The sequence below is a fragment of the Dasypus novemcinctus genome, chromosome 21 (genome assembly GCF_030445035.2).
Source record: "Dasypus novemcinctus isolate mDasNov1 chromosome 21, mDasNov1.1.hap2, whole genome shotgun sequence".
Classification (NCBI taxonomy): domain Eukaryota; kingdom Metazoa; phylum Chordata; class Mammalia; order Cingulata; family Dasypodidae; genus Dasypus; species Dasypus novemcinctus.
Window position 1 is genome coordinate 24580068 of NC_080693.1, and position 272637 is coordinate 24852704.

Below are 272637 nucleotides of genomic sequence, written 5' to 3' on the forward strand. Positions count from 1 at the left end.
TTCCATTTTTCTTTTTTCTTCCTCTTTCTTTTTCCTTCCTCTTTCTTTCTTTTCCTCTTTTTTTCTTCCTGTCTCTTTTTTTCCTTCCTGTCTCTTTTTTCCTGCCTTTCTCTTTCTCTTTTTTCCTTTCTTTTTCTCTTTCTCTTTTCTCCTGCCTTTTTCTTTTTCCCTTCCTTTTTCTTTTTTCCTTCCTTTCTCTCTTCCTTTTCTCTTTTTTCTTTTTCCTTCCTTTTTCTCTTTCTTTTTTCCTTCCTTTCTCTTTCTTTTTTGAACAATCACACACTGAAACAATTACAACACACACTGACATTGAACAAACACAAGAGCAGTTCCAAATCTATTAATCTAGCATTTCTTCATTGCTTCCTTTTATAATTCAACATTTCTTTCCCAGTTTTCTTCCTCTCAATTTCCTTCTTTTTTTTTTTAGAAAATGTAAGATAAAATTTATAAGGAAATTAAACATATTCAAAGAAAAAATGAAGAAACGATTCACATTATAATATTTATGAAGTAGCCTTCTCTTGATAAGATTCGTGTTTTTGTTTTTGCACTTGTTTCTTTCAAACTTATCTTGCCTTATTTTTCCCTAAGTTTTTCTATTTCTTTCCCTCCACCTCTACCTATGGTTACATTGACAGATATACCCTCCCCCTCTGTGGTTACAGAAAGTTTACTCCTATACAACCCATGGTGGTTATCCTTACATTTCTTCATGTAACTAACTTTACCAACATCTAATACCTACAACCTTCCTCTCCCCTCAACCACAGGTATGCTGTTAGCTGTCCATCTAACACTTCCTGGGTAGAGATGGGTGTTTTATTTTCCAGTTTTCCTTGTTGATTTTGGTTGGATGTGTATTGGGAGGAAAGGATATTGTACATGTATATGCAGTCACCTTAGATTGCTACAGTATATCTGCCAGTAATTCTTTCAAAGAGGGTATGAAAGAAATAAATTTCCTGAGTTCTTCAATATCCAAAAATATCTTTCTTTTACCCTCAAAATTGAACGCCAATTTGGTACTGGATTCTAGGTTCAAAATCATTTTCCTGTAAAACACTCATGATATTGCTCCATTTACTTCTAGCTTCTATTGTGTCCAGTGAAAAATCTGCTGTCAATCTGATTCTTCTTCCTTTGTAGGTTATCTCTCTTCTTGCTCTGGAAGCCTTTAGGATTTTCTCTTTATCACTGGCATTCCAAAATTTCACCAAGATATGTCTAGGAGTGAGTCTCATTTCATCAATCTTACTGGGTACTCGGTAGGCACTGATAATCTCAAGGCTCAATTCTTGCTTTAGCTCTGGAAAGTTTTCTTCAATTATTTCTCTAAGTATTTCCTTCCCTCCTTTCCTTTTATTATATTTTTCTGGAATTCCTATCAGGCGAATGTTAGATCTTCTGATTCTATCCTCTATGCTTCTTAACCTTTATTTATTTATTATCTGCTTGGCCATTTGCATTTCAATTTGGTCTTCTAGATTGTTGGCCTTTTCTTTAAGTATGTCCATTCTGCTATGCAATGCATCTATTAAGTTTTTATTTTCTAAGACTTCTGACTGACAATTTTTAACCTTCTCAATCTCTTCTTGTTTCTCTCTGAAGATATTATTTACATGTGTTCTAATGTTTTCTTCTGTTTCCTGTCTTAAGTCCGCTCCTTTGGATGTTTGCTTTTCCATTGATGGAGTACTCAAATGCTTTTTCTCTTTATCATAACTTATTTTCAGTGATTCTGAGAGAGAGGATAAATATAAAGTTGGAGAAGGTGTCCTGATTTCTTGACTTTGGAGCGTAGCCATTTTCTTTTCCTTTTGGGTTTTGTCTACCATCTGGTGTTTCAATTTCCTTCTTTAATCTCTTTCTGTCCCCAAGCCATACTTGCTTTATGATGCCATGCTTGAACAAGTTCTGTAGTTTAGATACTTTGATGTAAAGCCATTCTCGTCTTTGGAATGAGACCCACCATGCAGTTTCCAGCTCTGTCTCTCCAACTGCATGACTGGAGGTTCTGGGTTCCACAGGAACTTTCACTGTCTCCTGGTGTTCATGGTATGGCTTTATACAATGAGCTGGTACCCACACAGGATGTTCTCTGTCTCCTGAGGAAACACAAGCAAACCATCGAGGACTTCGAAGGCTTCCCAAACTCCTTGGGGCTCTGCGCCATTATACCAACTTTAGTTTCGCTCAAGGTGATCCTACTTTGCTTCAGGTCCTTGTTCCAGCGCCAGGTGCTGTGAGCCTTCTTCCCTTTGAGCCCCATGCTGGGTACCAGTTGCTGAGATCAGCTCAGTGATAGGTTGGCTCAAAGGGAAGGCAGGGAAACGGACTTTGGCCCAGTGGTTAGGGCGTCCGTCTACCATATGGGAGGCCCGCGGTTCAAACCCCGGGCCTCCTTGACCCGTGTGGAGCTGGCCATGCGCAGCGCTGATGCGCGCAAGGAGTGCCCTGCCACGCAAGGGTGTCCCCCGCGTGGGGGAGCCCCACGCGCAAGGAGTGCGCCCGTGAGGAAAGCCGCCCAGCGTGAAAAGAAAGAGCAGCCTGCCCAGGAATGGCGCCGCCCACACTTCCCGTGCCGCTGACGACAACAGAAGCGGACAAAGAAACAAGACACAACAAATAGACACCAAGAACAGACAACCAGGGGAGGGGGGGAAATTAAATAAATAAATAAATCTTTAAAAAAAAAAAAAAAAGGGAAGGCAATGCAGAACTTTACAAAATAAAGGACAGACAGAAAGACACAAAAGAGGAGATAAAGAAGCAACCAGGGGACTCACTCTTACTGGAACTGCGAGCCTCGACCCTAGTTTCCACCTCGTATTTATTGGAAACTACCAAGCAGCTATTTGCTATGTGAACTGCAACATCATCTACAATAGTAGGGAACAACCACAACATCTATAATAAGGAACAGGTCATACAAAGTTCAAATACAATTTAAACTCTTTTTCCCACAAACCAATGTATGGGATAATGAAAAAAGTTCTTGGATAATCCAATAATTCAATTAACCAAGAAGAACAGATTATATAAAAAGACACAAAATTCATAAATGTACTTAGAATGAAGATATCTGTGGAAAAACTGGTTCATGATTATTGTACGTCAAAGAATATTTAAGATTAGCAGCTGCAAAAGATAACTTGAAATGCCCTGAAATTGCTAAGAGATCATATGTGAAAAAAACATGGTAGATTCTTTCCTAACTTTGACAGCATTCCTAAAAATGTGTATGCTATTACCAATAAAGAGTAGTGAAGTGGAAAGAAACTTTTGCAAAGTATCAATAAGTACATTTAAATCAATCATGCTAGAGAAAAGAATTATCCTTCATTCTGTGGAAAATTATATTATGAAATTGTTGTCTAATGAAGAGGCAAAGATGGCATGCAGTTAAAGATCACAGGATGTGACGTGTCAAGAAATTCACATTTTTATTTTCCTAGGTATTTATGATGTTCATTGAATGCATCAACCTTTAAAAATAAGTAATTTATTTCTTTTCTCATTCTACGTAAAAACTCACTTCAGTTTCAATTTTTTCATTCGCATTTTGTATTTTTCTTTAAAAGGACCCAACAAAATCTGGATTCAACCCCAACCCTTTCCCACAGGGGTCAGTTTCAGATTTTTGAACTCGGACGAAGTGGGAAAAGGTTTCTGAGGTGGAAGGGAGGGTGATTCCAGGCGGCTGGGGGAGAGGGGAGGAGGAGATTATTAGAAAAAAAGAAAATAGAAAATTGGGGGGTGGGTGTGGGGGGGTGAGAAAGGCCTCCAGAAGTCCGTGGGTGAGATGTGCAGCAATTTGAAATTAAGCCCCAAGTCAAGGCCGAATGCCCAGCGGCAGAGGTGCAGCGGAAAGGTGGCAGTGGCTGGACAAGGAGGTGACCGAATCCGGCTCTGAAGCCGATCCCAGCAGGACCAAGCAGCTAAACGCCGACCCCAAGCCTCAGGAAGGCCGCAGCCACTGCCACAGGTCCTCGGGTCGGTGGGAGGGGAGGGGAGGGGGCGCCCAGGATTCGCCGGCGCACAGGTGTCTGAGGACCGCTAGCCAAAGCCTCGGCTTCCTAAGGACTCCTCCGTGGGTGCGGAACCCCCCTCCTGCCCCAGGCCCTGCCTCACGTGGGCGGCGAACACTGAGCTTTCCGAGGCCAGAACGCGCGCTCAGCCTCCCCTTGCAGAGACCCGCGCTGCGCGCCCTGGGCCGCCGCCGCCTCCGCGCCGGGGCCTCGGTTTTCCTGCGGTGAGAGCTCGAAGGCCGCTGGGCGGGGTGGGCGGGGCCAGCCTGGAGGCGGGGCCACGACGGGGGCGGAGTCAGACACGGGGGCGGGGCGGAGCCACGACCGAGAAGGTGAGCGGCGTCCCGGTAGCTTCAGAGGGAAACCTCGGGGAGCTCCACCACTTCCCTCCTCTTGGTTTTGGCGGCGGCGTCCTCCAGCTGCTGGAAGGTGGAAGCACGTTGGTTTGGAAAGGCCGCGCTGGGAGGCAAGGTCAGGGGCGGCAAGTGGTCTGCGGCGGCGCTGCCCGTAGGGAGGTGCTCCTGGACGGTGAGGGTGCTCCCGGCTTTTGTACTGAGCAACGCGGGGGACAAGTACCAGCAGATCCCCTTACTGCTGAAGAGGCAGATGAGCCCTGCGAGGAAGGAGGGCGCGGAGAGGGAGGCGCTTTCAGGGCTGCAGACACAGCCTCTGCCTCGCCGAGGCGAGCTGGGCCTGGCTGATGGGCTGTGGAACGGGGGGCCCAGGAAAGAAGGGAGAGGAGAGGAGAGAGAGCCAGCGAGCGGGTCACGGGGAGAAAGGGGGCTCCTCTCGCCCACCTGTTGTTTGTGGCCGTTGATGGCAAACACCCCGCGGCTTACCGGCAATAGTGGCCAGGATGATGTTGACCCAGAGCCCATAGAAGGGCCAGGACAAAGCCAGGTCAGTGCCGTATCCAATCTGCATGATCATCAACTCCCCGAATATGATGCCCGCAAATGTGAGGAGCATGGCTGGGGGTGGAGAGAGCACACCCAGACTCAGAGCTCTGAGAGAGGGCTTCCCCACGCCGTCCCTCAGCCCCTCCCCCACCCTGGGACCCACCCGAGCCTTTCCTAAACCTGTGGAAACGTCAGCGGCTTCCACTGTCCCAGCATGTTGGAATATGAAGGCGTGAGGTAATGGTGCCTCCAGGGCTCCCCAGTTGGGTCCGTGAACCTCTCTCTGTACCAGTCCCTACCACCACCCTGCCTGGATCTTCAGACAGGGCACCCCAAGGAGGCCCCTCCTACCACACCTATGAAGAAGTTGCAGAAGGCAGCCCAGAGGGGCAGGAAAGGCGTGGAGCCACACAGCATGGAGAAGATGATGGGGACCAGCAGGAGGTTGTACACAACCATGGCAAAGAGGCAGATGCCTGGGGGGGAGGGGTGGATTCAGGATGAGCCAAGTTACCTGCTGCCACCTCTGGCCACCCCTATCCTTCCCCTTTCTCTGTCCTCAGTACCACCCCCAGTCCCATCTCCAAACTTTCTCCTCACCCACTTTCTCCTCATTCCCTCACATTGGCCCTTTCCCTTATACCAGTGTTTCATGCCCCTTGGCTCTCCTGGCAGGACCCCCATCCCCAGGACTGTCACCCTGCACAAAACACTCAGGACACCCGGAATGAAAAGGGGGCTCTAAGACAACAGAAACCAACCCCCAGAAATCAGGCAACACGGCAGTCTCCTTCCCTTCCTGTCTTTTCAGTCTCGTTTGGAATATCTGGTTGTATTTAATGTGCCTTAATGCCTCCAAAACAACTCCTTTCCGGTCTCCCTCTCCCGGTTACCCCACGATTAGAACATCTGAATTGGGACATGGGGCCTTCTGCAGCAGCAGCAATTGGGTAAGGGGTAAGGAGCTGTGTGGACACTTGCTTGGGGCACATGTGTAGCTTCCTCTCTGCCTCTGGGTATCTATCTCTGGGTATCTGTCTGTCTCTGAGTATCTCTCTCTCATGCACCAAAGAAAGGGAGGTGGGAGCTTGGTGGATAGAGTCTCCAGGTGCCAGGAAACTTGAAGGAGAACATGCACTAGCTCCATCACCGCTACCTTATCTTCTGTTCCTGGAATGCAGTCCCCTCATGGCCACCCCTGGGATGCTCTTTCCCCAGAGCTGCCCAGGGCTGCCTCCTTCTTGTCTTTTGAGTGTCAGCTTAAATGCCACTTCCTCCAGGGCCTTCCTACAGTGACCCTCCACGCATCCATGACATTCTTTGCCACAGCCCTTGCTGCATTTTCCTCGTAGCGCCTCCTGCTGACTTTATCTTACTTATCATTTAGTTGGTAATTGTGTGCTTCCTCTCCCTTCCCCCAAGGTGGGCTCCTTGAGAGAGAGGCCTTTGTCAAGTTCATCTCTGTATCCCCAGATCCTAGAACAGTGCCTGGCACAGAGCACTCAATGATAGGGGTAGAACTGAATTGGATTGTACACAGAGATGCTCAGCTGGTCAGTAACGGACTTTTATTGCTGACCGCCCACCCCTTTTTGTCCCTCTTGCTGCACCTTCATCCCCACTGGAACCCCAGCCATACCTGGCTCTGTCTTCTTCCTCAGCCTGCAGCAGCCCTCCACCCCAGCAGCTGCCATCCCACCGCCACCATGCCCACCATCTTAGATCCCTGGGGAGCTATGAGTGGACTGACACCCTCAGGCCTCAGGTCTGGTCTCCAGGCCCCAATTCCCAGCAGAACTGAGCCTGCTCTCAAAGCCTCCCTTTCCTACCAGCCCCAGCCCTCTTAGCAAACCCCTTTTGGGGACCACTGCTCCTTTAAGAAGAGCCACAATACGGCTCCAACATTTATTGAGAATTTCCCATGTGCCAGATATTGAGCTAGGTGAATTCCCAAAGTCTTGACCATGCCAGGTGCCAGTGCCCTTCCCCATCTGAGTGTCTGCACCTCCCGTGGCAGCGTGGCAGCTTCTGTCCTGGGCGAGTCGCCAGGCGTGAGCAGACGGAAGGTGTGGGTGGCCTAGCCCCAGGCCTGGGCCCCCACTCGCCAGCAACTGTCTGCTCCTATCTGCCTCCATCCCTCACCTCCTGGCATCACGCGGGGGCAGTTTCCCTTCTGGAGGCAGATGCTCTGGATGGGGTTGGGCAGCCACAGCAGGTCTCCGTTCTGTCTCTGCTGACTGGCCCAGTATTTCTGCGAGAAGACCAGGACGAAGGTGAAAAAGCCCAGGAAGCTCACCAGCCGGCCCATGACCCAGAGTTGCTGTTTCTTCGCCCACAACTGGGTTTGAAAGCTGAGGCTAAGGCTGGTGGACCAGTCGTACTTAAGGTGGGGGGATCTATTGGTCTTCGAGACCAGGTATAGGGGCCAGGAGAAGGACTTGGGAACTTCACAGGGCCTCTGGCCCTGGCTACTGGACATCCTCAATCTTTGTCTCCTCTACCAGGCTGATGGGCTGCTCCAAAACATCCCCCTCCAACTGTCATGGAACCCTGGCCCCCAAGAGAGCCGGAATCCTGGGCTCTCATCCTACGCTCCAGCCTCTGGCTGCCAAGCCAAGGTCAACACACTTGACTTTGGAGGTCAAATCATAGGGCAAATGGGGGGCAAGGAAAGAAGGGGAGCACTCAGTTATCCGGGAAGGGGGCCAGCCACCACACATATGCCACGTACAACAGAATCACATTCCTGGATACAAACACACATACACACACGTACGCGCACACACAGTCTGACACACTCACTCTGGATTCCCCTAGTAGAGGGGAACTGGCTTGAGAGGGCATGGGGCGGGGGGTGCCCTGAGAATAGAATCTAATACTTCCCAGACTCAAAGGGCAGGACTGGTCATTGCTGTAGAACCAAGCAGGATCACTCCGTTCTCTTGGGCCCAAATCACCTTCTTCTTTGACTGCATGGGTCCTGGCTCATCCCTGTTGGCTATTTTATCCCAGGACTTCGTCTCCAACGCAGCCCTTTGTTAACTCTGTTGACCCAGTTGCAGCTTCCTTGGCGGTGAGCACAGCTGGGATGCTCACAGGTCAGGCGTGCAGCCAGCTCAGTACCCATTGGCTGCTCTGTCTCCATTGGCAACACAGTCAAGCCATCCTCCTCCTCAGATGGCCTTGTTTGCACTGGCTGCCCCATCCCGGGGCTGGGTCCCTACTCGTTGCCGCTAGAGGTAGTATTTTCACTGACGATGAATCCGGAGGATGGATGGGCTTTGTCCTCTCTGGCTGGGGATTTTAGCAACTCTGTGCCCGTGGGCCACGCTGCCAGCTGTCCCAACCTGTGCCCCCTCACCAGTCTGCATTAGGGTGGAGGGGCACCAGGGGTGCCTGGCAAGGGCCCGACAGCCTCGAGAAGCCTCTGGTGCTGGCGAAGGTGTCTCCTCCGTTTGTGCTCCCCTGTGACTTCACACACCAACTGGGCAGGGAAGGCCCCAGGGACCCCCTTCAGCCAGCCTGGGGAGAGAGACAGGGGCCCAGGTGGGGCGGGGGTGAGGGGTCAGTGAGGAGGCCTTGAGGGTCATGGCGGCTATGGGAATTGGTGGAGAAGTGGACGAGGGTAGAAAGGGCACTGGGGCTGGAGGCCATGGCAGCATCAGAGAGGGGTCGGGGTCACTCCTCTTGTCAGGTCCTGCAATAGCTGCTCCTCTCGTGAACGGGTGACCCGGTGACCCCATAGGCTGTCTTACAGCAATCTACAGGGGCCCATGTGATCTGGTCCCTATTACTGCCATGATATCGCCTGCTTCGCTCCCCTTTCTTGCTTCCTCCAGCCTCGGCAGCCACCTTCCTGTTCTTCAGATACAGTAGACCTCAGGGCCTTTGCACTGACTGTTGCCTCCAACTGGGACTCTTTTCTTCCAAATGCCCAAATGAATAAATTCCTCCCCTCCATCAGGTCGCCGCTCATGGGCCACTTTCTCAATGAGGTCCACCCCAGCCTCCCTGTTTAAAATCATCCTCCTACCCGACCCTGAGACACAGGACCTCTTCTTTTCTGCTCCACTTTTGTTTTTCCCGTAGCACTCATGAGCTTCCACCTTACCATCTAGTTTACTTATGTGGTTTATTCCTTATTGTCTGCTTCCTCTGCCAGAATGTACACTCCAGCAGGGCTAGGATCTTTGCTTGATCCTCAGGACCTCCAACAGTGAGCAGCACCTAGCTTAATCAAGATTTATTGAATAAATACATAAAAGAAGCTCTCACCTTCAGGGCTCTTGTGCAGATGCTTGGGGCCACCCCTGCACTCCAGACTCCATCCCTCTGTCTTGGCAGGTGCAGAGGGCTCTGAGCACTGCTCCTGGGAACAGTCTGGGGGTGGATGACAAGACAGTGGGGTCAAGGCTCTTTAGACCTTTTATATTTTTTAATGTAACATTTTTTGTGATCTATGTCTCTTCAAAAAAATAATACAAAAAAAAGACTCTTTAGAGCTTCTGCCGCCTCCCTCCTGCCCTCTTGGGAATACGCACCACAGTCCTCATAGATGGTGTCCGAGGAGCAGGGAAGAGGGCCTGGGGTAGGGAAGGCCCCCAGCCAGCGCTGCATGTCAGACCTGGTGGGGATATAGAGAGGGTGCGCCATTGGGCCCAGGAGATCCTCCTGGGGCTGAGGTGGGGGGCATGGAGGAGAGAGACTGGGGAGGAAGGGGTCGAGATCTGAGAGGTCAGGCCAGGCTCCTAAGGGGCTTTCTGAAGGTGACACAACTCACAGGGAGGAAGCTTGGAGTAGCCGCTGGGTGGGGCGGCCCTGGTGGTTGCTGAGAAGGGAAAGGCGGAATGTAGGGGGTCCAGATGGATCCGGAACCTGCTGGGCCTGGACCAGGGAGCGATGGGCATAGTCCAGAACCTGTAGCCGCTGCCCACTGCCCATAGAAAGAGGAGGTTCAGAGGGAGAGCTGGGTCCAGCTGAACCCCTCCTCTCCACCGCCGCCTGGGCTCCCTCGCTCCCTGAGACCCACCTCTTGGGCTGAGTGATGAGCAGCAGGTCACTGAAAAGCAGCAGGCAGAGCGGGGTGAAGCGGGGGCGCGAGGTGAAGAGCACGCCTCCCCTGCGGCAACCCAGCTCCGTCAGCTCCCCTTGCAGCTCCAGGCGGCGAGACCAGGAGACCAAGGGCAGGGCCTGCGAGGAAGCAGAGAGGAGGTTCTCCAGGAGCCTCCTGGGGCTCTGGGAAAAGAGAAGATGGGGAGTCTGGGCAGGATCCGACCTTGACTTTGTGGAAGCGCAGCCTTTGGGTGAGCCGGATCAGCTCCTCAGTCTGCTTCATGCGCCCCACCTCGGCACTGCAACGCTCGATGATCTGGGAAGGGGGAGCCGGGTCACCCACCCCAGCGGCCAGCCCCTCCTCCCTACCACCCATTCCCTCTCTCCCTACCACCTCGTCACCTCTCCTGACCTTGGCACCCCACCCCTGCCCACCTTGCTGACAGCACCCAGGGCCTTCTGGGCATTCTCCTGGCGACTGGAGCCCTCCTCTGTCTGGTGCAGGATATTCTGGGGACAAGAAGGAAAGGTGACTGGGCCCCATGCACTGTCAAAAGGGTCACAGCTCAGAGGACCATGCCTAGCTTGGAGAAATGCTCAGCTTGGGGTCTGCAGGTCTGGGGCAGAAATCCCTCAGAAAGCTGAGGGACCTCACCATTCACCATCTGCAAGACTCTGAGTAAGTCATCCTACCTCTCTGAGCCTCCATTTCCCCACCTGTAAATGGGGATAATGCCCACCTCAAAGCACCATTGTAAGGAAATGCATGGGAAGAGTTTAGCATTGTCCCTGGTACAAATAAATGTTGAAGAGAGGGTAGCTATTATTTAACTAGTTATTAACCACAATGGTTAGTGCAAACAATATAGCAGAGTCCTTAAGAGTGTTTGGGTTCAAATTTTGTCTCCATCAGTTACTATCTATATGACTTGGGACAGGTTATTTAATCTCTCTGTGCCTCAGTTTCCTCATCTATAAGTTAAGCTAATAATTGTCCCTAGAGTTAAATGGGCACCTGCACTTAGAACAGAATAGCACTCAGGAGGTGTTTAACTATTACGATAATCACCATTATTATTATTGTGCTCTCTACACTGGGAATAGATAAAACTGCATAAAACATCAAGAAGCAGATAATCTAGTTGCGATTCCCCACATTGGTGACCTGGTTTTGGAGGGTGGTTTTCTCATGAAGAGTGCTTCTCAACCTTTTTTTTCATTATCACCCACCTAAAGAGACTTTTTAGACATTTTTTTCCTAATCGTCACCTACCGTGAAAAAATTTCAGGACCTTTGTCACAGTTGATGAACCAATATTATTATAATTATACTATTAACTATAGTCCATAGTTCACTCTTTGTTGTACAGTTCTATATTGTTTTTTAAAAATTAGCTTTTATTCTGGTAACATATAGACGACATAAAAGTACCCATTTTAACCACTTTCAAGGATACGATCCAGTGGTATTAATTACATTCACAATGTTGTGAACTACAAAACGTTTCTGTCACTGCAAACAGAAACTCTGTACCCATCAATCATTATATTAACTCCCAATCCCCAACACCACAGGTCCCTGGTTAACCTATATTCTAATTTCTGACTATGAATTTGCATATTCTAATTGTTTCATATAAGGGAGATCATAAAATATGTGTCCCCAACCATGAAATTTTAACAACACAGACATAACTGTTCATCTGTGAAGGTACTATGGGCCTTTGGAGGGCCACAACCTTCAAAATGCGTGGGTTTTTTTCCCACATCTCCTACCAAGAATCAGTTTTTCCCTCCTCGAGGGTGATATCACCCCTCTGAGAATGCCTGCAGTAGAGGAATGCAGCTGGAGGAGGCCTCAAAGACCACCCTTCTCCTGAGACCCAGGGCGGGTGGGGGCCTGGCCAAGGCCCAAGGCCCAAGGCCCCTCGGCCAGTTAGAGGCAGAGCTCAACTTGCAACCCCTGTCTCTAGCCTGAGCCTCTTTCCTTCAGGAATCCTTGAGGTCCTGGGTAACTCCAGGCAGGGTTTGGCCGATCCTGGATGCAAAGGCCCAGCTGAGGAGCTGTGATGTGGGGATTTCTGTGTTCATGATGGGATGGGTAATAGCCAGCCCTAGGGAGTCTGCCACCAGGTCGGTGAGGCAGAGAAGGCCCACGCCAGGCGGGTACCTGCAGGAGCATGCGGAGGCGGGTGATGCGCTGAAAGGGCAGCAGCAGGAAGGAGGGCAGCGGGAGTCGCTCACACTTGGGCAGGCTCTGCAGCCGCCGCAGCTCGGCGGAGAAGCGCACGTTCGTGTCCCTGCAGGAGCAGGCCGGGGACGCTGGCGGCTGCCTCCAGGCCCTCCCCGGCCCCTGGGACGAGCCTGCCCGCCTGCTCCGGCCTAGGCCGCGGCCCTGCTCCCGGCTCCCTCCCGGAGGGTCTCACATGAGGCGGCTGTAGGTCTCCTCCTGATACTGCTGGTTCCGCACGTAATCCACGTACACCGAGAAGGGCCCCACGGCGTGGGCGTGCACCACGTCGCACAGGTCGCTGATGTGAGGAGAGTTGCGCACACGCGACAGTAACGTGCCCAGAAACCTGAAGCAGCCGGGAAAGCAAGCCATGGAGAGGCCGGAGAGCCGGGGAATGAGGGAAGAGCTGGGAACTGACTGGGGCCGCGGAAGGGTGGCATCCCGGACGCGCGGCCAGCCCGGGAGTGCGCAGGGTGGCCCCGGGGCTGGAGTCTGGAAGGACGGGGCCCCACTGACCGCTCGCTGACTCCCTGGACTCGCTGCACGTTGGAGAAGAGGGTGTGGTGGTCCCGGGGGGTGAGCGTGTCCCGGAGCGCGCGGCTCAGCACAAAGGTGTCGGTCAGCAGGCGCAGCGAGCGCAGGTAGGAGGCCTCGGACGTCACCACCTCAAACAGGCTCTGAGGAAGAGCAGGGCGGTCGGGGCAAGGCCCCTTGGTGGCCAGCTCGGGCCCCAGGCCGCGCTCTCCCCCGGCCCCGGGCGTGCCCACCTCCTGCAAGCGCCTCTCCTGGGGGCTGAGCGTCTCCAGGAGGCCGCTGGCCCGCACAGCCGGGAGCTCCTGCCACAGCGTGTTGCGGGGCCCGGGGGGCCGCGCGAAGGTGGCCGCTTCTCCAGAATTTGCTGGGGAGGGACTCCCATCCTCGCCAACCCCCCACAGCTCCTCTGACAGCACGGCTGCTCGGTAGGTCTGGTACAGGGGTTCTGGGGAACAGAGGTGGTGCATTAGGGAAGGTCAGGGTCCCAGGCCCCTCTCCGCTGCGTGGTGGTCACGGCAGGGGCCCCGAGGTCCAGAGGCTCTCACCGTCGTGCAGGGGCAGCTCCCAGTTTTGCTCCTTCAGCTCCTCCAGCTCCTCTTCATCCCTGGGGGAAAAGGATGGGAGTGCCCCAAGGCCACTGCTGTTGCACGCCTCCAGGGGGTGCTATTCGCTCAATGGTGTAAGGAGTGCGCAGCCTGCGTGCTTGTAGGCAGGGACTCTCATGGCTTTCCAGATTTTTTTTTTTTTTTTTTTTTTTTTGATGTTCCTGTTCTCCAGGAGACCCTGAACTATTAACTCAACTACTCTGCACAAGAGACTTCCAAGTGTCCATCTCCCACCCTCCGCTATAGCAACCATTGTCTGGAGCATCCTATTTGTGCCTGGGTGAAACTCAACATGATCAGACCCAGCTCTTACACCTCCCCTGTCACCACCTGTGGCTCTTTCTGTCCCCTCTTCTGATCATCAGCACCACCACACACCCAGTCACCTGCGCCCCAAACCTGGGAGAATGATCTCCCACAACATCGATAAAAGTTGAATAAATGAATAGATCAGGATTAACTCTGATAATGATCATGATATAGAAGAGATGTTTGTTAAGTGGGTCTGTGGACAAGAATTGCAGTAGAGGCTCAAGGTGTGTGTGGGGGGTGGGGGTAGAAAACTCAACAGGGGGCATTTAGCATGGGCCCAGCCCTTTACCAACATCGTACCCCAACAACGCTATGAAGTAGCTGGGAGGCTTATCCCCATTTCATAGATGAGGACGCTGACACCCAAAAAACTTAGGTGACTTGGATAAGGTCATGTAATGAATAAGGGACAGAGCTGGAATGGGAAAATAGGGCTACCAGTCTCTAGAGGCCCCGCCCTTCTTCATCCCACCTTCCTGGAAGTGCGATTTAGCTGGACTTGAGGGTTAGCCTGCCCTGGGGTAGGTGCCTGGGAGTCGTGAGAGAATCGGGTGGGGGTATTTAGTACCTGCCCTCCAAGGTTGCTGGAGAAGCGTTCTGTGGAGCTTCCTCAGGACTGCCCCCTGGAAAGAGAATCCCAACTGAAGACCCCAGCCACTGCAGGGACTACTGCCACGAAAACTACAACTCCCATCAGCCCCAGAGAGGCAGCAGATGGGGGATCCAAAGGCCCACGGCCTGCTGGGGGCCGTAGCAGTTGGTTGGTCTTAGAATGTCCCGCCTCCATCCAGCCCTGCCCTTCCTGACCTAGAGGTCCACTCCCCCCGGGCCCTGTACCTGTTTGGATTCCATCTTCGGAGGGCACACTGAGGTCTGGCTGGGGGGAGTCCCCAGACATGGTGGCCTCCTGCCTGCCCCGAGTTGGCTTGGGTTTGAGGGGTGGCAGGAGTTTGCGCTCATCCGTGGAGCGGTAGGATGTGAGGATGACTGGGGGGTGACTGATGCTTGGAGGGTTGGGGCGGGAACGGGAGGCCCGCAGCGGGGAGGCCCGGCAGGGGGCCCTGGGGCCATCCTCACAACCCCCCACGGGCACCCATCGGAGCTCCAGGCCAGGCCGGGCTGTGTGGCAGACACAGGGGCAGCAGGGAGGGCAGGCCAGGGCGGCATCTGCGGGAGACAGGGTTGGATGGAAGGAGAACATCCTGGGGGCTGGCCCCACCCTGCCCAGGCCTCGTCCTTCCCGTTAGGCCGCCCAGCCACAGAAGCTTCTAGCTCCAGCCCTGAGCCTCTATCTCCCCAACCCTGACCCTCCTCCAACCCCAGAAATAGGAAAACCAGATTTTCCAAACACAAAATCCACTTTGGAAAAGGTAGCCACTGAAAGTACCCATTACCAAGAGGAAGCAGACTGAAGCTGCCCCTGCCCCACTACGCACTTACCCGGAGCGCTGTTCTCTTGGGCCCCGCTCCCCACGAGGAGGCCTTGGGGAGCGTCCCTCTCCCCGTTCACATCCACTCCGCCTCGGGGACCCACCTCCAGCGCATCCGTGGCCTGGGCGCTGCCCTCAGAGCCCCACTCAAACCTGCCGGCCAGTCTCCGCACAGTGCCAGGGCCCGAGGCTGAGCCCTCCGAGGAGGCCGGGGCCCGGGGAGCAGGGAGCGGGGGCAGAGGTGTGCGGGGAGACCCCGAGGGTTTGGGCGGGGGGACTGGGGACCGGGGAACAGGCTCTGGGGAGATGGACCGCCGAGACCCCGGACTGCTGGAAGGGGAGTCTGGGGAAGTGGGGGAGTCGAGGCTGGTTTTAGAAGCGGAGGGGGGCAGAAGGGCGGGGGGCTTGAGGGACGCGCCTGGGGGCTCCCAGAAGATGGGGGTGCACATTGGGGGTGGAGTGTCATTGGAGGTAGGGGAGGGGCCATTGTAGGGGGGCCTAGAGGACTGGACAGCCCTGGGGCGAGAAGGCGGGCGGGGGAGGATGACCCGAGGGGGCTTCTGGGCAGGGGGTGTTGCTGCAGGAAGGGGCTGGGCCGACATCTTCCTCTGGGCTCTTCAAAGGAGTGGGACCCTCTGCCGGAGTCATCCCCTGAGGAGGGGCAGGGAGAGAGAGGCCTTCAGTGCCCCTCAGGGGAGTGGACCAGCAGCCTCTGAGCAACCCACAGAGAGCAAAGAAAACCTTTTCAAGGGAATGAGCCCTGATTTTGGAGCTGGTGGGGGCAAGGGGGCGGTCTGGTGCCCTTCCTCTCCCTCCTTCTCCTGTCCCCTTCCTTCACTTCTCACCCCTCCTTCTCATCCACCTTCCTGAGGCCCTAGGACTTTCCTGAGCAGCCTCCCTCGGCCCTCCCTGCCTCCCTCTCTGTCTCGGTCTGTTGGCTCCTGCTGCCATAGTCGGGCTAGACCCGTAACGGTCGGCTTGCAGTGTAGCCCCTGTGTGTGTACGTGTACTGTCGTGAGTGCTATGTAGACGGGGTGCTGCGGGCCGGGGTCCCGAGCATGCGTGTTCTGTGTGTACTGGGCGAGTGGAGGTGTTCCATGCGTGGTGTGTGCAGCACGTGAAAGAGCACATGGGGCCAGACTGTCCAAGGTGGGGGGGTGTGCACGTGTGAGTGCGGCCTGCGTGGGTGCTCACGCGTGTGCCGTGATGAGGAATGCATCACTGTTTCCCTGCCCCGGCCGGCACTCCGCCCCCCCATTTCCCAGTTCCTCTCTCCGGACTCTCCCTTTCCGGATTATTTTTAGTCTCCTTTTCCTGCCATGAAGATTCCTGGAGCCTCTGACCCCAGGAGACCAGGAGGCCCGGGCATGGTCTCTGCTTGCTGCCCTCCTATTCTCTTCTCACCCAATCTGGGTGCAGAGAGAGGCCCCGGTGGAGGCCTGGGCCCTGTCAGGACGCCCGGGGAGGTGGCTGGGAGAGCACACCGAGGGCGAGGGCCAGTGAGGCCAGGATGCCGGGGCCTGGGCTCCTCGGTCGCCACGGACCGAAGGCCGTAGGATCAGGGTTGGGAGAGGGGGCTGCCCCCAAACTCCCTTTAGGAGTCAGCAGGACCATCTGACCCCTCCGGACCCCTCAAAGGGTTTTTAAAAATGATACGGGGTCAGGGCAGGAGGCTGTAGACTGACCTTGAGTCTGGCAGCTCAGGGTCTCTGTGTCTCTCTCAGGAGGCCCCCTAGGCCTCCCCAGCTCCTGCCTTCTCACCCCCCCAAGGATCCCGCCCCCCTCCCCGGTACCAGCTTCCTTCCCGGCCCCAGACTCCGACCTCTCCCCCAAACCCAGGTATCCCTGCCCCAAGCACTCACCCTGGAGTCCCCTCCACTCTCAGTCACCTCCCAGGGCTGAGTGAGTAGGGGCAGGAAACAGGAATCAGATCCTCCTCCCAACCGGACACCCCCCCTCCCAAGCACACTGCGCTTCACATGCGCGTGGAAGAGTGAGAGACCCGGTGCCCCGGGCCTGGGGAAAGGCTGCGGCTCAGGCGTGGAGGAGAGTGGGCTGTTCTGCCCCTGCCTGCGCCCACCACGGGCACTGGGGCACTGTGTCTGTCTCCGTGTGGCCAGTGGGCTGGGGTGGGGGGGGTGATGATGGGGTGGCGACCGCACAGGGGCTGCGCCGGTGATCGGGCTTGGGCATCTCGGCTAAGGGATTCTGCGGGTGGCCCTCTCTCCCTCTGGCACTGCCTCTTGTTTCTTTAATTTCCAACCTGTACCTCTGAGGGTAAGCCAGCCTCCTCTTTCACACCAAGAGACACCCCCAGGCTTCTGCCTTAGCACCCCATGAACTTACCTTAAGCCTTTTGAAAGAGGTTTCTGTTTTCAGCCTTGGAGTACCCGTGCGGGTCTCCCAGCGCCTGTGTCTCCGTGTTTCTGGGGCGGGAACTGAGGGCCCAGATTGAAATCTTCGCAGAGGAAGCCAGTTCCTCAGCCCCACCCGGCCATTGTGTCAGGCTGTGTGTGTGTGTGTGTGTGTGTGTGTGAAGAGGAGGGAGAGAGGGTGGGGAGGCGGAGTGGGTGGGCAGGGAGAGCTGAGCTCTGTCCCCTCCAGGTGGGTATGGCATTTGCTGGGAGCCTGGGCCTCTCACCTTGCCCAGTTCTTGTTTCTCTGGGTCCCAGCCCTGGACTCTCCCTGTTCCACTAAGAGGCTTTGATGTTGATTGGCTGGGAGTCAGTACTCCAGGGGGTGAGGGCGGGCAGGGGTCTCTCTCACCTCTAATTTGCTCTGTGATTGAGGAGCTGCGTTCTCAAGACTGGGTGGAGAAGGGGTGTCATGAAAACAACTGAGGAGGTGGAAGGAGCCACACCCGAGCCTGGGAAGTACAGTGGTGGGAGGAAGGGCCAAGAGCAGTTGTGAACTCTGGGGTCTTTGTCCAAGCCCAGGTACCTACCTTTCCCAGATCTCTCTCTCTCTCATACACTCTAAGTAAGTCACTGAGAAGAAAACCCAGAAAACTGGGATAAACGTATGTTTTAACCCCTTTTCTCTCAAAGTAAAAGCCAAAGTCCCAAAAGCCAGCGACCATCAAGGCCCTACAAGATCTACCCTCCTCCCTTTACCTCTCTTCACAGGCACTCTTCTGCCTCAGGGCCTGTGCCCTGGCTGTTCCTTCTGTGTGGAAACCTTCTTCCCAGGACATCCCCATGGATGATTCCTCCCCTACTTCAAGTTGTCACTCAAATATCACCTTCTTGATGAGAAGCTTATCCTGACCCTTCTTTAAAACTGCCCACTCTGAGGAAGTGGACTTGGCCCAATGGATCGGGCGTCTGCCTACCACATGGGAGGTCCGCGGTTCAAACCCCGGGCCTCCTTGACCCGTGTGGAGCTGGCCCATGCGCAGTGCTGATGTGCGCAAGGAGTGCCGCCCCACGCAGGGGTGTCCCCCACGTACGGGAGCCCCACGGGCAAGGAGTGTGCCCCATAAGGAGAGCTGCCCAGTGCGAAAGAAAGTGCAGCCTGTCCAGGAGTGGCACCGCACACATGGAGAGCTGACACAACAAGATGATGCAATAAAAAGAAACACAGATTCCCGGTGCTGCTGATAAGGATAGAAGCAGTCACAGAAGAACACGCAGTGAATGGACACAGAGAGCAGACAACTGGGCGGGGGGGTGGGTGAGGGTGTGGGTGGGGGAGGGAGAGAAATAAATAAAAATAAATCTTTAAAATAACAAAAACAAAAAAATACTGCCCACTCTGGGGAGTGGGTGTAGCTTGGTGGTTGAGTGCCACCTTTGCATGTGTGAGGTCCTGGGTTTGATCCCTGGTACCTCTTGGGGAAATAAAACAAAAAACAACCCACTCTACCCAACCCTATATTGCTGATTTTTTCTTTCCCATAGCAATTGTACTTTATAATATAACATAGTTTACTTACATAGTATGTTTACAGTTAATTATAATGATCTCTTCACATTGCAAAGAAAGCTTCCTGGAGGCAGGATCTTTGTATGTTTTGTTCACTGATTTACCCCAAAGTTCTAGACCAAAACCGAACACATGCTACTCAATATTTGATTATTTGAACTGAACTGAATCCACCCCACAGCCTACAACCACTCCCTTTGCTCTCCTTCCCTCTCCATAGTTCTGTGGATCCCACTAGTTTCCCATCACACACATGCGCGCACACACACATACACCCAGGGCCAGATATTCAACCTTCCAGCCCTCTACTCCACATCCCTGTGGGCTTCCAGGGAGAGGAAATCTCTGCAAGAGGGTCTCAAAGGGAAACGGCTGTGGCTCAATCACTTGGACTCCCGTCTAACATATGGGAGGCCCTGGGTTCTCATCCCGGGGCCTCCTTATGAAGGCAGGCTTGCCCGCACGCCGCAGAGAGCCACCAAGCCAGCAAGCGCCGCAAGGTGACGCAACAAAAAAAGGGAGACAAGCAAAGACAAGCAGAAAAATGCAGAAGAACATGCAGTGAAGCAAACGGACACAGCATAGACAGCAAAACAAGCCGTAAGGGGAGGTGGAATAAATAAAAATAAATACAGACACAGAAGAACGCTCAGTGAATGGACACAGAGAGCAGACAGCATGCAAAAAAAAGTCACAGTGGGGGATTAAAAAAAAAAGTGTCTCAGAGACCCTATTGAAAACGCTAGATACACATTAGCCAAATGAACCCCATTCTGTTTTGACTGAAATGGGAAAATCTTTACGAGTTTTGCTATTTACAAAAAATTAAAATTAAAAATTCCCAAAAAGTGCTGGTCATCAGCTGTAAACGTGGACGGTATTTGGTACTATGTTAAGCACTTCCGGTCTGCCAGGGGATGTGGGGGTCTCAAGAGTGGGGGAAAGAGGAGTTAGATGAGTTTGGCAGGTCTTTGGACCTGGACCTCTGTCCCCCCTGTCTGCTCTTAGCTCACCCCCTCTTCTTTCTCTCTCCTGGATGGACAGACCCACTTAGAGGCTGTTCACCTGTCTGATGGGGAGCGACTCCTCCAATCCTCAAAGGCAGAAGAGCACGGTTTTGGGTAACTGAAGCTCTCTGGAGCTGCATCGAAAATGTTCTAATGCTCCTGGCAAAGGAGTGTTATATTGAGGCCACTGCTCAAAGCAACTGCAAAGATGAAAACAATGACTTTCCTTTCCAGATCTATAAAAACCAACAATTATTTATTTTTTCCCCCATCTCATTCCAAAAATGAAACCGAGCTCTGAAAACTATGGTATCATGCAATACACACCAGATTATTTTTGCATGAACACATTTATTGTACGATGTTTTTGCAAAGATACTGAAGATCTTTCGGGTAATAATCCATTCTATTTTTCCATATTCCAAAGGTGCCATCACAGTTTTATTTCTGTATTCTGCTTCTTCTCTTAGCATTGCTACATAACCATTTTTCATTTTGCTTCCTGGAAGTGTAATATGGCATCAACTATATTTTGCCATCCTGATAACAGCATTCCCAGTTGTCTAGGAAACTATCTTCCTCCCCACGTCACGTGGTCCAGTGAGACAACTAATCACAGCAGCCTCCCCTGGCCACCTGTCTCAAGTTTGGCCCAGCACAGTACCCTGTTCCTCCGGTCAAGACTAACCCAGGAGTGAAGAATTTTCTTGTTTTTTATTATTATTGACATAATGAAAATGCTCTACTGATGATTGAGGTGATGAATGCACAACTATGTGATTATACCAAATACCATTGATTGAACACTTTAAAAAAAAAAGACTAGATAAGGAATGAGCAAGTCACCCAAACCAGGATAGCCTCCTTATGTGGGCCTGTGGGAAAGAGAAGCTTTCCCTTCCCCTGGGTCAAAGGGCAGGAACAATGTAAGTCTGAAGTTGTCTGTGCCTTGGCTTGCATTGGCCTCCCTTCATCCACGAGTGGAGAAAACCAGTCAATAGTGAGAGAAAATGAGCCCTGCACCAGAGGAAAGCAGAGCCAAGAGATGGGAGGGCGATGGGATGGGGAGAGGGCGGACAACAGCATTTGAGCCCCTCGAGCTTCCCAGTTACTTGAGCCACTGCATTCCCTTTTGCGCTTAAGCTAGTTGGAGCTCGGTTTGTCATTCACTGTTGAAAGAATCCTAACTATTACAATGCATTTCCTGGGTCCTGGTCATTTTGGCCATTATAAATAATGCTGCAGTGAATATCTTTGTGAAAATTTAAAAAAAAAAGTTTCAATCTGAAATATTCTTACCAAAGTAACTCTAGGAACATCAATGTGATTGGTTTTGATTTTGCTTGGGGATTGCCTCCTGGAAGGATGAAGGACTCCTCAGGTGTGTGCCTCATTGCTTCCACATCAGGCAGCCTCAAGCCTCCCTCAGGCTCCCTTAGACCATTCATTCGGTGACCGGGAAAGGTTTTGTGTGGAATGTGGGGGGATGGGGGGGCACTACTGTGCCTTGAGGATCAGGTAGGGTTTGGTCAAAAGGCAAGAGGCAATGAGTGGGAATGGGTGTGGCTCAAGCAGTTGAGCACCTGCCTTCCACATGGGAGACAGTTTACCGCACCTGCCCGTGCAGCAGTTTGCTGTCTTCTTTAGGAGGCACCAGGATCCAAACCAGCGACCTCCCATGTGGTAGGCAGAAACCCAGTCGCCTGAGACACATCCGCTTCCCAAGAGTAATGTTGTTTTTAAGGATTTATTTTATTTCTCTCCCCTTCCCAACCCCCTATCCCCCATTGTCTGCCCTCGTGCCAACTCACTGTATGTTCTGTGCCTGCTTGCACCCTTGGTAGCACCGGGAAACTGTGTCTCTTTTTTGTTACATCATCTTGCTGCATGGGTCAGCTCTCCTTGCAGCACCACTCCTGGGCGGGCTGCACTTTTTTCACGCAGGACGGCTCTCCTTGCAGGGCACAGGAGCGCCCCTGCGTGGCATGGCACTCCTTGCACGCGACAGCCTTGCGCGTGGGCCAGCTCAGTTGGAGATTTGGACCCGAAGGGTATCAGGAATGAAAAAAAGAGAAAAGGGGCAAGGAAACAATGTTTTAAAAAGGTAGCTGTTTCCAGCAGCTCACCACACGGGTCAGGAGGGCCTGGGGTTTGAACGCTGGACCCTCCCATATGGTAGGCGGAGCTCTATCAGCTGAGCCATGTCCATTTCCCAAAATAATATTTTTTGAACTGCAATTCAAGCTCACAGACCTCTTATTAAGAACCCCTGCACTAGTGTAAGCTCAAGGAATACAATGATGAAATCTCATCCCAGCCAGAAATGGCATTTGGGGAGTGTTCCTTGGAAAGTTCCTGGGACTGTTTCAGGGCCTTACCTGAGGTGGTGAGGAGCCCCATTATCTGCTCTACTTTACCCTTCATCCCAGACTATACCCCTCTTGCCTCACCCCATGGCTCAATGAGTTAGCAGCACATCACCATACCTGGCACCGGGGCACCCCGGAACTCCCCGTCTTGAAAAGGAGACTAACAGTAAACAAAGGCTTACCAAAATGAGCAAAGTGGTTGAGTGTAAATGTTTAAGAAGCAAAGCAGGATGGGAGTGGCTGAATGTGGAGGCTTTGTTTTTTTTTTTCTGCCTTTAATCGTTTTTATTGTTTTGTTTTGTTTTGAATGTGGAAACTTTGGAAAAGCTTCAGGAGTCAAGAGAGATGATGTTTGAGGTGAAGAATGACTTGGAGATCACCAAAAAAGGGGGAAGGGCATTCCAGGCAATGGGAACAAAATACACAGAGGCAGAAGGCTGACGGGTCTCAACTTCTCAGGAAACCTGATTATGAGACCATTATAAGCCCAACACTTTCACTCAGGGATAGGCAAGAGATACTATCAATCCCATTTTACAGAGGAGGCTGTGAGATGTTAAGTAGGAAGACCCTTGGGAAACGGACTTTGGCCCAGTGGTTAGGGTGTCCGTCTACCATATGGGAGGTCCGCGGTTCAAACCCCGGGCCTCCTTGACCCGTGTGGAGCTGGCCATGCGCAGTGCCCATGCGTGCAAGGAGTGCCGTGCCACGCAAGGGTGTCCCCGGCGTCGGGGAGCCCCACCTTGCGCCCGTGAGGAAAGCCGGCCAGCGTGAAAAGAAAGAGCAGCCTGCCCAGGAATGGCGCCGCCCACACTTCCGGTGCTGCTGACGACAACAGAAGCGGACAAAGAAACAAGACGCAGCAAATAGACACCAAGAACAGACAACCAGGGGAGGGGGGGAAATAAAATAAATAAATAAATTAATTAATTAAAAAAAAAGGAAGACCCAAAGTGCGCTCTGAGCTTAAGTCTGGGGGCTGTGTCTCACACAGGTGAGCTCTCTGCTGCCGCCTCCCGCCCCAAGTGCATCTCCTAACCCGTCTTCTTTCTCCAAGTCTTCTCCCTCAACCCTTCTACTAGTTTCCCTGGTGTCTTTTCTCGGGTGTTCTTCCATGATTAACCATGTCCAGACTCATCATCATGTCCAGGAATTCAGAATCTCAGGATGCTTCCCACCCCTTGCAACCTACGCCTAGTTGTAGAGCAGACCTAAAGCCCTGTGCCAGCTTCCTCTGCCTCGGCTTCCCGGTCACCGTGCGATCAAAAGAGCTTGGGGGAAGCGGAAGTGGCTCAACTGATAGAGCATCCGCCTACCATACGGAACCAGGGTCCCACCCCCAGGGCCCCCTGACCTGTGTGGTAAGCTGACCCACGGGCAATACTGCCTCCCGGCAAGGAGTGCCTGCCACGCAGGGGAGCCCCCGCATAGGGAAGCCCCACGCACAAGGAGTGCACCCCTCAAGGAGAGCTGCCCCAGGTGAAAAAAAGCACAGCCTGCCCAGTGTTGGGAACTGAGGCACAATGGTCTCACAAGGAGAGACGCGCTGTTTCCATGGCTATGCTTGCAACCTAAGGAATGTGGTAATTAAGAGTTCCTGGCAAACGGAATGAAGCTGTTAAAGGCTGAAAGAAAAAATGAGCACAGACCTTTTGTAGTAAATAGAACCCTTAGACTTTGTACCTTAGACTTTGTACCTTGATAAGATTTTTTAAATTCCTTAGTACTGCTTATAGTTAACTGCATGTTGCTGCTTGTTGTCATATAGACTGGGGTATATAGAGAGCCCCTTGTAAACAATAAAGTTGTCTGAGGAGCCTCTACTCGCAGACCCCCTGATCCCAGCTCGCTCGTTCTTTCTCTTTGTTTCCTTCTCCCTATTCTCTTTCTTTCATTCCCGATACCCTTCGGGTCCAAATCTCCAACATTCAGGAGTGGCACCGCACAGCCGGAGAGTTGACCCAGCAAGAAGACTCAATAAAAAAGACGCAATCTTCCGGTGCCACCTGACAATGCAAGTGGACGCAGAAGAACACACAGTGAATAGACACAGAGAGCAGACAACCGGGAGAAGGGGAGAGAAATAAATAAAATAAATCTTAAAAAAAAGAGCTGGGAAGGTGACCACACTCCCTCCCCAGCCTTCAGGCCTCTGTCTCTCGCTCCCGGCCCTCGACCAACCACATCTCCACGGTCCAGGAACCCGTAGACGATCAGCCTCAGATCTTTCCCTTCCAGCTCTCTCGTCCCATCTCTACCCGCAGGCGGGGCCACAGCTTCCGAGCCCTCCAGGAGCCGGAGCCAAGCGGGCGTGGACCTACATTTAGGCAACCCCACCAGGCGCTGAGGCCTCCGCCCGCAGGAGGAGCAGCACCCACAGCCTCCCCATTCAGCCTCGGGTCCCGTCCAGAAGCCCAGACCCCACCTTCTCCCCCTCGCCCGTAGAAAACGCCTCTGCGCCCCCGGGCACCTCCGAGGCCGCTGCCCCAGCGCCGGGGCGGGAAGAGTTAACGCCAACAGCCCCCGGGCAGGTTCCGGGGGTTGGGTCGCCGAGGGCGCCTCCCATTGGCCGCGGAACCGGCTCGGCGCTGATTGGCTGCGGCGCTCGCCTTCGGCTCTTGCAGGCTCCCCATTGGCCGCACTCCCTCGACTGGAGTGTGGCTGTCTGGCCTGAGCAGGCTACTCGAGCCTAAGCTGCGGCCAGAGCCCGCAGCTGCCTGGGAACCGTCACCCCTGACCGGAGCCCCGGCTTCCTTCCCGGATCCAGAGTGCCGTGCTGTCCCGAAGACGCCACCGGATCCATTTCCTCCTTAACCTGCTGGTTTTCTCTTCCCTTCCCCTGCCCGGCTACCGGCTCCAGCTCCCAGCTCCCAGCTCCGCGTTTCCCTCCCCTACTCCCAACTCCGGTACCCTGCATCCCACCTGCCATCCTGGCTTCTACCCATCCTGGACCCCAAACTCCGTGACCGACAGGACCCTGTCATAGCTTTCTCACCAGACTCCTAAACTCCTCTTTCTTCCCTCTTTGCCAGCTCCTGACGCCCAAAGTGTTTGGCTCTTGAGCCTGGCCAGTTCTTGGCTCCAGACCTCCAAATTCCTACCTTCTGCTGGCTGGACCACCGACACTGAGATCTTCCCCTGACTTCCGACCCACTTTCTGAGACTCGTTTTGACATTCTTCCAGGGACCAGTTCCCATTACTTCCACCCCATCATGGACTTCTTGCTGAGTGGCCTGGCAGCGTGCGGGGCCTGTGTGTTCACCAACCCTCTGGAGGTGGTGAAGACAAGAATGCAGTTGCAGGGGGAACTGCGGGCTCCCGGCACCTACCAGCGGCACTACAGAAACGTCTTCCATGCCTTCATCACCATTGGCAGGGTGGATGGCCTGGCTGCCCTGCAGAAGGGCCTGACCCCTGCCCTCATATACCAGTTCTTGATGAATGGCATCCGGCTGGGCACCTATGGGATGGTCGAAGCTGGAGGCTACCTGCGCACCTCCGAAGGCACCCTCAGCCCTCCCCGCAGTGCAGCAACTGGGGCTCTGGCTGGAGCCCTGGGAGCCTACTTGGGGAGTCCCATATACATGGTGAGAAAAGGGGTCCTGCCTGAGGCCTTCAGGGCAGACCCTTGGTGCAGGGTGGGGGCCGGGGTCTTCACAAGGGCAAATGTGGTAGGGTGCTGTCCTGCTGCAAGCAGGGAGGGGTGTCAGGAAAATGCTGGCAGGCTTTGGGGTCTTCTGATCTGCCCTGTACATACCCATCCAATAGAAACAATCGAGTGTGTTGGTTGAGATTATGGACTCTGTAATAAGCCTTTCTGGGGTTCAAATCCTGGCTTTGAAAATTACAAGTTGTTGAGCTTCAGTTGCCATGTCCATAAAATGGAGACAATTGTAGTACCTTTTTTGTGTGATTGCTGGGAGGATGGAGTGAGACAAATGAAGTAATCATACATGTTAAGTACTAGTACAAATCCTGGCACATAGTATTGTCTTTATCATTTCATGATCATTACCTGATATTGAGTTTGTTGGTAGATTCGTGTAGGGGAGGATGAAGAATTTGCGTAAAATACATCAAATGGTATAGCGGGAGAATCCTAGGCAGTGGCAGCGCTGGATTACGATCCAGTCTGCTACTTTGAGTTCACCTGGTATAAATGAAGGGGCAGGAGCCTGAGACTCAGAGAGGGGAGGTGACTGGCTCAAGGTCACACAGCTGGTTATTGTTAGGTCTAGGCCCTGCGTATTGCTCCTCCTGGAAAGTCACTGGGAGGTGGTATGTTCTGTAAGGGGACAGGCAAGCTGGCCTCACTCCCAGGGTATGAGATTCAATAGTAACCTCTCCAAAGTCAGCTAGAGACATGTCCCTGCAGGGCTTGGAGACTAGGGAGCAGGTTTCGCAGATGGACCCTCACAGTCTGCCTCAGAGCCTAATGGGGAGCCTGGTTGTGGTGGGTGCTGGAGATCCGGTCTGGGAATGGGAGCAGGCAAGAGAGGCGGAATACTTAGTCTTGCCTAAGGAAGACTTTGGAAATGTCATTTTCTATCCTCCCCATCCTCCACCCCATCCCCCAAGGGAAGGAGGATGTGGAGGGGGTGGGGTATTTTGCAGTGCTAGGAGATCCATCCCCTGGGACTGCAGCCAAGGGACACAGTCTTGTGACCAGTTTGTTTCATGGGAACCACAGTAATTATCAGATTAAAAGGATATTCTTTGCCCAACACTCTAGAGGAAGTGTGAGGGGATCTAGAGTTTGGGTCTCTGAGGTGGGAGGATGGCCACTGGGGCAGAGGCTATGATATTCTCTTGTTCCCAGGTGAAGACACACCTACAGGCACAGGCAGCCACAGAAATTGCCGTAGGGCACCAGTACAAGCACCAGGTGAGGGTTTCCCACCCCTCCACCGGAGCCCCTGCCCTCTCTCTTGCGCATTCTCCCAGCCTTCGGCCTGCACCCCACAGCTCCAGCCCCAACCACTGCTCTGCCCAACCATCCGTTCTGGCCCTGGAGTTCCCCAGACCCTCTTTCCAACACGTACCCCACTAACTCCAGTCTTCCACACCAGTTTCTCTCACCTCATTCTCCTGACCTCCTCAGGTCCTCGCCTCCATATATCCTGCCCTTAATTCTGGGGTGGGGAGGGAGGGACACAACTGAGGGGCCAACATTCAGGCTCTAACCCCACACGGGATTGGTTGTCTAGACAACGGGTGCCTGTTAGGGACCCATCCTTGGCAGTGTTAGGAGGTGATAGCCCCTGATGCTGGGGTGACTGAACCCTGCCCTCATGGTCTTCCCCCCACCAGGGCATGTTTCAGGCGCTAGTCCAGATTGGCCAGAAACATGGCCTGGTGGGGTTGTGGCGTGGGGCCATGGGCGGCCTGCCCCGAGTTGTCGTCGGTTCCTCTACCCAGCTGTGCACCTTCACATCCACCAAGGACCTCATAACTCAGTGGGAGGTACTGCCCCCCCCCTTGGGGAATGGAGTGGGGCCATCCCAAATAATGGGGGATGGGGGAGGGCAAGCTGAGGTGGGTCCTAGCGGGAACGGTGCCAACACTCAAATGTGAGGGAGCAGCAAGCTGGAGGGCTTGGGGGTTGCTGACTCTTTAGAGACCCCACGGTTCCCTCGTCACTCCCTTCCAGAAGGTTACCCCTGAGTCCTCAGGGCACCCTGCCCTTCCTCCTTCCCAGTGTCATCACACTGCTTTATAACTGAAGGAGGGTAAGCACCTTTAGTTACCAGCTCTCCACGCTGCCCAGCCCAGGGTTGTCCTAGGTGTTGAACGACTAGCTAGTTGACAGCATTCTTCCTCCGTCCCCTCTTAGGTGTTTCCTCCCCAGAGCTGGAAAGCAGCTCTGGCAGCAGCCATGACGAGTGGCATCGCGGTGGTCCTGGCCATGACACCCTTTGATGTGGTCAGCACAAGGCTCTACAATCAGCCCACAGACAGTCAGGGCAAGGTAAGGGAGGCAGGTAGGGAAAGCTGGGGAGTGGAGAAAGCAGCTCATGGGTGCAGGTGGGACGGACTTAAAGTATAATCTGCAGGTGAGGCCCCTGGTGGGCGCTGAAACTCCTTGTGCTCTCCTTCCCTCTCCATCTTGCTCTCAGGGCCTCATGTACCGGGGGTTGCTGGACGCTCTGCTGCAGACGGCTCGGAAGGAGGGCATTTTTGGCATGTACAAGGGTTTAGGTGCCTCCTACTTCCGCCTTGGCCCCCACACCATCCTCTCCCTCTTCTTCTGGGACCAGCTGCGCATCGTCTACCATAAGTACACCAAATAACAGCTACCTGCACCCCCCACTCCACCAAATCAACACTCCTTCGACATGTCTGCCTCCACTAGTAGGTCTAGGTAACTTTTGACCAGGTGACCTTTCACCCATCCCAGGGGGACAGCCAACCCCTCCCCACTCCGTCTGCTCTCTCAGGGTTGATTCACTATAAGGGATAGTTTCCTTCCCTCCTTTCTCGGGTGTGACTGTCAAGCTCCCCTCCCCAACCCCCTGTATACTTTACCGCCCCTCTCTCAGGGCTGAACTGGTCACTCCACTACTGGCCTTGGGTCCCTCCCTCTCCCATGCACAGCTTTAAACTCTCCCCGCCAGGACCAAAGGGACCTGGGGGACCCAGGTGTCCTGTTATATGCACAAGCACAGAGATTATATTGGTTATAAAGCAAGTTTATTTCGGCAGAAAGGAGGTGTCTTATGTTTATGCACAGCGAAGGAACAGGGGAAACCCAGACATCCAACCCCTTGTTCCCTTCCAGAACTGGGCCCCCAGTCCTGAGCAGCGTCATACTGTGCTTCAGCATCTTTACTGGGGACCAAAGATGTTGGGATCATGAAGGGTCAGGCTGGTCACCAGCTGCTCAAAGTCATCCAGGCTCCATGGCAGAGGAGACAAACTTTCAGGGCCAAGAGATGACCTGATCTCAGGGCTTGGGATGGGAGAACAGACAGACAGAGAAGAACATTTTTCAAGCCTCAGGTTTAGAAGTTCCAACTTTCTGTTCCCTTGGGGCCCCTGGGTATTTGTGACCCCAAACCTGTGGCCCATTCCTGCTTCCTTGGAGGAGCCCACCAGCCAGTGTCCCTGCTCTGCCCTGCCCACCCCATTCTCCTGGGACTCTGCAACGAGACAAGGCCCTTTACTTTCTCCTTACGGGGGCTGACTGAAGGTGAGCAGGAGATCAGTCTGGTACTGGGGCAGCCGCAGCAAGGCCTGGTGCAGTGTCACTTCTTTTGCTACCTAAAGGGATCAGACTCAGGATGTTCGCCCAGACTGGAAGGCCTCACCCTCCCAGGGCATCTCACACTCCCCCTAGCCCTTACCTGCTGGTTTTCCTTAGCCACGTGCTGCTTTCCAGAGAGGATCCAGGCTTCTTGACAGCAGCCCCTCAGGGCTAGGCTCTCCACCGGGAGAGGCTGCACAGCTTCCACCTGCACAGTCCTAGCTCCCTGCACCCCACCAACGTCCTCAAAGTGGTACCTGGGGTGGGGGGAGCAGGATCAGGCGGGGACATCTACACCCCCCCCCCCCCCCCGCCGTGAGCGTCTTCAAGGCCTAGGCTTCCCTGGCTTCCGGTGGTATTGCCCTTGGATTTCTCTCGGCCCTAACTCTCCGAGCCGCAGGCTCCGCCCATTTCGTCGGCTCTGGCCCGCCCATTGGCCGCCTTCCTCACCGCGCAGCCTCTCGTCCCTGCACGTGGACCTGCAGCTCCAGAAGTTCCACGATCAGGCTCTGGTCCGTCGCGCGATGGCAGAAAACTTCTTGATTGTCCGGGACCGGTCGGAGGTCGCTGGGGAGGGGTGAGGCAGGCCATGGGCGAGCCCAGCCTCTTCCCACGACCCACCCAGTCGGCCTCCTTCGGCGCCCCGGTCTCCTCACCTTACATCAATGGCCCCGACGGGGAGCTTGGCGGAGAAGGCGCCTCCGAACAGTGGATAGCCTCGTGTGGGCTCCATGGCCTGCGAGTAGGGGGTGAGCCTTAGAAGGGCGCGAGTGGTACCACGTGGAGCCGCATGGCATCCTCTTCCTCGGTTTCGCAGCTGCCACAGCCGCCTCCACTTTCTTCGGCTTCCGGCCTCTTTAAGGTTTGGCCCCGCCCTGCGGCCGCGCTGGCCAATTGGCGCCCGCGCCTTGGGGGCGGGGCCCAGCGGGGCTACTGGCGGAAGTCGAGCGCCAGCTGAGCGCTGGGCGGGATTGTGGTCTCTTTTCCCGCGAGTAACTCGACTTGGGGTTTGTGACGCCTTTAGGGGTCACTAGCCCGTGCCTGCCAGTCTCCTCCTTTGAAAGGGGTCGCACTTTCTACGTCCTTAGGGACAGTTACTCATTTAAAGGGCCCTCGTTTAGGTGGAGTCTTTTGAGACAGAGAATAGTTTTCAGGTTCCGGTGGCCTCTTGACTGCGAATGGGCTGCCAACCAAACCGCTAATTCTGGATCCACGCGGGGAATTAGGGGCACAATGGGGCCAGGTGTGGATCCAGCTTAGGATTCAGGCCTCATGCCTTCTTGAAAGCGACACTCAGCCCAGGGATTAGGTATCTAATCCCCCTCAAATCTTCCGCATTGGGAACACGGGGCGACCGCGGGGGGGGGGGGGGGGGGTGGTGAAGGGTAAGGCTAACCGCCCCTGCCCCAATCTGCAGGATTAAATTCTATTTTTCTTTACAGATTTGTAGGACGTTCTTAAAGTTTCAGCTCAAGTATCTCCTCCTAGTTCGTTTCTTCTTTCGTCTTTGATCCTTAGCACCTGGCATTGTGTACGGAGCATAACAGACCCATTATATATTGTTTCGTGACTGAATAAACCCATTAGTGCCAGTTGCTGGAACCCAGGGGACCACCCGTGCTCTCAGGGGTTCTAGATGTCACCTTCTCCCCAGCCAAGAAATGGGCAAGGGAGTTCTCATCCTGGGGCCAATCCACCAAATTCCAAGTTGCAGACCATACCTCTGGACCCTAATAATTTTGAGACACCAGAGCCAAAGGGCACATTTACTGGTCCCTTACGAAGGGGTGTACAAGCAATGGTGGCTTAGATTGCAGTTTAAAGGTTGACTGAAGATTCACTGGGGCATCTAGACAGGGGAGCATCAAGAGCAAAGGCTTGGGCATGAGAGGGCATGCCTTGGCTTGAGGACATGGATGTAATTGAATCTGAATGTATGTAATTGTTTCTGGGTAAAGAGAGTAGACTAGGCTTGACCCATTAAGAATTCTGAAGAAAAGGGGAGTGTTACAGGTCCCAGACAGAGAGAAGATACCTTGCCATGGAGAACCAAGGGAGCGAGCTCAGAGAGGTCTACCCCATGCTGCCTCTCTCAGTAAGTAGTAATGGACCTTTCTCCCTCCCCCCATTCCTACTGGTCTGCCATCTGCTCCCCTCTTGGCTAAGGGCCACTCAGCTCTGGCTTCTTTGAGAGCAGTCAAGCAAATTGAAAGCCCTTGGAAAGAGACTTGCAAGGACATAGAACTTAACAGGGTCCCAGGGCTGGGGAAAAAAGGGTGGGGGCCTATTCCTGGGCCAAGAGGAAGTCAAACTAGATTAGGGAGGCTGAGGAGAAAGCACCCACCACACACCTCAGCTTTCCTGTTTTGGTTCTCTGGGATATCAGGAGCCATGTTCTGCTATGACTCTTGACTCTCTTCCAGCTGGGAGACTCCATGAAGTGATGGGTGAAGGGCCAGGCCTCCACTAGGAGAGTAGGGTGGAAAGCCACTGTCTTAGTTTTCTAGCTATGGAAATAAATACCATACAATGATTTGGCTTAGCAACAGGAATTTATTAGCTAGAAGGTTTGCTTCACTGGGCTTGGTATCTTCTGGCTGGCTGGCAGGCAATATTTGAGGTTCTATCACTTGGCAGTGCACATGGCAGCATCTTTTCCTTCTCTTCTGAGTTCCATTGACTTCCAGCCTCTTCCATGTCCAATTTCCTTTGCTTATAAGGACTGCAGCCATAATGGATTAAGGCCCACCCTTGTTCAGTTTGGACACAACTAATAACATCTTCAAAAGTCCTCTTTACAAATAGATTCACATCCACAGAACCAGGGACCTGAACATGCCTTTTTTGGGGGGACATGATTCTATCACCAACAACCACCCTGTCTTCGGAAGTACCCACTCTCAACTCTACTTCCCTCTGTGTCTGCCTCCACCTCTATCTTTGTCTTTCAACTTCTGCTGACCCTCTGGACTGCTGCCTTCCCCTTTTATTCAAATCCAGACTCCCCAACAGACAGGATCTAATTGGGTCAATTATTTGCCATTCAATCTGAAAGTACTTATTTGGCAAGCCCTCCATCCTGGCCACTTCCCAGGCCACTGGCCAGTTGGCTGGCCAGGATTATGAGCATCATGGGACTGATCTCAGGAGGCTTAGAGATAACTCACAGACACTTTTCTCAGGAAGGCGTGTGGAGATGCCCAAAGTGGGACTGCAGCTGACTGATTCTGTACACTGGAGGCAGTTGGTATAGTAGTTTGCTTTGGAGACCAAAGCCCCTCCCTCCTAACGAGGTGGGGGTGATGGGCTCGGGCTGGAGAGATGTCTCAGCACCCAAAGTCAAGCAATCCTATGGGAAGAGTTAGGGCAACATATATTTTTGTGAAGCAGGGTCCTTAATTTTTTTTCTTACAATGGACACCTTTGGCAGTTTGGTGAAGCCAATGGGCTCATATTCAGAGTAATGTTTTTGAAGTCATAAAATACACAGAAATATGAAGAAAAGTAATACTTAAATACAACTATTAAATTTTTTAAAATCCAGATTTTTACTATAGTAAAACCATGCTTCTTCATTATGACATTAACAAGATCAGGCTATTAACTGCAAAGTCAAATGGTTGATGTTGGTACACATCAAGCATATTTCAAGATGTCTGCAACAACTCTCATGTTTATACTAAGCAAAAGCGGGTTCTTTCCTCTCTATGCATCCTTAAAGCCAATTCCTGAGACACCAGGGTTCAAAGAGAGAAAGAGGTTTTTCAGGTACACAAACTATGGAGCAGAGTGGCCTCCTGGCCTAGAACTGCCTACTGGATCTGCAGAAATTCTAGTATTTTATAACATCAGGATGCACATGAGTAATCGGGGTGGAGTCTGCACAGTTTCTTTCATTTAATAAACATTAAGGGGCTGAGCCAGGGCGGGGTGGGTACCAATCAAGGATTGGGGGGTGAGTTACAGGGTTATAACCATCATCAGAGATCAGTGAATCCTGGAGAGTGAGATACTGAAAATAAAGGTCATCTACAAGGTTTTTCATATGATGGATTTCACACAAGAAGGTGGAGTGGTCACCCTTGCAATGGAAATGTTGGAAGACAAAGGTAAGATCCTCTGGAGTAATCATTACAATGGCAGGTTTTAGATGGAAATAGCCACATACAAAGGATGAAGTCAGTCTAGCCAGTTTTATTTATTTATTTATTTATTATTTTTTTATTAAAGATTTATTTTTATTTATTTCTCTCCCCTTCCCCCCACCCACCTGCCCCAGTTGTCTTTCTCTGTGTCCATTTGCTGTGTTCTTCTTTGTCCGCTTCTATTCTTATCAGCAGCTCAGGGAATCTGTCTCTTTTCGTTGGGTCATCTTGCTGCGTCAGCTCTCCGTGTGTGTGGCGCCACTCCTGGGCAGGCTGAACTTTCTTTCACACTGGGCGGCTCTCCTTGCATGTGGGTCTCCCCTACGTGGGGGACACCCCTGTGTGGCAGGGCACTCGTTGCGCGCATCAGCACTGCATGTGGGCCAGCTCACCACATGGATCAGGAGGCCCTGGGTTTGAACCGTGGGCCTCCCATGTGGTAGGCAGACACTCTATCAGTTCAGCCAAATCCTCTTCCCAAGCCAGTTTTAGTAATTTCAAATATTAACCCCTTTGGCTAATCTTAAAAGCATCTAATGTTTCAGTAATCATAATTCAACCTTCAGTTACAATATGGGTGAAAATATCTATGATTGCTATTGTGACAAAGTCACAGTTACTGCTAATAGTGCTGGGGTTTGTTACAAAATTAAGAGAAATGCTAAATTTCAGAAAATAAAGGTGAAAATTTCTTTTTCCATCCAAGTTCCTTGACTTCGGGCAAAGAAACTTAGCTGTAAAGTATTAAGCGACCCTAACCATGCACTAGGCTCTGAGAGAGGATTCAAAACTGTGGGAAACAATCTTTCAGAGCTGCTAGCCTGATGGGGGAGAGCAAGGGCATAGGGTTCACAATCCTGTAATGCAGCAGATTAACACCCGCCTCCTACAACGGAGGAAGCTGCCTCAGGGAGATGCCAGGGGGGCCACATGAGTGGCAGTGAATGGTAGCCACAGTAGTTCTAAACAAAGGCCTGAGTGTGAAAGCAGTGTTTGCAGAAGACCACAATGTCCTTGTGTTGGGAGGCGGACTTGGCTCAGCGGATGGAGCGTCCACCTACCACGTGGGAGGTCCGCGGTTCAAACCCTGGGCCTCCTTGACCCGTGTGGGGCTGGCCCATGCGCAGTGCTGATGCGCGCAAGGAGTGCCCTGCCACGCAGGGGTGTCCCCCGTGTAGGGGAGCCCCACTTGCAATGAGTGCGCCCCTTAAGGAGAGCCGCCCAGCGCGAAAGAAAGTGCAGCCTGCCCAGGAATGGCGCCACACACACCAAGAGCTGACACAGCAAGACGGCACAACAAAAATAGACACAGAGTCCCAGCGCTGCTGACAAGAATAGAAGCAGACACAGAAGAACACACAGTGAATGTCAACAGAGGACAGACGTTGGGGCGGGGGGAAGGGGAGAGAAATAAATAAAAATAAATCTTTTTTTTTTAAAAAAAGAATGTCCTTGTGTTTGAGGGGACTCTATAGCAATTACCCAGTCCCCTCTCAGGAACTTCCCAGTCCCATGTGTCTCCATTCTCCCCTCATAGTCTGCATTTGGCACTTTGAACATCCCTCACTCCCTTGATTGAGTCAACCGCTTCATGCTTTAGGTCTTTTGCACCTTCTACGTCCTCTCTCTGGAACTTTCCCTCCTCATCCATGGCCAGGTCACCATCAGCTCTCCAGAAGACATGTCCAGGTTAACTGCTCCTCCTATGGCTCCTGGCCCTCTTTTCATCATCGCACGCACCTTACTATATTGTACGGCTCTAGGCCCTCACAGGCTAAGCACCAAGACAGGACGGATCCCACCTGTCTTTTCACCTTTAGTTTCCCACTATGCTGCCCACAGCCTGGCCCTGACCTTGGGAAGAGAGGAGTTTCCCTGGAGGCAAAGATGGAACCAGCAGAGCTCGGACTTGGTGGTGAAGGAGAACAGGCTGGCTCCCTAGTCCTCTCTGTCACCTTGGATAGTATCTCCAGGGCGTCCCAGAATAGCCCAGTGCCACCCAGCTGGCTAGACTTGTTAGGTTAGCAGCAGCCATTCCTTTTTAGTCTCTTTGTCTGCTAACCCACCCTTCTAGAGAACCTCACTCCTATATGCCAACTCCTTCCAAATCATCCCCCTCCCAGGTCTCTTCTGACTACCCTGGACCAGACTCAGTACATCCTAAACAAGGCCTTCATCCTCTGCCCCAGCGTAGATCCCCACGCGTGTTCCCATCACAGTTATTCCCGAGTTCCAAGCAGGAAGCCTGGGCGTCATCAGGATCCCTCTCTCCCTCGCCTTCCCCGACATCCGGGTCCTGATAATTCTACCTCCTAAATATCTCTGGAATCCTTTACTTTCTTTCCATCTCACTGCCACCTCCCTGGTCAAGCCAGGAAACTGCGTGGCAGCCTTCCTATCACATGCCCTCTCACCATCCTCCTCGGTAGCTAGACTGACTTTTTTAAAAAAATGCAGATCTCATCGTGTCACTCCCCCTGCAAACCCCTTCAAATGGTTTCCCGTTGTTCTTAGTTTTAAAGCCCAGGTCCCTCAACATGGTCCATTCGTTCTATTTGGTCTTGAACTTGGTCGGTCCTCAGTTCCTCAGTATCGTTCTGCTTTCCTGGAGCACTCTTTCTCCCTCCCCTTTCATGTAAGAAATTGCAACTCACCCTTCAGGTCTCAGCTTCCCCAGGAGTCCTTCCCTGAGTCTGGGCTGGGCCCCCTGCTACGAGATCCCCCCACCCCCTCCCTGTAGGTCTCCACCTTCTGGCTGTTTGCAACTCCCATTTCCACCAGGGGGGCTCGAACTAGTGCAGATCATGAAACAGGCTGCCTGACCCTGGGACACGCTGAAGGCTCAGCTGCTGTGGGAGACGCCCTCCTCCAACAGGCCCACAAGGCCTGTCGCCCACCTGCTTTCCTTTCGCTCTCTCCGCCTCTTTCATTCCTGGCTCCAGCGGGGTGTTTCTGGGCGGTGGTTTGGAGGGAAGCCTAGCTGTGGGCTAGCCTGTCAGCAAGCAGAAGGAGCCGTGGCTGGGCGCCTCAGAGGAGAAACTGGCCCTCGTGGGGGTGGGGGTCCTATCTGGGCCCCCTTGCCCGGCCAGCACCCTCTTGTTGCCCATGCCCTGCCTGCTGTCCCCCTGTGGTCCCTGCCCGTCGTCCTTCTCCCTGCACACCACACTCTTAAACACAGGCCACAGCAACGTGTGCCTCTGTTCACCGCTGCCTTCGTTTTCTGCAACATTGAAAGGCTCTGTTGGCTGCCAGAAGGTGTTAAGAGATTTACTGGCTTTCCAGGTCATATTCACATACCAACCCCCACCCACCCCCAAGCCACCACAGTGTCCTTCCTTTGACCCAATAACAAGAATGGTAACTTTGAATGGAGAAATGAGAAAAGGGGAAACGCCTCTGAGAGAACATGCAAAGCCAAGCCATTCACAGCTTCATCCACTAAGTTCAAAGAAAGAAATGGGTGTTAACCTTGACTGATTTTTAACACTCCCATTTATTCATTTGTTCAAGATATATTTATTGAACACCAGAGGTGCCAGACATCAGTCCTCGGTGCCAGGATCCACGGGATGACAAAAATGGAGTCCCTGCTCTTACGGAGTTTATTATTTTCTTTCTTTCTCTCCCCATCACCTCGTTATTTGCACTCACTGTCTGACCTCTGTGTCTGTTTGTTGTGTGCTCTGTGTCGGCTGGTCTTCTTTTTAGGAGGCACCAGGAAACAAACCCAGGACCTCCCATGTGGGAAGGAGGCGCCCAATCATTTGAGGCACATCCACTCCCTGCTTGTGTGTCTCTCACTGTTTCCTCGTTGAGTCAGTTTGCTATGCCAGCCCGACATGTCAGCTCACTGTCTTGCTCATCATCTTTAGGACCTCCCATGTGATAAGTGGGTGCCCAACTGCTTGAGTCACATCTGCTTCCCTCATGGAGTTTAGATTCTACTGGAACAGAGATCTTTGAACAAAGAATCACATAGTTTGATGTATGACTGCAAAGGCAAAAAATAAATTACAATGACTTGGACTGAGAAGGAAGGCATGTGGAAGAGCCTCCTGTGTCTAACAGAAGACTTGACCAGAGAGCAGTGGACTGAGCTGAAACCCAAAGGAGAGACAAGACTTGATTAGAATTGAGGGTAATCACACCTTAGTTTATGGGACAATATCACCATTGGTCCACACGAGTGCCCTCTCATTTTATTACTTTATTTTTTTGAGGTTGTGGGGGCAGGGGATTGAACGCTGGACCTTGTATATGGGAAGCCCACACTTAACCACTGACCCACAATGGCTTCCCTGAGTTGGTTTTTTTGGTTTGTTTTGCTTGTTATTTCAAGAGGCACCAGAAATTGAACCCAGGACCTCCCTGTGGGAGGCGGGTGCTCAACTGCTCAGGCCACATCCATTCCCCTTTATTACCTTTTTATGTCTGTTTTTCATGCCTAGTCTGTTTACCTCCTAGGTGTGTAATGAGGAATTGCCCAGTTGCCAAATGGATACGATGAAAAGATCTTGGGGCAGGTTAGCGCAAGGGCATTAGAAAGACTTGCTAAGTCAGATAAAAAGGGGAGAAATGGATTGGGGTCCTGATGTTTTTGAAATCCCTGACTATGATAGATGAAGCAAGATGGGAGGAAGGGAGGTTACTGTCAGAGAGGTAGAGTGCTTGAGGAAGTGATTTTGGAGGTGGAGCATCTCTGGGTGAAGACAAAATCCAAGGTGAGATGGGGTGAGCGGCTGAGGAGGAATGGAGATCACTGGAGAAAAGTTCAGGGTGTCAGATGGTCACCAGTGTGGATCCCGGGTAATGGGAGGGATTGAAGTAGAGAGCAAGACAGCCAGAGACCAATGCCTCTGAAGATGGAAGGGGAGTTAGGAAGGATAAGTAGGGTAAAGTTTGGTCACAAGCAGCAATCACCAAAATTAAGCAAGTGGTTGAACATCTGCTTCCCAGGTACAAGGTCTTGGATTCAATCCACAGTACCTCCTAAAAACAAACAGAAAAAAACCCCACCCTCACTGCGGGGTGGATGTGATTCAGTGGCTGAGCACCCTGCTTCCTATGTGCGAGGTCCTGGGTTCAATCCCCAGTATCTCCAAGAAAAAAAAGCCTGCCCCCTTCAAAACATGACTGGCCAGGAGTTCATTTTTATTATTTATTTAATGAGGCAAGTAAAAGGGTTTACTGAAAAACAAGAGGACGGGAGAGTACACACCCAAGACACCAATGTGGACCTGTTCCAAGACATGGGTGTGGGTGAGCTCCAGGCAAGAGACAGGCCGGGAGTTAATTTTTAAATTAAGCAAGGTTTCAACAAAACAGATGTTTGTCTCTTGCTCTCAGGGCTAATAAGGTACTCCTCAGTGACAAGAGACCCAGTCTCCTATTCTGTTACTCTCTGCTGTGTGGCATCCGTTTCCATGACTACCTCATGGCCCAAAATGACTGTTGGAGGTTCAGGCATCATATCTGCATTCCAGACAACATGAAGCAAGAACGGATGAAGAGAAGCACACTTAATAACACTTGGAGGTTATATACATTTTCTCTCCCACTGGTTGGAATTTAGTCATAGCTCTTGTAGGGAAAGCAGGGAGATGCCTTCTTTGAGGAGCCTAAGCTCAGCTAAAATGACTGGGGGTTCTAGTTCTAGAGTGGGGTATTAGATATTGCAGAGTGACTGGTCGTCTTTTCCACAGGGAGTGAGCAGGAAGTTGGTAGAACACTGGGTGGGATGGGGGAGTTAAATAGCAGAATAGCATGACCGTAAAATGCACAAGATTTCCCTCTCAAAGGACTGGAGAAGTGATAGTCTGGAAGTGGTACAGAGAAGACCCCATCTCCAACTCCCCAGCCAGAGGAGTGTGAGGAGTGTGAAGTTTGAGAGAATACAAGGCACTGCTTGGAGGGGCTTTGAAGGAAGTGGTTTTCAGAAGATGGCTGATTTTTCATGAAAACAAAAGGGGCAGAGAAGGGGCCTGAATCAGGGGAGTGTGCTAGAGAGCCCAGTGCGAGGGGTGGGGAGAGACAGGAACCGAGTTTGGGGTCCAAGACAGTCATTTGGCTGCTGGATGGAAACATGGATGAGAAGCTGAGCGACTTGGTTGTGACAGTGTCTAAGGAGAGTGGGCCTTACTTGGTCAGGGTGAAGATCCAAACCAGAAAACACCTCCAAAATGCTCCAGCTCATCCATCACAGCCCACCAACCCAACAGGTCCCCTCACTTGCCATCCTTCCATTTCTGCACAAAACAGCTTTACAACTGAGCCTTGGTATCAGCTCCAAAATAGATTAAAAAACAAAATAATACTAACAAAAAAAAAAAAAAAAACTGCCCCAGGGAGCAGATATAGCTCAAATGGTTGAACATCTGCTTCCCAGGTACAAGGTCTTGGATTCAATCCACAGTACCTCCTAAAAACAAACAGAAAAAAACCCCACCCTCACTGCGGGGTGGATGTGATTCAGTGGCTGAGCACCCTGCTTCCTATGTGCGAGGTCCTGGGTTCAATCCCCAGTATCTCCAAGAAAAAAAAGCCTGCCCCCTTCAAAACATGACTGGCCAGGAGTTCATTTTTATTATTTATTTAATGAGGCAAGTAAAAGAGTTTACTGAAAAACAAGAGGACGGGAGAGTACACACCCAAGACACCGATGTGGACCTGTTCCAAGACATGGGTGTGGGTGAGCTCCAGGCAAGAGACAAGCCGGGAGTTAATTTTTAAATTTGGATTGTGGGTATGTGAGGCTCCCTTATACATTCTCTCTTTCCAACTTGAAATTATAAGAAAAAACTAAAATGAAAACTTACCTCCAGAGTCAGGAGGAAATGTTCAAATGTCAAAAGTGATCAAAGCAATGAAAAGGTCTGAAACAGTATTTTCACCCCATCCGTAACGCCACATTGTTCACTATCATCAGTCTGTCCCCCAATCTTGTGCCTGACAGGGTAACATGGGCTCAGCTCTGCTTCTCAGGGAAACTTCTTTAAATCAAAATGTCGAGCTATAAAATCCTTAGAGGCAAGTTATGTAACAGGCACGAGGAAGTGACTTCTTCATGTGCTGATTGCTTGTGAAAAATCATTAAGGTACAGGTAAAAGGCCTACACGTGCTCGGCTCGTGGTACCTGCCAGAGATTTTAAATCCCATCAGACCATGAGCTCCCTGGGAGCAGTGACAGTGATAGGCACAGGAGCTACTCAGGGGTCACTAATGGAAGGAAGGAAGAGGTAGTTCTGGAATCTACTAAAGGCTGGGTTCACAGGAGGAGGGTGCTGACCACGCCTGCCGTCAAGGGAGCTGCTCCATTAGGAAAGCTGCGTTCAGGGGCCAGGGCAGCCGTGAGACAGAGTCAGAGAGCCTGCCAGAGAAACTAGTACCAGCACTTAGCACAGCGCAGCATTTTCACAGAGGAACCTGGGAAGCTTCTACGATTGTTCAGATGGGAACACTGAGGTCCTGGCTTGCATGCTTTTGTACTTTCCCAGCTCATAAACCCCTCAGAGCCCAGATGAGAGAAAGAAGGCAGCAGGTGGTGACCACTAGGTAAAGTGGGGCCAAGTTTCCAGGGCAGGCTCTCTTCTCTGAACCATCAGCTGCTTCCTGAGACCATGAAGGACAAGACATGTTAAAGGAGAAGTGAAAACAGATCCAGTGCTTAAGGCAAAAGAAGGAAGAATATAAAATTAGCTTTTTGCTCATTTTGGTCCTTGTCTGTCCGAGATGAATTTGGAAATACACGAGCTGCTCCTGAAGGAGACGTGGGCGAGAGGGCAGCAGATGCCTCGGGGATAAGCCAGGAGGCCCAAGCAAGCCTCCCTGGCCTGCTCAGTAGGCTCCTTCCCGGGTCCAGTTCCAGGCATTGATGAAGAGCTGGAGCCAGGGGGAGGTGGCCAGAGTGTCAAACGGAGGGGGTCGCCAGGCCCACTGCCACGGCCTCACGGCCCGCTCGGGGTGGGGCATGAGTGCCAGGTGGCGGCCGTCCTGTGAGCAGATGCCAGCCACGCCCCCCGGGGAGCCGTTGGGATTCAGCGGGTACTGTTCTGTGGGGTTCCCGTCGTCATCGGCCCAGTGCAGTGGAGCCAAGCCGCTTGCCTCGATCTGGGCGTGGAGTTCCGGAGAAGAAAATGCCATGTAACCTGGGAGAGAAGGAGCAGGGACGTGAGGGCAGAACGCCTTCAGGCCCTCTGACCCCCCTCCCGGTGCCCGGCCCGGGCCTGACCTTCCCCGTGGGCGCTCCACACGGGCAGCACAGCGCCCTCCATCCCTCGCAGCATCAGGGCCGGCCCGGGCCCCACGCGGACGCTGGCCCAGCGCGACTCAAAACGCCCAGACAGGTTGTGGCGCAGCAGGAGGCCAGGCTGGGCTGGACAGGCGTCAGGGCCCACGTGCCCTGCCTCCGCACGGGGGTCGCCTCCGACCCAGCCCAGCAGAGCCAGCAGCTGGCAGCCGTTACACACGCCCAGGCTGAAGGTGTCTGGCCGCTTCCGGAAACGCCTCAGCTCAGCCCTGGCCTGTGGGTGGAAGGTCACGGCCGCAGCCCACCCTGAGAAGGAATGGGGAAGTCGGGGTGAGACCTGGAGGGCCCCAGAAAAGGAGGAGCAGGAAACTAAGGGGGACGGCTGCTTTTCCTTCCCAGCATACACTGCCTCACCCCTTTGGGATTCCCCCCACAATATCCTGCACAGCTTAGTGCAAGTGCAAGCAAAGAAATGGGTTTATTAGCTTAAATCAGATGCTACCGATTTTTGGGCCAGAGATGGTCTACGGTAAGTTTTTTGCTCAGCCAGCAGAACATTTTAAGAAATTTTTATTTAGTTGCCGAACATCTAAAAATATGATTTCACATAGAAATCTGGAATTTTGGCATCTCTTGGAAAACAGAATTATCTGTCCATGTTGAGGACCAGCTTTCCTAGAGGACAGTCTGCTGGAGCCAAGCAGCAGCTGCCCCTTTAGACAGGACAGGTGCCTCCAGGTGGGCACACCCCTTCTGGCCCACCTGCCTCATTTAAACTACCTGCAGGCCTTCTGCTGGCATCTGGCCCGGACTGAATGCCCCCGCTTTCCCCCGGAGAATGTGGAGGAGAGCTTAAGATGCCATTTTAGGAGCGGGAGGGGGAGAGGAGAAGCGGGCGTGCTGACCTTTGGCAGAGCCCAGCACGTCTGCGTAGCTGAAGCCGCCCACGAAGGCCACGCCGCGGAACGTGTCCAGCCCGATGGCCCCAGAGCAGAGATCCTGCATGGTCACATCCCACACCTGGCAGGATGGGGCAGGGGTACGTCAGAGCACACAGCCTGAGGTGGGTCCCCACCCCCGGCTGGGCCCAGCCACCCTGCTCACCTCAAACCCGGCCAGGTGGAAGGCATCGGCCATCTCCCGGTCTCCGTTACTGCCCTCCTCTCGCAAGATGGCCACTCGGGGGGCAGGGCCGCCTGGTGGGAGAAGTGGGGGGTGTCCTGGGCCAGAGGGCTACGTCCCCCAGAAACTTTTCCCAAGGAAGGCCCAGTGACCCTAGGAGCCATGCGCCCACACTCCCTCACCAGGCTCATGGGGCACGGAGGCGCTGGGAAAGGTGGGGGGCAGGCAGTAGCTGGGCCCGGCCCGCTCCCTCAGCCCCCGCGCCTCCTCCTCCACACAGTGCGGCTCTGCCTGCAGCTGGTCCAGCTGGAAACTTGTCTCCTCCCAGAGGGCTCGCAGCTGCCCCACAGGCTCCTCCAGAACCACAGCTCCGTTCACTGACACGCGCACCTAGGGAGAGGGGCGCGTTTACCACGGGCCGGGCGGAAGCACTGCCCGCCCCCACCGCGCACAGCTCTCCTCCTCACCAGGGCGTGGGGCCCGGCATCGCCCGTGCGGCCCAGCTCCAGGCAGTGGAGGCCAGCGCCCCGGTACTGCTGCAGCACTGGGGCCAGGTGGGCCCCCCGCACCTCCAGCACCAGGCCTGGCTCCTCAGCAAACAGCACAGGCAGCGCTGGGGAAGAAACGGCATGGGGGTCAGGGTGGCGGGGTGCAGCCAGGACTCAGGGATGGCATCAGGAGGAGACAGTCAAGGACCAAGGGCAGGGAGGCAGGGATGGGGGTGGAGGGAAGGTGGGGAGAGTGGGCTCCAGGAGGCTGCACCAGGGCATGCGGGAGGAGTCAGAGGGTGCAGGTGGTGACCAGAGACGGAATGGGACTTGGGGAAAAGGGGTGGGGGGGGCATGCCATTCTTCAGTAGGGGACAGTCTGCACGGCACTGCTCCTGGAGAGCCGGGGTCCTCACCATCGACCCCTGGGGCAGGCACGTCCACCTCTATCCCACAATTCCCAGCAAAGGCCATCTCTAGCAGGCAGCTGATGAGGCCTCCGTCACTGACGTCGTGGCCTGAGCAGAGGAGGCGGTCTGGAGGAAGGAGGACAAGGTCAGCAACCTCAGGGCTCAAATGTGACTGTCCCACCCCGCCTTCTGGGGAGAGCCGGGCACACAGAGACCCGGAGAAGGGCCTCGGCTGGTGACGCCTGCGCAGGCCCAGCACTGTGGGCACCGCCTTCCCCTCGCTCACCTTTCAGCAGCCCCTGGGTAATGCTGAAGGCCTGCACCAAGTTCTCGGGGACGTCCAGGTCGGGGGGCTGCTCCCCGAGCTGGGAGAAGCACTGGGCCAGAGCCGTGCCCCCCAGCCGGTGCTGCCCAGGGCTCAGAGGCACGTAGAGCAGATGGCCTGGGAGACAGGGCAGGGGTGGGGGAGAGGGGCGGCTAGGACTCCTCCCCATAGTGCTCACAAGCCCTCCAGGTCTCACACGTGGAGAGTCTCCCCAGACCACGAGTCCAGAGAGCATGAAGCAGACCCCAAAGGATTGAGCCCTGAATACACAGTGCAGGAGCTGGGGGACGGTCCCCTACCTTTCCCTCCAGGACGCTTGAGGTCTGGGGTCACGGTGGCTGTGATGTCTGGACATACGGCGTAGGCTGAGATGACCAGCGACCCTGCAGAGGGAGCCAGGACGAGTGAGGCGCCCGCGCAGTCCCGGTTCCTCCTCCCCCTCCCCACAGCCCCCAGGACTCACCCGGAGCCCTCACGGTCTCGGGGCCGACCCGGGCAGCCATGCTGAGGGAGTCCTTGCCGCCGTCCACCGCCACACCCAGGGCCGCCATCACTGCCACCATAGCCGCGCAGGCATCGGCCAGGGCTGCGCCCTCCCCTGGGAGCTTGGCTGCCCACATCCAGTTCCCACTGCACTTCACGTCCTGGAGAGTGGCAGAGACCCAGCGTCAGGCGTGGAGATAGACGTGGGGAGTCCAGGGGGGCAGGAGGACTTGGAAGCCTAAAGGGCAGGCAGGGCGAGGGGATGTGTGGCCTGGCAGCTGCAGGGGACCCACCCGGAGGTCGGTGACCAGGGCAAACACCAGATTGGTGAGGGCCTCGGCCACAGCCAGGCGGGCGGCAACCCTGGGGTCCAGCAGGCTCTTGACGGGCTGCTCTCCCAGGGCTGTGGCGGCCCCCACGAGCTCCTGGTGACTCAGGGCAACAACCGCTACATCTGCCAGGGGAGTCTGCAGAGGCCCGACGCACTGCTGCTGGGCCACCAGGCCCCCCACGGAGCGGTCCACCTGGAAGGGGCGAGGGACAAGGAGAGCTCATCCCTGAGGAACACAGAGCAGTAGGAGGTCCAGCTCTCCCCCAGCAGGAAGACAAGAGGCGACTTGGAGCAGGGGCAGCAGGGAGACTGGGTGATCGGGGTCTCCCCCAGGGCCTGGCACGCACCAGGGTGGTCCCGAGGGGCGGGAGGCCAGGGTGGCAGGGGATGAGTGGGGAAAGGGTGCAGAGGGCAGGGGGCAGAGCTGGGCTGCAGGGAGGACCTTGTTGGTGAGGTAGCGCTTGCTGGCCACAGCGGGCAGCCTCAGGACCCGCTCCAGCGCCTGGCGCACGCTCAGCCCCGGGGGCAAGGCCAGAGGCTGCAGCCTGGGGGGACTCCTCTGGAGGAAGAACTCCTGCAACACAGGGACGGGGACAGGGGCTTTGGCACCTGGGTGGAGGGCTTGGCTCACTGGTGCAAAAGCAAAGGGTGGGCGAAGGGGGCCCCCTCCGGTACCTTCCGAGGCATCTTGCCCAGCACCCAGTCCAGCTCCAGGTCCACCGGGGTCGGGGGAGGTGTTGGCAGGGCATCGCCCTGGCCGTTTCTTCCCACGGGACACTGCCGGTCATCCACCAGCACTATCTGCATACCCAGGGACCAGGGAATCAAGACAGATGAGCACTAGCAGTGAATGCCCCGAGACACCAGGGCAGAGATGTTCTTTCCACCCCCTTCTGGCCTCCCCTACTGAGGCCCAGGCCTCCTCCCTCCTATAGCCTGGCCCCCATGTGCGTGTCACTGTCTCCCGTCACCTCTGTCCCTTGACAGTCCTCCCTCCGGCCCCTGCCCACGGTGCCTGCCATGATGCCCTGGGCCTACTCACTCTCCTGTCCCCGGTGATGGTGCCCACGAAGCACGCCGGGCAGCGTTCCCGGGCACTGACACGACGCAGGAAGTCCCGGGCCGGCGGCCGCAGCAGAAGCGCGTTTGACTCCTGGTACTCTGCCCCCCAGATTTCCAAGGCATTCAGGGTCGGGTCCCCGAGCTGCAATATGTGGGGGCGAGGGGAGAAGGAGAAGGGCCAGGGGGCAGGCCCACGTCTCATGGAGTGGCTGAGAAGGCAGCCTGGGCCTGGCCGGGGGCGGGGCCTCAGGGCCGAGACCCACCTGGAAGCGGCTGGTGTAAATGACGGCTCCGGCGGGCTCACTCAGTTCCTTCAGGACATTACCTGGTGAGGGGATTGGCAGAGAGGCGGGGATTTGGCCATGGCCAGTGCCATGCCAGCAGAGGTCACCCCCAGCCTCCAAAGGAGCCCCTATTCCATGGGGCCCCTGTGGGGGCCCCTGCCGCCCCCTCCACCAGCCATCCCAAGGTGGCAGGCTTCTACCCCCATCCTGAACCTGATCAGCCTGTGGAGAGGGTGGAGAATGGGACACACCTGGGTGGCTGGTTACAGCACCTGGATGCCCCCTTTTTTTAAAAAATATATTTTAAATTTATTTTTAAAAGACACTTAGATCGCACAAAATGTTGCATAAAAAATATAAGGGTTTTGTGTGATCTATGTATCTTTTAAAAGTAAATAAAAAATATATTAAAAAATATATATATAAGGGCTTCCCATATGCCCCACTCCCCCCATCTTCCACTTTTCTCCACATTAACAACCTCTTTCATTAGTGTAGTACATTATTGCAATTGATGAACACTTTTTGGAGCACTGCCACACAGCATGGATTATAGTTTACACTGTAGGTTACACTTTCTCCCACTCTGTTCCATAGGTTATGGCAGGATATATAATGTCCTGTATCTGTAGCAAAGGGCTCCTAAGTACGGTCAAGAGCCCAACAATGGACCATCCTTCTTCCCCTGTCATTGCCCTGATGCCTCTTCCTCCACCAAACCTGGCAGGCCCGGCAGGCCCTGATCCCTGGTCCCAGCACCCACCATTGCCACCAGCACCCTGGTCGTGGAGACTGCAGATGGGGTTGCCCCTGGGTGCCTCCACACAAGCCCGGATCAGCCGGTTCATCTTCTGCTCCATCTCTGGGTCTCCCCGCTGCACAGCACCGAAGTCCAGGTCACTGGCATTGTCTCCCTGCACCTGGGGAACATATGGCAGAGCTCAGCCCAGGGAGGCTGGCAGCGCCCACTCCCCACCCAAGCATGGTCCTGGGACATGAGTCTTCCACTGTCCCCACTCACCTGCACAGACGAAGCAGCTCCCCCACCGACTCCAATCCTGTATACAGGACCCCCCACCTTTACAACATCCATGCCTGCAAGGAAGGAAGGCAGACAGAATACCGGAGAAGCCACCACGATAGGCCCCTAAAGCAAGGACTTGTGCAGGTAAAGTACAGGAATGGATAGTTTCCACCAGACACTTAAACAAGATTTAACACCAATCCTTCTCAAACTCTTCTAAAAAATTGAAGAGGAGGAATTTTTTCCTAACTCATTCTATGAGGGCAGCATAACCCTGAAACCAAAGCTAGAAAAAAACAGCGCAAGAAAGGAAAATATCACTTATGAAAATAGATGGTAAGCTATATATTATACATGTACAGGCAAGATGCATCCAACAGTATATGAAAAGGATTATATACCATGATCAAGTGGGATTTATTCCAGAAATGCAAGGGGGGTTCAACATAAGAAAATCAGTCAATTAGTATACCACGTAATATAAATACAATGAAGAGAAAAAACACATAATCATTTCAGTTGACACAGATAAGCATTTGACAAAATCCAACACTGTTTCATGAAAACTATGAATAGAAGGGAAATTCCTCAACATGATAAAGGGCACTTATGAAAAAAACATAGCAAATATCATACTCAGTGATGAAAGACTTGAAAGCTTTCCGCCTAAATTAGGAACAAGAAAAGGATGCCCATTGTCATCACTGTTATATAACATTGTACTGCAAGTTCTAGCCAGAAAAATTAGGCAAGAGATAAAGGGCATCCAAATTGGAAAAGAAGTCATTATCCCTACATGTAGATGGTATATACAATATTCCAAAGAATCCAAAAATAGCTATGAGAATTAATAAATGAATTCAGCAAAGTTCTAAGAGGCAAGGTAAACATGAAGTCACATAGGTTCCAATACACCAGTACTGAACAATCTGAAAAGGAGATCAAGAAAAGAATTCCATTTTTTATGATAGCATCTAAAGGAATAAAATACCTAGGAATAAATTTAGCCAAGGAGGTGAAAGACTTGGACATGGAAAACTTTAATACACTGCTGAAAGAAATTAAAGACCTAAATAAATATGAAGACATCCTAGGTTCATGGACTGAAAGATTCAATGTTGTTAAGATGCCAATATTCCCTAAAGTGATCTACAAAGTCAACACAATCTCTAGCAAAACGTCAGCATCCTTATTTTGCAGAAATGGAATAACTGATCCTCAAATTCATATGGAATTGTAAGGGGCCCCAAATACTTAAATCAGTCTTGGAAAACAACAAAGTTGGAGGACCTACAGTAAACAGTGTGGTACTGGCATATGGATACACACATAGACCAATGGAATAGAATTGAGAGCCCAGAATTAAATCCACACATCTACAGCCACTTGATTTTTGACAAAGTGCCAAGTCCATTGAATGGAGAAAGAATAGTCTCTGCAACAAATGGTGCTGGGACAAATGGAAATCCACATGCAAAAAAAAAAAATGAAGGTGGATCCCTACTTCTCACCATAAATAAAAATTAATTCGAAATGGATCTAACACCTACATATAAGAGCTAATACTATAAGTCTCAGAAGAAAATTTAGGAAAAACCTTTAGGACCTTGTATTAGGAGATAGATTTTTTTTTTGTAAAAGTGTTATTGGGTTTTTTTTTTTTAAGACTTTTTTTTTTTTTTTAAAAGATTTATTTATTTATTTAATTTCCCCCCCTCCCCTGGTTGTCTGTTCTTGGTGTCTTTTTGCTGTGTCTTGTTTCTTTGTCCGCTTCTGTTGTCGTCAGCGGCACGGGAAGTGTGGGCGGCGCCATTCCTGGGCAGGCTGCTCTTTCTTTTCACGCTGGGCGGCTTTCCTCACGGGCGCACTCCTTGCGCGTGGGGCTCCCCCACGCGGGGGACACCCTTGCGTGGCACGGCACTCCTTGCGCGCATCAGCACTGCGCATGGCCAGCTCCACACGGGTCAAGGAGGCCCGGGGTTTGAACCGCGTACCTCCCATATGGTAGACGGACGCCCTAACCCCTGGGCCAAAGTCCGTTTCCCCAAGACTTTTTTTTTAAATTTATTTCTCTCCCCTTCCCTGCCCCCCAGTTGTCTCCTCTCTGTGTCCATTCGCTGTGTATTCTTCTGTGTCCACTTGTGTCAGCGGCACCCGGAATCTGTGTCTCAACTTGTTGCATCATCTTGCTGTATCAGCTCTCCGTGTGTGCGGTGCCACTCCTGGGCAGGCTGCACTTTTTTCACGCTGGGCAGCTCTCCTTACGGCACTTTTTTCACGCTGGGCAGCACTCCTTATGCGTGGGGCTCCCCTACGTGGGGGACACCCCTGCATAGCAGGGTACTCCTTGCGCGCATCAGCACTGCTCGTGGGCCAGCTCATCACACGGGTCAGAAGGTCCTGGGTTTGAACCTTGGACCTCCCATTTGGTAGGTGGACGCCTATCCACTGGGCCAAATCCGCTTCCCAAGATTTTTAGATTTTACAACAAAAGCATGAGCAACAATAAAAAATAATAAACGGGACTTCATCAAAATTTAAAACTTTTGTTCAGCAAAGTATATCAACAATAAAGAGAAAAGACAACTTACAAAATGGGAGAAAATATTTGGAAACGTTATGTACTGATAAGGGCTTAATATCCAGAATATATAAAGAAGTCCTACAACTCAACAACAAACAGAAAGACAACCCAATTGAAAAATGGGCCAAGGATCTGAATAAACACTTCTCCAAACATAGATGAAAAGATGCTCAACATAATTGGCCATTAGAGAAATACAAGCTAAAACTACAATGAGAAAGAACTTCACACCCACTAGAATGGCTATTATTTTAAAAAAACAAATAAAACAGTGTTGGTGCAGGCACTGCTCAAAAACAGTTTAGCTGTTTCTCAGAGAGTTAAACAGAATTACCATAGGACCCTGCAATTCCATTCCTAGGTATATATACAAAAAACTGACAGCAGGGAGTTGGACAGATATTTTTATGCCAATGTTTATCACAGCATTATTTACAATAGCCAAAAAATGGAAGCAACTCTTGTCCATCAACAGAGAAAAAAAGTATGGTATATCCATACAATGGAATATAATTCAGCCACAAAAAGAAGTGAACCTTGAAGGTATCATGTTGAGTTAAATAACCAAATCACAGGGAAGCAGATGTGGCTCAAGTGACTGGGTTCCCACCTACCACGTGGGAGGTCCCCTGGTTCAGTTCCCGATGCCTCCTAAAGAAGACAGTGAGCTGGCGCAATGGGCAGACAAGATGATGCAACAAGAGACACAGACAGGAAAAACGTAATGAGAGAAGCAACAAAGCAGGGAGTAGAGGTGGCTGAAGTGATTAGGCACCTCCCTCCCATATCGAAGGTCCCAGGTTCTGCTCCCAGTGCCTCCTAAAGAAATGAGGAATACGAACAGACACAGCAATGTGAAACAATGAGGGGGTGAGGAAAAATAAATAAAATAAATCTTAAAATAAAAACCCAGCCACAAAAAAGTACAGATACTGTATGATTTCTCTTATATGAAATAATTAGAATAAACAAATTCATGGAGACAGAAAGCAGAATAGTGGTTACCAAGGTGTGGCAGGGGAATGGGAAGTTATTGCTTCCTAAAAGACTATGAGTTTTGCTTTAAGATAATGGAAGTAGTCTGGAAATAGATAGTGATGAAAGTGACACAGTATTGCCAATGTACCTAATAAGTTGAAGAACTGTCTGTTTAAAATTATTAAAATGCCCTGTATGATGAATATGTATGTTTTGTAAGTTTAGAACTTTTACCATATACTTATTGTTTATGGATGCTCATGCAGGAATAATAAGCATCAATAAAAATGTAAAGTTATTTTTGTGTTATGTATCTTTTACACAATTAAAAAATAAGTCAATGTTTTAAAAAATTAAAAACTTGTGCTTCAAAGGGCAAAATCAAGAAAGTGAAAAGACAACCAACAGAATGGAAGAAACCTCTGATAAGGGACTTATATTCAGAATATACAACAAATTCTTATACAGCTCAACAATAAAAAAGACAACCCAATTTTTAAAATGAGCAAAGAATCAGAATACATATTTCTGGAAAGATAAACAAATCGCCTATAAGCACATGAAAAGTTGCTCAATAGCACCACCTTAGGGAAATACAAATTAAAACCCCAAAGAGATACCACTTCACACGCACTAGGGTGAAAAAGGATGAATGATAACAAGACTTGGGGTGGACATGGAGAAATTGGAACCCTCATATAACTGTCAATGGGAATGTAAACTGGTGCAGTGGATTTGGGAAACAGTTTCACGGTGCCTCAAAAAGTTAAACCTGGAGTTACCATAAGGCCCAGCAATTCCATTCCCAGGTATAACCCCCAAAGAACTGACATTTATGTTCATACAAAAACTTGTACACAAATTCATAATAGCCAGAGTGCTGAAACAACGCAAAGACCTTCAAGTGAGAAATGGATAAACAAAATAGAGTATAGCCACATCCTGGAATATTACTGACCTCTAAAAAGGAACAAAGCACTAACGCATGTTATACTATAATGTGGATGAACTCTGGACCATTGCTGACAGAAGCCAGTTACAAAGACCACATGTCGTTCGACTCATTTATATGAAAAGTCCAGAATAGGCAAATCCACAGAGACAGAAAGTAGACTAGATTAGTGATCTCCAGGCACTGGGGGGAGGGGAGGAGAGGGAGTGGCTGCTAATAGTTTCTTTTTGGGGTTGTGAAACTGTTCTGGAATTAAATAGTGGTGATTGATGCAGGATGAACTTTATGGTATGTATCTTAATATCTATATATACCATAAAGTTCTGTGTAGTAGGCAATTTGTTTAAAACAAGGGAGCAACAGACATAAGGACTTGTTTATATATGCACGAAATACCTCTGGGAAAGTATACTAGTAACCACTCAACACTGGATGTCTCTAGAGAGGGACACTGGGTAGCTGGGGGGCAGGAAGAGGAGAGTTTTCACTGTGTAACTGCTTTTGCCTTTTGAATTTTGAACCTTTTCAATAAAAGGGACCTGGTCTTTATCAGGATTCCACCCCAGCAGCTAGCATGGTGCCCTGCACAGGAACACTCAATAAATGTTTGCTCAATTGGGCTGAGCTAAGAGATAAACACCACTGGCACACAGCAGGCACTGATTAAACCACAGGCTACCCTGTCCTAGAAATCCTAGGGTGGGGAAGAGGATGGAGGCAACAAAGACCAAGATTGGCCCACTGACATCAAGCTCTGTCCTGCCTTGAAAACTTATATTTGTAAGAAGAGAAATGAGCAGAGAGATTATAAACTAACCAAGGATTTTGGTTGTATGTATGTTATCACAATTTTAAAAATAATAATAATAATAAGTTAACCAAGGAGCTGAAATATCTTCGCAATTCCCCTCCTGCAGCTGCCATGTGCTGGGAAGAAAGCTGGCTGGATCCGGAGAAAGGTGGCAGGCTCTTACCTGGCTCTGGAGGCTCCTTGCTCACGTGCATGGCTTCCATGGACCCAATGCCCCCACTAAACATGATCGGCTTGATCCATTCTCGCCGCTGGCCATCGGGGAGCTGGAGGCCCAAGGAGCGGGCAAAACCTGGAATGAGGTGGTCAGAGGGATGGGGGACAGTGACAGGGCACCCAAAACCCCCAGCACTCTCTGTGTCCCACACCCCACCCAAAAGACCCTTTGGGATTAGGTGTCTGTTACCCCTACATACACTCCACACCCTCACCTGCCAGCACTGGTTCCCCAAACTTGTTGCCATAGTCAGAAGCCCCATTACTGGCTTCAATGGCAACCTCCAGGGGCCGAGCAAAGTTCCCAGGATACTGGAAGCTGGGATCCTCCCAGGGCAGACTGTAACCTGGGAGAAGGAGAGAGTTGGGTGGACTGTAAAGACAGAAGACAGGGGAGTCCTTCCTGATGGGTCCAAGCCACCGAGGCCCACCCCCCGCAGTTGGAATGGCATGGTTTACAAAGTTCCATCTCAAGAAGATTGAGAGCCTGCAGTAAAGCCTTGGTTCTGCTCCTATCTCCCACACTAACCTTCCCTCTGATTCTTGGGATCAGAGTCTTTAAGATTTTCTAAGAAACTAGATTCTGGGGACAGGTCATGGGCCTAAGACAGACCCAGCATCATCTTTTCTTGTTTATAAAGAACACTGAAGGTCTGCAGTGCTGGCCTGACAAGCCAGGTGTCGGCCAGCCTGTCCTCCTTATGTTCACGTTAGCTGAGTGGCCTGCTCTGCAGAAAAGGCACTGGGGTGACCCCTCAACTTAAGGTCTACAAGTAAGTGTGTTTTGGTACTTGCTGGGACATGGGATCTGGAGGGGGCAGTGGGAAGAGAAGAGAGACGGGACCTGGGATGTACAGGTTTCCAAAGCAATAGCCAGCAGTGCCGGCCACCACGTGGGCCCCGCGGCCCGTGCACTGGACATCTCGGATGCGGCCCCCGGTGCCCGTGGTTGCACCGCTGAAGGGTGCTACTCCTGTGAAGAGAGGGAGAAGTGTGGGTACTACAGGAATGAATGCCATTTCTGAACGCCCCCATCAAAAATAAGGACAACGAGCCACCCTGACTGTTTCCCCCAGCCTGCCACACTCTCGTCTCCCCCATCCCTCGGGACCCAGCTCACCTGTGGGGAAGTTGTGTGTCTCTGCTGTGAAGACAACATGTCTCAGCCCCTGCTGTTTCCGGAAGCAGCTTGGTCGTGTGGGATCTTCAGGCCGCAGGAACCTGACTTCCTCTCCCTGGATGGCACTGTGGATACATCGTTCTGGACCTTACCCCCTTCCTGGAATTGGCCACCAACCCCACCACAGTGTGGGGCGTCCCTGCCCCTGGCCTGAGGCCACCCCAGCCGAGGGCACAGCCTACCTGCTGTTGTCACAGAACTTGAGGACGTTGTTGGGGTTGGAGGACACCTGGGTGTGCATGATGGACTCGAACAATGAGTGGGCCAGCTCCTGCCCGTCCACGTGGAGTTGGCCCTTGAAGAACCAATGTCGGCTGTGCTCACTGCAGGGGTGATGAGGAGGGGAGGCAGAGCGGGAGCCCAGGGTCATTGCTTGGGCCTTGCCATGCCTTCTCACCAGCATTCAATATCTAACAATACTGAACGGCAGAGGGACCGCCAGCTCCTACTTAAATAGGTCAAAATGTATTCCAAAAAGGAATGGCCTTCGGGCATCCTGTCCCTGTGGATTATCCAGGGCTTAAGTGCAGATAAGACCAGGAGGTGCAAATACTCTACTGGCTGGGCCAGGGAGCCCAGACCTTCCAACAGACCCAGGCCCCGGGAGTGCCACAGGAGTGAGGCCCTGTGGCCTTCCCTTCCAGTGTCCATAGGCTCTGCCACCACAGCATTGCCGCGCCTGCCCACCTGTTGGACTGCGCCAAGTCGAAGGCCTCCACGGTGCTGGGGTTTCGCTGCAGCTCCTGGAAGCGCTTGGTGTAGAAATCCAGGTCCCAAGAGTCGAGGGCCAGACCTAGGAAAAGAACCCCAGAGCTGACTGTGGGCCTCGCGTGCCCTTTCCTGGGGATCGGCACCCCGCTAGCCTGTCCTGGGCGCCCCCCCTCCTCCCGGGGACCCCTGCTCACCTAGCTCCCGGTTGGCCTTCTCCAGGGCGGGCCGGCCCTCAGCCAGTATGTCGATAGGGCCCTTGAGGGGAGCTGGGAGGCTCCCAGGGGCAAAGCTGTGGATGGGGATGGGGAAGTGCTGCTCTGTCATCCGGTCATGCAGGGTAGCCAGAGCGATGGCCTCCGCCTCAGCCAAAGGGGGGTGGGCAAACTGGGGGGAGACACACCACGGGTGAAGTCAAAGAACTGAGAGAAACCCTGTGACCTCAGCCCTCCACGTCAGGCAGGGCCAAGCCAGTGCGAGCCCACACAGCGCCTCTGGGCAGATTAGCAAGAGATGCCCCTTCCACGCCAGGAAGCACAGATTAGTTAGGGGAGCACAGGCTGGATTTTTGCCCCAAGCCCCTCGGGTAATGAACAGTCTGCACAGATGCTGGTTCTCATAGATACTGAGGTTCCTCAATAACCATCCCTACTCTCTGTGTTCCCTTAGATACTCCCATAAAACTTACAGGTGAATAGCTTGCTAATACTGCTGTAAAGTATGACATGATTTTAAGACAAACTACATGTCATTTTATTATATTCTGTCGGCCTATATTAGACTGACACTTTATCTAAAATGCTTTGAGTTTGTACAGTTTATCTTGACAGATTTTATCACCAAATGTTATATCAGTGTGCATTTTTTTTGCCTGCAGAACCTGCTGCTAACTTTTAAAGTTCTTAGGTTTTAAAGGTACTGATAATGGATACCACTGTGTTTTATTAAATAAAACACCAAGAACAAAAACACCACAGGGCAGGCCGAAGCCAGGAATTCCTCCCTCTGCTTCTACCACTATTTCCCCAGCATTCAGAGACTGATCCCCTCTCTGACGGCCTCGCCCTCCTGCCGCCCCACTGCCTCACCAAGAGCCGGTAGCGCCGGGTAGTTTCCACACGCTCCACGGCCCCCAGCCCGGCAGCATGGCACACTGACACGATGTTGGTGGACGCCGGGGTGGAGAAGTTCAGCCTGAAAAGGGGGCCGCGTGGTTAGGACCAAAGAGTCCCAGGCAGGCCAGCCTGAGATCCCGTCGGCCAGCTGGGATGGTGGATCCTGCCCACCTCTGTCCAGCTAGCCTCCCACCTCCACCCCTTCACCACCAGCCTGCAGCCTCAGGCTGGGGCACCAAGAAACCTCCTTTCAAAGGCCGCTCAAGGGGAGCGGACGTGGCTCAAGCAAGCACCTGCATCCCACATGCAAGGTCTCGGGTAAGATCCCCAGTACCTCCTAAAAACAAAAGAAACAACAAACGAACGAAAAAACCAACTCAGGGGAGCCTATATAACTCAGTGGTTCCCACATACAAGATCCGCAGCCCCAGTACCTCAAAAAAAAAAGAGGTTGCTCAAGTCAAACCATCTAGCAGGGAAATTGCTTCAGTTTCAATGCAACTTATTTTATTTCTAGAACATTCCTGGATACTGGCTCAGTCTTCAGAAGCATCTTCCCAAATGGGAAAGGAGTATCCATGGCTCCCTAGGCAGGGAGGTAGGATGAGAGGAAAGAAAAAAAAATCTCCCAAGGATGACAAGGGGAGGAAGTAGAGAAATGGAAGAGGAAGGGATGGGCAGCTGTGTTTGAAAGGGACAATGTGCCCTGGAACATGGTATGAGCTGCTCCAGGCCAAGACACTTACCTGGGCCCAACTTCCAACAGCAGGTCACTGGGGCCGGAAAGGAGCCAGGACTCCTGAGCAACATCATCTGTCAGCAAGGGGCAGCCAAATAGCCACATCAGCTTCTTCATGTCCTCAGCACTTGGAAGAGACTCACCTTCAGGTTGACAGGGCAAAGAGACACCTTGAGACACTGCCCCTGCACAGCGGTACCTCCCCCAAGAACCTGATACCTGGGCCCAACCTGTCCAGTTCACATTGTAGCACAGCTCTGTCTCCACCCCCTGCAGCTCTGGCAGTTTCCCTTGCAGCTTCCTCCGAATGTGTCCAGTGGCTGCCCCCTCATGGCCAGAGGGACGGACATAGAAGCGAAGGACTGGGGACATCGCTGCAGGTGTCCCTTGCTGGAGAGAGGAGTTGGGTTCCTAAAAACAATAACATTAACTATAGCCCATCTGTCGAACCGATTTCAAGTCTAAAGACATTTGAGGCTTTGGAGGCAATAGAGATGGGGATGGGGGGAGGACTAAGAGGGGAATTCAGAGTAGACAAGGGTAACCTGAAGAAATGCAACCTTGGGTATTTTAACGAATCTGGCTTTAGTTGTTAGAGGAAGAGAACAGGTACATCCTTGACAAATGTTCCCTGAGCACCTGCACTGTGCTGAGCCCTAGGCAAGGCCTTAGGAGCACAGCAATGAACAAGACAGGAACCATCTCTGCCCTCAGAGAGGTTACAATGTCTCGAGGGAGACAGGTTAAGTCCCCAGAACTTTCTAGCTCAGTGTGGCTAAGATCAAGGGACCGTGGGTACCAATCCAGCTTGTTAGGTGTCGGGAAAGACTTCCTGGGAGAACTGATGTCTGAGCTTAGACCAGAGGATGAGCTGGAGTCAAATGACAGTTCTTCTATTTCAATGTTCAGTGTATTATGTCCCTGCTCAAGGTAAATCCAAAAGCCTTTGGTCTGACATTCAAAGTCTCACATCTACATATCTACAGCTTCCTTTCCAACTTCTGACACCAGTAATTCTCAGGAACCCGGCTTTATTCGCCCAGCCCTGCCTGGCCTCTTCTCTGTGCCTTTGCACCCCTCCTGGAATGCCTGAGCCTACCCCCATCCTATCCAAAGCCTCTCCACCTCAGGGAAGTCGTCCTGGCTGCCCCAGCCCGCAGGGAACCTCCTTCCTCAGCAGTGCTGAGGCCACCTGATCCATCTGCATCATTCATTCAACCATGTGACACACATGGGCCTCCCAGACATGAACTATCGACTGCTCTTCCCAATGAAGCAAGGGAAGGGAGGAAGCTCACTGCCTGACCTTTTCTCTTGATTGACTTTTAGGCACCTCAAACTAAACTTACTCAAGGCTGAATTAAGGGGGGTACGGGGAGTGGGGTATATGGGAACCTCGTTATATATATATTTTAAAGACTTATTTATTTCTCTCCCTCCCGCCCCGTTGTCTGCTCTCTGTGTCCATTTGCTGTGTGTTCTTCTTCATCCACTTGCATTATCAGCAGCCCTGGGAAAATGCATCTCTTTTTTGTTGCATCATCTTGCTGCGTCAGCTTTCCATGTATGTGGTGCCACTCCTGGGTAGGCTGTGCTTTTTTCATTCAGGGCAGCTCTCCTTGTGCAGTGCATACCTTGTGCATGGGGCACCCCTATGCAGGGGCACCCCTATGTGGCATGGCACTCCTCGCACGTGGCAGCAGTGCGCGTGGGCCAGCTTACAACATGGGGATCGAACCCTGGACCCTCCATATGGTAGACAGACGCTCTATCAGTTGAGCCACATCCGCTTCCCTTATATTTTTTAATGTAACATTTTATGTGATCCATGTATATTTAAAAACAAACAAACAAACAAAAAAACAAAAAAGCTGAATTTTTTGATTCCTCGTCAAAGCCACCAAGGATTGCTAAATAGCCAATCCAGGGGTCATTTAACTGTTTTCTTGCTACCTCTCAGCAGCATTTGACATAATTCCCTACTTCCTGAAAACACCTTCCTCTCTTGGCTTCGATGACACCACACTCTTCTGATAGTCCTCCTTCTCAGCTGCCTGTGATGCCCACATTCTTCTGCTCAGCCTCCAGGGGTGGGTGCCCAGTGTGCTGTCCTGGGCTTTCTTCTTCTTTCTCTTCTTTCTGCATGCTCTTTTTTTTTTTCTTTTTTTTTTCAGGTTTCATGGCTGTGGATTGAACTTGGGACCCCATATGTGGGGAGCCGGCACTCAATCACTAAAGCCACATCAGCTCCCCTTTCTGCATGCTCTTAAGTGAGCTCATCCAGTCCTGTAGCTTTAAATGCCTGAATATGGTGAACCACATACAACTGCTGATATTCAACCATTTGGGGGCCCCCAAAATGGCAATTTCATATAGTTCCAACTAACACTTGCCAATGGGTTGGTTCTATAATTTTCTTCAGCTCTGAATCTCACTGAAACTCCAGTCTAGGACATTCAAATGATTATATGGCACCCTACATGGATATCTCAGAAACTGCAAATAGCCCATGAGAGTCAAAACAGAAATTCTGATGTTACTTCTCCAAACCTTCAGTTCCCCTAGTGTTCCTCATCCCATTAAACACTACCATCACCCAATCCAAAAACATAGAGTCAACTTTAATTCTTTCCCTGATGCAAAATACCAGAAATTGCATGGTTTTTATAAAGGGTATTTATTTGGGGTAGGAGCTTACAGATACCAGGCCAAAAAGCATAAGTTACTTCCCTCACCAAAGTCTATTTTCACGTGTTAGAGCAAGATGGCTGCCGATGTCTACGAGGGTCCAGGCTTCTTGGGTTCCTCTCTTCCAGGATCTTGCTTCTTCCTGGGCTCAGCATTCCTCTCTTCCTGGGGCTTGCTTCTGTTTCCTCTGTGAGTTTACTTCCTGGGGCTCCAGCTGAAGGCTTCAGCTTCAAACTCCAACATCGAAACCCTCAAACTCTGCCATGTCTTTTATCTGTGAGTTCCCACTCACCAGGGGCGGGGACTCAATGCCCTAACCATGTGGCCCAATCAAAGCCCTAATCATAATTTTTTTAAAAAGATTTATTTATTTCTCTCCCCTTTCCCGCACCCCCCCCCAGTTGTTTGCTCTCTGTGTCAATTCACTGTGTGTTCTTCTGTGTCCACTTGTGTCAGTGGCACCCAGAATCTGTGTCTCATTTCATTGCATCATCTTGCTGCATCAGCTCTCTGTGTGTGTGGCGCCATTCCTGGGCAGGCTGCACTTTTTTTGCGCTGGGCGGCTCTCCTTATGGGGTGCACTCTTTGCATGTGGGGCTCCCCTACGCGGGGGACACCCTGCGTGGCACGGCACTCCTTGCGCACATTAGCACTGCGTGTGGGCCAGCTCATCACATGGCTCAGGAGGCCCTGGGTTTGAACCTTGGCTTTCCCATAGGCAGATGCCCTATCCATTGGACCAAATCCGCTTCCCCTAATCATAATTTAATCACACCCAGGTACAGACCAGATTACAAACATAATCCAATATCTATTTTTAGGATTCATAACCATATCAAACTGCTATACTCCCCATACCCGATCCAAATTAGTTGTATTTACTCTATCCAAAAATATTCCAAATCCCTCCATTTCTCTTTATCTCTCCCACTACCAGGACAGTTCAAGCCACCACCACCATTCACCTGGATTAATGGCACTGGCCTCCTGACTAGTCCCCCAAATTCTACTCCTGCCCGACCACAATCATTTGCCCCATGTTTGCATAAATGAGATCATGGCTTCTTATCACACATGGTATGCTTCATAAAACCCTACCTGGGCTGGCCACTGCCTACCTTTCCAAATCTTTCTCACATCACTCTTTTTTTCATACATAATGTGCCAACCACACTGGCCTCCTTTCTATTTCTCTGAATTTCTAAACTCGGTCCTAGAAGGCATTTTTAAAATTTTATCTTTTTTTTTTTTAACCTCATACATGGGAAGCAGGTGTTCAACTACTGAGCTACATCTACTTCCCCCAGTCCCCTTAACTCCCTTTAACCTACTATCTGTATGACTAGTTTTTTCTTCTTATTCAGACCTCAGATGAAATTCACATTCTGGGAAAGGCCTTCCTTGAACAACCACTCTTAAGTAGCCATTATTATATTACCCTATGCTAGTTTTCTACATAGTACTTATCACTCTTATATTTTATTTTTTGACCTACCTTCCCCACCACAAGAAAATCTGTTTTATCTCCACTTAATCTGCCTCCCCCCCCCAAAAAAAAAACCTGTTTACTGAATGAACTTGATCTTCACCATTCTTCAACACTCCCCCCCATCCTCAGGTCCTGCTAAATATGTCTTGATTCCTCCTTTTTCTCAGTGCTCCCCACTGACAGGACTAGACCCCATCCCTAGCTCCCGTAACAGGCACAACTTGCAGAAGCTGCAAGTTTATTTTATTAATCTGCCCCATTGTGGACGGGAAACCAACCATTTACTCAGGAGCCACATCCCATGACATAGAATACCCCCCATCCACAGCCTAGTTGTTCAGATACAGTTCATTTATGCACAAGAATAGACAAAGACCCCACATGACCCCACCAACCCCTCCTGCACCCCTAGAATTCACTGCCCCTAGCCCACTGTCCCCTGGCCATCTCTATAGGCCCTTGGGTTTTACCTAAGCCCCAAAGCACTCCCACTAATCACGTTCCCGCCTATAGATGTTCTGTATAAATTCATGACTGCCTCTGCCAGAGGCGGGCTGAAGTTTCTCTTCAGACCCGTGCCATGCTGGGGGTGGGGGTCGGATGTTTATTCTTCAGACCCTTCCGTGGGAGAGCTTCCCAATAAATCCTTGCCAGCAATCGCTGGTCTCCGCATCCCAATTATCTCACCCCTACATCTAATACCCACCACACGCTGGATCACCTTTCTAAAGTTAGGTCCCTCACTGTTGTTCTCTATATCACAATTCCTTCATAAGAATTAGAACACCCTGAAATAATTTTCTGTATTAAGCCACTTGATTTTCGTCTATCACTCCCAAATAAAATGTAAACTCCAGGGACGCAGGGAAGGGTTTGTCCTGATCAGGGCTGTCTTCCCAACAACTAGCATGGTGCCTGGCACCAAAATAGGTGGGGGATAGATTTTTTGATAGTTGAATGAATGAATGGAGGAGGGATCCCTCAAGTTTACATGGGACTGTTACTACCGGGCGTCTATGAAACCCGCGCACGATGGCAGAAATGGACGCCTGCACTAAGCACGCACACGCGGGCTCCAGCGAGACGCAGCTCGGAGAGGCCTGGGTCAGGCCTGGAGTGAATGGCGGAGGGTTATGCTGGGCTTGGACGCAAGATTACAGGATGCAAGACACACTCACGTGGAAGCAGCCCTCAAGGCTCCCGGGTCCTCGAATTGTGGCGCGCGGGCATTACGTCATCCGTACGCACCCTGGGTAGAGGCGGGGTCTGCGGGCAGCCGGGCGACTCTGCCTCTCCCTCCACCCGCCGCTGCCCTAGCCTGTAGCTTCTTTTGGAGTTTACGTTGCGGGCTGTGTGTTTCGCAAATTTGCCTCCTGTTAGTTAACGTTTGTGAAAATACAGGCAGTTCTGTAGGACAACTAGATATCCAAGTAAAATTGAACTGACAATTCTGCAAGGTACAAAACGTTAATTTTCGAAGATAATGAATCTTTAATTTAATGAAATCACTTTCCTGAAAAGAGAGGAGTTATATATTTATAGGAATGAATCTGGCTTTAGGATCATTACCCTCTTGAAATCAACCATCCAAGATCATTTCTAAGCATTAGTAGCTAAAAATTGAAAACTAAATGATTAAAATTTATATTTAATAAATGACTCAAGTTTCTTAAAAAGTTTTTAAAAAAGTCACTCATTAAGGAAGTTACCTACGTATTTTTAACTAAAAAAAATCCATGATGTTTATGCAATAAGTACTATAAAGAAACTAACCTATTTGAAATCATGGCTATATTAGAAGGGACTTTTTATTTTCGTTTTTATGTCATGTACGTGACAGGATTGTAAAGCGCGTAAACAAGTTGATTAGAGGCAGTAGACAGAGCGTCACAAGTGCTTTGTATATTTGCATACAAGTATGAAATCAGGGCGAACCAATTTTAACAAAATTTAAGGGTATGTTAAGTAAAGGACAGCATTTCTTTTTCTTTTTTTCCTTTTAGGAAGTAAAAGGAATCGAATCCAGGACCTCATACATGAAAAGCAGGCACTCAACCACTTACTTGAGCTTCATCCGCTCCCAAGGATAGTATTTCTAAGATATTTTGAATTTAGGTCATTTAGTGTTTTTCAATAACAAAAGGTGACTTTCCATGTTTTGAAACTATATGAATGTAGGAAAATGTCAATGCAAGGTAGAGTGATACTTGCGGCCAGTAGTTTGTAAGTTGCCCCAGAGTGAACCCTAACATAAATTATGGACTTGTGTTAATATAATTGTTAGAGAAAGACGGCGCTCACTGGGACATGGAGACTCACACAATGCAGGCAGGTAAGATGTTTAGTGGGAAGCTCTCCCAAAGGAGGGGGTATGAAGATTAGACTTCAACATCCTGGCCACCATGGTGGAGGTCTGAAGAGAAACCTCTGGTAGGGGCGCTCATGAATTTATACAATACCTCTATGGGCGGGGAAAATGCTTAGTCACTGGGAGTGGGCTGGGGCTTGGGTAAGACCACACTGGCCAGTAGGGATTGCTAGGGGATGGTGGGATAGGGGCAGTGAATTCTAGGGTATAGAGAGGAATTGGTGGTGTCATGTGGTTCCTTTGTCTATTCTCGTGAGTAAATGAACTGTGTCAACATGTAGGCTCTGGATAGGGGCCTGTTCTATGTTACGGGAATGCAAATCACTGCTAATCATTGTAAACCTTGTGATCAGTTGATCATAATAAACCTTGTAAGGGAGAAACCTTTAGCATGACAGGAGGGATTTTTATCTGCCATGTATTGTCAGAGCCTGGAATAGTGCCTGACACATAGTTCCATGAATTCTGTGCACGCACTGCCTTCTAGGCTGTGTATTGATTGACTAAATTAGGGGACTTTATTTAATGCCTCTGCACGTATTTATCAAGTTCTGACTGAATGAGTAGCACTGTCCTAAGCACCGGATACAAAGATAAAAAGAACGAAGCTCCTGCTTTTAGAAGTTCACAGTAGGATGGGGGAAACAGTTAAATAAATTTTACAGCGATGAGTTAAGGTCATAACACGGGTACAATGATGTGCTTTGGATGCATTTGGATGAAGAACTTTGCTTGGCAAGAACAGGGAGACGGAAGGATTCTTCGGAGTTACTAATCAGGCTGGCTGTTTTGAGCTTCCCCAAACCATCACACCCGAAGGCCTACAAGCTACTAGATGTCCCTGGGAAGGGAGGTGGAGGAAGAAAGCGCGGCCAGAGCGGAGGTCTTAAGCCCGGCTTTCAGACAGAAGGGGCGGGATCAGGAAAGAGACGGAAGTGAAGCTGGGACGCGCCCACCGATGACGCCACCAAGCAGGCCTCCCGTGAGCCCTCGCGCCGGCGGCAGTCTGCGCACTTCCCGCGGACTTCCCCGGGGGCTGGGCCTCGAGTGCGTCATGGCGGCTTGCAGGGTTGTGACTGCTGGCTCTGTGAGTGCTGCTTTCCGTCTCTTGACGCTCCCTCCCCTCTTTTATGTCTGTCTTAGATTTGCTTCCTTCTCCTTGACGCTCCAGCCTCTCTGACGTGAGGCGGAGGACGTCTGTGAGTTTGTTCACTCCTGTAGTCTCACTGGTTCTGCAAATATATTTCATTTACGCGGTGTCCGCTGTGAATGTTAAACACATCTCTGCCCACTCTAGAATTCAAGCCTAGCAGGGAGACCGAGAGCAGGCTAATGGGAAATACGGTGCTGAGCGTTCCTGGAGGAGACCCCTGACGTAGCTGTAGGAGAGTAACTGGTAATTGGGAAAAGCTGCAGAGACCTGAAGGACATGTAGGAGTTAGCACGGCAAAACGCAATAAAAGGTTTTAGGTCGGAGGCAAAGGATGTCCAAAGGCTAGAGATAGAGCAAGTGTCTTTGTAAAAATTCAGGTTCAACTGGGTGGTGGTGGAGAGGACAGAGCTGACAGTTTTGTAAATCTTGCTTAGCAGCGCCTCTAACTCGAAGATAACTGGGAGGGTTTTAAGCAGAAAAGTGATTGGATGAGATTTGGGTTTTAGTTTCCTGAGGTAATAATTGCAAAGAATGGGCTGGAGAGTACCAGTTAGAAGGCTGTGGTTGAATGAAGTGAAAAATGATGGGGTCCGGATCAGGGCAGCAGCAAGCAACGTTGAGGTTCCAGAAGTGAGGACAGAGTAAAAAACATACTAGTAATGTAATGTAATATAATGTAAAGGACTCGAGTCTTGGGTAGGGAAAGGAAGAAGTTAAGAAGGACATCCAAGTTTCAGAAGTTTCTGGCTGAGGGTGCTATCTGCTAAATTAGTGAAATTGGAAGAGTAGTGGTTTTTTTTCCCCCACAAAGTTAAGTGTTGGGCACATGTGGTGCCCATAGGTTGGCACGTGGAGAATCTGGTAGGCAGATGTGATATGACTCAAGTTCAAGAGAGATATCTCAGCTGGCAAAGAGATTTAGGAATAATCTCTATCTATAGATGGCTATTAAAACCATAGCAGTGGACATGAGGTCATTGCAGAGGAAAGTATTTAGTGTTTTCAAACTTTAGCCTATATCAGTATTATTTGGGGAGCTTATTTAAAATACAGGTCTCTGGGTCCTCTCCCTCCCCTGCCAAAATTCTGGTTCAGTACATGAAATCCATGAATTTGGAGTTTTAAAGAAAATGTAGGTGATTCTGAGGCAGTGGTACTGCTTTGAGAAACAGAGGTTCTCAAGGAGCCGTGCAAAGAACAGGCCATCGGGGATAAGAGCTTTTTTAAAAAGGCAAAAAGTGTGAGAGTCTGGGCTTTGATTACATTGATGGGACAGTACTGAATAATGATGATTTTGTCCAGTGCCCACAATCATGTTTGACTGATGTGGAGTGAAGGTTTAAGTCAGTTTGGGGCCATCCACAAGGATGCTGAAGTCATCTAGACCTTGAAGACTGGGTCTTCAAACTGGCAAAGATTCTCTGAGTGTGGAGGATTGACCAAAAGGTTCATAGAGAGCCTTGGAAGAATAGAGGTGGAGCTGTTATGACTTAAAATAGCATTGGGGATCAAGAATGCTACTGTTTAACTCTGTCAGAAGCACTGTTGAAGCAAGCCAGTCATGACAGGACAAATACTGTATGATTGGATTACTAGGAACCAAATATATTGCGTAACATATTGTATGATTCAAAAAAAATTTATATGTATCCAGTCCATCTAATTGAGAAATGTATGTTTTTATTCAGCTGTGTTCTTTTTTAGTATTAATTGTTTATATTTTCAATTATTAAATGTACAAAATAAAGGTAAAAAGTAGAAAAAATTGTGATAAATGGATTTTTTTCCCCTGCTAAATTAAATCTATTTGAGAAAAAAAAAAGCACTGTTGAGCTCTATCAGAAGTTAGTAAAGCCACCTACCACTGAGAATAGTCCAAACTGGTTCCTCCCCCAGAGTTATTTATATGTAACGGCAATTATGTGTCCAGAATCAGTATCAAGTGTACAAAGATAGTCCATGTCCTTAGGAAGCCCACATTTTGGCTGAAAAGACAGAACAGGAAACAAATCCACAGGGATTGAATCTTATATGTATTTAGCCTATGGGATTTGACTTGAAAAAATGGAAATGATTAAAAGTGATACTCTGCCTGTGTCCATTTTATGTATTGTTCATTATTGCACACATTTACATATATTTATTACTGTTATGTACTTTTTTTTTTCCCCCAAGGGCAGGGGATTGAACTTGGGACCTCACATGTGGGAAGCCAGTGCTCAACCACTGAGCCACATTGGCTCCCCTGAGTTGATTTTTTCTTTTGTTTCACTTGTTGTTTGTTTCTGTTCTTGTTTGGGGGGCATTCAGAACTGAACCCAGGACCTCCCACGTGAGAAGCAGGTGCTCAACCACTTGAGCCACATCTGGTTCCCATGTCCTATTATTTATGAGCAATTTAAAGGATTTCTTCCAGGGGAATTTTTTTTTTCAATATATATTTTCTTATTTTTTTTTTTAAAGATACTTAGATTACACAAAAGGTTGCACAAAAAATATGAGGGATTCCCATATACTCCATTCCCCCCGCCTCCCACCCTTCCCCACATTAACAACTTCTTTCGTTAGTGTGGTAACATGCATTGCAATTGATGAACACTTTTGGAGCATTGCCACTAAGCATGGATTATAGTTTACATTGTAGTCTACACTCTATCCCACTGAGTTCTGTAGGTTATGGCAGGATATATAATGACCTGTATCTGTCATTGCAGTGTCATTCAGGACAATTCCAAGTCCCCAAAATGCCCCCATATCACCTCTTTTTCCCTTTCCTTGCCTCAGCACCTCCAGTGGCCACTGTCTCCACATCAATGATATAATTTCTTCCATTGCTAGAATCCCATTAAGTATATAGTAGAATACCAGTAAGTCCATTTTAGTCCATATTTTATTCCCTAATCATGAGGATTCTGGGATGGTGATGCCCACTCCACCTCTAATTGAGAGGGGGCCTCGATCCCATACAACTAAATGGATGGGACTCCCTTGCTTGCAGTTGTAGACTCAGTCCCTTGGTAAGGTGGTTGTCTATCCTCACCTCCTTGTTAGTTGTCTTGGGTGAGTCTAATGACCTGGAGAGTAGGTGTTGCAACTCCACTGAGTCTCAGGGCCCAGCTGGCACAGGTACAGCCCAAATATTCAAGTCTCTTGGGCATATGCCTACCAACTCCAGCACCAATTATAGGTTCAAATAGAAGGGACAGAAGAGGCACATGTAGAGAAGTCACAACTGAGTCCAACTCTGTCTAGAGCGGTTTTGACTATTCTTTTCAGTTTGTTGGCTTTATAACCAGACCCTGTGTAAGATGGGATACCACTATACATGTGATCATTTCTCTTAATGGGGATATGTATAAGGTGCTGTGGGAGCTCCAAGGAAGAAACAGCTAATTTTGCCTGGGATGAGCAAAGGAGGGGTCACAGAGGAACATATATTCCAGTTGGGCATTTTCAGGATTGGTACAGGCAGAAAGACAGGCAAGACCAAAGCTCCAGCTGTCTAAGGTGACTGTGTGTTTGGTCTAAGGCTTTTAAAGTTTCTTCTAATTCTAACCTCCTTTACTTCTGATCTTTATCTCTTATGCCCTATTGCTTTTTTTCCCCTGTCCCTTTATTCTTCCCCAAAATTTCCTTGGTGGGTGGAATGGTCATGAAGAGGTTTTAACCAGATTGACTTTCCTAGGAACAAGCCTGGCTTGAGGCTGCCCAGGCCTTCATCCAAGAGACCCTGTGCCCAGCTGACCAGAAGACTGATACCCAGTTGACTCACTTGGTAATTGACTCTGTGAAGACTATCTGGTTGTCCCAGGGAAGGAACCAGGGTCTTACACTGCCCCTCAGCTACAGGTAAGGTAAGGGTTGTGTGGGGGTTGAATTTGGAATTTAAAAGGAAGGACCTGTAATTAGAGAAAGGGGAGGAGAGAAGAGTGAGGGGAAATTTGCTAATGTGAGGACAAGGTGGTGTGAACACAAACCCCTTCTGCCATACTCTCCCATTCTTCCTCAAGCTGCTTTCCTCTTCCTGATGCTCTCCTAAATTGGCTTATATCAAATTTGGAGAAAAAGAGAGGAGGACGGAAAGATAAAAAATTTGGAAAAAGAGCTGTCAAGGAGGGGAGAGAGGCGAGTATTATCTTCATTTTGTATGTTAGGAAACTGAGATACAGTGATTCTACAGTTTCACTAATTGCACATAGCTATGTTTAAGAAGGCCTGAGTTTAAGGTCTTCTGAGGGTATTTTTTTGTTTCTTACTACGCTGTCATTTCCTAAACTACTCTGAAAGAAGTTAATAAAGTACCACAAGAAAAGAGTTCCATGGTTAAATAAGTATGAGACACTGAATGTGATAACTGTCTCAGGTGAGTCACAAGGCTCATTAACTTATTATAAGTTCTAAAAAGTCCTGCAAGAAGAAACCTGTTGGAGAGCTGATGTGGGTCAAGCGGTAGAGTGCCTGTTCCCCGGAGGAGAGGTCCTGGGTTTGGTCCCTGGTGCCTCCTAAAACACAAGCAAGCAAACAAAAAAACCAGTTCATGGAAAAAATGAAACAAAACAACAACAACAAAAAACAATCCACGGAAGCTGATGTGGTTCAATCGTTGAGCACCAGCTTCCCACATACCCAGCCCCGTACATTAAAAAAAAAAAAAAAGAAACCTGTTTACCTCCTCAAAGAAGTACCCACTGTCTTGAATGTGGGGTGTATTATTCTCATGAATATCTTTATATTTTTACTATACATCCATCTACCCCTAAGCAATATACAATAGAGTTTTCCATACCTCTAGACTTTATTTTACTATTATTATTATTTTCATTTTTTTAGGAGGTACTGGAGATTGAACCTGGGACCTTGTGCATGGGATACAGGTGCTCAAACCACTCAACTACACTTGCTCCCCTAGACACAGAGAACAGACAACTGGGGCAGGGGTGTGGGGGGAGAGGGAGAGAAATAAATAAATAAATCTTAAAAAAAAAAAAGAAGATGGCTTAATTGTACTCTGTGTTATCCAAAGCATCATTTTAATAATTATGTGCAATTTTCTCATCCATGGATTTTATTATAAACCAATGGTACCTTGTAGTGCTGGTCCGCCAGAATGTAAATCAACATACTGCTTCCTTCATTGAGAAAGTCTTGCCTGTGAAAAGAGTTAGCTGAACTAAACAGTGCGCTTACTGATATTGTGTTACTTATGTATGTACTGCTCAACCTTTAAAAACCTTAACATTTTGCCATATGTGCTTCAGTTCTTTTTTGTATAATAAGTAAAACATTACAGACTTAGTGAAGTCCTTTAAGTACTCTGTTCTGATTCAGTTGTCCCGTCCTCCTCCCCAAAAGTAACCACCATCCAGAATGAAAGGGTGAGCCTACAGGATATGCACACCATCATCCTTACTAGCTATTTTGTATTGCTTTCTAAGACACATATACCTTTAGTCCTCTACTTATAGGATGTCTGTATCCTGAGCCTCTGCCAAATCTGGTGTTCACTTTTTTGTTGTTGTTGTTGTTTTTAAATTCTATTTAATAGGCAGTAAATAGTATTTTATTATTTTAATTCCAAAGTAATTTCTGAGGGCAATCCTACCTGGGGACTTTTTCTTTTTCCCTATTTAGCTCTTTTCATTTTATTCCATTGGACTCTGTCTTTCCTTTCTTTTCCTACTATTCTCCTCCATGCCCATAACTCTGAAGATTAAATACATTGTTTATTTCAACATAGAATGAAACCTCACTAGAAAACTGTCCTCCTAGAGTGGGAAAAGCCTCGGGTCAGGAGAGCTATATATCAACTAGTCTTGGTTGAAGGACTTGCGATTTCCACGCAGCTTCTTTTCCAGCTGGCTTAGAGTCCTCCACAAGTGGGTTAAGTGTTCCTAAGGGCCTCAGTGATCCCAGTCTTAATTAAAGAAAGGAAAACCCTAAGCTCTCAAAATTCTAGCAATATTAGAATAATTGAGAACATCAGTTTCTCATTTCTTTGAATCCTCTTTCTGGCACCATCTTATTCAACATATTACTCAGCACAGACTTTCTTCCTGTTTTTCCTAGGTACTACCTACCTTTGGACCCAGACCCCATCCTCATTTTCTTAGGCCCTTCAGCTTTTTCCCCTTTGGCCAGTCAAACAAATTCATCTGGTCCACACTCCCCTTCTCCCTCTCCTTGGAATCCTGGGGGATCCTCCTTAGAAATGTTGAGGTTAGGGATAATCTCCTAGGCATATCCTTGCCTTTGTAAGAACTCTGTTCTCTTCACTCTACAGCTTTGTCTCAGTACAGGACCTCAGGACCCACCAGCGCCTTCCATGCTGCAGCCACCTGTCCTGGAGCAGTAGTGAATACCAGACTTGGGCCCAAGAGGTTGAACCAGATGGGGCCCCCCTGCCCCGGGAGCAGCTCTTACTTTTAGGAACACTAACAGACCTATCAGGCAATTTGGAGCAAGAATGCAGGAATGGAAGCCTCTATGTGAAAGATAACTCTGGTGTCCTGGGCTGTGAGGTGAGTGGGGATGGGGAGGGAAGGGATGCTTCAGATCCTAAAGAGACTGTGTATCTAGGAAGCAAGGCAATTAAGTCTCTGAGGGAACAAAGGTGGGGGAAAGAGGACTGTTAACCCTTGACCTTGATCTTTTCTAGCTCATTGATCTGGACCTTTCTTGGTTGGACCATCTCTTCCTCTTTCCCAGTTGGAGTTACCTCCCTCCTGCTAGGTGGAATTCCTCAGGGGAAGGGCACTTGGAGCTCTGGGGTGCCCCTGTGCCAGTGTTCCCCTTGACCATCAGTCCTGGCCCTGTCACACCTATACCTGTCTTCTACCCAGAGAAGGCATCCCATCTGCTCAGGCACAGGTAATTCTTCCCTCTTTAGGGGAGGATGGAGCACTGTAAAATGATAGTGGGTCAGTAGAAGGAGAGAAAGAAAGGTACCAATGATAATATAGATGGAATATTCCATATCAAGGGAATGAAAGGGCCTTTTGGAATGTTAAGATGAGAGTTTTTCAAGGGAAATGTGCCTTATCTAGGGACAAGGAGAGTGAGAAGGAGGTTTTTGGAATCACAGTTTTGGACTATGGAAATTTTACCTCAATGTTCTTTTATTCTTTACAGCAGAAGGGAAGACATTTGTAGGAAAAGGAAGAGAAATAAAAAATGACTTCTTCCTTCTTTCCTTCTCCCCTCTCTTCCATCTCTAGAAGCAAGCTCAGAGATGTGCAGGCAAACCTGGCTGGGAAGCTGGTTCAATTGAGTGCTCTGGTGAACAGTCACAAGAAGGCTTATTTCATCCTGTCTCTTGGTGCCTCATCCCCAGCTGTCAGCCATGTGCCCATCGTTGTGCAGGTGGGGATTAGGGGATTAGGGTCAGTTAAGGGGTGGAAGGGGTGTCAGAACTCTTAATAGGAAAGAAACATCATAAGAGGAAACATGCAGGAAAGGAAGACAGCTGAGGAAAGAGTTCTTTTTTAGAACAGTGTTATTGAGGGTAGGTTCAAAGTAATATTGTTCTCTGTGTGCAGGAAGTAGGGAATAGACTTTCCTACTGTGTAGTTCATTTGAGTAGACAGCTTTTGCATTGTGTATGAAATTTTGAAAACCTGCCAGTACCACCTGTGTTTCCCCTGCCTTAGGAGGATGACCAAAAAAATAATTCACTTTGATACCACTAGTACATTGAATATATGCACTTACAGAAACTTGGAAAACTTGTATCTCTTTTACATCATCTGGAGCTGGTACAATTGCCCCCCACCCATGGCTCCCTCATCAGTTTTGCTCGTTGTCTGCTTGTTGTTTTTTGCTCATTATTTCTTTGTTGTTTTTTTCTTTTAGGAGGCACCGGGACCCAAACCCGGGACCTCCCTTGTGGAGCTGACCCCTCAACTTCTTGAGCTACATCTGCTCCCTGCTCATTTGTTTTTGCTCATTTTCTGCTCATTGTCTCTGCTCATAGTTTTTGCTCATTGTCTGCTTCTTGTTTTTGCTTGTTGTTTGTCTTCTTTAGGAGGCACCGGGAACTGAACCCGGGACCTCCCATGTGGGAGGCCAGTGCTCAACTGCTTGAGCTGCATCTGTTCCTTAGCTGGTACAATTTTCAAATCATTAATTTTTACACTAATCATTGTTTTTGACATCTAATTATACCAATAATGTTTAAAAAGGATTCAAAACAAAGGATAAAAAGCCTCTCTAACATGCATTTTAAAAAAGGAAACTATGTAATTTATTAACACTAAATATTCTTAACTTTGTGATGTGTGTGAGTGAAATGAGTTAGAGTAACAATGTTTCAAGTAAAAAGGAACTAAAATGTTAAAACTAGAAATGCTTAGAAGCTTCCCAAATTTCTGATGCCGTTCCAAGTTAAAGAGGAGCTTATGTATTTTTCTTTTACATTAGACTTTTTTACATCTCATAGAGACCGTTAGAAAATTCTGTCAAGGGTGGGTTGGTTCATTCATGTATTAAGATGTCAAAGGAGAAATCTCTGAAATGCACTTGAGTTTCTGTAATGTGTCTAAAGTAGGGAAAATCCTTCAGGTAGTTTAGAATCTTATCACAAATTCTATATGGTATCGATTTATAACAAGTGGGGAATAATACGAAACAGGAGGTAAGTGCCAAAGTGTATGGTATAGTTTGTGTTATAGCAGAGCAGCTTTTGTTGCTTCCTGCTTGAATCGCCTGCCCTCTCCTCTCCACTTAGACAACTAAATACGTCCTTCAGGACCCTGTTCCATGTCTTTCAGTAGACCTTCCTGATCATTCCAGCACAGCCTGGTCTTTTCTTTCTTTTCTGAAACCTTACAGTATGCTTTTTTTTCTTTAGTGCAAAAGTGCTGATATAATGACTACACGCAAGACAAAGCAATAAAATTCTGTGTCTTTTGCAGACTGAGAATGATGAAAAGTTTAGCTATGATTTCCCCATACAGACATGAAAAAGTATTCTTGTAGAGTAAACACCCTCACAAATAACTGGTGGATGATAAACACATACAACAGAGTTCAACCAAAGTAAAACACAAACTGAAAATATTGGGGGTTATTTGTGTTTTAACTTCAACATGTTTGCTCTGTTTAAAATGTTAATACCTGTAGAAGCTTATAATAAATTGCTTCTATTTCCTGATATTACAGGGAAGGCATGTTCCATGTTTATAACTGTTAATAAGCCTTAAATTTGAAATTACTGTTCTACCGCATAGGTTAACTTCCTTCTTCCAGAAAATTGCTAGAGTATTTAAAAATTTGTTTTGAGTTGGAGTGATCAGTGTACATTTTAAAATCACATTAATTCCATCCAAAATTAAATACATCATTTCCATATTGCAGAGTTAAGTTCTTTTTACCATAACAATTAAATTGAAAAGTAAACATGCATTATGGAGAAAAGTCGATACTATAATGATTTGCCAATTGCTTCCAGTAGAACAGAATTTAGAATTAAGTATTGAATATTAAAATATATTCTCTGCTGATAAGGCTCAAACATAGGCTATCTGCAAAGGTCAAACCAGTTGGGAGAATTTTAACAACCATTTCTGAATGCATGAAACACAATATTTTCTTTATAGTATTTATAAATGTATTATACAGTACTGTTTCCTGTGGTGTCTTATACTAATAGGCATTGTACAAGAAGCATAATACATCTGATTCTTACAGAAGCAGATCATTTCAACAAGACAGTAAAATAAAGGGTAGTACCCGTTTTAGGTATATAGATTGTAAAACTAAAGTTTCTTTTCCTTTGATCAGTTTTTGCATAGCAACTGAGAAATTAAAAGGAAAATAGGAATCAAATGGCTAAAAATACAAGAAATTACTGTTCACAGTGGCATGGCTATATAGAATGCATTAGTCTTTCCATTTATGGAATTTCAAGATAAAAAGCACTTGTTTTTTACAGGGTCATAAAACAGTACTAGCAAGAGCAATCAAGGAGAATATAATGAAGGCATTAGTTGGAGTTAACAAACTATGGCCTAGTGCTTATGTCCATACTTCCAAATCCAAACAATAGTTACAGAAATCATTACACATCTTTCCTAACACAGAAAAAAAAATCTTACTTGCCTCCTTAGAAACCAGTTCTTTATAGGAACAATCTTTTCATTTGACTTTCATGTGAATATCACATCTAGTCTGTTTTTTATAACCGAATTTAATGTCAGTATGAAAGAAAGCAAATTGGCAAGAGTCATATATATTAGCCTCTGTAAAGCTGCAAAAGCTTGAAGATAATCTATATAAATGAGGGCATTAACATTTTTTTCTTTAAAAGCCTCATCAGGTATCAGCCAAATGAAGTTGCTGACAACCCATTTACTGACAGATTTCTATTGGCAAAGGGAGATTGGTGGTTACCAATGTTGCTGGTTCCGTTCAGAGTACTGTAAATGCGAAGAAACTGAGATTGGGGAGACTGGCCTGAAGGACTGGGTGAGGTCCGCAAGAAGAGGTGGAGGGGATACCCCCTGCTGGCCTTGTCACTCCCAGCATCACTTTCATTTCTCCAGCATTCGTCAGTCCATCTCTCTGGTGACTGATCTTTTATAAGTAGGGCAAACTGTATTTCAAAGGAGGTGGCCCATTCCTTCACCTGGTATAAATAAGTGTAGGCAATAGGCATTCGTATATAGTAATCCTTTAAAGGTTCCTCTTCGTACATTTTATCACTTTGGAAAGTATCAGATATGTCCAGTTCACTTCTTAGCAACTTTTTTAGGTGCTTCACAGTTGTTGCTGTTGGGCATCATAAATATCTTGTATCCTTCACCTCCTAAGATTTCTCTTTGTCTTTGCTTTCTTTCTGATCCAGTCTGTTCTGGTTAAGGAATTCAGTGGGTAAACTTATCTCATCATTACTTATAATTTCTTGATCTTCATCTGCAACCTCTATCTGCGTTAGAACCATTGGCAGCATCAGCTGAAGGATGAGCTGCACAAAAATCCCTTCTCTTATTTCATTTTTGAAAATCCCTAGAACTAATTTGTTGTACTTCAATACCTTGAAGTGTTTTATCTGACCTTTTAATAAGGAGTGGTCTGGTTTTGTTAACTTGGACATCACAGATAGGACAGTACTTTTCTGGTCTCCAAGAAACACACAATACACCTTTTACAGATGGAATGTAGTAGATATTCTATTGTGGTGGCACCTCCTCAAAACAAACATTAGTAAAAAAAATTAAAAAATAAAACGAAACAAAACACATGTTAGATAGGGATTTAGCTTTATGATTTTGTCTGGTTGTTCAATGCATTTTGCTTGAGAAAAGATGTTCGATTGCCCTGGCAAGGGCAATCTAACTAGATGGCAGAGATGGTGACACTCAGAAGCCATATATTATGCTTGTGATAAAAGCCGACCAGCCATCTTGGAGCCAGGTTCCACTGGGAGCCACCTGCATATTGTTTTTACCACTTAAGCCTGTACAACTCCATACTATTACTCAGACTCCATACTATTACTATTACTTATTTCCCAACAGTTTGAAATATGTTGGAGAAGAGGGAACAGTATTTGTTGTGTTTCCCTTAACATCTATCCCAATACTGGATACATATGTACCCAATGTATATTGATTAAATAAGTGAATGTATGTTAAGAGGTAAGGACAAGAGAATTGCCGAAAAGGATATAATTTTCTCAATGGAAGATTTGTGCATTTGGGAGGAAATTCTAGGCATGGCTTGTATCCTGGGAGAGGGAGTAGGAAACAATTGGAATCTCTCTTATGACAGGGAAGAAATGCTGAAAGCTCTTTCGCTTTAGTTTTAGTAAGCAAACATGGGGCAGATGGAAAGGCAGAGACAGATTCATGAGGGGCAGCATTTTTGAGGGCAAATCATGATGGAAAGGAATTCTGGCAGAGGGGCAGCTTCAGTAAGTAGGAAGTATCTCATCCATCCCATTGCCTGCCTCTGCCTCAGCCAGGTCCCTGCCCAACTGGTGTGGCACCGAACCCTTTGGCCTGGTAGAGCCTATGTGCTGACAGAGCTGCGAGTATCCAAGATCCGTGGTCACTCTTACTGTGTTTGGACAACCCGTCCCTCCTCCCGTCTGTTGCCTTTGGAACCAGAACGTGTGCAGGAGCTAGAGCTGGCAGGACCTTTTGTGGAGACTGACCCCATGCAACCTTCCAGGCCAACTCCCAGGTCCAACAACTTCCAGGACAGGAAGGGGCAAAAAAATCTTGTCCAGGACTCCAGACTTTTATCATATATGGTGAGTGTAAGGGAGTGATCCTGGAGCTTGAGGGGCAGGGAATGTGGGTCTCTGAAGAAGGAAATAGTCATTAGCTGGAGCAACTGAGCCCTTGGCCTTTTTTGCAGGGAACAGTCACCCGTGTGCTGAATGAGCCTGCTGGCCTCTATGAGCTGGACAGACAGCTGGAGCTCTGCCTCGCCTACCAGCAATTCCGTGGCCTGAGGCGGGTGGTGCGACCAGGCGTCTCTCTGGAGGTATGCAGGGGTTTGGGCTGGTGACAGAGACTCCTCAGCAGCTTCTCTTAATCTTTATGGGCTGCTTTGTTTTTATATTTGCAGCAGACTGGGAACCTCTAAATCAAAAAAATAATTGTGTGGGTTAGGAGCAGGAGTGCTTTTGTTAATGATTTAGACAAGAGCTCCAAGAAGACTTCCAGATCAGAAAGGAGTGGATCTTGGGTGCTGTGAGGAGGGTTTAGCCAGAGCATCTCCTTCCCAGAAGGACCTTCTACATGCAGGAGGAGAGGGCAGGGCTGAGCTCACAGGGGTAAGGCCAGGGTCATCTCTGCAGGCCTGGGAAGAACCTAAGCCATGCCCAGCCAGGGGCCACCAGGCCCATAGAAGCCTGAGTGGAGCTTGTGGGAGATGAGAGCTTATGGCAGGGTAAGTGGGGAGTGATGGAAGGTGAGGCGTGGAGGTTGGAAGTAACACCCTGTAGAGGAGAAATTGAGTTTCTTCTTCCTGGAACCCAGGCAGCAGAAAACTGCAGTGAGTGCTGTCTGGGATTGTTGAGTTGGGGCCTTGACCTCTGTTTTTTCACCTCTTCTGCTTTCCCCTAGCTCCAGGATGTTCACCTCCTCCAGTCAGTGGGCGGAGGGACAAGCAGGCCAGTGCTAGCGTCCTGCCTGCGTGGTGCTGTCCTTCTTCGGGGCTTCTCTCGTCGGAAGCCCGAAACTCAGTCACCCCAACAAGCCCATGGGGCCTCCCTGTATGAGCAGCTGGTGTGGGAACGTCAGTTAGGACTGCCCCTCTACCTGTGGACTGCCAAGGCCCTGGCGGAGCTGGCCTGCAAGTGAGGAGATTGCAGGCCTGGGGTGGGGTGTGATGGGAGTGGGACACTTCCTCTGTAAGGGAAGCAGGATCCTTGAAGAGACAGGGACAGAAGTCAGAGGCTTGGTCTTTGGGGGAGTGACTCTGCTTCTCTCCTTGGCCAAGGCTGTGTCCTCATGTGCTGAGACACTACCAGTTCCTGCAGCATTCTTCTCCTGGGAACCCCAGCCTGGGACTGCAGCTCCTGGCTCCTACCCTGGATGCTCTAGCTCCTCCAGGCAGCCCTGCTCGGAATGCACACAAGGAGATCCTTGAAGAGCCGCATTACTGTCCCCTCCAGAAAGTATGAGGAAGTGGAAGGAAGGCGGGTGGCAGAGCTAATGTGTTGGGGACACCTGGGCATATGGGACACCCGATCTGATACCTGTTCTCTCTCTGTCAGTACACTCGACTGCAGACTCCCTGCGCTTTCCCTACTCTGGCCACCCTGAAAGAGAAGGGGCAGAGCAGGGCTTGGGCCTCCTTTGACCCCAAGGCCCTTGTGCCCCTCCCAGAGGCTTCTCACCTAGCCAGTTGCCAACTCAACTACCGCCTGGCCTGGTCCTGGCTCTGCCTGCTGCCCTCTGCCTTTCACCCAACCCCGGTAAGTAGGGCTCCCTCAGGATTTGAGGATCTTCCTCTGTTCCCCATCCCCACCATCACTACCTTAGTCCAAGTCACTGTCATTTCTTGTCATTTTGACTGCAGTTCATTCTCCCTGTGGCAACTAGTGAGTGTGGGATAGAATATAATTGGATTCCATAACTCTCTTATCCTAGTGCATATAAAACAGAACCCAAACTCCTTATGTCCCATGAGGTCCTGCATGGTCTCCTATCTCTAACCTCAGTTCATACCACCTCCTCCCACTATTCAGTGTGTGAACGTGTGAGTGCTTTTCACATCTGTCTTCCCTCACTGGAGTATAAATTCGTGCTTGCTCTCTGCTTTCTGCTAAGGCAGTGTCTCCTCACACCACCCCAGCAGTTGTCAAAGGCAGCATCCCTCTCCCACCTCCACTCTTTCAGCTGGAATTTCTGGAGTTCATAAACTTACAAGGAGGCAGGGAGTTGCCCTGTTCTTTGGAAATCAACTGAAAAGGACAAAGGAACAGTTTCCTCCTTGAGGACAGAGATCACATCATTTTGTTCAGTTGGTAGCTCTGACATTTAACATAGTGCCTGGAGCCTAGTAGGCACTTAGTCTTTTTTTTTTTTTTTTTGGAGGTACTGGGGATTGAACCCAGGACCTTGTACATGGGAAGCAGGAACTCAACCACTGAGCTACATCCACTCCCCCACACTCAGTCTTTGTTTAATAAATATTTGATACCTTGGACTTCATCTCCCTGCAGGTTTTACTCGGGGTTCTGGTGGCTTCATCTCATAAAGGTTGTCTACAACTTCGGGACCAAAGCGGTTCCCTGCCCTGCCTGCTTCTGGCCAAGCACTCTCAGCCCCTCACTGACCCCCGGCTCATAGGTTTGGAGTTCGGAGGTTGAGAGAAGAGGTGGGGGTGGGCAGAGATTCTCACAACCTGGGGTCCTGGGAGGAAGGTCTCCTGGGATTTACTAGAGGAGCTGAAGAAGCACATTCTGATCAATATCTTATTTACAGGTAGCGGAATGGAACAAGGGGATCCCTAGCCAGAACTATAATTCCCAGCATTCATTTCTCCCATGATAGCATCTAACATGCAGGATTGCCACTCCCACTTTCCACTCTTAGGGTAGAAGAATAATGGTCTTATTTGTCCCCAATGGGTTCGTTGGGATTTGTAGACAGGGAAATGCTAGGGAGAAAGTTTCTTAGACTTAGTAACTGGGGCATTAGATTCAGCCTGAAAGGCCAGGGGCTGGATAGGATGGCTTCCCCCCTTGGAGGTAGCATCTTCGTCAAGTGTGAGTTGGCTGGGTTGGGCAGTGAGCCTTGCAGGTTGGTCTGCTTCACTGTCCTTCCTACTGTTCTCTTGCAAAAAAGGAAACTTACTTTCTCTAGGCTGCCTGGTGTGGGCAGAGAGGTTCCAATTGGTGGTAGAGAGAGATGTCAGGAGCAACTTCCCTTCCTGGAAGGAGATGAGCATGGCAGAGTTCATCCAGAAGCAGCAGGCCAGGTTAGATCCTTGGGGTGGTGGCTGTACTCCTGCATCTCTGAGGGGAGGAGGAGGTGCTGGTGCAAGTGGGATGCCAGGGCGTGGAACACCCAAGGCTGTATTGCTAAGCAAACTGTTGTCTCTCCCAACAGAGTCTATGTCCAGTTCTTTCTGGATGATGCCCTGATCATCCCTGTGCCCAGACCCCTCCTTCGCTCAACCACCTCCTCAAGACCCTCTCAGACGGAGCCCACCCACCCAGAGGGACCCCACATGGGACAGAGCAGGCTATTCTTGCTGTCCCACAAGGAGGCCTTGATGAAGCGGAACTTCTGTGCCCCGCCGGGAGCCATTCTGGAAGTGGCCAAGGCCACCCTCAGTTTCCTCGTGTCAGGGAGCTGGCTTGGGGGCACTCAGAGGAAGGAGGGGACTGGATGGGGTCCACCTGAACCACAGGTTGATGAGAACAAGGATCAGAAGGTACGCTGGGACTACAGGGACTTTAGGACCCAACCTCCCCGCCCCTGGCTCCTTTGGGACCCCAGGACCCAGCTCTCCCTCTTCACAGGTTCTTCTTATCTTCCTGGGCTCTTCAGTCCGCTGGTTTGAGTTCCTGCACCCAGGGCAAGTGTACCGACTTGTGGCTCCAGGCCCCCATGTGAGTGAGGGCCCTACTTGCTCATACCCTTCCCCAGGAAGCTTTCTTTGGCTTGAAATCTAAAGAGTGAGTCCAGTGCCTGGGCACTCAAGGCCTCCTAGAAGAAGGCTGGATCTAAAATGGATAAAGCAAGGGGTCTGTCTGCATTTAGACTCCATAAAGGAAGCAAAATTGGGTCATAGTATTTTATGAACTTTCCTCTGGACCATACTCAGAGACCATCATCTTCCCATTTCCTGACAGGCACCAGCATTGTTCACAGAGCATGGTTCGTCCTGCATATCTCAGCGTCCCCTGGAGTTGGCTGGCTGTGTGTCCTGCCTCACTGTCCAGGATGAGTGGACCCTGGAGCTCGAGAGCTCCCAGGACATCCCAGATACATTAGGTGTAAACAGAGCACTTCCTGAATCCTCGCTGACTGACCTGCTCAGTGGCAAGTAAATGTCAGGCCTCTCCAGCAAATTTGGCTGCTCCCTCTTCCCCTCCTCCTCCATTGTGGTTGGCTTTGGCATATAGTCTGTTTCTCTGCTACAGCATGCATTTCTTTAATGTGACTTAACTCAAAGAGGAATGCTGTCATTATATAATGGAAGTCATGTTTCATATCTGATTTTCCCACCAGTTTGTTACTATTTGAAATTATCTCATAATTAAGAAAAAGCATTAATTATGCTGGCATTATTTTTTGTAAGGGCTCTGGTTACAAAGGTGTATAGGTTTTGAGTGATCCGCCACAACCCTGTTTTTCCCACAAGCCCTGTTAATGTTAGTTTGTGATTTGGCAGAACACGAGGTTTTCCAAAGTCATATATATGGCCGTTAGCTGAGATGCCTGTACTTTAGCTCCTTGTTTTATCCTTTAACCTAACTCCTTTCACTGCCTTCTTAATGTCTCCATTCATGGTGTATTTCTCTGGACCTACAGCTTCACTGACTGCTTGGTGTCCTTCTCAGCTGAGATTTTGTCACGGACACTGTGCCCAGCCCCTCTCTGGAAGAAGCCTGGTAAAGACACCTCATTTTGGGAGGAAGGGTGAAATAGAATGATGAGGCCTTTCAGTCCTGACAGAACACTGCTGACTTTCCCTTTTCCTTCTGCAGAGAGCACTGGGGCCTTGAAAGACTGCGTGAAGCTAACTGTAGCTCTAGAAACTGCTGGCTGTGAATTCCCCCCTCACTTGGACATATATATCGAGAACCCACACTTGCCTCCCCAACTGGGACTTCTTCCAGGGGCCCGAGTACACTTTCAGCAGCTGGAGAAAAAGGTGTCCAGGTAAAGGTCTGTGGAGCATGACCTTGCCTCCACTCCCTTTGAACTAGGTTCTCTTGATGCTTACCCGCACCTGCTCTGTGACACTGCTTTTCATACGTGAGTCTGCCTTTACCCCCTGCCACCCACATGAGACGTTCCAGACCAGTCCTTCCCTAGTCTTCCCTCTGTTTTGGTGAAGCCACAGCCAGGGTGAATTCCCCAGGGGATGGCCAAGCCCGGGATGCGTGATCTTAGAAGGGCCGGTTCCTACTCCAGTTTGACTTCTTACCTCCTCTTTCCTCTAGCTCTTGACCACTTTTCCCCTCCACTTGCAGATCCCACAACATTTACTGTTGTTTCCGGTCGTCCACTTATGTGCAGGTCTTGAGTTTTCCCCCAGAGACCAAAACCAGGTCAGTGCCACAGGCCCTAATCCCTAAACTTCGCTGCTGCTCATCTGCATTCCACACATGTCCCTAGCTTTGGAATTTTTGCCCTAACTACAGTTTTCTCCAACCCCAGCAGCATCTGTTAAGTTAGAAGGATTTCCCCTACTCCAAATAAAACATTAACAATATCTGTCATTTTACCCAAGGATTTCATGTTGTCAGTTCTTGAAGGCTTTTTATTCAAAAATGCAAATATCTCTTTCGCAGCTAACATCTTGGCTGTCCAAGGCTGAGAAATAATTGGTGACTATGGAGATCAGCAATCAAAAGTGGGAGCCATGGGGCTTCCAGTAGAGCACTGTACCCATGGCTGTTCCCATCCCCAGGCCTGCTGACTCCTCCCCAGACAACCCTGCTTTCAGAGAAAGAGGAGAGTGGCTGTTCCCTGACCACCCCCCTTTTTCTGTAGTGCTCCCCTGCCCCACATCTACCTGGCGGAACTTCTGCAGGGTGGCCGGGCCCCGTTCCAGGCCATTGCCTCCTGCCATATCGTTTCTGTCTTCAGCCTTCAGCTCCTCTGGGTGTGTGCTCATTGTACCAGCCTCTGCCCTCAGGTACGGGAGGGAACAGAACTGAACTGGGTGCAGGGCGCCAGAGGGATACAATGGGATTGAATTTTTCCAACCACTTTCTTCATCTCAGGGGAGGTGTACTCGCCAGGGCCCCAGTTGCCCTGCTCAGACATCCGTAAGCCAGGCCAGCATCAGGTGAGAACACAAGGTGGGCTCCCATCACACTGTAACTTCCCTTCTGTTCAGCTTGCCGTATTTTACCAGGCTCTGTGAAAGCAGGGCCTATGTCTGCCTTGTTATACCTCTGCTAGCATAATTGGCTCATGGGAATTGCGTAATATTTCTTGAATGAGTGAGGGTGAGGTGAGCCAAAGACTGGAAATAGGCTAGGGAGGGTGGTATCTTGAGCCCAGGGGGACTAATCACTGGGGTTGGCTGAGGGAATTGAACTTTTTCCTCCCCCACTCCCCTCCCCCCAGGCTCCTGGTAGAAGATGGGACTGCTGAAGCGGTGGTGACCTGTAGGAATCAGCACGTGGCAGCAGCACTGGGGCTGTGTCCCAGCGAGTGGACCTCCCTCCTTGAGTTTGTCCGAGTGCCGGGGAGAGTGGCCTTGCAATTTACAGGGCCTGGAGCCCAGTATGAGGTGGGGTGTGGCTGGGAGGTGGGAGCTCAGATATCCAGATTCCTGGTTCTGATTAATCCTGAGTTTCCTTTGCTAGTCCTCAGCCAAGGTCAAGGAGCCTTTGACACTCTTCCTCCAGACGCTTTGTACCAGCCTCTGTGTCCTCCGCCCTATTGTGCTTGCTTTTGAGGTTGAGCGAAAACCCTCCAAGGTCATCCCATTAGGTAAGGGTGGAGCTGTTGGGGTGGAGACTGACGCCTGAGTCCCAAGGAGGAAGAGGGACAGGGGATTGTGGATTTCCAGAGGTGGGGAGGAGAATGGTAGACGGTGAATAAAAACCACAGGGTGGATTTGCGTGAGACAAGTGTTCTTCTTCTCTTCCTCTGTCAGAACCTCCCCGGCTGCAGCGTTTCCAGTGTGGGGATCTGCCTGTCCTGACTCATGTGAATCCCAGGCTCCGACTGTCTTGCCTCTCTATTCAGGAGCCAGAGCACCCCAACTCTGTGGGGCCTTTGTTTCCAGATTAGCCTGAACTGCAAGGATGGCCTGAAAGTTCTTCCTGCTTCGCTGGAATCCTTGAGGCCTGGCTTCTAGTTCTTCCCCCTTGTTATGGTCCCTGCTTTTTCTCTGACTGAGCCAGGACCCCAGATCCTTGGAGTCACAAGCTGCTACCTCACTGTAATTTTTTTCCTCCTTGGTCTGGGATGAGGAACTTAGCATTCTGGTGTCAGCCTGTGGTGGGGGTGGGGGGAAGTTGTGGAAACAGGCAATATTTCCTTCCTGGTTGGGGTCACAGTTGGCCCTGAGTACGGGGTTCTGCCTTGTGGCTGGAGCTGGAGGAACAAAAGGCTTGCCCTTATGGGGGAGCTGGTGATAGGCCTGCAATAAAGCTCACTGATGATATCTCACTTGTGCTCATCTCTGGGGACCTAGGTCCCAGGTCTCTGACCCCCAAATGACCAGCCCATTGTTTCCCACCATGTCAGCCCTTGTTTGCCAGCAGTGCACGAGCTAGAAAGAGATTGGGAGGAGAGGTGCAGTTTCCACTCTCCAAGAGCTTCTATTCCAGCAGAGGAAATGATATCAAAAGTCAGGGGCCATATTATGCTAAAGTGAAGTAAGTCAGACATAGAAGGACAAATATTATATGATTCCATTTACATGAAATACCCAGAACAGACATTCACAGTGATAGGAAGTAAGTAGATCAGAGGTTACCAGGGGCCAAGGGATGGAGGGGATGAGGAGTTATTGTATAATGGATATAGGATTTCTGTTTGGGATGATACGAAAAAGTTTTGGAAATGGTGGTAGTTGTTAATTGTGAAGTAGTTAATGCCACTGAAATATATGTAAAAATGGCTAGAAAATGGCAAATTTTTATGTTTTATATATTTTAGCACAAGAAAAATTGCCTGGGGCTCTAAAGGGAGTAAATAGGATAGGAAAGTTATGGGCAGGGTAGAGAGCCTGTCTGTGATGGTCTCAGCAAGGCGGGGCTCTGTAAGAGGTCAGGTGTGATTGAAGGTGCACGATGGGTGCATGGGGAGGGAAGCACCAAGCGCTAGGCCGCCCGTGAGCAAGCTGGGGTGGCTGTTCTATGGAACCCCAGCGCTGCGGTCCGACGTAGGCCAGGCCCAAGGCAGATGCTTTATCAACTCCAGAAGAACCGGCAGGCGAGAACTCCTACATCAGAGGCCATATGGGTCGGATTTGGGTAGTGCCCATGCCTCTTGCTGGTATATTTCTTTCCACACAGTTGCTCGCTGTGTGGAAAGGTAGAATCAGACCACACCTCTTAGAGCTGATCAGAAAGCGCTCCTTCTTGCCCCTGAAAGCAGGGTTTCAGTTTGCATATAAAATTTTGGTAGCGTCTAACGCACACACCAGCATTTTTTGTGATTGAGGTGCTGCTGCCTGTACTTCATAATGATTATATATACAATGGCACGAAAGAGTTTTCACGTGTGGCCGGTTAGCTCAGTTGGTTAGAGCGTGGTGCTAATAACGCCAAGGTCGCGGGTTCGATCCCCGTACGGGCCATGGGGCTTTTTTTTTTTTTTTCTTTACTTTTCTTTCCCCTCCCACCTCTCGCTGAGAAGTTTCTGCCCGAAGGCAGTCCCTTACAGGCGGCAGAACTGCATCTTACCTACTACGGGTTTTTTTTGTTTTGTTTGTTTTTTTTTTAAAAGGTTTTTTCCATTTCTTTGTGTGTGTGGAGGGGAGTCTTAAACGTTTAGTTTCTGTTTCAAAGAGCCTTGCCAAGGAGTGGGAAATTTTTAAAATCACAATTCCAACTTGTCTTTTATTTCAGTATGGGCTAAAAAAAACCCATTCAGTAATAATAGTCTCAAACATTTAAAAACCCTATGAAACTGCAATTAATTAGGGGACTGCTGGTTCTAAGAGTAACTAGTAAGGGAATGATAAGGATTATAAGCCTAGGTACCGAGTTCAGAGCAAAATATCAATAATCTTCGCACCTTGGCAATATCTATAAATAAAGTGAAATAAGAATTATTGAATAATGTTAAAAAGTGCATATAGAAATGGGAATTTTTTTTCATTAAATTTGTCACATTCCAATTTGATAAAATGCATGTAAGGTAAATAACTTAAGGCAGAAGACTAGTTATATATCTGCTGTTCAGAACTTCTTGAGAGCAAAAGAATACCAATCAACTTCCCTGGTTTAAACATATTTGTCTTAAAACATGCTATTTTTAACGTAAACATCTATGTTATGCCTTAAAAACTCAAAGCAGAAAGTAAAATATAGAAAAATATACAATTAGACAGATGTTTGCTTGTAGTTTTTAGTATCTAAAATCTTTTTTCCACACATTACACAGATGCCCTTTTTGTGGGCAGTGGCCTGGAAGTAATGAGAACTGCAGCTAGAAAAAAATTTTTTCCATATGGACCAAAGCTTGCTTTTTTTGAAGTCAAAGCTTTGGTTTCATTCAGCTTTCTTCCATCACTTTCTGTGGCATTCCTTGCACTGTCTTTTCAAATATCTGGAGTGACGACAGTACCAAGTTTCTTTTCACCTATCTCGCTCACCATCTTTCACCGTTGGTTCTCTTAGCGGAAGTCGTACCTACTGCATTTTATAAACCCCAAATGCTCACACGTCTGTCTGGGAAGGGATAGGTACCTCCATGAGCTCGGGCGGCAGGAAAATCTAGGGGGGGCCGCCGTGTCTGCTCTTCTTCCGGGAGCGCGTTGCTGGAGGCCGATGGGAAAACTGGGGACAAGGATTGCGGAGAGGCGGGGAGGAGCCGAGAGCGAGAGGCCGTTCCGGAGTCAGTCTTCCGAGTTCTGCCGCTTCTCAAAGCCTGGAATCAAGAATCTTGAGATACGCGTAGTGTTTGCAGGGCTTTTGTAGTAGGAAAGGTACTCAGTGAATAAGGCTTACCGGACTCGGTAGTCGTGGCCGAGTGGTTAAGGCGATGGACTAGAAATCCATTGGGGTCTCCCCGCGCAGGTTCGAATCCTGCCGACTACGTACTGTTTTTTCTTCTCCAACAAAATTAATGTATCCCTCACTTCCTGGGCTATACGTCGGTTTCCTCCGGCAACCAGTGAAACAGCAGTCAGTCCCGGTGAGTTCTGGGATGTTCGGACTGTTCGTGATTACTATTCAGGAGTTTAACTGACTTTTCTCGGCGTCGGAGACTCTCAGATGGACAGATGAGGAGTACAAAACTTCAATGGTTTGCCTAATAAACTTTAGATATAATTGAATAAAACACTGTTGGTCAACTCCGTTCTATATCTGTCTGTAATGCCGTTTTACGCGCCATTTTACCGGCATTGGCGCCGTGGCTTAGTTGGTTAAAGCGCCTGTCTAGTAAACAGGAGATCCTGGGTTCGAATCCCAGCGGTGCCTTTCTTTCTGCCTCCGAAATGTTGGCCATGTTTTGTGCTTTGACCCGATATCCCGTGAATCTGCAGATTTTAATAACGGATAGCCCGAGGATTCTAGTTCCGTGCTCAATGCAGCCAGATTTCCCCATGAGTTTTTGGTAGGACGAGCCATTATAATTCTCTTTTCGCTTTGGGCCTCATATTCTTTCTCCCTCCCTCCCTTTCTTCCTCTCTCCCATTTCTTTTGCTGTTTCTATGTGCAGATCCTGTCCCAGGCCCTTGTTCTCCACAAGGGGGCAGTCAAAGTTCGAATTTCGCAGAAGTCGAAGGCTGATCTAACACCATTTGGTTTCTGCAAGACGGTGCAGAAGGCTTAGGCTACTTGGACTGGAAGGGAGTAGAAGAGAGAACCTGGCTTGGAAGGGCAGGGCGGTGTGGGGAGCAGGTGAGGGTGGAAGTAAATACCGGGAAAAGGAGGCCAGCGGTTGGATCCGTGGGCTGTCAGCAGGGCCTAAACCTCCTTGGAAAATAGGCAGAGAGGTCTAGACACCACCTTCGGCTAGGAAAGCACTGTAGGATGTTTGAGCAAAAGTGATGATTGGAAGGAATTGCTGTCTCAAGGTGGTAAATCCAGCACGACTGACGCCACGTTTATGCCAGGCACCGGGCTAGGCGCTGTGCATTGCTCTGTGCCCCTTTTCTCAGAGAACACAGTGACAACGCAATGCACCGACACAGAGGGACAGGGAGCTAAGGGAAGACAGAGAAGTGGCTTTTCACTGGGCTTCGGAGTGGCGGGTGGTCAGGAGAGGCTTGGGGGGGGGGGGAGGGGCGAGAGGTCAGGGGAACAAAGTCTTAAGGACCAAAAAGGAATTTGTCATACGTTCCACTAAACACTTACTATATACAAGGCATTGTTCTGAGCCCTGGAGATAAGGCAGGGAACAAAATAGACGGAAAGCTCTGCCCTCCTGGAGTTTGAAACAAAATTTAAATTATGAAGTATGCTAGCTAAGCGCTATGTGGAAACAGCAACATAAGGGATCAGAGAGTGTGCGCGTGTGCGATGGGGATGGGGGTGCTGGTCGCACCAGGCCCCCTGCAGGAGAGATGGAGAGGAGGGGACGAATTTGAGACATGCTTAGGACTGAGGAACAATAGGGCTCAAACATTAGGGGCACAAACTCCGGACTCTTGGCCGCGCAGGTGGGAGCGTGATAACTGTGCTGGGAGCGTAGAGGCTCGCCAACAGCGCCGCCTGGGGCAGAGGCCATGGGACGCCCGCCTCGGAGTCACTTACCTTCTGGAGTCAGGGCGGCAGGTAGGAAGGTCCCCTTCTGGGTCACGCTGGGAGGGAACTGGGGAGCCGAGGCAGACGGAAGGTCCGATCTTAGAGGCGGGAAACTAGAGGGGCCTTAGGCGACAGGGACGGCCCCGCCCCACTCTCCCCGGCGGGAAGGCGGGTTCAGGTCCCCCGCCCCTACGCACCAGTCACCAGCCCAGTGACACCTCCTTCTTGGGGTCTTGGCCCCAGGAATTCCTTCCTGGGCACTGCCGCGCGGCTCGGCGCGGGGTTGCCCTGCTTTTCATTCCAGGAGACTGGACAAATGCGGGGACGGGGCGAGGGGCCGAGGTTCACCTCGGAATTTCAGGGCCCGTCTGGAAACCAGGCAACGCCTTCGCTTGTCTTCGAAGCTTTGAGCCGGGGGCCGGGTCTGAGGACCGCGAGCGGAGCGGGCAGAGTCGACACCCCAGGTTAGGGGAAAGCCGCGAGACCGCGACCTTAGGGACCCTGGAGGGCGGCGCGGGCGTGACCCTGCGAACCCTCCCTCCCTCTTTCCCGACGATGCTTCCCGCTAGGAGGCGAAGCTCGGGTTCCCGGAGCGGAGAGAGATTCCCGAAGCCAGGCTGCGGCGCGTGGGTCTCGGTGCCGGAGGTCCCCGGCCGCTCGCCAAACCTGGTCCACCACGAGTGTGGCCCCAGGACCAGCAGGTCTACAACGACCTCTAAGGGCGCCCGCGGCCAGTTTCTTCCGTCGGCTCGTTGGTCTAGGGGTATGATTCTCGCTTCGGGTGCGAGAGGTCCCGGGTTCAAATCCCGGACGAGCCCCGTTTTGGTTTTTGCTGAGACTAGAACCTCAAGATTGTCAGTGACCTTCGCTGTAGAACTCCGGACAGGAAAGTGACTGGTGTCAGCTGAGCAGATGGAAAAGGTGTGGCTGCTTGGACTCTTGTCCGAGTGGACACCTCGGGGGCAGAAAGCTCAGTGCACAGCCAGGCTGGCGTGCGAGGGAGAGCGGTAGCCCCTCTCCGTCCCGCTAAAGCCCCGACTGGGGCAACGCATCCACTTTCTTCTCCCTGTCCCCTCTACCGCCTTCCTACTTGATGCTTCTTCCCTGCCACCAAAGCCCTGGTTTCGGGATGACCGATGCCCGTCAACCCATGGTTGTGGAGGGAGGCGGGATCTCTCTGGGGGCTGCTGGGGAAGAGTCCAGGGACTGCCGAGCTCGGGTCTCTGCAGCCTTGGAGGCCGTCTGGCTGGCCGGCCGGCCGGCTTCCTTCGGACCCTGCCGCTCGTTTCTGCTGTCGCGGGGACTCGTGCTCAGTCGCGGCCTTCAGTGTGCTTGGGTCTCTGATCTGCATTTCCTAGTGCGCGGAGGACTAGGCCACCTACAGACTAGAGTTTAACGCGCTGAACGGGGTCAAAAGCTCAGATCAGGGATTCGGAGAAAGAGCCGTCCAGCTCATTCCTCGTTAGTATAGTGGTGAGTATCCCCGCCTGTCACGCGGGAGACCGGGGTTCGATTCCCCGACGGGGAGAGTGTGTTTTTCTTGATATTTTGAAAACCGTTTAGAAAGCACCGGTCCTGATCCCTGAGATGGAAAGAAAAAGGAGTGGCACAGAGAGGGCAAGTTTGTCTTGCCCCTCTAGCTAATATTCCAAGAAGTTTGTCATATTTCCCTTCAGGTAATTTGCATTTTAAACGTGTAGCCATTTTACCTTTTCCCCTCTGAATTAAATGTTTATTACATTGTCCGTTGAAGATAACTTAGGAAACACAGACAGGCAAACCGAACAAAATAGACACACTCGCCTAATCCCATAGCCGGACCTACGTGCTGCTGCCCCCTTTTTTCATAAAAAAATTTTTTTTAATTATTTTTAAACTTTATCTTGTACTTTAATAATTGAAAATGTAAACAATTAAAAAGGAAAAGGAAAACACAGTTGAATAAAAACGTACTTTTCTCCGTTAAATGTACTGGATAATTATAATTTTTTTTGAATCATACAATTTATGTTATACAATATATTTGGTTCATAGTAACGCAATCATACAGTATTTGTCCTTTTGTGTCCGGCGTGCTTCGCTTGACATAATGACCTTCAGGTTCATCCATGTTGTCATATGCTTTACGACTTCATTTCTTCTTACAGCTGCATAATATTTAATCGTGTAAATATGCCACCGTTTGTTTATCTATTCGTTGACTGTTGTCGTGAATAATGCCTCTATGAACAACAGAGATGTGCAGATGTCTGTTCATGTCACTGCTCTCAGCTCTTCTGGGTATATACCCAGTAGTGGTTCTGCAGGGTCACATGGCAAGCCTATATTCAACTTCTTTAGGGACTGCCAAACAGTCCTCCACAGTGGCTGTATCATTCTGCTTTCCTACCAACAGTGAATAAGTGTTCCTGTCTCTCCACAGCCTCTCCAACACTTGTAGTTCTCTGTCTTTTTAATAGTGGCCATTGTGCTAGGTGTGATAATATCTCATTGTAGTTTTGATTTGCATTTCCCTAATCAGTAGTGATGTTGAGCATTTCTTCATGTTTCCTTTTTTTTTTTTTTTTGCTTTTTGTATTTCTTTGGACAAATGTCCATTCAAATTTTTTGTCCATTTTTTAATTGGGCCATTTGTCTTTTTATTGTTGAATTGTCACATCTCTTTATATATCCTGGATATTAAACCCTTATTGGATATGTGATTTCCAAATATTTTCTCCCATTGAGTTTGCTGCCTTTTCACCCTTTTGACAAAGTCCTGTGAGGTACAAAAGTGTTTAATTTTCAGGAGGTCCCATTTCCATTTATTTATTTTTCTTTTGTTGCACGTGCTTTGGGTGTAAGGTCCAAGAAACCACCACCTACTGCAAAGGTGCTGAAGACGTTTCCCTACATTTTCTTTTAGTAGTTTTATGGCCTGGCTTTTATATTTAGGTCTTTGATCCATTTTGAGTTGATTCTTGTATAGGGAGGGAGATGGGGTTCTCTTTCGTTCTTTTGATTATAGATACCCAGTTCTCCCAGTCCCATTTGTTAAAGAGATTGTTTTGTCCTGTTAACATGGACTTGGTAGGTTTGTCAAAAACCCGTTGACTCTATTGATGATAAAAGCAAACTTTCAGTTTCAGTTAGAAATTAAGATTTCGTCACCACCCAGCTTGGGGTCTTGGGCCGGGCCTCGCACAGCGGAGAGTCAAGACTGGCTTAGTTTTTGGTTTTCTTTCGTCTCCCCTCTCCCAGACGATTGGATTCGCACCCGCGCAACGTCCGCAATTCACGATGTGAAGGTCCGCAGGGAGACACGCGTAGGGGAGGATCTGCTGGCATCGAGATTGCTTTCGCCCTACGGCCCGGGTGGCGGGCGTAGTGGAGAGCAGGCACCTGGAAATCAGGGTGTCCTTACTGTATCTTACGACTGCTCGAGGATGCAGCTCCGGCAACGCGATGGAAAGAAAAGATCCTCAACAAAAACGTTCTGCGTTGGCCGGGAATCGAACCCGGGTCAACTGCTTGGAAGGCAGCTATGCTCACCACTATACCACCAACGCCGCTGTACCGCCTCTCTTTCCCCCACTCTATTCGAGGCGTCTAAGTCCCCTCCTGAGAGCCTGGCTACGACCATCCACAGACGAGAAAATCAAGGTCCAGGTAAACTAACTACCGGGACTCTCTGAACACCGGCAGAACCGAGATTAAATCCAAGATTTGTCAAGGGTCCGGAAATAGCGACGAGACCGTGATGATTTATTATCGCCAGGAAAAAAGTCCCAAATACATAAAACTTAAAATTTGCTTCTCCGTCGAGTGGGTCAACCTGGTCACGAGGTTAACAGATTGCGCCTTAAATCAAGAGCGCCTAAGCACAATATGGCCCTCGTGGTCATTTATCCGGGAGAGTTAGAGTTAAGCCATGAGTTAAATTCTTACCTGCGCCAGCATCTTATCTGCTCTAAGTTCCGGGACCCACGCAAAACCGTAGGGAGGGAGCCTGAAGGCAGGGGGTCCGCCTCTTTGATGACGCAACTTCTACTCAGGAACTTGCAGAGCCTGCTGGTCGAAGGGGCCTCGTGGCGCAACGGCAGCGCGTCTGACTCCAGATCAGAAGGTTGCGTGTTCAAATCACGTCGGGGTCAAGAGCTACGTTTTGGGTGTCAATTGTTTCATATTACCCTTTTAGAAGTGAGGTGAAAAAAAAATCATTTTCAATATAAAGAAAATACGAACCTGACTGTGTGCATTTTTTCCTAAAGTATAAGCATTTTTTTCTAAAATACAAATTTTCGAAACTTTTATTCTCATTTTACTGTGTGCATCAAAGCAGTCAATTAAAATAGCAATCTAATCTCAAAAATATTTGCATACCCTAACACAGACGTTGTTAATGAACAGTCCCCAGTTCTTGTTCAGAAAATGTAACTGCAGCAAATAAATTTTCTTTATTGGAGAGATATAATAATAGTTAATAAATTTTAACTATTACAATCATTTTCCTAAGCCATTGTTTTTTGTGTTTTGTTTTGTTCTGTTTCCCAGCAGTTTAACTTCCACTTGCCAGTAGTGTCTATAATCTTGTTCTTCACTATTTTCACTTATCATTGTAATATAAATATTCTTCTAGTCTTTATAAGTATGAGTTTAATGACCATCTAAAATTGGAGGACAATTCTGTAAATTATTAAATTTATTCGAATATTTGTAATTTTGGTTGACTGGTTACCTACACCTTTTTCTTATTATTTAAATGCTGTAAGCATTGTCGTGTTGCTTTTTTTTCCCTCAGCTAAATTATGACATAAATTCCTGAAACTTTAGTTCCTCTGTTAAAGGGCCTCCTTTAATTATAACATTATATTGCTGCCCAGAGACTATGTTACTTTTTCTAACAACCTTCCTTCCTTTCTCTCTTTCTCTCTCTCTTTCTCTCTCTCTTTCTTTCTCTCTTCTCTCTCTCCCCCTTTCTCTCTTTCTGTTTCTTTCTTTTCCTTCTTTCTTCCTTCCTCCCTCCCTTCTTTTCTTCTTAATTATTGTTTTCATTGTTGCCTTCTTGTATTCAGAAGTTTGGTCCAAATTCAATGATATAGTTTTCATCATCTCTGATGTTCTATCTATGCCACCTTGAAGAGAACACAAGAGTATTAAATGCAAATATTACAGTTGCCCAGGCTTCTCTGAACTCACTAGAATCCTGGAGCCCCGAGTATTTTTGCTGCCTCCGGTAGATTTGAAAGAAAAACAAACAAAAAACCCACACCAAATAAATCCAGGTCAGCCACCCCGTTGGACTTGTCTTTCCCAGTGGGAAATGCCTTTCCTTGACATCTAAAAGGAGGCCTGCCTTTGTTAGCCGGACAGGCTTGGACTGCAGGAGAGGAATTTGGGCTCTCACCACCATCCACGCAGCAGACACCGGCCCAGGCTGGCATCGGTGCCTAATCCCCTATCCCCTGCCCCTTCTTCTGCCAGAGAGGCGCCTGGGTCACGTGTACCAGGCAGAGGCCAGTAAGGCACCAGACTTGTTGGAGAAGCTGTGTGTGCTTCAAGAACTGCTGATGCCTTAGCAAGGCAGCAACCCAGGAACTCTGGCGACCTAGCAGGGAGGTGTGGCGAGACGGTCCCACAGGCCTGCTCCGCCTGCTGCCCGCCTACACCCGAGGCTTGAATTACTTATTTTATAAGGAGTTACAAAACGGTAATTTCTAATTCTATCTTTTCTTCTACATTTATTACCTGACAGCAGTACATAAAAAACATCCTTCTCTCATGCACTGGCGCCAGGTGAGTTTAGTTGTGATAATAGCTAAATTGAGTGCTTGCTGTATACCAGGTACTGTGCTAAGTGCCTTCCCACCCTTCACTGAAAAGTTTGTATGTTTGTTTTTTTTTAAGATTTTATTTATCCCCCCTTCCCTTGTTGTGCAGTCACTGTCTGCTCTCGATGTTTGTTTGTTTTGTGCTCATCTTTTTAGGAGGCACTGGGAACAGAACCCCTGGCTTCCCATACGGACGGGAGGCACCCACTTGCTTGACCCACCTCCACTCCCTCAACCTTCATTGAAATCCAGGTTACAACCCTGCAAGACAGTATAACTATGTCCATTTTAGAGCCAGCACTCAGATGCATTGAGCCTCTTGCCTGAGCAACACAGATTGCAAGTGGCAGGCTCAGAGTCAAACCTGTGGCATCACATCCGTGCTCATTCTACTGCTTCAGGCTGCCTGGTGTTCCATGGGACCCTCCTTGATGAGTGACAACAGAGGGAGGCTGGTGGCCCTGGGGAGGCAAGGATAGCAGGAAGATGAGGTTTATGATCCACAAGAGCACAGGGTATACTAGGGATTGAATGAGGATCTGGCTATGCTTGGGTACACTTCCACAGAGTAACATCAGCTAGAGCTGACTACTGCTCACTCTTCAGCATTTTGCCCTACTCCCCATCACTCCATGTTGTCTCCCCGATGCTGAGGCTGAGCTCCAGTTGTTCTGCTTATACTTAGGCTGTTTCCCTCACACACCACCCTGGCCCACACTCTGAAAAGCTGGCATTCAGAAAAGGCCCTGGGTTTTGGGAGAGACAGCAGTTAATTCCCACGCTGCCATCCCCCTTTTGCTTCCAACATAATAGCACTGATAGATAAAATATATAAACACTGAACCAAAAGGCTGTAACTAAGCTTAGAAACAAAGTAAACAACTCAGTACCAGAAATGTACCAAAACAAAAAACAGAGAGACGAGATTCATATGAAAAATCAAGTTAAAAGACATGGAGGATAGAATACCTCTAAGAGGAGTTTCAAAAAAAGACAAGAACTAAGCAATAGGTGAAGACCTAATTGCTGAAATTTTATAGTGGAGCTTCACCTGTATATCTTTCATTAAAATAAATAAATAAATAAATAAGGAAGCAGACTTGGCCCAATGGTAGGGCGTCCATCTACCACATGGGAAGTCCGCGGTTCAAACCCCGGGCCTCCTTGACCCGTGTGGAGCTGGCCCATGTGCAGTGCTGATGCGTGCAAGGAGTGCCCTGCCACGCAGGGGTGTCCCCTGCATAGGGAAACCCCACGTGCAAGGAGTGTGCCCTGTAAGGAGAGCTGCCCAGCGCGAAAGAATGTGCAGCCTGCCCAAGAATGGCACACCACACATGGAGAGCTGACACAAGATGACTCAACAAAAAGAAACACAGATTCCTGGGCCCTGATAGGGAAGGGGAGTGAAATAAATAAAATAAATCTTTAAAAAAAAAAAAGTAAATATGGCAAAATATTAGGATGCGAATAACTGAGTGGTAGTTACATAGTTGCTTTTAAAAACATTCTTGATATTTGAGATATTTCATAATTTTAAATAAATTTTTTTTTAAAGAAAAAGCATCTTGACTCCGAGAAGTCAGAGAAAGAGACTTTCTTCCATGTACCTCACTGGATCTGAGAATGCTGTTTTATGTGGGTCTGCCTGGCAGGTGGGGTGCCTTAGGAAAGACATTTTCAGGGGCCTTCCAAAGGGGAAAATGACCTTCCGGACTGGTGGGCTTTCTCAGACACACCTGGTAGGCCTCACCTTTTCAGGCCCCCACGCCCCTACTTTTGGGGAGGGGTGCTCACTCCCTAAGCCCCATCCTGAGCTTTAAAAGGATCAGAAACAGCCCCCTAGCGAGCTCGTACCCTTCAGCTAACACAGTCTTCTTATTTGTTTGTTGCGTTTGAATTCGCTAAACAATTCATGACTACACTCTCCTAAAAAATTAGAACATTACAGGCAAAGGTCAAATGCCCTTTGACCGGCACTCAGCTCTGTTCATTTCCACCTCTCCATACACTGTGAAACTCTAGAGCAATAAAAATGAAATAAAAGTAAAAATGTCAAGGGGAAATTTTAAGTTACTTATATGTTACTAAAATATTTTTTAAAAAAGAGGCAGTGACAGTTAAATGCAAGACATGATCCTGGATTGGATTCAATAATGGAGAAGATTTCCAAAAGGACGTTATTGGGACATATGAAAAAGCTAAAATATAGACTGTAAGCTTTATGCCAATGTTAAATTGTTTGAACCTGATAACTGTAGGTAAGGTGGTTACATAATTGAATATCTTTGTTCTAAGGAAATGTATGTAGAAATATTAATCAAGCATTAAGGAACTTGATGTATAAAACCTTCTCTTGAATGTTTAGAAAGTAAATGGTAGATGGATAGATGATGGATAGATGGATGAATGGATAAATTGATACATGGAATGATTAGACGAAATATGCCAAAATGTTAATATTTGGTGGATCTGGGTAGTTGGGTGGATGGTATATTGGAGTTCTCTATGTGAGTTCTGCATTACTTTTGCAACTGTCCTGTAACTTTGAATTTTTTTTTTAAATGAAGTATGCCTGTCTGGTGTGAAAACGTCCAAGGTAAATTGATAGGTTCAAGAACCAAATTAGAGGGGTGAGGGTTATGTGGGGACTTCTTATATTTTTTAATGTAAGATTTAAAAAAAATAAAGAGAGGAAAAAACAAACAAACAAAAAAGAAGTAAATTGGAGGACAATGTACAGAATATGCTTTCATCTGTGTTATTGTTTTTAAGGACAGACCCCCATGCACACACACACATATATACACACACATACACACACATATATAGGAAAGTTCTGGGAGGGTATATGAGAAAATTTTAACAGGGTTCACCTCTGGGGGTTCTGACTAGAACCAAGGGCTTTCAATTTGTTCTTTACGATCACTCTGTACTTCAAAAAAATGTTGTTCTACTGTTAGCATGAATTGTTTAGATAACAAAATTCACTCAGAGAGGATTCTGGATGATGCATAAGAGCCTGAGGATACTGGTTGCTTCTGTGAATGGAATGAAGAACTAGGAGTTCGAGTTGCTAGGGAGACTTACTTTTAACTGTCTTGTTTAAATTGACCACGTTCATGTATTTTAAAAAACAATACATCAAAAATAAAAGAGAAAATAAAACAAAAAGTAAAAAAGTAAAAAACAAAAACAATACATCAACGGCATAGATAAATCTCACACATAATTTTGAAAGAAAGAAGCTAGACACAGAAGAATACATAGTGTGCGATGCCAGTTATATAAAATACAAAACAGGCAAATTTAGTTCATGGGGTGAGAAGTCGGGGTAATGATTTCCCTTGAGAAAGGTGGCAGTGACTGGAAAAGGAGGATGAAGGCATGCCTTTGGGATGCTGGATTTGTTCTGTTTCTTCATCTGAGCGCTGGTTCTGCAGGTGCGTTTGAGTTTGTAAACATTTACCCAGCTGTGCATTTAGGCTCGGGGCCCTTTTCTGGATGTATCCTTCATTAAAAGGTACAAAATGCATCAGAAGTCCAGTGTACAGGCTTTTGTGCAGTCGCCTGGCGAGGAACACTGTCCCTGCCCACCTCTCCTGGGATGATGCACAGCTGGCTATACTTTGGCCTGGACGGGTCCCCAGGCCCTAGTCACTGTGGCAGGAACACATGTGGTCCAGGCCTGTGGTTAGTACCAAAGACGAGCACTTGGGCTGAAATAGCCAAGAGCAACCCCCAGCAGCGGTGTCACTGCTCCTGGGGAGCCTACAGGGAGTCCAGGTCTTGAGGCTCCCAGTTAACTCAGCAGTGTGGCATCAGGTTTACCAAAAGAAAGACAACGTAGCAGGAAAAAATGTGGGGCTTTGGCAAGGCTTCTCCAACAAGCTCCTTCCAGATTCATCTGCATCTACCCCTCATTTCTCGAAGACACCGTAATGGACACGATGATGACAATTCATATCTTAAAATTTCTTATTTGCATACTGCATGATCAGAAATAAAAGGGACGGACATTCTGTGCCTCCAAAATGCTGTAGGCTCCCAGCCAGCCTTTGGAAGGCTGTTCTGACCTTTCCCAATCGCAGGGACACTCAGCCCCTGGCAGTACAGCAGGACCCCTCAGGTCCACCTCTCGTCATTACTTGGCCAGTGATGGGGATCCACAACTAACAACCGGAGAGGTGAAAAGCAGAACGAGAGCAGGAAAGAGAGTTCCACTCAGAGGGAGTTGCTAATTTATATCATTCTAAATCTGGGCGATATTGGCAGAAGAGTAGATTTTAAGTGTGCCTGACCGAAAATTTAAAGTGTGGTCTGCAGGCCTTGCAAACTGTTTCTTTCCAGTCTGAGACAATTGTAGGCTTTGAACAAGCATTTAGATACTTTTATAGCATTCATCAGAGTAATTATTCCCCCCCAGGGAGGTACAAGAGAATGAACATGCGACCTCTTACAAGCAGGTGCTCAACCACTGAGCTACACCCACTTCCATCAGAGCACTTTAATATTTACCAATTATAATAATAAAACATGTGAGCTTGTATTTTTGTGATTTTTTACATATCATTTTCCAAGGAATTCTTTTTATTGTATTTCGTAAAAAATTATTGAACTCTGATAGATTGAAAATAATCAATTCTTCCCCACAGATAGTTTGAGAAGCTCTTTATTTTTAAGCAAATCACTTTTATTGGTATATATTAATAAAGCATGCAATTCATCCAAAGTACACAATCAATGGTATTTGGTATAATCACACATTGTGATTATTTGGTATAATTGTACATTCATCACTTAAATCATTATTAGAGAATTTTCATTATTTCAATAATAATAATAAACAAAAGAGAAGGTCTTGATATTGTGTTAAATTCACTGGTTGGGCCAGGCAGCTGGAAGATCTAAAAGTTTTTGTTTTGTTTAGTTTTTTTAAATGAATAATGCAAAACCCAACACTGTGCTGGCCCATCAAATACAGCAAAAGGCTAAAAACATCTCCTGGCCTACAATGTGGAGGTGAATTTAAAGACTCCAGGGCGCGCCCCCCTTCGGCTCGACAAAGGCCCGACGCACCGCGGCCCGCGCCGGAATTTGATGAAGAGTGGAACTACAGGATTACGATGAAGGTTGTTGCCCCTTCCTTCTGAAGAAAAATGTGAGAGCTGGTAAAGGGAGAGCTGCAGCATTATGCAGGAGGTCCTGGTTCCCTAGAAATAAGCCTGCTCATGTGATCTAAAAAGAAGGTTCTGGAACTGGGAATTTATTCTCAGTGTGGAAGATCTAGTCAGGACCTCACCCCAAAATTTGGAGGCTGAGTGAGAAGAGACATAGTAGAGAACAGATTTCAGACGTGCTAATCATTTCCCAGGGACAACTAAAAATGAACACATTACAAGTGAGTTGATTGTTTATTCCTCATTATTTTTTCTGGGTATTGGAAAAGATATATAAAGTTTTACAGTAAAAAAGAAAAGTATAAATAAGAAATTAGGGCAAAATATCCTTTGAATAGAAAATTGGGATTGGGGTAAATGATATATGATATATCAACTATGGGGCCTTGTGAAGTTTCTTAAGGTTGGAATTCTTATAAGCCATATAGCATCCTGGATATTCAATTTAAGCTGCAAACTTGGCTCTGAAATTTTTGGCAGTTGTAATAAAGAATGTGAACACTACGTGAGTTTGCATTATACAAAGGAAAAAGCAGACTGAAATACTTCTTGGTTATTAGGTATCAATTTTTTTTCCTTGATGAAGTCTTTGGATAAATGATAAGATGAGTAATGTCTTCAAGAGAAACATTGTAATAAATATTCTGGGATTATGGCTATTTCTCAGAGTACTCCACAGTGTGACTCAAGGGTATAAGTACCAAAGCAGGACTTAGTCACCATAATTATTTGTTTACCTTTGTAATTGTGGAATATTGTTCATGTGCAGAAAAGTACATTAAAAATATCAGTAGATAGGGAAAGATGAAACATGCAAAACAATGTATAATAATGGAAATAATAACACAGGACCCTTGTAGTAGATTGTGTAACTGTGTATCAGTATCTACTTCTCCTCCACTTCTTTGGGGAAGATTAAATTTCTTCATCTGATTGAAGACAGTCTTGGCCACATGACCTGATCTGGTAAATGAAACATGTGTGGCATATGTCCCTACCGGGCAGAAGTTTTATATGTTTGTGCCTTGCCACCAGTTCTTTCTCAGTACTCCCATTAATGGTTGACACAGAGGGATGATGATAAAGATGATGATGATGATGATGAAGTTTATAATGATACTGATGATGCAGAAGACCCCTAACCTTACAAAAGAGGGACATGCAATTTTAGCAACAAATAAACGTTTGTCCCAAATTGAAAAAAAAAAAAAAATATATATATATATATAAGTAGAGCTTAATGAATTATAATGTGAATATCCACTCTAGTTAAGAAATACAGCATTCTTAAATCCTGGGCATCCTTCTATGTCCCTTCCAATCACAACCCCTCCCTCCTGACAAAGGTAACTAGAATCCTGATTTTTTGGTAAATGCTTTGTTGCATTTTAAATAGTTTTACCTCTGAGTATAGTTCTCTAAATACCATAGTAGAGTTTTGTGTGTTGTGGTATATACTCGTGTCTTGCTTCTTTCATTTAACATGTTTTTGTGAGATTCGTTGCATTCATTACACACCCCAAAAAAGTAACACCTTAAGAGCATCAAATGTAGTCTGTTCAAATTTCCAATTGTCTCATAAAATTCATAAATTGTTTGAGTTTGTTTGTATCAGGTGCCAAATAAAGTTCATACAGTACAAAATAAATAAATAAAGACTCCAGGCAACAGGGAAACTGTATTGGATCTATCAAGCACATTCCACCCATGCACTCTGACCCCTGATAGGGTCCAGACAAAAGTGTCCTTTCGTGTGTAATGAGGAATAAAAAATACCATAAGTGATAAAACCTCCATGAGGCTCTTCATCGCCTGGTTCCTTGATGTACTTTGGTAAAAGGCGCTGCAGTTGAAACAGAATCCCTTGTCTTGGGAGGTGAGGTTGGGCTGCCCCTAAGTGAGGACAAGGTACCCCACAGAAGCAAAATGGCTTTTCATAAATGGAAGCAGTGATCACGCTCAGATGTCTGGGGGATGGCTTGTCATACAAAGATCTCTGACTTTTTACATTAATCAGAATGAAACTGTAGGCAACTGTGGCAAACGACCCTTTTCCCCCACGACCTTTCGTCACCTGCACAGTGGTGGGTGGAAGAGATTATTTTTCCAGCCTCCTTTGCAGTAGTTATGTGTAGAGTTCTAGGCAATGAGAAACGTGCTGGGTACTTCTATACAGGCTTCTGCTATTCTTGATACAAGGAGCCGAGACAGTTGGCAGCCATCTTGCCACCATACGGGAATGCTGAGGGTGGTGCAGGCTGCGTGCCAGGCAGTTTCCCACATGGATGTCCTCCTCAACCTGCTCGGGATCCAACACCTTAATCCTTCAGGAATGTCCCTCTTACCCTACCCAGACTCTGACACCCAGGCCAGGACTTCTCACTGTGGATACGCTTTCCTCTCCAAGCTCAGGCTGATACACTCTTCTAACTCACCACTGCTGCCCCTGCCTCACCAAAGCCCCATCGAGAGGCTCCTACTTTGCTTTGCTCAACATAAAGGTTTTGGGACTGAGTTGTCTGGGAAGGGAATGGAAGGGGGTGGTGGTGAGAGGGAATGAGGAAAAGGAGTAGAACTATTATCCTTCCTTTAAATGTTAGCTGTTCTAAAGGGTATGACCTAATATCTCATTATGTTTTTATTTTTCTTTTAAAGTTTATTTTTTATTTATCTCTCTCCCCTTTCCCCCTCCCCAACTCCTCGTTGTCTGTTCTGTGTCCATTTGCTGCGTGTTCTTCTTTGTCCGCTTCTGTTGTTGCCAACAGCACAGGAATCTGTGTTTCTTTTTGTTGCATCATCTTGTTGTGTCAGCTCTCCCTGTGTGCGGCGCCATTCCTGGGCAGGCTGCACTTCTTTCTCGCTGGGCGGCTCTCCTTACGGGGCGCACTCCTTGTGCATGGGGCTCCCCTACGCGGAGACATTGCATGTCCCTGATGTACAGCAACTTTTATGGGCTTATTGGCCACTCATACATCTTTTGTCAAATGTCAAATGACTAGAACCCTTTATAAGCAGAATGAAATTCGGATGTAGAGAGAGTGCACCACAGAAAGAAGCCAGGAGTCAGCAGAACCCAGAGAAGCCAGGAGAGGCCGCCATGTGCATTGCCAGGTGATGGAAAAGCCAAGGAATCCCAAAGATTGCCTGCCAGCCAGGAGATACCAACGCTGGCAGGAAGCAAGCCTTCTAGCCTATGAAACTAGGAGCCGATAAATTCCAGTTAAGCCAACCCATTGCAGGGTATTTGCTGTAGCAGCTGAGAAACTACCATACCCACCTCCTGATTCCTTATTGTGTAGAGGAAAATAGAATCCCATTGTTTATGCCTTTATTAACTGAGTTTTCTGTTACTTGTATCCAAAAGTATTATGAACTGATCTAGAAACATATAAGGATTTGATTTATATTTGGGTGAATCATATGAAATTGCCATTTTTGTAGGTTGAAAAAAATGATTGAGGGGAGCAGATGTGACTCAAGTGATAGAGCTTCCGCTTACCATATGGGAGGACCTCGGTTCGATCCCTGGGGCCTCCTGGTGAAAAAGAAGAAGAGAAAGCGTGCCGGCGCGGTGAGCCTGTGCCCACGTGAGTGCGTGTGGTGAGTCAGTGCCCGCATGAGTGCCTGAGTGGTGAGCCAGTGCCCTGCACAAATGAGTCACACAGCAAGATGATGATGATGCATCAAAAAGAGAAGGAAAAAAAGAGTGAGAGAGAGAGACAAGGGGAGAGTCAGGGTGAAGCGCAGCTGAAACCAGGAACTGAGGTGGCACAATTGACAGGGAACCTCTCCCTCCATTAGAGGTCTCCAGGATCGAATCCAGTGAATCCCAGAGGAGAGAAAATGAGAAGAGAAGACAACACAGACAGCAAAATCAGCAGGGTGGGAGAAGGGGAAGGGGGGAAAATAAATAAATCTTAAAAAAAAAAGATTGACTATGAGAAATTTCATATTACCCAACCTAACTAACACTCCAGGTATGTGGGTGTGTGTCATATCATCCAACCTAACAACACTCTAGGTGTGTGGGTTGTGTCAGTTAGTATGCCTTTGACAGCAAATAACAGAACTCATAGCTCAGAAGGCATTAAAGAAGACCTGAGAAGCGGACATGGCTCAACTAATAGAGTGGCCACCTACCATATGGAGGGTCCAGGGTTCGATCCGCAGGGCCTCCTGACCTGTGTGGTGAGCTCGCCCACCGCTGTGCTGCCGCACGCATGGAGGGCCCTGCCATGCAGGGGCGCCCCTACGTAGGGGTGCCCGCCCTGCAAGGAGAGCTGCCCCGTGCGTAAAAGGAGTGGCACCGCAAACAGGGAGAGCTGACGCAGCAAGATGACGCGACAAAAAAGAGACGCAGTTTCCCAGTGCCACTGGATAATGCAAGTGGACACAGAAGAACGCACAGTGAATGGAGTGCATGCAGACAGCAGGGGGGAAGGGGAGAGAAATTTTAAAATAAATAAATAAGAAGAAGATGTAAGGAAGGCAGCCTGCACTTGGCAATGTCATCAGAGATTCGGGTTCTTCCCAAGTCTCCTGTAGCTTCAGCCTCAGTCTCTTCAGAAGCTCCATCAGCATCAATGGGCCCTGCAGGAGGAAAGGAACTTCTGCCCCGCATTCTAGGTAAGAATCCTAAGATTCCCACTGATGAGTACATTTTGAGAGTGTTGATTAAGTCCATCAGAGTCCACTTCTAGGCCTGGGGTGGGTTCAGCTTCCCTCTCAGACCCACAAAATCTTTGGTGCTCTCGGAAATTGGGAATAGTCGGGAGAATGGTTGCGGGCTATTGGACCATAGCGTCCCCTACAACAGTCCTCCATCAGTTAGGGACTTGCTGTCAGCAATAGAGTCCAACTTCCTGCTCACTCCAGCAACCAAAGAATAATAGGTAGCTCACAGAATTGAGGGAAAAGCTAGCAATCAGGCTTTGGAAAGCACAGACATCAGGGCATTCTCAGGGATTTCAGTAACAAAAACAAAACAGTCTTTGGAGGTGCTGCCCAGAAATGACCCGGTTTCAACGGCCTTTTATCTGTGCCACTCTCTGATTGAGTCAAACTCCCCAGAGATTCTGATTGACTTGAATTGGCCAATGACCACTCTTTGGCCTACGGGACTGGGCACCACTGCTTTTTTTTTTAATGAAATTTTATTTTAGTTTATTTTATATATATTTTTTGCTATAGAAAATTATTTTGTAATAATTTTGAATGATGAATTTTCCTGGTATTCAAGTTCAAACCATCTGCATTTTCACCTATTCTTTTTTTTTTTTAATTAAAGTTACTAGATCACAAGGAATGTTACATTAAAAAACATAAAAAAAAAAAGTTCTGGGCATTAACATCTTCTGTGCGCGCCGACCCGCCCACCAGGTGAGCCAGCTCTCTGAGAAGAAGGTGATGCGTGAGCCTTAGGTTGGCTTTTTTGGAGCACTTGGGATGTTTTGATACCCACCAGACTTGGGGCTAGTGGTGGAAGTTTTGATCAATATCTTGGATTTTTTTAAAATTCTAGATTTGGTGTTCTACACTAAAGTCATCATGAACTTTTTCCAACTCCTGATGAAAAAGAAGGAACTTATTCCTTTGGTAGTGATCATGACCTTTGCTGCAGGCGGAGCCTCATCTTTTGCTGTATATTCCCTTCGAAAAACCGATCATTGATAGAAAAGGAAATCCAGAACCTTGGGAATCTGTGGATCCTAATATACCTCAAAAGCTTCTAACAATCAACCAGGAATGGAGGCCCATTGAAGAACTGCAGAAGGCCCGAAGGGCAACCAAATGACCAGTCATTGCTTCTTTCTTCCAAAGAATACTCTATGAATCTAGTGGAAACATTTCTGCACAGACTAGATTATGGATACCAGTGTGCGGAAATGCTTCTGCTCCATTTTTAGAGTTTGCCTACATTTTTGGACTCTGCAAAAGGAATTAAAGGTAGTGCAGCAATAACTGTCTAGTCCAAAAATAAGTTTCTGTGTTTGGTTTCTTGTTGTAAATTTGAATTTTGTGTATTGAAATTTTTATGTTTATGATGCCTGAATGTTTGCCTTGAAATGTTTAAAGATTTGTAAATTAGATTGTGATCTTAATAAAATACAATTTGTACAACATTTCTTAAAAAAATTTAAAAAAATAAAATAAAATAAAAAATAAAAAACATAAAAAAACAAAAAATATAAGAGGTTCCCATATAACCCACTCCCCCTCCCCACCAAATCACTTTTTTTAAAAGATTTATTTATTTATTTAATTTCCCCCCTCCCCTGGTTGTCTGTTCTTGGTGTCTATTTGCTGCGTCTTGTTTCTTTGTCCGCTTCTGTTGTCGTCAGCTGCACGGGAAGTGTGGGCGGTGCCATTCCTGGGCAGGCTGCACTTTCTTTTCACGCTGGGCGGCTCTCCTTACAGGGCGCACTCCTTGCGCGTGGGGCTCCCGCACGCGGGGGACACCCTTGCGTGGCACGGCACTCCATGCGCGCATCAGCACTGCGCGTGGCCAGCTCCACACGGGTCAAGGAGGCCCGGGGTTTGAACCACGGACCTCCCATATGGTAGACGGACACCCTAACCACTGGGCCAAAGTCCGTTTCCCCCAAATAACTTTTGTAAATTGTATTTTTTTGAAGATATATACATCACAAAAAAAATGTTACACTAAAAAATATAAGAGGTTCCTATACACCCCCCACCCCCACCCCACTCCTCCTACACCAACAACCTCCCCCATCATTGTGGCACACTCATCGCACTCGGTGAACACATTTTGGAGCCCTGCTGCGCTACACAGATAATAAGTTACTCTGTAGTTCACACTCTCCCCCAGTACGTTCAGTGGGTCATGGCAGATATATAAAGTCCAGCATCTGACGCTGCAATATCATTAAGGACAACTCAAAATCCCAAAAATGCCCCCACATCACATCTCTTCTACCCTCGCCCTGCCCTCAGCAACTGCTGTGTGGGCAGGGCACCACTACCGACAGTCTCCAGGGGGACTGCACGGGTGGCATTTAAATTCGATGGGGGGGCGGGGCTGTTTAAACGGTGCTGCATAACCGGCCATCCATCTGGCAGAAAACAAAGCTAGACCCTAGCTCATACATACACAAGGATAAATTCCAGACACACTGAAATTTTAAATTAAAAAAAAAGAGAGAGAGAGATGAGAACTTCGTATGGGCAAGCTAAGGGAAACTTTCCGAAACCGGAACCGAAAGTGCCAGGGCTCGCACTCCGCCATTGGGCCCCCGCGGCCTACGTCATGAGAGACCCAGCCAATGAGACTCGCGTTTGGGCGGCGCGCCCAGCCAATGAGAGCAGGGCGGGAGATTTGAAAGGGCCTCGGCGGGGGCACTGCGGGGCGGCTTCAGTCCAGCGCCGGCGGCCTGGGAGAGCGGCTGGGCCGCGGGCTGCAGGTGAGCGGGCCTCCCTCCGCGGGCCCTGCGCCGGGAGAGGGCAGGTGGCCCGGCAGGTCGGGGGCCGTTGGGCAGGGCCGCGCGCACTCCGCGGGGCTGCTGGGTGCGCGAGGGTGGGGAGCGGGGCCGGCCGCAGGGCGGGGAACCAGGCGGGCGTCCGGCCGCGCCCAGCCTGCGGGCGGCGTGCGGACCTGCAGCCTTCCCCAGCCCCAGGCGGGCGCTTCCGGCTAGACAGATCCCCCCCCTCCCGCCCTCGCTCCCTTTGCTCATTCTCACGGCTGTTTCCTTCCTCCGGCTCAGCTCCCCGCCCCCTTTCCCTCTGAGGATGGCCCAGAAGGAGAACGCCCACCCCTGGCCCTATGGCCGGCAGATGGTAAGGCCCTTCCCTTTCTCTACTCCCGACCGCAAGGCGAGTATCTGCCTAGAGATTGGCTAAGGCGCCCGGTCCCAGCTTCGGGGTCCTGCAGAGGGCGAGCCTCCGTGCAATTTCTCCCCGTTGTGATCGATCTTATGGGCCCCAGGAGTTTGATGGCAGAATCCGGTTTGCTCGTTTGCAGCCACATCCTGGGAAAGGCCTGGCAGGTGCTGCCGACTTGACTCTGACCAGCCAATGGCCTCCAGACTTGGGGGTCTTCTGGGCCTGCTTGTCACATGCAGGTGACATCTGGGGCTGAGCATCAGGCCAAAGGCAGGGTCTGATCTTCAGGCCGTGATTCCCTACCCTTACCCTGAAAAAATAGGCTAGGCAAGAAATAGAAATATACTCTGGAGGGATTTAGATAACTACTGTTTTAAAGGTCCAGAACAAATCTAAATGAATAATTTGGAATTTATTTTAATAACTCTTGTGAGCAAGGGCTCTAAATAGATTATCTTCCAGATTCTGCTCTCTGATTTGAAATGCCACCTTTATTCCATATGTTACATTCCCACATACATGTGGGTCAATTTCTGGACTCTGTTTTGCTCAACGTGCTTAATTGTATATTCTGTAATGATAATGACATTTTGGAACAGATTTTTAAGGGCCCTGGGACTTTCTTCCTCTCTTGGCTTAAGAAAAAGGAAGGGGCCCTGCAGACTTTGCTTTCTGTTAGTGGGGTTTGGGCATCCTGGAGGAATTGTCCACCGGGTAGCTTCCTTGTGGAGCACTGAGTGCTCTGAGGCTGAATGAGAAACCGTTGTCACTTCTACATCCTTCACTCCCAAAAGAAAGTTCTGTAAAAGAACAAATATGTATATAAATATACACACACACACACACATATAAAACAGCAACAACAAAAAGAAAGTTGTGTCTATTACCCTGAGAAATTGAAAATAAGAAGTGCTCCATGGGCCACCGAAGTGGCCTTTGATGTCCCTAAAACCTTTCGAAAATAATGCTGTTTGCTGCAATATTCAAAGCCTCAAGGACTTTATCTAAACCTTAAGACTGGGCTTTTTAAAGGACTGTGAGAATACCCCTGCTAAAACTCATTGAATTGTGGGTGTTCATCGAGTGGGCCCACTGCCACTCCAGGGGAAGAGGTGGCTGTGTGGCTGTGGGCTGGTGCTATGGACAGGACTCTAGGGGACAGCCTGAGGCCATGGTTCAAGCCAGGGCCAAAGAGGAGAAATAATAGGTGTTGGAGTGGGTCCTTAGTCCCCTATCTTAGGCCACCGATATGCTGTTTCTTAATCACCCATCCTCACTTGGGGCTAGAAGCAGAGCCTGGGGCAGGGTAGCAGCACTGTGATATCATGCTCCTCTTTGACCTGGGAAAGGGTGGGTGGGTGGCTCTGTAGCCAGTACCACTGCAATGCTGCTTGCAGCACATTCCAGTGCGGTCACTGGGACAAAGGCACCTCAGAGTTGTCAACTCCTTCTCAGACTCAATCTGGCGTGAACACCCTGCCCCAGAGAGTGTTCCGGAAGGAGCCTGCCACCCCATCGGCGCTTGTCCTCATGAGTCGCTCCAAGGCCGTTCTAGAGCCCTCCAATGCCCAGCCCACAGGTAACTGGGATAGTGAAGAGAGGATTGACCTGAGGGGTTGAGGGTCTCTGGGGTGGAAACAGGGAGGAGAATGTCAAAGGAGGGCTCAGTTTACCTGTTCTATCCTTAGCTGGTCAGAAGACAGTGGAGAACAGCAGTGGGACACCCAGCTTCTTAATGTAAGTGCCCCAAGCCTTGGGGTGGGGAGAGGAAGGGTGGGACAGTGAAGAGGCAGGGAGTGGGAGAGGCAAAACCTATGGGCAGGTGCATTAGAGATGGTCCTTCCTCAAGTCCCAAGAGAACTGGGGCTGAAAGCAGGATGGGACAAGCCTGGGGAGAAAGCAAATGCTTGAGATGACTGACAAACCCACCTGCAGCCCACCCACCTCGCACTGAGCTGCCTTCCCCCCACTTCCTCATCAGGCGCTCCTTCACAATTGAGGACTTTGAGATTGGGCGTCCTCTGGGCAAAGGCAAATTTGGAAACGTGTACTTGGCTCGAGAGAAGAAGAGCCATTTCATCGTGGCACTCAAGGTCCTCTTCAAGTCCCAGATAGAGAAGGAGGGCGTGGAGCACCAGCTGCGCAGGGAGATCGAGATCCAGGCCCACCTGCAGTACGTGTCGACGCCTCTGGGGTGCCCTCCCCCCAGCCCTGGGTTCCTTTTTTTTTCTCCCTGGGTTCCTTTTTGAACCCCACCTCATTCAGATTGCTTTCTCTGCAGCCATGGCCCAGTTAGCCCCAGTTAGCTTTCAGTTGGGACAATAACCTTGAGTCTGGGTCCCCCCCTACCTCTCCCGCTCTGGTGTCCCCAGTCTCATCCAAGTCTGACCCTAGTTTGCCGCCCTTGGGACCTGGCATGTGACCTCTGGATGCTGTCTGAAGCCTCTTCTCTCTCCCACCAGACACCCCAACATCCTGCGTCTCTACAACTACTTCTATGACCGGCGCAGAGTCTACTTGATCCTGGAGTACGCCCCCCGAGGGGAGCTCTACAAGGAGCTGCAGAAGAGCCGCACTTTTGATGAGCAGCGAACAGCCACGGTCGGGGCGGGTGGGCACCCCGGGCACCGGCAGGGGGCTTGAGGCTGGGGGCACTGCTTGCAGCTGGGAGCACCTGTCCCTGTCTGATTGTCATCGGCCCTCCCAGATCATGGAGGAGCTGGCGGACGCTTTGATGTACTGCCACGGGAAGAAGGTGATTCACAGAGACATAAAGCCAGAGAATCTGCTCCTGGGGCTCCGGGGAGAGCTTAAGATCGCCGACTTTGGCTGGTCTGTGCACGCCCCCTCTCTGAGGTACGGTGCACAGGTGGCCAGCCCTGGGTGTGAGGCTGGGAGGTTCAAAGTAAAACCACCCCAAATCCTGTTACCCAGAGGCATTTGGGTTTGCCCTCATGCAAATATAGACGTAGAAATATCTTTATAAAGAATAGGAAAGTTGGTTTTTATTACCTAGATTTTTCCCTCTATTGGGACGGTCTTGCCATCTCACTAAGAACACTCCAACGTCAGAATTTATGATGGCTTAATGGTATTGCACAACGGAGAGGTGACCTGCTACATTTCAGCAGGACATTCTTGATGGGCATTTGAGAAGTCCCCGTTTTTCCCTGTAATTGCAAGATGAACATTGTCCTCATAGCTAATTATTTTAGGAGGACACACTCCTCTGTGGAAACGCTGAGGCAGTGGGCAGGCCCGTCTCCGGCTTTGGTTTATACCGTCCCCGCCCCCACGCCAGGGGCCTGCCAGAGCCTGGTTGGAGCGTTCCCCCAGCGCCCCCTGGATCTCCTGTCTTCAGGCCGCAGGGAAAAGAGAACAGTCTGTCCCTGAGACCCCTGTCCATGTCCCCACCTCCAGGAGGAAGACGATGTGTGGCACCCTGGACTACCTGCCCCCGGAGATGATCGAGGGACGCACGCACAATGAGAAAGTGGACCTGTGGTGCATCGGAGTTCTGTGCTACGAGCTGCTGGTGGGAAACCCGCCCTTCGAGAGCGCTTCCCACAATGAGACGTATCGGCGCATAGTTAAGGTGGGAGGGCTGGCCTGGCCACCTGGCTGGGGCTGCCTGCCACGGGGCCCCAGAGGGCCCAGAGGTTGGCAAGTCCTGCGTAATCCTCCAATAGCGGGCGGGCAAGGAAGCTGTGTCCAGGGCGAAGCTGATAGGCTCCTTCGCCCTCCTTTCTTTGCTTCTGCAGGTGGACCTGAAGTTCCCCCCGTCCATGCCGCCTGGTGCCCAGGACCTCATCTCCAAGCTGCTCAAGCATAACCCCTCAGAACGGCTGCCCCTGGCCCAGGTCGCAGCCCACCCTTGGGTGCGGGCCCACTCTCGGAGGGTGCTGCCTCCCTCTGCCCTTCAGTCTGTCCCCTGAGTTGTCCCTGCCTCGTACCTGGTTGTGTCTGCATTTTGTCTGTCTGTATATGTGGGCAAAGGAGGGGTCCTGGCCTAGTCCCTGATCTGTCTTCTACCTCCTTTTTATTTAATAAAGCCTGAAGCTTTTTTATACCAATTAGTGTGGCTGTTTATAGGTGGAGTCTTGGCTGTGGAGGAAGCTGTCCCCATGGGAAGGAGGCCGGGGGCAGGGGTCGCCCACCCGAGAGGCAGGGGACAGACACTGCAAGCCGGCCCTGCTGACAGCCTGCCCCTCGCTCTGATACCCTACTGGGTCAGCTCCCACCCCCACCCCCACCCGTCTTTCCCCTTTTTTAACCTGCTCTGACTCCCAGGGCTGGGGAAACTCAGTGCTGTCCTGCTGCATTTGTGCATCAGCCCGAGGTGCCCAGTTTCTCTTAGGTGCTGCTCTCGGCTCATCTGACTAGTCTTTCCCTCTCCTGGGTCATTCTCTGCCCGTTTGCTGACCTGGGAGCAACTGCACATTGTCTTTAGTTGGTTGGTTTTATGGCTTCGGGTAGGCTCACAAGTACAGCAACCAAGGCTTTGTCTTGCTCCTGACTTGGGCTTTCACTGTTAAGTATGAGTGGCTGGCTGCAGGTTTGTTTTTGTTTTCGCTGTAGAGTTTTGATGGGTGCCCTTCAACAGGTTATGGAAGACCTGCTCTGTTCCTAGTTTGCTAAGGTTTTTTGTTTTTTAATCATGAATGACTATTGACTTTCAGCCTGTCAGGGGATTTTTCTGCTTCTACGGAGTATTTGCTCCTTAAACCAAAGTAGTAAAGTGCATCAGTGAATTTCCTGTTGACTTTATCCCCATTGTGCATGCTGGATTCGTTTCCTAGAGCTGCCATGACAAATTACCACAAGCTGGGTGGTTGTAAACAACAGAAATTTCTTCTCCTACTTCTGGAGAAATGAAGGTGTCAGCAAAGCCACACTGCCTCTGTGGGCTCTAAGGGAGCCTCCTTCCTTGGCTCTTCCAGCTTCTGGTCCAGCCAGGCCTTTATCTTCTCCCTCTGCCTCTCCTCCATTGTCTTTTTTTTTTTTTTTTTTAAGGAGATAGCAGGGATTGAACCTGGGACCTGGTACATGGAAAGCAGTCACTCAATCACTGCACTACCCCACTCCATTGTCTTTTATAAGGACACTTGCCATTGGATTTAAGACCCACCCAGATAATCCATGATGATTTCATCTCTAAATCCTTAAGTTAATTATATGCCAAAATCACATTCACAGGTCCAGGGGTTAGGACATGGACATTTTGGGGGCCACCATTTAACTTACTATACATGCTCCTGAGTTAGAACAGTTGAATAATGTTACAAGGCTAATTTTGTGTGTGTGTGTGTGTTTCATTGAGATAAATTCACATACCATACAATCTATCCAAAGTTTAAAATCAATAGTTTTTAGTATAATCAGTTTTGCACATTCATCATCACAAAAAATTTTATAACAATTTAATTATTCCAGAAAAGCTAATTTGTTTTTTTTTAAGCAGTTTCCCCATATCTCTCTCCCTAGAGACAGCCACTTCCAAGTCTTTGAAGCTGTTTTGTTTTGTTTTGGATATTAACCATCTATCTCCAGATCACATGCTTAAGTACCTGCTTCTTGAGTTTTCAGTTTTGGGTATTGCCTATTGTTTTTCAGCTGAAAAATTTCAAGATTTCATTCTTACATCCCACTACTACCATAAACATGTACATTTTCTCTCCCTGCATCCTTCCAATGTAATTGCATCATAATTTTGGTCAGATTTAAGTCATTTGACAAGAGTTATTCCTTTCCTTCTACATTCCAGGGACTGTTGTAAATGGCTGGGGTTAAAGCAATGAATCAAAGAGAAAAAAAAATCTCCTATATTCTTGGAACTTAAAGCAAACAAACAAACAAACAAACAAACAAACTAGAGGGAAGTAAACTTGGCCCAATGGATAAGGCATCTACCTACCATATGGGAGGTCCAAGGTTCAAACCCAGGGCCTCCTGACCCGTGTGGAGCCGGCCCACACAGGACTGATGCACGCAAAGAGTGCGGTGCCACGCAGGGCTGTCCCCGCATAGGGGAGCCCCATGAACAAGGAGCGCACCCCGTAAGGAGAGCTGCCCAGCACGAAAGAAAGTACAGCCTGCCCAGGAATGTCTCTGCACACACGGAGAAGTGACACAACAAGGTGTTATAACAAAATAAATAAAAAACAAATCTTTAAAAAAAAAAAAAACACGAGAAGTGGCCGTTTATGTTTTTTAATGTAACGTTCTTTGTAATCTATTAACTTTATAAAGTATTAAAAAAAACTGAGTGCTGAAATATTTAAGTTTGAATTTCTCTTGAAAGAACAGTGAATAGTAATAAAGAGGAAAGGCCATATCTTAAAAAAAAAAAAAAAATCTAGAGATCACTCTCCAGTGTTTGTATCATAACTCTGACAAGCTAGACCAGCTGACCCATGCCGTATTCTGTTATTTTCCTTCCTTGTACAACTTTTGGCTCTCCCGAAAGTCAGCTTGTCTGATTTCATTGCTCAGTTCTCGATGTACAGATCACTAACTCTATCTCCAGATTCTCCCCCAGCCACAAACACCGATCAAAGTACCACTTTCTCTGCATCACACAGGCCTGGTATGTAGGATATTTTGTGACTCTGTGCCTGTGTTTGTACATCTGTGTGTGTCTAGGGGTAAGGAGGTCTCAAGATTCTCTAATTCCCTCTATGACTTTTCTAGTCTAGGAGCATTTCAAAGGTGCTCAGCATTTTTTAACCCGTGGGCTTTTCCCTTGCTGTGCCCGGCCGCCTTTCCTCACACCCTCACTGCCCAGCTTCGTAGCCGATGTTCTGAACCCACCGACTTCCGGTCCTGGGCGCCAGGATCACCTTCCCCGGGGTCTGGGTTTCAGCCCTGTTTTATTACTTTTTTTTTAAGTTCTTTTTTATATACACAAACGAAATGAGCTGATTCTCTTAAAATTTAAGTGATATGAATAAAGTGAAATTGCACTTTTCCAATGATCCCAAATAACAGCAGTGGCTCCCTGAGCCTAGGTGCACTCATAGCTACATACTTCTAATATACAACATTGAAATATTGGATAAAATATTGGAAAGGGTCATCCAAAGCCTCATGAATGGAGTGTGCATGTGTCTATATTTTTATTTTTTCAAAAGATTTATTTATTTCTCTCCCCTTCCCCCCGTTGTCTGCTGTGTCCATTCACTGTGTGTTCTTCTGAGTCACTTCCATTCCTCTCATGCGGCACCATGAAACTGTGTCGCTTTTTTTTGTTGTTGTATCATCTTGCTGCATCATCTCTCTGTGTGCGCAGCGCCACTCCTGGGTGGGCTACGCTTTTTTCACGTGGGACAGCTCTCCTTGTGGGGCACACTTCTTGCATGTGGGGCTCCCCTATGCGGGGGACACCCCTGCGTGGCAGGGTGCTCCTTGCGCGCAACAGCACTGTGCATGGGCCAGCTCACCACACGGTCAGGAGGCCCTGGGTATAGAACCCTGGAGCGTCCATATGGAAGGCAGGCGCCCTATAAGTTGAGCCACAACCACTTCCCTACGTGTGCTTATTTAAAAATGAGTCATGTCAGATGGCCAGAAGTGACCAAGTGTCTCCAACAGTCACAGACAATCATTAGTGAGCTCTTCCTGGCATGGGCACCCACTTACTAGCAGCCTAAAGAGGGAGGCCTGTAATGGAAGAGGTAGCAAACTTTTTTTTTTTTAAAGATTTATTTATTTATTTATTTATTTCTCTCCCCTTCCCCCTCCCAAACCCGGTTGTCTGTTTTCTGTGTCTATTTGCTGCAGTCTTCTCTGTCCACTTCTGTTGTCGTCAGCGGCACGGGAATCTGTGTTTCTTTTTGTTGCATCATCTTGTTGTGTCAGCTCTCCATGTGTGTGGCACCATTCCTGGGCAGGCTGCACTTTCTTTTGCGCTGGGCGGCTCTCCTTACGGGGCGCACTCCTTGCGCATGGGGCTCCCCTACGCAGGGGACACTCCTGCCTGGCACGGCACTCCTTGCACGCATCAGCACTGCGTGTGGGCCAGCTACACATGGGTCAAGGAGGCCCGGGGTTTGAACCCTGGGCCTCCCATATGGTAGATGGTCACCCTAACTACTGGGCCAAGTCCGCTGCCTCATATGGTCTTTGTCACAATTACTCCGCCATTAAAGTGCAAGGACAACGATGAACAGTATGTAAATGAATGGGCACAGATGCGTTCCAATAAAATTTTATAGATATTGAAATTTGAATTTCAGGGGAAGCGGACTTGGCCCAGTGGTTAGGGCATCCATCTACCACGTGGGAGGTCCGCGGTTCAAACCCTGGGCCTCCTTGACCTGTGTGCAGCTGGCCCACACGCAGTGCTGATGCGCACAAGGAGTGCCCTGCCACGCAGGGGTGTCCCTGCATAGGGGAACCCCATGCGGAAGGCGTGTGCCCTGTAAGGAGAGCCGCCCAGCGCGAAAGAAAGTGCAGCCTGCCTAAGAATGGCGCCACCCACACGGAGAGCTGACACAACAAGATGACGCAACAAAAAGAAACACAGATTCCCGCGCTGCTGACAACAACAGAAGCGGACAAAGAAGACGCAGCAAATAGACACAGAGAACAGACAACTGGGGTGGGGTGGGGTGGTGCCGGGGAAGCGGAGAGAAATAAATAAAATTAAAAAAAAAAAAAGATATTTGAATTTCATAGAATTTTCATGTCGTAAAATATTCTTCTCAATTTTTCTTCAACCATTTAAAAATTCAAAAACCATTTTTATTTCACAGGCCTCATGAAAACAGCTGGTGGGCCTTATTTGGCCCATGGGCCGTACATTGCTGACTCCAAATGTTGTGGACACTGTGGTCAACTCCCCTACAGCTCTTCCCTCCCTCCCCCACTGTGTTCCAGCTACTTGGATTTAGAGGGAACTGATCCCACCCGCTCCTAGTTCAAGAAGAAACATTATTATTTTAACCTAATCAGTTAACTTATCCCCCTGTCAGAGTGACTGCTCAGGTTATCCAGGCCAAAACCAATTACAGCATTATGCTGACCTAAGTGACTAAACTGGGTATGTGAACCAATTTAGGCCAATGAGATTTGAAGAAGATCAGCCGGGGTTTTTCTTGTTCTTCCAAGAGATATGCTCAATGCTATCCCTCTCTCCCCTTCTGGAAGGTGCAGGAATGGGTCTCGGTCAGGGTCCTGATTGCACACAACAGAAAACAATGCTGGGGAAGCAGATGTGGCTCAAGTAATTGAGCTCCCCCCTGCCACGTGGGAGGTCCCATTGGTTCCTGATGCCTCCTGGAGAAAATGAGCAAGAGAGCAAGCTGGTACGACAGGCACATATGGTGAACTGATGTGACAAGATGATGTAACAAGGAGACACAAAGAGGAAAGACGATGAGAAACACAACAAAGCAGGGAGCTGAGGTGGCGCAAGCAATTGAGGGCCTCCCGGGTTCAGTCCCTGGTGCCTAAAGTCGGAATAATTCCACAGCAGAAGTCTGGGTCTGCAGATCCTGGGTCATTTGCTGGCAAAATGGCTGTTTGGTATTTCACCTTTTGTAGTGGAAGATAAGCTCTGCTTCATGAAGTGGAAAAGACCTCAAACATTGAGATTCACTTCCTGGGAGGTGAAAAGGAGTGACAAATGACACAGCCATTTTGTCACTATGAGTAATCTCACTTGGGATAACGCGGCCCCACAGATGGAAACCAGGTCCTTGGTGGTACCTCGGGCCACTGGGTAAAGGCTTCTCTGAAGTTTGCTTTGTCTGACAACCATTATTGTCCTAGAAGATAAATGCCCCTGCTTTTTGTTTGTTCGTATTGTCTTCCCTTGCTACTGCCGGGGAAATAGTAATTATAATCGAAATCTCCTGCAAACCCAGGAAACCTCTCCACGAAATGGAATTGAAAGAAAAGTTTTATTATTGAGTATGCATTAAATGTGATGTGCATCTCAGGCAATCTGCTAGAGATAGCAAAGAGAAAAGTAAACCTCAATGTTTTATAGAGCCAGGCAGCTACAACCCATTTCAGACATGTTCTTAAGATAAACAATAACTAGTCCTCAAATAAGAGGACTTGAGAGCACCATTTGTCACACACAGTTCATCCTAAATTCACCTGATAAATGGGGGTGGCCAGCTGTGTTAGTCTCTTTCCAAAGGAACAATAAAACTTCTTATGTCTCTATGATAAGCAGGTAGATAAAACTTGGAACCAGTCGCCTGAGTTTAACTCAACCTAGATAGGGTTCATCTTCCTTGATGTTTACATTTCAAACATATGATTCCCAGACTTAAGAAAAATATTACAGGGTGTAAAAACTGGCAACAGGTTTATTTAGCTTCTAAAAAGATTCACATATAAAAAATAAAATGAAAAAATTAAAATATTTACATCTCGAAGGGGCACAGAGAACTTACAATGTCAAGTTTTTGAAAGGAAATGCTCTAAGAAAATGGGGTGGGGGTGTATTTACCCTTACACTGCATGAAGAGCCGTAGCTGCTGGTGCATCCGCCTGCCAAGGGGTAAAAGGAAGACAAGGGGGAGTGTCAGAACCAGAGAGAGTAGACCACTGGCATCACAGTGTACTGATGTGGGCTATGGGTGGGGGGCTGATCGTCTCTTCGTAGATAACCTGAGCTGTACGTGTCCTGAGCTGTGCATGTGGGACAGTGAGAGCTGCAGCCCTGCCCTTGGTAACCACGACAACAACTCCAGTCCGGAAAAACAGTTTAGCAATGCAAACTCTAAAAACTTTAAATATTCAGGGAATATGCAAGCCAAATGTGCTAAAAGCTTACCTAGAATGTATGAAGTCCATGCTAACGGCTTACCTAGGATGTGTTAATTCAAACTCATTGAGCACTGAAACAAAAGACCATGTAACTCTTCCTCTTTACAAAAGGGATTCGAAAACCTTGTTCAGGGCTTGGGTTTTGAACAGAAAACTCCAGAGTCCGGCCAGCCATAAATAAATTACTTTTTCCTTCCCAAAATTGTTATGAATCCTGACCTTTTCATATGCAAATAATTGAACCTCTCTCAACGTTTACAACAGTATTAGCCAGGACTCTGGGTGCAGTGACAGAAACACATCTAGAATGAGCTTAGGAAGGAAGGATGGAAGGATGGAAGGGAGGGAGGGAGGAAGGAAGGAAGGAAAGAAAGAAGGAAAAAAGGTAGGAAAGAAAAGAAATGGTTTGGGTTCATTTACTGAATAAATATTTACTGAACACCTACTATATACCAGGCACATTCTAGACACTGGGATACAGCTGAGAGGAAAACGGACAAACAATTCTACCATTATGGAGCTTACCTTATTGTGGACATGGAGAGAGGTTCAAATTATTTGCGTATGAAAAGGCCAGGATTCATAATAATTTTGGGAAGGAAAAAATAATTTATTTATGGCCGGCTGGACTCTGGAGCTTTCTGTTCAAAACCCAAGCCCCGAACAAGATTTTCGAGTCCCTTTTATACAGAGGAAGAGTATAAAATGGTCTTTTGTTTCAGTGCTCAATGAGTTTGAATTAACACATATCTCCCACATCCTGGGTAAGCCTTTAGCATGGACTTCATACATTCTAGGTAAGCTTTTAGCACATTTGGCTTGCATTTTCCGTGAATATTTAAAGTTTATAGAGTTTGCATTGCTAAACTGTTTTTCCGGGACTGGAGTTGTTGTCGTGGTTCCCAAGGGCAGGGCTGCAGCTCTCACTGTCCCACACGTGCAGCTCAGGACACGCACAGCTCAGGTTATTTATGAAGAGATGAACAGCCCCCCCCCATAGCCCACATTAAGCTAAGTAAGTAAGCAAAATACAGTGTGCCGGATGGAGGTATGTGCTATGGAAGAAAGCCAGAGGAGGAAGTTTGGGAATTGCTGGGGAAAGTGCCCATAATTCTAAAAATGTGGGTCAGGGGAGGCCTCCCCCCCCAAAAAAAAAAAAAAAAAAAAACATCTGAGTGAGGACCTGAAGGAGGTGAGGGAGAGAAGGATATTCTGGTCAACGTTTTGCTTGGTGGGTAATTACAACATTACAACGTCCTGACAAGAACAGCGAGGAGACCAGCCAGGCAGTGAGGAGCGGAAGTGAGGGGAGGAGAAGGAAGAGACAAGACTGGAGAGGCCCCAGGCTCTGATCCTCATGGGGAGGGAGCCTCCCAGGTCATCGCGAAGACTGAATTTCTAGGGTCATTGTGGGGGTTATGAGTGACATGATCTAATTTCTATTGGCAATTAAATTAGAAATTAATTTAGGAATAAGGGAGACCATTCAGGAATCAAAAGGCTAGGCGAGAAATGGTGGCGGCTTGGACCAGGGTGGGAGCAGTGGAAAGGGTGAGAAGATGTCAGATTCTGGGTGTATTTTAGAGTAGAACTAGCAAGGTTTGCCGAATGATTGGAAAGGGCTCCTGACAAAAGGAGAGGAGTCAGGACTCCTTGACCAAGGAACCCTGGCCTGAGGAAGATAGGGTTGCTATTTACTGGGGAGAACAGGGCATTTTGAGAACGCCAGTCTCCCTCTCTCGTCTCTGATTCTCCTCTGTTCACTTCATTTTCTAAGCCTCTTCTAGAGTGTTCTCTTCCTGGCCAGGAAAGACAGACAAGTGGCCTGGTGTCGGAAGACAAATCAGAGTAAAGTTTGCAGATCACAGCATTTTATTCAAGACACTGGGAGTTTTGCTGCAGCAGGGAAGCTGGCTTGCTTGCAAAAATGATGCTTCTAGGGATCGAAAATGATTTCTATAAACACAGAAAGGAAGGAGCTTGACTCCTGCTGATTGGACAAGGGCTTGTCCACCTGACAGGGCCAAATGTAATGAACTAGGTGTTTGAGTGGCTATCTAGGCCTGCTGCCTTGGTGGGGATTTCAACTTTAAAAAGATATCAAGAGGAAACTCAGGAGAGAGTATGAAGAGGAAGTACACCGCAGGGTTTTTGTTTTTGTTTTTGGTTCTGAGGGGTCCTCAGAGCTTGCTTTATTTATTTTTTTTATTTTTTTAAAAAGATTTATTTACTTATTTCTCTCCCCTCCCCCCCCCCCACCCTGGTTGTCTGTTCTCTGTGTCTATTTGCTGTGTCTTCTTTGTCTGCTTCTGTTGTTGTTGGCGGCACGGGAATCTGTGTCTCTTTTTGTTGCGTCATCTTGTTGTGTCAGCTCTCCGTGTGTGTGGTGCCATTCCTGGGCAGGCTGCACTTTCTTTTGCGCTGGGCGGCTCTCCTTATGGCCACACTCCTTGCGTGTGGGGCTCCCTTACAGATGGGACACCCCTGCGTGGCAGGGCACTCCTTGTGCGCATCAGCACTGCGCATGGGCCAGCTCCACACGGGTCAGTTGCACACGGGTCAAGGAGGCCCGGGGTTTGAACAGCGGACCTCCCATGTGGTAGGCAGACGCCCTAACCACTGGGCCAAGTCTGCCGCCAGGTCTTTCTTTAAAGATTTTTTTTTTTTTTTTAATTTCTCTCCCCTTCCCCACCCCCGTTGTCTGCTCTCTGTGTCCATTTGCTGTGTGTTCTTCTGTGTCCGCTTCTATTCTTGTCAGCAACACTGGGAATCTGTGTATCGTTCTGTTGCATCATCTTGCTGCGTCAGCTTTCCGTGTGGACAGCACCATTCCTGGGCAGGCTGCACTTTCTTTCGCGCTGGGCAGCTCTCCTTACAGGGTGCACTCCTTGCGCATGGGGCTCTCCTACGCGGGGCACCCCCTGTGTGGCAGGGCACTCCTTATGCACATCGGCACTGTGCATGGGCCAGCTCCCGTGGGCCAGCTCCACACGGGTCAGGAGGCCCTGGGGCCTCTATCCATTGAGGCGGATGCTCTATCCATTGAGCCAAGTCTGCTTCCCTCAGTGTTTTCTTTACACAATTTTATCTCCAGCCTGAGATCCCAGGAAAAAGGGAAGTCATTTCACACTCTCACAGCACTCAGCAAAAAATAGGTAAACACCAGGGAGGACTTTTGCTTTACACATACCTTGGTCATGTGCCCATCTCTGAGCCAATCTGAAGGATGGAAGACACTGATAGGTCAGACCTGGGTCATAGGCCTCTTGCCTATCCTGGGTGTGGGTAGGGAGTCTGTCGTGGGACCAAAACCTCGCTGAGTGGAGAGTGAAGAGCTTCCCCCACCACAAGAGATATTGGGCAGCCAAACATTCATCCACTAGGACCTTTAAGATGCATCTAGAATGTGTTCATGTTAGAGAAAAAATGGCGCTCACTGGGACACAGACTAAGAGTTGCAGGCAGGCAGGAGTTTATTGGGAAGCTCTCTCTTCCCAATTGGAAGGACAAGAACTCGTTTAGATAGCAGTCAACAGGAGACAGCCTCTTTGATGAGAACACATTTAACTAGAAGCAGATGTGGCTCAAGTGATAGAGTGTCTGCCTACCATATGGAGGGTCCAGGGTTCAAACCAGGGCCTCCTGGTCCATGTGCTGAGCTGGCCCACACGCAGTGCATGCCACATGCAAGGAGTGCCTTAGCCACCCAGGGGTGCCCCTTGTGTAGGGGAGCCCCAGGAGCACGCCCTGTAAGGAATGCTCCCCACAAGGAAAGCTGCCCTGTGTAAAAAAAGCGCAGCCTGTCCAGGAGTGGCGCTGTACACACGAGCTTGACGCAGCGAGCTGACGCAGCAAGATGACGCAACAAAAAGAGCCCAGATTACTGGGGCTGCTAACACGAATGCAAGTGGACACAGCATAGACACAGAGAGCAGACCATGGGGGTGTGAAGGGAGAGAAATAAATAAAAATAAATCTTAAAAAATAAAAAAAAGGTAGCCAGGCTGAGGGAAGAATAACTTGTACTCTCTCTCAGAGATGAAAGCTGATTGACATATCCAAGGAACTAGGAAAGGGAAGGGAAAGGGAAGACATTGAAGCTAAAAGGAAATGAGGAAGGGGGAGGATTGCTGCGGTGAGGCAGAAGAAACAGACCTGCAGGTTAGGGAATTGCTTCTGAGTGCAGTGGTGCAGCAGACACTGGAAAGGTTGCCCAGAAACATTGGTATTTAGTAAAACTGATTACTTAATAAGTTAATAAAGCTCCTTTATTCCCCCAAAAATTGAAAGCAGGTACTCTTGTACATTATCATTCATAAGCCAAAAAGGTGGAGAAAGCCAAGTCCATCACTGGATGAGTAGATAAACAAAACGTGGTATCAAAATGTGGTATATTCATACAATGGAATATTATTCAGCCATAAAAAACAATGAAGTTCTGATACATGTGAAGCATGTTTGAACCTTGAAGAGATGTTGAAAAGCAAATTCTTAGAGACAGAAAGTAGATTAGAGGTTACGAGGAGGAATGGGAATTATTGCTGAGTGGGTACAGAATTTCTGTTTTGGGAGTGAAGAAGTTTTAGCAATAGAAGGTGGTGAAGGTAGCACAATATTGTAAAAGTACTTAATGCCAGTAAGTTATACACTCAAAAATGGTTAAAATGGCAAATGTAAAGGAATGTATATGTTATTACAATGAAAAAACACAAGCTAAAAAGAAAAGAAAAACAAAAACAAAAACTCACAAGCTACTATCACATATTCACCAGCATGACCAAAAGTAAATAACTGGAAATACTAAGTGTTGCCGAGGTGAAAAGCAGTGTGAACTCCTGTAGCAGTGTAAACTGGACAACCCTTTTAGAAAGTATTTGACATTATCTAGCAAACTAGAATATGTACTTACCCTCTATTCCTAGGAACATACCCTGGTGGAAAACTTGTACATGTATACCAGAATACAAGTCCATGGATGTTCACCTCCAGTATTGCTCATAAGAATCAGAAACAGGGAACAACCCAAATGTCCACCAGCAGTTAAATGGATTGTGATACACTCATACAATGGAATCAAAATAAATAACTTTTATAGACATACTATGGATGAACCCCTCAAACAAAAAAGATCATAGAATAATTCCTGGAGGATGATCTCATTAACATAAAGTTCAGAAACAGGCAAAAGTAAGAAGGAATACACATATAAGTGGAAAACCTATCAATACAAGTAAGGAGGTGAACATCCCTCACTTCTGGGTGGGGAGAGTTGGGATTATGAAGGAGACCACAAGATGTGGGAAAAGTGCTATTTCTTTCTCTTCTGTAGTAGTTACAGAGATGTTTGCTTTGTAATTATTCTTTAAGCTGTACATGAATGTCAATACTTTTTATGTTTGCTATCTCACAATTTTTAAAATGACAATAAATTGCCTCTGGAAGGAAGGAAGGGAGAGAGGGAGGGAAGGAAGGAGGGAAGGAGGGAAGGAGGCTCCTTAGCTGATAAAGTAAGTGGATTTTTCTCATCTGGATAGATGTAATGATGACCTAACCGGGGCAGTATCACACCAGCATTCAGATGTACGGGTCCCCAGAACCTCCAGGACCCACCGCCAGGTCCTTGCCAGAATCCTAGCCAGATGACAGTATCATCCTCTTATCAGACCTGAGGAGCCCACAACTGCCAGCTCTCTGTGTTTTAGTCACCCACTGCTTGATAAAACCTTAGTCACTTTTCTGCTCCTAGGAAAGCCAATACTCATTTGTTCTGTGTAGATACTCCTTAGAAGTTTGAGAAATCTCCCTTGAGAATGGTAAAGTGAGAGCAGGAAAAGCACGGATGCCATAGCATTCATGTTTGGTGATTACTGGCTGTTGTGGCAAATGTTTGGAGGAGGGCAAGAGCTGAAGAAGCTGCTGCATTCATTCAGGCAGGAGGCGATGGTGGCTACATCAAGCATGATAGCAACAAAACTGGGTATGTGGACTGCTGGAGTTACAAAATTTGCAATGATTAACAGGTCATAAATCTGTGACTTCATTCTTATTCATTGAGCAAAGCTGCCTACATGCGGAGAACAGCAGATAAGCCATATCACAGTGGGAATGGAGCAGAAAAGGACCCATCCCTTCCATACCCCTGCATTCCAAGAATACCCCACCTCCTAGCCCACTACCCCCCAAGCCATGCACGAGAAGAGTTCACTTTTACAACCCCTTATTAATCAGAGGCTATACTCAGAGTCCAACCCCTTCCCTTCGAGCTAACGTTTTCCCGTCTATTGATGTACTATATGAATTCACATCTGCACTTTCCACTAGCCGGCTGAAGTCGTTCTTCAGACCCCCACCAGGCTGGGTGTGTGTGTGTGCTCTGAAGTCTAATCTTCACACTAGAAGTTGGGAAGTCCACTCTTCTCTATCTCAACTTATTTCCTTTATAGTGCTTATCACAATGTGTGATTATTTCATTTACTGAATAGCTTCCCTCGTGGTGAAAGCACACCCCATCCTCCAAGGGGAGAGACGCTCATCGTGGAGGAACAGATGGAGAACAGAGCTGCAAAATCACAGGAAAACCCATAAACCTGCGCGTCCACAGTGAGTCACCTGGGGCAGTTCAATGCTAGGTCTGTCATCCAAGGACGATAGAACGAATATATACTCAACTGCTAATTCTGGTTTCAACCTTCTTGACTAACCCGGTGCGGTTCAACCCGGATGGTCCAAGGAGGATAGACTATTTCCATCTCCAGATCCTCTCTAAGAACCACAAGTCTGGTTCCCACTTCCTTCGTTTGCTAAACAACAGTTGTGTGCGGGACAAGTCTGGGCCCTGCCCCTGCGTGACTCCAGTATTTCAGGACCTTCGTCTTTAAGACTTGCCCCCTCAACTTTTTGAAAGGGCAGGAGGACGTGCGCAGCTGTCACCTCCTTCTCTCCACCCCTCTTGCTCTCACGTGCGTCCGGCTGTTCAATGGCAGCGCTCCTTCTGCGACTTCCTGGTTCCCTCGACCAATCAAAACGCTGTTCCTGTCCTTACCATTGTCGGCCGCCCGCCAATCGGCGAGCTTAGGCCAACGCGCCTTAAAGGCGCCGCGGCCGCCTTCCCGGCTGCGCGGAGTCAATTCCTGGGTTCCGGCCCCCACCTGCAGTATGGAGACGGCCGGGGGGCGGCCTGGGCCCGAGGCGGAACCCCCGGGCCTAGGGCCACCCCAGACCGCGATCTTCCGCGGCGGGCCTGGCGGGACGCCCTCTGAGCCACCCGCAGGCCTCCGGGTGTCCGAAGAGGAAGAGGCCGAGAACGTTGGGGGCGCGAGCCGCCGCCCCAGGCCGTCCCCGAAGGCTTCGGGCTGCGGCGTCGTCCACCGGCCGCAACGCGAGCCTCGGGAGGACGAGCCCGGACCTCGAGGGGCGCCGCCTGGGCTCGGCGGCCGCCGGGGGGCGCCGAGCCTGGAGCACGACCCGCCATCCTCCCGGCTGGAGGACCCTGAGTCTCCCGAGCACGAACCTGCGACCGGGGGACTGTGCCGTCGAGGGGGCGCGGGAGGCGGCGGCATGAGTGGGGAGCAGCAGCAGGGGGACGACGACGAGGAGGGCAGCAGCAGGGCCGGCCGCTCCTTCTCCAGCCGCCTTCAGGACAGCCGCAGCCTGGACGGGCTGAGCCGAGCGTGCGGCGGCGCGGGGCCCGCAGGGGGTGCCGAGGCGGGCGCGGGCGGCGGGCGCCGCGCCACCATCTCCAGCGCCCTGGAGCTCGAGGGCACGGTCAGCCGCCACGGCGACCTCACCCACTTCGTCGCCAACAACCTACAACTCAAGATCCGACTGAGCGGCGCCCCCCAACCCTCACCCCCTGCCCCTGCGCCGCCTTGCCCCGCGTCCGCACCCACTCCGGCCATCCCGCCCATCGACCCCGACGTGCTGCGGGACCTGGAGAGGCTGAGTCGGGAGCTGGGCGACCGGGTGGACCGTCTGCTTCGCGGGCTGGGGGGCGCGGTGCAGGAGCTGACAGCGCTGAGCGTGGGCTGCATTCAAACCTACCGCGACGCCGTGGACTCCCTAGGCGAAGCCGTGGACATGAGCATCAAGGGCATGTACACCCTGCTGGCGCGCTGTGAGGAGCTGGAGCGGGCTCTGCAGCCGGTCCAGGGGCTGGCGCGCCAAGTACGGGACATCCGACGCACTTTGGAGGTGTTGGAGGCCCTATGCAAGTGACCAGGAGCGTAGGAGAGGCCGGGCCTGGCTGGGGTACAGCCCAGCAGAACCCGAAGAACCCTTCAAGGAGCCCTGGTGGGGACTGTCGGGAGAGGAGAGGCCTACCTGTCGGATGCTCTACCAGATGCATTTAGCAGGCCCGGCGCCCTCGGCCTCATGCAGGTGTACATGGGAAAGTTCTAACAGCTCTCCCGCGGGGAGGGGACGATGCTCTGCTTCTATTCAGTTGGCTACCTGAGCTACCCTGTTCTCAACCCTCCCATCCCTGGGAATCCAGGGCTCTAGGTCTTACGTTGAAGGTGGGGAGCTGACTCTCCTATGTGACCAAGAGAGGGTAACAGAGGAGGCCCCAGCCCCCACTGTGGCCACCCTGACTCCAGTGGCCACATCTCAGGTGCCAGGGGCTGTGGTAGCTTGAGTGGTCATTGGCCACACCCCCTCGAAGCGGAGGTGCACTGCCTGCTGTGGCCCACCTCCTGTTGCTGCTCTCTGGCCCTCTACCATATCCTTTCCCCAGTCAGAACCAGGGTGGAGCTAGGAGGACTACATTGCATGGTGGAGGGAGTGAGGTGGGGGGGTGTCTCACTGCTCTCAGGGTTCAGGTGGCATTGTTGCTGGTTTTGAAGCCCACCTGTTGTGGAGTGTTCTAATCAGTTTTGGCTTTCTGAGTTTCATGGAATTAAAATGCTGCTGCTGCTAAGGCTGAGGCTCTGTCTGTGTGGGGTTGGAGGGATTGACAAGCCAAAGGAATGGGAATGAGGCTCTGTCTTTTTGCTTGGAGCTCCCTTGAGGCCAAAGATGGATCTGGGAATGGGGTTGGGGGTCCCAGACTAGGAGGGGAAGTCTATGATTCCTGCTCTTAGGCAATGGATCAGAGGGACGAGACAAGACACGAGATAATCACACACACTGGCCCAGAGATATAGTAAAAAAGTAGAAAGGGAAGCGCGGTGTTCCGGAATGGCCAGAGAATAGGTTGTCTTTTCAGGTCCTGAAGTGAGCAGAAGGGCCTGGGCAGTTGGACATCTTTGCTCTGGAGGAAGACAGGAACCATATATCAGTTCCATTCCTGGCCCCATTTCCCACACTCCACTGATTAATGTCATATTTATGGTTCAAGAGAATGCTGTCTCAATCCTTGGCAGCCTTCTATTTAAAGTTCACATGCTAAGTTCCAGGAGTCCCATGTTGTTATGGTCAAGAGACTTAAAACCAAGATTAACAGCGAAGTTTTTCTTGACTTCCTTCCTCCTCACTTTTTCACTTTGGACTGAATTACAGTACATTTCCCTTTGCAGTGAAAACGTTTCGGGGACTGGAAATGGAACTCCAGAAACCTTCCTAAATTAAATATTTATTTTCAAGAGTACAAAAAGGAGCCACTACCGTACTGGCCCGTACGGGGATCGAACCCGCGACCTTGGCGTTATTAGCACCACGCTCTAACCAACTGAGCTAACCGGCCAGCTGGGCGAAGGTGGCGTAAGTACTAGTAAAGTGATCAGGCATACATTCAGGAAACCATAAAAGAGGGTAAGACTGGGAGGTGTAAAAGTGTAATGTAGAGACTGACTTGTTGAGCATTTCTGACAGTAACAGCCAAACGCGACGCTGACAAGCAGAGATGACGGGTCTCTAGACTTTGCCTACAGGTCGAGGCACAAAACAGGAGTGCCTGAACAGAACTGGCGCCCTGAGTGACCGCGCCCAAGCATGCGACCTGAAGGTAAGGGAAACCGTACGGAGCTCCGGAAGTGTATCCTGGGAACGAGGAACGCTAGCCACAGGGACATAATACAGGCTGATGCCAAGAAGCAGCGTGAAGGAGCGAGAACTTAGCAAATAAAAACGGGACGGAGCCGCAAGGCACCGCTGGGATTCGAACCCAGGATCTCCTGTTTACTAGACAAGCGCTTTAACCAACTAAGCCACGGCGCCCGCGCCCCACCGGGGAGGTCCCTCTTTCCCTGGCGCAGGTTAGTTCTGTGGTGCACAGAATAACAATTCAGCGGTGTTCGGGATCCTCCTGGCGATTGTAGCATACAGAAGAGACGAAATACACGGATTGAGAATGACAGCGAGTGCAGTTAGCGAGAAGGAAACCGAGAATGGGGGAAATGAAGAGGAGACAGAATGTAACAAGAGATCCCGGCTGTACCCATCATAAAACTGAACCGCAGTAGTAGACCGCAAGCGACGAGGATGGGATTCGAACCCACGCGTGCAGAGCACAATGGATTAGCAGTCCATCGCCTTAACCACTCGGCCACCTCGTCCACGTAAAGGCCTTTTAGAAACCTGTCTCTGGGGCCTCCATTCTCTAGCCTGCCAGTAGAGAAGGCCGACGTCCCGAAGTTGTGAATTTCAAGAGAGCCCAAAGAGCAATCCGAGAGGACTCCGCGGGCGTTGACAAAGTGGCCTCCCCGTCTGCGCGGGCGCCTGGCTCTCCTCCCTCGGACTGAAGGACCTAGAACGTGAGCCCGTCCTCGGGGGTCCAGATGCGGTACTCGATTCCTCCGAAAATTCACCGCGAGATCTTTGGGCTGCACCGCCGGCAGGGCGCCGGGACTCATGTTAGAACGCAATTCCTCCCGTGCCCTCTTCTGCCCTTCCCTCCCCCGATCAGAACGAAATGGCTGCAAAAGAACAGAATAAATAAAGCAACCGGAGCCTAAGAAAAGAAGATGACCCCGACGTGATTTGAACACGCAACCTTCTGATCTGGAGTCAGACGCGCTACCGTTGCGCCACGAGGTCAGCCGGCCGTCGCTGTGGACAGGTCTCCTCATGACCACTGGGTCGCCAGGCCGCTGGAGACGGTGGCTTAAACGCGAAGCGCGGGGCCTTTCGGCCCTTGTCAAAAAAAAAAAAAGTAAAAAGTAGAGTGGGCGAGCAGAGGCGCGCGGCTCGGGCAGAGCAACGGCTTTGCCAGCTCTAGGCTCTGCGATCCCTCCGAACCCGCCCCCGGCGTCTTGTCGACGGCCCTGTGCTGGTCACCAGGGGGACCCAGAGACCACAGTCCGGCGGGGATGGATCTGTCCAGAAACCGATGGCTGGACCGATGCGCGGTAGAATGTGATGTCGCCAAGCCAGAGTTTAGGGTACCTGAAGGGTGCACAGAGCGATTTCGCAGGAGGGAAGTACGATCAGGCAGTGTCATCACCCAGCAGTCCTCTACGTTGTTGTTTAAATCTCCTCCAGTCTTCTACCAGGTTCCAAATATTCACTAGCCACCTGGGGCTATTAAAATTAAGTTAAATAAAAAATTCATTCTCGCAATCCCACTAGACACATCCAAGTGTTCAAATAGCTCCATGGAGCGAGGGGCTATCATGGCCTGTAAAGAAAACATGGAACATTCCCATCATCACCCAAAATTCTGTTTGTTAGACAACGCTAATCCGGAAGTTCAGAGCTGGTGGCCTAAGGGCCACCAAGTTTTCTCTCTCTCATTTCCTTTCATTTTTTAAATTGGCGAACAACATTTATAATTGGAATAAGAAGCTGGATCTCTGGCTTTTCTTGGGGAAGAAGGAAGGGAGATAGGGATCTGGCAACACTGTACTTGGTTTCCCTCAAGACAACTGACTGAAGCCGAGTATCCACGCACCCCTCCGCAGCCCCCACAAGCGCTTTAAAGGCGGTATGAGCTCTCCTGGTCTTTGTTGTTTGTTTGTTTTTTCCCCCCTCAAATAAATTCATTTGTTTCTTGCATACATTTGCTGGGTTCTAGCAGGAGAGACACAATAAATGAGTAAAGTAATAAATAAGAAAATATAGCAGTTTGTTATGGGTGGACTTGTGTCCACCAAGAAGACATGTTTGAGTCCTAATACCCAGTCCAGTGTAGGTGACCTCATTAGAAAAGAAGGTCTTGGAAGATGTGATTAATTAAAAAGAGGGTGAACTGCGTTAGGGTGACCTTAATCCAATATGCCTGCTGTCCTTAAAAGAGAAAAATGCAGGCACGTGACAGACAAGCGAGAAGACGACCGACCGGGTGAAGCAGAGGTTCCCACTGGAGTTATGCCGCCACAAGCCGAGGAAGCCCTGAGTCCACTGGAAGCCAGGAGAGGGGTACGAGGCAGATTCTCCCCTACCCGTTTCAGAGGGAGACTTCTGGCCTCCAGAACTGGGAAACAATAAATTTCTGTTGTTTTCAGTCATCCAGTTTGGTGGTACTTTGTTATGGCTGCCTTAGGAAACTAAGATATGGCTTATGATGACAGTCAGTGAGAGGCAAAGGACTCGGTGGTGAAAAGCTCAAATTCTCAAGTTAGACTGTCACCAGGGACAGGCTCTGTGATCAGGCAGGTAAACATACTTCTCTGAGCCTCAGGGTCCTTATCTAAGCTAAGCTCATAAATGATGAGATTTAAAAGACAAGGTGTTTGGCATCTCAGCAGCACTCCCCCACCACCTTGCTATACTCATTTATTAGTTCCAGGATTTTGTTCTGGATTTTTTGGAATTTTCTACATAGACAATAAAAGCAATCTGTAAAAGTCAAAAGCAAAATGACATCACTGAACCTATTGATATAACAAGTTAGTGGCTTAATCACCAAAGAGAGGACTTATTTAAAGTAATTTTAGGGGTGCAGCTGAGCGCCTGGTTCCCACACAAGAGGTCCTGGGTTCGGTTCCCAGTGCCTCCTAAAAACAAACAAACAAACAACAAGCAAACAAATGAAAAAACCAACTCAGGGGAGCCAATGTGTCCCAGTGGTTGAGTGTCAGCTTCCCACATATGAGGTCCAGAGTTCAATCGGTACTTCAAAAATAAACAAATTAATTAAATAAAGTGACTTTAAAACAGTAATTGCTCTATTTGTAAATTCCTGATGGATACATTCTAAGGATAAAACAACAACAAAGACCTGCAATGAAAGATTAAACCATTTACATTAATCATAGTGCTAACAATAATACTGATAGGATAAAGCAAGAGAGTAGTTATATTCGTGTTGCTAAGAACCAAGATAGTCAGATAAAACATATGGATATAAAATCAAAGAAATAAAAACCCTCTAATCCTAAATTTGAACTGGAAATGTAAGTATGAATTTAAGATGTATTTTTCTCTTTAAAAAAAAGTATTCTATAGCTGTGCCCACTGAAAAAGAACTAGGAACAATAACCAACTCAGCAGTAATGAGTACCCCAGCACCCAGATACCATTCCTCCTTAAAAGGAACCAAAGAAATGAAGCATTCCAGGTGTGGGGCAGTGTGTTAGTCTGCTAAGTTGCCAAAAATGCAATATACCAGAAATGGGTTGGTTTTTACAATGGGGATTTATTTGCTTGCATGCTTACAGTTTTGAGGCTGTGAAAATGTCCAAACTGAGGCATTATCAGGTGATGCTTTATCCCCGAAGACCGGCTGCCAGTGATGCTGACTCCTCTGTCACATGGCAAGGCACATGGCGGCATCTGCTGGGCTCTCCTTCCTCCTCTGGGCTTCCTTGCCTTCAGCTTCCTCCATCCATGGTTCTTTCTCTGTTTTTGTGGCCTTCTCTCTGTCTCTTTCTTTATACATCCCCATTATAAAGGACTCCAGTGAGAAGACTAAGATCCATCTTGGGCCCTGCCTTATTGAAGTAACCTGATCAAAAGTTCCCACCCAAAATAGGTTTACACCCACAGAAACAGATTAACTCTAAGAACATACTCTTCTGGGGTCCATCCAGTTTCAAACTGTTCAGGCGGGTAATGTAAAGATGGGCCTGGAACATTTGGCCATACCAGATAGTGAGGAAGCTATTGAAGATACTAAAGTTGTCAGAAATGCAGGGGCCAACTTGAAAAAGATCAGGCTGGCCAAAACTGGAAGAATGTGAGCATCAAAAAGAATCACTGCACTGAAATGAAATGTATGAAAGACGTTAAAACCCACAAGTTCACCCAATGGTACTGAAAACAACAAATTAGTCACCTTTGGAGGATTCTAGGGAACCAACTCATTATTCAGAAAACTGGTAAATAAAGGGGTGAAAATCATTCATTTATCCTGTCTTTCCTTTATGACCTGTATCTCAGGGTATACAGCAAGTTGATGAGGGCACATTCTTATTATAGATGAATCCCAGCTGACGAATCAGAAGAAATGATAGAATTAGAACATTCCCATTTTGCAATTTCTAAAGGAACAATGGAGCTAGGTGATGAGGATCAATGGATTCTTGAACCATTAGGTGAAAAACTGACGGGAAAACTTTATAATGGTTGCATTAGTCTGACTGTGCCTGAACCCAGTTCTCAATCATAACACCAGGAAAGGATAAGCAGGCATCCTGATGAAATAGGAAGTATAAGCCACAAACCATGATGTATTTTTACCAGAAATTGATCCTAAGACTGAAAAACCACAAGATTACACAACCAGTTTACAGGGTACATTAGTCAGACAAAGGGGTGCTGATGCAAAATACCAGAAATTGGCTGCTTTTATTAAGTGTATTTATTTGAGGTAGAAGCTTACAGTTACCAGGTGGTAAATCTTAAGTTACTTCCCTCACCAAAGTCTGTTGCCAAGTGTTGGAGCAAGATGGCTGCTGACGTCTGGGAGGGTTCAGGCTTCCTGGCCTCCCTCTTCCCAGAGCTCATTTCTCTACCGGCTCAGCATCTCCATTTTCTCTGCAAGGTCAGTTGTAGACTGAGGCCCTCTAGGCTTTGCCTCTCTCCACAAGGCCAGCTATAGACTATCAGGCAATCGGCTCTGTCTCTCTCCCCGGGGCTCCATTCTCTCTGGGTTCAGCCACTCTGCTCCTCTGTGTGCTTACTTCCTGGGCTCCAGCTCAAAACTCCAGCATCAAAATTCAACCTCCAGTGAACACAGCCAGGACAGGCAAATGAGGGATGGCCACTCAGTCTGAGGGTGGTGCCTATTCCTGCACCAGCAAAGCAGATGGGGAAAGAGGCAAGGGGCCCACAGGCAGAGCGCGGGGAGCAGTCCTGTTCACCATCAACATCTGTCCGGTGTCTGGCGCGGCTTAGGCCCGGGCCCGGGATGGCCCGGAGTCAGCACACCACCACCCCATCAATCACGTGGAGAGCCTATGAATTACAGAACTGCTCAGATCCTCCTCCTTTTCAAAATTGGTATAAGATCAACTCCGGCAAACGGACTTTAGCCCAGTGGTTAGGGCGTCCGTCTACCACATGGGAAGTCCGCGGTTCAAGCCCCGGGCCTCCTTAACCCGTGTGGAGCTGGCCCATGCGCAGTGCTGATGCACTCAAGGAGTGCCCACACAGGGGTGTCCCCCGCGTAGGGGAGCCCCACGCGCAAGGAGTGCACCCATAAGGAGAGCCGCCCAGCGCGAAGGAGGGAGCAGCCTGCCGAGGAATGGCGCCGCCCACACTTCCCCTGCGGCTGACGACAACAGAAGCAGACAAAGAAACAAGACGCAGCAAAAACACACAGAAAACAGACAACCCGGGGGGGGGGGAGGAATTAAATGAAAAATAAATCTTAAAAAAAAAAAAAAAATTGGTATAAGATCAACTCAGATTATAGTGTTGGACGATCATTATCTTTTGAGTGTTATCCTGGGTACATTTTAATAGGTCATCCAGTCCTCACTTGTCGGCATGGGATCAACAGAAATTGGAACTATCCTTTTCTAAGATGTGATGGTATAGTAATAATTTTTCTTGGGAGCAATTCATATTTTTAGTATATTAACACATTAAATATTAAAATGAACATATTCAAGAGTTCATAATTTACTCAACAAAATATTTATTGAGAATCTACTATGCTAAACTGAGCTTATTTGGTATTTCAGGAACACATCAAATACCAGTGAGCTTTAAAAAAAAAATCCTTGGTCTTCAAGGGCATTCTAAGGGTAATAAAATAATAAACACGAATATTTATATGCAAAACCAGACTCGAAGAGAATATTAAATGAATTGCATGTATAAAGAATGACATGTACTTGAGATACTTGGAATGTGATTAAGGAAATAAATCTTTATGATGGCAGTAGCCTTTAACTCTAGAGTGATTACATTAGGTTGAGAGATTAGAAGGGGGAAAGAATGTTTATTAATTTTACCCTAGATATTTTCTATTGTTTTAACTTTTATAATTATATATTAATTTATATATTTTTTTAATTTCAGTTTAGTAATGGGCCTTGAAGGATTTTTCATACTTGGAGGTAGGGAACATTCTAACTAGAAGAACAATGCTAACGCTGCTCAAGTAGATACTGTAAAATAGGTTGGCTTTTAACAATGGGAGATTATTAGTTTACAAGCTTACAGTTTGAAGGCTGAGAAAAAGGTCCAAATCAAGGAATCTTCAGGTAATGCAACCAACTACCACCGATCCTGGACTCCTCTGCCACAAGGCAAGGTCCATCACTGGACCTGCGGGTGTCTTCCTTCCCTTCAGGGTTTCGTTGCTTTCAGCTTCTTCCTTCCATGACTTAATTCTCTTGGTCTGAATTCCATTCTCATATAAAGGACTCCAGTAAGAGGATTAAGACCCACCCTGAATGAGATGGGTCACATTTAAATTAAGATCCTACTCAGCAAGAGATCCTATTTACAATGTGTCCACACCCATAGGAATGGATTAACTTTAAGAATATGTTTCTGGGGTCCATACAGCTTCAAACCATCAGGCAGTATAAGCAAAGACAAGACCCAGAGTGGGTTTTGGTCCTCTTGATGGAGTCCTTTATAAATGCGAGAAACATGGAAAGATACACAGAAAAAGGCAGCAGAGACAGAGAAACCCTAAGAGGCTGAGAGAGAGGTTCTGGAGGCGGGAGGCTGGAATCAGAGGAGCACAGAGGTTGGAAAGAGGCCCCTGAGAGGCTGAAAGAGAGGCGGCCTGGAGGAGAGGGGAGAGACCAGCCATGTGCCTGATCTCAGCTGAACTCAGGGAGAAGGTGAGTCCAGAGAAGTCAGAGATCCAGACAAGCAGATGCCTCCATGTGCCTTGCCACGTGGAAGGACTTGATAGCTGGAAAATGTGCCTATTGAAATTTCTTCACTTCAGCAGCTTTGAAAATTCTTAAATTAATTGTACTGGTTTTCTATTAATATAATTTTAGTTTACTCTTTGCACTTAGTTCCCCGAAGGAGATTAACCAGACCTTCTCAGTTTTGCTTACAGGAATAAGATAACGTCTCAAAGCAAAACCAGACAGAATGGTGTGTAAATCTGTAACTTTTCCCAGAAACAAAGTTTGCTAGTTTGAGCAGTTGTCTGAGAAAAGAACTATGAAGGCTTTGCACCTGCTGAAATCAAGGACAAGTTGGATGTGCTTAAGACAACAAAGGACCGAGAAATTGCACATACCCTCCTCACAAGACCTCTGGCATCACTATTTTTTTTTTTAACTTGTTTTTCTTCTCAACTACCCTTTTTTTCCTTTCTGTCTTTTCCCTATAAAAATACTAGCTTCTATTTTCACTTTGAACTGGTTTGGGGAAGATTCCCTCAGTTCCTTGTTTGTGCACCGGCAATAAATTACCTTCTCTCAAAAGACATATTTGTCCTTTGTGGCACGGGATCAGGCAAGCCTGCCTATTGGAAAAAGCCATCCTTATGGTAAGAGTCCAGGATCGCCAGCAACTGACCTTCCGTGAGACAGCATCTCTGATGATGCCTTGATTTGGATACTTTCATGGCCTCAGAACGAAAGCTTTTAACCTAATAAATTCCCATTATAAAAGCCAACCCATTTCTGGTACATTGCTCCTAGCAGCCTTTAGCAAACTAAAACACAGGGTTTTAGGAACATGTTAAACAACACAAGAATACGCGAACAAAATGGCCCAGTCTCTTTGACAAATAAATTGAAATAAAATAAAAGAAGGAAGAGGAGAAGGAACACCTAAGTTTAAAAGAGATTAAGAGACATATCAACCCAGTGCAATGTGTGGATTTTATTGGACCCTGATTTCAACAAACTAAAAAAAAAAAAAGTATGAGTGACATAAGCCAGACACAAAACCAGAAATAAAGGATGCTCTCATTTATATGAAATAATTAGAATACGCAAATTCAGAGTCATGAATTCAAGTACAAGTTACCAAGGGTAGAAGTGGGTAGAAAGTTTCTGTCTGGTGTGATGAAGTTTTGGTCATGGATGGTGGTGATGCTAATACAACAATGTGAATATGATTACCACCACTGAATTTCATCCTTGATTGTGGTTAAAATGGGAAACTTTATGTTATATAGATGCTTCTAAAATTAAAAAAAAAAATCCATCGAACTGTACAACACCAAGAGTGAACCCTAATGTAAGCTATGGACTTTAGTTAATAATATAATTATATTGGTCCATCAATTGTAACAAAGATACCACACTAAGCAAAGTGTTAATAATACGGGAAATTGTGTGTGTGGGGGGGGTATATAGGAACTCTGAATTTTATGCCTAATTTTTCTGTGAACATACAACTGCACTAAAAAAAAAACCAACAAAATTTAAATATACATATGTATATATGTATGAGACATTAGGGTAATTTGAACTATTTGATGATGTCTTGGATTTGCTTCAAAATAAGTGAATGGTGTAGAATAGCCGGAACAAGATTGGACAATTTTTGAAGAAGGAGGAGGAATTCATTACACTATTCTATTTATTTTTATATATGTTTGAAAATTTCCATTGTAAATTTTTTTTTTATTACCAGCTCAAATGTTAGATCATGTGGGCCCAAGTGCTGGAGTGAATAGCTATCTGGAGAAGGACACCTGGTCACCAGCAGGCCCTCCTAAGGCTGCAGGCTATCTCTAAAGCTCACTTTTGTGAAAAGGCTAGAGATGGCTTCTTCTCTCTAGGGCAGGCTTCTGGGAACCTAAGTCACAGAAAAGGACAAGACAGACCTACAATGCCCATTCACTGTTTACTGATCTACAACATGAAATGTGACTGTCCAATTCTGATTCTCTAGATCCTATAGACAGGAAGTCAGCAGACTGGAAGCAGAATTGCTTCCAGCTGCTGAACCCAAAATCTAAGTCATCCTTTAATCCTCTATTTTCTTATGTGCTCACAGCCCCACATCCAGACTTTCTTATATTCTAACTATTTCTTTTTTTTTATTTTATTGACTTTGTAATAATCTAACTATTTCTTGATTTCCCTGTTTCTCCACCTTCTTGGCCCCACCCTAGTCCAAGCCCCATCCTGTTCCTCATAGACACCTCTACACCATCCTCACTAGCCTTCTGCTTATATTCTTACTCCCTTAAAATCTATTCCCCATGTTGCAAACAGAAATCTGAAATATACATCGAATGATGTCACTCTCCATGGCTGCAAGGCCTGACACGAACTGGCCCTTGCCCTTGTCCTCCTCTCCAACCCCACCCTTATCTTCTCCTCCTCTTCCATTTCTGGGCTTCAGGCACACTGGCCTCCTTTCTGTTCACCAAACACACTGGGCTTGATCCCATCTGAAGACCTGTACATTTGCTGGGCCCTCTTTCTGGAAGGCTCCTCCTGGGATCTTCACATGGGCAACTAGGTCTCTTCATTTTGCTTGTTCCAAGGAACTTGGAAAATCCTGCAAATGCCAAGTCCCAGCCTCTCCTCACTTAGGCCTTATGACAGAGTTTCCTTCACCTGTAAAGACTCAAATTTGCTCAAATGTGTCACTAGGGAGGCTTGGCTCTGAAGGCCTGGACTTTCTATTCCCAGAAGAAAATGCAATGTTAAGTAACAGGTGGAGGGAAGAAAAACTTGAGGAGCTCTTTCATTCCTGACATCTTGTCTACGTCTTAAGAATGTTTGCCCGCTGTAATGTCTGTACTGGAAAATAAAGGAACCCCACTTCTCATTGTAATTTTAGAGATCATCTGGGTCACTCATTTGAGAAGACAAATACCAAAGGGTTACCTCAAGGGAGAGAAGCATCTCCCTTTATTTTGCCTGTCCATCCTGAGATGAGGGGTATGAAAATACTCGCAGAATTTTGAAATGGTTAACAGTTAAGGAGAGACCCTCCCCTATAAACCTGAGAGTGGAGAAACCAGTGTGGGTAATATTTGATTGTCATCCAATGTTATCTTGAGTAGAAAATAAATAGAAAACTCAGAGGAATTTGCTGAATCTCCACCTTTTAAAAATAATTGTTAGAAAAATGATCATGATTTCTATTTTATGGAGAGAAAAGAGGTAGTTTTGTATGAAAATGCCATTACATTGCTTTCATATAAAGGCGTGCAACATTTAGAGATCCTCAATCCCAGAAATCACTTTTTTAGAAAGCAATTTAATGTCTCAATTATAATAATACTTTATAAGACTCAAAAGGAAAACTTTAAAGGCTTGTTGTTTTAATCTTTTAATTTAAAAATAATTTGATTCACAAAAATTTGCAAACAGTGCAAAGAATTCCCATGTGCTTTCACTCAGGACACATTTGCTTCATCGTTGTTTTCTAGCTAGATACTTTTTTTTTTCCTTAACCGTTTGAGAGAGAGTTAAAAACGTTAGACCACTTATTACTTTGGGGGCCTGGATGACAGAGAGATGCATTTCCTCTCATATTTGGCCAAATTCCCTAAAATATTTAACTTTAAAAATAAACGACCTATTTTCAAAGAGCCTTTCCTTGGTCATATTCTAGTGCTCTTAAGTTTCTCTACTGCACCTATTACCGTGCGTTGTTTACTGTCGATCTTCCTAACTAGAATACAAACTCAAAAAAACAGGTACTTTGTCTGGTTCTCCAACGTACTCCTAGGGCCGGTACAGTACTTAGCACTTAGTATGTGGTCCATAAATATTTGTTGAATGAATTAACGAAGAAATCACAGATGCCTCTCGGGGCTTGTAGCCTAAGGTGCTTAAACACAGAGACTGGAGTGGGGGGCAGGAAGTAAAGGTTCTGCAGAGAGGTGGGCAGAAACTTGACGGTGAGTAATGAGAGCGGGGAGGGCTTGCCCATCTGCAGAGATCCCCTAGAGGCCCAAAGGTCAGTGAGGTCGCCGACAGTAACAGGTCCTTGGACGGCGGTTGGGTAAAAGTGGGTGCCGGCCACCTCACAAAGAAACCGCGCGCTGTCTGCGTCCCTGTCCGTGAGACTCCCGGGGACGCAGGGCCTCTTTCATTCCCTTCCACAGCCACCCGGCTCCCCTTTCCAGGCCCTGCGGTCCACTCTCTTCTCGAAACACGCCTCTGATCCATATCCTTCTACAAGAGAGCTGGCCGCTTCCTGCACTCTGCGAATCCCTCACTAAATTATCGAGCAACATAGGAGACTCGGGTGGAGGGAGTCAGTCTTGCACAGCGAAGGCTTAGGTTTTCTGAGCTCGCTGAGACTTGAGATCTTACTGCTCTCGCGAGATTTCCAGAGAGCCGGGCGCCCAGCTCGCGTGCGCGGTTGCCACGACAACCGGGCTGAGCCCGCGCCGGCGGGAAGAAGCCGAGCATCGAGTTTTTTGTTCGCTAGTGTGTGTGTGGGGGGGACTTCAGGAGCGACCCGCCCTGAGTTTCCAGTCTCAGAGACCGCGACCTCTGCTCTGGGCGGTGCCCCTGCCGTCGTGGATTATGGGCCGGATCTCGGGGCTCGTGCCCTCTCGCTTCCTGACGCTCTTGGCCCATCTGGTGGTCGTCATCACTTTATTCTGGTCCCGGGTAAGATGCACGGCTGCTTCCCTCCCACCTCGGCGTGGGCCCCGCCCCGCTCCTCTCCAGGACTGCCCTGCACCTACCCGCTCGGGTGCTGCCCTCCACCGCCCTCCCCAGCAGCCGGCCTCCCTTTCACACTCCTCTTCCTCTCTGTGGCTCCGCAGGACAGCAACATCCAGGCCTGCCTGCCTCTCACGTTCACCCGCGAGGAGTACGAGAAGCAAGACGTTCAGTGAGCTCTTGGGGCGGGTGATCGAAATGAAGCGGTGATAGGAGTGGAGGGGTCTTAGAAGTCCAAAGACCTGAGCCAAACCCCTTTCTCTCTGCAGGTTGTTGGCAGCACTCTCTATCACCCTGGGCCTCTTTGCAGTGGAACTGGCCGGCTTCTTTTCAGGAGTTTCCATGTTCAACAGCACCCAGAGCCTAATCTGTATCCTTTCTGCCCGCGCACCTTTCCTACACGCCCATTTCCATCCGGTCTCCTCTCAGCTACCTAACTAGCCTTTTCTGGCACTGAGGCCTGCCCTGGTGGGCGAACAGAATCTCTCCATTTGAGAGGTCTTCTAAGGTAATGTGGGTCATTGAATACCATCTTCAAACATCTGTTAAACCTCTGCCATTCACAAGGTACTGGAGAACCAGAAATCAGAGTAAGACCGTTTTCTACTGTGAGGATGAAGCAGACACGCAAACATCTGTAATTCTGTGGGTTAGCACTGACCTATAGGAGTGCGTAAGGATAAAAAGCACTAGGGGAACTCAGAAGAGACAGAGGAAGGGAAGAGAGAAGGCTCTTGACACCTGAATCATGGGCCAGGAGGAGCAGGATGGTAGAGGATGATTCCAGCAGAGTGTAGAGGATGATTCCAGCAGAGTGTGTTGAGGCGCTGTGTGCATTTCTCTGTGGCCTGTGGGTAGGTGGGGAGCCTACTGAAGGGTCCTGGCTGTGTTGGGATAACCTGGAGACCCAGCTATGCAGGCTCAGTCTGGCCTCCACTCACATGGCTGTCTTAAAACTCAGGAAGCTGGACTGATCGTTCTGGACCTTGTAGTGTGGTGGGAGCAAGAAATGAACCTAAGCATAGATGTCAGCCACTAACCCCCATCCCCACCCAGGCCTTTTCTGGCCCATCATTACCTGTCCAAGAGGTATTCCTTGACACTGGTGTGTTCCCAAGCCATCGCCGCTCACTGTAGTGCATCAGTGGCCCTATCCTTCTTCATTTTCGAGCGTTGGGAGTGCACCACGTACTGGTACATTTTTGTCTTCTGCAGGTAAGGTAGTACCCAATATTTGGGGATGGGGGAGGAAGGTTTACCCAAAATCTGAAGGTTTTCCCCACGCAGCCCTTTCCCCCAAGCGTGAGACGCCAGATGCTCTCAACATCCTGTAGACTTTTGAAGCCCTTTCCTCCGCTCCCCTCCCCCAGCCCCGCTACACTTTGGGGGTGGAGTCTTTGGTTTGGGGATTTGGGTATTGGAAGGGGCCTTGAATGCACCACCCTGCGCTCAGCTCTGCCCCGTCCCCCCCGCAGCGCCCTCCCAGCGGTCACAGAAATGGCATTATTCGTCGCCGTTTTTGGGTTGAAAAAGAAACCTTTCTGATCACCTCCATGACGGGAACATAGGAACGAAGGCAAGGAGCCGCTCACGGTTCGTGAAAGATGGAAGGAGTAGGCTTCTCAGCGGAAGGAGTAGGCTTCTCAGCCTGAGACTGCATTTGGTAGATGATGTGTGTTGGGATAATTAGCTCCCAAGTCTGGGATTGTTAGCGTTTTATTTAGTGTTTTATAATAAAATACATTTTATAATAAGATCAAGACTTATGATAAAATTTCAGAAGAGAATGAAGATGGTTAAATATTTGGAGAAGCAGAAAACTATTTTTCAGTCTTGCAGACCGTACAGTTATCGCTTTTATTCTGGTTATTACGGTAACGTTCTGCGGCAGGGAATGGGTGGAGATATGTAAATAAAGGGTTCAGCTCGTGAGTGGAGGATTCTGGGAGGAATTGGCTTATCCTTTTTGGGGGAGCCAGCTAGAAAAAAGTAATTAAAAGAAAGGTAGCAATAGAAATGGAAGGGCCTAAACAACTTGGGGGTGGCCGGGTTCAAGAGTTATACACTCACCCTATGTAAGAGCGGAATCTTTTGTACAGAGGAGGACATAGCACATTTATGAAAAGTATCGTTAGGAGGGTTAATCCTGACCTGTTCCTCCTTCGGGAGGGCAGATTGGAACGTGATGATTGGAGTTCGCATGACACGTGATTAGCGTTCTGCGTAATCAGGACCTGCAACATCCTGGTTACTCCTATCTGATACTCCTAACGATCGCTCTTCTTTTTTTTGTCGTACGAGGAGGCAAAGCGCTTGTGTACTAGCGTTTTAGTTTAATAGTATTACTTGTGGTAGATGGGGGTTGTTTTTGTTTTGGGAAACATTGGTTACCTGTGTATTTCAGTTATTTGCTATATGTTTGGTAAGTCTATAATTTTGACTTATTTGGTTGTGTTTTTTCTTTTTTAGCTTCAAATGCTTTTCTGAACAAGGAGTCTTAATGCATATTTCTGGTTTTGTATGAGAGGATAGTGTCTACTTGGTGTCACAAATAGTCTATTTGCCAAGTATTCCACCGGGCCGGGGTTGGACGCACTGATGGTTGTAACCCCCACCCACACATCAGACAAAGCAGTCTTGTGAGGTCAGTAACCCATTCCTACCTATTGGATGACACCTGGAAAGAACATGTTCAAAAAGAAGTAAAACACACGCTATAGGGAATTATGCAAACAGACAAATTGCAAGATCTATAAAGTTCTACCATGTCAGAAGAGGACTTCTGTCAGGGTCATGTTTCTGGCGGGCCGATTCAGTGTTTGTCAGGAGGACTCTCCCTCAGCTTTGCAGCCCTGATGGTAGAACCCAGTTTACTCCAACTAATCCGAGGGCAGCCTAGGAGATGCCTTCTGGCCAAGCCCTTCAGGTGAGGACCCCTGATGCCCCACACATGTATGCATTTCCTCGGTCCTCTGTCCCTTCCCCTGCAGCCCTTCATCCTGAAGATTTATCCAGTATTTGTTAAACACAAAGCACAGTGGTAGGTACTGTGGTTATGGATGTAAATATAACCCATACTTAGCCTCTGCCATCACAGATATTATGACTCATGAAGGAGATAAACTATGTATGTCATTCATACATGAACATATATAAACAATAGTGGTGTATAGTAAAAGTTGTGAATTTAGAAAACAAACATGCATATCATCATACAGGGCTCAATATAGCACCCCACTGCAAATACCTTGCATTGTGAAACATTTGTAACAAATTATGAAAGAGCATCCTCAAAGTATTACTACTAACTATAGTCCATATTTTACATTTGGTGTATTTTCCCCCCAACCCACCCTATTTTTTGTTTGTTCATAAACCATGCAGTTTATTTATAAAATGTCATTGTTTATTTATAAAACGACATTTGGTATAATCACAGAGTTGTGCATTCATCACTTCAATCAATATTAGAGCATTTTCATTACTCAGAAAAACAACAAAAGCCATCAAAACCTGTATGTTAGTGCTACTAATTACAAATTCTATGATGCACTTTCACCATTTCTATTCATTTACAAACAACTTTTTATGAATTCTGCACAGATTAAATAAACTTCAGCTTTCCATTCTTCAACTACATTCTGTTCTCTAGTGACTTATATTCTAGCTATTAACTCCGGTCATAGAATTTTTTCTTTTTTAAAGTAATGACTGTATTTTCTAAGTACAGAAACAAATTTATACAACCAGGGCAGAGGCTGTGGATGATTCGTACTTCCATTTGGGGTGGGGGAAGGGGAGACGACTTTCTTTGGTCTTGTAACATTGAGCCAATCAGTGAATTTGGCTCTCAATCAGAATCAGATGGAATTTAGCATCGTTATCCTTTCTGTTTCTCTCAAGATACTTTTGAACAGCAGCAGCTTTCTTAATTAGATGGTAAAGATCCTCAGGAAGATAAGGGGCAAAGTCCTTCAAACTTAAGAATTCTAAAAATTTTATTGCCTGTCACAAAACATACTCGCGCAGCACCATGTGAGTCTCTTAGTATCACACCAATTTGTGAAGGAATCGGATCCTTGGCCAATTTGTAGAATTGTTCCTTCAAGTCCTCAAATGTCAACTTCAGCCATGTGGGGACGCTGTGGCGATAGGGCAAAGGCAACTGGGACCAGTCCTTCCCAGGAGTGTGCATATGCCCATTATGGCGGTGATCAGGCGGTGCCGGGGGGGGGGGGGGGGGGGGGGGGGGGGGGGGGGGGGGGGAGGTGATAGTTTCGATCAGGAAAGTTGTATCTCTCTGGAGTCTGACTTTCACTGCCAACCCAGTGGTCTGGAGCTGGCCCCTTTTGAAGTTGTTTTTTAGTAACTTTTGGTTAAATATGGCAGTTGTTAAAAATCAAGTTGGGTAAAGTTACAATTAGATAAATTGTATTTTTAAAAAAGAGGTCATAATTGGGGAGTGGGTGTAGCCAGGTGTTGTGCCTGCTTCCCATGTACAAGGTCCTGGGCTCAATCTCTGGTACCTCCTTAAAAAAAAAAAAAAAAAAGTGGTAAATACTCAAAACTCACTACTTCCTAATCATTTTACTATTATTTATGCTCTTGACATTATTTATATTTATTGTATTGGTATGGTGGGGATACTGTATTTCATTCAGTGATGTCAGGTTGGTAGTTTGAAATTGGCCTTGTGGGAGTATTTACACCAAAGAAATTGGCAGATGCTACAAACCAGCTTTACTGACTGTCTAGATTTAAGAAAGTGATGCCAAAAATGTTGACGTAGATTAAATTTAAAAGTGTTATGTCTGTAGTTCTTACATTGTGACTAACACAAAAAAAATGGAAATATTCTCCCAGGATTTGAAAACTATTATCAGATTCAGCAAAGAATATACTTGTGTCATTGAGGAACAAATGAAATTTCAACATACACCCTCATTTTTTCATTTTTGTCTTGTAAATGTAAATAAAAATACCAACCAACACTAATGCTAAAACCACACGTGTAAAAAGATAAAACAAAAACAAAATAATCACATATATGTAGTTGGAATGCAACTCCCTGTGTCCAATGAAGGTTGAATTACAGCCATAGGTTGACTATAGATATAAGAATATGGAATTTACAATGAAGAGTACTGTATATTTTATTATTTGTAAATTTGGTGCTACATATCCTTTATATCAGCAAAATTTATAATAAATGTATGTATGTATGTATGCATTCCTTTTTTCCCAGAGAGTCGGTTGCTAAACATTTTCCAGTACACCCCTGCCCCTACCATTGCAGGAGCTACTCATGGCCAGTGAGTTCCTTGTTCCTAAAGCCAGAGGTCATTTCTCAGGCTGTAGCTTGACCTCTTTGCAGCAGCTATGTTGCTCACTCCCCTCTTTTGGAATCCTTCCTTTTCCTATCTTTGGAACTACATTCTCTTGGTTTACCACCTAGTCTTCTGGATGTTCCTGCTCAGACTCATTCAGTAATTATTCATTGACACAGTGTCAGTTCCTGGAGACAAAATACCCAGTTATCTCCTTGGCTAGCACTTACAATGCTAATGATCACTCCAACTTCTGTCTTCAGTCAAGGAGCTACTGCTGCTCTCTTCTACAAGCCCTAGTCTAGGGCAAAAACCCTGGGAACCAGCTCTGAAGCCAGGCTGCCCAGTTTGGGTGCAGCTCCTCACCTTCCTCACCCAGAGTTAGGCAGTGGGACATTAATCTCTCTGGGCCTTAGTCTCCTTGTCCATACTCCAGGAGCGGCTCCTACAAATGCTTCAGTGTTCTCTCTCTCTCTCTCTTTTAATTAGAGGAGAGTAGATTTACAGGAAAATCACGCAGAAAACGATTATCCATATATCCCCCCATGATAAACACCTTGCGTTAGTGTGGTACATTTGTTACAACTGATAAAATAATTTTATTATACTATTAACTGTAGTTAATTACCTATAGTCCATGGTTTACATTAGGATTCCCTGTTTGTGTTTTACAGGTCTTTTTTTTTTTAATTTTTTATTCTAGTTATATATATATATCCTAAAATTGCCCCCTTTAACCACATTCAAATATATAGTACAGTCCTCTTAATTACATTCACAATGTAATGCTTCCATCACCACTATCCATTATCAAAAGTTTTCCATCATCACAAATAGAAACTCTACCATGTAAGCATTAACTCCCCATTTCCTACCCCCACTCCAGTCCCTGGTAATGAGTATTTAATAGAGTATTTGGACTCTATGAATTTACTTATTTTAATTATTTCATAGCAGTGAGATCATACAAGATTTGTCCTTTTGTGTCTGGCTTATTTCATGCAACATGATAATTTGAAGGTTCATCCATGTTGTCGCATGTATTAGAACTTCATTCCTCTTTACACCTGAATAATCCCTGGTGTGTATATTCCATATTTGGTTTATCCATTCATCAGTTGACAGACACTAGGGTTTCTTCCATCTTTTAGCAATTGTGAATAATGCCACTGTGAATTAAATATATGTTCAAGTTCCTGCTTTCAATTCTTTTGAGTATATACCTACAAGTAGGATTGCTGGGTCATTGCCGTGGGGGTGCCCCTGTGAGGCACGGCACTCCTTGCGCATGGCAGCTCTGCATCGGCCATCCCACCATACCGATTAGGAGGCCCTGGGTATCGAACCCTGCACCCTCCCATATGGTAGGTGGATGCTCTATCAGCTGAGCCACATCCCCTTCCCTTGCCATTTGGATATTAAACCCTTATCGCATATATGGTTTTCAAATAGTTTCTTCCATTCAGTAGTTTGTCTTTTTACTTTCATGATAAAGTCCTTTGATGTACAAAAGATTTAAATTTTGATGAGGTCCATTTATCTAATTTTTCTTTTTTTTTTTTAAGATTTATTTTCTATTTATTTCTCTCCCCTTCCCCCCCCCCCCCCAGTTGACTGCTGTCTGTGTCCATCCCCTACGTGCTCCTCTTTGACCGCTTCCATCCTTATCAGTGGCATGGGGAATCTGCATCTCCCTTCTTGCTGGGTCAGCTCCCCGCATGTGCGGCGCCACTCCTGGGCAGGCTGGGAGGCTCTCCTTACAGGGTGCACTCCCTGCGCTTGGGGCTGCTCAAGGAGGTACAGGGTTTGAACCTTGGACCTCCCAGGTGGTAGGCGGACACCCCAACCATTGGGCCAAGTCCGCTTCCCTAATTTTTCTTTTGTTGCTCATGCTTTGGATATAAAGTCTAGAAACCATTGTCTAACACAAGGTCCCAAAGATGTTTCTCTATGTTTTCTTCTAGGAGTTTTATAGTTCTGGTTCTTATATTTAGGTCTTTGATCCACTTTGAATTAATTTTTGTACATGGTACAAGGTAGGTGTCCATCTTCATTCTTCCAAACCACTCCCAAGATGGCTCCCTTGTCTGTTTGCTCATTGTCAGCTCATTGTTTTTGCTCTGTCTCTGCTCCCTGTTTGTTTATCTTCTTTAGGAGGCACCAGGAACTGAATCTGGAACCTCCCTGTGTGGGAGGCAGGCACTCAACTGCTTGAGCCACATCGGCTTCCCTCTGCCTTCATTCTTTTGCTTATGGACATCCATTTTTCTCAGCATCATTTGTTGAAGAGACTCTACATTCCCTAGTGAGTGGGCTTGGGACCCTTGTCAAAAATCAGTTGGGACGGGAGTGGATGTAGCTCAGTGGTTGAGCACCTGTTTCTCATGAATGAGGTCCTGGGTTCAATCCCTGGTACCTCCTTAAAAAAAAAAATCAATTGGCTATAAATAAATGTGAGAGTTGATTTCTGAACACTTACTTTGACTCCATTGGTCTATACATTTGTTCTTGTGCCAGTACTGTGCTATTTTGATTACCGTGGCTTTGTAATAAGTTTTAAGACCAGGAGGTATGAGATCTCCAACTTCGTTCTTCTTTTTCAGCATGGTTTTGGCTGTTCAGGGCTCCTTACCCTTCCTTAAAATTTGATAATTGACTTTTCCATTTCTGCAAAGAAGGTTATTCGAATTTTGATTGGGATTGTGTTGAATCTGTACATTCCTTTGGGTAGAACTGACATCTTAGCAATATTTAGTCTTGTAATTTAGGTCTTCTTTGATTTCTTTTAGCAATATTTTGTAGTTTTCTGTGTATAGGTCCTTTACAACCTTGATTAAATTTATTCCTAGGTTGTTGTTTTTTTATCTCCCCACCTTGCGACTTTTTTGCATGCTGTCTGCTGTCTGTGTCCATTTTGCTATACATTCTTTTGTGTCTGTATTTTTAAATTTCCCCTCCCGCCTTGCAGCTTGCTTACTGTCTGCTTTCCGTGTCCAATTGCTGTGGGTTCTTCTGTGTTCTTGCTTGTCTCCCATCTTTTGTTGCATCACCTTTGCTGAGTCAGCTGTCTGCGGTGTCTGTGGGCCCGGCGGTGCTCCGTAGCACACGGGCGAGCCCACCTTCACAAGGAGGCCCCAGGACCTGAACCACAGGCCTCCCATATGGTAGAAGGGAGCTCGTCTGATTGAGCCACAGCTGCTTCCCCCTAGATATTTGATTCTTTTAGTTGCCACTGTAAATTGATTTTTTCCCCTGATTTCTTCTTCAGGTTGTTCATGACAACTGTATAGAAAGACTGTACTGATTTTTGCTTTTCGATCCATTCCCTGCAACTTTGCTGAATCCATTTATTGATTCAAGTAGCTTTGTTATAGATTTTTGTTAGGACTTTCTGTACATAGGATCATGTCATCTGAAAACAGGGAACATTTTACTTCTTTCTTTCCAATTGGATGCCTTTTATCTCTTTTTCTTTCCTAATTGCTCTGGCTAGAACTTCCAGTACAATGTTGAATAACAGTGGTGACAGTGAGCATCCTTTTCTTGTTCCTGATCTCACAGGGAAAGCTTTCAGTCTTTCGCCATTTGGTTTTTCATATATGCCCTTGATCTTTCTATTTCCATTCTACTATCTCTTGATCAACACCAGAGGCTTTGCCAATTAGAATCAGAAATAGTTTTTCATTTCATTGTGAAATCAGTGGTATATTAGTCAGACAAAACGGTGCTGATGCCAAATACCAGAAATTGGTTGGTTTTTATAAAGGGTATTTATTTGGGGTAGGAGCTTACAGATACAAGACAATTAAGTGTAAGTTACTTTCCTCACCAAAGTCTATTTTCACAGGTTGGAGCAAGATGGCTGCCAACGTTTGCAAGGGTTCAGGCTTCCTGGGTTCTTCTGGGCTCAGCTCTTCTGTTTGTTCCACAAGGTCAACTGTAGACTCTCAGGCAAACGGCTCTGTCTCTCTCCCTGGGGCTCCAGCTTCAGCATCAAACTCCAACATCAAAAGCCCCCAACTCTGTCCTTTGCCATGCCTTTTATCTGTGAGTCCCCACCCACCAAAGGGTGGGGACTCAACCTCCTACGGGCAGGCACAAGAGGTTTACCTGATTACTTAATCAAGCAAATCTCTAAATCCAATATAATCTAATATGCCCAGAGGAAAAGATCAGTTTACAAACATAATCCAATATTTCTTTTTGGAATTCATCGATAATATCAAACTGCTACAGGTGACTTGTTAATCAGCATAGTGAGTTTTGGCAAAGGGCTCTCGGTGAAATTACTGGTGTTCAAGCTATGAGGCCTGGCGAGAGTATTTTAGAGAGACCCTCCTCACCATTGCACAAACAAAGACTAAGAGTTGAGTGAGGCCTGCAGCCTGCAGCCTGAGGTATGGCCCAGTGTCCAGCCTTTGGATTCGAGGATTTCTGAGCTCCCGATGCTGTCCATGAGGGTAACGACCCTGCCTTTGGGGCAGTGCTGCATCCACCGCAGGTGGAACTTCCCTGCAAGGTTCCCACCTTCCTCAAGCGTAGAGAGCAGGCTGTATGAACTGCTTTGAGTTTGCTTGCTAATTTTCTACAATAAATACCTTGATGTGTGGCTGAACTACCACCCACCTTGATCTTTTTTGCAGGTTACTGATGGCTACCAAAGGAACCAAAGTGGCTCAGGCCCCTTCTTAACAACACTGCACTGGGTCATTGAGAGGCTTCACTGAGATAATCCAGGTGCATGTGTTGGTGGGAGGCGCTGCTACGTGCCAGGCCTGTGGTAACTCTCAGTGCCTTTTCCCTAAGTGGCCTGTAACTCTCCTATCATATCGTGTTGTTTTTGCCTGTTCCACAGCTATCTTTTTTTTACCCCCCTGGTAACAGCACCCCCATTTTTCTTCGGAAAACCCCCATTCTTACACTTCAGGGTTAGGCTGAGGCTGACCCTCCTTCCATCTGTCTTTTGGCTTCAGGGGTGGCCACATAGTTCACGGTGTCCAATAAGAAATCCCATTTTCCTGACCATAGCAATTAGTTCAGGCATAAGCCATGACAACCCAGGTCTGTTGCCAGAACTTTGGGGAAAGAGAAGCCAGGGCACCAAGAAACAAAAACATGGTGTAAGATAAAACGGTTAAAACCATGTAGTACTGGTGCTTGATTTCAGATAGACCAATAGAATTAGGAAATACAATTTAGTAGATGATAAAGATATTTAAAATCAATGGGGAAAGGAGGGGATTAGCCAGTCAGAGGTAGGACAACTGGACTGCCATCTGGGGAAAAATGTGAATTAATACTTCACACAGATATCACCAATAGATCAAATCATACAGTGTATTTTAGTTTGATAGGTTGCTAAAGTGCAATATAACAGAAATGGGGATTTACTTGCTTGCAAGATTACAGATCTGAGGCATGGAAATGTCCAAATTAAGGCTTCTTCAGGCAGTACTTTCTCCCTGAAGACTGGCTACTGGCTACCCTAGACTCCTCCGTCATACGGCAAGGTACACTGTGGCATCTGCTGGTCTCTCCCTTTTCTTCTGGGTTTCGTTACTTCAGCTTCTGGCTTCCTCTGGCTTTCTCTCCCCTTCTGTGGCTTTTCTCTTTGTCTCTCTCTCAATATTCATCCTGTTTATAGAGGACACCAGTAAGACAATTAAGACCCACCCTGGGTCATGATCAAAAGGTCCCACCTACAATAGATTTGCACCCCCAGGAAAGGACCACACAACCAGGCTGGATCTTGATCTTATTACTGGAGTCCTTTAGAAGCAGAATGAAATTCAGAGAGTGAGAAAAGCCATGGGAAGCAAGAAGCTGATGGTCAATGGAACCCAGAAGAGAAGGGAGAGGCCAGGAGAGACTGCCCTGTCCATTGCCCTGTGACAGAGGAGGAGCCCAGGACCAAGGATCCCTGGCAGCGAGAATGCTACAGTCCTTCGGGAGAAAGCATAGCCTGGATGATGCTTTGATTGGACTTTTTCTGGGCCTCACAACCATGAGTCATTAAATTTCCATTGTGTAAGCCAACCCAGCACATGATATTTGCTTGAGCAGCCAAGGAAACTAAAACATCCACTAATGCCCTTATTCTGGTTTGGGATCTAATCCAGGATTTTGCATTGCATTTGGTTGTCTTGTCTCCTTGGGATTTTTCAATCTGAGAAGTTCCTTGGTCTTTTTTTTTTTCCCCATGAATTTTGACTGTTTTGAAAAGAGTGAGTTATTTTGGAGAATGTCCCACAATTCGGTTTTGGCTGTGTTTTCTCATGATTAGTTTGAGGTTATGCATTTTTGTCAAGAATACTAAAGAAGTAGTTTTGTGCCCTCCTTGGGACTTAAAAAAAAAATAGTTTTGAAGTGGGAAAGGCATTTCTAAGCAAAATAACAAAGATGCCATAAAAGAATAACAAAATTATATTATGCAGAAGTGGATGTGGCTCAACAGATAGAGCATCCGCCTACCATACAGGAGGTCCAAGGGTCTGATGCCCAGGGCCTCCTGGCTCATGTGGTGAGCTGGCCCACTTGCAGTGCTCCTGCGTGCAAGGAGTGCCAGCCCACACAGGAATGACCTCACGTGAAGGTGCCCCCCCGCACAAGCAGTGGCCCCTGCGCAAGGAGAGCCACCCCGTGCGAAACCGCAGCCCGCCCAGGAGTGATGCCACACACACGGAGAGCTGACACAGCAAGATAACGCAACAAAAAGAGATCCCCAGTGCCACCTGATGAGAATACAAGCGGACACAAAAGAACACACAGTGAATGGACACAGTGTAGACAAGGGGGGCGGGGTGGAAGAGAAATAAATAAATCTTTTTAAATAAATAAATAAGCTTTTAAAAAATTATATTATGTAGGCATGGCAAAAATGTTACAAACAAAAGTTAAAAGGCACATGGCAAAGTTGGGAAAATATTTGTAATTCAAATTGCAGAGAAAGAGCTAATTTTGACACTCCTAAATCTCCTGTAAATCAATACAAAAAATGCCATTAACCGAATATTTGTACAGATGTTGCACAGAAAAGGAAATACAAACAACTGTGAAGCATATGAAAAGAAGCCTAATCTCCTTCACAATAAGATAGATGTAAAACTAAAACTCTACTGCAAGTCATGTTTAACTTACCAGATTTCTGATGACCAAAAGGTTTAATAGAGTGTAGGAAAGAGTGTGGGTAAGCAGGTGCACCTCTGTACTGCTGGTTGGTGGGAGTAAAAATGGATAAAATTGGTAACACCTCCACAGAAAGCAACTCATTAATATTCATCAATATCATAAACACCCATGCCCTTTGAACCTAGGATTTCCGTGTCTAGGAATTTGTCCTCTATCTTTGAATATATATGAAATGGGAAGGTATAGGTTATTCTTTGCAGCATCGCTTGTACTGGCAAAAGATTGAAAACAACCCAAATGTCTGTCAAGAGGGGACTGGTTTAATTACGGTATCTCCATACAGTAGAAGGCTATGCAGTCGGGAAAAAAGCAAACTTTATGTGCTGTTAAGAGAACAACCTCCAAGATAAATGAAGTGACAGAAGCAAGGTGCAGAGCATCACATACTGTCTGCTTCCATTTGTGAAAAAGAGGGGTAGACTATCGACATGACTGTGTATACGTAGAACATTCCAGGAAGGAGGCACAGGAAACCAGGAGCTCTGGTTACTCGTGGGGAGGATGACTGGGGACCTGGGAGACAGAGCTGAGAGGGGAACTTCTTCCATCCATATGCCCTTTTGGTCTTCCACAGTCTTCAACCATATAAATTGATGATTTTATTTTAGTTTTCATTTATACTGTGGTTATATATATATAGTAACACATATACAACACAGAATTTCCCATTTTAACCACTTTCATGCGTACAGTTCAATGATATTAATTACATTCATAATATCATGCTAACATTACCAAACCTTTTTCCTCAACCCAAACAGAAACTTTGTGCTCATGAAGCAATAACCCTCTGATCTACTTTCTGTCTCTACACATTTGACTATTCTAGGTATTTGACGTGCGTGGAATCATACAATATTTGTCCTTTTTTTTTTTTTTTTTTTTTTTTTGCTACCTCTTGTTTCTTTGTCCGCTTCTGTTGTCGTCAGCGGCAACGGCAGGGAAGTGTGGGCGGCGCCATTCCTAGGCAGGCTGCTCCCTCCTTCGCGCTGGGCGGCTCTCGTCATGGGTGCACTCCTTGCGCGTGGGGCCCCCCCACGCGGGGGACACCCCTGTGTGGCAGGGCACTCCTTGCGCGCATCAGCACTGCGCATGGGCCAGCTCCACACGGGTCAAGGAGGCCCGGGGCTTGAACCGCGGACCTCCCATGTGGTAGACGGACGCCCTAACCACTGGGCCAAGTCCGTTTCCCAATATTTGTCCTTTTGTGTCTGGCTTATTTCGCTCAACATAATGTTTTCAAGGCTCACTCACGTTGTCACATGTATCAGAACTTCATTCCTTTTTACTGCTGAATAATATTCCCCCGAATGGATAGATAACATTGTGTTTATCATTCTCCTGTCGGGCACTTGGGTTGTTTCCACTGTTGGGTTATTGTGAATAATGCTGCTATGAATGTTGGTGTACAACAGCAATTGGTTTTTAAAAACATACAAACTGTAACATTTTTAAAGAATGTGGGCCTGCAGCAGCTGGTGCTTATGATGCTTGTAGGAATGAAGCTAAAGTCCAAGGCAAGTGGAGCTGAGAAATGGAAGAAACAGATACCTAATGACATCATCTGAGCAACTGGATCCTGCTATACCTGAAGCTCATGTTCCAGGTCCACATGAGCCACTAGTTTCTCCTTTTTGGTTTAAATCTGTTTGAGTTGGGCTGCAAGTGACAATTATACCCAACCGGCCACAGAAAAGATCTTGATGTGTTTAATGATTTCTTTTTTTGTGTATCATGGTAGTGCCTGATGTCAGCCCAGTGCCTGGTTTTATAGAATAAATGAGCCCTCATTTAACTAATGAGGAAAGCGAGGCCCAAGGAGAAGGCTATTTGCTTAAAGATGCTGTGCAGTTAGGGAGAGCCGGGACAAGAACTTGAGTCTCCTGGCTGTCAGGCCAACTCAGGTGACTCAATTCAACGAGTGTTAATTGAGCTCCCACCACCTGCCCAGCTCTGAGCTTGGCATGAGATGTGGGGGGAAAATAAGGTTAGGGGCCTCATCAGCCACACTGTCTGCTAGGGGAACCCCCCCCCCCCCCCCCCCCCCCCGCAGAAGAGTTTGGTAACCCCTGTGAATGTCTAATGAAGGGCAAGCTGGAGAATGAGAGATTGGGCCCAGGGGTCCATCTTGTCCTACCCACCCAGAGTGCCAACCTGGGGCAGCCCACTACCCTGCTTCCCAGCGGCCCAAGGCCTGGGCCTGCCTTGTTGCAGTCACAGGTGCCAGCCCCCTGGGAATGTCCCACGCACACCTGCAGGTCCTGCCCAAGCCCATCCACTGCAGGTGCCTGGGATTCTACAGTGAGCCATCCATTTGCCTGCTGCCCTGGGCTCTTTTTTTAAAATTCATTTTTAAATTTTATTTTATTGATACATACTAATAAAGCATAAATCCATCCAAAGAGTGCAATCAGTGGTATTCGGTGTAATCACGTTTGTGCATTCATCACCCCAGCCTGGGGACTTTCTAAAAACACTTCTCACTGAGACCATCCCTCGCTCACCGTTATTATTCATCTGTTCCTGTTACCTTGCTTGGTACTCGTGCAGAAACAATTACACAGATTAAAAAGATGCCAAACTATGTATGTATTGTATACTTTAGAGCAATTTCATTAAAGACATACTATTCTATGTGAGAAGAAAAAACTTGACTAACCAATAAAAAGACCCCATCCGGGCATCTCTCTAAGCCTCTGTTTCCACAAAGGTGAAGTCAAGACAGTACCTCTCTGGGAGGATTATCATGAGGGTTGATTGATCATGGGGAGTCGTTTACAACAAGGCTCACAAGGGCACCGTTCCTAATGGCAAAAAATTGGAAACAACCCGAAAGCTCATCCCTGAGGAAATAAACTGTGTTAAGACTTCCCGGTAAATACTGAGGATTGGCCTCGAGCATGTCTTCTCCCTTAGCCCTCCACCCCCCACCCAATTTAATTTAAGTAACAGGAGAGGAGTGAAAGAGGGTGGTGACAGACTGTGCAGGGCAGAGGCAGTCAGAACTTGATGTCGTAGGTCCTTGCAGGTCCCCACGCCCCAGGCCAGCCAAACCCCGGAGGTGGCGAGAGCCTGTTCCCTCACCTCCCACCCAGGCAGGGAACCACCCCAGTCACACACACCACCCGTCACACACACCACCCCGGACACTCATTTTTGGGGAGACTGACTTGGGGATTCCGGCCCAGACAGAGGACAAGGGAAGGTCTGGAGCTGCAAACAGGAGCCACCACCCTGCTCCACGCCCCTCTCCTGCCATCTCAGCGTGGGCAGGGATGGAGAATGGAGGATATTCTTCTCTTGCGAAACCCAATGGCCCTGGAGAAAGCCAAATGGACATTTGGGGGTCCTCCATAAAAAGGTATCCACTGTCCTGTAGCAAAGCCCAGTAATCAAGGGCAACTTCCCCGCCTCCACACCCAGCTTCTGATCAGCCTCTTCCTAGCTCCCTCTTAAATAGAAACAGATAGACAAGGCTCAGCAGACATCTGAGAAAAGGCTCCAAAATGAGAAAGAGGAAACTCCCATATGGTACAAACAAAAAACAAAAAAACAAAGGAATATGGAAGAAACAAGAGATAGGAACACGGTGGGGGGGGGGGGGACGGACAACTATAATTGCTAAGTGCAAAGCAGTGTGTATAGTGTTAGTATTTGCATTTAAAAACGGAAAAAGAAGTATCTGTGTGTATGCTTAGCTCTGCACCAACAGTTCCCAGAGGATTCAGAAGCCTGAGGAAGGGCTGGGTCCAGGTGGAGTTCCTGGGTAACTTTGAAAAAGGGTTTGCTGGACATTCTTTTGTACCTTATGAATTTTTCAATATGAATGTATTACCCAGATTTAAAATGTAATACTGAATTTAAAAAATATAATTATCCTCAGAGTGATAAGATACTGCATTTTAGAAATGAAAAATAAAATATGATAAAACCTTTTTTTTTTTTTCAGTAAAAGAGTTGGAGGGTATATGTCAGAAAGTACAACTGAAAAACCCGCAAATGTGTTGGTGGGGGTGGCCAAGGGAACTTCAGCTTTATAATTAGCAAAGAGAATACAGTCACATAATCTGTGTAATTGAAAAATTTAGAACCATATACCTGCTAAGGGTTTAATTTCCAGAACTTACAAAGAGCTATTAAAGCAAACAATAAAAAGACTAAGAACCCAAATTAAAAAAGGGGGGAACAGATGTGGCTCAAGTGGTTGGGTGCCTGCTTCCCACCACATACAAGGTCCCAGGTTCATTCCTAGCCCCCCCACCTCGGTACATCAAGGGAAAAAAAAAGGGCAAAGGACTTAAATCATTATTTCTCAGATCTACAAATGGTCAACAGCACATGAAAAGATCTCAGCCAGTCTTTAGGGAAATGCAAATCAAAGCCACAGTGAGATAACACTTCACACCGACTACATGGCTATTATTTTTTAAATGAAAATAAGTGTTGGAGAGGATGTAGAGAAATCAGAAATTGGAACCCTCTTACTTTGTTAGGAATGTAAAACGGTGTAGCTGCTGGGGAAAACTGTGGTGGTTACTCAAAAAGTTAAACAGAATAACCATTTGCCGGCTAACTCCACTTCTAGGTATATACCCCAAAGAATTGCAAGTAGGGACTCAGATATTTGTACACTAATATTTATAGCAGCATTGTTCACAATAGCCGAAAGGTGGAAGCAACCCAAGTGTCCATCAACAGGAGAATGGATAAACAAAATGGGTATATCCATACAATGGAATATTGTTCAGTCATAAAAAGAAATGAAGTAAAAGAAAAAAAAAAATGAAATTCTGATGCATGTTACAACATTGGGTAAACCTTGAAGACATCATGTTGATTGAAATAAGCCAGACACAAAAAGACAGATATTATATGATCTCACTTATATTAAATACTTAGAATATGCAAATTCATATAATCAGAGATTAGAAAATAGATTACTAGGGGAAGGGGTGGAAGTGGGGAATGGGGAACTAATGCTTATTGGGTACAGAAGTTTCTGTTTTGGGTAATGGAAAAGTTTTGGTCATGGATGGTGGTGATGGTAGCACAACATTGTGATTATGATTAATACTATTGAATTGTACCCTTGAAAGTGGTGAAAATGGGAAATTTTGTATATATGTTACCATAATTTAAAAAACTTTAGGGCAACTAATTTAATGCATTTGGCTATCCACATAGCGTGTCCGGCATACAGCGGGTCCTTCTGGGAGCCCAGGGCTTGGCAGATAGCCCCAGAGCTGTCTGCTGGTGGTGAAGGTGGTGGGGTTAGTGCCCCATCCCCACTCTGACAGCCTTCCCAAGGGGGACGCCTTTTCTGCTCCTAAGGCCTTTTCTTCACCAGCTGCATCGATAACACACAGGTCCCTCAAATTAATTACCAGTTCCAGCAGGTTTGACTCATGTGGAAGGGGCAAATTCATGAGTCAGCATGGGGCCAATCCAGCCCCCTTCCATCCCAATTTCTAAGCCAGTTTTTGTCTTTAGAAGAAAAAAAAAAACCCGAAACAATAAAAGAACACCCTTATTAAAGCCTGGTCACCATGTTGCCTACATCGGAATCATTACAGGTGCTCGTTAGAAATGCGACCTTGTGCCCCCTCCCACATCCTCTCCTAAGCTTTGGGGTGGGACCAAGAAATCAGACTCTCGACCCCTGAAAGAGATAAATGGAAAAGCGATGATCTGAGCTATGCAAATATGTTATTTTATTATTCTCTAGTTCATCTTTGTTTGGGATCTCCATTCTATCTGCCTGCAGAAAACATTCCCTTACTTGTTTCCAGTGAACGCAACCATCCCACCCTCCACCTTCCAGCCTTCTCTTGCCTCTATCATTGATCTAAGTTTGGGGAGCTCCTTAGCACCAAAGCATAGATGGGGTGGGGCAGAGGGACTGCTAGGTGAGAGTCCTGATATCAGTTCTCCTGGGTCCCCGCTTCCACGGATGACCCTGTTTCTACTCTGCGGCTGCTGCCCAGGCTCCTATAGCAGTGCTCCAGCTTTCCCCACCACACCCCATGGCTTTGCCTCCCCGGATTTATCTGTGGCTCTGTTCCTTCTGCATCCCTTGGACTTGGCTTAAACTAAAGTCTGATGTCTTGCTTGGTCCTTCACTAGCTTCTCCCCAGCTAGCTTAGGCCTCCAACTGTTTGCACCTCCTTCTTCCCAACCTTCCCTGTCTTACAGCCTGACGGTGAGGCTTTTGAATGGAAAAGCCTGGAATTGAGCATCTTTGTACTCTGGCTAGAAGGGAGAAAGCAAGTGGCCAACACTCCACAGCATGATCTGGTTGGTCACTCCAAAACTGGAGACTCCCAGGGAAGCTGTTCTTTTCTTGCTTTTCGCATGGGCTGAGCCATCCCAGACATTCTGTATCAGCGCAGGAGGGCCAGGGAAATGGCTGCTCTGCAGAGGGGAGGGAGCCCAGGGATCTTATCTTAGAACCGCTGAGTCTCCACACCCAGCACACAGGCTCTGGGCTCACTCACCAACCTCAGACAGCTGCGAGAAACGACACCTCGGGAGGCAGAGCCAGTCCCCCCCCCCCAATCGCACAGGGACTTTAGCTGGGAGGGGGTGGGGTGCTGCAGTGGGGGAGGTTCTCACATCCCAATGCCCTGGGAAGCCAGGGTGGGGGAGGGAAAGAGCTGGCTCTGGTTTCTCAGAGACCAAGGTCACCAGCCTCCCCGCACCCCTCCTCCACCTCCAGGGATGCGGTGAGCACCCCCACCCTAGGGCCTCTAGGCCTGCCCTAAGATGCCTCCTTTTCCTTGGGGCTTGCCTTGACCCACCCACTGAAGAGGCAGCTCACCTGGCCCCATCCTCTCCACCCTCCAGAACCTGCAGTGCTGCTGCACCGGTCCTGCTGGGGATGGGCGGTGTGGGCGTGTGTGCAGCTGCCGGTCTGTTTATACAGAGACCAGTCAGGGATGGAAGGGACCCGTGGAGAGTCTCCTCCTACCCTGCTATCCATATCAAGCCATTTAACAAGTATATTTAGCGCCTACATATATATTTTGGGTCCAGAGAGAGGAATTGTCCAAGGTCACAGCTAATAAGGTTAATCTGCATGCAAAGTAGCACCATGTAATCTGGGTACTGCAGGTGACACCTCAGGTCGGGCCCTAGCCTACAGTCCTCCTGCCCCTTAAAGAAAGGAAAAAAAAAACCCAAGCCTTGTCCTTTTGGTCCTGGCTCTGTGCCTGCTATCAGAGGCTGTGACCTCCTCCTGCCTGGCAGGGTAGCTGACCCAACTTGGGGGCTGAGCTGGGTTTTGGCCAGCCTGCAGCCACCACGTGACGCTTCCCCCTTGGGGCAGCCTCTGCCCTCCGCCCTGGGGTCCTTGGCCTGCCCTACCTCAGTCAGGCATGCTCCAGCTTTACCTGCTAAGCAGCCCAGGGCTGAAACTCCCAGTTGTGAGGAAGCGCACCTCTCACCGCGGAAGCCCCTCCTGGGGGTTGGTAGAGGACAAGAGCCTGCACCGTTTCCTTTCTTTCATACCTCTCCTTCCCAACAGCCAAGGGCCCCAGATCTCCCTTAGGACATCCACTTGCGGGGTGATGACGCGGGGACCAGCTCACACCACCCCATCCTCAGCAGGATCCCAGCTATCGGCATTGCCCCCAGCACCTGCACTTCCCCACCCTACCCCCCACCCCCCATCCAAGTGCAGAGGAGAGAAGGGCGGGTCCCCGGCCTTTGGGAGCAGGGCACAGGGTAAGATCTAGCGCTGTATGCCGCGGGGACTCGTGTGTAGGTTTCACGGATGAGGGAGGATGTGGTTTGGGGGTGAGGCGTGGGAACAGGCTGCGGCGTGCGGTGAGGGGCAGGTGGCCGAGGGTCTGGGGGCGGTCCTGAGAGGCTGCGGTCGGGTAGGGCGGGTAGGCGGGGGTTTGGGGGCAGCCGCAGCGGTCACGCTCGTGGCGTCGCGGATGCTGTGGGAGGTGCGGGGGCAGGGAGCGCGAGGCCCGCGGCCCCGCCGGGCACGACCCCCGCGCCGTCGGCCCCGCCTCCGCGGCCCGGCTCTCGACGTGTCGCCTGCCGCGCCCCGCCCCCGTCCGCAGTGCCCGGATGTGGGTGACGCGCGGCCGCCATCTTCCCGTCCCGGGCAGCCAGCGCCAGCGCCAGTCGGAGCCAGCGCGAGCCGCCGCCGCCATCCCTGCAGCTGCCAAGTCCTCCGCCCGCTGCCCCCGCCATGTGAGTCGGCCGCCCGTGCCGGGCTGTCCCGCGCCGGCCCGCCGGCCCTGGGAACGCGTCGCGGCGGGTGTCCGGGGCTCGGTCCGTGCCCCCCGTCCCGAGCCAGGCCAGCGCCCGTGACTGTGCGCGGGCGGCCCGGGGGCCTCGCGGCACGGGCTTGTCCGCGCGGGCAAAGGCCGCGGGAGGGAAGGGGCCCGGGCGGCCGCCCCCCGTCGCCCCTATCACCGGAGCCGCCAGTCATTTCGGGTCGACCCCGGACCGCATCTATGAAGTCTCCCTCTTTTGACAGATGGGGAAACTGAGGCCTGGAGGGGAGAGGGCACCTCGCTCAAGGTCACGCAGCTCATCAGCAGTGGGGCCGGACAGAGTCCAGGGTTCCCATAGGGTGGCCTCCTTCCCCAGAAGGAAGGAAGGGACGGATGGATGGACAGGCGGATGGGCGGAGCCCAGGCTGCGGGGCTGGAGGCTCCGGGCCTGGGTCTTAATCCTTCCCTGTCCCTCAGGTCTGCTACCGCTGCCACTGCCCCCCCTGCCGCCCCGGCTGGGGAGGGAGGCCCCCCTGCGCCCCCTCCAAACCTCACCAGTAACAGAAGACTGCAGCAGACGCAGGCCCAGGTGGATGAGGTGAGTGTAGGGGGTATTGAAGGCAGTGGGAAGGACCCTGGGGGTTGGCAGACAGGTGTGGGGGCCCCATCTTGGGGTGGGTATGATATCAGGAAGTTCAGGTCTGTGGGTTTGGGGACAAAGACCTACCATGCCCTATCCCTGCCAGCATGCACTTGGAAGGGCCTTGGGGTGTCAATCAGTCCATTCCAGCGTGGGGCAGGTGTGCTGCTATGACATCCGAGATGTTTGGCTGCCGGCATGTCCCTGATGTGCTCTCCTTGCATGTCCCCAGGTATGCTAGGCATGTTCTGTGTGTGTCCTTGGCATGTTAGCCTAGCACCATCAGGGGTGCATGTTCCATGTGTGGCACCGTGGGCACACGTTGGAGGAGTACCCTCATTGAGGTGGGCCTTGGCACACCCCCTGTCCTGTGGGCCCCTCCCCCAGGTGGTGGACATCATGAGGGTGAACGTGGACAAGGTCCTGGAGCGGGACCAGAAGCTGTCGGAGCTGGATGACCGTGCGGATGCACTCCAGGCAGGGGCCTCCCAGTTTGAAACAAGTGCAGCCAAGCTCAAGCGTAAATACTGGTGGAAAAACCTCAAGGTAAGGGTGGAGCAGGGGGAGGGCAGGTAGGAGGACTGGTAGTGAATGGGGTATCACTGTCTGCTTGCTGACCGCCCCCCCCCCGCCCTTTGTCCCTAGATGATGATCATCTTGGGAGTGATTTGCGCCATCATCCTCATCATCATCATCGGTGAGTGGGGAAGGGGTGGTCAGGGCCCTTTCTCTGTGTGGATTCTAAATTCTGAAGGTCATTAACCTAGTTTTTACTAGTCAGCATAAAAACATATAGCTGCCCATGGCAGTTCTGATGCATCCAGAGCCCCAAACCTTGATGTTGTTTAGCTTGCACTTTGCCTGGTTCTGAGCAATTTCTGTTAAGATTTCAGAAACAGGAAAGCTGGTGGATCCCTACTGCTGCTTTGAGGACCATTTAGGCCTAAGAACCCAAGCTGGGAACCCTGGAATTGGGGAGTCGGAGGGCAGCAAAAGCCCAGGGGCTTGAGGCAGTGGCCTGGAGACGAAACTACCCCAAAAGGAGAGCTTGTGGCCTCCAAGGATTAGGAGTCTGTGACCCCAGGGGTTGAAGGAACCTTAAAACACATCTGTCCGGACCCCTTGCTTTATAGATGAACCTCGAGGCCCAGGGAGGGGAAGGGATGACAACCACCTGGGGAGCGGGGATGATGGGAGCAAGGCCAGGCTTGACACACTGCTTTCTCTCTCCCCTCTCCCTCTTGCTTCTTCTCTTTCTCTCTCTCCGCAGTTTACTTCAGCACTTAAACCCCTGAGGAGCCTGCCCTGCCCAGAGAGGGGCCTCTCCTCCCCACCCCTGCTGCTCCTCCACCTCTCAGCCATATCTTCCAGCCCTCCTCCCCTGGATCCATGTGTGTGTGTCCGCGTGTGTGCCCCCATGTAAATAGCCAGCTGTTATTTATACATATATAATATTATATATATTTGGTCTGTTTGTAGTTTTATTACTAGAAGATTTTTCTGGTTGTCCTTAACACTCCTGAGGTTCCCATCACCACTTCTCTTTTCCTCCTTACCTTTTCCTCTCTTCCTGACCAACCCCAAGTCCCTTCATTTGCATCTGCTATGCAATAGTCCTGGTTCCTCTCCTTCCCTTGGATTTAGCTGATCCTTCCTCCTACCCTGGCCTTCCCCTCACCCCCTCACTCTCTCCAACCCCCCAAAAAAACAAAAAGCAACTGTCCAGGCCTCCTTAGATGCATCTTTTTTGCATCCATTGAGAGGCTCTGAGACTGGCCCCACTTGGTCCTAAGAATCCCAAGGTCTTTTGGGAGCTTCCAGCATGTTAATTAGCATACATTTATATACTGACTTCCCTTTTGGTTTTGTTCTTTGTTGTTCTATCATTCTTCTATTTCAACCTGTTTTTTTGTTTGTTTGTTTGTTTACTGAGTTCCCATTGGTCCTCATATCACACTTTCATTTGCATGGCATTACATGCAGGTGGTGGGGAGCCTGGGGTTTTGGGGATCCAGGCTATTCTGGCCCCCAGAATTGCCCTCCTAGCCCCTCTAGTCCAGTTTGCCTCCCCTTCCCCTATTTTTCAAACCTCTTGTCCCCTCCTCTCCTCCCCCCAGCTGGTGTGTGTCTTGGAGTTAAATGTGTTATGATGGACCAATAATTCTGCCACTTGGGGTCTCTCCCCACATTCCTCCTGCCCAGTTCTCATGTGGGGAGTTCAACTGACATTCCCATGTGTCTCTCTTCCTCCCATCTGCCTGATCTGCAGGAGAGTTGGGGTTTGGCTACAATCTGATCTCTTCTGGGAGGGTGGCCACCAGTGTGGGGGTCCATCACTGCCTTGGGGATAGGTGGGGCAGTGGGGCAGGGCAGAGAATCCCAATTCCTGCCTGAACCCTCCTCTGACCCCACCCTTGTGGGGTAGTGGGGTAGTACTGACAACCTCTCCTTCAGTTTGGGGGGTGTTGCCCCTGTCATTGTCCAGTTCTTCTGACTGCCCCCCCTCCAAATTCAGGGTGGGAGTACTAGTCACTGCCAATGTGTGTGGGGGACTTGGTGGAAGATGGGGATCCTCTCCCCTCTCCCTGAGGGTGGCGGTGGTGGAACCCAGAGATAGCTGTCCCCTCATTAGGTGAAATGGTAGAAGAAGGGTCAAATGTCTTTTTAAATGGCACAATTTTAAGGGTCTGAGGGTGCAGTCCCTTAACCTGCCACTGGAGGGGACCCCCAAACTCTTTCTTCTCCCCACACAAGGTTTTCTGTGTGGAGGAGGAGCAGGGAGATCTAAGCTGTGGTGTGAAAAGGGTAGGGAGAGATGCTGGGGGTGGGGGTGCTGTGTTCTAGACCCCCCATATTATCCCAGTGTCCCCTGCCCCCCCTTCCCCCACCCCGTGCCCCCAATTCTGTGGCGCATCCAGATTGTGAAAATGTACAATAAATGTGTGATGAATAACCAGGTGGTGTCTGTTCTAAGATCTTTTAACAAGTGGGAAGGGGATCTGGTTTGCAGGTAAATGAGGAAGATTGAGAAGGTATATTGGAGAGATGGGCCTGGCATCTGCTGGAGTGCCTGACCTTGGGCAGCACAAGTTGTGATTCCCAAAATGGCCACGAGGCAGGAAGGAGAATGAGAGCATGAGGACTTGGTAATGGGGAGAAGTGTCCATGATCACTATGTCCCTAGGCATGGTGAACTGCCCCCAGTTTGGGGTTCCTAGCCTTCCCTCTCTTTGCCTGGGGCATGCTCCTGCTGTTATGACTCCCTTCTGCCCTGGAATTTAACTCCCAGATGCTCCACCTTTGTTCCTGTGGTCACTAGTTCCTAGGCCTGAAGCCCTACTTGTCTGAAGCATCCCTTTCTGTGTCTAGCACAGTGCCAACATCCATAGGGGTTAATGCTGTTGAACCTATTGGCCTCATTGGAGACCCAGCTGATTGTGGTCTGGAGCTGGATGTGAGTGGCTGCTATCTTTGCACCGTATGTTGTCTGGTGACTGTAGACCCCACGCTGAACTCCTTTAGCGTCTGGGTCCATGACATGCCTATCTGATGTGGAACCCCCAGCATCCCCCGTCTCCAGGGCGTTTCAACAATGCTTGGAGGGTGCTAGGGGAGCTCTGGAGGGCAGGGCTTTTCTGGACTACGTTAGGAGGACTCAGCATTATAGGAAACCTAGAGAGTGTTTCCCAAACATGCCCACTCCTAAGAACTACCAAGGATGTTTTCAGAAAACAGATTTTCAGACTCCGTCCCCGGAGATTCTGATTTGACGGTTTCTAAGAGGCCGGTGTGATTCTTCTAACACAATCATTACCATAACGCCCACCATTTATGGAGAGCTTACCATATGTCAGACACTGCTCGCGGCTTTCCGCGCTTCCTCACAGAATCCCTTCTAGCTTGGGTTCCCGCAAGCTCTAGGGCCGGCCTTCTTTATGGTGTCAGACACCTGGGTTCAAATCTCGGCCCGCCATTGACAAGCACTTTACTTCGGACAGGTTAGGTAACCTCTGGATCTCGGTCTCAAGCGAGCAGCCTCTGGGTTGATGAGAAGCCTGGCCTGGCCCACAGCGCTCCAATCAGGAGGCGGCTCTCGCCTTCATCGCCTTCATCATGCGGCGCAGAGCTCTGAAGACCTAATGCTCTCACCTCCCACCTTCGGGGAGTTTCAGGGGCCCACAATTGGGGCCCCAGCTCCAGGGGCACAGTTGTCACGACCGGCAGGATTTCCCGGGGCCTCGGCCCAACGCCCTTTCCCCGTGCCCCCTCCGCCACCACCATGGCTCTCCAGTGCGCCTGCGTGCTCTGTATGCTCGCTGCGCCTGCGCAGACCTCTGCGGTCTCGGTTAAGGGTGTCGTCAAGGAAAATCCCCAGCTTCTAGGTAAACAAGTTGCCGCGTGAGCGCGACGGCACGTGTCCTCTACATCTCCACTACCTCTCAGCCTATAAGAAAGTTGGGAGGGCAGGACCGACGTTTGTATTACCGATCTAGGCCAGTCGCGGGACGCTTCCGTAGCCAATAAGAGTTTGAAAGTGGGTAGGGGCGTGGCTTCCAGCTAGGCTTCCAATCGGCGCTGGGGGGCGGCCCCTTCCTCACGTGGACCTGTCACTGTTGGTTGGTGTGCCGACCAATGAGAAGATGACTGCGGCCCTCAGGGCCAAAGTGGGCTGTGTTCGAGCCCCGCGGCTGCACGCGGCGCGGGGCATGGGTCGGCGTCCCTAGGCCAATAAGCTTGAGGGGCGTGGCAGCCCGGCCAGTGGGCGGGGCTGGAGGTGCAGGTCTGAGTCGCTGTGGTCCTAGTTGGGGAGAAATTGGACTCTGCGTGGCTCGCGGAGCAGTGAGTACCCCGGGGCTAGGAGCTGGGAGCGGTCGGTATGAGTTTTTCTGGAGATCCACCTTCTGTAGGAGTGCTGTTACAGGAGTGGGGGGAGTCTTGCAAATGCGTGATCGTTAGGTGGGAGCTCTCGTAGTTGTGGGCATTAGGCATAGCGAACCGAAACGGCTCAAGGGATTGGGGGTGGAGGTGGGCGTCACTGACATCTGATCCCTCACCGCCCTGGTCCGTACCTGGACCCCCTGATTGCTCGGGGCGGGAGGGGGAGTACTCGGAAGCTCTTAGTGCTCTGAGGGAGCTGAGACCTCTACTCCCAGAGAGGAACTGGATGGGACCCTTTGAGACCTGGTGTGGGATATTCCAGTGTGTGGCCGTTCTTTGGGGAGGCGCTTAAGCACTTGAAAAATGCAAGGGTTCTAAGGCTGGAGGAAGGCCCTGGGAGGGCACGAAAGGGTTGACATGGTGATTTGAGAAAGGGCGGTTTAGTGGTTGGTGTGACCCCGAGCTTGGAGCTAGTCACAGCAGGGCTCAGGCCGCGTTTCTCAGGTCTTAAGGAGTGGGTTTGGGCTTCAGAGTCATGCTTGGGGGTAGGAGTGGAGTAACAACTGTTGGATCCTGAGGCAGAGGATGGGTCTGGGGTTTGTGCAGGTTGGCTGTGCATCTGCCTTTCTGTTCCCCGAAGGTGGGGATGTCCCAATAGAATGCTCTGGTATCTCTCGGTACAAACAAGCAGGCCTGTGGAAAAGTGGCCAGGGGTAAAGTGGGAGCAGGAGGAAGTGGAGTTCCTAGGAAATCACTGGGGCCATCAGCTTCCAGAGTGATCTCAAGGACTTTGTGAGCAAGTGAAAATGGGATTTGATGATTAGAAGGGTGTGGGGAGTACAAACTGAAGTTCTTGAGATGGCGTCCATGGGGAAGGAGCGATTGTTTGGAGTTTGTGTTCCAGGCACCAGGCTTAGAATGGCTGGATATTTGAGGCCCAGTTTTCCCAGTGCTGAGATGCAACTTAGAGGTTGGATAACTTATACCTTACAGACTCCTGGAGGGTAAGAAGCCAGAATGGCAAGCCATGATCAGAACTCACACTTTTAACCCTGGGCTCCTTTTGTTAAGCGCCTGACAACATATTATGAGGAAGTCAATGTAGGCAAGTTTAAGAACTTCTAAGCTTTAATAGTTTCCCATAGAGTGCTGATAACCATACCTGTCTCATATTGTTCTGGGGGCCCTAATCTCCATCTGACAAAACAACAGCGACAGGGTGAGAGATTTATGTGGATACAGTGGCTGAGAACTAGGGATCTCAATTTTCTGATCTTTCTGCAGGTTTTGGTGCCTCCCTCCCCTCTCCTCTTCCCTCTACCTGGTCCTTCCGGTTCTCTGAGAGCAGTCCACATTCTCTCGGTCCTCCCGTCTATCCCTTTCCCAGGATCCAGGCCCCAGGTGAGGCCACTTGTCCTGTCCCAGTTGGATTTCCTCATCCTAGGCCCATTCTCCTCTCTTCTTTCTCTCCCTCCTCTGCGGCCACAGTGACAAGAGAGTCAGGCTCTGGAGAGAGACTTCTGAGAGGGAGCAAAGGTGCATGTTCTCTCCCAGAACCTGGGCTTCCAACTTCCCCGCCCTGGCTTTTTGGTACCAGGCCAGCAGATGTGTACAGTTTGGATGAGGATGGTGGTGGCAGTCAGTGCCAAGAGCTGTAGAGAGGGCGCATGCGAGGCCCAAGAAGAGGGCCAGGCACCGGGGAGGGGGTCACTCTTTCTTCCTAATTCTCTCTCCAGGAATCCCTGGCTTTGGGACAGGACAGCTGTCTTTGGGGTGGGGAGACGCCCCGCCTGGGTGCATGTCCTGGGCTGCCAGCCAAGAGAACACGATGTTCCCAAGCGCGCTGGCCGCCGCCCTCTCGGCCTGGCCGCCTCCCAAACCGCTGCCTTTCCAGCCTCCCTGCCCCACATTCCCCGGCCGCCTCGCCCCGCCCCCTTCCTCCGCTTTGACGTCACCGCTGCCTCCCGCCCCCTCGCCTCCATTGACGGCAGCGGGGCCTGGTTACTGTGGGGACCGTGAGGCCGGACGACCCGGACTTTGGGAGCAGGTGGGGGCTTGCGAGGGCGCTGCACCCCTTTGTCTTCGCAAGAGATAGATATGGAGGCGGAGGTGGGAGAGTAAGGACTGCCAGGGTCAGGGGAGACTGAGGGCAGGTGGGAGAAAGGAGATCACACCGAACGCCGTGGGAGGAGCGGAGGAGGAAAAAAAAGGATGTTTACGGAGAAGAGGTATTTGCAAATGAGACCAGGGACGGGGCCACAGCTGAGGGGGAGCAGTAAGTGTGGGAGGTGTGGGGGTGGGGGTGGGGGGGGAGGGGGCCTTTTCAAGGAGAAGAGACCGGGCATTCAGGTTCCGAATCCTTTGTTTTCCTGCCTTGGTTTTTCTGGGTTATTTTATAACCTTCCTGTGTCCCAGCTTTTCCACAGCGCCCTCCCCCTGGCCCCGCCATGGGGAACACCATTGTTCAGGAAAGCTTAGGCCATGTGACAGTGAAGGGACTGCACCCACAGCTGATTATGTCAGCAAAGCAGCTTGGGGGACCTCTTCACTTGCCACCCACGTTTCCTGGGAGCCAGCTTTGAGTGGTACTACTCATCACAGCCCTGGGAGTCAGATGGAGGGCTCTGTGCAACTCCAACTCCCCTGGGCTTAGTTTAAACCTCCCCAGTCAAACCCCTGTGCCCTTTCTAGGACTCGGTGTTCTGTTTGCCTCTCCCCCGATCTTTTACAAGATTATAATTTCCATCCTCTCTCCATTGCTGAGGCTGTCATTGCCTGCCAGCTACTTTTCCGCACCCCACCCTGTCTCTCTCCTTGTTAGCAACATCCAACACATTTATTGATGACTTACCATGTTCCACGTCCTGTCCTGGGTGCCAGGGATACAGGGAATGAGACAGTCCCTGGTCCCTGGTCCTTGACTTTCTTTTTTCCTAGCAGTGAAGCGCCTGCCACTTCAGCTTTCCCTGCCCAGGGCCCCAACTGACTCTTCTCTCAGCTACCCCTCTGTCCCCCTGTAACTCTGGTTTTCTGGCTCCCACTTTTGGGGCAGCTCTAACTCTCTGGTCCTCATCCTCAGGCAAGAAGTGCTAGTCACCCCCTAGGCTGTCAACACCTAGGCTGGGGGGGGCTTTTTCTCTGATGGGCCCCAGGGTCCTGCCATTGTTACCCTTCACAGCCACTATTGGCTCTGGCTGCCCTTCCATTGTTTTCCTCACCTCCCCCCAGGCATTGCCCATGGACCCTCAACTGCCCTCCTCCCTGCTGTCTCCAGGATTTGAAGGGTCCGAGGAAGGGGTTAGGTAAAAAGGCACCTTCATATTTTGATGACCAGACTCGGGAGAGGGACCCAGTTCTGTCTCTCACCCTCCTGTCAGGGAAGAGCGGCTGGGTCCACCTCCCAAGGTCTGCATTCCTTTTTCCATTCTTGGCAAGGCCATTCTGTCCAGTCGTGCGAGCCGGTCAGTTCAGGAAGTAGACTTTTCTTGAGCGCCCTAAAGAGGGCCAGTCTGCCTCCCTGCCCTCCCTCCCATTATTCGCTGTGCGAGGCGTCCTGCGCCCATTGGCTGGGCGGTGTCTGGGGCCCTTCAGCCCAGCGCCAGCACCCAGATCCACGTGCGCCCGAGTGTGTGACACAGCTCTGACCTCAGTGGGGGCCGGTAGCCAATCAGGCGCCGGGACGGGATCCCCAGCCAATCGGGGGCGGGGCCCGCGGGCCCGCGGGCAAGGGGCCAATGAGGGGTAGTGCCTGGCATTATGCAACCCGCCTCGGGCCCGCAGAGCTTGCGCTCGGCTGCGGACGGGAGCGGCGGCGCGCAGGCGGCCGGAGGGCGCTCGCGAGGCCAGGTAGGCATCTCCGCGGCCACCCAGGGCCAGGTCGCTGGCCCCGAGCCGCACCGCCGCCACCTCCAGCCGGACGGGCTGCTCTCAGCCCCGGCGCGCCCACGGCACGCAGGTGACCCTCTCTCCGTGCCGCTGCCCACCCACTCCGGCCCCAGGGTGCTCGCGCCCCTGCACGGGGCGGCCGCACGCCTGACCCGCCCACCTTTCTTCCAGCCTTGCCGCCCCGCTCCCGGCCGTCCCGGGCCCGCGCGGCCCTCTGCGGCCATGGCCCCTCCCTCCTTTCTCGTCACTCGGGGTCCGCTCGGGGGGCACCGGGACCCCTTCCCCCGCTCGACGCTCCCCGCCCTGCCCCCCTCAGTGCCTGGCCCCGCGCCGGCCGTGATGTCAGCGGGGCTCGGGCTGGAACATCCCGTTCCCGGCGCTAGTTCCTGCTCTTGGCCACAGCCTTCCCTTTTCTCCCGGCGCTCAGCAAATGCCCGGGAGGAGGTGGGGGGGGGGGCGGGGGGAAGGCGGGGGTGTGGTTGGACTGGAGGGGACTGGGAACCGCTGCGCGGCCCCGGCTCAGGGCTCAAGGGGTCTGCTTCGGTTAGGGGGTGGAGGCCGGAGAAGTAGGGGACCCAGCAGAGGGGATTCCTGGGGCCTTGCCGATGGCAGGTACCGGCCTCGGTCCTGGGGGGCGGGAGGGGTGGGCAGAGGCCAGAGAGAGAAAGGCTGTGTTGTCTTGACCACAATGCCTGGGACCCAGGCGAGGGCCAGTTTGGGGGACTGGGGAGTCCAGGGCAAATCCTTGGAACCCGAGGGCCTGGCTGCCCCTCTTCAGACGGGTGGGGGGAGAGGGGGCGACCGCCGCTGTGGGAGTGGGTCGCTCCCCCACTTCCGCCGGGGAATGGGGGAGGGGACGCCCCTCCCGCCGGCTGTGGTCCCCGCAGCAACCGCTGAGCTCAGCCGCTGACGTCGGTTTCCCTGGCGACCGCGGCGGCGGAAGCGCGTGGTGGAGCCGCGCATGTGCAGCGGGGGTGGCGTTCCCCCACCCCCGGATAAAATTAGCCGGGAGGCCTAAATATAGGAGGCAAAAGGCTCACCCGCGGCTCCTGCGCGGCTTTGGAGTCCCAGGCAGAGTGGGGCCTGATGGGGACTCGGGGATGGGACGTGCCCAGGCTTCGGTCCGCAGCCATTGGCTGCACAGGCTCTACTTAGGGAGTGAGGGAAGGCCCAAGGGAGGCCCCTTTCTACCTGTGGCCCCTTTGGGGGCCAGGATCTCACCTAGGCTCCCTTTTGGAAGCTCCAGGAGCATACGGGCAGGCAGGGGAGGGTCTGAGTGAAGCCAGCAGTAGCTCTGAGGTCAGCACCCCAGTTTTCCTCCAAGCTTGCCTTCCCGGTCTCCCTCTCCAGGTCCTGGCTGTGATCGAGCTTCTCAGTCCTCAGAGACTTAGGTCTCCCACCTCACTCTCTCGGCCAGGCCTGCCGGCCCCCTCGTACATCCGTGGTGGCCTCTCTGCCCTCCCTGCTCTCCTGTCCTCCTCATGGCCCAGACATGAGCGGCCCCCTAGAAGGGGCTGATGGGGGAGGGGACCCCAGGCCCGGGGAACCCTTTTGTACTGGAGAGGCCCCATCCCCTGGGCCCCCACAGCACCGGTCTTGTCCAGGCCCCAGCCTGGCCGATGACACCGATGCCAACAGCAATGGCTCAAGCGGCAATGAGTCCAATGGCCACGAGTCCAGGGGTGCATCTCAGCGGAGCTCACATAGCTCCTCCTCTGGCAATGGCAAGGACTCGGCCCTGCTGGAGACGACGGAGAGCAGCAAAAGGTCTGTATGGGTATGTGTGGCAGGGCTGGGCGTGGTCTCGTGAGCAGGCTGAGCTCTGGGACGGGACCCCTGCTGCCTTCTCCTCATCTCGGGCGTGTTGTTTCTCCTCAGCACAAACTCCCAGAGCCCATCCCCACCCAGCAGCTCCATCGCTTACAGCCTCCTGAGTGCCAGCTCCGAGCAGGACAATCCGTCCACCAGTGGCTGCAGGTGCATGGGGTGGGGGCTGGGAGAGAGGGCCGAGGCTTGGGCCCGGCCCTGGGGCTCATGCCTGTATCCCCTTCCTGCCCGTGCGCCTTGCAGCAGTGAACAGTCAGCCCGGGCGAGGACCCAGAAGGAACTCATGACGGCACTGAGGGAGCTCAAGCTTCGGCTGCCGCCAGAGCGCCGGGGCAAGGGCCGCTCTGGGACCCTGGCCACGCTCCAGTATGCGCTGGCCTGTGTCAAGCAGGTGCAGGGTGAGTGGCGCTTCCTGGGATGGCAGTGGCCAGGTACTGGGTTGGTACGGCAGGGACCCCTCCTCACTGCAGGCCCCACGGCCCTTGCCCTGCAGCCAACCAGGAGTACTACCAGCAGTGGAGCCTGGAGGAGGGAGAGCCCTGTGCCATGGACATGTCCACTTACACCCTGGAGGAGCTGGAACACATCACATCTGAGTACACGCTGCGCAACCAGGTCCGCGGCGGCTCGGCCTCTCCCTTCAGATGTACCTGCCACCAGCCCCACAGCTCCTGAGTCGCCTTTGGCTCTCTCCCCCTTGCCTAGGATACCTTCTCGGTGGCCGTCTCCTTCCTGACGGGCCGCATCGTCTACATCTCGGAGCAGGCGGGTGTGCTGCTGCGCTGCAAGCGGGACGTGTTCCGGGACGCCCGCTTCTCAGAGCTCCTGGCTCCCCAGGACGTGGGCGTCTTCTATGGCTCCACTGCCCCGTCCCGCCTGCCCACCTGGGGCACCGGGGCCTCAGCAGGTAAGGTGCCCGAGTGCTGGGAGGGGCCAGGAGGCCGGGCTTCCCTGTGCTGGAGGTGCCAGGCAGCTGTACTCACCGCATTCCTGGTCTGCCCCAGGTTCAGGCCTCAAGGACTTCACCCAGGAGAAGTCTGTCTTCTGCCGTATCAGGTAGGTGGAGGACAGGAGCAGGCACCTCCCTACTCTTACCCCCAGCCCCTGGTTTTTGTCTCTCCTGTGGAGGCTATGACCTTGAGCTTAGAAGGATGGGCAATCTTCCCTTAAAGATGCCTGATCCCCACTCTCTCCTTTGTCAGAGGAGGTCCTGACCGGGATCCAGGGCCTCGGTACCAGCCATTCCGCCTAACCCCGTATGTGACCAAGATCCGGGTCTCAGATGGGGCCCCCGCCCAGCCGTGCTGCCTGCTCATCGCAGAGCGCATCCACTCGGGTTACGAAGGTAGGCAGGCCGGGGGCCTGCAGGGCCTAGGCTGGGGCGAGGCGGGAGATGAGTCTGGAGGTGTGACGCGGCCCTGGAGAATGGCAGAACAGACAATGGTATTATAAGAACGATGGCCTCAGCCCTCTTCGAGCTGGCTAAGAGCCCTGAGCGAGGGGCAGGCAAGGAAGGGTGCCTCGGTTCTGTTTCTTTGCTGGTGTGAGGCAGAGGATGGCTCGGACGTCTTTGTAGGCCACAGGGCCCAAGGTCAGCCCGGGGGAGGATGGCCAGCCAGCCTGGGCCCCAGGCGGAGCAGAGGGCTGGGGTGGACTGTTTTGAATCAAACCCAGCGGCTGTATCTTCTGTGCCTCAGCTCCCCGTATCCCTCCCGACAAGAGGATTTTTACCACGCGGCACACACCCAGTTGCCTCTTCCAGGACGTGGATGAGAGGTGAGGTTGGGACCTGGAGAGAAAGGGATGGGCCAGGGCTGAGACCAAGCCGCACTGACACCTGCTCTTGCGTCAGGGCCGCCCCACTGCTGGGCTACTTGCCCCAGGACCTCCTGGGTGCCCCCGTGCTCCTCTTCTTGCACCCCGAGGACCGACCCCTCATGCTGGCCATCCACAAGAAGAGTGAGTGCCTCTCCTTCTGCGCTCCCCTCCCAGCTGCCCCTGGGGCTTCGCAGCTGCCCCTGTGGTTCTGTCACTTGGTACCCTGGGCTCCTGATTGCCAGTGGGTGCCTCCTTCCTCACTTAGCACCTTTGCACCCTGCTCTCCCGCCTGCTCACCCCCATCCCGTCTCCACCCTCACCAGTCCTGCAGCTGGCGGGCCAGCCCTTTGACCACTCCCCGATCCGCTTCTGTGCCCGCAATGGGGAGTACGTCACCATGGACACCAGCTGGGCCGGCTTCGTGCACCCCTGGAGTCGCAAGGTGGCCTTTGTGTTGGGTCGCCATAAAGTGCGCACGTAAGTGGGCCCTGCCCCAGGGCTGGTGCTGGGGCCGGGGGTGGGCCTGGGCCAGGGCTCAACTCACCCTTCCCCACCCCTCAGGGCACCCCTGAATGAGGACGTGTTCACTCCTCCGGCTCCCAGCCCAGCTCTGTCCCTGGACCCTGACATCCAGGAGCTGTCCGAGCAGATCCACAGGCTGCTGTTACAGGTGAGTGGGGAGGGGCAGAACCTGGGGGGATGGCAGGGGAGCAGGCCTTTGGACGTCTCACCCGTCCCTCTCCCTGCCTCAGCCTGTGCACAGCCCCAGCCCCACAGGGCTTTGTGGAGTCGGCCCCATGACGTCCCCAGGTCCTCTCCTCAGCCCCGACTCCTCCAGTGACAGCAACGAGGGAGATGCTGAGGGGCCTGGACCTCCGGCCCCGGTGAGTGACCCCCTCCCCTCCCCTCCCAGTCTCCCGCTTCCCCCATCCTGGAATCAGGGCTGCCAGTGCAGAGGCGCTTTGCCTCCCCTCCCTTTCTCTCTCCTCTCTGCCTTGTCCAGCACAGCCCCCGTGCCTCACACCCCCCGCCCCCTCTGCCTTCTCGCTGTACTGTGCCTTTGGCTCCTGACGCAGACCAGGCCCCCAACTCTGCCCACCACCCTGCTGTGTCCCACAGGTGACCTTCCAGCAGATCTGTAAGGACGTGCATCTGGTGAAGCACCAGGGGCAGCAGCTTTTCATTGAGTCCCGGGCACGGCCCCCGCCCCGGCCCCGCCTCCCTGGTGCGTTGCTGAGGGTGTGGGCCTGGGTGAGGAGACCTAGGGGTTCCCTGATCTTCACCCCCAGCCTTCTCACCACTGTGTCTCTTTGGCCCAGCTACAGGCACAGTCAAGGCCAAGGCCCTTCCCTGCCAGCCCCTGGACCCAGAGCTGGAGGCGGCCCCTGCCCCAGTCCCGGCTCCACTAGCCTTGGTCCCTGAGGAGGCTGAGAGGAAAGAAGCCTCCAGCTGTTCCTACCAGCAGATCAATTGTCTGGACAGCATCCTCAGGTACGGCTGGCCCGGAACCTCCCCCACCTGGGTCCCACCCCGCCCCCGCAAGATGTGCCCTCATGCCTTCTGGTGCGTCGCCAGGTACCTGGAGAGCTGCAACATCCCCAGCACGACCAAGCGCAAGTGTGCCTCCTCCTCCTCCTGCACCACCTCCTCGGCCTCTGACGACGACAGGCAGACGGCAGGTCCAGTGCCTGCGGGGGCCAAGAAAGGTGAAGGCCCCCCGCGTGCCCCGCCCCCCGCCCAGCCCGGCCCGGCCCCCCTGGATCTCTCCCTTCTGCCTTTGGGATCCCCGCCTCGCTCTGCCTGTCACCCTCCCCCGCCTCCTGGTACCCCCCATCTCCCGTGCATCCCTCCTCCTCCTCCCTGGGACCCCCACTTCTGAGCTCCGGTGGGGCTGGGGCTGGTAACCGGCACCATCTCTCTGCACAGATCCATCGTCGGCAGTGCTGTCTGGGGTGGGGGCCACCCCGCGGAAGGAGCCGGTGGTGGGAGGCACTCTGAGCCCGCTCGCCCTGGCCAATAAGGCAGAGAGCGTGGTGTCCGTCACCAGTCAGTGTAGCTTCAGCTCCACCATCGTCCATGTGGGAGACAAGAAGCCCCCGGAGTCGGGTACGGGTGTGGGGTGACGGGGGCAGTGCCTGGGCTCCCGGGTCCCTCAGCCAGAGCTCCCTCCTGCCCGCCGTTTCCCTACCCCTCTAGCCCTGAGAGGAGAGAAGGAGGCCCCCTCCTAGCTTGGGGCTGCCCCTTCTTGCTCCCACCCTTGTCAGCCTCTGCTGCTTTAGCCCTTCCCCCAACCCGCTTCCTGTGTTCTTAAGGTCAGTTCAGATGTAGTCGGGTGAGGGGTGCAGCCCAGAAGTGCTGACCTAGAGGTGCTGAAGACCCCAAAGGGTCTCTGCGTATTGACGTTGAAAACGTGGGAGGGAAGGGCAAGAAGCAAGAGGCGCGCGTGAAGGGGTCAGCCCCAGGGGGCTTCCTGGCAGGGTAGAAGCCCCCGGAGGGGACTGTGTGTCCTCCCTCCTCCAGGGGCAGCTGGCACGGAGAAGAGGGCTGTGCGCCGGCCCTCCACAGGGGGCAGGAGGCGGACACGGGTTCCAGGGCTGGGCCGGGCCGTTGGGCAGGAAGGGCGCAGGAGGGGGCAGGCTGACCAGAGGGGACCGTGATGACCTCCCCCCCCTCGCCTCCTTCAGACATCGTCATGATGGAGGACCTGCCTGGCCTGGCCGCGGGCCCGGCCCCCAGCCCGGCCCCTAGCCCCTCGGTCGCTCCTGACCCAGCCCCAGATGCCTACCGCCCCGTGGGCCTGACCAAGGCGGTGCTGTCTCTGCACACCCAGAAGGAGGAGCAGGCCTTCCTCAGCCGCTTCCGCGACCTGGGCAGGCTGCGTGGACTCGTCGGCTCCTCCACGGCCCCCTCGGCCCCTGGCCAGCGAGGTAGCCACCCCAGGGCCTCCCTAGGCCTGCCCTCTGCCCGGTCAGGGACCAGGCTGGGGGGCGTGGGGCGGGGCCTCTTGTGGGAGGGGCTGCTGCTGCCTCTGCTGCCACCCGGGCCTGCCTGGGAATGGGCGCCTGGCTAGCCTCTCCCCACCTGGCCAGGGTTCTGGGCTGCAGCCAGAGGAGGGCAGCCTGGAGACTGGCACTGAGACGGGTGGGCGGAGGTGCCCTGCTCCAGGTAAGCTGCTTCGGCCCTGGCCTGAGGGCAGGGGCCAAGAAGCGTGGCCACTAGGAACACAGTTGTGGCTGAGCAGGAGACAGGCATAGACCCCTGGGCCAAAGAAAGGCAAGGAGGGCTGGGCCAGCTCTGAGGGCAGGCGGAGGGCCCCCGCAGGCAGACTCAGGCTGGGCCTCTCTGCCCCTCTGCTCTCCTGCCCACTTCTTCGCTCCACCGTGAGCTAGACAGAGCATGGCCTGCACTGGCAGGAGGCAGCGCCCAGCAGCAGTGCCCGCGGGAGTTTGGCAGGTGAACCTGAGCCACCCACCCGGTCGTCTGTGGACCCGCCCTGCCTCCTCCTGTCCATCTGCGCAGCGTGCCTCTGCCTTCTGCACGCTCCCAGCTGACCCCCATGTAACCTGTGCCTCCCCTGCTCCTTTCTCAATAAATCCCCTTGTCCCAGCCTCCTGTGATTCTTCCCTGAAGGTTCCCCCAGCTCGGCAGGATCCCTCCTGGCCCTTGTGGGCTGGGAGGCCAGGCTCGTTTGGAACCTTTGCCCTGCCCTCTCCCTGGTCAGAGTGTGAGAGCAGTGAGGGTGGCAGGGGCACCGACCCCCCGCTGGAGGTCTTTGCTAACCCTGGTCTCTCCCCACAGGCTGCCACCATGGCCCCGCGCCCGCCGGCCGCCGCCAACACTGCCGATCCAAAGCCAAGCGCTCACGCCACCACCAGAACCCTCGGGCCGAAGCCCCCTGCTATGTCTCCCACCCCTCGCCTGTGCCACCCTCTGCCCCCTGGCCCCCCCCACCAGCCACCACCCCCTTCCCAGCTGTGGTCCAGCCCTACCCCCTTCCAGTATTCTCCCCCCGAGGAGGCCCCCAGCCTCTCCCCGCTGCCCCTACCTCTGTGCCCTCTGCACCTTTTCCTCCCCCCCTGGTGACCCCCATGGTGGCCTTGGTGCTCCCTAACTATTTGTTCCCTCCCCCATCCAGCTATCCCTACGGGGCACCCCAGCCCCCCGCTGAGGGGCCTCCCACCCCTGCCTCCCACTCCCCTTCCCCATCCCTGCCTCCACTGCCCCCCAGCCCACCCCACCGCCCGGATTCTCCACTGTTCAACTCAAGATGCAGCTCCCCTCTCCAGCTAAATCTGCTGCAGCTTGAGGAGCCCCCCCGTACTGAGGGGGCTGCTGTTGCCGGGGGCCCTGGGAGCAGTGCCGGGCCCCCTCCTCCCAGTGAGGAGGCTGCTGAGCTGGAGGCCAGACTGGTGAGCACAGACATGCCTGTCTGCCCTGCCCCTGCCCCTGCCCCTGCCCACCCCAGTCCCAGCCCAGCTCCTCACCTCCTGGCTGCATCTCCCTCTCCCACCTTGTGCCTCTTCTTCTCTCTGCTTGGCTGGCATGTCAGTCTCTGGGAGGTGGAGACCCCAGCTTTATCATTCAGGGCAGAAAAAGACAGCGTCATCTGTGAAGAGGGGACAGTCGCGTCTGTCCAGTAGGGGGCAGGGACGTCCCAGGAACCTCTCAGGGATCAGTCTGCCACTAGGGAGGGCCCCGTGCCATCCCTACTCCTTTGACCCTGGCCCACTGCCACACTGGCGTGGACTGGGGAACAGAGACCACCGGGGTTGGGTATGCCCGCCAGGGGACGCAGTTGAGGGGAAGGAAGCCTAGGTGTTGACCCCCCTGTGCTCCTGTCCCCGGCTCCTCCAGGTGGAAGTGACCGAGTCCTCCAATCAGGATGCTCTGTCGGGCTCCAGTGACCTGCTGGAGCTGCTGCTGCAAGAGGACTCCCGCTCTGGCACCGGCTCTGCCGCCTCAGGCTCCCTGGGCTCAGGCTCAGGCTCTGGGTCTGGCTCGGGCTCCCACGAGGGGGGCAGTACATCAGCTAGCATCACGCGTGAGTGCTGCCCCTCCCCCACACACACAGACACCTCGGGCAGGACAGTGGGCGGGCAGCTGGGAGGCCAGGCCCCACCTTGGCTGAGCGACCTGGGTGCCTGGCCTGCTCCCAGAGGCCAGTGGGCTGGACACATGCCTGTGAGGGCGCCCCCTGGGGCTGGCAGCGCCAGCCTTCCTGATCCCGGCGGCCCATCTACCCCCTGCGCAGGCAGCAGTCAGAGCAGCCACACAAGCAAGTACTTTGGCAGCATCGACTCATCGGAGGCTGAGGCCGGGGCTGCCCAGGCTAGGGCGGAGCCCGGGGACCAGGTCATTAAGTATGTGCTCCAGGACCCAATCTGGCTGCTCATGGCCAACGCCGACCAGCGGGTCATGATGACCTACCAGGTGCCCTCCAGGTGAGAGGTTTCAGAGGCTCCTCCGCCTTGGCCGCTGCCTCTGCTCCAGAGCCCACCCTCCTTCCCCAGCTGAGCCTGGGCTTCTCTTCCCGGGGCGGGCTCTGCCCTGAGGGCTCCCATCCTCCCCCTTGCCTACTGGAACCCCGTTGTTGGGTTCTCCCAGGCCGAGGGCAGGTTTCCCGGATTTGTGAGCCCTGGGCTCCCAAAGCGCTGGTTCAGGGGAGGAGCAGAGGGCAGGGTATTGCAGTTGAAGAAGAAGGCCGGCCTCTCGAGCGCTGGTCCTGGACCCCAGCTTCTGCCTTTTGAACCAGGGACATGGCCTCTGTGCTGAAGCAGGACCGGGAGCGGCTCCGGGCCATGCAGAAGCAGCAGCCTCGGTTCTCGGAAGACCAGAGGAGGGAACTGGGTGCTGTGCACTCCTGGGTGCGAAAGGGCCAGCTGCCTCGGGCCCTGGATGTGATGGTGAGAGGAGAAGTCTGGGCCAAGGGGAGGAGACAGAATTTGAGCTCAAGCTAAAGAGAGAGAGTCTCAGGGCCGATCCCCTCCCTGTCCTCGGAACATTTGTTCTGGGGGATGTTCATTCCACTCAGCTTGCTGCTGGGTTAGGCAGTGTTAAACCACCTGAGTCTTTGCAGCACTCCTTGAGCTTTTCCTGTGCTGCTGTGCCTTGTGGCCATCCCACAGCGGGGCTGGGTACAGAGTACAAAGCACCTGCCGACCTAGTTGAACCCCAGATCCTCTTGCCGAGGGGCATCTGTGTGAACTAGTTTCTCGGGAGTACATTGGGGAGCTCCTCTGGCCTGGGGGTGAAGCTGGGGACCGGTGGACTGGCAGTGAGGACCCTGCCTGACGCACCCATTCCATTTCTCCTTCCAAGGCCTGTGTGGACTGCGGTAGCAGCACCCAGAATCCCAGCCACCCCGATGACCCACTCTTCTCGGAGCTGGATGGACTGGGGCTGGAGCCCATGGAAGAGGGCGGAGGCGAGGGTGGCGGCGGTGGTGAGGGAGGAGGAGGTGAGGGTGAGGGAGGCGGAGAGGCCGGGGCGCAAGTTGGGGCCAGTGCCTCGAGCTCTCAGGACCTGGCCATGGAGGAGGAGGAACAAGGTGGGAGCTCATCCAGTTCAGCCTTACCTGTCCCAGAAAACAGCACCAGCTAGACTCCATTTGGGGCCCATCTGTGGGAGGCCGGAGAGGCTTCCTTTCCCCATGTCCCAACTCTCAGAACTCAGTCGTGGCCGGACCAATCAATAGGAAACTGCCCCAGCTTCTCCCGCTGTAGGGGGCCGGACCCCCATCACCAGCCCAGGATCCAGGGGCTGCCTCCTGGCCTCTTAGGGAATAGAGACACAGAACTCCTCAGCCCAGCCTCGAGGAGCCTTCCCCCGCTCCCCCTAGCGAGGAGTCTCGCTCCCCTGGACAAGGTTGCTGACAAGCTGCTGAAGTGTCACTGAATCCAGCTGAGCCGAGGCCCGGTCCCTGAGGATTGGGGCTGCACTTATTTTTGGGGGGAGACAGCCCTCTCTCCCACCTCCTCCCCACAAGCCGGATGGGAGGAGGAGGGCCTGAGGCCCACGCAGGGCCCTGGGGTCTGGACCCCTAGCTGCTCCAGGGTGGGGGAGGTTGGTGGACCATGGAGTCCCTGGTGCTGCCCCTCAGGTGGGACCCAGGTGTTCTCAGCTGTACCCTCTACCGATGGCATTTGTGTTTTTGATATTGTGTCTGTTATTATTTTTTTTAATACAAGAAGGAAAAAAGACAACAGGACTCTGTGGAATGAAATTTGGGATTTGGGTTAGGAGAGCTCTATGGAGCCACAGGGAAGTGTGGATCCACTTCCAGGAATTCCTGTTGTGAGAATGGGCAACTCCACCCCACCCGCACCCCTCGGGGCCCCACCCCTCTTCTCCCCACATCCTTTCCATGGCCTTGCTGAGCCTGCTATGCTAAATCTGTACCTGACAAACTGCTCTCATCCCTAACAGTCCCTTGGCTGGGTTTATCCTGGGAAGGAGAGATGAGAGGTGCCTTGTGGCCAAGAGCCTGGGGGAGCCCCCACCATGGGTCGTGGGTGGCCTAGGGAGGGGAAAGTCCACAATCCGTGGTGCCTGGAGGCAGTTGGAGGGTGTTGAACTTCGTTGCCATACAGGGGAGGGCTCTTAGGTCAGTGCAGGTGGTTAAGGGACAGAGTCATGGCACCCATTCTTGGTCGTGTTGGCTTCCGAAAGTATGGGAGAGGGGAGGAACGGAGCGGGTGGAATTTGTTAGTTCTCCAGAACCTAGGAAGAGAAAGGGGAACCTTGTAAGGGTACGTTGGTGGGAACGAGCCACAATTGTTGGGGTGGCAGTCATCTACTGGCGCTCTCTTATAGCTCATCTATGTCTAGATGCGCCATTTTTCTCACCGGCGCCGTGGCTTAGCTGGTTAAAGCGCCTGTCTAGTAAACAGGAGATCCTGGGTTCGAATCCCAGCGGTGCCTGTTACCTTTGTTGGAAGTAGTATATTATTGCTGCAGAGAGAACACCACTTTCCACTTCCCACAAACTTCGGTATTTCTGTCGCAGCCCTACGAAGTCTCTTCTTACCAAACCAGTCCTTCCGCCTTGCGTTTCGGTGCACTTTTAGTATTCATCTTGGAGGCTAAGAATCCCAACTTGCTTTCCTGAATCAGGGTGAGGCGGGCAGTCTTTGCCCCCAAGGGCATGGGCTCTTAGACGCGGGTTTGGGTTCATTTTGTTGCGATCTTACTGTCGCTTGGCGTGGGGCAGGAGAACAGGAAAACTGCCCCTCCGACAGGGTAGCTGAGGGCATATTAGAGGAAGCGCCTTTCGCGCTGCCACGCTGAAGCGCACGCGCACCGGGGTCTCCAGACGGCGGGAGCAGGGCCCGCGAGCGACGGTGTGTAGATAGGTAGCTATAGCTGCGCGGACAGAAGACCGCACGCGGCTGTGATGGCCGAGTGGTTAAGGCGTTGGACTCGAAATCCAATGGGGTCTCCCCGCGCAGGTTCGAATCCTGCTCACAGCGTCAGTGCTTTTAGGAACCCGTCTTATTTCCCTCAAGGGAAAGCATCTTCTTTTCTAGGGCGTTCATCCAGTGGACAAGTATCCCAGCTTTCATTTTGAGGTTCTCTGGGACCCAAATTTCCTCAGCCCACCCAGGATCTTCCCGCGGGCGCCCCCTTGCGGGTCCCAGGCTCCTGTCAACCACTTTATTTATTTATTTATTTATTTTTTAAAGATTTATTTTTATTTATTTAATTCCCCTCCCCTCCCCCGGTTGTCTGTTTTCTGTGTCTTTTTGCTGCGTCTTGTTTCTTTGTCCGCTTCTGTTGTCGTCAGCGGCACGGGAAGTGTGGGCGGCGCCATTCCTCGGCAGGCTGCTCCCTCCTTCGCGCTGGGCGGCTCTCCTTATGGGTGCACTCCTTGCGCGTGGGGCTCCCCCACGCGGGGGACACCCCTGTGTGGCAGGGCACTCCCTGCGCGCATCAGCACTGCGCATGGCCAGCTCCACACGGGTCAAGGAGGCCCGGGGCTTGAACCGCGGACCTTCCATGCTGTCAACCACTTTAAAGACTGTCTCTGCCGATTTAAATTCTAAACTCCCCCAAACTCAAATGGTCCTTTTGTGCTACTTGGCAATCATATTACATTTCTTAGTCCATTCACCCTCCCATTCTCCTATGAGGCTATTTTTTTTGGTCTTTTTTTTTTAATGCTACATTCAAAAAATATGAGGTCTCCATAATACCCACACCCCCCTCTATGAGGCTATTTCATTCCTTCTCCTCTCATCTCAAACCATGGGTACCTTTTACCTTCTTCATCCTTCCTCAGCTTTGCTTCCTTTTTCACAGATAAAATTCTCGAAGAGCTTCCCACCAACATCCACAGTCGCATCTACTATATTTTCCTACATGAGTCTTTGATCACATAGTCTTCCTTCCTCCACTAATGTAGATGAACCCCTTCACCTACCTCGCCAGCCTTTCCAATTACTCACTAGATCCCTTTCCCTCCTGCCCACTCAAAGACATTGCTCTCTTTCCTGCACCTCCAAATTTCCCCTTTCTACTGGATTATTCCCATCGGCCTACAAACATACTGTGGTTTCTCGCAATTTGGAACAAAAAAGGTAACACCATCTATCATGACCTCCAGCTACCACTCCATTTCCTTGCCTCCCTCTACTGCAAAACAAATGACCTATACAAATTCCATGTCCCATTTTCCTTTGAACCCTCTCTAATCAGGCCACCACCCCCACCAACGCTGCTCTTGATGAGATTACCAAATGATCATAACATTGCTAAATCAAATCACTGACGGCTACTTCGCAGTGGATAACACAGGTGCTTCCTCCCCTTTCCCAGAATCACTCTCTTCACTTGCAGTCTAGAACACCATGCCCTTCTGGCTGTCCTCTTTCATTAGCAGTTTATTCACAGACTCCTTTGCTAGTTCCTCATCTTCTGGATCTCTAAATGTGGAAGTGTTCCCAAGGCTTAATACTTCAACCTCTTCTGTCTTCTATCTTTACTCCTCCAGCCTCATGGCTTTAAATACCAATTTAGGCTATTCATCTTAATGCACTAATACACAGATGCCAAATTTTCATCTCCATCCCCAGAACTCTTCTCTGAAGAACAGATGCATATAGCTTATTGCCTAGTTATCTCCACTTGGATATCTAATAGGGATCACAAATTTAAAATGTCCACAACAAAAACAAACTTCCGATCATCAAATTCTAATTAAAATATGTCTAAATTGTGAGTACATCTCACTACTTTTGCCACCACACCCTGGACCAAGCTACCCTCATCTCTCACCTAGATTATTGTAGTAAACCTTAAATTATCCCCTTTCTTCCACCATTTTTCTTTGTTCCCTTACAGACTATTCTTAACACATTGGGCAGAGTAATCATTTTAAAATATAAGTCGACACTGCCATTTCTCTCTCCAAAATCTTCAAATCTTCCAATGAGGTAGCAGTATGAATTCATGATTTTAATGTATATAGAGAAATAAGTGTGTACACACATATATACCATGTGTACACATACATATATTTCCTTGCTCTGTCCACTGAGAGAATCTGAAAGTATTGACACACAGTAGCAATGACCATATTGAGTGCCCCGGTCTTGGTTACTAAATCCCATTCTCTACCAAAATGAACCAGGGCTCCTTAGAGAAAAGACTGATTTCAGATCCGGAGCTAGGGAAATCCAAGATAATTTTGGAACATTTTCTTGCACCAGAAAGTGAAGAAGCGCTCAATGGATGTTGGATGTATATCAAAGAGACCCATCTGCTAAGGGGCTCCAATTGGTCATTTGAGCATTAAAATAAATGATAATTGATGGCTTGTAATTCAATCAATAAAACAAAGAATCTAAATGAGTACTTAGATAAATGGGGGGTAAGTGAAAGTTCCCTCTTACAGTAAACTGTCTACTATTAGTAAATATAGAAGGAGTGATGGAGGTAAATCATCAGTGGTTACTAAACTAGTGGTTGAATTTTGACGAGGAGTCTCAGTATCTTCCTACAAATTGCTTATTAATTACTAAAGAAAAAGAATAACTTTACAGTGGAGAAATCTGGCAAACAACATTTTAACCAAGTGCTCAGTAACATCAGTATTGTGACAAACCCACTTGTGTCTTCTGGTGTGATGTATTGAGAAGCACACAGCTTCTCTTCTGTGATGATGTTCTTGCAGAAAATGCATAACCTGAAAAACCTGAATCAAAGCATGAAGAAACGTCAGACAAACTAAACTGAGGAATAATCTACAAAATAATGGTCCTGAACGCCTTAAAAACGTCAAGGTCAAGAAAGACAAAGACTCTCCCAGATTAAATGAGACTAAGGGGACATGCAATAAAAATGCAATATGTGATCCTGTATTAAATTCCCACTCCACACTCCCTTTCCTCCTTTATTTTTCTCCATAGCATTTATCACCATCTGAGGCAAAATGTTTTGTATAATGTTCATTGACTGTTCACCCACAAGAGTGTACAACCCAGGAAGGCAGGATTGTTTGTTCTATTTGGGGTTATATCCCCAGGTCCTATAACAGTGCCTGGCACACAGTAGGCACCATATAAATACCTGCAGAAGAATGATTGGATTTCAGGGTACCAAGCCTTTTGCATCCGGGGGGTGGCTTTACAGTTTAGGGAGGCCTCTCTCTGCTTCAGCTGTGGCATCCAGGGCAAGGTCGAGGGAGGGCAGGACCAGAAGCCTTCTATTCTGGCTTCTTCCTGCACTCAGGGGCCTGATCCCCCTAACCCCCCACCCCACCCCCAAACCCCCAGGACCTGCAAGGGGTCCTGGGAAACCAGACTTCCATGCCAACTTACCCTTTGAAGAACTGCAGAGGGAGGAGCTGAGCTTTGGGACCTAGGCCAGAGGAGACCACACAGCCGGGGAGGGGAAGCGGGGCCGCGGGACCAGCTGGGCAGCCCCTGCTCCTTCTCCGCTCTCTGCCTCCGCGGGCCCACCGCGTGTGGGCCACGAGCTTCCCTCCCCCATGCCCCACCGCGGCCGGTTTGCTGAGAGGACAGCAGGAAGAAGCCACCCGCACCAGTGGGCTGCGATGTACCCAGACACAACAGCAAGGGCACACGGGACACAGGCTCGAGCTCACCCAGCGGTATGCAGACCCTATAGAGACCCACATCCCCGGACACAGAAGCTAAGTGGGGGTTCACAGCCCCCCGCCCCCCAGCCCTGAGCTTCAGAATATCACCCAGCCGGCTAACTGAGCTCACTCTGGGGCAGCTCCAGGTAGTTAGGGTCTGAAGCTTATATAATTTTTTAGGGTGAGCCTTTTAAGAAAACGAAACAAAAGCAAGTTAGGTACAGAAGAGAATACGTTCCGTATTTAGAGTGAAACAAGAGGCACAACAATTTAGAAAATTTTAAAAGCTGACAAATGCCATAAACTTCACACAGTCCAGGAAAAGAACATAACACGTGTATTAACTCCCTGACACACCTCTGTTATGTTTCCCACAGACTAGGTCCTGGCTCTGTTCATTTCAAATCTTGTTCTCCTCCACCACCATGTGCTTGGTGGCGTCAGTGTCCTCAGGTGTGCCACCAGGCCTGAAGCGTGATGAGTGAGAGCAGGTGACTGTATTTCCGGAAGTCATTCCTCCACCAGGACGGCCACCTGGCTTAACTCTATGTGAAAATGACATATTCTCCTCCACTGCAGATCTTAGGTTTTCTTAACTCCACACCCCCTAACTGGAGCCCCCAAAGTGCCCACAGCCCCTCCACCACTAGAGGGAAAGTGTGGAAGTGTGGGAAAACCAGAACGGGAAGAGACGATGGTGTTTCCCATCTGCAGTCAAAATACCTTATTTCTGCAAATTTTACAGAAGCATGTGGCCCTGGGAACACACTGATGGGCCCTCCCAGGGGTCTGTGAGAAGTGAGGGGTCCTAAGCTTCCACTTCATTAGCTTCATGGTGAATTGGTCTCTGCTCCAGAAATTCTTGCTCTCTTTCAAACCGGCTCTCAACCTGCCTAGAAATCCTATTCTCCTCATCTAGAGGATTTGTTTTCCTACTCTCTGAAATGAACCTGTAGCCCTCTCTGGTCCTGCAATTAGAATGCCTCCGGAAGGGGACTTGGCCCAATGGCAATGCATAGGGCGTCCGTCTACCACATGGGAGGTCCACGGTTCTAACCCCGGGCCTCCTTGACCCGTGTGGAGCTGGCCCATGCGCAGTGCTGATGCGCGCAAGGAGTGCCCTGCCACGCAGCGGTGTCCCGCGCGTAGGGGAGCCCCACGCGCAAGGAGTGCGCCTGGTAAGGAGAGCTGCCCAGCACGAAAGAAAGTGCAGCCTGCCCAGGAATGGTGCTGCACACACGGAGAGCTGACACAACAAGATGATGCAACAAAAAGAGACACAGATTCCCGTTGTGGCTGACAAGAATAGAAGCGGTCACAGAAGAACACACAGTGAATGGACACAGAGAGTAGACAACTTGGGGGGGGGGGAGAAAAAAAAAAAAGAATGCATCAGTTTTCAAGAAAATGGGATCGACTGGAGAGAGCCTGCCGCCTCATCCTTCCTGCACCTCAGCAGACCCACGCTCTCTGCTCCCCCACCTCACAATGGCCAAAGCGTCTCCCCTGCTCCCTGAAGCCCGACTCCGGCATCTTCCTGCCCCACATATCCTCCTGCCTCTGGGGTAGCCTCGCTCTTCTGCTGGGTTGTTTCCCTCAGCAACAAACATGTTCATCTCTTCCTTGTCCTCCAGGCTGCCACCCCACACGTTTTTCTGCTCCCCAGTCACAGCAAAACTTCTTGATAGAGTTGTACACAGCTGCTGCCTGCCACGTACCCTCACATCCCCTTCATACCTCCACCTGCTCCAGGGTAAAGCACAGAAGCCACTCTCCTCAGGTCATCTGCAACTTCCAAGATGCTACACTCATGATGTTGTCTTCACTGGCTTTACCTTACTGGACCGGCCCCCAGTTTAGCTGACCATTCTGTTTCTTTGTGAGCTCTCTTTTCTTGGTTTCCAGGACACCCATCCCCCTGTTTTTTTCTGCTACCTGCCTGGCCACTCTAGACAACTTGGCCAATTCTTCCTCCTAAACCTACCTTCAAAGTGTTGGGGTGCCTCTGGCTCCTTGCTCAGCGCCTTCTCCTCTCTCTTCCCAGGTGACCCAGGCCCTGAGCATTAGATACCACCTACATCCTGATGACTCCAGGAAATGTACTCTCCAGCTCTGACCCCCGAACTTGTATATTCCCAGCCTACCTGTGTCGTCTCTGCTTCAGTGACTAACATGGCTAAAATAGAACGCTTGATTTCTGTCCCCAAACCTCTTCCTCCCCCAGTGTTTCCCGGTTCAGTAAAAGGCACCACCATCTACCCAGTTACTCAAGACAAACACCTACAATTAATCCTGTCACTTTTCTCTCCCCACCGCCACCAGCTCAGTACAAGCCTCCATCATGTCTCGCCTAGACGACTGCTATAGCTCCCCAAATGACCTTCCAGCTTCCCTTCTCTATAGAGCAGCCAAAGTGACTTTTTAAAACAAGTATAAATCAGAGTACATAGCTTTCCTGATGAAAACCCTCCACTGGCTGCCCACTGCACTTCGACATGAAATCCAAACCCCTTCAGCAGCCTGCAAGACCCTGCACCATCTGCCGTGCTCACCTCTCCAATCTTCTCCCTCCACGTCCCCCCCCCCCCCCCCAGGGGCCACTGGTCCTCTTTCTCCAGCCCCTGTCAGCAAAGGCCCTTCCTGCCTCCAGCCTTTGCACTTGCACCCGCATGCTGCTCCTTCTGCCTGGACTACTCTTTCTCACCGCTGGCTTCTTGTCATTGTCATTAAAGCTGGGCTCCTATAGCATCTGCTCACAGAGGCCTTCTCTGACCACCCTTGAGTTTCTTCTCAAGTCAATGCCCAGTCATCACTTCCGTGGTCACCTCTCCCTCCCAGCCTTAATATTTTCTAAAAGGATCTTATGTTATTTTCTGCTCCCAGTTATTTCTGTCGCCCACCACCAACATCCCCGCCACTAACATGTAAGCTTCAGAAGAGCTGGAACCCGCTCTCCCCCCAGTGCCTAGCGCTGCTGGCACCCAGGAGGCACTCGGTGAACCCTGGCTGAGGATGCGCACACAGAGCCAGGGCTAGCTCCCCGGCGCCCAGATGCCCGGATTCTTCCGCGGGCCTCTGTCCTGGCTCAGAGCTGGGGAGAGGGAAATATCCGGCCACTGGGGCAATCCCGAGACAAGACAGAGACCCCAGCGGCCCCCGACCCGGATGAAACGGGCCGAAAGAGACAGAAGACGGAAACCGGGGGGCAGAGGCACGGAGCCAGAGCGGATTCTACAGCAAGAAGCAGAGACACCAAGCCGGGGCCCCAGACTCGCCCACCAGAGACCGCCGCGCGCGCCGGAAGGGAGCGGGAAGCCAGCGCCCGGGGGCCGCCGCCCGGGCCCGCCCCCGCTCACAAGTGGCCGCCGCAGCTGGCCCGTGCGCCCCGCCGCCCGCCGGCCCGACGCGTGCGGGATCAAAGGGGCCGGGAAGGGGCGGGCCGGGGAGGTGCGAGGAGCGCGGAGGTGTGAGGGAACTTCCCAGGGGCGGCCGGAGCGTGGGAGCGCAGAGAGGCCCGCGGTGCCGCCAGAGACCCGGAGAGACCCGGAGACGAGACGCGGAGAGACGTGGAGAGACTGAAGACCGGGGCACGGAGAGACGCAGCGCAGAGGTGTGAAGGGACCTGGAAAGGACACGAGAGATCCAGGGAGAGAGACGGGCATGAAGAGACAGACTCCAAGAGACACTCGGAGACACGGAAAGATGGCGAGACAAAAAGGCCGAGACAGCGCAGATCAGAGAGAGCCAAGGATAAAAGGGGAATGAAAATGGAAAGAGAGCAAGGGACCTGGAGTGTGTGGGGTGCCAAGGCCTCTCCTCCCCGCAGAGGCCGCGGGACCCCCGGGGCGGGGATCGTGTCTTTTCTCAGGGGCACGGCCTGTGGAGGCGCAGGGCCGGGGGCGCGGAGAGGAGGCAGCAGGAACTCCAGGCCGGGACGAGGGGAGCGTCAGGACGTTCAGAATCAGGGCCTAGATCAAACGTTCAAAATCTGCGAGAGTTCAGAGTTCAAACAAAATGTTGGGTGGGACTGTTAAACACCGACGCTTCATTAAACTCCTGACCGCCTCTCTGGGGGAAAGAGGAAGCCTGAAACCCACTAACCCGGATTCGAACCCGGGTCTCCCACGTGGCAGGCCGGAAGCCCTCCGCCAAGCTGAAGAAAGCGGCGGTCCGCACGTGCTCCCCCTCTCTGAACTTGTGTGAGGATGCGGTGGACTTGGTCCGGCAGGAGGCGTAGGCCAGAGACTGAGGACCCGCACTGCCGGAAAGGCTGGCGTGGGTGGAGCGCCAGGCCATCCTTCCTCCTGCCGGGATCCGGCCACCGGGCCATAAAGCCGCCCCATATGGCCAGGGGCGGCCCCACACCCGGGTGCGAACAGCCCGGGGCCCCCGAGCCTCGGGTGCAGGTGAGAAAAAACTCAGCCCGAGTCCAGGTTCCCAAGGAGGGGGGCGGCGGGGGCTGCTGGGGTCACACATTTGCGCTCCCATTTGGCCGAGGTGGAGGGGAGGTGGGATGTGCTGGGGGCCCTGATTCCAAATGGGAGCCCCCTCCCCAAGGTCTCTGCCCCTCCAGGCTTTGGCAAGGTAGGCTCCCTGAAAGGATCAAGGTGTGGAGGGGCGCTGGGAAGGCTCTGAGGAAGCCCCACCGGCCCCTGACTCCTCAGCTGTCTTCCGTCTTGGTCGATGACTCTGTGTCTTCGTGTCCTTGCCCCTGGCAACTCTTACTGTCCTGTTAACTTTTGACTGGTCCTCCCTGGCACTTTTGCCCTGAGATCTCACGCCTCATTCTGCAGAGGGTCACGCTCTTGATTTGAGGTAGGTGCTGCTCCCTCATCTATCCCCTTCTTGCGTGCTCTCTCCCCCGTGCGGTCACGAGGGGTCCCCAGAAGCAAGCAATGCATGCAGACTTGTGTGAGGTGTTCTGACAGCCAAAGCCTGAATCTCCTATAATTAGATCTGAATCAAGTATCTTAGGTGGAAAGCTCTCTCTACCTCTGACCCCTGCTTCATGAAGGTCTTGCTTCTCCTTCTGTGAGGTGTCCACCTGCCCTTTCCCAGTCCAGCCAAGCAGGGCGACCCTTCCCCCAGAGCACCTGCTTCTCTCTGCTTCTAAAATACCTATGTGATGCCATGTCATCGTCTTATACTGCTCCAGCAGGAAGGAACAGGGCCACTCCTGCATATTTCAGTACCAACCGTCCTGCTTCTGCCCTCTGCCCTGGCGCACAGTGAGCAGCCCATGCTGTGGGAATTGAGTTTAATCGACTTAGATGGAACAGGGCGCCCCTCCACGTCCAGGCAGGACCCCGGCTGAGTCAGACCCACCCATCCAGCGCTCGGGTCGCTCCCTATTCCGAGAAGAAGTCGGATTTGGGGGAAGATTTATGAGAGTCATTCAGCTTGGGGTCTGGGGGGTGCTAACTTTTGTTTCAGGTTTTCGGTTACACTGAGCCACCGAGGAAGCTGAGGTTCTGGGGGAATTCGGACTCATCCTAAATTTGAGGTCTGTCCCCGAAGGCACGAACTCCCTCTCCCCTAATAGCCTCGTCCCTTCAGCTGGGTTCCGCCTCATTACACCGCCTTATGGTCCTTAGACCTGCGGGTGCCCCTTTCCCCCCCTCACTTCCCACGCTCCCAGGCCCAGCCTGGGGCCAGGTCCACTCCTTCCCCTCCCCCTTTCACTCCTCCCCCTTCCGGGAGCCTCGTGCCGCAGCCGGGCGATGCGGGCTGGGGGTGCTGGAGGAGGCGGGGCCGGGGTCCTAGCCCCCTAGCAGGGCGCCTGCGGGATATAAGGCACTGGGCGGGCAGGGACGCGGTCCACACTAGGGTCCGGAGGAGCGATGGTCACTCGGGATCGAGCCGAGAATAGGGAAGGCCCCAAGGTGAGAGGCGAGAGGAGAGGGCGCGGAGGCCACCAGGTCGGTGTGGGGCCAGGAGCCCTGAGACAGCGGGTCAGGGAGGGGCTGGGGGCGCTGGGCAGCTGGGGGAGACATGCCCGGGGGACCTGAAGGCCAGGAGCTGGGGAGGAAGCTGGAAAGTATGAAGAAGGGGGCAGGGTCCGAGCGGGACCTACATGGGTGGCCGAGGCCGGGGCCCCGGGCGTGGAGGTTGGCATCTCGCGGGCTGGAGGGAGTGGGCGGGGGCCGGAGTTTGAGTAAAGCGTGAAGAGCACGGAGCCAAGGGATGAGGGTGGGGACAACAAACGGAGAGGACACGCTCTCCACCAGGCCTGAGAGCCGGAGCTGGGCTGATGGGGGCTTGCAGGGAAGGCCCCCGGGCTTTGGTTCCAGAGGTCCGAGATCCCGTGGAAGAATTTAGCAGACCCAGTGGAGAAGGGTGACCACATAACCGGGTTAGGGAGGAGGCGCGTCTACGCTGGGCATCTATATCCCTTTCTACCTCAGGGTCGCCAGCTCTGAGCTCGGCACCGTGCGGCGCACGTGCCTGGGCGCAAAGTGGGTCCCCAAAGTTCTCCACTGAGACAGAGAGTGTGTGTGAGACTGCACGAGACGGAGACATAGAAAGAGTTGGAAGAGAAGGAGAGACACAGAGAGGGGAGGAGGGAGGACAAGACTGAGAGAGGAGAAGGCAGAAGATCCGGGAGAGAGAAGAGGCGAGCTGTACAGAAACTGACCCTAGGGGCACGGGGAGGGGGAGCGGAGAGGGATCCCAGGGGTCCGGGCCTAGGCTCCCCCGGGGGTCCTGGGGAAGGGCTGGAGGCGGGGCTCTCCCAGCGGCGGCACCTGGACGCCGGCGCGGTCGCGCTGAGTCTCGGTCCCGTTGGCCCGCTCTCCCCTTTCCGTCGGTGGCAGATGCTGAAGCCTCTCGTGGAGAAGCGGCGCCGGGACCGCATCAACCGCAGCCTGGAAGAGCTGCGGCTGCTGCTGCTGGAGCGCACCCGGGACCAGGTCAGTCCTCCGCCAGCCCCGGGCCCCCAAGCCTCCCGTCCTCGCGTCCCAGGGCCTCCCACTGGGGTGGGGACCTCTCTATGCTGGATTGGCGACTCTGGCCCCAAAGCAACCTGACCTGAGTCCCGCCCTTGGAATCCCATCCCAGACCCCCTCTCGCTCAAAGAACGCCAACTGCAGCGCCACACCTCGGGTCTGTAAGTTTCACGCCCGGGTCTGCAAATTTCACCCTCAGGGTCGGTCAATTTCACTCCTGGGGTCGGTCAGTCTCCCCCTTTCCCCCCCCTTGCCCCCCACACCAGTCGGCTTCAGTTCTGCGGGGTTGGCCACGTGGACGCCCTGGGTTCTGCTGGAAACCCCCACGCCCGCACCGTGGGCTGGCGCCAGCAGCTTCGTCTCAGGGCCGTTTGCGGTCACGTCCACTCGCATTCGCTCGTGTGCTCCGTGGGCAGCGCGCAAACGCGATGCGGGAGCGCCCCCGCCACCCTCTTCCCCCTGCCACTTCCCCCCTCTCTCCCCACCCCTCTCTGTCTCTGCGCTCCCCTCGGGTCTGTAGAACCTCCGGAACCCGAAGCTGGAGAAAGCGGAGATACTGGAGTTCGCCGTGGGCTACTTGAGGGAGCGCAGCCGGGTGGAGCCCCCGGGTACAGCGCGGGGGGCGCGGCGGGGGGTCTCTCGCGGGCCCGGGCCGGGGACGCTGGGGCGGGCCCGCGGTGGACGGGGGGCTTGGTGCGAGGCGCGAGGCGAGGTTAATAACACCCGCGCGTATCTGTCTGTGTCTCCCTCACTCTCTCCCTCTCTCCGTCCGTCTGGCTTCTGGTCTCTGGGCGCCTGTCCGCCCTCGGTTTCTCTGCGGCCCGTTCCTTCCCTCACCCCTGCTGGGCCCCCGCCCGCCCGCCCTCCCGCTGCCGCCGCCGCGGCTGCAGGGCTCCCGCGGTCCCCGGCCCAGGACGCCGAGGCGCTCGCCAGCTGCTACCTGTCCGGCTTCCGCGAGTGCCTGCTCCGCCTGGCGGCCTTCGCGCACCACGCCGGCCCCGCCGCCCGCGCCCAGCTCCTGTCCGCGCTGCACTGCTACCTGCGCCCCAAGCCGCCCCGGCCCGAGCCGGTGGACCCGAGGCCCCCGGCGCCGCGCCCGCCGCTGGACCCCGCCGCCCCGGCGCCCGGGCCCGCGCCGCACCAGCGCCCCCCACTGCACCAGGGCCCCCTTAGCCCCCGCCGCGCCTGGTCCCCGTCCCCCTGCTGCCCCCGCTCCAGGGATTGCGGCGCGCCGGCGCCCCTCACCGGACTGCTGCCGCCGCCACCGCCGCCTCACAGACAAGACGGCGCGCCCAAGGCCCCGCCGCCCCCGCCGCCCGCTCTCTGGAGACCTTGGCCCTGAGCTTTGGGGGGTGGGGGTGGGATAGAGACTCCAGCCGGAGGGCAGTGGAGGGACCCGGGCGTCCGGGCGAGGGGGCGTTGGGGTGGGCGGCGGGGCGCGCGGGCGCAGCGCGCGGGCGAGATTGTGGTCTATATTTAGAGTATCTATATAAATATATATTGCCCTGGTTCCTGTCCCTTTTCCCCGGCCCCCTTCCGTCTAGGATTGTACCCACTCCGTCCTCGGCCCATTCCCAGCCCCTTTCGAGTCCCTAGTGCATGGAATAAAGTGGTTATTAAATCCCGGTGTGTCCCCGAGCCAGGGGCCTGCCTTTATCTCGGCGTCCTCGCCCACTTTCCCTCCCCTTCTGTCCCCCACCTCCAGTCTCGCTCTTCAGGGCCTAAGCCTCGGGGGCAGACAGGTAAGTAAAGAAGATAGAGCGGAGACTGAGGTTGGAACTGAAACCCGGTGGGAAAACTCTGAGGAGGGATGGGATCCTTGAAAAGAAAGCGGGATAAAGAATAAAATAAAACTGACTCTGGTGGGATTCGAACCCACAACCTTTGAATCGCTTTCTCGTTTCTAGAAGTCCAATGCGCTATCCATTGCGCCACAGAGCCGCTCGGCGGGCGGCGGCGTCTCGCGGCTTACGGGCAGTAGCGCGGGGAGGGGGCGGGGTAGGGGCTGGGTGAGAGGGAAGGGGGCGGGACGTGGCGCTGACTCGCGGCTTGGACCCGGCGGGGAAAGGCTTGGTGTAGACTCGGAGGCCAGCGGCGAGAGGGAGCCGACGCAACGCACGGAGGCAGGTGGGAGTGCGGACAGCTGTGAATGAGCTAGAGCGGAGCGCCGACTGCCGCCTAGGGGTGGTGGTTCCGGCCCAGCAGCACCCTTCTCCCGAACTGGCTCCGCCCATAAAAATAAACTCGTTTCGCTGTACATTTTTGTGTGTTTCTCTGTATTACTCTCATCCGTTCCGCCGAGATCCGGTGTCTCGATGGCCTCCCAGTCCCGATTTGAAAAATGTAAAGGAACTTGGCTAAATCACTGCTCCAATTGTCCCTTCTAGTCATTTAGGAAGAGCACAGGGAAACGGCCCTCCAGCATAGGTAGCGTGGCCGAGCGGTCTAAGGCGCTGGATTTAGGCTCCAGTCTCTTCGGAGGCGTGGGTTCGAATCCCACCGCTGCCAACTCAGGATTTTGGGATAGTGGATCATTTTATGAGGGTGAGACCCTTGGCAGCGAACTCCTTACCGTCTTCTTCCTCTGGTCGTGCAAAAGCGAAGGCCGCTTGAAAACTGTCACAGGAAGCGTCGCTTGTGGCTAACTGATCTCCACGTGGCTTCAAATTTACTTCAAACTTCCAGAATTAACGGAACTAGCCATTATATTTAAAAGATACAATCTGTTCTGATGGTGCTACAGGCTCCAGTTACCTCACGTGGAAATTTCAAAGAGTGGTGTCCTAGTTAGCTTTTCTTTTCAGAATCTGCAGGTCAGAAAGAACTATTGGTGCGAACGCAAAATAGAACAGTCGGTGTGCAAACAGTTCGGCGTTTACTCAAAAACCTAAATATAGAATTACCATATGACCCGGCAATCCCACTTCTAGGTATAGATCCAAAGGAATTAAAAGGGACTCGAACAGATATTTGCACACTGATGTTCACTCAGCAGCATTAATCACGGATGAATGGGTAAACAAAACGTGGTATACACAATGAAATATTATTTGTCCCTAAAAAGGAATTCAAGTTCTGATCCATCCCACAATACGGATGAACCTTAAAGACATCATGTTGGGTGAAACAAGCCAAATGCAAAAGGGCAGATGTTGTATAAGCTCACTGATATGAAATAACCAGAATATGCCAATTCATAGAGACAGAAAGTAGATTACAAATTACAGAGAGCAGGGATGGGGTGGAGTGGGGAATGGGGAGTTATTGCTTAATAGGTACAGAGTTTCCGATGGGGATGATGAAAAGTTTTGGTCACGCATAGTGGTGACGGTAGGGCCATGTTGTGAATATAATACCACTGAATAGTACACTTGAAAGCGGTTAAAATGGGACATTTAACGTTATATTTTATCACAATAGAAATTGAAAAGATAGGAGAAGGAAAAGAAAAGGAGGAAGAAGAGAATCTCATCTAAGAAACTAGATAAAACGTGTTTCAACGGAGCGCCGATAAAAGTAAGGTTCCACCGAGATTTGAACTCGGATCGCTGGATTCAGAGTCCAGAGTGCTAACCATTACACCATGGAACCTCCCTTCTGTGAGGCTCTCCACACATTCCACATATTTGTAGGCTTTCTATACTGTGTCCCACGTGAATTACAGTTCACTGAAAAAAAAAAAAAAAGAGTTTCTTAAAACTGTGCTGTCCCATACGGGGAACACTAGCCACATGTGGCTGTTGAGCACCTGAAATACGAATTGAGATTTGCTGAAAGTGTAAAATAAACACCGTATTTAGAAGACTTAGAACGAAAAAGTGTAAAATACTCGAGTAGTAATTTTTAAATATTGATTACATGCTGAAATAATAATTTAGATATAGTAGACTAAATAAAATATACTACTATTAAATTAATTTTACTCGTTTCTTTTTATTCTTTTTAATGTGGCTGCTAGAAAATTTTAAATCGCTCTAATGGCTTCCATAAATGCTGATCTAAAACGTCTCCACTTCCATTTCGTTCCTTCCCACCTTTCAAAACGAAAATTCCGCAGCACTTAACACCGCTTTACTTACAACTAAATAGCAGCATTTTTTAATCTCTCCGTTTTATTGTTTTATTCGAAGGAATAAACATCGATTATATAAAAATACTGACACTCGTGACGATTTTTCAAATTAAAAAACGAACGCCCGAACAGGGACTTGAACCCTGGACCCTCAGATTAAAAGTCTGATGCTCTACCGACTGAGCTATCCGGGCTCTTAATAAAACCTCCCTTTGCCTTCCCTAACAGCTACTTCCTTACGCCTGCCCACGCTCGCAGTACCAAAAGGGAATTGTGTGCGTTCGCGGAAAGAACTCGGGAAGAGACCAGGAGAAATCCAGGAAAGCCCGGCTGCTGCAGATTCCTCTTTCTGGGCTCCCTCTTCTTGGAACCCGGGCGGAGATTTGGACGCTGGGGTGGAGCGCCACCGAGGTTGGGACGGTGCAGTACCAAGACTGACCGCGCGGGGCCGCTACCGGCCGCCGGCTTCACCCGTAGAGCGGTTCCTCCCAGCCCTGGTGGCCTATATCCAGGGCACCCGCGGAACCTCCGCCCAGCGCCCCGCAGGCCGAGGGCGGGCCTGGAGCGGGAAGAAAGCCACCTGGGCTCTCCAGATGCCGCGCGTCCAGGCCCCACTTCGGTCTCCTAAACCAGCGGAGAAACTGAGGCCGGGAGTGCGAAAGACTAGGGAGCTTGGGGCAGCGCTTGGAGATGGGGGTGGGAGAGAGCTGGGGGTTGGCTGGCGAGCTCTTCCCGCCGCCCCGCCGCGCGCGGGGCTCACCTGTGTCTGACGCAGTCCTGTGTGACTTAGGGCCGAGTGTGGCTCACCTGCGGAGTGATTCACGTGTAGGAATGCGGTGCCCTGTGCTCAGTTCTGGCTGGGAAAGAGGAGGTAGGGGTCTTGGGGGAAGCTGGGTGTGGGCGGGCAGGGACACCAGGGCATCAGTCGGTCCCTTACCAGGCGGAGAGTAGTGTCCCAATCGTACAGGCGTCGCCTACGCCCTTTCATTCGGTCTCTGGGCCCGCCCTCCCCAGCGGGCCCCCGGCTCCTGATTTCGGTCGGGGTGGGTGGGCCCTGTCCTGCCAGCCAGAGGGACCGGCTATGCCAGAGACAAGCAAACAAGGAACCCGGCTCGGGAGTGTGGGCGGGGAGAGCGAGCCAGCCTGAGCCGTCAGCACAGAGCAAGGACCGAGGCCGGGAGCTTTGGAAAAGAGAGCGCGCAGGAGCGTTCCAGAGAGAGCTGGGCGCTTGCTCAGGCCCACCCTGCCCCCGGCCCTCCACGCAGCCGCCCAGCGCCCACGGCCCTGCCCGGCCTGCGCTCAGCTCCTCCAGCCCGGCTGCTGCTCTGGCCGCGAGGCCGGCTGCCCCCCGCCCTCCCCGCCTCCCAGCATGGCCGTGTACCGCGTCTGCGTGACCACTGGCCCCTACCTGAAGGCTGGCACCCTGGACAACATCTCTGTAACGCTGGTGGGCACGTGTGGTGAGAGCCCCAAGCAGCGGCTGGATCGTGTAGGCAGGGACTTCGCCAAGGGAGCCGTGAGTACAGACAGAGGAGGGAGGGAGGAGGGACCCCTGAGGGGCAGGGTGGGCTGGGGACCAGGAGGGAGGGAAGGAGTGTGGTCCTCATCCACCTCCCCCGCTCCTTAAATCCTGCAGAACTCAGGATATCAGTCCTGACCTGGCCACCACCCCTATTCCCATCCTAGCCTTTCCTGGGCAGGGAAAGCCCTAATCTGGCGCTGAGCCGTGAGTCGGGGCCTCACCTTTGGCAGTGGGCACAAGGCTAGTGGATTCCCCTCTCTGGGCCTGGTTTCCTTTTCTCTGGAGGGGACGGTGCTTGCCTCTGCCAGGTCCCCAGGATTGTCTGCTGGCGGCCCATGCAAGAGTGCCCCGCCGGCCAGGGAAGTGAAACCCGGAGCCCACTCTGCTGGCACAGCCGGCTCCCTGGCTGCTTGTGTCAGGAGGAAGGGGTGCCCTTTTCTACTTGCTACCAAGGCACTGTGTGGGTTAGTGGCAGCTGGCTTCTGCTGCGTGCTGGAATAGGTGGAGGTGCACCTTGCCAGGTGCGAGGGTGGCCTGGCAGTTCCCTGCCTCTCACCTGCTTGCTCCCTTTTCCCCCTCAGGTGCAGAAGTACAAGGTGCGCTGTTCAGCCGAGCTGGGCGAGCTCGTACTGCTTCGGCTACACAAGGAGCGCTACGCTTTCTTCCGCAAGGACTCCTGGTACTGCAGCCGCGTCTGTGTCACTGCCCCCGATGGAACCGTTTGCCACTTCCCCTGCTATCAGTGGATTGAGGGTTTCTGCACCGTTGAGCTGCGGCCGGGAACAGGTGGGCCAGAGGCAGGGGCTGGGCTGTGGGAAGGCAGCTGTTGGGATTAGGAGGGGGGTGCCTCACAGAGCTGGGGGTGTGGGGAATAGGCTTGGTTAGGGTAGCTGGAGTTCTGGGCTCCCTCATAGGTGCTTTCTGAAAAAGGGAGCCTCTAAATCCCTGAAATACCACCTGTACCCCACTGGAGACACACGCTCATATAGACATAAACCCACACTGTCACATATACTGGCACACACATTCACACAGAGACACAAGACACACACTCAGAGACACACACACACAAGAAGCAGCGTGCTTTCCACTGCCTCCCTCTGCACTTCCCCAGACTTAAGTCCTCCGGAAGCTGGAGAGGAATTAAAGTACAAGTTGAGTAACTGGATTTCAGCAGGTAGAGAAGTCTTAAGTGTTTAGAGAATAAAGCCAGAGGGGGGCCATCTCCTATTACTTAGCTTTTCTGGTACAGACGAAGTCCCCACGAGATGCTGTCAGGGTCCCTTGCTGAATTGGTAGGGCCTTTCAAGGGTGTTGGGCTTGAGCTCTTTGGGTGCCATAAGCCTCTGGGCTCTGGTATTTCCTGAGCTGTCGCATCCCCAGAGGTAAGACGAGGACTGGTCTAAGGGATGAGAGATGGATGTTCTAGGTCAAGGTCAGGCAAATCAACATGACCCTTGGCCCATAGTGAGTTCTTCATAGACCTCACTATACACCTCCCCAATCCATCCTCACATCACATCCATCCATCATGTCCCAGAATACATGTGCTCATCTGTTATTTGTCAAGTGCATATTATAGGTGGGGCGCCAGGTGCCACACCAGATACTGGGAATACAAGAATGAATGCAATGTGGCTTCTGCCCTCCAGGAGTTCATAATCTGGAAAGGAGACAAACAGGCAAACAATTAAGAAGAGAGTTATAATTTGGGGGTGGGGTGCCTCTTGAATGCATATAGAAGAGTTGGGCATCTGTGTAGGCTGTGGAAGTGGGTTCCCAGGTCAGGGAGTTTGGGGAAGGTTTGTTGGAGGAGATGTTGTTAGAAAAGAGACCTATATGATGAGGAACTTTCCTTCTCCACAGCAAGAACTGTTTGTCAGGACTCCCTTCCCCTCCTCCTGGATCACAGGAAACGGGAACTCCGGGCCCGCCAGGAATGCTACCGGTGAGGGTGGCTGCTTTGGGCTTCTTTCCCCATCTTTGTTCTGACCTGGGGGCGGTGGGCAGCGCTGATCAGGGCCCTCATCTATCCTGACCCTGACTTCAGACCCAGAATAGGACGAGGATTGGGTTGAGATGAGGAATTCCCCTTGGCCTATCCTCAGCCAACCTGGCCTTAATCCTCATCTCCTCCCAAGACCTTTCCAAACCAGCCTGGACATAGTGTCACCATCAGGTCCTACGCTGATCTGAAGCTCCAGGGCCTTCATGGAGGAAAGTCCTGTTCCTTGTCACCTGCCCAGAAAGTGGGTTGTTTCTGGGAGTCTTCATTTGAAGTCATGCCTTTCAAAGCTAAGACGGTACACCAAGTGTGACCTGCTGCCTCTGGCCTCTTTCTCCCGGAAGCTGGAAAATCTATGCCCCTGGCTTCCCCCGCATGGTGGACGTCAGCAGCTTTGAGGAGATGGAGTCAGACAGGAAATTTGCCTTGACCAAGACGACACCTTGTGCATCCCAGGGTGACAGGTGAGGACCACAGCTTGGGAAGGAGGTGGCGTGGAGGGGAGGGGCTATAACAAGCGCAGTTTATTCAAGTACCAGGAGTGGAGTGGGCTGGGGGTGGCCCTCTCAGGTCGGGAGCAGCGAGGACAGGGAGGAGCCCAGAGAGAGGGAGACCTGAAGACTCCGGGGGCAGGACAGAGCGGGGAATTAAGGGAATGGGTAGCAGGCCCCTCTGACCGGCTTCTGGCTTGTTCCCCGTGCCCTCAGCAGTGGGAATCGGTACCTGCCTGGCTTCCCCATGAAAATTGACATCCCGTCCCTGCTGCATATGGAGCCCAACATTCGCTACTCGGCCACCAAGACGACCTCACTCATCTTCAACGCCATCCCTGCGTGAGGCCCCTGCCCCTTTCTGCCCCTGCGCCTGGGCTACACAGCTCACACATCTGCCCCTCAGCCTTCCCCTGCCCTCAGCCTCCCCCCTGCCCTCAGCCTCCCCTCTCTGCCCTCAGCCTCCCCCCTGCCCTCAGCCTCCCCTCTCTGCCCTCAGCCTCCCCCCTCTACCTTCAGCCTTCCCTCTCTGCCCTCAGCCTACCCCCTCTGCCTTCAGCCTCCCCTCTCTGCCCTCAGCTTCCCCCCCCGCCCTCAGCCTCCCCCCTGCCCTCAGCCTCCTCCCTGCCCTCAGCCACCCCCCTCTGCCTTCAGCCTCCCCCCTCTGCCCTCAGCTTCCCCTCCGCCCTCAGCCTCCCCCCTGCCCTCAGTCTCCTCCCTGCCCTCAGCCTCCCCCCTCTGCCCTCAGCCTCCCCCCTCTGCCCTCAGCCTTCTCCCTCTGCCCTCAGCCTCCCCCCTCTGCCCTCAGCTTCCCCCCCGCCCTCAGCCTCCCCCCTGCCCTCAGCCTCCTCCCTGCCCTCAGCCTCCCCCCTCTGCCCTCAGCCTCCCCCCTGCCCTCAGCCTCCCCCTCTCTGCCCTCAGTCTTCCCCATGCCCTCAGCCTCCCCCCATCTGCTCTCAGTTTCCCCCCTCTGCCCTCAGCCTCCCCTTCTCTGCCCTCAGCCTCCCCCCTCTGCCCTCAGCCTCCCCCCTGCCCTCAGCCTCCCCCTCTCTGCCCTCAGTCTTCCCCATGCCCTCAGCCTCCCCCTCTCTGCTCTCAGTTTCCCCCCTCTGCCCTCAGCCTCCCCTTCTCTGCCCTCAGCCACCCCCTCTCTGCCCTCAGCCTCCCCCCCTCTTCCCTCAGCCTCCCCCTCTCTGCCCTCAGCCTCCCCCCCTGCCCTCAGCCTCCCCACTGCCCTCAGCCTCACTCCCCCTTTAGGCTCTCCATTCTCTATTTCCCTCTCACCTCCTCTTTGCTGTTAGTTGCCCCCTCTCTTTCCATTCCTCAAATGAGTTACGCCAGCGCACGTTATTGAGTACCTACTCTGTGCAGGACTTGGTCTGAGCCCTCTTCAGGGAGAGGCAGCATTCTGGGACCTTAAGCTTTAGGGATGGGGAATCAGCCTCCTTAGGTTCAAATTTGGAGTGGATTGAAGGCAGCCAAAGGGTGACTCAGGCCTCAGGCTAAGAGCCCATTCAGACGCCCCGGCAGGGCTCTTGGGCCAAAGGAGCATCTGGGAGGGTAGAGTACCTGAGATGATCAAATGGATATGCAGGTCTAGACAGAGAAGGGCCCAGGAGACACCAGGACAGCCAGCAAGGGCTCAGAGAAGGGTCACTGCAGACAGACCTATGGGAAGAGGGAGCTGGCATTTGGCCGAGGTCAAGGCATCTGCAGAGAGGAGGGCGTGGTGGCTGGGTTTGAGTGTGGGGTGACCGCAGGGTGTCCCAAAGGGTGTTTGCAGCAGGCTGTTGGAAGAGGAAGGCCTTTTCCCCACCCTTCTCCTCCTCAGCCTCTGCTCCCTCAATCATCAGCAAACGTCTGTGGAATGGGTGGGCGAGTATCTTAGTGAGCAAATGAGAAACTGGCACAGTTGTCCCTGGGCCTGTCAGATGGTTACCCTCCCCCTGCCACCTTCCTCTTGGTACCTCTGCTTTTTTACAGAACCTACCTTATTGGCCAGTTGCCACACACACACACACAAAAACCCTGCTCCTTGTGTCATTCCCTTTCATTTGATTTGGCACACACTTAGCGAGGGACTGTTATGAGCTGGGTGTGGCGGGGACACAGGGGACGCCTTGCGCACGTGCGCGTGTGGATCGAGAAAGGCTTCGTGAGGGCTCTGCATCTGAGACAAGTCTAGAAAAGACAGGCTTTTAATAGGTAGGAATGTAGCAGATGGCCTTCGAGGAGGCACAGCTTGCACAAAGCCCTGGAAGTGGGGATGGGCAGACTTCAAGTATCTTTTTGTGATTATAAAATAATACATGCTCATTGTAAAGAATTCCAACAGTGCAGACATTCACAAGGTGAAAAGTGCACATTCCTCTGTTTGCCAACCCCCTGTCATCAGCCCAGTGTACAAAGTATGTCTCTGGTTATGTTTGGAGAAAAGCTCTGGTTTGGGCTTGTCAAGTGCCCATGGCAGGGGGAGCAGGAAAGGTGGGTGGAACTCACCTGGCAGGGTGATTTCTGGGCTAGCCAGGCCCAGCAGAGGGGAGCGAGCAAAGGTCCTTGACCTCATGGAAGCTTGGGGAAAGCAGGCTAGACAACCAGCCAGGGCCTGCGTCTGAGCCCCGTCATTTCCCCCTTGGGGACTGGTAGATACCTCTACTCCGCGCATTCATCCTGTTGGGTCCTTCCAGGCTCTCAGGCTGGGGACACCGTGGCACCCAGCAGACCCCAGTCCTCAGGCTCCCACCCTCCCTTCTCTTCCCACTCAGGTCCTTGGGCCTGAAGCTTCGAGGGCTGCTGGACCGCAAGGGCTCCTGGAAGAAGCTGGATGACATCCGGAACATCTTCTGGTGCCACAAGACCTTCACTTCAGGTGTGCAGAGCCAGCTGGGAGGTGTCTAACCCTTACTTTACCCCCTGCTCAGACCCCTTCCTCCCCATCCTGGTGAAGGACCATCTCCCGGCCCTCCCAGGTGGCTGTGAGTGGGAGGGGCTCCTGGTTTCCTGGTGGGAAGAATAGAGGAGTGAGGACAGAAAGACATTCTGCTTGCCTGGTCTTGACCCTATCAGTGGCACCTGCCTCTCTTTCCCTATCCCTGGCCACTAAGAGTTCTGGGGTCTGGGGCCAGATAGACCTGGGTTCAAATCTTGGCTCTGCTACTTAACTGGGCAAGTCACTTCCTTTCACCTAGCCTCAGTGTCCAGTGTTGATTGGAGATATAAACCTCATAAGGCACAAAACCCAAGAGCAAAGGAAGGGCTGTCAGGAACAGCAGCTAGAGAGGTTTCCAGACCAGTCAGCCCCTCCCTTGCCCCCCAGAGTACGTCACAGAGCACTGGTGCGAGGACCTCTTCTTCGGGTATCAGTACCTGAATGGCGTCAACCCCGTCATGCTTCATTGCATCTCCAGCTTGCCCAGCAAGCTTCCCGTTACCAATGACATGGTGGCCCCCTTGCTTGGACCGGCCACCTGCCTGCAAACAGAGCTAGAGGTGGGTGAGCTAGAGGTGGGCCTGATAGGAGGGAGGTGGGTGAGTTGCCATTACTGACAAGGGATGTGAAGGGAGGCAAGGGGGCAGAGCAGGTATGGGCAAGGGACAGAGGAGGCCTCTGATGGGGCCTGTGAAGTGAGCAGAGCGACAGAGGGACAGCTTGGAGGAGGAGGAGGCCGTGCCCCTGTGCCGGGGCCTCCGAGAACCCTCTGCTGGGGCCCAAAGACTCCTCCCTTAGAAGAGGCCAAGGCCAGTGCCATCCAATACAGCGGGGGCCACCATGGAGGAGTGGGAGCCTTGGGGGCATGGGGAAGATGGTGACCCAGCCAAGCTCTGAGGCCTCCTGCACGAGGCTGGAGAGGCAGCTGGCTCGTTCTTACTGAGAATCGATTTTGCTGCTGGTGGGTACCATGAGTTCAGTCTCAGGGATTCCACTCAGCAGGACCTCATTCCAGACATTCTGGCAAGGGTGGGGTACCCAACCTTGGCCGTGAGTGCAGGCGCCAGGCGTTTCTGAGGCCCCACCTGGGGCGGGGAGAGCACTCTTAAAGCGTCTGGGCGCCTTCTCCAGAGGGGGACCATCTTCCTGGCCGACTACTGGATCCTGGCGGAGGCCCCGGTCCACTGCCTCAACGGACGCCAGCAGTACGTGGCCGCCCCGCTCTGCCTGCTGTGGCTCAACCCCCAGGGGGCGCTGGTGCCCTTGGCCATCCAGGTGAGCCTGGGGGCGGGGCCTCGGGGCCGGGGCCTCAGGGTCCTCTTAGCGGCTTTGAGGCCCACCCCCTTATTGCTCCGGCCACGCAGCTCAGCCAGACCCCCGGCCCAGACAGCCCCATCTTCCTGCCCACTGACGCCGACTGGGACTGGCTGCTGGCCAAGACGTGGGTGCGCAACGCCGAGTTCCTGGTGCACGAGAACAACACGCACTTTCTGTGCACGCACTTGCTGTGCGAGGCCTTCGCCATGGCCACGCTGCGTCAGCTGCCTCTCTGCCACCCTATCTATAAGGTCCGTGCCACCCTGGGGCGGGGCCAGAAGAGCGGGCCCTGGCGGCTTTCTGCCCTGACCTTTGGCTCAGGCGACTTCTTCCCTCCCTCGCAGCTCCTGCTTCCCCACACTCGCTACACGCTGCAGGTGAACACCATCGCCAGGGCCACGCTGCTCAACCCTGAGGGCCTCGTGGACAAGGTGCGGCCTGAGGCCCCGCCCCCCGCCTGCCAATCCCGTCCCCGAGACCCCGCTACCCCGCAGGCCCCGCCCCTAGCGTCCTTGCTCCGCCCACAGGCCTTGCTCTGCCTCCAATCCCATTCCATGGTCACCTCCGGCGCCCTCCAGCCCCGCCTCCTACTCGCCCCGCCCACAAGCCCCGCCCACAAGCCCTACCCACGGATCCCACCCACTCAGGCCGTGGCTCCGCCGGCTCCCGGAGGCGGGCAGGGTCCCCCCAGCCCGAGCGCAGCCCCCACTGACCCCGCCGAGCCCTGCTCTCGCCTCCTGGACTTTCTGCCCCTTCTGTTGGTCAGGCGGCAATCTGTGGGCTGTTTGACCTTGTTTGACCGTGTTTGACCGTGGTCGCCCACCGAGCCCCTGCCTGGGCCCACCTCGTCCCCAGGCCCCGGGGCAGAGAGTGGGCGGGTCTGGCGCAGAGCTGTGCTGTGTCCTCAGGTCACGTCCATCGGCAGGCAAGGCCTCCTCTACCTCATGAGCACCGGCCTGGCCCACTTCACCTACACCAATTTCTGCCTCCCGGATAGCCTGCGGGCCCGCGGCGTGCTGGCCATTCCCAACTACCACTACCGCGACGATGGCCTGAAGATCTGGGCAGCCATCGAGAGGTGCCCACCCAGGAGGGGTGCTTGGGGCTGGGGGCTCCTGGTGTTCTCAGGCCCCAGCATGGGGCATCTCTTGGGGAGTGAGAGTTGGGGTCCCTTGTGAAATGGCAGGTAGCTGTGGGCTGGCAGCGGCTGGGCTATGTGGGAATACAGGGGAGGAAGGGAGGGTGGGGCTGTCCGGAGGAGTCAATATCAGGGCAGGTGCCACAGCCAGGTGTGGGCGGGGCCTTGTGGCAGGTGGCTCTTCCTTCCTCAGAGGGGAGAAGCTCCCCCTGTCTGGGAAGTAGGCCCTGCGCACCCTGACTCAGGAGTGGGGTGGGGCTTGAAGGTTCCAGCTGGATCTGGGGGTCCTGGGTGGACTCTGGCTGCTGGCCTCTCCCCAGCCTGGGCAGATGCTGGGCCTTGGTTTGGCTGGGCCTGAGTCAGGGTCACCATGGTGGAAATGACATCTCTTTCCTGCAGCTTTGTCTCGGAAATGGTGGGCTACTATTACCCCAGTGATGCATCTGTGCAGCAGGATTCGGAGCTGCAGGCCTGGGTCGGCGAGATTTTTACTCAGGCGTTCCTGGGTCGGGAGAGCTCAGGTATCCCGTCCCCATCTCCCAAGCACAGTATTGGACATGGCCCCACCACGAATCAGCTCTAATTTACTGACCAGCCTTTGAATTTATACTATTATCATTTCCACTTAACAGATGAAGAAACAGGCACAGAGAAGGTTGCAAAGCGGCAGGCGCAGGATTCAGAGTCAGCTTCCACTGTCTCCAGGGCCTTTTCTTTCACCCACTGTTCTATGCTGCTTTGGTTCCTCCTTGATCTTTACAGAAGCCATCTATTCACTTCTGCTGGCTGATCTCCTTGGATGTGCCACATCATGTGGTAGGATCCATCTCTGGCCTCAAATCTCTGAGTTATACAAAGGATTCCAGAACCTTCTCTCATACCCTTTCTTTCTTTTAAAAAAGATTTATTTTATTTATTTCTCTCCCCTTCCCCCCCTGTTGTCTGCTCTCTGTGTCCATTCGCTGTGTGTTCTTCTATGTTTGCTTGTGTCTGTGGCACTGGGAAACTGCGTCTCTTTTTTGTTGCTGCGTCAGCTCTCCGTGTGTGCAGTGCCACTCCTGGGTAGGCTGTGCTTTTTTCACACGGGGCAGCTCTCCTTTTAGGGAACGCTTCTTGCGCATGGGGCTCCCCTATGTGGGGGACACCCCTATGTGGCACGGCACTCCTTGCGTATGGCAGCACTGTGCTTGGGCCAGCTCAGCACATGGGTCAGGAGGCCCTGGGGATCGAACCCATATGGTAGATGGATGCTCTATCAGTTGAGCCACATCCGCTTCCCTCTCATACCCTTTCGTGCCTGTCCTGCCAGGTGGCTCCTCTAGCCACCAACTCTCTCCATCTCCCCATTTCCTTTGACTGCAAACCACTTCAAGTAGGTTGTTCCTGATTCCTCTTTATTTGCTCCTGTCTCCTAAGCCTACCCCTCCCCTCTCCTACTGACACTGCCTGAGAGGCCTCTGAGACCCACCACCACCACCGCCGTGGCAGCCTCGCAGGCCTTCTGTCCTTAACTCCAGGCCAAGCAGATGCCCCAGGCCCCTTGAAAGTCTCCCTTTAGCTCCAGGAAAGGGATGTCCTGAATCTCCCATTCCGCTTGGGCCCCCTGCCGACTCCCCTTCCCTGCTGGTTTATCCAGAGCCTCTGTCTCCCTTCTCTATCCCTCCCTAACGGAATGATCCTGTCTTCCATTTCTCCTTTGTAGCTGATTTCCAGACTTGGGTATCCCCCAGACCATTCCTGGTAGCCTTTCAGGCTATCCCCTTGTCACCCTTAATACCAGTCCCCAAGAACTACAAACCATCCCTCTGGAGGATGACGGTGGCCGCTCTCAGGTCTTCACAGCCTGCTTACCTAGTGCCACTGTGCTATGCCATCTCAAAAACGTACAAGAGGCCTCTGTAGCTGGGCGTCGTAGAAGGAAAGGAAAAACAGAGGGTGGCCCCATTGTTTCCCCAGCCCTGGCCTGAGATGGAAGGCTGTCGCTGCTCTCAGCAGGGGGATGTGGCTGTCAACTGACTTAGCCGACCAGAGGCGTTCCTTCCAGGGGAGACCCAGGGAGCAGGATGGTCTGGGGTCATCTCCAAATAGAATGAACTTGACTCCCGCTGCTGCAGCCCTATCTGGAATGGGCTCTCAGGCTTAAAAAAAGTTCAAACATACAGGAAAGTAGTATATATAACGAAACCCATTTATGCACCATCCAGATACAACATTTAAAAATATTTGTTTAAAATATTGCTTTTTTTTGGTCAATGCCTTTTTAAATGATCTCTTTTTAAAGATACGTAGATCACACAAAATGTTATATTGAAAAATATAAGAGGTTCCCATATAACCCCACTCCCCCTGCCGCCAAAGCCTTTTAAAGTAAATAATCATCATCCTGATATTTCACCCCTAACCAATGACTTTTTTTTAAACAACCGCAATATCCTCACCATGCTTAGCAAAGTCGAAAAGACTCCCCAACATCACTGTCATTTGTAGTCCATATGCAAATGTCCCCACTTGTCCCAGTTTCCCCCCAGTTGGTCCTGTTGATTGGGGATTCAATCAAGGACTGCAAGGTGCATTTGTTTCTTTGGTCTCCCCTCCCCTGCTTTGAAAAATCACATGCCACTGACTTATGGAAGAGCCGCGGTTACTGTTTCACCATCTGAATTTCTCTCATTGCTTCCTCATGATGTCATTCATCTCGTCTCCTCTGTGTTTTACTGAAAGGTTCAACACTTTTGGCAGGAATCCTCCTCGGGTGCTGCTCTCTCCTCCAAATTGCATCACCCTGGGAGACAGGTGATGTCAGCTTGTCTCACTGTTGTTGATGCCAGGAATGATTTCTGGGGTAAGGTGGTAAGACCAGATCTCTTGGGTCTTTTCAAGGGGGACCCTCTCCCCATGCCTCACAAACCCACAGATCATCCTAAGCAGTCTTGGCCCCTACTGCCCTTCCTTGCGAGGGCTGGAATCCTAGGTGGCACAGCTCTCCTATCTCACTACCTTAAACAGGCCTCTGATTAATATATCAGATCATTCTTCAGGGAGACAAACAGCCCTGCTGAGCTGTTCGGCCTTCTTCTGGATTCTTACGTTTTAAGACAGAACACACGTGTCAACCTCAGTCAGTGTGACTTTATATCCATATTTCAGTGGGAAAAAATAAACATGAGGTACTACAAAATTCCCATAGGTGGTCTGACCCCAGCTTTATTTTTTTATTCCCTGTCCCCAAGATTAGACACACCAAACCCAAAAAGAACATTCAGAATATTCCCACCACTCCCAGGCAGAAGCCTGGCCCTCCCTCCCCACTCTCTGTCCAGTGGCACCAGCCTCTCTCCCATCATCTGGCCTCCAGACACTGGAGCCACTTTTGACTCACCTTCTGCCCTGCCTTCCTCCTTTCCTAAATCCAGTTGGGTGGCTAATCCCTATTGTCCCCACCCCAGTTCCAATTCCCCTCGCGCCACTCCTGCACTGTCGCAGTTGCTTCTCCTCTGGGCCCACGGCCCCAGGGAATCCTGGGCAGTGCCGGGAGGCCAGGGTGGTGGCCGCACACTGCTTCAACCTCCCTGCTGCCTGCATCCCTCCCGCCCCCTCGCCTTGTTTAGTCCCTGCTCCTCACTCTCTCCAGCTGTCACTTCATTCAGCCAATCACGACTGTGTTCTTCGTGTTTATTAAGTAGTAGTCTAGGTGCTGGGGTGCAGTAGTGAACAAGACAGAAGTTTCGGCCTTCATGGAGCTGAACATTCTTGTAGGGAGATACAGAAACAAGTATGTCAGGCAGTAAAAGCAAAATAAAAAGAATAAAGAGAAGGAAAAAAAAAAAAAGGAAAAAAGCCAGGCAGTTCTGCGTGCTAAGAAGAAAGAGGAAGCAGCACCAGGGGACATAGTGTGTGCAGGTAGGGGACTCTTTCAGGTGGGGTAGTCAGAGAAGGCCTCCCGGAGGAGGTGACTTTTGAAGAGAGATCTGAAGGAGACTGAAGGAAGGGAGAGAGCTGGTCTTCTGGATAGTTGGGGTCAGAGTATAAGGCAGGGATACAGTAAGTGCAAAGGCCCTGGGGTGGGAGCGTGTTTGGTATATATGAGGATCAGCAAGAAGGCCTGTGGGGCTGAAGTGGAGTATGTGAGGGGGAGAAAAGAAGGGAAGGAAACGAAATCAGAGAAGGAGTGATGGCCAGCTCAAGGAGGGCTGCGGCAGGGTGACAGACAGGAAGCTCCCAGAGGGTTTTGAGCAAGGGGGTGACATCTGATTTATGACTTTATAGGATCACTCTGGCTTCTTTGAGAAGAAGAGGCTGTAGAGGGGCAAGGGTGAAACAGACAGAAGGTGGAAGCAGGAGAAAGGTGACAGGGAAGAGTGATCTTCTAGATGGGGCCTGAACAACTGGATCAGGAGCACAGAAGTGGGACCACTGTGGGAGGGACAGGTTTGGAGGAGGGCGGATGGGAATCAAGCATTTGGTTTTGCAAATGTTAAGTTTGACATGCCTGGCAGACACCCTGGTGGAGGTGCCACGTAAGCAGCTGCTAGTCTGAGGCTAGAGTTGAGGGGTCAGATGGAGCTGGAGATGCAAATGTGGGGGTCGCCGTGGGCTCCAACGATGCCTTGCCCTCGGCCCTCTTCTCCCTCCAGCCCCTGGAATGCCTTCCTCTCTCATCTTCTCTTCCATCCGAAGCTTGCCCATCCTTCAGCTCAGTCAGGCCCCTTCTCTTCCTCCAGGAGCGTCTCCCCAAGCACTTTAGCCCCAGTGCTTATTTCTGCCCCACCTGCCCTCACCCGAAAGAGCCAAGCTGTGACCTCAGAGGCTGCCCCCTGCTTCCGCCACTGGGCGCTTATGAGCAACACACTGCACGGGCCCCTGGCTCTGCTGCTAAGCCCAGCAGGGGATGATTTCCTATCGGGTGCTTGGACACATCTCGGTGAACTGGGCAGAATTAAAGAATTAAGTTCCTCCCGGTTCCTCTGTCGGGAGCCCTGCTGGCCCGGCATTCTCTGGTCCCATCCCAGCACCGAGCCTTTATCCTGAAGCCCCTCCAGAGCCCACGAACCTTGGTGAGGACCACCCAGACCTCATCCCAACCCTGACCCTAAGCTAAAGACAGCGGCAACCAGATGCACAGGCCTTCCTTGCTGTCTCCTCGCCGGGAGCCCTAGCCCTGCCCTGAGGAACCCCATCCCCTCCGTGCACACCCTCTTTCCTTCCTCCCCACACCCAGGCTTCCCAAGCCGGCTGTGCACCCCAGGAGAGCTGGTGAGGTTCCTCACCGCAATCATCTTTAACTGCTCCGCCCAGCACGCCGCAGTCAACAGTGGACAGGTGAGGTTGCGGGGGCAGGCCTGGGGGTCAGCGGGCCCCTGCGAGGTTAGGCCCAGGAATGAACTTGAGGCCAGAGCTGGGAATGAGAGCAGGGCAGGTTAGGGTCAGGGTGGGTTTATGGTCAGCGCTGGGGTCAGAGAGGTGACTGGGGTGGAGCTGGGTCTGCATTTGTAATGGCAACTCCTGTTAGCGTCGCGCTGGGAGTGGAATTTATGGGCTCCTATTAGGGTTGTGACCCAGCCAGGTGGAGTATCAGGTTGCTCTATGGCACACCAGCTCAAGGCCCTTTTCTAGGGTTACCACCTCGCAGAGCCGCCTCCTTTGGTGACTCACATCCCCCTGTTCTGAAACATTGGGCATGGAGTGGCAGGGGGTGAGCTGGACTCCTGCCCCCCATCTGGCAACTTCTACCCTATTCACCTTCCTCTCCTCCCTTTCCCTCACCTCCCATTCCCTAATTGCAAGACCTGGGACAGCAGAGACAGGAGTCAGGAATGGTGAAGAATGAGTTAGTGCCCCCCCTCAATTCCAGCTAACCCAACTGGGGCGGGGGTCTCCACAGCATGACTTTGGGGCCTGGATGCCCAATGCCCCATCGTCCATGAGGAAGCCACCACCCCAGACCAAGGGAACCACCACCCTGAAGAGTTACCTGGATACTCTCCCAGAAGTGAACATCACCTGTAACAACCTTCTCCTCTTCTGGTTGGTCAGCCAAGAGCCCAAGGACCAGGTGTGTGTGGGAGTACAGTGGAGTTTTTCAGAGCTTGGTGGTGGCTTCTCCAAAGGGGCTTGGGGACTGACCGTTGGTGTTTATGTCCACTGCTGAGCTGCCTTGGGTTCTCTAGTTTCTTCAGATGATACTTGATCCCAAAAGACAATGAAGCAAACACCAGTTTACTGGTGTGGTACAACTTCCCTCCAACTCACCAGCTCATCCATCCATCCATCCATCCATCCACCCATCCATCCATCCAAACATCCAACCATTCTTCCTTCCATTCATCCAAACCTTCAACAAACATTTGTTGGGTGTCTCCCATGTGTAGCCGGTGCTGGGCACCAGGCATATAAAAGTGAGTGATACTCAGCTCTTGCCTTCAAGGTCTAGTCGGGGAGGCACAGAGGAGAGTGAAATAGGGTGCCACAGTGTTGTAGGAATTATTTCTGTGTGACTGCCACCATTAAACACATACTTCCTGTGCAACCAAAGAGTACCAGGCATTGTGGTGGGCAGTTCTGAACCCTGTCCTCTGAGCTTACAGTCTAGTGATAGAGGTAAGAAGGGGGCCATCTGCACCCTAACCAAATCTGGGGCAATCAGGGAAGGCTTCTTAGAGGATGTGACATCTAAGCTGAAACCTGCAGGACAGGTAGGAGTTAGGAAGACAAAGGGGCAGGGTTAGTTTCTAGACAGAGGGAAGGACGCGGGCCAAGGAGTGAAGGCAAGAGTACATGATGCATTTGTAGGGTCATGAATGGTTTTGTGTGGTGAAACAGCCAGGTGGAGAGGAAGGTATGGCTTTGCTAGGCACATTGCCCTCGCCACTGAAGAGTTTTAAGCCTGAGGTGACATGGTTAAATCTGTGGATAGATGGGAGGGGCCAATACAGAGGCAGAAAGGACAGAGAGGAGCCAGTGACACAGTCCAGACCAGGGAACAGCTCTTTAATCACCAGTTACCATCATCTCCATTTACACATTGCATTATCAGTCGTGCCGCCGTATTACTGGTCTTGCTTACAGGTTCCCTGACATTGCATGTGTATCCTCATTTCTCACACCTGACCCAGTTTGGTTCTAGGAAGACTGCAGATGTTTTATTTTCCTAACAAGTTTCTGGAATGCCAAGAACTCGGACCTGGGTCCTACCCCTTTCTGGTCCCAGGTATCACCTACCAAGGTTTCAGAGACATGCATTTCTGTCTCAGAGGGGTGGTAGGCAAGAGGACGAGTGTGGAGGGTTCCCTCCCCATAAGCCAGTGGGAAATCTAGCCTGGAAAGTGTAGCAACAACAATACTAACAGTGGCTGGTCATTACATCAGATACCTTATGTACACAGTTTTAAAATACAGAGCCGGCAAGTAACTACATTTAAAATGCCCAATATAGTGCCTGGCATATATGTGCTCAATAAATGGTAGCTTCATTTTACAGGGGAAAAAAGTAAGTTCAGAAATGCTGAGCAATTTGCCCAAGGTCACACAGCTAGTAAGTAGGCTTTGAGCTCAGTCTGTGTAGCATTTCTGTGTTCTACCTTTTTTGACTGTTTGCATTGTAGTTTTAGAAATTAGAATCAATTTCAAATTAAAAAAACTGGTTATTTGAAAAGACCAATAAAATAAAGAAACTGCAGGCAATTCTCATTGAGAAAAGAAGAGTACATAAACACACAACCTTAGGAATAAAAAAGGCACCCAGCCACAAATACAGAGATTAAAAAATTATAAGAAAACATGAATTGCAGCTCTAGGCCAACAAATTTGAAAATCTAGATGAAATGAATGATTTTCTAGGAAAATTAAAATAACCCAAACTTAACTCACAAAGAGATGAAAACCATACATAAATGTAAAATGTTGTAAAATTTCTGATCCCTCTCCCTGCAAAGGGAGATTCTATGAAACTGTCAAGGAACAGGTAATTCCTAAGGCACTCAGACTGCTCTGAAGCACAGAAAAACAATAGAAGCTTCTCAAATCATTTTACTGGCTTACAGAACCCCAGAACCAATACCTGGGAAAGGTAGTGCAAGAAAAGAGATGGGTCCAATGTAGAGTTTTCCTGTCCCATTTCCACCACTTACCACCTAATGTGACTTTGGATATATAATTTAGCATCTTGAAGCCTCATTTTTCTTCTCTATAAAATGAGAATGATGAGGGCACTTGTCTTACAGGGTGGTTGTGCCAGTCATGTAAAGTGCTTACAACATGTTAGCTGTTAGTAAGGAAATAATATTATAAACTTGTTTCATTTAGCTATAACAATCTTAAAAATAGAGCAGCTAATGTATACAAGACAATAGTGAACAGTAAAACAAGAATACACCATGATCAAATCTATTTTATTCTAAGAATGAAAGGAATGAAAGGATAGTTCAACCTGATGAAATATAACAATATAATTCATTACAGCAATAAAAAGAAACAACCATATAATCATCTCAATATATGATGAAAAGGCATTTGGCAAATGAGAACAGCAGCCATTACTAATAATAAAAAAAAAAAACCTCCCTGTAAAAAGAAACTCCTTAAAGGAGCTTTAAATATATACATATAAAGCCTATTTTAGAAAACAAAACACTATACTTTTGGTGAAATGAGAGTGGTCTCATTAAAGTCAGGAACAAGAAAATAATACCCACCATTACTGCTGTTCTGTTTCTGTTTTTGTTTTTTAACTTTGCTTTGGAAGTCTTCACCAGTGCAATAAGACAAGAAAAATAATTTTTTTGTCTTTATTTTTTAATATTACGTTAAAAAAATATGAGATCTCCATATACCCCCACCCCCCTCCCCCCACTCCTCCCCCCATAACAACAATCTCCTCCATCATCGTGAGACATTCATTGCAAGAATTTTTAAATATCAATATTACAACAGTTAAAGTGTATGGACGTTATATTGGATGGGGAAGCTGTGCTGTCTGGGAGGCTGGAGTTCATGCACTGTGACGTGACAATGGAGGGGAGGAGCAGTTGTGTACTGCCTCAGGATGGCATCGACTGAAGTTGACAGACTCATTGCCACATTTCTTGATTGCTGTCGTCCATGCTGTAAAGTGTGACCATGTATGGTGATGGTGAGTGTGTTGACAAAAATTTCATTATGGTTGCTGATTGTGAAGATGCCTCACAACCAGGATGCTGGCTGTCTTTAGAGGTTGGGTTTGGTGAAATTGTGAGGTAACAGGTGCCTTCTTGGGTCCATTTGCTGGAGGGTGTTTATGTTGACTTCAATTGTTTTATGAATGTGGTCGTGTCCTTTCTAGTTTGTAGAATAGCAGACATAGGCACTGGAAGGGGCCTTTAGAGCTTTTCTAATTCAGCACACCCATTTTCAGATCAGAAACTGAGTCTCAAGGAGTCAAAGTAATACTCAGACTTACCAGCAGAGGAAGCACTACCGCTTAGGTTGGCTGGTTTCCAAGGCCCATTCTGTCCCTTACCTTTGGACTTCGGGTGTTGGATGGCTGTTGTGTGTCAGACTGTGTGGAGTGGTGGTTTGGGGCTGTGGTTTGAAGGGTTTGTGTTTACAATTACTGCACCTGGGTTGTGCCTTAGAAGTCACCTGGACTGTGTGTTTGGGTGAGCATGGCCCTTCACTGTTCTTCACCCCATCCTGAGCATCGTCCTGACCCCTCCCCTGTTTCTCCTAGCGGCCCCTGGGCACCTACCCTGATGAGCACTTCACCGAGGAGGCCCCACGATGCAGTATCACCGCCTTCCAGAGCCGCCTGGCCCAGATCTCACGGGACATCCAGGAGCGGAACCAGAGCTTGGAGCTGCCCTATTGCTACCTGGACCCTCCCCTCATTGAGAACAGCGTCTCCATCTAACCCCCTCTCCCTGCTCCCCTGGGAGCACGGCCCTCCCTGGTCTCATCAGCCTGCACCTTCTCTGCACAGGCGGACCTTTCCCTGCCAGGCTGGCTCTCTCTGCACCAGGAGGGGCCAGCACAGCAGTGCCTGGGCCGAGAAGCCGCTGCCTCAAAGCAAACGCACAACAGATGCCTCCAGAAGGAAGGAAACCCACTACCCCTTGCCTAATTGGGCAGCCTCCTTCCTGCTCCATTCTCCTGTGGGTATCTACCTCCTCCCATTGGGACTCCCAAACTGGATCCCTGAGCTCTCATTCCCAGCCCTCTCCCACCTCAAAGCACCTCCTCCTACCTTGCCTCTTTGGTTCCCTTTTCCTGTGAGCCTAGGACCAACCAATTCCAGCTCCCTTTTCTGAAAGAGCTTGGAAATTGGGCAAAGCAGTGATACGTGCCTTTGCTCTGACATGTGGTCCCCTTTGACCCCAGCGTCTTCAAGGGGAGCAGGGGGATGGGAGCCCAGCTCATCTGGACCCCTAGGTGTAGTTCTCCTGGCCCAGGGTTGGAGGCATCTTTCCCAAACTCTTGTCCTAGTCCCACTCTCTTCCCATTTTTTCTATTTTTCGTCCTTAAGCCCTGTGAGTTCAATAAAAATCGACATGTTTGGCTCCCCTTTCATCCTTTTATGTTTTGATATGTGGGTGTGTGTGCGTGTGGGTGGTGGTGGTTGGGGGGATGTGTGCCAGGGGACAGAAAAGAGGGAGCAGCAGTGACTCAACAGATAACCTGTTCTGGAGACAGGAAGCTCCTCAGCCCAACCCAACACCCAGCTAAGCCCTATATTCTTGCAGACTGTGTCATCAGGAGGTGAAGGAATATCCAGACTCAAGGGACTAAAAGGAAAAAAGAAGGTGCTTTGCTAAGTCTCAGAATCCAGCTCCTGGGTGTGGTAGTTAATTTTGCATATCAAGGTCCGGTTCTTCCCTTCAAGACACACGGAGGACTCAACCTCTGGCCCTCTGTGGAGTCATGTGACTAGTTTTGGCCTAAGAATTATGAGCAGAAGCCATGCAGGTCATCTCTGGGCTGGAGCATTTAATTGCTGGTGTGAGACCCTCCAGAATTCTCTCTTCTCTGCCTCTGCTATTGTGGAAGCACATGTTGAAAGAGCACTTCTATGAGCTTGTGTCTCCAAGTGACTGTGAAATAGAGCCCTTTGTTGATGGATCTGAGTTGGATATGGAGCTAAGTAAGAAATAAACTTTTGTTGGGTTAAGCCATTGAAATTTTGCGATTGTTCGTTATTGCAGCATAACCTACTTTATCCTGACTGATATAGAGTCTGGTTGTCTCCTGTCCAGCGCCCTCACAGTCCTTAAAGCCAGGTCAGCCATATCTTCTCTCTCTGAAGTCACTCACTGCCTTCCTGGTTTCCTGCTTCTCCAGACCTCCTTGGCCCCCCAAGTCAACTTCTGTGGCAGATCAAACCCTAGTCCTAGCCTCTCTCTGGCCAGAATCACTGTGTCTTTAGATGATGACAGGGTACCTGTTTGTTCTTGTGGTGCTGGTGGCAGGAGAATCAGATGGCTTTAGTGTCAGAATAACAAGGAACTCGCCCAGAGCCTCAGGTGGGCAAGGACTTTGCTAGCTTCACCCCAGCGCTATTATCAGTGTTCATCTCTCCAAGCCGGGGAATTCACCAGCTGCCTTGGCTGCCAGAATCAAAGGAAGGGAAGAAAAAGTATTTGCAACACAAGTTCAGCTTCATGAAAAACTCTGGATCCAACCACATCTTCCAGGATTGGAGAAGAGCCCCTACTATGGAGAAATTTGGAGCAACCACTGTCCTCTGGTGTGAATATGGGAGGGGGCAGCTGCGGGGAGGCTGTCTGGCTATAGCAGAGGTTGGATTTTCATTTCCTGGGATCCTGTGCTCTGGGATCCTGGGCTCGAGGGCCTAATGCCATTGGGAATCGTTTTTTTTTTTGTTTTGTTTTGTTTTGTTTTTTTGTGGGGGGAGGATATCTCACTGGCATATTTAAGAGTTTAGCCAAAAATCACTGGAATTTGTCCACCTTAGAACAAAATCAAAGGAGTAGGAAATGCTCAGAGACGCCCCCTTGTGGCCAGCGGACTACATCAGCGACGGGATGCCGGGCCTCTTGAACCCTGGCCTCGATTTCCAACCCAGCGGAGAGCAGAGCCACGGTGTGCTGGAACCCTGGCTGTTTAGGCAGCCTGCACCCCAGAGAGGCTGAACACCCCTTGACCTGTACCCATGGAGCGCATTACAAGGCATGCCCATCCTAAAAATGCCCCCAAGCTGGACAGGGAGGGACGAGGGCGGGTCACTGGAATCTGGATTCCCAGAAAACCAGCTTGGAAGGAGATTTGTGGAGGAGACACACCCAACCTCACGTAGGACTTGTGCCTTGGCTCTGGGCAGCTCCCCCACCTGCCCCACTGGACCCCTCTATGCTTTCAGACAGTGTAGAAGACCCACTGGTGTGTAGAAGGCCGACTGGTGCCATGGGAAGCCCTGGCTCGGCCACCAGGCACTGCATGACCTTGAGCGTCCCTCAGCCTCTGTACCCCAAATCTGTCAGATACGTGGGTGGGACGAGAGGACCTGGCAAGTCCCTTCCAGTGTTGAGATTCTAGCATCTACTTGCCTCAAGGCTCCTGTCTCCCTAGACAAAGTTCTGGATGCCAGGAGACAGATAATAAATGCGAATAAATAAATCCTTTGCAGTATGGGGGTGACTGGGGGTGAGGGTGGAGGTCAGAGCAGATCCAGTGGTCAGGGGAGGCCTCTCTGAGGAGGTGAGACCTGTAGGACTTGAAACAGCTGGGGGGACATGGCAAGTGCAAAGGCCCTGAGGGCGTGTGTTTGAGGCGCAGACAGAGGGCGCAGACTGAAGTTGGGCCACGCGCTTGTAAAGTCCTTGGATTTTATTCTTTTTAAGCCCTGGAAGGTTTTCAGCAGGGGAGTGACCTGATTTGTTTTTTCTTTCTCTGCATCCCAGTGTGTGTGGCCCCAGGGGTTGCTTCTGTCACGCAGGGCAGGGGTGGGGGCAAGACAGGCGGGGATGCCCCAGCAGCGAGGCCTCGGGTGTCCCGTGTGGGCAGCAGTCACGGCCAACCCAGCCGGACTTGCATCCTTCCCAGGGGCCTCTCCTGCTCTCCGGGTCCCGCCCCTGGTCCAGGAGAACCAGTTCTCCAGCCCGACCCAGCTCCTCTCAAGAGTGATGCGTCCACGTTTGGCTGTAACTGGGGAATGCCCCGTCTACACCCTCGTGCCTCATCCGTCCGCGTTCCCAGCCCCGGCCCCGCTCACGTTCCCACCAGGTCCCTCTCCCTCTCCATCTCCCCAGGTGCCCACTCCAGACCTGCCCCGATCAACCTCAGAGCCACTCCTCCTGACTTTTAAGGAGGGAGGGCTGGGGCCATGACTGGGAGAGGCAGCCTTTGGGGGATGGAGGGAGAGCCCCGCTCTGGGGCAGACCCCCAGCCTCCCCGCATCACCAGCCTCCACGTCCGCGTTCCCCAGGCTCCCTTCCTCCTTACCCTCCCGGCTACCATATGCCCCCATCCACTTCCAGACTCCCAGAGTGAGCTGGCCCCTGGCTCAGAAAGGCCAAGGCTGCGCCTCTCTCCCCAGCTGCCCCAGGACCCCGCCTCGTCCAGAGGCTTGGCGGCTCAGTTTCCCAAGCTCCAATCCAGCCTGGAGCCTCATCTCACCCACCGCCCTGCTCTCCAGGAAGCCTGAGGAGCCCCCGCACCATCTTGAAGGAAGGGGCGAGGCTGCCAGGCAGGTGTGCGTGGAATCTGCATCTTAGGTGCTTCCAGCATCCATAGGAGTCGGGAGGGTGGCAGAGCACAGCCCGAGATGGCAAGCCTGACCAGCCTGACAGCTCCTGTCCTCCCCTGGCTGCGACAGCACTGGGTGCAGGCAGAGGGGAGGGTCCTGCCAGTGACCCGGAGAGTCTTTCCTCTACTCCTACTTCCAGCCCCTTACCCACCCTCTCCCTCACGTCCCTCCCAGAGCCTAGCCTCATCCTTTCCCCAGCCCAGCTCTCCTATCTGAATCTTCACCCTAATTCTAACCCCATTGTCGACGCAATCCCCGACCCTGTCCTCATCGCTAACCCATCCAACTGTCAGGGATCATGTATTCAGAGTCTCCGAGGAACCAGGAACTGGGCCAGGCAGTGGGGCAGAAAACCAAATTATGGACCGTCTAACCTAGTGAGGGAGACAGATGTTAATCAAAGATGCAGTGCTATGAGAGCCATTCATAGTTAACTTTGGCCCTCCCTGAAAAAGCAGTTATTAAGCTAAGATCTGTAGGAAGAGGAGGCGTTAACCAGGTTCAAGAAGCCGAATGGGAACAACACGTGCAAAGGCCCTGTGGCGGGAAGGCACCGACCTCACTTCCTCAAGGTCTTTACTCGAAAGTCCCCTTCTCAGGGAGCCCTTCCCTGGCCACTCTATGTCTAACTCTGACTCCCCTATATTTCATAGTCTCCTTCCCTGCTTTATTATTTTTTTCCTCAGCACTTTTTGTATTTAACATACTATTTCATTTATTTGGTTACTAGGTAGTATTGTTTCCCACGCTAGAATGTAAGCTTCATGAGGGCAGGGGTTTGCTTTGGCTACATGGCATTCTCAGGACCTGACACAGTGCTAGGCACGTAGTAGGGTCTCAGCCACTGTTGGAGGATGAGTGGATGAAGGGCATGTAGTCCCAGACAGAAGAGGGTAAGGGAACAGGGAGGGGTGAGGCCAACGAGGCAGGCCATGAGGCCCCTGCCTTCATGAGGCAATGAGGAGCCGCTACCAGGCCCTGTCTGGGGTTGGGGAGAAGGACGTGAGCAGATTTGGGTCTTTAGGTCATTTCAATCCCTTACTCCATTTGCATCCTTGTCTATAAATGAAACCTGAGTCAGGATCTTATTCCCATTCCTTACCCAACCCTGAGCCTTCCAGAACCTTTCCGCCCCACTTTGCTTCTGATGTGGCCCAGTCACTGTGCCCTTCCCTCGATGGTGTCAGAAAGGTGCCACCACAGAGGAAACCGGGGCTGACACTTCCTGGTTGGCAACAGCTGCCTGGGGAGGCGGAAGGAAAGAGGGCAGATCCGGAAGAAGGGGACAGGAACGTGACTCTCTCCTCACTCTCCCTGTGTCCCAAACGCCAACTGCTGAGAGCAGGACTCCAGCCCCCTCACTGCAGCCTCCGGCCTCAGTCCTGCTTCCACCCTAAACGCAGTCCTGGCCGGGGCCCATCGCGATGGCAATTCTATCAGAAACTCGTCCCCGATCTCCCCTCTCCCCCACCCTGGGTTTATTCTGCAAGGGCTATTTAATATCAAAATTAAAGCATCGATTTGCTTACTGTTTCTTGTCCTTTGCAAGATGTCTGCAGTGCCTGGAACATTATGTGTGTCCAATAAGCATTTGCTGAATAAATGAATGAGTGAACAAGTAAGCGAACGAATGAATCAGTGACCTGCTGCTCAACAAACCCAATTCCATGAGAGCCCAACCTCTCCTCAAGCCAACTTCCTAGCTTCATTTCTTTTAGGAGGCACCGGGAACTGAACCCAGAACCTTCCATGTGGGAAGCAGGCGTTCAACTGTTTGAGCCACATCTGCTCCCCCAGCTTGGTTCTTTATGTTTCTTTTTCTTTTTTCCCCCAATGGCAGTGTGTACTTCAGAAAATTGAGGGATAGTGTAGATACATTAAAATGCATCAAGTGCCCTCTACACCGCTCAGATCAAGACATAGTACCTTTCCAGCTCCCGGCACAGCTCCTTTGTGCCCATGCCCCATCTGTACCCCCAACCCAGAGCTGCCCACCTGTCTGACTTCTAGAAGCAGTGCTTAGCTCTGCTTGTTCTTGAACTCGGTACCCACGGAATCACAGGGCACAGACTCTTTTGCATAAGACTTCTTTCACTCAAAGTCATTCTTTTTTATTGTTTATCTTTTTATTGTTATGTAGATTTCTATTGCATGAACATACCAAAAATTACTTACTCGCTAATTAGCATACTTCTTATGTCCCACGTTTTCCTCCAACTGACTTCTTTGAAGAAAAAATTATTATATTTCTCCCTTCCTTTCGTTGTTTGTGCTGTCTGTCTGCTCTTGCTCCTTGGAAATGGAACCTGGGACCCCCCATGTGGGAGAGAGGCACCCAATGGCTTGAGCCACCTCCGCTCCCCCAACTGTCTTCTGATCTTGAGTCCAACCCCCACCCCACCTTCACCAGATATGGGACCCGCAGGAAGCAGCAGATGTTCGTCTCCCATCCCCGGCCATCTCTCCCTCTGGTGCCTCTCACAGCATCCCCCTGTGCCCACCGGGTCCCTGGATCCTAGCCTCAGCACCCACCACCCTTTCTTTCCTGGACTCCAGGCCCTGGGTCAGGAGGACAGGGTCGAAGGATGGGCCAGCCTCCGGCTGCGGCCACCAGCTCCCCATTTCCTGGCAGCAGGCCAGAGGGACAGCAAGTTTGCACCGCCCCCACCCCCAGCCCAAGGCCCTGCTGAGTCCCCAGGGCGGGCAGGGAGGAGGAGGGAGCTTAGTAGGCTGATAAAGGTCTGCGGACCCCGCCCCGCCCCTTCCCCGGCTTCCCTGGGGCCTTGGCTCAGGCGGGACTGGCTCCCCCACCCTGAAGGCGCCTTGGTCCCTGGCATCTCTGCCCGCCCTCTCAGAGGCAGGCCCCGCGCCCTGCCTGCTGTCGCCTCCCTGCGGCTCCCAGACGGGCCGGAGCTCCGCCGCCTGCTCGGCCGCCGCGAGCTGCGCCCCGCCCCGCCTGCCCGGCTCCCCTCCCCGCGGACCAGGGCAGCACCTGCTCCGCGCGCCGGGCGGTCGGCGGGCCCAGTGCCACCCGCCGCGCCACCGCACCTCTCCGTGCCCGGCCGCCCTGCTCCTCGGGCCCTCCGTGTGCCCATACCGCGCCCCCTCTCCCCCAAATCTGGGATCGAGGGCCCCCTCGTGCGTCCTGTAGAGCAGCCATGGCCACCTACACTGTGAACGTGGCCACGGGCAGCGACCCCTTTTCGGGAACGCTCGACTCCATCTCCCTCATCATCGTGGGCACCGAAGGAGAGAGCCACAAGCAGCTGCTCAACCACTTTGGGAGAGACTTTGCCACCGGGGCGGTGAGTGTGTGTGTGTGGCCCTGCGAGAGGGGCAGGGCTGCAGGGGAAGGACCCCGAGGGGCCAGAGCCGGGCCAGGAAGGGCGCAGAGCAGTGGGGCTCCGAGGGGGCTCTGGACGCCCCTCACCCCAGACCCTGCTCCATGCCCCTGCCCCATGGCCCCCCGCTGTCGGCCACCTTTCTCCTCTGTTGCTGGTCCTCCATCTCCTCCCCCTCCTCCCTTTTCTCACCTCCTCTCACTCTCCTCATTCTTCTTCCTCTCCCCCCATCAGCCACCTGCCTCCTGCATCTCAGAACCACCCCCCACTCCCTTTATCTCTCCCTCCTCCCTCTCCCACTTCCCTCGCCCTTTCCCATCTCCTCTCTCCCCTTCTCCCTCACCCCTCTCCTCCCATTCTTATCCACTCTTGCTAAGTTAAGTTGCATCATGACTCGCTTATATTTGCATTGGAGTCTCTGGCACTTCACATGGCATCAGACAGGCTTGTCCAGTGCGCCGTCTGCCCGGGGTGGAAAGTGATGGCAGCACGCTTTCCTGAGCCTTCAAACCTCATTTTCAGCCGGGCCCAGCGCTCGCTGCCCTGTGATCTTACTAGGTCGTGCCAAGTGTCTGAGGCCACTTCTGCACCTCCACGTCTTCATGGATAAGGGGCAGCAGGCGGGGTTGGCTGGACCACCACTCCCCCCTCCCAACTCCAGCAGGCTTGGGAGCCCTGGGCCCCACTTGGACCCCTGTGTGCGCCATCCGCCCGGGTCCTGCCTGGGTGCTGCAGCCTCAGATGGCTGGGGAAGGGGAGAGGGAAGGACCTCGGGAGCTGGGAACACAGAGAAGGGAGGTGCTGGGGACAGACAGGCTGGGGCAGCAGGAGGGGAACACAAGGGTCTGATGAACCGATGAACGTCCTGACTCCAGCACCCCGGTCCGGGGAAGTGAGCATCGCCCAGTGGGAGCAGGGCCCGGGTGGGGGGCCAGTCCTGCCCGCTCACCGGCCATGTGTCCTGCCAGGTGGACCAGTACACTGTCCAGTGCCAGCAGGACCTGGGGGAACTCATCCTCATCCGCCTGTGCAAGGAGCGCTACTCCTTCTTCCCCAAGAAGTCCTGGTACTGCAACTACGTGCAGATCTGCGCTCCCAATGGCCGCACGTACCACTTCCCCGCCTACCAGTGGATGGATGGCTACGAGACCCTGTCGCTCCGGGAGGCTACGGGTAAGCCCTTGCCACCCCTTCCCAGGCCCGGTAGGGCCCCCTGCTCTGTCCTGGCCACCCCACCGTGTATCCCTAGGCAGATGTGGGTGGGAGGGGCAGGGGACACCGCCACAAACCCTACCCTACCCGGGACTCCTGGAAACTCCTGCCCTTCACGTCGCCCCTCAGGCATTGCTGCTCCTGGCGCTGGTGCTGGGGGGGCAGAGATGACAGATCCCAGGCCCCGGCTGGAGGCAGCGTCCCCAGAGCGCGCTCGCTGCCGTTTCTAGAGCCCTCGCTTCCCTCCAGCGGGGTGCCTGGCTCCTCGGGCGAGATCTGGTGGCTCTAGCTTCAGCTTTAGTGCTCCGATAGGATGCCCTGTTATCCGAAGTCGCATGCCCTGCTACTCCAAAAGCTGCCCTATTGCTCCCATAGGGCTCTGTTACCAGCACAGGATGCCTTGTGAGTCCATTAGGGTGCCCCATTGGTCCAGCTGATGCCTTGGGATTCCACTGAGAAGCCCTATCCATTCAGCACTTCTCCACGGGACTCCAGCAGCACATGTTGTGCCACCCTGGTTTCGTAACTGAGCATTTTTTCAGACTGATGGGATGTCCTGTTGCCCCAAAAGGATGTCCAATTACCCCACAAGGACACCTGCTTCTCTAACAGGATGCACTGTGACTCCAAAAGGACCCCTTTAAGGCAGTACGAATTCATCCCACTCCAATAGGATGCTCTGATATTTGTTCCAGCATCAGGTGTTCGCCTGACCGAGGCTGCCCAGCTGTTTTTCCAGGGACTTGGTGGCTCCCATGGGAGAGGGATGGGACCTGGGTGCCTGAGCTCCTTTCCTCCACCCCTGCCCAGAGCTCCCTCTGGCTGTCCATGGGGGCTGGAGGTGTGTCCTCCCCCCAAGCTTTGGCTGACCTCTCTTGAGGTTGAAGGGAGGGGCCCCGCCCTCCCTGCGCCGACCACCCCTTTTCCATTTCTCATTGTCTCATGCTGGAACCTTCTCCTGGGAGGCAGGGAGCAGGGCCTGAGCTGGGGAACGGAGAGGCAGGGGGCAGAGGGAGGCAGGCCTGGGGGAGGAGGATGTCGGGGCAAGTGTCTCCCTGGGGCAGTGAGCATCGTCCCACAGTGACGGATCTCAGTGGCATGGGAACAGGGGACAGGCAGGGTGACGCTGGGTGGCCGGACAGGAATGGCGCTGGGTGGGGCAGCTGCCACATAACACCAGGGCAGGGAGACTTGAGTCACCTGCTGGGCCCTCGAAGGAGGGAGGCCACCTCCCTGGGGACGAAGCCACGCTGGGTTGCCATTGCACAACTCCAGGGGGCACTGTTCAGCCCAACGTCAGCTGAGACAAATGGAGGAGGGAGAGGGCGACGAAGTGGGGGCTTTAACGAATGGCCAGGACGCCGGAGAAAGACAGCCTCGTTTTGGATCTTGGCTCCGCCACCGGGACTCCTAGGCCCAGTTCTGAATTCTCCTAAGCCTCGGTGCCCTCATCTGTCAAATGGGGCTAACTGCAAAACCTGCTTGGTAGGGTCGATGTGAGACTCCAAGGGGATAATGTCTGAAAGGAGTTCAGAGAAGGCTCCCAGAGGTCTGTGGTCGGTACTAGTCTGTGGGCGAGGGCCAGCAGCAGACGGCCTGGGTTCAAATCACACCTCGGAGCCTCCTGGTAAAGGGTCAAGTCAATATTGTCCCACAGCTGAAATTGCCAGGGCCAGAGAGGTTTTGAAATCAGACAGATTTAAATCGATTATATACATAGGATACCCAATCAAATATACTAATATTTCTGCAGTAAAAACTATGAATCATTATACCAAGTGTTAAATAAAGACAACCTCTAGCTTCGGGTCAATTTAGAGCAGGTTTTGCAGACCAAAGGATTTGTGCCAAACTTATGCAAAAAAAAAAAAAGTTCGCTTTCCAGAGCTTTTTGGATTTTGGAAATTGTGGAGAAGGGGTTGTGGGTTTGTAATAGGTTTCCTTTCCGAAGGTTGTTCTTGAGAGGACTGAATTATTAGAAAGAAGCAGTTTAGAACGTGCCCAGTATCTGCTAAGTGCTAAAATAACTAGTTTTCACTATTTCAGGGACTTGCTGGCGCCAGCAGAGTCAAGCTGGAAGGGGAGAGCAAGGGGAGGACCCGCCCTCTAGGGTCTGGGGTTTTAGGAGAGGTGACCTCCCTCCCCCAGTCCTGGCCCACCAGAGCTGTCCCAGGGGGCAGAAGCTGGATTCCTGCTCCCCAACGTGAGCAGGGGTGGGCAGGGCCGGGGTCAGACCTTGGGTCCCCTCTGGTCTCCCCACAGGAAAGACAATGGCGGATGACACGCTCCCCATCCTGGTGGAGCATCGCCAAGAGGAGACCAGAGCCAAGCAGGACTTCTACCGGTGAGGTGGCGGGGCCGGGCTGGGCCGGCGGGGCCGTGGGAGGAGGGGGCCACAGGGGCGCTGAGCCCACCGACTGTCTCACGTCTTTGCAGCTGGAGGGTCTTTGTTCCGGGGCTGCCCAACTACGTGCACATCCCCAGTTACCGCCCTCCCGTCCGGAGGCACCCAGAGCGGCCTGAGTAAGGACCCCCTGGGGACACCTGGGCCCCTGCCCCTGCCCACAAGGCCCCCCCCCAGGACCCCAGGTGCCCAGAAGCCCTCTGATCCTCCCCCCAGGTGGAACGGCTACATCCCTGGATTCCCGATTCTCATCAACATTAAGGCCACCAAATTCCTGAACTCCAACCTCCGCTACTCCTTCGTCAAGACAGCCTCCTTCTTCTACCGCCTGGGGCCCATGTGAGCCTGCGTCGGGCACCCGCCCCTGTCCCCCACCCGCCCCCTTCCCGCCCCCTCCATGCCCACCTCTGAGACTGCCCCAGACTCTGAGATAGCCAGGAAGGTGGAGAGGGCTGCAGGCAAACCCAGATCCCCAGAGGGGTGAGACCAGGGACCAGAGATACAAAGACCATGAGATGTGGGATGCAGAGTCCCAGGGACCCAGAGACCTAGAGGTCCAGGGACCCAGGGACCTAGAGACAGAGACCCAGAGACCAGGAGACCCAGAGACCCAGAGATCCAGGGACCCAGGGACCTAGAGACAGAGACCCAGAGACCAGGAGAGCCAGAGACCCAGAGATCCTGAGACCCAGAGACCCAGGGACCCAGGGACCCAGAGACTCAGGGACCCAGTGATCCAGGGACCCAGGGACCTAGAGACAGAGACCCAGAGATCCTGAGATCCAGAGACCCAGGGACCCAGGGACCTAGAGACAGAGACCCAGAGATCCAGAGACCCTAAGATCCAAAGACCTAGAGATCCAACGACCTAGGGACCTGAAGACAGAGACACAGAGATCTAGAGACCCTGAGATCCAGAGACACAGAGATCCAGAGACCCGGAGATCCAGAGACATAGAGACCCAGAGACCCAGAGATCCAGGGACCTAGGGACAGAGACAGAGAGATCTAGAGACACAGAGATCTAGAGACACAGAAACCCTGAGATGCAGAGACCCAGATATTCTGAGACTTTGAGACTCAGAGACCCGGGTGTCCCAGAGGACCTTGCAGCTTCTCTGACAGCCTTCCCCCTCGGAACCCCACCTCTCAGGGCACTGAAGTTCAAACTGCGCGGCCTGGTGGACTGCAAACGGTCATGGAAGAAACTGAAGCACATCAGGAAGATTTTCCCTGCCCACAAGACCCTCGTCTCTGGTATGCAGTCGCGCATCCGGAGTTGAACGCGGGGGAGTTGAACAGGGGGCCTTTGGCATCTGAATGCCAGACCGGTGGACGTGGGGGAAGCGGGTGGGCGTGGGGGAAGCGGGAAGAAAGGGGAGCAGACCCAGGGGAGATCGGGTGAGTCGGGCGGTGGTGCCCTCTGGTGGCCCCTTGGGAAACGTCACCCCGGGCCCCTCTGGCCGCTGGAGGGGAGGCTGGGGCCTCCACTGGCCTCCTGGAGTCCCCTGAGGTGCCCATGGTCTCCCTGGCCCAGGCTGCAGCCCCACGCCCCTCTGCCTCTGGAGGGGCCGGCCGGGTTGTGACGCCCCCGCTGTCCGCCCAGAGTACGTGGCTGACCACTGGGCAGAGGACAGCTTCTTTGGGTACCAGTACCTCAACGGCGTCAACCCCGGTCTCATCCGCCGCTGCACGCAGATCCCGGACAAGTTCCCCGTCACGGATGACATGGTGGCCCCGTTCCTGGGCGAGGGAACGTGCCTGCAGGCCGAGCTGGAGGTGAGGCCTGGCTGCCACGGGGACGCCCACCCGCCGCCCCGCCTCCCCCACCCCCTCCCCGCCCTGCAGGAGCCCCACCTCCCCCCTCACCCCCCACGGCCCTGCCCCCCTGCCCACGGCCAGCGCCCTCGGCACCCAGGGCGCGCGCCGCAGGTGCCCTGGGTTTGCCCGACCATCCCCACCCCCCTGCAGAAGGGAAACATTTACCTGGCGGACTACCGAATCCTGGAGGGCATCCCCGCCATCGAGCTCAACGGCCGCAAGCAGCACCACTGCGCCCCCCTCTGCCTGCTGCACTTCGGCCCTGAAGGGAACATGATGCCCATTGCCATCCAGGTGCGTGGGTGCTGGACCTGGGTGCCAGCGATACACCAGCGCATGAGCCTGTGAGTGCGCATGTCCCTGTGGGCGTGCATGGCTGTGGGAGTCTCTATGTGTACCTGTACGTACCTACGAGGGTGCACCTGTGTAAGCGAGTGGTCAGCAGGTCAGCTGGTGTGTGTGCATATGAATCTGTGTCCCTGCGTGTGCACCCACTTGTGAGGTCTGTGCCTGAGTGTGTGCATCTGGGTGTAAGCATGTATGCCCACGCTGAGTGTGCATGCCTCAGAGCCTCTGTGCACATCCCCGTGTGCCTCTGAGACTACGCCTATGTCACGTATGTCCCTACCTGTGTGTGTGGCCAGAGAGGAACCTGCTTGTCTGTGTGCCCATGTACCTGCATGTGCGTTTATGTGTGAGCCTGTACCTTTCTCCGCGTGTGTTTCTGTGTGCACACCACTGCCCACACGGACCCAGGCGGGTGACCCCGAGTGTAAGCCTAGAAGCGAGTACCGGTATGTGCACACCTGTGTGCTGCCATCGTGCCTGTGTGCCCATGCATGAACTCAGAACCCTGTGGGCACCCTCGTGTGTAAGCCCCCGTGTGGAGAGTGGGCGTGCTGGTGCCCGTAGGCACAGGGGTCCCGATGACAATGAGCCTGGGAGCTCAAGCCTGTCTCTGACTTCAGTCGCTCTTCCGTCTGATTAACCAACCCCTCTGGGGGCCAGGCTGCTCTTGAGAACACTGAGCTCATCAGGCTTAGAGGCAGAGTTGCCAGGTGGAGAAGGGGCGCGGGGAGGCTTGGGAGGAGAGGCCCTGGGGTGCTGCAGGGAGGGGGAGGGAATTGTTACTGCTCAGACTTCCCTCCTGCAGCGGGTACCCCTGTGTGGGAGGGGGCTGGGCCCCACCTAACCCTCCCTTCTTCCCCGCCCCCAGCTCAGCCAGACCCCGGGGCCCGACTGCCCCATCTTCCTGCCCAGCGACTGCGAGTGGGACTGGCTGCTGGCCAAGACGTGGGTGCGCTACGCTGAGTTCTACTGCCACGAGGCCATCGCCCACCTGCTGGAGACCCACCTCATCGGCGAGGCCTTCTACCTGGCCATGCTGAGGCAGCTGCCCATGTGCCACCCGCTCTACAAGGTCGGGGCCTCCATCGAGCCTCCCTGCCCCCACCTGGCCCCGGGGAGCCTCCTGGCTCACTCGGGGGTCGGGGATTCCAGTTAGACTTGGGGAGGCAGCTGGGGACCCACAAGAGAGGGCTTGGGGTGGGGACTTCCAAAAGTGCAGGGGTCGATGTCGCAGAAATGGGGGCGCCGAGGGACTCTGGGGGCAACTCTGCTCCTTTCTCATTCTTGTCTTCCCTTTCTCCCCCAGCTGCTCGTGCCCCACACCCGATTTGTCGTCCAGATCAACAGCATCGGGCGGGCCCTGCTCCTCAACGAGGGGGGACTCTCAGCCAGGGTAAGGCTGCTGCCCCCACCCCAGCAAGACCTTTGCTTTTTTTGGCCTTTGCAGTTAGACTGCAAGCAGGACTTCCCACTTGCCTTTGGATTGTGCTGGGGTGTGGCTGGAGGCACAGATGAAAGTGCTGCTGTGCCTAGAAGGGTGCAGAGGCCGGGAGGGGGCGTGCAGCAGGCTGAGCTTACAGGGGCTCTGCTGGGCCCCACGGGGACACGCGCCCAGCCCCAGCGCTGCCTCCTCCCTCCCAGGGCATGTCGCTGGGCCTGGAGGGCTTTGCCGAGGTGATGGTACGGGGATTGTCCGAGATCACCTACGAGAGGCTCTACCTCCCCCATGACTTCGTGGAGCGTGGCGTCCAGGACCTGCCGGGGTATTACTACCGCGACGACTGCCTGGCAGTGTGGGATGCGCTGGAGAGGTGAGGTCGAGACGGCAGCGGATGGCACTTGGCGTGGATGTCCTGGGATGCTGGGAGGGGGTGCAGGGGGCTTTTAAGGACCTGAGCTCGGGTCTGCAGCTGTACAGGGTGGGGTCTGAGGTCCGTGAGTCTGAGCCTTACTTTGGCCCCTGGCCCACTTCCACCTGCCGACCCTTCGGAGCTTCCTGTGGACCACCCCAGACCCTCACCAGGAGGCTCTGAGTATTTTCTGACCTTACCAGGCCCCCCCCCACTCCACTCCTGCCCCCCAGGCCTTGCTCACCCACAGGCCTGCTTCAGCTCTGGGCCCAGCTCTGGGCAGCTAAGGCAGGGGGGAGGTGGGAGAAACCAGGTTGGGGAGGGCAGGGGGAGGACCCACGCAGAGAACTGTCCCTTGGCAGGTACGTGACAGAGGTCATCACCTATTATTACCCGAACGATGCAGCCGTGGAGGGTGACCCAGAGTTGCAGTGCTGGGTGCAGGAGATCTTCAAGGAATGCTTCCTGGGGCGCGAGAGCTCGGGTATGGGCCTGGGCCGTGGTGTGGCAGCCACCCGGGCTGGGCCAGGGCATGTTGCACTGTGGCCGCAGGAGATCAAGTCACTGCCTGGGATTTTGGCCGGGCCCTTCCCTGGTCCCTGGACAAAAGCATTTCAGAGAGGCTGGTGGAGAAAGCAGGGCTGGCCATCGGTCCCCGTCTGAGCTCAGGAGCTGTGGCTCACCTCTGCAGAGAGCTGGAGGGGTCCCAGCCCCTCATCCCAGAAATGGGCCTTTGTGGCCTGAGAAATGGGACATGAACTCCAACAGGAAAGGGCAGCACATGCTGGTACTGGGGGAGCTGGTGGGGAACTTGTGGTCATGTCACCTGGGCACCCACATGACAACTATTTATTGAGCACCTACTATTTGACAAACACTGAGGAGGCAAAAGGGAATGAGACAGGTGAAGGTGCCTGCCTTCAAGGAGTTCACAGTCTGGGGGCAGTGACACTATAGCAGGACTGGCGCTGTTTGGGGGGCAGCCTGAGGAGGGGCCCTAGGAGCCCAGGGGAGGCCCCTAACCCAGTTGGGGGAGGGGTGATGGGTAGAGACTGGGGATGAGTAAGCAGCAAGCTAAGATCTAGTGAAGACCTAGCATCCTGGCTAACATCTAGCTGAGACCTGCAGTATGGGGAAGTTGTTGTGAGATGACAGGGAGTGAGGTTAGGAGAATTTTGAGTGGGAACAGCCTGGGTGGAAAGGCCCAGAAGCCAGAGAACACCGTGAGTCCTGGGATCTGCCTGCAGTTCTCTGCAGCTGGAGCTTAGGGTGGGAGTAGGGCAGGGCCGGACAGGGCTAAGCCTGAAGCATGAGCAGGCCAGCCCCGTGGCTTGGCTAAGGAGTTTGGAGTTGCCCTGAGGGCCATAGGGAGCCATGGAAGGGCTTGCAGGGAGATCAGAGGGGCTTGTTAGGCGACCGCTCGGAAAGCTACTGCAGTGAGCAGCGGGGAGGTGGCAGGGGCCTGACTGGGTAGGGTCTGTGGGGACACAGAATTCGAGAGCTGGTCAGGAGATTGAAATGACAGGACTTGGTCATTGGTTTGGGCTTGGCAAGGGAAGGGGTGAGGTGAGGGAGGGGTCAAAGGAGACTCCCCGGCTTTGGGCTTTTGCAACTGGACGGGTGGTGTGTATCTTCCCTGAGCCGGGACCCTGGGAGGAGGAGCCAGTTTGGGAGGAAGATGATGGGGGCTGGTTGGAATGAGTTGAGCTCTCAGCACCGGGTCACCATGGCACCGAGGGCTGGCTGCTCATGTGGGACAACAGGAAAGAAGTAGCTTGGTCAGGGAAGAAAATGTGAGCCCGAGGGCCGGAGTGTGCGCAGTCTCACAGGGGAGTGGGATGGGGGATAAGTGATGGACTCGCCCTGAGGCCCTGGGACCAGGAGACCCCCTAGGGGAACTGGAGGAGGGGTCTGAGGCCACTCCTCAGGCAGGGGTCCGGGAGCCCTGAAGGACACCTGGCCAGAGCCAGCTGAGCCCCTGGGCTTGTGGTCTGGACAGGGGGGACAGGGCAATGGCCGTGGGAGGGCCAAGCAGGCAGAACGAGGGCACAGACGTGGCAGCTTGGAGTCTTGGCAAGGTGGGAGGCCAGGGGAGGGCTGGAGGACCAACACCGCCCCGCCTTCCCCCTGGCCCCCAGGCTTTCCCACGTGCCTGCGAACGGTGCCTGAGCTGATCCGGTATGTCACCATTGTCATCTACACCTGCTCTGCCAGGCACGCAGCTGTCAACACGGGGCAGGTACTGCCCTCCTCACCAGCCCCAGCCCCAGCCCATGTGGTGTGAATCCAAATCATTGACGGGGCAGAGGGTGGTCGGGCCCTGGGGGAGGGGGAGACCCTGGGTGCTCTCTGAGCCAGAGCCCTTCCCCTCCGCCACCCCCAGCTGGAGTTCACCGCCTGGATGCCCAATTTTCCATCATCCATGCGGAACCCACCGATGCAGACCAAGGGGCTGAGCACTCTGCAGACCTTCATGGACACGCTGCCCGACGTGAAGACCACGTGCATCACCCTACTGGTGCTCTGGACGCTGAGCCGGGAGCCCGACGACAAGGTGCCCCAGGGCGGCCGAGCAGGGCAGGGGGCTGGGAGCTGGGAGCTGGGCGGCCAAGCAGGCCAGGTGGTGCCCTGGGGAGCAGGGAGAGGGGCTGCTGAAGGCAGAGGCGGTGGGGCCAGGTCCTCCTGCCGGCCAAGAGGGCTGGCGTCCGGCCGTGGAGGTGTGCGTGGGGGGCTGGCGCGGTCCCAGCGTTCTGACTCTGCCCGCAGCGGCCCCTGGGCCACTTCCCCGACATCCACTTCGTGGAGGACGCGCCGCGGAGGAGCATGGAGGCGCTGCGCCGGCGCCTGGCCCAGATCTCGCACAACATCCGCGAGCGCAACAAGTGCCTCCCCCTCCCCTACTACTACCTGGACCCCGTGCTGATCGAGAACAGCATTTCTATCTAGATCGGCCCGTCCAGCCCCGCCCCGCCCCACCTATTTTCCAAAAAAAAAAAAAAATGCTTCAAACACATTTCCTCGGTCCATCTCCGCGCGCGGGGGTTCACCCGAAGCGGGGCGGCGCGGCGCCGGGCCGGGGGCGCCCGCGCTCACACCGCGCTGCTGTCCTGCGGGCGGCGGGGGCCGGGTGGGTGCAGAGCGGCGCCAGGCCCCGGTCCCGCTCCCGGGTGAGCCGCTAGGTCTGGCGGAAGAAAAGGCTAGGACTTCGGCCCTGCTGGGCGCCCCGCCCCATTCCCCTCTCCCCCTTTATTTTCTTTTAAATGTTACATTCAAAAAATTCGAGGTCCCCCTATACCCCCCACTCCACCCACCCCATCCCTCCCACATCAACAAACTCTTCCATCATCACAGCACACCCACTGCACCTGGCGAATACATTCTGGAGCTCCGCTGCACCGCATGACAGTGGTGCACATTGTGGTCCGCGCTCTCCCCCAGTCCACCCAGCGCCCATTTTTTGATCCCAAACAATTCTGGTCCAGGTTAAGCCCACCTGCCGAGGGATTTAGTCCACCCGAGCCCCGCCCACTGGAGAACTTAGACCATCTCAAGCCCCCCCCCCCACGGAGGGGACTCAGATCCCGAGGACCCTCGTCCCCCAGAAAACCCACCAAAGAACACAGACTTCCACCCCCAGCCCCTCCCGCCTAGGAATCCCGACTCCCAAGACCGGCTCACCTGGCAACAAAACCACCCCCCACCCGGGCACGGGACCGTCCTAAGCCCAACCGCAGGAAACCCGGCCCACTCGAAGCCCCGCCCCCAGGAGCCCCGCCCGCCCCAGGCCACGCCCACCAGGACGTCGGCCGCTCGGAGCAGCCTTCTCGGCGCCCAGACTCCCTCCAAGTGACAGGGTCCCCAGGCTCCCGTCCTTCCTTAACCCTCCCACTCTTCTGGAACCTGGGGCCCCTCCCGTCCCCACCCAGGGCCTTGCTTACAGTGTCTGACACCCCAGGAGAGCGCAGGGCACAGCACATGGTTGACTTCAGTGAGGCCAGCAGGTCTGTCTGGCCTTGGGTGATGGGCAGGGGAGGCCGCAGGGCACTGGGAACATTGGGCGTCCAGGCACCAAATTCAAACTGACCCCCCAAACTCAATTAGTACAGGGCTGCCAGCGCTCCTGCTCGGGGCGTCCCTCCTGTGACCCTGCCTGTCCCCTGGGGGCTGGCACTGGCTCACCTGGCCGCTGTTGATGGCAGCATGTTGGACAGAGCATGTGACAATACTCATGGTAAAATACTGGATGAGGCCAGGGCAGCTGTCCAGGGCAGCCAGTGTGGAGAGCAGAGCTGAGACTCAAGGGGCTGCTGCCCTGGGGTTGTGGGGTCTGGAGGGTGGGAGACAGGGATGAGCCCCTCCTGGAAGATGTCCCCAACCAACCCAGGCCTGGAGCTCCGAGTCCCCACCCACTGTCCTGACATCGAATGGTAGATGCCAACAATGGCAGATAGAAAGGTGGCAGTCATGTGGTCACTAAGGGTGCTGTGCAGTGGAGGAGGCCACTGAGACCACCTGCTCATTTCAAAAAGGAGGAAACTGAGGCTGGGAAAGGAAGATGATCCCACAGAGCATGAACTCCGAGCTGGGCGCTGAACCCCGAGGCTGTGCTCTCCACCAGGGGTACAAAACTGAGGTCCTGAGGACCAGATTTGGTCTAAAGACACACTTGGATTGGCTGGCAAGGTTTTTTGTTCAAGTTAAATCATTTGCCAACGTTTCAACATTAGAAGATGGCTCTTGAAAAATCTCGTGATCTGGCCATAGCCATAGGGGGGCCTCCGCCGTCCCCATTAGACAAACGTGAGTTGCCCACTGGCCACAGTTGCCCAGCTCCTCTTCCCACATTTTGCTGTTTGATGGTCCTGCAGTCTCAAAAGACTGGAATCTGCATTTCAGTCTTTTGAGCCAGATGAATCCAAGGGAAGACTTAAACACCAGGACTGTTGGGACTGGCTGCTTGATCTGTCTTCTCCATTGGTTCTTGAGCTCCCCCAGGGGGCCAGAGGAACATCCCAAGGAGGTCTCACGTGAGGGAGGTTAAAAGGGAAAACCTGGCACTGTGCTGACTTCATCTGTGGGGTGGATAATAATACTAAGAGCTAATACTCAGAGACCCGCCCAGAGCCAAGTACTATTATTGTCCCCATTTTCAGATGAAGAGAGAAGCAGGGAGTTCAGGTGACTTGCCCAAGGTCACACAGCCGGGAAGGGAGAAGAGGAGGCTGGAAGGAGCGGGGAGCTAACTGTGTTTGGGTGGGAGGTGGGGGAGCTGATCAACAAACCAACCAGGGTGTAGCAGAGGACAATAGGCTTGGAAGCCCCAGACCCCAGGGCAGCCTCACCCCTCCCTGGCTGCCCACATGGGGAGGGCATCATCCTGGTAGTAGTAGTGAGCAGAGACCTCACTGCTGCCAGGGGCAGGGGCTCGGGCCTGAACTCTGCATCCTCCTGCCCCTGCCCGGCCCCCTTCACCAGCCACCAGGATCCCAGTGCTTCCCCGCTCCAACTTGGTTGATGAACTTTCCTGGTGCAAAGAGCCCCGTGGAACAGCAGAATATACCTGTCTACATATAATAACATGACTTCGGGAAGTGGTTTGACCTAATGTAAGGGGGAAATGGAAAGGAGAAATGAGATTATAAGGCTGTGAGTCTCTAAAAAAGAGTCTGGAGGTTGTCAGAAGGAATACCCCTATGTACAACTGAACAGAGTCTAAGAGACAGATAAGGTAGATACAACCCCAGGTATTGGTTCTTTTGAGGGATAAAGAGACCCACGGGTTCTATGGTCATGGCAGAAGGGGTTCACTGCCATGACAGATGGCCCTTCTTTGGAGCTGGTGTTTCTGCGTGATGGAAATGGACTCAGAGGGGATCTCTTTTCACAAGACTTGCATGCTACTTTATTGGAATTGTAGTTGGTGCTGAGTTTAAGATATATGTAGGGGATTTGAATCTCTGGACTGATAATATGACACCCAGGCCCAGAGCCTCAACAGACTTCAGCTCCTACACTTTGACTTATTGGACTTACTCCACTCAGCTAACATGGAGTTGAAGAAGGTCAACCACCACACCATGGAGCCTAGAGTGTCTACAACTGGAAGCGGGAGGAGTGCATCCAGTACCCATGTGGAATCTAAGCCCTCACTTGACATAGATGTGCAATGGACACAACCAATCCAATGTCCACAGAGGAAATGTGGAATGGGTGTGGGAACGGTAGCCATGGGGGCTGCTGGGTGTGGGGAACGGGAGGAAGAGATGAGATGTGGAGGCATTTTCGGGACGTGGAGTTGTCCTGGATAGTGCTTCACGGACAATTACGGGACATTATAGATCCCCCCAGGGCCCACTGGATGGAACGTGAGAGAGTCTGGGCTATGATGTGGACCATTGACTATGGGGTGCAGTGATGCTCAGAGATGAACTTACCAGGTGCAATGGATGTGTCATGATGATGGGAGAGAGTGTTGCTGTGGGGGGAGTGGGGGGCGGGGGCGGTGGGGTTGAATGGGACCTCATATATATTTTTTTAATGTAATTAAAAAATAATAATAATTAATTAATTTTTAAAAATAAAAAAAGAGCCCTGTGGGTTGATGTGGAAGGTGTAGTGCAAAAGAGGTCTGAGCAGCTGGGGAGAGCTAGAGTCACAGGATAGGTGGGGGGCAGTCCCAGGTCCCCACAGCTCCAAGCATCGAGAGGAGGGATCCCCTCTACCTTGAAGATGGGGTGGCATGTGGGCAGTGACTGCAGCATGGACAGAGCAAAGGTTTCCACCACAAAGAGGGTTTGAAGCTGACGGGTGACCATCTCATGCACCAGGGACTCTGAGTGGTGCTCACAGCTCTCGGCCAGGAGCCAGTCCTCGGGCGGGTCACTGGGCAGGAAGCTGGGGCTGTTCAGGCCAGGAGCTGGAGTGGGGGGCAGAGGGGAGAGCAGACGTCAGGCAGGAGCCGGACAAGCGCAGCACCTCATCATGCCCATGGGCCAAACTGCAGGGTCAAATCCTGGGTCTGCCCCCTACCGGCTATGTGACCTCAGGGAAGTTAACTAACCTCTCTGTAACTCAAGTTCCTTGTCTGTAAATGAGGTTGCTAGTTAAAATACCTTCCTCACTGGGTTAGTCTGAGGATTAAATGAGCTAATGCAGCAAAGTGCTCAAAACAGCATCTGGTATGCAGCAGGCACCAATGAGTGCTTTGTATTATGATCATTTCCAGCTCAACTGGAGAAGATCCGAGTCATGGAGAGGTGGAGTGGCCCGAGGCCACCTGGTTGGCACTTATGACAGACTCTTGCTTGAGAGCTCCTTGTATAAGCCCAAAGCCATCCGGGTCCCCAGTTCTGTGGGACAGAGACGGGAAGGAGAGCAGGGAGGGGTGGAGGTGCTCCTCCCAGAAGGGGTTATGGTTTTGACTGTTATAATTAAACTGTCAAAAGTGCTTAATTCAGCAGAGTCAATTTCAAAGCCCGTGCAAGTGTGCAATTTGTTCTTTGACACTGAACAGCACAACCTTTTCATCAATACAGAAAACAAAAACAGCGATGCTAGGAGGACAAATCAGAAAAAACAGGGAAAAAACTATGGGGCTGGGAAGGATCAGGGGAGATGTCACATTAGCATGAGGAACAGCACTGGTTGGGGACAGGCTTGCAGCCAGGGCCCTGTCTTGCTGACCTGGGTGGCGAGGGGCAGTGGGGACACCCCGCTGGGCGAGCGGAGTTGGGGGCGGGCAGCCACAAACTGGAGCCTCCCGTTAATGACACTCGGGCCAAGGCCTGAGCGGCTGGTGGTCCACCAGGTACAAGGGAGGAGAGGGGCAGGGTATGGGAGGGGGCACTGAGGCTGGACGGGAGAGAGAGTTACTCACACGTATTCACTAAAGGAATCTCATTCCCTGGAGCACGGGAGACATTCCAGCCCAGAGCCAACATCGGATTCCAAGGAAAGAGCCCGTCCCAGGCGCGTCTGCTCTGGCCAGGCCCAGGCTCAAGTGAGGGAAATGAGAAGTGTTGAGGGACAGTGCCTTAGGCTGCAGAAGGCACTCTCCAGGGTGGGGGCACATCTCCCAGTAGCCCAGAAAGGGGAGCGCTCCACCGACCAGCTGGAGGGCATCTTCAGAAACCTGGACAAAACATCCTCGGGAACAAGACTCTGAGCTGGGGGGTCCCGGCAGTGCCCAGAGCCTGGGCCCCTCGTCATCTCAGACACCACCCCTCCCTGCAGTGCTAAGCGGGCGTCGCTGTACCCTGAGATGTGGCTGAGCTAGCTGGACCTGAGGAGGCCTGGCAGGCCTGGGAGGGGAGGGGGGCAGCTGGGAGCCCGGGCTTCTGGGTTCCTGGAGGCAGACTGGTGCCAGGGCCAGCACTTGGTGACCTGCAGTGGGGGGTCAGGATGGGGTTGAGGCAAAGAAAGCATCTTACCACCAGTGCTCAAACGTGTCCTTTGCAGAGGGAGGTGGGGAGTCACCCTAGTCCCTAGGTGACCCAAGTCCCCTGCTTCTAGCACTGCCACCACTCTGGGGACCCCGCTTAGCAGGAGGCCACTCCCTGATGCCAGGGGCCTTGCTGCCCTCTCCCTGTCTGCTGGCTGGCTGGCTTTACCTGGGTAATCAGGGGAGAGAAGGTGTGGGTCCTACCTGGGGGGTTCCCTGATTCTCCTGCCCCTACCCATTTTGGGGGGGCAGCCCAAGGTGCCCTGCGCCAAGAGTGCATCTGGGGTTAGAGTAGAAGTTGAGAAAATCCAAAGGCCGAAGGATGCTGGGTACCAGCAGAGCTTCCCTCCAGCCCATCCTTCCTGGAGGATCCCTCCATCTTCCCTGTCAAAATTCACTCGTCCCATGCCCCATTCTCCGGCAACCTCACCAGGAGGCCACCAGGGTGATTTCTGAAACCAGAGCGATGCTTCACAAAGAAAGCTGGGACACCTTGGGGCACTGCACTGGAGCCAGGGTTTAGAACCCAAGGTCAGCGTGGACAGTGGGACCCGTGGTGTGGCCAGGGGGACGAGGATATCAGAGCCTGGGGCCACCGGGGAATTCCTGTGACCTGTGACCGAGGAGGCTGCCCTGTGGGTTCTGAAAGGAAAAGTTTTTCTGCTGCAGACATTCCCCCCTCACTCGCCGAGGCGACCCACAGGGCAGCTGGCCCCAGCTGTGAGGAGACCTCAGTGTGGGGGCAAGTCTGAAGGAGTCAGGAGGCAGAGGAGGGGAGAGGGCCAGCAGACGGCCCCAAGGCCCTGGCTTTCCTCCGCCAGCTTCAGGGGCACGGCACGAAAGGGACAGAGGAAGTGTTAGGAGCTACCACCAGCTTTGAGGAAGATGTGGAGCTATACTTTCTGGCCATTCCGGAAATTCACCCTGTGGGGGAGAATGGCTCAGTGAACCCCGGGCCTTCGCCCACCCTGAGGGAGGGCCCCGGCAGTTCAGGGTTTCTCAGCTCACACTCGCCGCCGTTCTTCCCGCCCAGAGGCGGCAGCCCTGGGTCACAGGAAGCTTCTCAGGGCAGGCAGGAGGTTCTCTGAAGGGCAGGGGAGCCAACTGGCCAAAGAGTGAGCCACAGGGCAGGCTGGGAATGGTCTGCTTTCAGCTCTCGGATCTGCCTCCCCCGCCCCCTGGATCTGCCCCTGGCACTGAGCATGGAGGAGGGCAGCCAGATGCCATGCTGCAGGAGTGGAGGGGTGACGGGGGCCGCCCCTCCCCTCTCCTCAGTCCTGGGGTGGGGGGTCTGAGGATTCTGGTACCCCGAATGTCAGTCAGCCACTGGCCTGTCTGTGTTACCCTCTTCCCCCTGCCCATCCCTGCCATCCTAGGCTGACCTTCCCTTCACTGACCCCAATTCAACAGCTGAGGTCAGAGGGTCCCAAAGGGGACGGCTGGAGGAAGGCGGAAGGGGGAGCCATAGCCATGTCCACGCGCAGCCCGGCTCCCCCTGCCCTCGGCCGCAGTCCTCCGCTTTCCCACCCGCCCCTCACACCTCCCCTCCTGGGTCCCACCCGGCCCGGGCTTCACAAGCCGGCTTCCTCCCTCACCATCCTGCCTCCGTGTCTCCCCGTGGTGTCCCCTCCCCTGCGCCCCAGCTCTGTGGCCACACCCGCCCACCGGGCGCCTCCCCGGGCCCCGCCCCACTCCCGCGCCCCCCCTCCCCTCGCCCTCCCGCAGCGCCAGGCTCCCCGCCCCCCCACTTCGGGCCCTGGTAGCCGGGACGCAGAGGGGGTGCCCGGCGGCGGCGTGAGCTGAGACCCGCGGCGGAATCGGGGGTCCCCGGCCAGGGCCGGCCACGCCGCGGGCGCCTCGGGCACGCGAGCCGCGGAGCCCCGCCCAGGCCCGGGGGAGGGGGCCGTCGCCTCCAAGCCCCCTCGGAGGGGAGGGGAGAGGATTTAGCCTGCGGGAGGACTCCCTGCTCCTCCCTGCTCCGCCTCCGCCGCCCCCCCGCGGCGCCGCTCCTGACCGTCACCCTGACACCCAGGAGCAGCGGGACCCTCCCCCCGGATCCTGACGGTGCAGACACGGCCCACGTGCCTCTCAGCAACGGTCCCAGGCCGACTCTGGCCCTCTAGGCTCCCCTCGGGGACGTGCCTCCCCCCACCCTGGCCCGGCAGTGTGCAGGCCAGGCTGGTCCCAACTAGTTGCGACGCGCCCCCCCCCCCCCCCCCCCCGGGCTTCCAGGACCTGGAACCCTGGGCCACCAGGGGCCGCCCCAGAAAGCAGGACCCGGCTCAAGGCAGAGAATGGCAGGCGGAGAGGCCGGAGAGGGCGGGGACCGGAGGGATTGGGCTGCCGGGGGTGGGGGGAAGGGGACTTGTGGGTGATGGCCCCAAACCAGGGTTAGGATCCAGCTGGTGTGGGAGGTGGCATTTGCCAACTCCCATCCCAGCCTGTTTGTTTGCCTTTAGGAGACTAGGACCTGCTCCCTACTTCATCCACGTTTTCTTTGTTCTCTTCATTCATGCATAGTTTTGAGTGTCAGCTGTGTGCCAAGTACTATGCTAAGCGCTTTGGATAGAGCCCCAGGGAAGAAGCGGTCTTTACCCCCCTGGAACTTGAAATCAAGTGTAGGATAAGTAAATAAACTAATACGCAATATAATTTCCTGTAATGATGAGTGCTATGAAGGCACTAAGTAAAATAGACTAATTGAGGGGTGAGAAAGAGTCTTTACCTTAGAGGGCCGGTAGTGGGGAGAGACACTCAGAGGAGGTGATGTTTGAGCTGAGAAAGGCCAGGCTGGGGAAAAGAGGGAACTGCCAGTGCAAAAACCCTGAAGTCAGCAAGAGCTGGGTTTGTTGGAGGAGGGAGAGGCAAAATACAGTGAAGAGAGAGGTGGATTTGGGCTTTGGAGGAATAACAGATTTGGGAGCTGCGGTGAGTGCTGAGCTCACTGAGCAGACCAGACAGAGAAGTGAGCTGGGCCTGGGGCCCTCCGATATTTAGAGGTCACACAGTGGAGGCCCATCCAGCAAAAGTCACATATCTGGCAACTTGGAGCAAATGGCTGGAAGGTGAGGCTCAGCTGAGACTGTCAATGGACATGCCTGCATGGTCTCTGGGTAGTCAGACTTCTTGCTCAGTGGCTCAGAGGCACAAAGAGTGTCTAAGAGGCTCAGACAGAAGCTGCAAAGCTTATGGTACTCTAGCCTCAGAAGTCCTAGAATGTCACATTTTGTTGGTCAAGAAGTCACTAAGGCCGGCGTACATGCAAGAGGAGAAGAAGGGAATTAGACTCTGCCTTTCAATAGAAAGAGTAGAGAATAATTGTGGTCATTTTTATCTGTCCAGGTCCTCATGAACAAGCCATCACAAAATTGTGACAGAATGACTGAATGTTGGAAAATGAGAGATGTCAACTTTGACATTTGACATTCTGAGGTGTATGTGTCTTGGAGTAGTAGGTCTATTCAGATTTATTCTGATTGGGGTATGGTGTGCTTCTTGGACACGTAAGTTCATTTCTTTTATGAGAGTTGGGAAATTTTCAGCTATGATTTCCTCAAATACTCTTTCTGCCCCTTTTCCCTACTCTTTTCCTTCTGGAACTCCCATAACACATATGTTGTAGCATTTTGTGTTGTTATTCAACTCTGAGCCCCTGCTCAATTTTTTCCATTCTTCTCTCTCTTCAATTTTAGCTTTTCTGTCTTTGGTATCACTTATTCTTTCTTCTGTCATTTTGAGTCTGCTCTTGTATGCCTCAAATGTGTTTTTGATCTCACCTATTATGTCTTTCATTCCCATGAACTCTGTTACTTTCCTGTTCAGGATTTCAAATTCTTCTTTGCGCTTGCTCAATATCTTTTTTTTTTTCCTCCCCTCCCACTCCCCCACCCCAATTGTCTGTTCTCTGTGTCCATTCACTCTGTGTTCTTCTGTGTCCACTTCTATTCTTGTCAGCGGCACTGGGAATCTGTGTCTCTTTTTGTTGTGTCATCTTGCTGCATCAGCTCTCCATGTGTGCGGTGCCACTCCTAGGCAGGCTGCACTTTCTTTGCACTGGGTGGCTCTCTTTACAGGGCACACTCCTTGCACATGGAGCTTCCCTATGCGGGGGACACCCCTGCGTGGCATGGCACTCCTTGCATGCATTGGCTGTGTGTGTGGGCCAGCTCCACATGGGTCAAGGAGGCCCTGTGTTTGAACCATGGACCTCCCATGTGGTAGGCAGATGCTCTATCTGTTGAGCCAAGTCCGCTTCCCTCAATGTCTTCTTCTTTTTTTTTTTTTTAAAGATTTATTTTTATTTATTTAATTCCCCTCCCCTCTCCCGGTTGTCTGTTTTCTGTGTCTTTTTGCTGCGTCTTGTTTCTTTGTCCGCTTCTGTTGTCATCAGCGGCACGGGAAGTGAGGGCGGCGCCATTCCTCGGCAGGCTGCTCCCTCCTTCGCGCTGGGCGGCTCTCCTTATGGGTGCACTCCTTGCGCGTGGGGTTCCCCTACGCGGGGGACACCCCTGTGTACCAGGGCACTCCTTGCGCGCATCAGCACTGCGCATGGGCCAGCTCCACACGGGTCAAGGAGGCCCGGGGCTTGAACCGCGGGCCTCCCATGTGGTAGACGGATGCCCTAACCACTGGGCCAAAGTCCGTTTCCCTCAATGTCTTCTTGATGTCATTTATCTCTTTAACCATATTGTCTTTGAACTCATTAATTTGATTTTGGAAATTTGTGCACATCTCACTGATTAGTTCTCTCAAATTCTGCATCTCTTCTGGAGCTTTGATATATTCCTTTTCTTGGGCCATGTCTTCTATTCTTAGTATTGCTTGTGAGTTTTTGCTAATTTGTAGGCATCTGATTAGGATGTAGTTTAGTCAGATGCTCAATTTCTTTTTGTAGGGATTTAGTGGCAGGGAGCTGTGTGTTACCACTGCTCTTTTTTTTTTTTTAATTTCTCTCCCCTCCCCCCCACCCCTCTCCCAGTTGTCTGCTCTCTGTGTCCATTCACTGTATGTTCTTCTGTGACCACTTCTATCCTTATCAGCGGTACCGGGAATCTGTGTTTCTTTTTGTTTTGTCATCTTGTTGTGTCAGCTCTCCGTGTGTGTGGTGCCATTCCTGGGCGGGCTGCGCTCTCTTTCATGCTGGGCAGTTCTCCTTACGGGGCGCACTCTTTGCACGTGGGGCTCCCCTATGCAGGGGACACCCCTGAGTGGCAGGGCACTCCTTGCACGCATCAGCACTGCACATGGGCCAGCTCCACACGGGTCAAGGAGGCCTGGGGTTTGAACTCCGGACCTCCCATGTGGTAGCCAGATGCCCTATCCATTGGGCCAAGTCTGCTTCCCACCACTGCTCTTTGATTCTTGGCTTGACCTGGATTGTTAGGATTGTCCTACTGGTTACTCAAAGCTGGGCACTGGACCCAGTAATTGGTTGCAGAGTCACTTCTTAGGACCTTGCAGAGGGAGGCTATAGAGGCCAGAAAAAGCCTCTCCTACTTATTTTTAAATTTCTTGAGTGCAGGTCCTTGTTCTGCCAGCAGATGGCGCTCCTTGGCAGCTCTAGTTCAGTGCCTGGTGGGAGTGTAGTTGTTGCAGCACAGACAGGATCAATGTGATAGAGCCTCCTGTGTGGAGGCTTTGAGCCTTGTAATCCAAACTTTCCCTGAGACAGTTCTCCAGCCTTCTCTGACAGTCCCCCCACCCCCTTCCCAGGTTGGAAATATTTCCACTCCCCTCTGCATCCTCAACAATCAGTCCCCGATAGTAGAGGAGGAGATTGGGAGGGTCCTGTGTCTTTAACCCTTTGCGGGCTCCCAAGGCTAACAATGGTGCTGCCCTACCCAGCCTCAAGGGCCCCTGGAACACAGCAGTCCAAATTCATGAGTCAGAAGCTGAGTCAGCCCTAGGCTGTGTCCCTCTCTCTCCCCTTTCCTGGGGTGGTGGCTACCCTTTGTCTGTAGTCACAGGCCCAGAGGCCTGAGAATTCTGAAGTGTCTTTGGTGTGGGGGAGGGTGCCGGCAGCAGCAGCTGCTGGTTTCAGCTCACGGTTCTGTCCTTGGATTTCCCTCCTTTGTCCCTCTCTCCTCTGGGCGGTGTCCAGCCTTGGCCTGGTGTCCTAAACTCTAGATCTTTTTCTAGGCTGTTTCAGCCTGTCCTCTAGCTATTTTTCTGGAGAAGAGAGTACCGTGTCTTTCTACTCCGTCATCTTCCTGGAAGTCCTGGAAAATGAGAATTAAGTAGTAAGAATCAGTGCATGTTTACTCAGGCTGCTCACAGGAGAGTGGCTGTGTTAGGCAGGTTCATTTGGGCAGGTTATCTCAGTACTGGGGTTTCTCACAAGGGTATATACGCACACAGGGGTACAGGCGTTACAGATGTTGGGAGGAAGTTTGGGGTCCTGCTCTTTCAGAATCCTAGCTAGTTCTGGGGGTCTCATCATTTCAAAGGCATAGTCGTCTCCATACCTGGTCCATTAACGTACTCCACGCCTCACTCCCTGGATATCTTTCATCACCTCCACTTCCCGTGATCCCTTATTGCCCCAACTCTAGAAGCTACTCCCAACCGATCCATTTAACTTCACCCGCTGCCATTGAACTGCGCCACAGCTCAGCGTTTCCCTGTTCAGATTTCCAAGAGAAAGAATTAGATTGACCCAATTAATCTCTTTTTAAGGATTTATTTATTTTTCTCTCCCCTTCCTGCTCCCCGCCCCCACCAGGTGTCTGCTCTCTGTGTCCATTTGCTGTGTGTTCTTCTTTGTTCACTTGTATTCTTGTCAGTGGCACTGGGAATCTGTGTCTCTTTTTGATGCGTCATCTTGCTGCTTCAGCTCTCCGTGTATGTGGCGCCACTCCCGGGCAGGCTGCACTCTTTTTCACGCTGGGCGGCTCTCCCTACAGGGCGCACTCCTATGCGTGGGGCTCCCCTACGTGGGGGACACCCCTGAGTGGCGCGGCACTCCTTGCGCGCATCAGCACTGCGCGTGGGCCAGCTCACCACACGGGTCAGGAGGCCCTGGGTTTGAACCCTGGACCTCTCATGCAGTAGGTGGACGCTCTATCCATCGAGCCAAATCAGCTTCCCCCAGTTAATCTTTTTGCATCAGCATACATCGTTGGTCACACATTAACCAGTGGATTGACATGTCTAGTACAGAGATGTTACAGCTGATGGAGAACCTGGAGAAAATATCCCTTTCCCTTCGATTCTACTCACCCATCCCCTAACAGCTGAGGGGCTGACTCCCATTAGTGCAGGTGTTTAGGGGATGAAGTAGGAGATTGAAGTGAGTGAGGCTGAAGGAGCACCTGGAGGGGACAGCCTCTCAGGACACAGCTCAGCAGCGTCTCCAAGACCACCAGTCCCTTGACATCTCCTTTTCCTCCTGGTGTCTGAGGCTCTTTACCACTTTCTCCCCAATACCCGAAGTTCTCCTACCACCCTGTCTTGTTATCAGATGCCCTGGCTGAGTCCCATTGCCCTCCCCAGTTCCTACTGAGCCACACTCGAGAAAATAGCAACCACGCATCCTGGGGCCTCTGCAGACAGGACTTCCGTCCTCGTGTTCATCCCAAACAGACAAATCCAGGCCATCCAAAACCCCAGTGGTCTTTGGCTAGTGTTGGGGACCGGCCCTGGCGGGGAAGAAGTGGCCTTGCCCCCGGGAATGGTGGAACTGGCCCCAGCACCGCCGTGGGTCCCAGGTCTCTGGAGTTGCAGCCTGGTGCACCCCAGCTTTCCCGAGCCCACCTCCAGCCCTGAGACTCGGGTCCATAAGCTATGTGGTTTCTCAGCCACTCCTTGGGCTGGATCTTGGAGGGCTGAGGATTTCTGACACACGGAATGGCCCTTCCCTCAGAGTCTAGGGATCCTGGGCCCGCGGAGGCTGAAGAACCAGGAGATCTGGGGTTCCGTCGAGGGCCCCCTTCTTCCTAGGCAAGCCTCTGGTCCCTTTCTTGCTCCTGCCCTCAGCAAAGCCATCTGGGGTCTTCCTCAGACTCCACGCCCAGCTCATCTTGCTCTTGGCAGACACCTGGCCACCCTCTTCCTCGAGCACAAGGAGGACACCACACTGGAAGGGAAACCCTTGACAGCCTCTTCTTTCCACTAACGATGTGTAGCTTCTCCTCTCCCACTCTTACCTCCTGCCTCGGGGGAAGAGGTTTGCCTCCTGCCGGCCAAGGCTAATTCCATTTCCTCGGAGACTTGGTCCCATCCGTTTCTGCCTCTTTATGAATGGTCTAGAGTTTAAAAGTTTGGGGAGGTTTTGCCATTTAGTAACTGCGACCTTTCTGAGCCTTGATGTGACAGCCTGTAAGAGAGTTTAGAATTCTTCCAGTGAAGCCAGAGAAGCCTTAAATTCCTAGATAGGGGAGGAAAAAACCACCTCCCTGTGGGTGCATCTCAAAGTGCCCGCACATTCCTACGCAAGATAGCTATCTGTACTAAACTACTCCCGCTACAAATCAGTAACTTCAAAGAACCGTGTTTCCAATCCTGCAAATCCCTCCAGGCTTGTGCGCTTCTTGTTCCTCGGTCTGTAACCCTGGGGTGGGGTGGCAGTGGCGCAGAGCCCAGGGGCGCCTCCCGCTTCTTAAATTCCCTGAGGAACCATTACTATTTTGCGATGTGGACTAGGCCTGCTGCTCCCTGAGCCTCTTCTACAGGTTTCCAGGCAGACACTTACCTAAGTCATCAGGTCTTTGAAGGGGTTAAGTGGGCTTTTGCAGGTAAAGGCTTAGCACAGTTTCTTTCTTTCTTTTTTTAAACTCCTATTACTTTATTTAGTTTTTTATTTTTTAATGTTTTAAATTAATAGATCACAAGGAATGTTACATTAAAAAACATTTTTTAAAAACCCAAAAAACATAAGAGGTTCCCATGTAACCCACTCCCCACTCCCCACCACATCATTTTTGCTTCCCTCACCCCCACCACCCCCTCAGATGACCTCACCTCCTACCTTAGGGAGAAGAAAACCAGGAACCTGCCAGGGAAACTCCCAGAACCTGCTGCCGCCTACCCCCCAAACGTGTACCCTCAGGCCCTGCCCTACCCCGGTCCTCCTATAAGGGCTTCTCCTCCCACCGGCTCCCTAATGCTTCCGCCAGCACCCCTCTCCACTGGCTCTCCCCACCTGCAGGTGGGCTCAGCTCTTGCCCTCTTCAGAAGCGAAGCAGGCCCCCCACCTACCTCACCTCCTTTCTGGCTCCTGAAGGAAGCTGCGTCGTTGTCACAGGGCGTTTTCTGGCCCTCTCTAGAAGGCATGGACTCCTGGGAGATCAGTTTCTGGGAACAGCTCTGGTCTTGGGATGAGCTTGGTCATCCATTTCAGCCTCTTCTGAGGCCACGGAGCCACCGAGGCAGAGACCGGGCTGGCGCCTGTTCTCCTAGGGCCAGGAGGCCACCGCTTGGTGCCGGCGCCTTCCTCTCCCCCTCCCTCCCTTCCAAAGTCTGGTCAAGTTGGCCTGAGCCTTTCTCGGCAGATCCTTAATATCGTGTCCCTCGGACTTGACTCAGTGGGGGCCACCACCCCAGCCGACAGAGAGTGTGGCAAGGGGTCTGGGATGATGCTCCAGGCCAGCTGAGCGGTGGGGAGGGTGACCCCAGGGGGCAGAGTGGGGGGACCTGCCAATGAGATGCAAGAGACCCCATGGGCCTCAAACCAGTAGGTCGGCACTAACTGATGGCGGCACACGCTGGAGGGTGGGTGGCCAGGACCCGGAGAGTGGCCAGAGAAGACGATAAGCTGCCCAGGCTGACCAGTCGGCAAGAGAATGGCCGCAAGGCCAGGCCACAGATTGGGCAGCTGCAGACGTTCACTTGCTTGGCTTGGCAGTTGGGCTGATGAGAAGGGAAAGCCTCTTGTTGAACTTCAGTCATGAGCACGTTTTCAGCCAATGGACCAACATTTTGTTGCAATGAAAAAAGTAGAGGGGTAACATGAACCAAACACATGGTTTTGTGGTACGTAACAGAAGCTGATCTTGTTTGCCCTTAAAAAGTGTTGTGTGTGTGTGTGGGTGGGGGGGGGCAGACGTGGCTCAAGCAGTTGGGTGCCTGCTTTCCATAGGGGAGATCCTGGGTTTGATGCCTTCTAAAAACAAACAACAAACAAACAAATGAAAAAACCAATTCGGGGGAGTCAGTATGGCTAAGTGGTTGAGCACCGGCCTCCCACATGTGAGGGCCGAGTTTCAGTCCCTGACCCTGTGTTTGGTAATACCCCATGGAGATCATGTAACCTAGTCACAAAATGCATATTCATGCTGCTGTAATAAGGTGTTGAGTGAAAATTCCTGTGGCCATGGAATTAGAACTAGGGTCTGCGGCTGAAACTATGAAGTGCTGAGTTCTCCATGTTCTAAAGAGAGAAGCCCGCAGTTGGCGCTTTCTGAGAGTTCATGGAACTGACCCCTCCATCACCTGAACTTCCACTTCCCGGGCCACACAGGAGGGAGGTGGGGTGTGGAGAGATCAGGAGTTGGTGGGATGCATCTGAGCTGAGGGCTAAGCTCTCCAGGAGAGGGACGCTTGCCCCCGGCCAGAGCCAAGGGGCTCTCTGGAAGAATCAGCCACCGAGGCTGGAAGTGCCTTCAGGAGCAGGAGGCTGGGTGGCCTGAGGCTTCCAAACACAGTTAGGGGGAGGCACTGTGTGGGGGACGGGGAGAAGGGAGTGGTAGCTTCTGCCCTGTCCCCTGCAGCCCGAGGGGCTGCTCAGGAAGGAGGCCAGAGGTCTGTCTGGAGGGGAGCTAAAGCCAGGGCGCTGCTCAAGGAGAGGCCGTACCCCGACAAGGGCGTGGGGGAGCACACCGCTGTTAGGCTTAGGAGCGGGACACGGCTGCTGCCTTCTGAGGGGCCCCCGGTGATGGAGGAGGTTGGGGTGAAGCTGAACCCCAGCTCACGGGAAACCACACGCAGACTGGATGCAAATCTGGTGGGGCCAGCGGCTTGTGCGATTTTGAAGACTCTCTTTAAGAATGCAAAAGTAGGTACGGAGCCTCGGAGAGGGCTTGTGCAGGGGACGGACCAAGAGGCTTAAGCTTCTTTATCTTCACGATGGACCCACCTCCGCGCACACCTCCCCCTGGCCACCCCTCAGCGGACGTCAGCAGCCGCCAAGCCAAAGAGAGACCCGGGAAATTCCTCCTCCCTCAACAGGTGGCCAGTTAAGCCTCCTTCTTTCAAGTCAGGGGACAGGTGTCCAAGAATCAAATTATGCCCTCCCCTCCCATAAATCCAAGGAGACAGAGTGGAGGAGGAGCAAAGAGACACCCACACTTTCCTTCGGGGTCCCCAGAAGCTCAGCCTGAAGGTCTCAGGGAGTGACGGAGAGCGGCCATTTAAACCAACCAGGATATTGGAGTAGGACAGTAGGGCTCTAAGAAATTGTAGGGACTGGCTACCCATGGTCGCTTGGGGACGTCTGTCCTGCCCTAACGCCCCAGTGGATGGCTCTGGGTGGGTTTGGAGGTGGAAAGTAGGTGAAGTCCTGCAGAGACCAGTGGTCCTTAACACCTCCACCAGGGGGCGCTATTCCTCCGGACTTGGATTCTGGCTTCCGGTCCTTCTCTTCCTTTCTTTCTCATGCCTACCATCGCCGGATAAGGCCCCACCACCCATTCCCAGAGCCGCAGACACTCATCTTTTCCAGAAACCTGAAAAGGCCTGAGGCTTCCCTGCCTGGCCCCCTTGCCGCAGACCCCCTGAGCAGAGGAGTTCCTGGAGGTTATTGGCCCCAGTTCACCTTCCCCCATCCGACTCATTTCTAGGGTTTGAGCATCTCTGGGATGGGACAATCAGGCTTCCCTCCAGGCCAAAAGGACCATGCACCGTGACATGGAGAAAAGCACATCTTATATTTCAACCCCAAACATCACAGCGTGGGGCCCGAAGCTCCCTGAGGACCCAGGCCAACATCAGAGCCATAAATCCTCACCAAGGAGCGGCTCACCCCACCTCCCCGAAGGAAGGTGTCTGGGGAGCACTGCAGAGGGGGAGCACTGCAGATGGGGAGCAGGGCCAGGCCCAAGGAGCAGCACAGGAGGTGCCTGTGCTAGGGGACAGCTGCCGCAGCTGCGGAAGGCCCCGCCTTGGCCGTCACTGGGGCCCCATGCAGACAGAGCCATCGCAGATGCAGATGCGGGGCAGCCCCACGTGGGGGCTGCTGGGCGGAGGTGGTGTGAGCACATGTGAAGGGGGAGTGCCCAGTCATCAAGCCAGGCGTCCTCACAGGCTGGGAGTCACGCAGGTGCCAGAAAGACAGGGTGGGTGAAGAGGGAGGGCTAGAGTTAGGGGTAAGAGGGCTCGAAGACTGGAGATCGCCTGGATCCAGGAAGGAAGGTTTCCCCTCTTTTCTCCCACTGGCTCTGCGCATCTCTGTAAGTCTGGGGGTAGGAGGTCCCCAAGGTCTCCCAGTGGGGAGGAGGACAGGACTGTTCTCCACCAGGCTTTCCCACCCCTGACCCCCACCCCATCACCTCTGCTGATTTGAGATTGTGGCAGTCCAGCCTGGGAATGCAGGGGAATTGAGGGAGGGACAGGACCGGTTCAGCCCAAACTGGGTTTCAGCTCAGACCACTCCATGCCAGCGCCCTGCCCTGCCTCCTCCCAGCGCACCCGCTCTGGGGCGTGCCCTGTCCGACCCTGCCACGCTGATCCCTTTATATTAACCCAATAGACTCTTTCCCGAGGTTTCTGTGAGTCACACCATCAACAGCCCCAGGCCCCTCTGGGCAGGCCGGGAGGGAGGGAAGATTAAGGGGGGTGGGTGGAGGCTGGAGAGGGAGAGCTGCATTCACACCTCAGAGGGTCCAGCCCCCGCAGCGCAGAATCTGCCCTTCAGTCCCAGCACCCAACCAAGTACAGAGAAAATCCTAAAGGAAACGTTCAAGAACTTAATGTTGTTGCATGTACTAAATTTTTTTCTCTCCCCTTCCCGGCCCGCCAGTTGTCTGCTCTCTGTGTTCATTCGCTGTGTGTTCTGTGTCTGCTTGAATTCTTGTCAGCAGCACCCGGAATCTGTGTCTTTTTGTTGCGTCAGCTCTCCGTGTGTGTGTGTGTGTGTGTGTGGTGCCATTCCTAGGCAGGCTGCACTTTTTTCACACTGGGCGGCTCTCCTTACAGGACGCACTCTTTGCACGTGGGGCTCCCCTACACAGTGGACACCCTGCATGGCAGGGCACTCCCTGCGCGTCAGCACTGCACATGGGCCAGCTCCACACGGGTCAGAAGGCCCGGGGTTTGAACCTTGGACCTCCCATGTGGTAGGCAGGCACCCTATCCGTTGGGCCAAACTGCTTCTCTTGTTGTATTTTAATGTTTGTGTTTGTCAGTTTTATCTTTACTTCATCTATGGGCTTGGTTAAAAATATTTCTTAAAAATTATGCTAAATTACTCACTATAGCTGCACCACCAGGACCAGAACATATAAGTGCTGGTTTTAGACTTTTTAGAAAACACTCTTCCTCTATCTTTAGGAAGAACAGGAAGATGAATAAAATTGTGGACTTCACCAGTTCCTTAAAAAAAAAAAAGGCACAGCAGGGAAACGGACTTTGGCCCAGTGGTTAGGGCGTCCGTCTACCACATGGGAGGTCCGCGGTTCAAACCCCGGGCCTCCTTGACCCGTGCGGAGTTGGCCATGTGCAGTGCTGATGTGCGCAAGGAGTGTCTTGCCACGCAAGGGTGTCCCCCGCGTAAGGGAGCCCCACGCGCAAGGAGTGCGCCCCGTAAGGAGAGCCGCCCAGCGTGAAAAGAAAGAGCAGCCTGCCCAGGAATGGCGCCGCCCACACTTCCCGTGCCGCTGACGACAACAGAAGCGGACAAAGAAACAAGACGCAGCAAATAGACACCAAGAACAGACAACCAGGGGAGGGGGGGAAATTAAATAAATAAATAAATCTTTTAAAAAAAAAAAAAAGCTCAAGGTTATTTAAAAAAAAAAAAAAAGGCACAGCAGCCTCCAGGATGACCTCTTGCTGTGGGATTTCCTCCTGGTTCTTGGCTATGTTACATAAAAGAATTTAAGAACATGCCAGTTTAGTTAGGCTGGTAGTTTATTAAGGAGATGAGGGAAGAGAATAGAAATGGGAGAAAGTAATAGGTTACAAGTCCCCAGGTATACTTGCAGGCTGATCCAGGCAGAGAGAAAAAGGTACTTTTCCGTGCTTGCTTTTTAAACCATTAATTATTACTCCCACTTGCTAATGTTTGGGGGCGCGGTCCCAGTTGTTTTGACCGATTACCCTGCTCTGTCAATCCTCCTGAAGGGAGAAGGGGCAATGATAAGGCCCCTTGAGAATATCCAGGGCTTTTCCTTGATCCCAAAAGATCAAGGAAAATTCTTGCTGGGGTTCCAGGTGGAATTCCATGGCCATGTTTTTCTGCCAGGTTCCAGATTCGTCTTCTCATTCCCTAACTAGCCTGCTTTACTATGACTCTAACATCTTTTACTCCGGAAGTCCTGAGCTCAGATGCCTAGAGGTGCTGGACGAGTACCTAAGGGTGTGAAAAAGAATCTTGACGTCTCCCAATAGAGAATGAGGGAACTGAAGACAAGAGCCCTGGATAAAGGAAGGATGCCGAGTAGCCACGCAAGCCCCCTGGGGCTCTTTTGATTTCAAGAGAAGGGGGGACTCTAGTACACAAAACAAGCATGATGGCTAGTTTCTAGCCTGGTTTTTAAAAAAGTTTTTAATGTAATTTCAGAGATTCTGAGATGTTAGAGATCCTAGGATCATTTAGTTCAATGATTCAAAAACGTTAATGTACATATAAATTACTTTGAGGGAACCTGATAAAATGCAAATTTGGATTCAGGTGGCCCAGGGCAGGGCCTGACATTCCGCATTTCTAACAAGTTCCCAGAGGATGCCTAAACTGCCTGTCCATGGGCCACAATTTGAGTAGTGAAGATTCTATTCATCCTCCACCCAGAAATTCCCACAGACTGTCATCTCCGTGGTCAGTGATGTTTCCGGCTCTGCTTGCACACCTCAGAGACTGGAAGCTCACTACCTATGGTTGCAGCCTAGGTGGCTACAGCTGCTTCTAGCTCCTTCCAGGGCCCTCAGAAGTGGCAGAGGACACCAAGAGTGAAAAATGCTGAGGCCCAGACTCTGGCACATCAGAGACCCACAAAAGAAACTTCAGCTGAGGACTAAGCAGTATAGGGGGCTGAGACTGTGGCAAAGACCTAAGCAAGGGGGATATTCTGTCCTGTCACCTGCTCAGCAGTGTTCTCAGTTAAACAGGGAGGGCTGGTCTTTGGGTGTTCTGGTTAATAAAGGTTTGGGGTAATTTGTTTAACTTCCTTACCCCAAAGCCTTGATGCAAGCTTTTCTCTGCACTTGGGCAGGTTACCTGGTTATGCCCACGTGAGAAGGAGCCAGTTTCTGACTGGTGGGAGAAGGAGGCTAACAGAAGCTCATGCATCCTTGGGCCACGGGACCACCCCTGCCATGGTGGAACACAAAGTCCCCATGTTCTCTGGGGGTGGGACACCCAATCCCAGATCCTTATTTTACAGTCCTTGAGAGGTCCTGGAAAGTGAGGAACCTTCTCCCACCCCCAGCCCATCCCAACATCCCGATGGGTTCAGAATCCTTAGGAGGCTGGGGCAACATGCCACAGAACTCCAAGCTCAGAGTCAGCCTTTCTGAAGCCCAGCTGTCAGAGCCGGAAGGGGCTGTGGAAACCACCTAGTCCACCCCTCATTTCGCCTCTGAGGGGAACCTAAGCAGAGAGTGCACGAGACCTTCCCAAGGTCCCACAGCCGGTTTGCTACCAGCTTTTCTAGCTACTCAGGATCCGCTGAAGCAGAGCTGGACAGAAGCCACTGGCATAAGCCTGACTTTCGGTCACCGATAGCAGCAACTTTCAGGAAAAGGACCTTCCAGAATAATCCTGAGGGAAAGAGGAGTGTCTCAGAGAAAAATTGTGGAAAGGGGTCGTGGGGGTTCACTGAGGAAGGTAAGGGACATGGATCAGAGTTTATGAAAGGAAGGGAGTGGGCAGGGCCTCAGCTCTAATAGTTTGGGGGCGGGGGGAGGCATCCACATTGTCTTCTGGTCCTTGTTGTGCCCTAGAGTTCTCTCTTGTGCAGTGCACCCCCTGTGAGGTCTTGGGGACGGAGGTCCAGGGGAGAGGGCCTAGTGGTGACTGCAGGGTTCCCAGGCCTGAGTTCTTGGAGCCACTCAGGACTTACTGAACCAGACTCCCTGCTGGGGTGTGCTCCAGGAACCTGCGTTTTTATTCCGTCCTCCTCTCAGGGGAAAATCACTGGGTGGGAACCAGCCCGGGCTCGTTAAGTCAGCAAGGCCAGGCTCACCCGGCTCGGGTGGGAAGGAGTTCTGCAGGCAGAGCTGGGCCTTGTGGCGTGTGAGTCCCCAAGCTGGGCCTGGAGCCGAGGGGGGCGTCACCTGTCCCGGGCGGCGCACCTCACTTGTCCGGGAGCCGGCCGGGCCTGGCCTTCTCCAGCCTCCAGCGCCGCTCCGGGGGGATCTCCTGCAGGCTGATGCCGTGGTTGCTGGCCCTGCGGGACGCCCGGCGGCCTCTTTGAAGCGGAAGCGGCACAGGGCGGGAAGGCACAGGGCGGGAAGGCTACACGAATCACCCAGCCCGCACCCCGCCTGCGCCCGCCAGCGGACACCCGGCCCTCACCCCGGCCGCAGGTCGGGGGGCTTCGGGATGGGCTTGTTGAAGCCGCGTCTGCCCACCAGCCAGTACGTGTCCTCGGCGCCCCTGCCCTGGGGAGACATGCGGGGGGCGGGGCTTAGACGGCTGGAGGGAGAGCGAGTGCAGCGAGCGGGGGAGGAGGGACGGGGGAGGGGGGAGGGGTGCCGCTCCAGGTCTAGGTGGAACGGGGTGGGTGCGGGGAGGGGGCGCCCGGCCTCACCTTCAGCTCCGTGCGGCCTCGCACCTGCGTCTGGAAGCCCTCGTCCAGAGCGCGGAGAATCTGCACGGTGCTCACGTTCACGTGGATGCGGTAAGCTGCAGCGACGCGCGGCGCCGTGAGCTCAGGACTCCCCGCACCCCCCGCATCCCGCTTCCGGGGCCCTTTGCCCCCATCGGGCCCCCGCGGCCCCGCTCGCCTCTCTCAGCCCCTTCTCCGGGTCACACTCACGCAGCCCCGTGGACTCCATGCGCGAGGCGGTGTTGACCGTGTCCCCAAACAGGCAGTACCGCGGCATGGTGAGGCCCACCACGCCCGCCACGCACGGGCCTGCGGAGAAGTGCAGGTGGGCCTGCGGGGCCTGGGCTGAAGCTACCAGTGCCCGGCAGCTGGGAGGCATCTAGGGCCTTGGCGGGGGGGGGGGGGGGGGGGGGGGGGCTCGGCATCCCATAACCTCCACCAGTTCCACCCATTCAATTAAAATGGGGCATTCGGTGCGCCAGTAGCCTCCGGACAAGCGCCTGCCACCACCCCATGAATTGGCCCCCAAAATGGGGAGTCCGGAGCCGAGGCCTAAGGAGGGGGCGGGCTGGAGTCCGGGGAGGCCTGGGAAAGGCCGGGGAGTTACCCGAGTGCAGGCCGATGCGGATGCGCACGGGCACCTCGGGCATGTGGCGCATGCGGAACGAGCCCACGGCGCTGAGGATGTCCAGCGCCATCGTGGCGATCTCTGCCGCGTGCCGCTGCCCGTTCCGCTGGGGTAAGCCCGAGGCCACCATGTAGGCGTCCCCAATTGTCTCTACCTGGGGGAAGGGGTTGTGCAAATTCATTACGGTGGAGAGACACACACGCAGGGCCAGGAGGCCTAAACAACGGGGAGATCCTGGGGAGCCAGGTTGGGAGTTGGGGGACTGAGCTGGGGACTGGAGGAAGAGCTAAGGGACAGGAGGGCTGGGGAAGAGGGTTGGACCAGGGACTCAGGCCAGGTGCCCTCTCCACCTTGTAGACATCATGGGTGCCAATGATGGCATCAAAGAGCGTGTAGAGGTCGTTGAGCAGGTCTACGACCTCGATGGGCTCGCTCAGGGCCGAGATGGTGGTGAAGCCCACGATGTCGCTGAAGTACAGGGTCACCTCCTCAAAGTACTCGGGCTCCACAGGTGTCCCCATCTTCAGGGCCTCAGCCACAGACCTAGGGATGTCAGGGGGTGAGGCCACCTGGAGGCCACCCCACTCACCCTTGTCGGACTCTTCACCCACCCTCTCTCCCCACTGGCACCCACGGAGGCAGCATCTGCGTGAGCAGCCTGTCGGTCTTCTGCTTTTCCAGCTCCAGCTCTTCCGTGCGCTCCCGGATCAGGTCCTCCAGGTTGCTCGAGTACTGCTCCAGCATCCGCAGCATCGAGTCGATGATGTTCCTCTTCCGGCCCTTGTTGATGGCCTTGAACTAGTAGGAGGAGGAAGCTGGTGGGGCTGCTGAGGCTCTGGGCTGCATGCCCCTCTCATGGGGCCATACAATGCCTGATCCTCTCTACCACGGTTCACCTTCTACCTATCAAGTACCTGTGGGCTGCTGGGCACTATGTTTCCAGACATTATTAGAAGCATATAGGGAATAAGGGTTCGGAGAGGTCAGCTGGTCTCAGGCCACTGGAATCAGCCCAGGCCTGGACCCCAGGCCAAGGGTCTTTCTACCACACTAGGGCACACACATATTTGGTTCTAAATAACTGTTACTTGAATTGAAGTAAATATTTCTACCCCCCCCCCCCAAGAGTCCCATCTCCCACTCCGAAGGCCTCTAGAGCTTCCACCCCCCATTTTACCTCTGCCCCACCAAACCCCCAATTCTCAAATTACTTTTTAGGAGGCAGCTTGGAAGGTCAGAGGTCCAGCCAGCCTGCCTGCCTGCCACCTCCCCAGGTTGCTGACAAAGAGTCCGGGGTCCCAGTGGCCAGCCCTTGCCCAGCCCCAGCCCCTGACCAGATTGAAGGCACGGTCCATGGAGGGCCGAAGGTCTGACTCCTCTGCCCAGCACTGTTTCATTAGGTGGATGCACTCCGTGGGTGCCTGGTCCATGGACACGGAGGGCCGACACAGTGGAGGGGGGCTCTTCACCCTCTGCACAACTTCTAGGGGCAGGAGGGGACCGTGAGGGGTGGGCATCCCAGATTGGAAGCCACCTCTGACCCTGACCTGCCTGCTGAAGCCCTAGGTGGAGATATGGGTAGGGGGTCCTTTAAATCAGAACTTGAATGTGTTGGGGAGTGTCGTGTGGAAGGGGGGTGCAAGTGGGCCCTGAACGGGGGGAGGTCAGGTAGGGGGGGAGCCAGAGGTGACACAGGCAAAGAGCCTAGCGTTTATTGTACAACTGCTATATAGAAATATACAGCAGGTATGATGGTTATTATCTCCCTTTTAAAGAAAAGTGAGGATTGGGAAGATCCAGCAGCTGCTCATAATCCTATAGCTGATGAGTGATGTGGATTTGAACTAGACTTGACTGTTCTCTTACCCCCCCTGCCCCCGGCCCTGCTGCCTTCCCGGGGCCCTTGAGAACAGGAGAGTTCTGCTTGGTCGGTTGGGGAAGCAGGTTGGGTCCAGGATCAGAACCCGGGAAGCCACTGAGGCTTGAGCCCAGTGGAGAACCCTCCATCAGGAACCTTTGCTCCAGCTTTAGGGGAGTCACAGCTTTAGGAGGTCCCCGTCATTAAGTCTCGGTGCCTGGCTTTAGGGAAAAAGTGGGGCTGGGGTGGGGCCACCTCCTGTCTCGAGGCAGCCGTACCCTCGGGAGTCAGCTCCAGCATGGCGTAGGGGGCGCTGCGGCACACGACCTCCTGCATGATGATACCCAGGCTGAAGACGTCGCCAGCCAGCGTCCCGCGACGCTCCAGGACCGGGTCCCGAAGCAGCTCCGGTGCGGTCCATAGCTGGTCTGGGGGAGAGGGGGGGAAGGGCGAACGCAGAGGGCTGTGGGGGGCTGGGGAACCACCTCACCTCGCAGAAAGTCAGGCTCGCCCACAGACACCCACCAACCTCTGCTTGAGTCTGCTCCTGCAGCCTGCAACTATCTACAGGACAAAGTACCTGAAACCCAAAACCCATCTCAGAGAAACCCCGCCCTTCACAAATAGGCCCCGCCCCCAGGCCACTCAGTACCCGGGGAGGGCTCCGCCCCTTTGCCATAGGCTCCACCCCCGGCAGGCCACCCGCCCCCCGCATTTCGGGCGCAGGCCCCAACCTCCATATTTTTCAGAGGTCACAGCTCCTTTTCCGCAGCTGGAGTCGCGTTTAGTGCATGTGGGATGTGAGAGGTGGAATGGAGGGGAGGGGAAGAGAGGGGAAAGAAGGGCCCTTGAAATTCTGGGGGTCCCCCAAGGGGTGCTCGTCCGCTCCGGAGGGCGCCCGGGGCTCCTACCCTCCGCGCTCTGGGGCTCCGGGAACACCCGCTGCGCTTCCAGCAGTCGGCCGTGGCCGTGGTCGGTGACCTTGAGCACGAACCTCGCGTCCACCACGCAGTTGCGGGACTTGAGCCGCCCATGTGCCACGCCTCGATGGTGCAGATACCTCATTCCCTGCAAGGAAAGGGGTAGGGGGCGGCCTCGGCCCGCGCGGCCCCCTGCCCACCCCGGCCCCGCCCTCGCCCCCCCGGCACACACACACCTTGATGAGGTCCAGCAGAAGGGAGGACTTGAACATCCAGTCGAGCTTGATGTCTCTCTGGACGAGGAGGTCGTGGAGGGAGCCCCGGGCACCGTGCTCCGAGACCACAGCGAGGAAGCCCTCCCCCGGCGCCGCGGCGCCCTCCGCGCCCCCCGCCGAGAAGAGCCCCAGGTAGAGGGCCACGTTCTCGTGTCGCAGCTCCCGGAGCTGGGAGTTGGGAGAGGAGGAAAGTGAAGCTGTATTTTCACCCTGGGAGCAACGTGGCGAAGGGGTCGTTTATTCAAGGTCTGGTTTTGAGTATCCCGCTTTGGAAGGTGGAAAGAAAATGGCCAATGACATTTGTCTATAGGGCACGTGGAGGGACTTTCTCGTCCAGATGTTTCTGTCTTTGGAAAAGACAGTTTCAGAGACTTGAGCATGGCTTAGCTTCGAGTTCTGAATGAAAAGACAGGCTGGTACCCAGGCCAGTTCTGATTCATTACCTGTGAAAACCTCCCACTGCCCTGGGGCCTTAAAGGCCACCTCCTGAGGGAGAAGCCCCTGGCCCCACCCCCTCCCCTTCTGATTTCACAGCTGTGGGGTGGGGGGACAGGGGGCAGCTGGTGCTGCTTTCCAGGAACATCAGAGACTGCTTGTGTCTGTCCCCAGGCCTGGGGCTTTGCTGCATGTTACAAGCACCTGCCATTGGGTCAAATAGGCCTGGGACCCCACGTCTATAAAGACAGGGGCTGAGCTGTGAGCCATGGGCCCAGAGGAAGCATTGACAAGCACACAGGACACAGTGCTCCCACATCCTGGGCATGCTGGGAAGGGAGGGGGGGCACGGTCTGGCTGTCTGGTGCCCTTGCTAGTTATGTCCAAGAAAGAGCTTCTTTTCGTTTCAGATGCCTGGCGTTAAATGGTGCTTTAGTGTGCTGGTTGTCTGCTTAAGCCATTCTGCAAAGCTGTCACCAGGGAAGGAGGCCAGGTCCAGGCCGCATGGTGGGGGGTGGGGAGGGGTGGGGAGGGGTGGGGAACTAAAGGCTGAGGGTGCAAGTTCCAGAATAAGCCAGTTTATAGCCTTCTCGGCGTGCTCCACTCCACTCAGTATGTGTCAGGCCAGCTAGGGCCATTCTGCACAAGTGGCCTGACCAATTTAGAAGCTCGTTTAAAAAATTTTTCTGTGATTCACTCAGCAAACACTGAATCTCTGTGAGGTTCCCGGCATTGTGCTGCGTTTTGGGACTACAGGCCCTCACAGTTTACAGTCCAGTGAGGGAGGCAGACAATAAACGAGCAAGCCCATGCGTGAATGTACCCTTACATGTTGTGATAGGAACACTGAAGGACAGAATGTGTGCTAAGGGCCCCAGAAAGGGGGTGACCCTTAACTGAGACCTCTTTGTCTCTCCCACATTGGGGCCCAGCTCTGCCCCGAGCTCCAAGGAGAAGGCACAGAAAGGATGCACTGACGACTACCCCAGCCCACCATGGGCCAGCTCTCACCTTGGAGAAGGCTGTCTTGGTTGCTGGGCGGATAGCTACGTGCTGAGGCCCTGGAAATTTCTTCAACCAAACCCAGTCTCCCTGGAGTAGAGAGGATGGGGGTAGGGAACTCGGTCCCTTAAAACTCCAGGCCTTGAAGAGCCCTGGAGCCTCTATATTTCCACTGGCCCACCGCCCTGGAACACTTCTCCCAAGTGGAAAAGAGAGGAGTTTGATGTCTGCTTGTCCACTTCACAGCCAGCTGGGGGAGGCCCACCCTGGGTGAGAGGGATACGGTAGACCTGGGTGCTGTCCTCACCCACCCAGATGTGCTCACTGACTGCCCTATCAGAGGAGCGGCTACGCCCAGAGCCAGTGTGACACCACAGCCCTCTCCATCCTCCGCTGCCCACAGAGAGCACTGTGCCGGGAGTCAGGAGTCGGGGTAGATCAGGCTGCCGGGCAAACTAGCTGTGAAGGGTGGGCAGCTCCCTCCAGGCTCTGGGCCTCATTTTTCTTCTCTAGCCAACAGGGCTGGCTTCATAGGATGCCTCCGGAGAAACCCACGCTTGGTTCATGGCTCGGCTGTCGCCATGTTGAATGAACCAGGGGGCCCTCGTTTCCATTTTGCTCTGGGCCCTGCAAATTATGTAGCCAGTCCTGTCTGTTTGTGAGGGATTTGGGCTGGAAGGGAATCCTGGGGGCTTGGTACTGACCCCAGGGGACATTTGGAATAAATTTGGGGATGTTTTAGACATTCTTATTTTTTGAGGTACCAGGGCCAGGGATTGAACCCCAGACCTCCTATGTGGGAAGTGGATGCTCAACTACTGAGCCACAGGGGCTCCCTGAAGGGACACTTTGAGTTATCACAAAAATTGGGGGCTGGATTTAGCAGACAGGGTCAGAGACACTAAACATTCTTCAGGGCACAGAGTGTCCCATGCAATGGACACCATCCTGCCCAGAACACCAGTGGCCCACGGAGGAACGGCATGGCGCTCGCTGGACAGTACAGTGGGAGCCTCTGCATCCCCGCCACGAGCTTGGCGGCTCCGATTCTCTACTCTTCTCTTGATTAGCTGAGCTCCCTCAGCTCCTTCTGAATCTGCTTTCTCTGAATCTGTTATCTGCCATTCGTCCTGCCACATGCAGACTTGCTGACCCCACAGTTAATGTCCTGATGCCCTTTTGTGTTCCTGAGTCTGATCTGAATTGGGCAGAAATGCTGGATGGGGCCAAGATGTGGGTCTGGCTTGAGTCAGGGACAGCCCTGCCTGGAAACTCCCCATCCTGAACAATCCACATCTAGGAAATGTCCTCTATGTGACCCTGAGACCGCATCTCAGCTGCCCCTCTGTCCCAACCCTCCTGGGGAGGCCTGTGTCCTTCAGTAATCCAAAAGCTGGGATCACTGGGGGGGGGGGGCATGCCGGGTTGCCTGCTGGTCCCAGTCTTCTCCCCCCCTGCTCAAACCTCCAGCATCTGGTATACGGAGCCCTCACCTGGATAATGGTTACGGGACAATCTCCCCCCATGGCCCCTCCAGGAGCAGAGCCCGAGTTGGCGGGGGGTCTGGCTCACCTCATAGAGGCCAATGTTGGGGCTGTCTGGGGGCTGGCTGGGGACACTGCATATGTCTGACGTGCTTCGGGTAGCCAGACTCGATCGACTCCCCTGGACCACCTGGGGGAAAGAGGTCAATGCCATGGGTCAGAATAGAGTCTGGGATTAGAACTCAGGGTTGAGGTCAGGGTGAGTCCTGGGCATTAAAAAGGGGAGGGGGAAAAGATCTCAGTTAGTGAAGATGATAATGCTATTTCTCCCGAAGTGCACAGCACTTTACAGTTTACAAAGCAAACTTAAATACATTTTGTTGTTGTTATTGGAGCTTTACAAGCCCCAGGGGAGCAGTCAGCACAGGGGCTGTTACTTCCATCGCACAGTCAGCCCTGGGGCAGAGCTGGGTCAGAACCCGGGCCTCCCCAGGCGGGGGCTGAGGTAAGGGCTGGCCCAGGGAGGGGCCCTGATGTACAGGGAGAGGACAGCTGGATCCCAGCGCCCCTCTGACTCCCACCTTTCGAGAGGTGCCCCCCTGTGGGTGGAGAAAGGTGATGTCCTCCAGAGTCAGGATGATCTTGTTGGGGCCCGAGACCATTTGGATGTGAAGTAGCCGGTGCCTGGTGGCAAGGAGGACGTCTCCGCAAGGGTCCATGGGGGAGGGGGCGATGGCTCCATCGAGGGGCGCTGGAGGGCAACCAGCCCAAACCGATAACCCCAGGACCAGCCGTGCCTCGGGGATCCCCGTCCCCCAGTCCCACCCTCTTCTACTCTTAAGCTCCCCCTGCTGTCCTTGCCGCGCAGCAGCGTGTCTGGCAAGAGGAGAGCCAAACCGGCCTCCTAGTCCCGTCCGCCGCTCCTCACCTGGCGTAATGGGCCACCAAGGCCCCGGTCAGCCCCATGCCCGCCAGCAGGAGGAAGCCGAGAAAGACGAGGCCGGGCTCCACTCCTGGAGGGGCAGTGGGGGGAGGGACGCTCAGGCCTGGCGCGCGTGGGGGTGGGCTGGGGGCTGGGAGGGCAGGCGCCCTTTCTTGAGAGGCTGCGGGAAGGGGTGGGAGCCCAGACACCGTCTGGGAGGAAGGTCACGGGTTCCTCAAAGGAAGGTCCCCTTGGGGCACGGAGCGCCCGCCCTCACCTCCATTGCAGATGTCCTGGGGGTCGAACCAGCACCAGGGGTCGGGCTCGGGCCCCCGCCCCCCGCGAGGGAAGTGCACCGGGGTCCCAGCGGAGCGCAGGGAGCCGCTGGCGGGGTCCAGCGTGTGCGTGGCGAACAGCCGGTCCCCCGCCGCGTCCGTGTCCAGCAGCACCAGCGGGTGCTCCTCGCCTCCTCCCAGGGCCCCGCAGAAGCCGGGGACCTGAGCGTCTCGGACGTGGCGGGCGACGGCGGCTCCCGACACCCAGCCGCCGCCTCCCGCGGCTCGCGCCCCCGCCACCCCCTGAGCCACCAGGAAGACCGCATCGTAGATGGTGCCGAAGAGCGGGGACACCTGGGGAAGGAGAGTAGGGGCTCGGGTCTGCGGTCCCGGCTCACGGACAGAGGGGAATCGCTGGCCCCGCCTTCTATTCCCTGGGTCCTCAATCCCCGGAGAAAGTTGGCTCGACTCCACCCGTCTCCTAAGGAACGGCTTCAGATGTCGCTGCTACGGGCTCTCTCTTTTCTTGCCTGCTTGGTTCTCTCTTCTTCTCTCCCCCACTTACTCTCTGCCTTTTCAGGACTCTCAGGTTCTTCTCACCATTGTTTGCCTCTACCTGTCCACCGACAGCTCCTCTTCTTCCTTGTGGGTTGCCTTGACTATATTTTTAATCTCCTTACCTGCCATTCACCTAAAAACCTTTTCCACCTGTTGATTGAATTCTATTTTCTAGTTCTCCTTTTTTTCTTTTCCCAGGGCTACGATCTCATCAAGCCTCTCCATTATTCCCTCTCCGGAAGGTTAACAAATACTGAGCACCGATTCTGTGCAAAGCGCTGGGGATGTATGGGTGATCAGAGCCCCTGCTCGCAGGGAAACTTGAGTCTAGTGGGGCAGGCAGGCAGCAAAGTTCAGACGGAGCAGCGAGCAGTACACTGGGGAAACGGAGGGCGCTGTGGAGAAAGAGAAGAGGGATCCCAACCCAGGCTGGCGGAGGAGAGCAGGCTTCAGAGGAAGGGACCACCAAGCAGAAACCTGAGGGGTGAGTCAGAATTAGGTAGGTGGTGAGGGGAGGGCAGGCAGGAGAGAGGAAACAGCATATTCACCAACTGGGAGCAAAAAGACATTTAGGGCACCCACAGGAGCTGCATCTGGTCAAAGCCCAGAGTTCCAGGGAGATAGGCGAGAGGGGACGATGTGAAGGCCTGGCAAGGCAGGGTGTGAAGAGACTGCCTCTTTCCAGGGAGAGAGAAGCCCCTGGGAGGCTTTGCACAGGAAGACTATTTGTTATGGGATTTGGGCCAGAGGTGCTGGTGGCCCGAACCAGGCCTGAGAAAAGTGGATTGACTCAAATGTCTGTGTGTGTGTGTTGGGGAAAGGATAGAGGAATCAAGAGTGACTTCCAGAGTCCAGAGGGGGCAGCGGGTAGAGGCCATGCTACTTCCTGAGAACTGAAGAGCTTCCTCTGTGTTTTACACCCTCTTTCTCCACTGACTGACCCGCCCTCCATCTCAACACTGTTCCTAATTCTTGTTCTCTTCTTATTGACTAGTCCCATCCTGTCTCCCCATTGACTATCCCAAACCCTCCTGGAGTAGACTCTGGGGCACTGATGGACTCCTCCAGGGCAAGAGGTTGTCAGGAGACATTTCAATTGCCCCTTGACCCACAGCCCTGTCCCCTGTAGTAAGTCCCCTTGGGGTAGAGTCTTTATGGTGGTTTATTTACTACCAACTGACATCCAGATTCTCTTCCATGTAAGTGGGTTCTAGTCTCCCTTTTGTACCTGGGGTGGAGCTGGTGTGAACTGAGAGATTCAGGACTCAAGGAATCCTGGGTATTAGCTGGATGTTGGGAATGAGCTATGGATTTAAATGACTGTGGGGGTCCCTGGATCCACCAAGGGACCTCTGTGCTTCTCACAAGATGCTGAGATCCTCAAGAAGTTAAGATGAGGTCCCAGAAGATGAACATCTGCCAGTTGGTGTGAAGGTTGAGCCTGCATGCTGGAGAACACCATTGTTGATTATAGAATGTATGTTGTGGTGGTGCTGGAAATGGGTTTATTCTGAAGCAGACTGCAAAAGACGTTGCTGCTTAGAGTTCATCGGGGTTTACTCCTTGGAGTTGAGCTGGAGAGGTTGCATCACCTACTCTTTGGAGGCAATTTCAACATCCCAAGATGTCCCAAGCCCGGACCGGAGTCTCTCCAATATGCAGGAAACTGCAGAACAGCTAGAGTTGCTAGTAATTCTCTCCCCATGGGCTCCATTCCCGTCCTTCCCCAATGGGATTCCATTCTCCTCTCTAAGGACTCAGTTCTCCTCTCACCCTGAGCGCCATCCTCCTCTTCCTGCTTTGGCTATCCCCTGCCATCTTTCCGGCTTTTCTCCCCTCTTCCCTCCTTCCCGGTCCCTCTACCTGCTGCAGATTGAGGTCAGGGGGCAGCTCCCGGCGCTCTTGGGCCCTGCGCAGGCCGTCCAGCACGCTGCCCGCCGGGGGACAGTGGCGCGTGAGCGTGAGCACGGCGTCGTGGGCCCGGCGCAGCTGGGAGCTGTTGGCGAGCGCGGCCAAGGCCTCCGGGCCTGGGGACAAGGCGTAGTGGAGCGTGTCGAAGGGGAGGAAGACCAGGGAGCCGTCGGCCAGACCCAGCTCCTCCGCCGCCTCCAGCAGGCGGCGCTGCTCCTCGCCGCCGAGCAGCACCGAGTGCATCACCATGATCACCGCTGCGGACACGCAGGCTTAGCCCGCGGCCCCGCGCCGCGGCCCGCCGGCCTCCCCGCACCCTCCAGGGGAGCCTACCTCTGACCCTGGGCCCGTCCCGGATCCTCTTCAGAGCCTCGCGGGCGCCAGCCGGGTCCGAGGGCTCCATGGAGGTGACCAGGGCGACAGGCAGACCGCGGGCCCTGAGCGCCGCGGCCAGTGCGAGTCCCGCCTCCACCCACAGGTCCTGGGGGGCGGTGACCAGGGCCACGCGCGCCCAGCGGAACGCCCGCAGGAGGGCGTAGAGGGCGTCGGCCGCGGGGGGCCCGGCGGGGGCCGTGGTGCGGGCCGCGCGCGTCCCGGGGCAGCCCCAGGGCACCAGCGCGACGCCGGCCTCTTGGGCCAGCAGCTCGGCGGGCCGGCAGGCTGCGGGGTTCACCGGGCCCACGAGCGCCGAGACGCGGGCCAGGGCGGAGGCCACGGCCCCCAGCGAGCCTGGCGTCCCGCACGGCTCGGGCAGCAGCGCGACCTCGAAGCGGGGGCCGCCTTCCAGGGCGGGGAGGTGGTTCAGGCGCGCGGCGGCCAGGCGCGCGGCCAGGTCCGGGCGGGCCCGGGCGAAGATGGGGTCGCAAGCCCAGGGGCCCAGCACGCCCACGGTGAATACGGCGGAGAGGGCGGAGGGCGGCAGCAGGAGGAGCAGGAACAGGACCCGGTGCCAAAGCGCCGGCCGGGACCCGGCCTCGGGGAGACCGGGTCCCGACCGAGCCCACCGTGCGGGGGCGCAAAGCTTGGGGTCTGGAAACCCTCCCGCCAGGAAGAGGTAGACGGTCATTGCCTGCATCTGTGAATATAGACCCCCCAGCGGGATGAGCGGATGAGACCCCCAGAACCACCTAAGGGCTCTCCCAGAAACCCCCAATTCTCCAAGCTCCATTAACCCTGGCGGTGTCTGTGGAGGAGAGGCAAGGTTATGGCCTGGAAACTCCCTCCCGATTCCTCTGTGTCCTCCTCCTCCCTCCCCAGCCCCCTCCTCCCCAGCTCAGGGTGGACTTAGGGTGCTCCAGGGTCAGTGAGGACACACGCACCCTCCTTAGATTTGTCCCCTGCAGACCGTACCCAGGTCCCAGAGAGGTCTCTGCCACTCACCAGAAAGTCAGGGCCAGGGTGAAGGGTCACAAGGCAGAGTCCCCTTCTGACACCCCCCAACTGTTTTCCTCCGCCCACACCTGAGCAGGGCAGGGGTGTGGGAATAGTCGGACAAAGCCTTTAATCTCCCCGAGCTGATTAGGGCCCCTTATCTGGCAGAGAGAGGTTGGCAGAGGATGGGAGCTGGGAGTCCACCTCCCTGGGGTGGGATCCAGGCAGCCAGCCAGCGCATTTCCTGCCTGCCTCCTAAACCTCTCTCCCACCACCAAGACTCCTAGCACAGGTTGTCCTTGCACGCTGCTGCCACTCTGCCAGGAAAGCGTCATTTGCCCTTGGAGACCTGTGGGTGCTCAGTTCTAGGGTGGGGGCACTGTAAGCCCCACTCCCTCCAGCTTTCTATTTCCAGTTCTGCCAACCAAGTGCAAGCCCCATCTCGTAGCTGGGAGGTCTATTCCCCTCCAGAGACCAAGCCCAGCCCAATCTCCTGACACCTGCCTTTCTTCTCTCACCTGCCCACACTTGACTCCCTCCACCTTCAGCTCTCCATGCCTAGAAAACCATGCTTCTGGTCCTGGGGAGAATGAGCCCAAGGAGGTAACAGAAAAAGCTCTGATCTTCAGGCAGAACTGGGTTCAAATTCATCCTTTCTGCCTTTGTGACTTTGGGAAAGCTGCTTAATCTCTCTGAGAGGTGTTGTGAAAATTACCTGTGAAAATGAATATAATTCCCTGGATGGCAAGATTGGTTAAGACAGTTTTTTTTTTTTCAGAGATTTATTTATTTCTCTCCCCTTCCCCCCCGCCCCCCGCCCCAGTTGTCTGTTCTGTGTGTCTATTTGCTGTGTGCTCTTCTTTGTCCGCTTCTGTTGTTGTCTGCGGCATGGGAATCTGTGTTTCTTTTTGTTACATCATCGTGTTGTGTCAGCTCTCCGTGTGTGTGGCGCCATTCCTGGGCAGACTGATCTCACTGGGCGGCTCTCCTTACAGGGCGTACTCCTTGCGCATGGGGCTCCCCTACACAGGGACACCCCTGCGTGGCAGGGCACTCGTGCATATCAGCACTGTGCATGGGCCAGCTCCACACGGGTCAAGGAGGCCCGGGGTTTGAACCACGGACCTCCCATGTGGTAGACGGACGCCCTAACCACTGGGCCAAGTCCGCTTCCCTAAGACACTTTTAAAGAAGAATAAGATGGGAAACTTGCCCTGGCAGATATCAAAATTTATTATAAAGCCCTAGTAATTAAGACATTGTGGCACAGGGATAAGCAAATAAGCCAATGGAACAGAATAGACAGCACCGAAACAAACTCAGCCAAAAATGGAAATCTGATGTATGAAGAGGTGAGCATTTTTAATCAGTGGTCATAGAGTGAACTATTTGATAAATGGAGCTGATTAGTTAGCCATATGGGGAAAAAATAGAATAAGAGCCCTGTCCCACACCATACACATCAAGATCAGATTAAAGACCTACATGTGAAAAAAACTTTAAAACTTTTAAATAATTTTGCAATCCTTATGGCAAAGATTGGATCAGGCAAGAATCGTCAGTGGATGCTAAAGCTAGGGGGACATTTTGATGAGAAGCAGGATGTTTGTAGGGTCTTAAAGTGTCTCTCCACAGATTGCTTGTGAGTTGAAGGGAGAAAAAGCAAAGCAACAATTGTGCATTGGAGAAATTGGGCACACCTTGACCAGGTTATCAAACTTAACCAATGAAATGCAGGGAGATGGACATCATTGGCCTCCAGATGTAATACCTTGAGGAGGAGACATTACTTAGGCAGTATTTTGCCAGACAGAAAGTATGTTAATTCGATGTCAGCACGAGAAAACATCAGATAATCCCCAAACGAGGAACTGTTCTACTTAAAAAGAGGAGGCTCTGTATTGATATTCTGATATCATATCATAAAAACAAAGGCTGAGGAACTGTATTTCCTCATCTCTTAAACTTGGCCACCTGCACCCGCTTTGTCTTCATATTTTCCCTGGCTTATCAGTATGTGAGATTTATGCATTGGTTTTATTTATCCTATCTATGGATGTGCAGGAGAAGACCCAAGTCAATTCTTGGCTGACAAGCTTGACTCATAAAATGCCAAAGGAGAAAAGGAAAGCCAACAAATGTCACATGGGACTGTATAGCATAGTGAAACCTCATGTGACATATGAATATGGGTAATATTGCACATACAAGACTGTTTTTCTTTGAAACTGAACAAATGTTATATATGTTAATAAGATGGCAAAAAGCATTATGCTAAGCGAAAAAAATCAGACACAAAGACTACATATTGTATGATTTCATGTATAAAGATGGAATTAGATTAGTGGTTATGTAGGGTTGGGGAAGGATAGAGGGATTGACAGGTGACTGCTAAGAGGTGCAGGGTTTTTCTTTTTGGAGTAATGAAATTATTCTAAAATTTTTTGTGGTGATGATTGCACTACACTGTGATTATACTAAAAGCCATTGATTATACACTTCGGGTAGATTGTATGGTATGTGAATATATCTCAATAAAAATGCTTTTTAAAATGCCAAAGGAGAAGATAGAGGAGAACCCTGAGTATAAAAATTGCCAAATTGGGAGCAAGAATCCATCAAGCCCCCTCTTAATTAGAGGTGGAGTGGGCTTCACCATCCCAGAATCCTCAGGATTGGGGAATGAACTACAGACTAAAGCAGACTAAACTACGGTCTATAGTATTCTACTATAGACTTATTGTGTTTCCAGCAAGAGAAAAAATTACATCGTTGATGTGGAAGCAGTGGCCACTAGGGGTTCCAAGGTCAGGGGTGGGAAAAACAGGTATAAAACAGGCATTTTTGGGACTTGGGAATTGTCCTGAATGACATTGCAATGACAAATACAGGCTATTATATATCTTGCCATAACCTACAGAATTGGGACAGAGTGTAAACTACAATGTAAACTGTAGATTATGCTTACTGGCAATGCTCCAAAATGTGTTCATCAATTGCAATGAATGTACCACACTAATGAGAGATGGTTATGTGGGAAAGTGGGAGATGTGGGAATTTCCTATATTTTTGTTTCTTTTTTTTAAAGATTTATCTTATTTATTTCTCTCCACTTCCCTCCATTGTCTGCTCTCTGTTTCCATTCACTCTGTGTTCTTCTGTGTCCGCTTGCATTCTTATCATGCGGCACCAGGAACCTGTCACTTTTTTTGTTGCATCACCTTGCAGCATCAGCTCTCTGTGTGTGCGGTGTCACTCCTGGCAGGCTGCGCTTTTTTCACGCAGGGTGGCCCTCCTTGCATGGTGCAATCCTTGCACTTGGGGCACCCCAACGTGGCGGACACCCCTGTGTGGCACAGCACTCCTTGCACGTGGCAGCACTGTGTGTGGGCCAGCTCACCACACAGGTCAGGAGGCCCTGCGTATCAAACCCTGGACCCCCCATATGGTAGGCAGATGCTCTATCAGTTGAGCCACAACTATGTCTCTTTACGTAACATTTATGTAATCTAAGGATCTTTGAAAAAATTAAGGAAAAAAGAGTCCATCAGCCTTGCATCTCTCTCCTGATAATAACTTGGCAGAGAGTTATTATCTCTGCCAAGTGCAGTGAAATATTATGGTGGTGGGAAGCACCAAAACTGGGGATGGGGGGTTGGTGAAGACTGGGAAATTATATGCAATTCCATAACTCCCATGGAGTCTAGTTGGGCCACTTGAAATCAATAAAATCCCCTAAAGATTCTGCCTACCAGAATGGTCTTGAGTTCTAGTTTTTTAAAGTTCTTTGGGACCCTAAAGGCCAAACTGCCAAAAGGAATCCAAGAAGCTTTTCCTTCAGTCGTAGTCTCCAAGCAGATTCTGAGGATCCAGACTCTGTTGCTCACCATCTCCAACGGCTGATAGTGAGAATTTGTGTCACATCCTAAATGATAACTTGCTGCAGATCTAAAACCCTCTGAGCAAAAACCAAGAGCCCTTCCAAAAACCCTGGGGAGATGACCAAGACAGTTCAGAGCAGCTGAATTTTCCCTCAGGAGCCAATGGGTGACCAAGTACCAGACTTGGGTCCTTCTTGAGTTGGTGCTGAATTCTGACCATTCCCTGGAGCCTGGAATTCAGGTCAGCTAAAGACGCTTTGGCTGAACACTGGCTGAGACTGTTCAAAGACTGGCTAAAAGTGGAACCTAGAGAGCTACCCATAAGCAAGCACAAATCTTGCAATTGCTAAAATCCTTAATAAAGACTAAGAAATACATGAATATAAACAAACACAATTTTGAAAGCAATACCTACTTCTTGTAAAACAGCTTTGTATCAGCACATGAATGTATAAAGTAGAAAATGTACTAACCTCCCTTTTCTGTGGAGCCATCATGACAAACTTGTGTGAATCCTTCCTGTGGTGTTTGGTAGCTGTCTGTACCCCAGAAAAGCATGTTTTTAAACTTAATCCATTCCTATAGGTGTGAACCCATTATAAGTAGGAACTTTCAATGAGGTTACTTTGGGTAAGGTG

The 272637-nt window shown here is 51.9% G+C and overlaps 15 protein-coding genes, 1 long non-coding RNA gene, 18 other non-coding genes and 1 pseudogene across 55 annotated transcripts; 21 read left to right on the forward strand and 14 right to left on the reverse strand.

The window, feature by feature from the left end:
- Positions 1–4304: 4304 nt before the first annotated feature.
- Positions 4305–7409, reverse strand: LOC131274988 (uncharacterized). The gene is made up of 4 exons (XM_058283509.2): positions 7073–7409; positions 5287–5406; positions 4871–5002; positions 4305–4644 (listed from the first exon to the last, which is right to left on the reverse strand). Exons 1-4 carry the CDS (start codon positions 7407–7409, stop codon positions 4385–4387), a joined length of 849 nt encoding a protein of 282 aa, XP_058139492.1. The 3' UTR covers positions 4305–4384.
- On the reverse strand, positions 6805–17536 carry ARHGEF15 (Rho guanine nucleotide exchange factor 15). 2 transcript variants are annotated; one of them, XM_004462419.4, is made up of 17 exons: positions 17443–17536; positions 16959–16994; positions 15107–15747; positions 14504–14833; positions 14235–14289; positions 13295–13353; positions 12983–13194; positions 12732–12892; positions 12409–12561; positions 12153–12282; positions 10418–10492; positions 10206–10298; positions 9960–10120; positions 9711–9863; positions 9472–9554; positions 9206–9310; positions 6805–8452 (listed from the first exon to the last, which is right to left on the reverse strand). In XM_004462419.4, exons 3-17 carry the CDS (start codon positions 15696–15698, stop codon positions 8301–8303), a joined length of 2514 nt encoding a protein of 837 aa, XP_004462476.1. In that variant the 5' UTR covers positions 15699–15747; positions 16959–16994; positions 17443–17536; the 3' UTR covers positions 6805–8300. The 2 variants fall into 2 exon arrangements, with proteins under 2 accessions (XP_004462476.1, XP_004462474.1); XM_004462417.4 differs by lacking the exon at positions 16959–16994.
- A 7497-nt stretch (positions 17537–25033) lies between these two features.
- On the forward strand, positions 25034–29102 carry SLC25A35 (solute carrier family 25 member 35). The gene is made up of 5 exons (XM_004462422.5): positions 25034–25984; positions 27217–27282; positions 27708–27860; positions 28231–28365; positions 28514–29102. The coding sequence occupies exons 1-5, from the start codon at positions 25610–25612 to the stop codon at positions 28685–28687; spliced, it is 903 nt and encodes a 300-aa protein (XP_004462479.1). The 5' UTR covers positions 25034–25609; the 3' UTR covers positions 28688–29102.
- Positions 29103–29195: 93 nt separating this feature from the next.
- Positions 29196–30517, reverse strand: RANGRF (RAN guanine nucleotide release factor). Its single transcript, XM_004462420.5, has 5 exons — positions 30297–30517; positions 30091–30207; positions 29741–29897; positions 29572–29657; positions 29196–29346 (listed from the first exon to the last, which is right to left on the reverse strand). The coding sequence occupies exons 1-5, from the start codon at positions 30371–30373 to the stop codon at positions 29223–29225; spliced, it is 561 nt and encodes a 186-aa protein (XP_004462477.1). The 5' UTR covers positions 30374–30517; the 3' UTR covers positions 29196–29222.
- Positions 30518–37977: 7460 nt separating this feature from the next.
- Positions 37978–62264, reverse strand: PFAS (phosphoribosylformylglycinamidine synthase). Of its 2 annotated transcripts, none has more exons than XM_058283511.2 (28): positions 62199–62260; positions 57074–57254; positions 56851–56986; positions 56078–56183; positions 55187–55376; positions 54969–55074; positions 54464–54604; positions 54222–54346; positions 53946–54074; positions 53317–53448; positions 53049–53177; positions 47558–47631; positions 47300–47456; positions 46516–46577; positions 46233–46394; positions 45866–45991; positions 45633–45764; positions 45153–45383; positions 44840–45020; positions 44676–44759; positions 44338–44493; positions 44058–44177; positions 43621–43766; positions 43336–43543; positions 43136–43227; positions 42937–43051; positions 42014–42337; positions 37978–41930 (listed from the first exon to the last, which is right to left on the reverse strand). In XM_058283511.2, exons 2-28 carry the CDS (start codon positions 57213–57215, stop codon positions 41620–41622), a joined length of 4017 nt encoding a protein of 1338 aa, XP_058139494.1. In that variant the 5' UTR covers positions 57216–57254; positions 62199–62260; the 3' UTR covers positions 37978–41619. The 2 variants fall into 2 exon arrangements, with proteins under 2 accessions (XP_058139494.1, XP_058139495.1); XM_058283512.2 differs by having other exon boundaries at positions 40359–41930; positions 55187–55281; positions 62199–62264.
- A 26-nt stretch (positions 62265–62290) lies between these two features.
- Positions 62291–84353, forward strand: CTC1 (CST telomere replication complex component 1). Of its 3 annotated transcripts, XM_058283513.2 has the most exons (24): positions 62291–62477; positions 63024–64475; positions 68227–68390; positions 70822–71059; positions 71197–71408; positions 71756–71900; positions 76501–76791; positions 76899–77027; positions 77612–77844; positions 77988–78165; positions 78265–78465; positions 79216–79342; positions 79859–79973; positions 80105–80432; positions 80521–80610; positions 80854–81047; positions 81536–81615; positions 81712–81886; positions 82201–82278; positions 82724–82868; positions 82957–83021; positions 83306–83471; positions 83548–83674; positions 83841–84353. In XM_058283513.2, exons 2-24 carry the CDS (start codon positions 64224–64226, stop codon positions 83975–83977), a joined length of 3870 nt encoding a protein of 1289 aa, XP_058139496.1. In that variant the 5' UTR covers positions 62291–62477; positions 63024–64223; the 3' UTR covers positions 83978–84353. The 3 variants fall into 3 exon arrangements, 1 of the variants encoding a protein (XP_058139496.1); XR_011646786.1 differs by lacking the exon at positions 62291–62477 and having other exon boundaries at positions 64349–64475; positions 83306–83464; XR_011646787.1 differs by lacking the exon at positions 62291–62477 and having other exon boundaries at positions 64384–64475; positions 82957–83034.
- LOC101427878 (polycomb complex protein BMI-1 pseudogene) lies at positions 74822–75939 on the reverse strand (annotated as a pseudogene).
- A 1066-nt stretch (positions 84354–85419) lies between the features above and the next one.
- Positions 85420–85493, forward strand: TRNAI-AAU (transfer RNA isoleucine (anticodon AAU)). The gene has a single exon. It is a non-coding gene; the product is annotated as a tRNA-Ile (tRNA).
- A 1383-nt stretch (positions 85494–86876) lies between these two features.
- TRNAS-AGA (transfer RNA serine (anticodon AGA)) lies at positions 86877–86958 on the forward strand. Its single transcript has one exon. It is a non-coding gene; the product is annotated as a tRNA-Ser (tRNA).
- Positions 86959–87268: 310 nt separating this feature from the next.
- On the forward strand, positions 87269–87342 carry TRNAT-AGU (transfer RNA threonine (anticodon AGU)). The gene has a single exon. It is a non-coding gene; the product is annotated as a tRNA-Thr (tRNA).
- A 1516-nt stretch (positions 87343–88858) lies between these two features.
- On the forward strand, positions 88859–92756 carry LOC139437131 (uncharacterized). Its single transcript, XR_011646788.1, has 2 exons — positions 88859–89075; positions 91852–92756. It is a non-coding gene; the product is annotated as an uncharacterized lncRNA (long non-coding RNA).
- On the forward strand, positions 89358–89429 carry TRNAP-CGG (transfer RNA proline (anticodon CGG)). Its single transcript has one exon. It is a non-coding gene; the product is annotated as a tRNA-Pro (tRNA).
- TRNAD-GUC (transfer RNA aspartic acid (anticodon GUC)) lies at positions 90068–90139 on the forward strand. The gene has a single exon. It is a non-coding gene; the product is annotated as a tRNA-Asp (tRNA).
- TRNAG-UCC (transfer RNA glycine (anticodon UCC)) lies at positions 92088–92159 on the reverse strand. The gene has a single exon. It is a non-coding gene; the product is annotated as a tRNA-Gly (tRNA).
- TRNAW-CCA (transfer RNA tryptophan (anticodon CCA)) lies at positions 92673–92744 on the forward strand. Its single transcript has one exon. It is a non-coding gene; the product is annotated as a tRNA-Trp (tRNA).
- A 14182-nt stretch (positions 92757–106938) lies between the features above and the next one.
- Positions 106939–111513, forward strand: AURKB (aurora kinase B). The gene is made up of 9 exons (XM_004462425.4): positions 106939–107022; positions 107323–107395; positions 108896–109019; positions 109129–109177; positions 109422–109613; positions 109903–110041; positions 110148–110296; positions 110861–111035; positions 111202–111513. The coding sequence occupies exons 2-9, from the start codon at positions 107348–107350 to the stop codon at positions 111373–111375; spliced, it is 1050 nt and encodes a 349-aa protein (XP_004462482.2). The 5' UTR covers positions 106939–107022; positions 107323–107347; the 3' UTR covers positions 111376–111513.
- A 13778-nt stretch (positions 111514–125291) lies between these two features.
- On the forward strand, positions 125292–126571 carry BORCS6 (BLOC-1 related complex subunit 6). Its single transcript, XM_004462426.4, has one exon. It carries the CDS (start codon positions 125378–125380, stop codon positions 126434–126436), a length of 1059 nt encoding a protein of 352 aa, XP_004462483.1. The 5' UTR covers positions 125292–125377; the 3' UTR covers positions 126437–126571.
- A 1256-nt stretch (positions 126572–127827) lies between these two features.
- On the reverse strand, positions 127828–127901 carry TRNAI-AAU (transfer RNA isoleucine (anticodon AAU)). The gene has a single exon. It is a non-coding gene; the product is annotated as a tRNA-Ile (tRNA).
- A 399-nt stretch (positions 127902–128300) lies between these two features.
- Positions 128301–128374, reverse strand: TRNAT-AGU (transfer RNA threonine (anticodon AGU)). The gene has a single exon. It is a non-coding gene; the product is annotated as a tRNA-Thr (tRNA).
- Positions 128375–128630: 256 nt separating this feature from the next.
- TRNAS-GCU (transfer RNA serine (anticodon GCU)) lies at positions 128631–128712 on the reverse strand. Its single transcript has one exon. It is a non-coding gene; the product is annotated as a tRNA-Ser (tRNA).
- Positions 128713–129121: 409 nt separating this feature from the next.
- On the reverse strand, positions 129122–129193 carry TRNAW-CCA (transfer RNA tryptophan (anticodon CCA)). The gene has a single exon. It is a non-coding gene; the product is annotated as a tRNA-Trp (tRNA).
- A 10589-nt stretch (positions 129194–139782) lies between these two features.
- TMEM107 (transmembrane protein 107) lies at positions 139783–149389 on the forward strand. Of its 3 annotated transcripts, none has more exons than XM_058283517.2 (6): positions 139815–140052; positions 140211–140278; positions 140376–140476; positions 141225–141321; positions 141582–141699; positions 149281–149389. In XM_058283517.2, the coding sequence occupies exons 1-5, from the start codon at positions 139966–139968 to the stop codon at positions 141649–141651; spliced, it is 423 nt and encodes a 140-aa protein (XP_058139500.1). In that variant the 5' UTR covers positions 139815–139965; the 3' UTR covers positions 141652–141699; positions 149281–149389. The 3 variants fall into 3 exon arrangements, with proteins under 3 accessions (XP_004462484.1, XP_058139500.1, XP_058139499.1); XM_058283516.2 differs by lacking the exon at positions 149281–149389 and adding an exon at positions 142576–142641; XM_004462427.5 differs by lacking the exon at positions 149281–149389 and having other exon boundaries at positions 139783–140052; positions 141582–141862.
- Positions 142235–142369, forward strand: LOC111765101 (U8 small nucleolar RNA). The gene has a single exon (XR_002797536.2). It is a non-coding gene; the product is annotated as a U8 small nucleolar RNA (small nucleolar RNA).
- Positions 149390–160686: 11297 nt separating the features above from the next.
- Positions 160687–164445, forward strand: VAMP2 (vesicle associated membrane protein 2). Its single transcript, XM_004462428.5, has 5 exons — positions 160687–160823; positions 161327–161447; positions 161877–162035; positions 162135–162186; positions 162760–164445. Coding segments are annotated over exons 1-5 (351 nt in total). The 5' UTR covers positions 160687–160821; the 3' UTR covers positions 162777–164445.
- Positions 164446–166089: 1644 nt separating this feature from the next.
- On the forward strand, positions 166090–181099 carry PER1 (period circadian regulator 1). 16 transcript variants are annotated; one of them, XM_071210324.1, is made up of 24 exons: positions 166124–166328; positions 171603–172019; positions 172131–172229; positions 172323–172477; positions 172573–172694; positions 172785–172986; positions 173084–173135; positions 173282–173424; positions 173777–173855; positions 173932–174038; positions 174221–174374; positions 174459–174567; positions 174650–174781; positions 175017–175122; positions 175217–175388; positions 175473–175603; positions 175824–176003; positions 176582–176824; positions 177696–177895; positions 178067–178306; positions 178752–178938; positions 179149–179338; positions 179650–179800; positions 180216–181099. In XM_071210324.1, exons 2-24 carry the CDS (start codon positions 171745–171747, stop codon positions 180495–180497), a joined length of 3711 nt encoding a protein of 1236 aa, XP_071066425.1. In that variant the 5' UTR covers positions 166124–166328; positions 171603–171744; the 3' UTR covers positions 180498–181099. The 16 variants fall into 16 exon arrangements, with proteins under 16 accessions (XP_004462488.2, XP_071066425.1, XP_071066429.1 ...); XM_071210325.1 differs by lacking the exon at positions 166124–166328 and adding an exon at positions 170130–170213; XM_071210326.1 differs by lacking the exon at positions 166124–166328 and adding an exon at positions 170738–170864.
- A 644-nt stretch (positions 181100–181743) lies between these two features.
- On the forward strand, positions 181744–181817 carry TRNAT-AGU (transfer RNA threonine (anticodon AGU)). The gene has a single exon. It is a non-coding gene; the product is annotated as a tRNA-Thr (tRNA).
- Positions 181818–182283: 466 nt separating this feature from the next.
- Positions 182284–182365, forward strand: TRNAS-CGA (transfer RNA serine (anticodon CGA)). The gene has a single exon. It is a non-coding gene; the product is annotated as a tRNA-Ser (tRNA).
- Positions 182366–191834: 9469 nt separating this feature from the next.
- HES7 (hes family bHLH transcription factor 7) lies at positions 191835–194280 on the forward strand. The gene is made up of 4 exons (XM_058283220.1): positions 191835–191876; positions 192807–192902; positions 193459–193546; positions 193829–194280. The coding sequence occupies exons 1-4, from the start codon at positions 191835–191837 to the stop codon at positions 194278–194280; spliced, it is 678 nt and encodes a 225-aa protein (XP_058139203.1).
- A 512-nt stretch (positions 194281–194792) lies between these two features.
- TRNAR-UCU (transfer RNA arginine (anticodon UCU)) lies at positions 194793–194879 on the reverse strand. The gene is given in 2 exon segments: positions 194793–194828; positions 194843–194879. It is a non-coding gene; the product is annotated as a tRNA-Arg (tRNA).
- A 485-nt stretch (positions 194880–195364) lies between these two features.
- TRNAL-UAG (transfer RNA leucine (anticodon UAG)) lies at positions 195365–195446 on the forward strand. The gene has a single exon. It is a non-coding gene; the product is annotated as a tRNA-Leu (tRNA).
- A 1011-nt stretch (positions 195447–196457) lies between these two features.
- TRNAQ-CUG (transfer RNA glutamine (anticodon CUG)) lies at positions 196458–196529 on the reverse strand. Its single transcript has one exon. It is a non-coding gene; the product is annotated as a tRNA-Gln (tRNA).
- Positions 196530–197131: 602 nt separating this feature from the next.
- On the reverse strand, positions 197132–197204 carry TRNAK-UUU (transfer RNA lysine (anticodon UUU)). Its single transcript has one exon. It is a non-coding gene; the product is annotated as a tRNA-Lys (tRNA).
- Positions 197205–197470: 266 nt separating this feature from the next.
- Positions 197471–216951, forward strand: LOC101433166 (hydroperoxide isomerase ALOXE3). The gene is made up of 15 exons (XM_058283525.2): positions 197471–198526; positions 199114–199318; positions 200399–200480; positions 200882–201001; positions 201245–201370; positions 203794–203897; positions 204345–204517; positions 205089–205232; positions 205322–205525; positions 205619–205705; positions 206183–206352; positions 206812–206933; positions 211631–211731; positions 212294–212464; positions 216116–216951. The coding sequence occupies exons 1-15, from the start codon at positions 198380–198382 to the stop codon at positions 216293–216295; spliced, it is 2136 nt and encodes a 711-aa protein (XP_058139508.1). The 5' UTR covers positions 197471–198379; the 3' UTR covers positions 216296–216951.
- A 6351-nt stretch (positions 216952–223302) lies between these two features.
- LOC101430353 (arachidonate 12-lipoxygenase, 12R-type) lies at positions 223303–234066 on the forward strand. The gene is made up of 15 exons (XM_058283221.1): positions 223303–223449; positions 224454–224658; positions 226960–227041; positions 227134–227220; positions 227318–227440; positions 228255–228358; positions 228708–228880; positions 229073–229216; positions 230139–230342; positions 230577–230663; positions 230912–231081; positions 231483–231604; positions 233259–233359; positions 233504–233674; positions 233887–234066. Exons 1-15 carry the CDS (start codon positions 223303–223305, stop codon positions 234064–234066), a joined length of 2100 nt encoding a protein of 699 aa, XP_058139204.1.
- A 19537-nt stretch (positions 234067–253603) lies between these two features.
- On the reverse strand, positions 253604–267813 carry GUCY2D (guanylate cyclase 2D, retinal). Its single transcript, XM_058283222.2, has 19 exons — positions 267081–267813; positions 266700–267004; positions 264281–264632; positions 264010–264094; positions 263663–263765; positions 263170–263271; positions 261607–261687; positions 260122–260328; positions 259877–260033; positions 259244–259393; positions 258442–258590; positions 257742–257905; positions 257458–257650; positions 257087–257261; positions 256690–256788; positions 256462–256556; positions 256227–256312; positions 256004–256098; positions 253604–255470 (listed from the first exon to the last, which is right to left on the reverse strand). The coding sequence occupies exons 1-18, from the start codon at positions 267811–267813 to the stop codon at positions 256005–256007; spliced, it is 3330 nt and encodes a 1109-aa protein (XP_058139205.1). The 3' UTR covers positions 253604–255470; position 256004.
- Between the last annotated feature and the right edge of the window lie 4824 nt (positions 267814–272637).

What these genes read in the sequence shown, in the direction of transcription:
- LOC101433166 (XM_058283525.2), top strand. Translation starts at nt 198,380, where the DNA reads ATGGCCGTGTACCGCGTCTGCGTGACCACTGGCCCCTACCTGAAGGCT. An exon ending in ATCTTCAACGCCATCCCTGC is followed by an intron (nt 201,371 to 203,793) that starts GTGAGGCCCCTG and finishes CTTCCCACTCAG; the next exon opens with GTCCTTGGGCCTGAAGCTTC. An exon ending in TGGTGCCCTTGGCCATCCAG is followed by an intron (nt 205,233 to 205,321) that starts GTGAGCCTGGGG and finishes CCGGCCACGCAG; the next exon opens with CTCAGCCAGACCCCCGGCCC.
- HES7 (XM_058283220.1), top strand. Translation starts at nt 191,835, where the DNA reads ATGGTCACTCGGGATCGAGCCGAGAATAGGGAAGGCCCCAAG. An exon ending in AGAATAGGGAAGGCCCCAAG is followed by an intron (nt 191,877 to 192,806) that starts GTGAGAGGCGAG and finishes CGTCGGTGGCAG; the next exon opens with ATGCTGAAGCCTCTCGTGGA. An exon ending in TGGAGCGCACCCGGGACCAG is followed by an intron (nt 192,903 to 193,458) that starts GTCAGTCCTCCG and finishes TCGGGTCTGTAG; the next exon opens with AACCTCCGGAACCCGAAGCT.
- PER1 (XM_004462431.5), top strand. Translation starts at nt 171,745, where the DNA reads ATGAGCGGCCCCCTAGAAGGGGCTGATGGGGGAGGGGACCCCAGGCCC. An exon ending in CATCCACTCGGGTTACGAAG is followed by an intron (nt 173,425 to 173,776) that starts GTAGGCAGGCCG and finishes TCTGTGCCTCAG; the next exon opens with CTCCCCGTATCCCTCCCGAC. An exon ending in CTCGGCCCCTGGCCAGCGAG is followed by an intron (nt 176,825 to 177,695) that starts GTAGCCACCCCA and finishes CTCTCCCCACAG; the next exon opens with GCTGCCACCATGGCCCCGCG.
- TMEM107 (XM_004462427.5), top strand. Translation starts at nt 139,966, where the DNA reads ATGGGCCGGATCTCGGGGCTCGTGCCCTCTCGCTTCCTGACGCTCTTG. An exon ending in TACGAGAAGCAAGACGTTCA is followed by an intron (nt 140,279 to 140,375) that starts GTGAGCTCTTGG and finishes TTCTCTCTGCAG; the next exon opens with GTTGTTGGCAGCACTCTCTA. An exon ending in TACATTTTTGTCTTCTGCAG is followed by an intron (nt 141,322 to 141,581) that starts GTAAGGTAGTAC and finishes TCCCCCCCGCAG; the next exon opens with CGCCCTCCCAGCGGTCACAG.
- LOC131274988 (XM_058283509.2), bottom strand. Translation starts at nt 7,409, where the DNA reads ATGTCCAGTAGCCAGGGCCAGAGGCCCTGTGAAGTTCCCAAGTCCTTC. An exon ending in CCCCCGCGTGATGCCAGGAG is followed by an intron (nt 5,407 to 7,072) that starts GTGAGGGATGGA and finishes CCTCCCCCCCAG; the next exon opens with GCATCTGCCTCTTTGCCATG. An exon ending in CATCCTGGCCACTATTGCCG is followed by an intron (nt 4,645 to 4,870) that starts GTAAGCCGCGGG and finishes CCTTCCTCGCAG; the next exon opens with GGCTCATCTGCCTCTTCAGC.
- RANGRF (XM_004462420.5), bottom strand. Translation starts at nt 30,373, where the DNA reads ATGGAGCCCACACGAGGCTATCCACTGTTCGGAGGCGCCTTCTCCGCC. An exon ending in GTCGGGGCCATTGATGTAAG is followed by an intron (nt 30,208 to 30,296) that starts GTGAGGAGACCG and finishes ACCCCTCCCCAG; the next exon opens with CGACCTCCGACCGGTCCCGG. An exon ending in TGGCTAAGGAAAACCAGCAG is followed by an intron (nt 29,658 to 29,740) that starts GTAAGGGCTAGG and finishes TGATCCCTTTAG; the next exon opens with GTAGCAAAAGAAGTGACACT.
- ARHGEF15 (XM_004462417.4), bottom strand. Translation starts at nt 15,698, where the DNA reads ATGTCGGCCCAGCCCCTTCCTGCAGCAACACCCCCTGCCCAGAAGCCC. An exon ending in CTACTCCAAGCTTCCTCCCT is followed by an intron (nt 9,555 to 9,710) that starts GTGAGTTGTGTC and finishes TATCCCCACCAG; the next exon opens with GTCTGACATGCAGCGCTGGC. An exon ending in CACCATCTATGAGGACTGTG is followed by an intron (nt 9,311 to 9,471) that starts GTGCGTATTCCC and finishes ATCCACCCCCAG; the next exon opens with ACTGTTCCCAGGAGCAGTGC.
- PFAS (XM_058283511.2), bottom strand. Translation starts at nt 57,215, where the DNA reads ATGTCCCCAGTCCTTCGCTTCTATGTCCGTCCCTCTGGCCATGAGGGG. An exon ending in GACTTGGCGCAGTCCAACAG is followed by an intron (nt 54,605 to 54,968) that starts GTGGGCAGGCGC and finishes TCACCCCTGCAG; the next exon opens with TGAGCACAGCCGACATTGGT. An exon ending in CCAGGGTGCTGGTGGCAATG is followed by an intron (nt 46,578 to 47,299) that starts GTGGGTGCTGGG and finishes TCCCCTCACCAG; the next exon opens with GTAATGTCCTGAAGGAACTG.
- CTC1 (XM_058283513.2), top strand. Translation starts at nt 64,224, where the DNA reads ATGTCCCTGGGAAGGGAGGTGGAGGAAGAAAGCGCGGCCAGAGCGGAG. An exon ending in TCCCATCTGCTCAGGCACAG is followed by an intron (nt 71,409 to 71,755) that starts GTAATTCTTCCC and finishes TTCCATCTCTAG; the next exon opens with AAGCAAGCTCAGAGATGTGC. An exon ending in TTGTGGCTCCAGGCCCCCAT is followed by an intron (nt 80,611 to 80,853) that starts GTGAGTGAGGGC and finishes ATTTCCTGACAG; the next exon opens with GCACCAGCATTGTTCACAGA.
- SLC25A35 (XM_004462422.5), top strand. Translation starts at nt 25,610, where the DNA reads ATGGACTTCTTGCTGAGTGGCCTGGCAGCGTGCGGGGCCTGTGTGTTC. An exon ending in TGGGGAGTCCCATATACATG is followed by an intron (nt 25,985 to 27,216) that starts GTGAGAAAAGGG and finishes TCTTGTTCCCAG; the next exon opens with GTGAAGACACACCTACAGGC. An exon ending in ACCTCATAACTCAGTGGGAG is followed by an intron (nt 27,861 to 28,230) that starts GTACTGCCCCCC and finishes GTCCCCTCTTAG; the next exon opens with GTGTTTCCTCCCCAGAGCTG.
- GUCY2D (XM_058283222.2), bottom strand. Translation starts at nt 267,813, where the DNA reads ATGACCGTCTACCTCTTCCTGGCGGGAGGGTTTCCAGACCCCAAGCTT. An exon ending in TTGGTGGCCCATTACGCCAG is followed by an intron (nt 263,766 to 264,009) that starts GTGAGGAGCGGC and finishes CCTTGCCACCAG; the next exon opens with GCACCGGCTACTTCACATCC. An exon ending in CCCCCCGACCTGCGGCCGGG is followed by an intron (nt 256,099 to 256,226) that starts GTGAGGGCCGGG and finishes GGCGTCCCGCAG; the next exon opens with GGCCAGCAACCACGGCATCA.
- LOC101430353 (XM_058283221.1), top strand. Translation starts at nt 223,303, where the DNA reads ATGGCCACCTACACTGTGAACGTGGCCACGGGCAGCGACCCCTTTTCG. An exon ending in TGTGCCACCCGCTCTACAAG is followed by an intron (nt 230,343 to 230,576) that starts GTCGGGGCCTCC and finishes TTTCTCCCCCAG; the next exon opens with CTGCTCGTGCCCCACACCCG. An exon ending in GCCGGGAGCCCGACGACAAG is followed by an intron (nt 233,675 to 233,886) that starts GTGCCCCAGGGC and finishes CTCTGCCCGCAG; the next exon opens with CGGCCCCTGGGCCACTTCCC.
- BORCS6 (XM_004462426.4), top strand. Translation starts at nt 125,378, where the DNA reads ATGGAGACGGCCGGGGGGCGGCCTGGGCCCGAGGCGGAACCCCCGGGC.
- AURKB (XM_004462425.4), top strand. Translation starts at nt 107,348, where the DNA reads ATGGCCCAGAAGGAGAACGCCCACCCCTGGCCCTATGGCCGGCAGATG. An exon ending in ATGAGCAGCGAACAGCCACG is followed by an intron (nt 110,042 to 110,147) that starts GTCGGGGCGGGT and finishes CGGCCCTCCCAG; the next exon opens with ATCATGGAGGAGCTGGCGGA. An exon ending in CGTATCGGCGCATAGTTAAG is followed by an intron (nt 111,036 to 111,201) that starts GTGGGAGGGCTG and finishes TTGCTTCTGCAG; the next exon opens with GTGGACCTGAAGTTCCCCCC.
- VAMP2 (XM_004462428.5), top strand. An exon ending in CGCAGGCCCAGGTGGATGAG is followed by an intron (nt 161,448 to 161,876) that starts GTGAGTGTAGGG and finishes CCCCTCCCCCAG; the next exon opens with GTGGTGGACATCATGAGGGT. An exon ending in ACTGGTGGAAAAACCTCAAG is followed by an intron (nt 162,036 to 162,134) that starts GTAAGGGTGGAG and finishes CTTTGTCCCTAG; the next exon opens with ATGATGATCATCTTGGGAGT.